The following is a 236262-nucleotide window of genomic DNA, read 5'->3' as shown; positions in this document are numbered from 1 at the left end:
TAATAGTTCTTAATCAAAACCTGAAGTTGACATTCTGGAATTACAGTGTTCTTAGATTTTTAAAGTAAGTGTCCTAAGGATTGGTGCTATTTACTGCACTGTAGTGGGCACATTTTTAAATGATACATATTTCTGGAAAGTTGGATGGGAAATACAAAATAAATTTTTACTCTTATTTCATGCTATTTTTTCTTCGCCTTTATTTTGACATTTTCCTGCTTTTATTTCATATCCTTAGTGAAAGACATTTGCACTTCTGAAGTAACATCTTGCTTGGTATTGGGTACCACTGTGAGAGACATGGACAGGCCACAAGCCACATGCCACGCTTGGGCACTTCCCTACGTTGTTATGTGTTATGTCCTGGAGACCAACCCTAAGACACGTTGCCAGGCACTGCTCTGAAATGTCACATCTGTTCAGATCGTTGCTTTGTCTCCTGCATTTAATTATGCACTTGCTGGCGTCTTCTGCTTGTTTTTCTCATTGCAGAGGTAATTTCAAGAGAAGCATTTATCCAGATGGTAGGGGCCAGTGTGTTGATTTTTGAAGAAAGAGAACCAGGCAGCCTTGGAAGCATAAATACCACAATTGAGAACATTGAATAGCTGAAGCTATTCATGTCTGTCGCTGTTTCACTTTACAACAGACGACAGTAAAAACTGAGATCGTGTCAAGGACTTGTTGCAGTTTTGATAATCGTGGCATGCTTAGTTTCACTTATTTCTCTGTTCTTAGAGTTTGTAGGAGTTCTTTTTATTTTCCACCCACGGTAGGAGTTTTTATTGGGAGAATTTTGTGCTGTTGCTGTTTAATACTTACATTAGCTGCATTTTTATTTAAAGCAGTTGTATTTTTTTTTTTTTTTTGGAGAAAATTTAACAGTAACTAAAAAGAATCTCTGGGATCATTCTGTGTGTCTATGGGAGTAAACATGGCAACAGTTTTACTAGAGCCTTGATTCTCTGTAGGGCTTGGCCCAGTGGCCTTCTTCCCACCTTCTGAGGTATTCAGCCTCTGCCCACAGGGAGGTTCCCCCACCCCATAGACGTTTGTTAGTCCACAGAGCTGCGCGATCTGGAGGAGATTGGGGTTAATGGCGCCCTCACAAACACAGCGCACTTCTGAATCCTGTGGTTGCTGTTCTCGCCTATGCTTAGTATACCCTCGAGACCCTCCTAAAATTTGCCTGCTTTGTTGGGTGGGGTGCAAGTAGGTTTCAACTGTATTTTAACTGTATTAACTGTTTCAGGAGTGGGAGGAATAGTAGAGGTGACGTTGCTGTTCTGCGTGTAAAGTGCAGAAGCAAAGATTCTATACACTTAGACGACCTCGTAAGCTGCAATGCTGCTATAGTCGGGAGGTCTGATGCCCATATATGTAGCACGTTTTCTCTGTCCGGGCTTAATTTGTTCCTGTTATTCTAGATAAGTTGATAGCTTGTTAGGCTTAATACTCGTGCTGAACTCATGTCCACCATGCAGACTTCGGGCAATCTACCTACTATTGTATCTGCCAAAACTACCAATTATTTTTCAGTGTCAGAGTTATTAGAACCTCTGCCAAAGCTCATGCTTGAGTGTGACATTTTTCTGCTTTTCCTCTAAGAAGCTTTTGAGAATATTAATGTTGAAGTATATAGACTGGACCGATTAACAAGCTTAACAGGTTAATTAGGTTGAAAGAATGTTAAGGTTAGTAATTAAATATTAAAAATATTGTTTTAATTATAGTGCTATCAAGTAAGATACAGAAGATATTGGTGCTCATTAGGAGGAACACAGTGCTGGCTTGGTGAGCACCATACTGCACAGCAGCTCAAGTGCCTGGTGGGTTGGTGAGTTGCTATGGGCAGTTCCTGGAACAGGATCAGGAATCTGCTCTGTCCCCCCAGGTCCCTCCCACTGGACCAGCCCACTCTTTCTGCTCCTAACCTCACTCTTGCTGCTCATTTCTTTTTTGAAAGAAGGGTGAACTAGTGATAAAATTTCTAAGTGCTAAACCATGTGGAGCAGGTTGTTTCTCTTCCTAGAAGACAGTAATACTGTTTTCTGAAGGTAGCAGTGTTAGTTAGCTTGGTGGGTTGTATTTGGTTTTTTTTGTTGTTTTGTCGGTTGGTTTTTGGCAGTACTGGGGTTTGAACTCAGTGCCTTACACTTACTAGCAGGCACTCTGCCACTTGATCACTCCACCAGCCTTTCAGAACTTCTAATGGCAATGTCCTGGTCAGTAAGTGTGGGTTGTATGGCAGGCTGAAGGGTGCTGGAGTCCAGCTCCTTGCTGCCAAAACCCCCAACCTCCCCTACCCCCTATTCCCTGCCAGTATTATTTTTCACAAGCAGAAATTCTGGTGAAAGTGGAGCTGAATTGGTTATGTTCAGCGTCAGCACAGACAGCACATAGCCAAACAGATAAAGGAACCTCTTTATAATTAGCATGCCATGGACTGTCTGGAGTCAAGGCTTTAGTGGCCCAGCCTGATGTCTTCATGCACTCATACTGTTCTTACCAGGGTGTTGGAGGCAGCTAGCAACAGTGTGACTGTCTCCCTCAGATTTAAAAGACACCTCTAAAGGATCTAACCAAAATGGCCACAACAGACTTTAGACTATGCCTCAAAGCTGTTACAGATATTAAACTTTGGACTGCTTTTTCTTGAATCTAAGAGATTTTTTAAGTCAATATCTGCTTATGTCTGCTGTTCAGCCTAAATGCAGAACATGTGAAATGAGGTCTGAACTGGAATTAAACTAAACTTAATTCCAATTGCTCCAACTAGCTAAAGTGCTATAGCAGCAAAGTTTTCCTACGATTGTGAACTCATTCCATGGTACCAGTATCTGCTGCAGATACTGTGTGTGCACACTTGGGAAGCTGAAGCAAGTGGATCATGAGTTCTAGACCAGCCTGTACTGACCAGCAAGACCCTGTCTCAACAAAACAAGATAGGCAGTATGAGTACGTGTTAGTAGGCAGGGTCTCCTGGGTAGGCTGCCACCCCCCCATCTGCTCATGGCTTGTGGACATCAGTAACTTTAATCAGAGGAGACTATGAAGATGTCCTCTGGAGAAGTTAGTTCTTCTGGTGAATGGACATCTCGTTAAACCCCTCATCTGACCAGCGGTTCAGCTTACAGTGAAGTGCAAAGGACAGGCCTGGTACACAATTGGGATCCTAGTCATGGTTTAAAGAGCAGTATGATGAAGTTTACCAATATGGTCTAAGCTTACTCCTTCTGGGCTGGAGAAGAGTTCCCCCATAGGAATCATACACACACTGTAGGCTCCCTCGTTAAAATCCTATAGTGCTTTGTTAGAATTAAATCCTGGAGTTCTAACTCTCCTGTTTGTTGTTAAGGTTAACAATTATTTACCTCACCTTTCTGAAATCCTGTCACTTTCATAAAAGATGCTATAAAATGATTAGATTGGGTCAGGTATGGTGGTACACATCTATAATCCCAACACTCAGGAAGATGAGGAAAGAAATCAAGAGTTCAATTAGCAAGCATGAGGTCCTGAGTTCAAACCCCAGAACCACCAAAAAAAGGTGTGTGGGGGAGTTTCCAAGACCAACCTGGGCTGCATAGCGAGCCCCTGTCTCAAAAAACAAAAATGGTCAGGTGGCAATATAAAAGATAGTGGTGTTTGAGATGTTTTGAACTTGGTCAGTCTACACTGGGCTCATGATGGGTAGGGCAGGGCATGTGCTCTCTCTCTATGGTACTAGTACAAAATTATGCAAAACGCCCTATGAATTATGTCGTTTTCAAGGATTTGCCTCAGATTTGTACTTTGATATATGAAATGAAAATGAGTATCAAACTTGTTTATGCAGAAGTAAGACTATAGAAAAATAAGTCTGTGTTGCGTATAGTGATACATATTTTATGTCTACCCAATGCCTGTGCTAAACTTTGTGCTTGGCTTTGAATTGTATGTATGTTTACACATGACATTTTTGGAAATAAAAAGAACAACTTAAGGTATGGAAAGGGGTTTTTTTTTTTTTTAATTCTTACCATCTGACTAAGGTGGGGTGTTTCAGACTTTTAGTGTTTTAAATAAAAAGAAAAGAAACTCTTAAGAATTCCAACACACTTTGTTTGGAATGTCCCTTCATCCAGAAAAGCCAGCCACTTCTTTCTGTCCCTTGGATCTGTTGTGCCTGGTGCTCAGTATTAGACTGCAAGCTCCTCCAGGGCTCCTTGCCTTCGCTCTGCGGCACCTGACGGGAAGTGTCTTCACAGGGTTGGAGTGGCGAGGGGGCTCCAACCCATGCTGGACCCTTGGGTTTGAACCAGGTTTCTGGGGTGGACTATCCCATGCTGTATCTTAGAAGTATTTGATCTTTTCCTGAAACTCATGCATTAGTCCTGAACTATTACCTAATATTAAAGCTGAGGCCTCTGGGAAAAATCTGAAGTGGGTAAGGTTATAAGGAAAATGAAATGGAAATTTTGGGAGGATTGCTGTCTGTCAGGATCCAGCCCTGTGGGGACAATCTTATTTTAGTTGTTACTAAAGAAAAGGGTAACAGCTCCTCTGTTTCTTCACCAGCTAGCCGCTTGGCCACTTTCCCAGCTATTGAAAGACCACCAGTTGTCAGCTTCTCCTCATTTTGGATCCTCCTCCATTGCCCTTAGGACCCCAGTACTTAGCAATCAAAGAAGTCGCTGTGGATACAGTGCTGTAAGTGATGGCAGTTTTATAAAAGTGAAATAACCTCGTATGTTGAGTTTTCTATGCAGAGACACTGTTATTTTGGCCACTTTTATATTAAAAATAAATAAATACAATTATCGTATGTTGTGTGTCTATTTTATAGGATTTACATGGTTTGTAGCAAAGCCAGGACACCATTTTCGGCCAGATCACCCCTGCCAGGATAATGCCCAGGCATGGACAGAAGTGAGGGAAAGGCTACCTTAGGGAAAGACCTCTAGCAATGACCTCAGCATCCATTCAGTGCCTTTGGTGGTTTGTTCTAGAAAAAGTCTAAGAAATGGAATAATATTCAGTAAAACTTTCTGTTTTTTGTTTGTCTGCAGTGCAGTGCTGGGGGTGGAATCCAGGGCCTCTGCCTCTAAGTCACACCCCAGCTGCCCCAGACCACATTTCCTAATAATGCATTAAATAGCATTTGGTGAGAAAAGTGGTGCTGTGGAAACACTTTCTCCTTTGTGCTTGAGGATGTGGTAGTGTCCTGTGCAGCCAGAGTCCCCTGTGCTTCTGGATCTGGGTTGTGTTTCCACCTTAGCATCACAATGACCTGGAGGACCTCTGGCAGGTCTGGGGGCATGGATCTAAGTAGAGCCTGAGAGCTGGCATTCTGCATCTGCTCCTGGATGGCAGTCCCCCTGCTCATCTGGCCTCTTTAAAAACTGTCCACAAATGAACTCAGACCCTGCCCTGTCTGAGCCTTGGGGCCCCAGTCATCTGCTTGTGTGGATGCTGCACTGCGGGTGCTTCACTTGCACACTGGCCTTTCTTAGGGCCTCAGCATCACACCACCAGTTGTGTCCTTTTATCAGGACAGGGTTTTTTACTTTCATCTCCTGAGGGGATCAGCAGGGTGGACTTCTGCAGTGTGGCCTTTCTCACTGAGTTGGGTTCTTCTGCAAGTTTGCCTTCAGATGAAATAAAGCTAGTCCCTATCTGGCTGTCCTCACTTCTTGGGATCACCTCCCAAATAAACCATCCACATCCAAGTCCCTATTTCCTGGTCAACTTGGCTCAGTCCTGGCTCCAGGAGGGAGATTGTGGCTTACTCACCAAAGAGCTACAGGACCCGGCAGGAACTGGGAGTATGGGCTAAGAGGGATGAGAACACAAGGCTGGGTAGGGTGGCATTGATTGATTTGGAGGTGCTCAGATTTAACTGCTGGCCAGGACCCCTGCAGATTGTCCTGGATAACATGACAGCTCATGGCTCACCTAAGGCAGACCTGAAAGATCCTAAGATGGCTTCAGTGACTTTGATGATGGCACTGCCTCACCACGGTGTTGAGGGAGGGACAGAAGGCAAGGCACAGGGTGTCCCTCACAGTGATGTGAGGCTGGCGCCAGCTGCTGTTTCCTTGGAGAGCCCAGAGCAGCTCTGGTGAAAGCCAGGGTAGGGCATGGGAGTCAGTGGAGAGGCTGGTGGTGACTATCCCCAAGGTCAGGATTGACAGCAAGAGGCCAGTGCCTATGAGCTAAGGATTAGACTTCCTCATGTCCACAATGATATTTTCCCAGAATAGGAGAGACCAAGTGGTGGCCCTCAACAGCTAAAGAAAGGAGACGGTCATTACCACAGGGCAGCAAGGCTGCAGTGACCATCAGGGAGCCTCATGCCATGGGCTCTGTGGCAATGGCTAGCAGGCCATGGTGTCCTTAGGGGCGAGGAACGTGAGTGGGCAATGAGGGTATTAGTTAACTGACTTTAACCAAAACTGAGGGGTCAGGAGCTTGAAATCCCACTCTGCTCATCATCCCAGTCCCTGAGTTCATATTAGGGATGCATGTGTTTATCATGAGCTCTGTGGGAAAAGAGCCAAGGGGAAGCCCCCACACACTGCTGTCCCCAGGGGATGGTGTGAAGTGCAGTGGTTTACATGCAAATGCTACACCTTTTATAGAAGGATAAGGGATTTGGGCGTCCCCTGACTTTGGTGTCCCTGAAGGTCCTAGAACAAATTTGCTGCAGATACTGAAAAATGACTTGAAATGGATGGACTCTTTTTTGTGTTTTCATTTATTTTTTGAATAGGATCTCACTTTTATGCCTGAGATGGTCTGGACCGTGATCCTCTTGTTTATACTCCTGCTTTGCTGGGATGACAGGTTCACACCACCACAGCTTTTTGTTGGTTGAGATGGGGTCTTGTGAACTTTCTACCCAGGCTGGCCTCAAACTGTAATCGTCCTGATTTCTGCCTCTAAATTGATGACTTCTATATGTGAATTATTTCTCAATGAAATGGCTAGAAAGTTTGTTCTCATACATTCCCTTCTATTACATGCAATGATGGAGTCTCTGCCTTCCAGCCCCATTTCACATGGAATCCTGCTAACACTTGAGTGGCTCCAGATAAAACCAGCCTCACCAGGAACCCCTGGCACTGGTTCACTGAACAGATGCCTCCTGGGGAGATGCCTCCTGCCTGGGTCTGTGCACAGATCCCCATTTTTGGTTTTCCACCTGACAGTGGAGTATTTTGCTGTTTCTTGAGAACTACCAAGCCGGTACCCCAAAGGTTATTGATTTGTGAATTAAGTGTCAGGGTCCTCCTTCTGGACTCTTGGCTCAGGTTCAGTGGGAAAAAAAATTGCAAAGGAAATATGAGCCTGATTGGGAAAAACGACTTCAGCACTTGGGCACAGTTAAGTAGATGTGAGAGCCGTGGACTTGATATCAACCTTCCTGCCCAGGGAAGAGACAACCAGACTGGTGGGTCACAAGCTTGTTTGAGGCTCGTGGGTTGCTCTGTTTTAAGGAGGAGTGTTTTGCCAAAGGGCAAACTTTGTTGTTCGGTCCCAGTGTCTGACCTCGCTGGTAGCCAATCCTAACCCTCGGAAGCTCTGTGGTTAGAGATGGCCTAAAACTGGTCTTGCCACCTGCTACAGCCCCTGAAGAGCAGTGGCTTCAGGCAGAGTGGATGTTTGGTTAGTATTTGTGGAATATATGAACCTGAGAACTGAAGCATTAACTTGACTCGTTTTTCCTACTTTAAATGATGGAGAGCTTTAATCATGACCTTGATTGGTCTCCTCTGGTTAGAAGCCTCCAAACTCTGACCACAGAACTGTCAGTCTTCCCTACCATAAAATGAATATCACAGAAGGGACATAGCCAGGGAAGGGAAAGGCCCTGGCTGGAAGTAGGAGGCCTCAATTCCTAGCCTCACTGGCTCTGTGCCTCCTCTCTGGGGGAGAGGAAGGTCATCTTATCAGCTGCCTGCCCACAACCCCTGTTTTTTTTCCCCCCAAACATGGCCTCTTCTTGTTCAGGTGTTTAGCCCTCCTGCACACAGCCTGGAACTCTGCAGGAGGCTGAGCACTCACCTCCTCACCTTAGATGGTCTGGAGGCTGCAGGCCCAGACCTAGATACAGAGCTTATAGTACGTAGGAAGTAACCGTGTGTGACAGTATTCCCTATCCACCACTATGCTCTTCACCCCATCCTTTTTTGTTGCAGAGCTGGGCATCAAACCCAGGGTCCTGAGCTTGCTAGGCAGGTGCTCTGCCACTGAGCTAGGTCCCCCATGCCCCTTTCCCTCCTGCTGATGAGGAAAACAATAACTTTCCTAAAATCTTTCATCGGCCAGAACCATGTCCCATGGTCACCCTCGCTGCAAGGGAGATCAGGATTTTTAGCTGGTTACCTTAGCAGTAAATTACAGAGTCACGTGGCATGGAGGAAGGGACCCTAAAAATAAAAGACACCATCCATATCTGCCCACTGGCAAAGAACACTGGGCTCTTTCTGTTTTCTGTCATGAAGTGTTGCAGTAAACGTCCCTGTGCACATCTTGTGCGTGTGTGCAAGAGTTCAAAGGTGGAAACCAAGAAGCCACGTTGCTCCATGTTGAATGGGTGAGGTGAAGCAACTGTGACGTGTACTTGTCATATTTTAGTAAGCACCATAACATGCCTTCCCAGGTGACTATGCCGACTCATGGTCCCTCTGCAGTAGGAAAGAGTCCTCTCCAGGGTCACTCAGCTCGGGGCTCTCTGAGGCTGGACACTGCTGTTACCTTGGTGACAAAAAGTGGGGAATGCAGTGAGAGGCAGAGCAGCACAGTGGAGTCCCACACCTCAGCTCTGTCACCTGCTGCCTATGTGACCTCAGGTAGTCACTACCCTCTCTGAGCTGTATGTTTTTTCATCTGTACAACAAAGTAATAGGATTTCTACCTTCCCTGGTGCCCTTGGGATGAAACCAGCCAGTATGTGTGACTGTCTCCCAGGAACTGGCACCTACCTGATACCCAGCGCATAGGGCTCCTGCTGTATCTGCTAGTCACAGACTCCTCCAATTGCCTGTTTTCCAGCCTAGGACAAGGTAGAGCAGTCTAGTACCTCCCTTTTCAAGTGCTGGCAAGCAGTAACGTAGCCAAACCAAAGTGGATTCTACCTGCCGCCAGCCTAAAGAGACAGGCTGAGCGAAAGGAGGAATACAGGTGACAACTGAAAATACACACCTCTGTCTTGAAATAACTGCAATGTGCAGTGGACACTGTGATGGCTAACCGCGATGCCACCCTGATCGGATTGGAGGGAGAGGCACTTTAGAAAAGCACACTTCTGAGTGTGTCTGTGAGGGCGTTTCCAGAGAGTTGGCATGTGTGACAGCTGAGAGTGGACGACCTGCCATGAATGTGAGTGACATCACCAACAGGCTGAGGCCTGGATGGAATGGAAGCAGAAGGAGGAGGAAGCCCGTGAGTCACTCTTCTGCCTGCCTCCTGTCCTCCATGAGGTAAGCCACTGTGCTCCACCACCATGATGCTCTGCCTCGCCACACATGGGCAATGGAGCCAAGAGACTGTGGACTGAAACTGAGCAAAAATCAGTCTTTCCTTAAGTTGTTTTCTCAGGTGTTTTATGACAATGATGAAAAACTGACTAATGCAGATCAAAGCAGCTTATATAAAAGAACTGAAGTCAGGATTGTGAAGCCCCATCTGTCCTCTCATCTCATCACGGCATTGTTCAAACAGCACGACATGGAAACAACCTGTGTCCATTGATGGATGAGTAGCTAAAGAAAATATAGTATATCATACAATGGAATATAATTCAGCCTCCAAAAAGAAAGGGGATCCTGCCATATGCTATAACATGGGTGAGTCTTGTAGACATGCTAAGTGAAATAAGTCAGGTGAAGAAGAACAAAGTCAGCTTGATTCCACTTATATGTGGCTTCTAAAATAGCTCAATTCATAGACCCAAAGAGAATGGTGGTCACAAAGGGCTGGGAAGGAGGAAATGAGGAGCTGTTGTTCAGTGGGTGCGAATTTCAGTCATGCAAGGTGGACAAGTTCCAGAGATCTGCCATTCTGCAATAGTTAGCAACACTGTTCTGCACTTGAAAGTTTGCTAAGTGTGGATCTTCTGTTAAATGTTCTGATCATGTTTTTTTTTAAATCAGATTACAGAGGGGTATATGCAATACAATCTCATCCACTTTTCCACCCACCACTCATCCATCCACCCACCCACCCACCCACCCACCCATCCACCCATCCACCCACCCCCCCACCCATCCACCCATCCACCCATCCACCCATCCACCCATCCACCCATCCATCCACCCACCCACCCACCCACCCACCCACCCACCCATCCATCCACCCATCCACCCACCCACCCACCCACCCACCCACCCACCCATCCACCCACCCATCCACCCACCCACCCACCCATCCACCCATCCATCCACCCATCCACCCACCCATCCATCCACCCACCCACCCACTCACCCATCCACCCATCCATCCACCCATCCACCCATCCACCCATCCGTCCATCCATCCACCCATCCATCATCCATTCATCCATCTGTCCCATCCATCTATGCATGCATCCATCCATCCATTTATCCACCCACCCGTCTATTCTTCCATCCACCCACCCTCATGCCCACCCACCCATTCATCCGCCCACCCACCCATCTATCCATCCACCCACCCACCCATCCCTAGCAACTGCCACAGCAGAGGCGTACCTGTGATCGTCCCAGTGGTCACTATGCAGGGCTTTGCTGAGGGAGGTTGGGAGCGTCACTTCCTATGTGATATGCTTCTGTTGCATTTTTTGGATTTTTTTTTATAAGGAACATTTTCAACAATAAAAATGTAGTTATGTTTCCGTTTTTTAAATGGAAGCATATTTATGGTTAATATGTCATGGCTGGTTTTCTTGCCCTTGAGCCCTCTTATATGCGTTAAAACTCAGCTTCCAAGTCACCTTCACATCTCCTGGGTTTCCCATGAGTGTGGGCTTGTTTAAACTCCCCCGCTCTGCTCCCCCAGGTACCTCTAGATTAGTCCTGCCCCCACCACTGTGCTCAGCAGAAAAGGCGAGAGTATCGGGAGGATGCTGAGCAGATGGGTCTCAGGAACCACCAGAAATCAGCTGCCTTTCTTTCTCTCTCACACTCCGGTCATCATCTTTATAAAATGAACTTTTTCTCTGCTATCTCCCCAGTGCTGGGCATTGGGTGGGCACTCAGTAAATACTTGTTGAATGAGTGAGGTTGGCCTGAGCCCCTTTCACTCTGGTTTCTCCAGATCAACATTCATTGCTCTGCTGTGCTGCTCACAGACTAGACAGATCCCAAATCCTCTCCTTCCTACTGCCCACAAGAAGACAAGGACCAGCTGCCCTGCTTCTAGTCTTTCTTTGGGAGAGAGAAGCTGGTTGACCCAAGTCAGGGTAGGTGTGACCCTGGTCTCATCAGTTGTAGCCCAGGTGCAGAAGCTCACAGTAGAACACCTGGAAAGTTGTGTGGAGCTGGCGGGCACTCGCCCCGAGGGTGCCTCTGATACTGTGTGGATCCCCTACTGCCAGGAAGGGCAGAAACGCAGTAACTCAGGGTGATGTGCTGGGAGCCGAGTAAAGAGGAGTTTGCAGTGACAACTTGGGCTAGAAGAGGTTGAAAATGAGCTGAGGAACTACATTAATGAGGACAGAAGCAGTTTGTCTCTCCAAGCTGATATTAATCAGACCTCAGTCAACCTCAAGTTCAGCAGGCTGTTCGGAAATGAACAGGGGTGGGCCTCCCTGGACCAGGAAGCTCAGACCACCGTCGGGGCTGGTGCTGGATGCTGGATAAGGGTTGCTCCCTTAGGCTGCAGCTTCAATTAGAGGAACCTGATTCCTTCCCCATCCTTGGAGCAGGAGCAGAGCTACCTTGTGTTACAAAGCCCTGGGAGGAGCCGCGTAACAATTTATTGGGTAGACTGAGGAGAAATCAGAGTCTTTCAGTCTTAATGGGTAGCTCCACTTCGCACATCTTCACCCAAAATGGGCATCCTGAAGGAGGACTGAGGCTCAGCACTAACTGAGCTCTTAAAAATTAACACAGAGCCTGAGGAAGGACGCTGACTGCTCTCCTTGTCATTCCCGTTCTGGAGGGAGTGATCTACACGAGGTGAAGCATGTTGGGTCAGCCAGGGGCCACAGGGACCCATGCAGGGCGCATCTCAATGAAGCCTTCCCTGTCTCTGTAGCCGCATCCAGAATCAAAATGCCAGCGCTGAGGGAGGGAGCCTGCAGAGCTCCTGTGGGATGCAGGCCCTGCATGGTGGTGTAGCAGGGAGGAAGATCAGAAAAAAACAGACTAGGCCTGAGTCCTGAGAAAGTAGCAGGGAGGTAGGGATGGCATAGCAGAGAGATACAACCTGAGGGATCTGAACATGGAGAGGGTCAGGTAGCACTGGGGAGGGGGAAAGTCACATAGCATTAGGGTGAAGTAGCCTATAGAATTGAATATAACCATATACAGATTAGACCTTGCTTTTTGCTTCTGCAACCTGCTTGCAAAGGTATGTATGGTGAGACCCCTTTTTTCTTGGGGCTCAGCCTTTGGACATGAGTCCGCTGGGACATAAAAAAAGATTGCTTCCTGCTAATTGCCTCAGGAGTTCTGTATCTTAGTGCACCATTTCTTGGGTGCTCGTTATCCGGGATTGTGGAGTTGGTGAGTTATCACCTCCCTTGTCACTGGGGTGCGTCCCCTGGACTACCAGGAGGAGATCCCACCAGGTGCCAATGGACAGCTTGATCTGGAGGGGAATTCATCCTCTCGGCAAGTGGGGATGAGGGCTTAGGATGTGCAATGGAACCCAGTGAGGTACAGGAACCAGTGAAGGGAAGGGAGCACTGCTCATCAGACTGGTAAGAACCTGGGTTTGAATTCAGACCTGCCCCAGGAGGCAGAAGGGGAGACTGATCACCTCCCAGAGACCGCTAGTCATCACCTTTTTTGGGATGAAACCGTGTCTCTCAGGTTCAGGGAGTGGGATGGAAGTACTGTGGTGTGTGAGAGTATATGAAAATGTGAGCTGAGATGCAGCCCCGCTGCAAAGTGAGTGAAGAGTTCCTTCCTGCTCTGTGTCTGTCTGGCTGTCTGGTAGTGGGAGGAGATGGGTGGACAGCAGAGTAAACACACTCCCTTGGAGTGTATGATTAATAACTGTAAAAAGGGATTTAATGGAGACTACGGAGTTAACTCCTAACAAGCTAAAAGTCCTTTGTGAAGTAGATTGGCCTGCTTTTGGTGTAGGACGGTCCCGTTAGGGTCACTAGATAAAACTGTGGTTAATGACGTTTACAGAGTAATTGTAAAAAAAACCCAAAAAACAAACTCTAACATCCAGGAGAATGGGAAAAGCCAAGAGGCTAAAATTTGTCTTCAAAAACCAGACTCTGTTGTTTATTTAAATTCAGGTAACAATTTATTGGGCAGACTGAGGAAAATCAGAGTCTTTCAGTCTTAATGGGTAGCTTTGGTGCCCCACTTTGCACATCTTCACCCAAAATGGGCATCCTGAAGGAGGACTGAGGCTCAGCACTAACTGAGCTCTTAAAAATTAACACGTGAAGGATGGACTTGCACTGGTACATAGATCTGGTCTGACTTGAAAGAAAAGGGATGTTGCAGAAGGGTTGTAAATGTAGAGGGGGGAAACAGAGGAATAGAAATGAAATTGGGATGAAGACTTCATGGATGAAGAGAGAAAGAAAAAAGGAGAGGGAGAAAAAGAAAGAGAGAGAGGGGAGAAAGAGAGAGAGGAGAGAAAAAGAGAGAGAGGGAAAAATATCATAAAATGTATGGAGACAGAAAAGGATGAAAGGTTTAATACATTCCTTCAGTTGAGTTTTTATGTATTAAAAATAAAAAGTAAATAAAAAACAATTTAGGATTATTAAAATATGCCAGAAATTCTGACCTTGATGACACCTTTATTTCCAGGGAGCATAAATGGGGAGAACCTACCTAAAAGGGTAAAAAGAAAAGGAGCAACTTTAACTGTTGCTGGTAAAAAACAAAAACAAAGTAAAACAAAAAACTGTTCCATTCTTGGTCTGATATTCAGACAGTTATGAGATGCTTATGGTTCCCTTGCTAACGGCTGGTCAGATTATTTATCCATCTAACTGTGTGCTCACAGTGTGTGTGTGTATGCAAACCTCTTCAAAATGGTTCTTAAAATGCTACTATAAGGTTAATATGATACTCAAGGTAACAAAAAAAACAGGGTGTTTGTTTTAAAGATCTCTGTTATAAACTGCTTAGGCTTTTAACACATGAATATGTAAACATCTTGAGGACAGTTCTTAGAGAGTCAATATAAAAAATGTTACTCTGTTCTACAGCTACTTTTAAGAAAACAGGTTTTCAAACTTATTTCAGTCAGGTCTCACTAAGATGCAGGCATTCAGGGGTTAACACTCCAGCTCAGCCCACAGGAGAGAGGAAAAAAAAGAAAAGAAGAAAAGGGGGGGCTACAGCTTCCAACAAAAATCTTGGAATTTGGGTAAAGAAATGACCTTCACATGTTTCATTCTGCCATAATTTCAATCTGGAATTTAATTCTCTCTTATAATACATGGGTCTATTAACAAATGGGCTTTCTATAACTTGCTTTTATACAAAAATAATTTCAAGGTTACTTTCTTGTTTTTTCATACGAATATAAGGTTCTAAGTTAAAAGGTTTTATAAATTAATTTCAACAAGTAACATGATATTAAAGATATGATCTTTTAAAATAAAAGATAAAAAATACTTTTGGATAAAAAAAAAATGGGATAAAGACAAGCTCCCCTAGGTGATACAAAATAAGTTGTCATAAAGATACAGAGTAAGTTGTCATAAAAGATGGGGTTCATAGATGCTTAGGTAAGTGATTAAGTTAACTTTAATCTAAGAGTTACAGTAAAGGTTTTATAAGGTCAAAATTAAAGTACTGATGTTAAACTAAAACTTAATTCTCTAAGCTCATAACAACAAGGCTATCTTTAAAATATTGTATTGTTCTTAATAACATTTACAAAAAAATTGTCTTAAAATGGTTTTTGTTTTATCAAGATAACTGTCAGGAATTTTTGGTGCAACAGGTTAACCCACAAATTTGTCAAGACAAAAGAGTTTATTAAAACACAAAAAACCAAGAGGCAGCTGAGCACAGGAAATACTGCTGCACTGATGTGAGCGTTAAAACAAATTTACTTATGTAAGGCCAAAGTGCACCCTCCAGATAGGATTAAAAAAACAAAACTCAAAAAGGAGCACTACACTGGAGGTCAAGACCTCCAGTTTTTATTGGAGTCAACAGAGTGGAGATGTTGTTCTACTCCTTCCACGTGTCAGGCAGAGGGAATTTTTGGCCTGGGATGGCCAGATTGGGCCTGTTATTTTAGGGGGGCTCCATTGACTACAGGTTGGAGGGATCCTGCTGTGTGTCATGAGCCATGTGTTAATGTCAGCAATCTGGGAGGTGATCCCTTATCGACATCTCAGCCATGATTCTTGGTCATTAGGTTTCCTAACTCCACACCTGGTCCCCATAAACATTTACCCGTGTTCTCTGGTGATTTTTGTCGGAGTTTTAACTACTAAGGTAACTGAGTCATGTTCATTTATGAGTTGGTTTATGTTGGGGTTAACAATGAGGACAGCCATGTTAGGACCAGACCTCCTACCCCTTGCAGGTGGCTTACCTTTATCTCCCTGGATAGATGCCAAGGACAATTGGGCAGACAGTCACCTAACTACAACTTATCTTTCTTGTTTGCCCAGCAACAATATCCCTTAGTGACCTTCCTGGTACTTTCCACTAGTTCTCTGTATCTAGCCCAAGCCTGTGTATGGCAATGGGCTCTAGCTCTCTTGCCTGGGTCTCCCCCCACAGGGCTCCTGCCTAAACAATAAACCCTGTACTGGTGTTTGAGCCATCTCTCTGCCTCTTCCATGCCTCTTATTTTCTAACAGTTTAAATAAAACTTTCTAGATGACCCCATCTAGAAAGGTCATCATGTTTAACCTCATCATGGTTAAACAACTGTTGTATTGGATGATTCTAATGAAGTTGGTACCCTATATGTGTCTGTGATTGGGTATTTGGGGTCACTGACACTGTTTCCCCCCCCAAATGATGAAAAAAATCTGAGATTTTACTTCAAAAACAACTAAGCTAATATGTATATATAACCTCTATAGAGCTGTGATGCTGCTGCTAGTTCCTGTATATTAAATATATTTATGTTTTTCAAGTATATCAAATCTTCTAAAATACAAAATTTAGATAAGCACAGTAACAAAAAGTTAGTGGTACTGATACACTGTTCTGCTAGTTGGTAAATTGTCCATCAGAATTTTAATCATGACTCTTAAGTTTTTGTCATTACAGTTCTGATCCTTCTGGGACATTTACAATCAAGTCCATAAAAAATGACTCTAATAACTAGTTATGTGTCAACTAGGTTAGCTTTTTAGACATCGCTTTTGTTGGATTTTGTTCTATATTGTCCTTGTCTAAAAGCCCATTGCCTAAGGGCCACTCCTTCTAAGCCTCTTTGTTGCTTAAATTTGGCCAAAAGGGTCTATTTGGCACTGACTCCTGCCTGACCTGCTCATTATTTCTGTCCCCCTCACTCCCAACCTGGGACCAAGACCAAACAAACAAACAAAATCCAGGAAAAAACAAATCCTGATGATGACCAATCAATCAAGAAAGATCTTCAGTCTACGGCCAAATCACCCTGAAAGTGCCCAATCTCGTCTGGTCTGGAAAGCTAAGCAGGGTGAGGCCTGGTTAGTACTTGGATGGGAGACAGATCTTCAGAGGAGACTGGTCAGAGACAAGTACTTTGGAGACAAAGGGCAGAATGCCATCTAAGTTCCAATGCAGTCACTAGTGTCAGACCTCTCAAAAATAACCAAGGCCAAAAGGACTGAGGAAATGCTTCTTATGCATGTGTGGCTATCTGGCATTAAAGCCCTTCCAGACACACTCATTTTTTAGACAGGGTCTTCTACTTAAATAGAGACAAAATAACTATGTTTAATGGCTCTAAACATGTCCTTTGATACTTAAAGATGGTGGTTTTAACTTTTTTTAAACAACCAGTTTTCTTGGACATATATGCTGACTGTATATTGTTGCCATAGTAATTCTACTCAGTTTAAAAAAAAAAAGACATTGGGTAAAAAAATAAAATAAAATATCCAACCATTAAAACCCCATTGGAGGGGCCTTTGGTTGTTATATTGTCTACTCCCACCATAGTTAAAGTAGCAGAGATTGCTCCTTGGATCCACCACAGTCGAGTCAAGCCAGCTTCTCTCGAGTGGGAGTGCATCCTGATCCGGCTTCACCATGCAGGATCCCCCTCTGAACCTGAGCGCCCTCCCTTGGCAGGACTCTGCTTCCCAGGAAACAACGGGGGACCAAGAACAATGGAATGACAGCCCTGCACTTGCTCGCTGGTCACCAGTCACCACTGGAAGCTGACAAGTCTACGCATGGCAGAAGCTTGAGGAGTCAACTCTCCAACAGGACGAACAGGTTGTTTTTCACACCGGTTACGTCACTGTACTGCACTGTCACCCCTTGTCTGTGTCCGTTGCTGTCGTTCTCACCCACGTCTTCACCATAGACTTGGCAAAAACTGTCCCCGCTGACTGGACTCACGGTGAAAGGTTTTTATTTGCTCTCTTCAATCTCTTTTGAGCACGATGCATAATTACTATTTATTGTTACTGATCTGGTTTAGCAGAGGACAAAATACGCAGCTCTCCTTCACGAAGGGACAGCTGGCCCTGACTGCACCGGGGCACCTGGAACCCTGTAAACTTCACTGTACTTAAGTCAGCTGATTAAACACGGGGAAAAGTAATTAATATAAAAATAGATAAAAAGGGTCTCGACCCTGGGACTCGGATGCACCTCAAATTAGTAACCGTTACCCATGAGAGTTCCTCACACCAAGTTTTTCACTCCTTTTATGAGGAGATGAGAAGTGAATTTTCCATCTCTGTGCCAAGGCCAAAAACTTGTTCCTCTCACTGGCTGAGTCTGTAGCCCAGACACTGAATGCCAGTGCATGCTGTGTGTTTGGGGGGGGGGGACCAACATGGGAGACCACTGGGCTTGAGAAAAAGATGACAAATGGCCTTACATGTAATGATGGTATGAAAATACAAACCCCTAGGTCAAGATGATGCTCTTTGACCCTGAGTGGGTCTGAGCATCAAAGGAGGGAATATTGTAGCAGGGAGGAGGATCAGAAAACAGACTAGGCCTGAGTTCTGATAACGTGGCAGGGAGTAGGGATGGCATAGCAGAGCGATAAAACCTGAGGGATCTGAACATGGAGACGGTCAGGTAGCACTGGGGAGGGGGAAAGTCACATAGCATTAGGGTGAAGTAGCCTATAGAATTGAATATAACCATATACAGATTAGACCTTGCTTTTTGCTTCTGCAACCTGCTTGCAAGGGTATATCCGGTGAGACCCCTTTGTTCTCGTGGCTCAGCCTTTGGACATGAGTGGGCTGGGTCTGTGCCAGCACAATAAAACGTTGCTTCCTGCTAAACTGCCTCAGTGTCCCATATCTCAGCTAGCAACCTCCTGCAACATTTCGGCTGTGCAGAAGGCAGGGACCCTGAAAGCCGCATGCCCTATGCTTTCTAGACAGCAACAGTGAGACAGTAGGTAGGTGCCGAGGCCATTGCCAGGGTACTTGGGTCGTGTCCCCTCTCTGCCACTGTGTGTGTGGGAGAGGGGGCAAGTTATTTAATTTCTCTGAGCCCCAGTTTCCTCATCTGGGGATGAGAACAACATGGAGCCCACAGGGAATTGTGGGAATCAGGTGAGGTTGATGATGACTTTTATGGCACACTTACCACGTGCCTGCCGTATTTGTACCTTTTGTATGTATTAGCTCATAATAGTCCTGGGAGGCCATTACAATTTTGTTCTCATTTTACAAGGACACGGAGGCTTAAGTAACGTGCCCGAGGCCACCCAGCACCATGGGAAACAGGGCCACTGGGCTCTGCAGTCCATGCCCCCTCAGCGAGCTGCCCTTACCAAGCACAGAGTAGATCCAGCTGAAAGGAGGACTAACGGTGAGGGCAAGCCCAGAGTGCGAGCGCTAACTCAGAGAACACATGGTCCACAGATGTGTCTGCCTGAGCTTTGCAAGCATGACCACGTTCACTGAATAAATGAATGATTGGTATTTCATTACAGTGCTAGATGAGTGACACCTTGTTCTCTGGCACCTGGAATTACATGTAGAGGGGAGAGTCAAGGTAAGGGAAATGACCCCTAGCCAGGCCAGTGCTGACCATCTCCATGTGTGCTGTCTCCCGTCCAGGAGCTGGGTTCAAGGCACAGCATCCCCTCAGCCAGCAGGGAGTGCCTGCCACCTGGGCATGTGATCCGTAACTGTGGCCCCTCCTGGGCTGAATGTGGGTGTCATGGGCACACGTGAACCGTCAGTCAATTTTCAAGGTGGACAACCCTTCAGGGGGAAGGGGAGAACTGGGACCTGGGGAGGGAGGCTGCGATGGACTTTCAGGAGGTGATACCCAGTTCTGAGCAGGGTGGGGAGATGTGGTGTGGGGCTGAACCACTGAGCAGAGAGGAAGGTGAGAAGACAGGACCTGTGGACAGAGGGCCCAGCCCTATACAGCCCAGCTCAGGCAGGCTGGGGGCTCAGCCTGCCTGTGCCAGGGCACAGCAGGGCAGCTGCCGACCAGCCAGACTCTGGCTACCATGGCCTAGGCCAGGGGAGGGGCTCTGGGCTGCCTCTGGCCAGAAGGGGCTTTAGAGAGTCCCTGAGCTCCCCAGAGCCTCAGAGGCTGAACCCCTAGGCCATCCTGGCCTGCAGAGGCCCTGTAGGCAAAGAGTATAGCTGGCATCCAGAGCACCAGGCTCAGGTCTAGCCTTGGATCTAGGTGACCTTGTGCAGAACATTTTATCCTCTGTAGCTCAGTGTGGAGAAATACCCACACCTTAACAAACAAGGACTGCTAGGAGGGTACAAGGAAATAATAGGGGAGGAGGCACACCCTGGCACCTCTCCAGGGTCCTGCAGGCTTGGCAGACCCTAGAGGCTTTAAATCCATGAAAATGAAAGGAAACGTATGTCCTCTGGCACAGTTTCAGGTGCACCCACAGCCCCCTGTGGCTAGAGGCTGCCAGAGCGAAGACAGGGAGCATGTCCCTCACTCTGGAGAGCTCTGCTCAGTGCCGAGTTTCTAAAGCTGTGTTGCTGTGTGCCAACCCTGTGCTAAGAGTCCTTGCTGCATCACCACCCAATGCCACAGCCACCCCGTGAGGCAGCTGGCAGCCACAGTGCTCACCCTGGTTGTGAGAAAAGACAGGTCCTAGGGTAGGTGAACCACCCAACGACACACAGCATACAGGGGCCGAGGCCCAGAGCTTCCGCTTTCCTGTGTTCCCAGACCCCAAAACAAGGCCACCTTCAAGCCACCACACCTTCAGGACACACAAGATGGTGTCTAGAACTCTTTATTAGGGTTTCACCATCACCACGGCCACAGACATTTGCTGTGCACCAGCGGTGTGCACACCTTGCTTGTCCTGAAGCCATCAGGACACTTTCGTGGGCAGGGGATTAATGATGCCACTCTCTATGTACTCGAAGACAGTGTACGGGTCCTGGTCCCCATTGAGGATGATGGCCTGCCTGTAGAACTGCTCCAGCTCTGCAGAATTCCTGTAGAACAGGTCCATTTCCAGCTTGATCTGCTCCTCAGAATCCTTGGGGTTCTGCAGGAGACGAGCCTGGATCTCCATGGTTGGAGGGGGCTTGTACATGAGGTGGAACCTATGAGGAAGGAGGGAAGGAAGCAGGTGATCTGTGGTCCAGCCCAGAGGGCGGGGGACAAGGGGACCCTCTTGTATAGACTGTGTTGGCATGCCTGTCACCATCATCACCAGCCACAACACAAACATTTGCTGTGCCCCAGGCACACCCTCCACTAGGCCTCAAGCTACCAAGAGATCGTGGCTGGAGGGCCAAATACAAGAACACAGGAAGGGCCAAGTTTCTTCCGTCCCTCCCTCCCTCTCTCACTTCTCCTTTATTCCTTCCTTGCCTCCTTCCCTAAGCATCTGCTGTAAGGTTGGCATTCTATCTGTTGGTGGCAACCTTCCCACTCAATGCAGGCATTTCATGTGCTGGGGTCCAGCTGGAGACCCCAAGATAGAGTGGGTGACACTTTGCCAATGTGTTGCTGCAGAGCCTTGGACACTCCTTTCAGCATTACTCTCCCAGGCAGGGAGAACCAACAGATATGCCCAGGAGAGCGAACTGGGCAACTCCACTTCAAGCCTCTGTCTGTTGTCACTGGTGTTACCCCTGGAGCAGGTTCTCCATGGTGCTGGACTCTCTGATGGGTAAGATGCTCTACAGAGGGCATGGCTGCTGGCAGCCATTGATAACCAACCCCCAGGAACCTGGACAAACCTTTCTCCTGTGACTGGGTCAGTTCTTCTCAGGGTCAGTCGTTCAATGATGGAATCTAATGGCACATTCAGGAAAAACACCCTGCAGGGAGAAACGCATTAATCCTGTGTGTCCCATTCTGTACTTCATGGTGCTTTGACATCCCTGAGTCCTGTTGATCCTGGAAGACAGCCCCTCCCAGGGCTGATTCCTAGAGACAGCAAACAGCTTGCCTGTGAGCACGCCTTTCACATATGCACCAGCCATCCGGGGCCCACGGTCCCACCCAACTCCTTCATCCACCTCACTCCAGTCCAGTATTTCCCCTGACCCAAATCAGATACCAGGGTGTGGGACCAGTGAAACTAGAAACATCTGGACAGCCCAGAGCCAGCCAGAATTATTCAGACCACCCCTCTGAAGTTTACTGTGCCTTGCTCACCCTGCCTCCCTTATTTCTTCACACAGAAACCACAACAAAGGCTCTGGTCATCCACACCCCTCACTTCCACTCCTGTTGCTTCCTAATCCCACCCCCACGGAGGCTTCTCCCCTGGAAACTGTGAATAATAAATTCTTCTTTCAACAGCATTGTTTTCTGTATCTCTACTCCGTTACCTCCATAAGGCAAGTCTTGCTACAATCAAGACAAGAACAAACATGTGGCCACCTGGAGAGAATTCCAGGCTGGACCCTGTCACCCTGGGCCCAGGGTTGGCATTATCCATCTTTCAGGGGCTCTGGGACACCAGACTCAGGTCACCACGAAGAGATTTGGGCCAAGAGGACTCCCAGCATGGATGCTCTGGGCTCCCCTGACTTGGGGCAGCTCCCAGCCCCCATCACTGCTGGGGTGGGACCCTGAGGGGCATCATTTAGGTGACCTTCAGGGGAGCAAGTGATCAGTCCTTATAGGAGGGCAGCATGTTCTTTTCTAGTGTTAGAAATTTAATAAGACGAAGCATGAGAAGCTTCGTGCAGAGGTTCAGGTGGACTGTGCTCAAACATGGAAGCAATTATCATTTAATCATCATTATTATTGGCTACTCTTCCCAAGAGCCCAGAATCCTGACTGTCCATGCTCTCCTGGGGAGGTCTCACTCTCTCTTTCACAAAGGAGCCCTGAACTCAAAGGAGAACACTCAAAGCCAACAAGCCCAAATCAGAACCCAACCGGCAAGACAGATGCTTGCTTCTCATGGTATCAGGACTTTCCTCCTGGGGACACATCTGCTAAACCCCTCCTCCAATGGTGTGATCCCACCCCACTGTTTGGGGCAATAGAGCCCTTTCTTTATACAAAACCTTAGGAGAGCAATTCTCAGCAACCTACAATGTTCCCAACAGAGCCGATCTGGCCACATGTGTCAACAGTATGAAGCAGAGACGCCTAGCCTTAGGCTAACATTGAACCAGTGGAACAGACAAGGGTGCTATTGCCCTGGGTGGCAGGGGCAAAGACGCAGGTGTCAGTGGCCCCTGTCCACATAGCTAATCCCTACACCCTGTCTCCTAGTGTTAAACCATCTTGGCTTATTTTTTTTTTAAGTAACTTCTAGAATATTCCATCGCTCACTTGCTTTTTACTCATTTGTCATTCAATTCAGTCTTACATTTATTGAGTGTCAGTGTGTGCGAGGCACAGTAGCAGCTCCAGTGTTTACCAGCTTTTATATGGAACTGGAGCAAGACATTTAATAGGATCAACATCAGGGTTTTATGACTGACACACCTCCTGTGTACCTAAATCCTTACATTCTTTTCACTTTTAAGTCAGTAAACTCCGGCCAGGAGCACTTCTCAGTGGAAGGACAACATGTCAACAAGACCTCCTACCTTCACTTTTAGGGTGGGAACCCTTTTAGAATGGATACTGTCTCTCCAAGTCAGTGAACAAAAGAAAGCCCTCACTGACACCCTTGAAATTCTCCAGGGGTGCTGAGTGGGCCACACCTTGGTAGGTTCAATGGGACACTACTTCCCATGGGTCTGGATCGGCCCTTTGGGCCCAGGTTCCACCTGGTATGACCAGAGCAGTGATGCCACAGGAATTAGGCAGGGAGTTAGGAAACCTCGTAGCTGATAATGATGGTTTGGATGTTGATAAGGAATCACATTTAGACAGCTGACATTAACAGAATGACCTGTGACATACAGCAGGGGCTGACTGACACACAGTCCCTACAGCCCCTGAAAAGTGACAGCCCTTGTCTGACCATCCAAGGCCAAGAAATGTCCTGCCCAACATGCGAGAGGAGTGGATGAGACATGACCCAGTTTTCTAGGGCTGACCTCAGTAAAAGGTCGAGGTCTCGGAGCCCCCAGTGCTCCCTCTTGAGCCCCCCTTCCCCCACCCCGAGGGCACTTTGCTCTGCTCTTGCTTTGCTTTGCATTGATAAACCTGTTCCTGCTTAAGTCTCTGTGTCCATTCTTAAATTCCTCCAATGAAACCAAAAAATGTCTGGTCCCCAGAACCAGGGCCCCAAATCTGGTAATGTCTTTTGGCAAGCCAGCCAGGAGGAAGGAGACACTCACCCAGGAGCTGGTGACTTTACCTCCCCCAATCCAGGTAAGCCAGTCTATTTCTGTTCAGCTTCTTGCTTGTTTCTTTTTCTCAGTTAGGTGTCTCATGCTTGTTTTGCTTCCCTGTTACCATGGTGATGGGCAGGAATTATGCGATTATTTTGCTGCACATAGTCAGACATTCCACAAAGGGCAGTGTCTGATTTGCTCTGGACCTTTGAACACTTTGTTCCACCTGTTTTCTTCACCATTAGAGGATCCAGGGAGCAATGGTTTCCTCTTACGAGCTTGTCTTAGATCTCACCTGATCTCTTGCATCATGAGACCTATTTTATTTGACAGTTGGCCCCAGTGATTAGGAAGAAGCTCCACAAGTTAGCACTAGACTCTCAAGCCCCTTAAACTTGGTTACTTAGATGTAGCCTTCTTGGTCTTAACAACCAAGAACAAGTGGAGGAAAAAAAACCATAGGGCACAGAAGTAGACAAGAGACTAGAGGCTTGATAATACGTAGACCAAAGTTTTGGCCATCCTTCAAGGAGCCAGGATGCCTCCAAGTCACTTAGGAAGTACTCCCTCCACCAAAAGGCCCCCAATAAAGGGGTCTGCTTTAACTGAAAACATTACAGCAAAAAATGCCCTCAAGTATGACAGTTACCAAAGACACCCTGTTCCATGTGCCACCAAAAGGGGCATTGGAAACAGGATTGTCCCAGCTCTGAAGGGAGCTGAGATCAAGCCTGGCAGGGCCATATCTGAGTAAAGCTGCCAAGTGTTCTTTGGCCCCCTCTAGGACCACTCACCTCAGAAGGGAGGAGCCTGGGTGACTCTGGATGTGTCTGGAAAGCCTATCCAATCCCTTATTGACACAGGCTGCATTTTTTGGGTTTCACTCTCTCATCCTGTGCCCTTATCTTCCAAAGCCTGCACTATTATGGGAGTTGAGAGAAGGCTTCAACAGTACAGGTTCATTCCTCTCTTGGGAAGACCAATTTGCCTTTTGTATTCTAAACTGCAATTAAAAGGTTAACATATAAAGATTTGGGGCTCTTTGTGTATTTTCCTTTTTCCTTCCTCTTGCTTACATTAAGATAGTTTTGCTGTTCAAGGTCCTTTAGAAGTTTTGTTACGTGCCCTTCGATAGCTCAGTTGGTAGAGCGGAGGACTGTAAAAGTTTTGTTATCTTAGCCAGCCCTAGCTGGAATGTACCATTCTATAACTCATGTAGGATCAAAAGAAAAAATTGTGTAAAAGGGCCCTTTTAGTGAAAGAAGAGGGTGATGGATATATGCATATGTGTAAATATGACTGACATATACTATATGCATTGTGAAAACAGAATAATGAAACACAATAAGTTCTGAAGAATAATGAGAGGTGAATGTAATCAAAAGACATTGTGTGCATGCATGGAAATATCACAACAAACCCCACTACACAATTAAAAAATAAAAATTTTTAAAGGCCCTTTTAAAATCCAAGTGGCAATAAATTCTGTGTAAAACCTGCAGGTAGATGTGGACAGGTGATCTTATTTGTCTCCCTCTCTCCTAAGTATAATCTGGGTTAAGGACCAAGGTAAAAAGGACCAGTAATAGGAGATGAGAAGATACAAAGAAGGTCATAAATCAAAGAGGCTTTTTCCATAAGAAGAGACTTTGTTAATAAAGTTTTGTCCTAACGTAAGGATTGTTCTGAAATGGAGTAAGAATGCAGCATGAGCAGCAGGGTGAGCTGAGAGACAATGGTGGGATACGGCAGGGGGAGAAGAGGCATAAACGATGTAAAGAAGACATTTTCTGGATAAGGATTTTGAGTGGTAGGACAAGGTTTTGTCCTGAAAGCAAAAGATTATTCCAAAATGAAAACAACCAGTAAGGGCAAAGGCAAAAGGTTAAAAGCCTGTTGCAGAAGGATCATGCCAGGATTTATAATGAGGTGTGCAGTTGATAGAAAGCCTGGTGCCATCTTGGCAAGTTCAAAACAGCTCAGCAAGGCAGGAGAGATAAAGAGGGCTTTGTCACGTGATGTCCCCCCCCGACCTCTGCACCACAGCAGAGGATCTCATGAGATAGGAGCCACTCCTCAGAGTCCCCTATAAGTTAGGGAGATGGATAGGAACTACTTTGAGTTAAAATAACAGCAACAATAATAAAATAGACCTCCTATTGTATTTGTAAAAAATTCAAATTTCTGGGAAACATTTTACCCCTTCAAATTAACTCTCAAAGCGTTTTGCATTTACTCTGTTCTCACCACCACAGCTAAGACAGCTGGATGTTACGTGTTTCAACAGAGGACCTGTCCTTACCGTCATACCGAGTGGACTCACCCATCGCCCTTCCTTTATCCTTTATCCTTTATCCAGGGAGAAAGATACAAAATGCCAACTCTGCACCCAAAGACCAAGCTCCCTAAATTAATTCTTCAAGGTTTACCTAATAAAAAGTTACTGTAACTCAACATTTTGTTTGCAACATATGTTTGCAGATCATTGTAAATTAGAAAGAAAGAAACACGCTGTACAAGTTAATTCTTCAAGATTTTTCTTCTGGCTGGGTGCCTGTAGTTCACACCTGTAATCCTAGCTACTAAGGGGACTATGTTTGGGAGAATCAAAGTTTGAGGTCAGCCTAGGCAAATAGTTCATGAGACTCCAACTCCAAAAACAATCAGAGAAAATGGACTGGTGACGTGGCTTAAGCCATAGAGTGCCTGCTTTGCAAGTATGAAGCCCTGAGTTCAAATCCCAGTCCCATCCCCCCCAATCTCTATTTTGATATCCCAAGAGGCCACTTGACGTAATTTGAGATCCTGCTCCATCTTAATCCTAGCTGTTGGTCTCCAGGTGCCTAGTTGCTGGCTCCTACCTAGTGAAGAGTTCCAGGTGGCCCCAGAAATAAGGTTGGGGACTCTCATTCTGGAAGGGAGGGATGCCCCTCTCCAGATTGTAGCAAGGTTGCTGACTGTACTCTAAAAGGATGGAAACATCACCTTGTTGGACTATAGTGGTCATGAACTCCTAGTTAACAAGAGTTCTGCTGGACTCCTAATTACAGAGGAGTTCAAATAAAAAATCAGAGTGGGGACATATAATCCTAGCTACTGCAGAGACAGACATTGGGAGGGTTGTGGTTCAAAGTCAGCCTGGGGAAAATGTTCATGAGACCTCATCTCAACCAATAAAGCCTGGGCATGGTGGTATGTGCCTGTCATCCCAGCTCTGCAGAAAGCATAAATAGAACTGTGGTCCAGGCTGTCCCAGGTATAAGTGCGAGACCCTATTTGAAAAAGACCTGAAGGGAAAAGGGGCTGAGGGCGTGGCTCAAATGGTAGAGCGCCTGCCTAGCAAGTACAAGGACCCAAGTTCAAGCCTCAGTACTACCAAAACAAAACAAAGTTATAGAGGCTATGTTCATCTCTTTTCTTTCTTCCCTTCCTTCTTTTTTTTTCTTCAGGCACAGAGTGAAATTAAAGAATTGTGATTTTAAAAAGGGGGGATCAAAGAAAAACGTCAATCTTCTACAATACTACATGGCTTCAAAATAACTGAAAATGGAGAGATCTGGCCCATAAACTGGAGTCTAATTTTAATACTGTTCTTCAATTAATCTATTTTGTAAAAGTAGAGTTAAATTTCAATATGAACAACTATTTTATGGCATTATACCAGAACCATAAATTCAGAGAATATGTAAAATGCATTATGCTGCTGCATCCACATTGGAGGATCCATTAAAAAGATTTGGGGGAGACCCCCATTAAATCATAAATATATTGGTCCCCTACTAGTGTACAGACCACAGGTGCTGTAATGGACACCAGGACAGAATGTACCCTAACTCATGGTAGTCCCCTAAAGCATAGAGGGCAATGGGCAGCTAGATATGGACATGGAGACAGGACAAGTGAAAATGACCAGGCTCATCCTGGGGTGACCGACTGTCCTCCCGGGAGCACCCTGTTTCTATCTCCCCTGCAAGAAGCACACTGGGGTGGCCGTGCTTCTGGGCACACCCTGCACACCATAACTGGAGATTGTGCTGACGGGTGGGAAAGGTAAAGACTGGGACACATGACTGGGCGTAACAGGAACCAACAAGGATGCTGCTCCGTGAGGGGAAATTAATACCAAGTGGTAAAACTGCCCGAGGATGGGTTTAAAAACCACAGCCACCATCAAAAAATTGGCTACCGAGTGGCACACACAGTACTTACAGCGACAGCCAAAGAGTTTAATAAAGGTGCTTACACGGGTTTAAGAAAAGTGCTTCCCATGATAAAAGCGAGAGCACACAAGGGAGGGGTGAGGATAGGTAAGACACCTAAAAAACTAGATAGCATTTGTTGCCCTTAACGCAGAGAAACTAAAGCAGATACCTTAAAAGCAACTGAGGCCAATAGGAAAAGGGGACCAGGAACTAGAGAAAAGGTGAGATCAAAAAGAATTAACCTAGAAGGTAACACCCACGCACAGGAAATCAATGTGAGTCAATGCCCTATATAGCTATCCTTATCTCAACCAGCAAAAACCCTTGTTCCTTCCTGTTATTGCTTATACTCTCTCTATAACAAAATTAGAAATAAGGGCAAAATAGTTTCTGCTGGGTATTGAGGGGGTGGGGGGAGAGGGAGGGGTGGAGTGGGTGGTAAGGGAGGGGGTGGGGGCAGGGGGAGAAATGAACCAAGCCTTGTATGCACATATGAATAATAAAAGAAAAATGAAAGAAAAAAAAGAAAAAAAAAGAAAAGTGCTTCCAAAAGCCTAAAGTTACTGAGTGAAATGCAGTGCCAGACATGCGTCCTTGTCAGGAAAGTCCCCAAAGCCTCCCACGCCATGCGCGCTGTGCCAGAACAGGACACAAGTCCTGACTGCTGGAGGCGCCAGAAGCTCTAGTTCCAGGCCATGGAGAAATCAGTGGGGCGGGGTGGGGGCACTGTCCTCAACGGCCCTGCTCAGCGGGGCTCCTGTGTGGCACACGACTGCAGGATGTGCCCAGCAGTGCAATATTGACACAAGGCGTGTGGGCGCAGCCAGCCACAGTCCAGTTGGCTCTTGGGTCCACTCCATGGAGGGGGATCCATGTCTGGTACGGCAGGCCGGGACAGAGCTTGTGTGTGGCTAAAAGTCATCCACCCCTGCCAGGGAGCCGCTCCATTGTTAGGTTGAATGGGAGCTTCTCCTGCTGCTTTGGATCTTTTAAAAAATTGGTTATAGATTAATAAACGGGGGGTTTCATTGTGGTAAAACCATACTTGTGTAGTGTACCTTGAACAGGTTCACGCCTCCATTACATTCTCAGTTCCCCTTCCTTCTCCCCCTCATTCACAGCGTCCGCTGGGTTCCATTGTTCTGTGTTCATATGTATTGCACAGCGTACCTCCATCCCCTCGTCCCTTCTGCTGAGCCCCCCAGACAGACACGCGTTCGTGTCCCATCATCACCATCACTGCCACCATCATCACAACACATCGTCATCATTTTAGGCCCCGGTTCTACAAGTGAGCGATAACATGATGTTTGGTCCTTGGAGCTTGGCTTATCTCACTCAGCATGCTCATCTCCAGTTCCACCCATTTTCCTGCAAATGCCATCATTTCGATTTTCTTTATGGCTGAGTAATATTCCAGGGCACACACACACACACACCATATTTTATTCATTCATCGGTTGTTGGGCACCCCGGCTGATCCCACAGTTTGGCTATGGTGAACAGAGCTGCAATAAATGTGGCTGTGCAGGCATCTCTCCCGTACATTGATTTAGAGTCCTTTGGATAAATACCAACAGTGGTGTGGTGGGGCCATGTAGGTCTACTTTGAGTTTTTTGAGGGACCTCTGCACTGGTTTCCATGGTGGCTGCACTAGTTTACGTTCCCACCAGCAGGGTGTGAGGGCTCCTCTTTCCTGCATCCTGGCCAGCATTTGCTGTTGCTTGTTTTCTTGGTGATGGCCAAGCTGACTGGGGCGACATGAAATCTTAATGTAGGGTTTTTGTTTTTTTTTTTCTGTACTAGAATTTGAAATCAGGGCCTCATGCTTGCTAGGCAGATGCTTTACCACCTGATCCACTCTGCCAGCCCATTTTTGTGTTGGGTATTTTTGAGATAGGGTCTCACTGGGTGTTTTTTGTTTGTTTGTTTGGTTTGGGCTGGACTTGAACCCAAGTCTCCTGATCCCTGCTCCTGAGTAGCCAGGATTACAGGGGTGAGCCACAAGTGCCAGGCTTAGAATACTTATGATTTGCACCTTCTTTTTGGCTGAGGATGTTGGACATTGCTTCATGTATTTATGGCCCTTTGTACTTCTTCTTCCGAGAATGTCTGTTCAGTTCATTTGCCCACTAATAATTGGATTATTCTTTTTAGTTTTTTGAGCTCTTTGTATATTCTGCATATTAATTCCTTATTTACAGACTAGCTGGCAAATATTTTGTCCCATTCTGTTTCTTGATTTTGGTATTGTTTCTTCTGTTATACAGAATTTTTTTAATTTGATGCAGTAGCAAATGTCAATTCTTGCTCTGATTTCCTAGGCAATTACAGTCCTATTCAGAAAATAGTTAGCTATGCCGACATCGTCCCGAGTTTTTCCTGTAGTAGTTCCAGTGTTTCAAGTCTTACATGAAGACCTTTGATCCATTTAGAGTTGATTTTTGTACAGGAGAGATCGGGGTCTAGTTTCATCTCCTGCATGTAGATAGCCAGTGCTCCCAGCACCACTTTCTTCAGTGTATGTATTTAGCTCCTTTGTCAAAAGATCCACCTGGCTGTAGCTGTGTAGGCTTATAGCAGGGCTTCTATTCTGTTCCATTGGTCCTTGTGTCTTTTTTTGTGCTGTATCATGATGTTTTTGTTACTATGGCTTTGCAGTATAATTGGAACTCTGGTATTGTGGTATCTCCAGCTTGCTCTTTTTGCTCTGGATTGCTTTTGGTATTTGGGGTCTTTTATTCTTCCATATAAATTTTAGGATTGATTTTTCTATTTCTGCTGAAATGATATTGGGGTTCTGATAGGCATTGCATTTGAATCTGTAGATTGCTTTCGATAATATAGCCATTTGCACAAAATTAATTCTAATCCTTGAACATGGCAGGTCTTTCCATCTTCTGATTTTTTTAATTTCTTTTTTCAAATTTTTATAGCTTTCATTGCAGAGGTCTTTCACCTCCTTGGTCAAGTTTATACCGAAGTCTTTTTTGGGGGTTATTGTGAATGGGATTGCTCTCCTGATTTCTTTCTCAGCCTGCTCATTGTTGGTATATAGAAAAGCCTCTGATTTTTGAATGTTGATTTTATATCTTGCTACATTGATGAAAGTATTTCTAGGATATTTCTGGTGGAATCTTTGGGGTTTTTTAAGCATAGGAATATATCATCTGCAAACAGAGATAATGTGACTTCTTCCTTCCCTATTTGAATCCTAAAAGGGATTAAAAAAAGGGATTTTTTTTTCTCTTGCCTTGTTGCTTTGTCTAGGAATTCCAGTACTACACTGAATAAGAGTGGGGAGAGAGGACACTCCTGTCTCATTCCTGACTTTAGAGGAAATGGCTCTGGTTTTCTCCATTTAGTATGAGGTTTGTCATATATAGTCTTTATTATGTTGTATGCCCCTTCTGCTCCTAGTTTCTTCAGAAAGGATGTTGAGTTTTGTCAAAGGTTTTTTTCTGCATCTATTGAGATGGTGATTTTTGTCGTTGATTCTGTTTATATGCCGTATTATATTTATTTATTAAGGATGTTGAACCATCCTTGCATCCCTGAAATGAAACCAACTGGATCATGGTGTATGATCTTTTCATGTGTTGTTCAATTCCTTTGCTGGATCTTGCTAAGGCTTTCTTTAACATCCCTTTAGTCTCTGAATCTAAATTCACCTGGGGTGGACAGCAATGGACCTTCAGTGTCCTTTGCCAAGGTTACTCTCACTTCCCCTCCCATCTGCAATGATTCAAATACACCTAAGGTAGCAGATGGGAGATCAGCCCTGACAGATTACCACTGCTGCCAGCCACATTTGAGGGAAACCTCTTCTTGCAATTGGTGACTACAATGGTAAGCCACACCAAATCCAAGTGTTGAGCTTCAAAAGTTTCACTTACAAATGATGTGTGCCAGGGCTTCCCACCAACACCATGAGATAACCATCAACAATCAGGACCTCTAGAACAGGCCGCCTCTAGAACAGAACCTCTATTCCTCCACCTCAGGCTCAGCCATCACCCTGGACAGACAGAAGGGAGAAAAGGTGGTTCCGAAGGTGGGGCCAGCGCCCCTGTTCGTCAGGAAGGAGTTTCTGAAGAAAGTGATCCACGGCCCTCCTCCCTTCTACGGGTCCACACTCCTTGAGGGGAATGACGCAGGGGTAGCAAGGGAGTTAGGAAGCCTGATGGCTGAGAACCATGGCTTGGACACTGATAAGGAATCACATCCTGGAATGGGGACATTAACGGAACAACTTGTGACACATAGCAGGTTCTGGCTGGCCCACAGCCACACAGCCCATGGGAAACGACAGCCCCAATGTGACCACCCCAGGCCAAGAACTCCCTGTCCGACATGTGGGAGGAGTTGATGAGACAAACCCCAGCTTTCCAGGACTGACCACCCCAGCGACCACAAGCCCCCCCAAAAAACTGAGGTCTTGGGACCCCCAGCAGTGCTCCCTCGTGAGCCCCTCACCTCCCATCTGGATAGGGACATTTCTGCGTGGCTTTCACTGATAAACCTGGCCTGCTCAAGTCTCCTCTGCGTCCATCCTTGAGTTCCTTCTCCAAGAGTCCTGACCTGGTAATAGGACTGTACCCCCACCCCGTGTCCTGACACCCAGCAGGTGGCCAGGGAACACAGGGGAGGAATGAAGACATGGAGAGTGAGCACTCACTCCTGGTGCTCTGAGAATGGCCCTATCTCAGAATCCCCAGGGAGCCCCAGGCCAGGCCGTGAGGCCCTTGCCCAGATACACCTGGGAGAGTCCCACCATGCGTGGGCACTGGAACCTGCTGTCTTGGCCAACCACCAGGCAGGGATGCTGAACCAGTCTTAAGCTTGTGGGTCCTTTGAGTCCCTGGATTTGAAACTACAAATGATCGGCACCTGAAGGGTGTGAGCTTTCCTGGACGCTGGCAGGTTGTCCTATCACCAGATTTTAGAAGGCACAGTGACAAAAGTGGTTGGGAACCTCTGGTCCTAGCCCACACCTCCTGCTCTCAAGGGCAGAAGGCCTAGCCCTGGCAGACTGAGCAGGTGGCTGACCCAGGCCTGTGGCAGCTGCCGTGCACTGTCCTTGTCCTCACTGTCTCCCCTGCCTGGTTCCCTCTGGAAACCGTACTCTCCTCCCTGTGGCTTGGTTGAAACAAACTTGCCTAGGGCTGCAGGACTGGGCACCAGGGAGGTTCAAAAGACGCTGGCTTTTCCTGGCCACAGGGATTGGTTCAGGACACAAAGCCGAACCAAGGGAGCTTCATTTCTGCTGAGGCTGCAAAGCGGATGGAATGGCGGCCTGGGTTGTGCAGAGAGAGCTTCTCCAAGAAGGAGCCCATGGGAGAAAGCAGAGAGATGACAAGAAACAATGTTTGGGGCCCTGGATCAAGCTGTGCCTGCAGCCAACACTTTGGCATCTGACTGACATGAATACATAAATCTTTTGTTTTGCCTAAGCCTGTTTTAACTGGGTTTCCTGCAATAGTCACCCCAGGGACACCTAAGACACCCAGTCTCTCCAAAGCCACTGGCTTCTTAAAAAGAACTGATTAATCAAAAGTGAGTCCCAGCTGAAGTTCACTTCTGCCCAGTGGTCAGGCAACCCTGCTGGTGCCTGGTGAAGCTGCAGCGGGTTCTCCACATGAGGCATCATTCCCAGCAGCTTGGTGGGGCTGTGATTCAGGAAACCCTTTCCTCCCTGCCATGATCTCCATAGTGACTTCCCTGCATGATGTGTCACAAAACAGCCACCAAATGGAGCATGGGAGACAGACAAGCATGTAAACACAGGAGTGCAGGTGCCTCGCGTGCTTTCATCCCTCACCCCAGCCCCCTGCACACCCAACAGCAATGCAGACAAGGCCGTCACCGCAGCTGACAGTGCCACTCTGAATGCTTGCCACCAGTAGAAACACGCCAATTTGGAACTCACTGGTAATTGAAGCTGCTCCATAAGCAAATGAGCCCTAACTGAAAGATTCCTCACCCAGGGTATCAAGGCCGATGTCGTCATTCAAGGGAATGGTTTGTGGATGGCTGGCAAGATCAGAGGCACAGTACCACCACACTGGTGTCTGACAGGTGTCTCTGGGAGAAGCCTGGCTGGACAGGGCTGCATTCCCTGTGGAATTCCCAGGGTGGGAGCCAGGTGTGGGGTGCAGGGAGGGGGGCCCAGGCTGCTCTGCTGAAATCTACTGCCCACCCCATGCACCACTCTGCCCCACAACCTGCTTTTTGTTTTCTGAGATTTATTAAATAATGCAGTTAGAAAAGGGGAGAAGGGCACAACCAAAGAATACATAGAGCTGGCATGGGGTGGTGGGTGGGGGTGGGGCAGCCACCAAGGGTGTGAATACAGCAGGTGTTGAGGTTGACAGGTGGGAGCCATACCTGCCTGTGGGACTGCAAATTCCAGGCTATGGGTCACAGGGGAGTTGGAAGGTGCCCGAGTGTGGGTGGTGGGTGCTGATCCCACTGCTTTAGGTGGGACACCAGCACCGCCTAGGAGCTGTTGGCTGCAGGTCCGGAGCTCTACTGTCTACCCAGTGAACTGGAGTCCACACCTTGACAAGATCCAATGGTCCACAGGCTGAGAAGCGTCACTGATCCATCCTCCCAAGGTGTGTCTGATGTTGAGACTCATCCAGATGGCTTGTCTACAGTGTGGATCTGGGGATCCCTCCCTCCCCCACAGCTGTCAATCTAGCATCTCCTGGGAGAGGCCAGGAGACCTGTGCTTGCAAATCAGCAGCTCAGATGTTCCTCATGCTAGGGCAAGTCTAAGATCCCTGATCTCCTCCCAGGTCTCACCCTTGGCCACACACTAGTATTACCAGGGTCCCACTCACAGAGATTCTGGTATAACTCTCCAGGGTGGGAATAGAATGGGAGGTGTTCTTGTTTGGTTGTTTTATTTTGCTTTGCTTTGCTTTTTTTTTGGTGGTGGTGGTGACGTAGTGGGGCTACAACTCAGGGCTTCATGCTTGCTAGGCAGGCGCTCTACCAATTGAACCATGCCTCCAATTCTTTTGTGCTGGTTATTTTGGAGACAGGATCTCACTTTCTGTGAGACCTGGACCATGACCCTCCTATTTTAGGCTTTCTGCCATTTCTGGGATGACAGGTGCATGCCACCAATGCCCAGTTGGCATGGGAGTTTTCAAGAGCTAGTGGTCTACATGTACAATGGAATATTATTCAACCTTGAAAAGGAATTAAGTTCTGACACATGCTCCAACACCTAAATAAACCTTGAGGACATAATTCTAAATGAAATAAGTCAGATACAAAGGGCAAATATCATATGAGGTAACTGAGTCCTTACATTAACAGAGACAGAAGTAGAATGGGGCTGTGGAAGAGGGAAAATGGGGAGTTACTGTTTAATGGAGACAGTTTCAGGAATGAGGAATGTTCTGGAGATGGTGGTAGTGGTGGTTACACACATTGTAAATGCACACTTACAAATGGTTAGTACATTTCAAGTTATGTAGATTTCACCACACATACAAGCAGGTGGAGGTGACTGGCGGTGGGACCCTCTGGCTATGAGTGAGCTTACAATTTAATGAGGTTCCAAATGCACACGTGTATATAAGTGATACGATAGTCCTAACTTTGAAAAAAAATGTAAATGTTGTAAGAATTCTTTCAGAAAATATGAGGACTTGAGCTCCCAAAGTTACTTAATTAAGCAATCTTAATTAAGCAAAACCAAAGACATTACAATAAAACTACCTACATCCCTCATGACCATGGATGCAAAATCCTCAGAAAAGTTTTAGCAAATTGTATCCAGCAGTACATAAAACCCATTGCAACTAAGTGGAATTTGGACTGGGGATGAAAGACTACAAAACCCAATGCAATTTATCGTATCATTTGACTATAATCCCAATAGATGTGGAAAAGCACTTTAAACATTACATAAATACATGGTTTTAAGAAAACCCTCAGAAACTAGAAACAAAAGAGAACCTTCTCAACTCGATAAGCAGTGTATAAACAGTTGTTGTACAGCAACAACCCACACATAACTGCTATTGTCATAGTTAACAGTTCACCCCTAAAATTGGGAAGAAGACAGGGATGCCCACTCTCACCACTCCATTCAACATTATGCTAGAAGTTCTAGGTTATGTGATAAGACAAGACAAGAAAATAACATGCATATAGACTGAAATAAAATTATCTCCACTTATAAATGACAGAATTAACCAATAGAATGTGCCAAAGAATTTTCAAAAAAAAAAAAAAGCTCTTAAATCTAGTAAGTCAATAAATTCGAAGGATGCAAGAAACCAAAAATAAATCAACTTTCAATACTAGAAATGAACTACTGGAAACTGAAATTTTAAAGCACTGCTATAGCAAACCACTTAGGTATAAAGTTAACAAAATAATGCAAGCTCTCTAGGCTGAAACAAAATGAAAATGAAAAAAATAAAATGCTGATGAAAGAACTCAAAAAGACAACTATACTATGTCCACAGACTCAGACACTCAATATTGTAAAATTTCAGTCCTCCTACAATAAATCTATAGATTCAATATACCCACGATCAAAATTCCTACAAGGTTTTTTGAAGGTTCTAAACTTTATATGAGAAGGGAAAGGAATTAGAATTATTAAAAATAATACTGAAAAGGAAAAACAAGTTGAGTTCAAGACTTACTGCAAAATTACAGTAATCAAAATAATAAGAGTGTTAGTGAAGGGACAGACACATAGATCAGGACAACTGAATAGATAAACATGGTCAATTACTTTTCAACAAAAGTCCCAAAGCAATTCAATGGAGAAAGAACAGTCTTTTCACCCAAAAGTGCTAGAACAATTGGATATCCATATGCAAATCATAATAAGCAAATTGACCCCTACATACTATATACAAAACTTAACTCAAAATGGATCATAGACCTAAATGTCAAACCTAAAACCATTAAACTTCTAGAAGAAAAGTTTGTGATTTGGGGTTGAAGATCTTCCTAGCTATGACATCAGATTCATAAATCAGATTTCATTAAAAGTCTAACCTATGCTCTTCAGGACTTGGAGGTATGGCTCAAGTGGTAGGACACCTGCTTGGCAAGTGCAAAGCTCTGAGTTCAAACCCCCATCCCATCAAAAAAAAAAAAAAGGTTCCTAATAAAAACCTATGCTCTTCAAAGGACATCAGCAAAATGAAAAAAATCCACCAACTGGAGAAAATATTTGCAAAGGACATATCAGACCAAGGATTTGCATCCAGAATATACAAAAGTGTAAACTACACGCAGGATAGGCAAGTGACACAAAAGGAAGCGTAACAGAGCCCTCAGTGCGTTCAAGTGGGGAAAATACAGTTTAGAAGAACCATCTGTTTTTCTTTTGGTGGTGCTGGGGTTTGAACTCAGGGCCTTGTGCTTGCTAGGCAGGCATTTGAGGCATACCTCCAGCCTACAAAAAACATTTCTTGGAAAAGGCTGGAGCTGCCTCTTCCTTCTGAGGCAGTGAAGACTCAGCCTGTCACGTGAAGCCCTTTGGGGGCTGCAGCTGACTCTGCTATGTTACAATCATGGGATCTGAGCTGAGAGTGGGAGGAAGAGAGAGGGTCTTGGAGAGACTGGGCGAAAGCAGGTGTCAGTAAAATGTGTAGAGGTTATCAAAACTAAAAAGTAAAAATGAAGCCACCTGCCAAGGCTCTATCTGAGTCTGTTTTCTGTTAGTTATATAATGACATACCTGGGGCTGAGTAATTAATAAAGAAAAGAGGTTTATTTAATGTGCGGTTCTGCAGGTCAAGGACAATGGTGCTGACTTCTGAACAGGCCTCATAAAGAATGTTATCACATAAGAAGTCCATTCGTCCTTTCTGATGGCCTGTCCCCAGTAACCTAGGAGGTTCCACTACCTCTTAACATCCCCACACTGGGGACTTTGGAGGATGCTCTAAATCCATATCCACATCTAAACCACAGAAGATTCGTCCCTCTGAGTGAGTACACAAGAGACCAGCTGGCTAAGGAAGGGCTGGGGTTGCCTTGTTGGTGCTGCATCCTTCCTGCTGGCATTTGCTAAGCGTGGACGAGTCAGTGCCAGGTCAGGAGGGAACCAACCAGCCTGACTGATCTCCCAGCAAAGCACTCCCGTACCATGCGGTCAGCTTCCTGGTCCTCCTGGCAGGTGCCTGGGATGAGAGTGCAGCCATAGCAGCTGTCAGAAGAGATGGTGCCCAGGAGAGAGCAGTATGAGAAGGAGTTTTCACACAGGCCTCCCTGCAGCCTGGTACAAGCCCTGGCTGGGATTTGTAAGTGCTTGCTGTATATACTTTTTACTCTGACAAAGGCACCATTTGAAAACTAAAGAATAAACATCTCTACCTTGCGTGAAGACCCTGAACACCGTGCCTCTGCCCTCAGGGAGCAAGCTGTAGCTCCCCTCATTTCCAGATCCCACTCCTTAACAAAAAGGGGCTCCCACTGGCCACTTCTTGTTTGAAACCATGCATGATCGATGGTGGCAAACCCACCCTGCCCGTCTGCAGTCTCTCCAGGGGCAAACAAACTCCCCAGTCTGACCATCATTAACTAGTAAATTAGGGAGCCCTCCTGGCAGTGTCGCAGTGACCTCCCTACCCAACGCAGCAGTCTGGCTTAAGGAGAATGACCCAGGCATCAAATTCCTGCATAATCGCCTCCCTTGCAAAGCCCTCTTAAAATGTCTGCCTCCTTCACCACTGGGAAGAAAGCAAATCTTTCCTCTGCACACTGCCACCCAGGTGCTCCCCAGACAATAAGGAAAATAAATTGTTGAAGCCAGAGAGTTCTGCAAACTTTTCCCCAAAGAGAAAAGCAAATGAGCTTAAGGCAAAAACGGCAGTAGACAAGTGGAAAGCTAGCCGCCACTCCAGAAGCCAACCCTTTAGCAGATTCCTCAGGGGACCCGAGGCCCTGGTCCATGCTTGGGGTGTGGGTAGTGTTGGAGGACTGTAGATGGACAGGAGGTGTGCAGCAGAACCTTCTTGTAAGGCCGCCCCCGGTGGAAGTCGCGTCCAGAATGCACAGTGTACATTGGCTTTGGGTCAGAAAGCAATGCCCATGTCTGTGGTCCACACTTTTGGGACCAGTAGGCCAAGACACCAGATGCAAGTCCTGCCCTCCCCTCTGGAGGTGCTCATGAGTTTTAAATTTCTTTCTTTTTTTGATAGTACAGGAGTGCAGAGGTTTGAACTCAGGGCCTCACACTTGTTAGGCAGGTGCTCTTACAGCTTGAGCCATACTTCCAGTCCATTTTGCTCTGATTAGTTTGGAGATGGGGTCCCACAAGCTATTTGCCTGGGCTGGCCTCAAACCATGATCCTCTAGATCTCAGCCTTCCAGGTCACGAGGATTTAAGCATGAGCCGCTGGCACCGGCAGAGTTTTAAGTCTTATATAGCAGGGGCAGTTTTCGTATCTTCAAGGCTATTGCAGTTGGTTGTTCAGATTATCGTTATTATTATGATCTAAAACCAAGTTCCAGCTCTTCCCTTCTATTTGATCAGCCCACTTTTGTCACAGTACTTGAGGCCTGTATAGCCCAGGCTAATGTCAATCATTCATAGGAGAGTACAAATTATTTTGTTCTGATACTAGGTTGCTGTGCCCTTCTAGTCAGACTGGGGAGGGAAGGGGTTTGGGGACTTATTCCCTGGGGACCTTCTCCTTTAAGACAAAAATGGTTTCCAAATGAAGAAACACAGGGGCACACTGGGCTTTGTGAAGCCTATTCCAACAAATAACAATGACACAGAGACAATGCTTGTGACACAGCAATGGAAAAATTGGGTTATGAGCTACGTAATATTGTCTGATTCCACTAAATCAATGCACAGAAAAGTCTGGAATGGCGGCACACGGCCCAGTTGACAGGGAACTGACAGGGGAAGACTCCTTGAGTCCAAGGATTGGCGGTCAGCACAGGCCACTCTGTTTTTGTTTTTAGTTCCACTATGTTTACAAAACTTTAAAAAATTAGTTAATTAATTTTTTTTTATGATGCTGGGAGTGGAATTCAGGACCTTGTCCATGCCAGTCATGTGCTCTCCCTCTGGGGCTGCTTCCCCAGCCTCACAAAACTTTTTATAACATGACTTTTGTAAGGAGAAGCAAACCAGAGGCCTTTGGTTTTGTTTTAATAACAGTTTCTGCTAACGTGGGGATTTTTAAGAACTGTTCTGTGCATCACCAGCACCAGCCCAGCGTTCTGTGAGCCAGGTCCAGGCCCCAGGGTGGAGGAATGGCAGGCCAGCAGAGGCTGAGTCTTTACGATGGGCAAAACACATACGTTCATTTGATCCATGCTGGGTGACTGCAGATGAGTCATTGTGGGGGAAGAGGGGGACCCCTGATCTGTAGCATTTGTCCCTCCCAGGGGTAAATTCTCCCCACTTAGCCAATAATTAAGTGCAGGCTGCCAGTGTGACGTCACTGAGCATGGAGCTGGGAGGCAATGTGCATGGGAAGGTCTTGGGCTCTCACATGCTGCCACACACACAGCAGCCTGCTCTGGCAGAACAGGAACTGTGGCTCCCCTTTCATGGGCAAGGACTCTGGACACACCGCTACTGTCTATCAAGCACTTGAGACTTAAACTAGGGCCTGGGGATGTACCATTTTACATAACCCTCGCAATACCCTGCGAGGTGTAGGTACTAGTGATACCAACTCATATGTGGAACCAGAAGAGCAGGTCCGTGAACAAGGGAACTTGGCTGAAAAGTAGCAGATTGACCACAGGGCCGTCTGCCACCAGCTTTGTGCCCTTAACCTCTCTGTGCCATATTTAAAATTTTCACCCCATCCCAGAGAGGGATGCAGTCCCAGAGGGTGCTCTCAGCTTTAAACCTTGAGGAGGCCATAGGCATGCAGGTCTCTGTCTCTTATCCCCAAATGCAAGCGAGGGGCCTGCCAGAGGCTGAGTCCCACCCACCCTGGCTTCCTTCTTGGTGCCTGCTGGCACCAGTGTGTTCTGAGGGGTTTTTACTGCATCCCCACCCCAAGCTGGAGCTCTTCCATGAATCTCTCCATCTGAAAGCGTTTTATGTTGGTTTCAATTCTGATCCTTTGCCTCCCATTCATCACCATCAACGTCAACACCACCATCACAGTCATATTCATCACCACCATCAATCACCCCATCACAATAATAATCACCACCATCACCACCACCACCATCACAATAATATTCACCACCACCACTACCACACTTTAATTACCATCACCACTATCACCGTCATCATTGCCACCATCATCCCCACCACCACCATCATCATCACTACCATCAAAAACCTTTGTCAACACTGTGCCAAGCACTAGTTCTAGGCATGTTACACACGTGTTGTCTCACCCCCCCCCACGAGAAGCGCCTGCCCAGGTACTGTGGTCCTGCCTGTTTCAAATCCCAGAGGTTAGGTGTTGGCTCCAGATTGGGCTCCAGGTCCATCAGACTCCAGGATCTCTGTTGCTGCTCTGCCACTTTCTATGTGTAAAGAAGTTGCTGGAACATTCCACAAGTCTCTGGAGAGCATCAGAGGATGGACACTGAAGCCACTTCACTTGTGGGGAGGGGCTGGGTAGACACTGCCTATACCCCCCACCCTCCAGGCTCTCTGGACCCACAGACTCCTCTATGTCCTCATTTTGTAAGGGTCCCCCAGGCTCCCCGTGGGTTGGGTGTGCTCCTCAGGTTGTTCACCAACGACCAGGTGTACAGCTGACTGTGTCAGGGCCAAAGACAAACAATGCAGACTGCAAAAGGCCCTCATCCTAGCCTTGGTGCCCTGCCTGAGGAGTCCAGCACATGTTAAAACCACACTTTAATTACTCCAAAATTATGGTAAATCTGTGCATAAATATTGCAGAAATATCTTCGGAAGAATTTCATCACAGTAAGTTGGGCTGTCGCCAGAGCTCTCAGTTAAAAGTAAGAAAAGGGACCTGTGCAAGAATTTTTAAATTGAAAAGATAGATGCTGCTTTCAAAGTAAAAAGCCAAGGAGGCTACGCTTGGTGAGATCACCCAGGGGTCCGAGTGTCTCAGGACAGCAGAAACCTCCCATTTTACAGACTGGAGGAGAAAAATGCCCTCCAACCCTCCAGGCTAATAGGTTTTACTTCTGGAAAGAAAAACTCGGTGTGATTAAATATTAACCACCAGCGGTATTAATTAAGGGGGAAAAGTCCATCAAGAGAACCCCAATATGTTTACAGTGTCCCCAGGAAATGGGGAAACTCACAATCAAGTGTGTAAATGTTCTAAAAAAGGGCCTTGAATATTTTATGAATATTTGTCATAAAACAGAAATAATAACCACTGTGCAGAGCTATTAGAATTAATATTTATGCTGCCCACCATGAAATATTCATGGGGACAGAGAAAGGGGGGCCGTGAGACAAGAATTAATTTACATCGGGCTGGGTTTACCCGGCGGCTTGATGTTTAGAGACGGCTGACAAGCCTCCCCATGAATCCGCCAGTCACTTCCCGCCGCCGGTGCCGCGAGCGGGTGGGGACGGTCCGGGCTGCTGACAGCTCACAGATTGAGTTTCTGACAGCCCTTAAAAAACCTAAACGGCCCCCCACCTTTTTTTCCTTCTTCCATTGCCCAAGGCGCTCTGTTCTGCCACCGTTCAGCCGAGCTCCCCTTCCATCTGCTGAAATTAACGAATTAATGAGCGCGATAGGCTTTACGGCGGGGCCCTATGAATGTTTACAGGCGATTAAATTATAATGCGGGCGGCTGTATAATTCATGAACCAATTAAAGGAAGTGTTAGTTGATTTGATGGGATGAGGACGTACAAAATGCATTTAACTAATGGGGAACCGCGGGCTGCCGAGGGCCGGCTCCCTCTCTCAGATTACGCGCTAATTGCTCGACTTTGCGGGCTGTCACAGATAGCCATGCATATTTCATTGTTCTCAAATACTTCAGTCGTTTGCGTCTGCGTTGCGGCTGTAATGTGGAGAAGCCGGGCCAAACTTGGGTGTAGTTACAGTGCCCCGTGGGCCTTGGCTGAAACCCGAGCTGGAGCTCCCAAGACGGTGGAGTTGGGTGTCCCCGGGCGTTAGATGATTAAAAAGTCCCAGTGTGGGGTCACCTTCTGTTTTACCACTGGACACAAGTTCCAGATGCCGACTTCATGACTTTGGAGACACCTGGGCCCTGACCCCCTGTTTTTAGGGGAGGTGAGAGGTGAACTCCCAAGCCTCCCATCCTGTTCTCACCTTGTGTGCCCTGCCTTAATACAGGGGCCCCTCAGTTCCCCAGAAGCCTGGTTTGCCCCAGGGCAGCCCACCTGGGGCGCTTCCCAAGCTAAAGGTCTCCTCCAGGCCTGACTTTGTCCATCCGCACAAAGCGGCCACTCAGGGCTTCATTGAATGCAGTGAGAGGCAAACTTGAACTCAAGCTTGAATTTCTGCTGCCAGACCCTTGGAATGTTCTGGGAAGGAAATCAGCACAGAGCAAACGCACCCAGCCCAGGAGTGAGATGGTCCTGGTGGCTCATTGGTGAGCCTCCACTCTGCCTGGAGCAGGGAGCTCCTGCCAGCTTCTCCCAGATGGTGAGAGCTATGCTGCCAACTGGTCTGTCCTCTCCTCTTGGGCTTCCAAGCCAAAGTCTGGCTTTCACATGAGCTAAGCACAAACACCTGCACACACATGAACATGGTGCACACATGCACATACGTGCATACATGCACATATGTGCACACAAAATAAACACAGCCTCAGGCTTCCTTTTGCTCCTATTGCACCCAGGCTGTGAGGAGACTCTGGGCAGTGCCAGCGGCTGGAGCCCTGGGGCCTGTACTCATTGGTCAATGGCACACCCTCTGGGGAGAGAGCTAAGGTGGGGTAGAAATGGTGATAGGGAGTGAAGACTGAAAGCACTAACCTGGGGGCTTAGTATTCGGGCTGGCATGCAGTAATTGCCCAAATTCTGTCAGCCAATATTATTGCCCTGTGACATTAAAGCCTGCCACCAGGGACCTCATCACTTTCCTCCTCCACAGATGCACCTGATAGCGGGGTCAGCCTTTGCTCCCCAACTGCACAGTGGACAGTGTACTGCCAGCTTAAGCAACCAGGGAGCAGGAACGCCCTCTGCAGTCAGCAGGATCTCTTGTGACATACACAGGGTCACAGGTAAGAAAAGCACCCAAACTGTGGCCACTTCAAAGATGAAGGGCTGATTACAAACTAAAAGGAAGTAAATTAACTTGTTTTAAAATACTTACTTGGGGCCTCAGTCTGCACGTAACTAGCAATTGGTCGTCAAGCTGGGTTTAATGCATTTTGACTTAAAATAAAACCCAAGTGTCACTTGTCAGGTGCAACTGCCTTAAATATATTTTTAAGTCTTTTGGGGTTTTGTTTTAGGCAGTTCTGGTGTTTGAACTCAGGGCCTTGCGCTTGCAAGGTAGGCACTCTACCACTTGAGCCACTCTGTCTGCCTGCTTTAAATATTTTATAGATGTTACCTTCTATCATCCTGCAAAGTAAACCATGTTCTCAATGCACAAATGGGGAAACTGAGGCCTGAAGAAGCCATGAATCTTGGTTCAGGATTTTTTTTTCTTTGTGATGATACTGGGGTTGAACTCAGGGCTTGTGCTTGCTAGGCAGGCACTCTAGCACTCGAGCCGCCCCACAGCCATTGGCTCAGAATTTCTACTAAGCGGATACTTGTTCAAGTGCAAAATACGTGGGTAAGATTTCCAATTGCTGAATTACTTAGGATAGCAAAAAACCAGACCCAACATATATGTACACTAACAGAGGAAGCTTAAATTGTGGCATAACTCCAAGTCTACAGCTTTTTTCCCTCCCTTCCTCCCTCTCTTTCTCCCTTCCTCTTTTCCTCCCTCCCTCCTTTCCTTCCTTCCCTTGGCAGTACTCAGGGCCTCTCATTTGCTGGCCATGTACTCTGCCACTTGACCCACGGCAGCAACTGGCAGTCCTTTTTTGCTTTAGTTATTTTTCATATAGGGGTCTCAGACCTTGATCCTCCTACCTTTCTCATAACAAGGATTATAGTCATGCACCACTGCACCTGGAGCTTTTAAGAGAAATAAGAATAAGAGGGTGTTGAAAGAAGTCCAAGACACAATCTTAAAACTTTAAGCAAAGCTATGAATGAGCACGCCCGGTATGAGCCTGTTTCTGTTTGAGAAGGAAAGCAAGCCTGAAATGACATACACCCAATGGTCCTAATGATTATTTGGGAGGGGGAACTGAGCAAGGGGACAATAAGGACTTTTACTTTATACATGTCTGTGTCCGTTTTACAATGATAACGTAGCATTTCTACAATTAGGAAGAATAGTAATCATAAAATCTTAAGAAAAGGATTTGTTTTGTTTTTGTGGTGCTGGGGATGGAACCCAGGGTCCTGTGCCTATTAGGCAAGTGCTCTAGCACTGATCTGCACCCCTACCTGAGCAGGGTTATTCTAAAAAAGGAGAAGCTTCTGTCTGAAGCAAAAGTGTCAGCACAGTGGTGACGGCACACGTGACTGGACCAGACTTCCTTGTGTAGCTCACACAATGTACAGAAACGCAATGTAATGAGTCTGAGAGCCACCTTGGTCTCCTACCAGAAGCCCTGATATGGAGTCAGCACCCCACTGCAACAAGAGTGGGCAGATGGAAGACAAGGACACCCAGCTGCTGGTCACCGGGAAGGACTGACAAAGAGTAGGATGATTCTTGCTCAGGTCCCAGTGTCCCCAAGGCAAGAAAGTAGGAACAGCGAGGGCCAATCAATGCCTCTAGCTTAGAAAGTCAGCTTCCTTCCTCTCTTCTTCCGTCTCTCCTTCCCTTCTTTCCCCTTGGGGCCTCCTCTGTGCCAGTCACCAGACCCTGTTCTGGTAGTGAACAGCCAGGCGCATTCCTGCCCTCACAGAGCTCAAGAGGGCTGCTTACACAGAGACGGGTAAGGACCGCCTATCTCCTACTTGGGGTTGATACCCTGACTAGAAGATTAAGATATGTATTGGGAAAAGACACCTGGCTACCAGGGAGGGGATCAGATGTGCAGGGCATCTTGGAACTGGGTTGGGAGAGGAGGGTAAACACACCAAATGTCTTTTTGTGTGTTGTGGGGAGGGTACTGAGGTTTGAACTTAGGGCCTTGCACTTGCAAGGCAGGTGCTCTACCACTTGAGCCACGTCTGCAGCCCTATCCCTAATGTCATGATGGATGATTTTCCCATGGAATGGCTAGGCTGGTGACCAGCTAATGTCCTCAGTGTTTGCTGCAGGATAAGCAGTCACCCAGCATTATCTCGTGAGATCTTGCCCCTGGAGGAGCTACTGTCCCCCATTTGGTAGGAATGGGAACTGGAGCTCTCAGTAGTTGGCAGACTCCTCAATGTCTCATCCCTAACAAAGGCTGACTGATTCAGGCCTTCTTCGCACAACTTGAGTGGTAACCATTGGACCACACTGCCTCTCTGGCCACTCTGTGTAAGACGCTCCATGAGGGACCAACACCTTATAAAGAGCCTTGGTTTTTCAGAGCCCAGTGCCTGGCTCTGTGTTGGGGAGGGGCAGATGCCCCCACCCGAAGCTTCACAGCTAGCCTGGGATGCAGGTGAGGTGCTGTGGTTACCAGAGTGGCCTTAGGACCTGCAGCTGCTGGGCAGCAGGGGTTGTTTCTCAACACAATGATTTTCCAAGTACTGTGCTTGCATTACTGCATTAACTCTTCTTTTCTCTTAAGACAGGTTTGTTCATGGCTTATTTTGTACCTTTTTAATTAAGATGAATGAGATCAACAGAATGTAAGATTAGCCATTTTAGGGTGTGAGGTTGGTGACATCCAGTGTGTTCACAACAAGGTACAACCATTGTCCCTGTCAAAACATGCTCATCCCCTAAAGGGACCCGGTACTCACCCAGCAGCCGCTCCTGATCCCCTTCCCCAGCTACCGGCAGCCACTGCTCTTCCTTCTGCCTCCATTCTGGGCATTTCACATGCACAGTGTCACACAGGGTGTGAGTTCTGTGATGGGACAGCATCTTTCACCACCTACGACCTGTTGAAGGAGCTCGTGACTGGTGCCAGGGAGCTCAGAGGGAGGCAGGACTAAGCTGTGCTGTCCTCAAGAAACCCATCCCCAGAAGGCAGGAGGCTCTTGGAAGGGTGTGTTGTTGCTGAGGGCAGCGGGGGAAGACCAGGCCAAAGCCACCTAGCAGAACCAACGTGGAGACCAATGTTGCTGCAAGTGGTCAGCATATCGTCATCTTTTTTTTTTTTTTTTGTGGTACTGGGCTTTGGACTCAGGATCTATACCATGAGCCACTCCACCAGCCCTTTTGTGTGTGTTGGGTTTTTTCAAGATAGGGTCTTGCCAACTATTTGCTCAGGCTGGCTTTGAACACATACTCTCCTGATCTTGGCCTTCTGAGTAGCTGGGATTGCAGGCATGAGTGCCCAGCGTGCACTGTCTTTTTGGTTTCCTCTACCACCTACTTCCTCTCCCTTCCTTTCCTTGCAGCATTGACACATACTTTCATTGTGTTTGCATCGTGTGTGATCTTTTGGGGGAGACCTGGATCCCCAGGATCCTCAGCCCGTCCACATATGAACTCAGAGCCAGCCTCCTCTCCTCCACCTCTTCTCGTGGTCTGGCCAGGCCTCCACACATGCTGTCCAGCAGGGAAGCAACAGAAGCCTGAGGAGGCGTGGCCTGTGGCCTTCCCAAGGCTAGCAGGGCTTTCCCCAACATTTCAACTCTCGGACCTACCCTGTGAGCCTCTATTCCAAGAAGGCCTCTGTCTTCTCAAACTTCTCCATAGGACAGGAAGATCTTATTTGTGGACGTAGGTCCAGATTCTACCACGTCAAATGTCACTCCACGTGGAATGTCCACCATGACGTCAGAAGGAGGAGCATCTCCTGCCTGCACCTAGATTCAGCTTCGTCCAAAGATACTGGTGAAAACAGGGGACAGACGGCTCCCCGGACTTGATTTACTGCCACTGGGGAACTCTTTCTACCTATGTGGAAGGCCTAACCCCACCCTGTGGCTTGCCCCGCAGACAGGACTGCTCCACTAGTCTACTGACAAGAACCCAGGAATTCCCAGGTACTCAGGAGGTGTAGGTAGGAGAATCACAGTCCAGGCTGCCCTGGGCACAAATCTGACAGTCTATTCAAAACATAACTAAAGCAAAAAGGGCTGGGAGCATGGCTCAAGTGGTAGAGTGCCTGCCTAGCAACCATGAGGCCCTGAGTTCAAACCCTAGTACCTTCTGGTTTGAGCTGGAAGCTTGCACCATCCTGGTTGAGGCACTGGCTCTATGCTGCGTTAGAGCTGACGAGCACAACTGCAGCCACTGACTGCGAGGCCAAAGCTGCCTTGGCCATTGCGGCCTTGGAATGTTTCATGGAAAGGAAGGGTTGCGTGCAGTGAGGACCCTGGTTTTTAATGCCGGGGTGTAGCTCAGGGAAAGCACTTACCCAGTATGCACAAGGCCCAGGGTTCATCGGCATTGCAAAAGACAAAGAACTCTTCTTTTAAAGCATTTTTTAATGGTTAGAATGTTAACGTGTAGGTCAGGTGTGGTGGCTCACACTTATAATCCCAGCTACTAATGAGCTGGAGAAAAGGAGAATCAGGAGGATCCAGGTTCAAGGCCAACCTGGGAAAAAGTTCTAAGACCTCACCTCAACCAACCAAAGCTGGGTGTGGTGTTACATGCCTACCACCCCAGTTACCTGGAGAGCATCAATAGGACTGTGATCCAGGCTGGCCCGGGCCTAATCAAGAGAACCTATTCAAACTGTAGCTAAAGCAAAAAGGACTGGAGGAGTGGCTTACATGGTAGAGCACTTGCCTAGCAAGCTCAAAACCCTGAGTTCAAAAACACCAGCACTGTCAAAAAAAAATACAGAAGTTTCCAAGTTAATAGCTATTACCTCTGGATATTGGAAATAGATTTACTTAGCTACATTTCTTCTAAGTTATCCATGACAGATTCCTGTATCATACAATGTTTGAAAGAGACATACATAACATCCATCATCACCACACCCTGCTCCCTCACCTCCTCTCTGCTCCAGGACTGGTTCCTCCAGTACTTCCCCTTTCCCAGCTCTGCAGCCCCACTCTCTCCCCATTCCTAGAACACACCTGGCTCTCACCTGCCCCAGAGCTCCAGCTCTCAGTGCCTGGCTTCCGACCCGTCCTCCTCCCATCTCTCCATGGCTGGCTCCTTCTATTCAAGTCTGAGCTTACACCACCTGTCCACAAAGGCGCCTTCCCTGTCCCTCGCCCTCTGTGGTCACACCTTGGTATTTAATTCCCCAGGTAGCATTTGGCCTTAGTAGACATTTCTCTTTGCTTGTTGTGGGATGTCCGCCTCCTTTCATGGGAACATTTGGATCACTGCTGCAGCCCCAGGATGTGCCAGGGAGCCTGGGGAAAGCAGCGGGTGTGTGCCAGGTTAGGTTCCAAACTGAGCACTCTACAGCCAGGAACTGCACCACACTCCCGGGAGGAAGCAATGCCATTCCTGACCTGCTTTATGGTGGGAGCTCTAAAGTCACCCCGGTGAGCCGGCCAACCCTCGGTTTTCTCCATCTTGACACTCCATTGCCAAGTAGCAATGACCGGGCTTAGCCCTGCAGGACCGGGGGTGGCAGGCAGCAGGTAGTGACCTGGCCCCATGGCTGGTCTCACAATTTCTACCTGGAAAGGTAAAGGGACAGCAGTCTGGTTAGAAGTGCTCACAGGAGGTGCCCAGAGTTGCCCAGCTTAGCAATGAGGGACAGTTGGGCAGATGGGGCTCATGGAGGGGAGGGGCAAAGCCATCCCTGATATAGTCCAGGTGCTTGTATCATGGTGGGAGAGGGCCCCAGCCAAGGGCTTAGACTGGTGATTTCCTCTATGGGGAACCCCGGGTCACTCCGCCCTCTGGTGGCCCTGGTGTGGGGAGAGGACACCTTCCCTGTGGTGGGAGCACCCCTCAGATACAGGACGCCCTTCAGTGTCCAGTGGACAAGTGCTCTCACTGCTCTGTCCTGCACTAAGATGACCACAGGCGGCTGGCGGCACCTCAAAGGCCTCCTTTTAGTATGCACTCATTAGCCTCTCACCAGCCATCTGAGGGGAACCCACTGTCACCTCCATTTTGCATGGAGAAGGGTCTGAGGCAGGATGACCAGCCTCTGCTGAGAGGGTCAGCACTAGGGCTGGCGCTGGAGTCGTGGCTGGGTGCTAGCTTTTGGCCAGCTCACTGCGCGGCCTGTCTGAAAGGACCCACTGTGGCTTCCTGAGAAGCACAAACCCCAGGAAGGAGGGGGACCGGATGCTCAGAATCTCTCCAGCACCCGCTGTCAGGAGGCATGTGGACACGGCAAGGTCAGGAGAGGCAGCCACAAGTGAGCACCGAGAGGTCTTTGCATTCTGGATGGAAGTGGCTGTTTGCATTTCATCAGTGAAGAGGACAACAGACACAGACAGGGAGCCTGTCGGAGTGAAATCAGCCTATTGCTTGGGGAACCCAAGGCACACCTCTGAGACCAGACAGTGGCCGCTTGGACGAGCTGAACTGGCTCCGGAGTGCTGCCTGGAATATCAGCGAGGATGTAAACGAGGGGACAGATAAGCCCCTCCCACTCACTGCACAGGACCAGTTTTCATCCGCCAGACTCAGGAGGGGACAGAGACGTAAAGGCTGCGTCCTTCTCCCTTCCCCAGCCTGCCAGCCTCACCTGATGGCTCAGTGTTTTCAACTGGATCCCATTTGTCCCCAGCCATTGAAAAGGAAAGGCCTGAGGCCAAAACCTCGCCACTGACCTGCTTGGCCCCATTGTCCTGATGTTCTGATCAGCTGACAGGAGCGTGCACTTGCTGTCAGGCCTAAGATATTCAACAGGGTTTCGTATTTCTCAGGTGTCAGGGACCTGGGACGCCTCTGTGTCCCGCTCTCCCTCTGTTGTTTTCTTGTTTAGGGTGCTCTGCGTCCAGGTATTGAATGTCCTACTCTGCACTGAGAGAGCCATCCCAGGAGAGACTGCCGTGCGGGCAGGCAGCTACTCTCCAATTCCCTTTCCAGCAACAGCACTGGCTCAGAGGCAGAACTCACTGGCTGGCAGGAACCTGAGCTCAGGTAGCTGGGGAAGTTTCTAGTGTGTGGTGTTTGGACAGGACCGCAACTCACTTATCTTCCATCTCCAAAGCCAGCACTGTGGGCATATAGCCTTCGTCATAAGGCTCAGTCAGACTTTGTTGAATGAATAAATGACATTCCAGTTTGCTGAGAACACCAGCTACCAAAGCAGCAGCTCCAGCAGCAGTTGTATTATGATATCCCAGGACCTCATGAACCCTCAATTTCATAGGCAGAGTCACCTCAGGCCAATGACTGTCTCCAACTCTCAAAGGTTTTGGAGAAGAGGCTTATTCCATGGGCTCCCTTGGCTTTTTTCTTTTATGGATACTTTTACAGAAACATGTAAAAAAGCTTTTTGTACAGATTCCCACTGGTCCATTAAAATTCCAGTTCTCTTTGTCCCCACTTACAGAGGTGCTCAGGTGGAACCCAGGGCCTTGGGCACATGAGGCACACAGTTACCACCCCCAGCCAGGCAACCAGATTCTAAGGAGGCAGCTTCCAGGCCAGCAGCCCAGACTGTCTGCTGACCACAGCTTCTAAGGAAGGAGGCAGGGGTCTCAGCTCGCCCCTGATGGGGTTCTGACCCAGGAGGAGGATGCCTGCAGCCTTCCAAAACATTTATCAAATAAATTATTTACATACTTTAAAACTTTCACTGTTCTTGGTAACAAATTCCTTTTAACCCCCCACATCGGTCACAAATCCATGTCTTGTCGTATGGGGGGAGGGTTTAGAGGCCAGAGACCACCCTCCAAAAGAAGAATCAACCCTGAACTACCTTCTCATGGAAAATGCCAGCCCCCTGCTGATGTGATTAAAAAATGTATTTGTGGCCAAGCAGGAGAGTGCTGGTTTGTCCCACTCTTTGGAGGTCAAAATGGGCTTTGGTGCACATTGCCTAACCTGTAGAATCATCACTCCCAACCTGTAGAGTAGGTAAGTGAGCGCCCAAGGTCATGAGGCCGGGATTTGAGCCTGCTACACCTTGTGTGTGACGTGGCTCTTTCTTACCCCCACAGAGGCTCCCCTCAGCCTGAGCGGCCGCACCAGGTCAGGACTTCCCACTCATTCTCCCCGGACCTCTTCCCTGGTGCCCTGTGATGCACATGTGGCCCCCTGACCCAAGCCTCATCTGACCGCCAGGCTGAACTTGGTGCTTACGATGGCCCCGTCACTGCTGTTGAAGGCGATGCCTCCTGCAAAGGCCAATCTGACCGGCTCCCAGCCAGCGGCACCCCCGCCAACCCTGGATTCAGACAGCTGCAGGGCAAATAGCTTGAGGCTCCAGGAGAGGCGGCCTCCATGTGTGCCTCTCAAATTAACGTCTGCATCCCATAAAACGGCTCAGTCAAGATCATTACCAAGCCTACATATGTAACTCGCTGGATTAGTGTCTAGAGAGTTCTGGCTGGCTGGTTTTCTCTGTTCTTCTAACTACTCTGAAACTGAGTGCTTCACCATTCCATCTCCTCCCCAAGTGTTTACGTTCTCAAATGCTTATTAGCCTCTCTATCATGATCAAGATTTTATGAGCACTCTATTCCAACTGCGAATTAAATGCATAATTCCACACCCATCGTACTCCAGTTTGGTGACACATTTATCTCTGTTACGCCACAGCAGTTGCCGTGGGCACCCGACAGATGACAACCGAGCACGTCTGTCCAGGGGCAGCCAGAGTGACTGACATTTCAATCCAGGAGCAGCCATGGGGATTTGGTGTGCCACCATTAGCGGCACAGGTCTCCACAGCTCGCTGGGACAGTCAGAGGCCTTGGGAGCAAAGGGCGAAAGCCCAGGAGGGGCTTCCTCCAGCCCGCGCTCCCCCAGAGAACCTCTCCAACCCATGGGGCTCTGGGAAAGACGACCCATCCTCTCCCTCATGGCAGATGAAGAAGACGGATGAGAAAAAGTCTGCTCCAATGTGAGTCAATGCCCTGTATAGCTATCCTTATCTCAACCAGCAAAAACTCTTGGTCCTTCCTATTATTGCTTATACTCTCTCTGTAACAAAATTAGAAATAAGGGCAAAATAGTTTCTGCTGGGTATTGAGGGGGTGGGGGGGAGAGGGAGGGAGTGGAGTGGGTGGTAAGGGAGGGGGTGGGGGCAGGGGGGAGAAATGAACCAAGCCTTGTATGCACATATAATAAAAAAAAAAAAAGAAAGAAAAAGTCTGCTCTTTTCTCTGATGGCAATACCAACTCTTCTGGAACAATCTGGGCTACCCTGGGGGCCTACTGGTTAATCCATCACCCAGGCTGTCTCATTGAATCTCCCAGCAGCTGCACTACTAATCCTACTTTGCAAATAAGGAAACTAAGGCTCCATGAGGAACCCTGTTTAGGGCTGTCCTAGTGTTTGGCACATGACCATTAAATATTTGGAAGCAGACACGAATTCAAATTCAGCTGTTTGACTCCAAAGCTACCCTGGAAAAGGATGGATGATCTTGGTAAGTTCCTACCACCCACCAGCTAGCAGGAGCCCCAGTCAGGAGCAGATCTGATCAGCTGCACAGGACCCATCCCATCACAAGTCAACCCCACCCGGGGTCCCCACAGATAAACTGAGTCTCATTAACTTCCACCTTCGCCAGGAGGCAGCACATGTCCCCAGAGAAGGACCTTCTGTTGTGATGGTCCTGACCATTCTTAGCCTGTCATGTTTTGGTTATAGCCAGTGGTTCAAAGTGCTAAAGAAATAATTGTCATTACTTAAATACTCTATAGTACATCAAGAAGCACCTGTGGCAGGTAACACGGCCTTTCTTAAAAGAAAACATTCAGGCACATTTGAGACCCATCATTGATCCTAAGGCAAGAAATATGCCCCCTAAGAGACACTGCCATGGCTGAGCGTGTGGCAGGAATTCAGCCAAGCTGAATCACTAATTTGGGCAGGGCTGTGGCTGTGCTGGCTCCAGAACCCATCAGTCTCGTCATGATCAGAGATGTCTCTGCGGCGTGTAGCCTGTGTTCCGAAACGCAAATGCAGCCTTTGTTTCCTGGATGCTTTCGGTCAGAGAATTCTTTTTCTGCACCACCAGAGTCAGGAGCTCTCAGACACTTAGGGTGATGCCCATGGGAGACACAAGTACAATTACAAGTCAGCAACTTCACTGCCATGATTTTGTTTTGCTTTTGGTGATACTGGGGTTTGAACTCAGGGCCTGTGCTCTGTCTCTTGAGCCATTTCCCCAGTCCTTTTTGCTTTAGTTTTTATTCAGATAGAGTCTCATGCTTTTGTCTGGGCCAGCCTTGGACTGTGATACCTCCTACATCTACCTCCCAAGTAGCTGAGATTAAAACAGTCCAAAGTCTCCAACAGGGACCTGGTTAAATTAATCTGTGTATAGTCAAAGGACAGAACACTATGTGGCTACTAAAAAGAATGAGGAGCTGGGTGCCAGTGGCTCATGCCTGTAGTCCTAGCTACTTGGGAGGCTGAGATTGGGATGATTGTGGTTCGAGGCCAGCCCAGGCAAATAAATCAAGAGACCCCCATCTCCAAAATAACAGAGCAAAATGGACTGGAGGTGTGGCTCAAGCTGTAGAGTGCCTGCTTTGCAAGTGCAAGCCCTAAGTTCAAATCCCAGTCTCCCTTCCCACCAAAACTGAGGAGCCGAGGTATCCACACTCTATGTCTCCAGCTATAGAAAATAAATGCAAATATCTCATCACCTACTTATGACAAGAAGTTTCTCTGGAGTACTCAAGATACTACTGACAGTGGTTGCTTCTGGGGAAGGGAGTAGAGGTCTGGGGTGAAAAGAAAACCTAGTATTTCCCCATTTAAAAATCTGGATAAGTTACATAACACATTCAACTCAGCTGCAAATATTTCCTGAGTATACACTACGTGCCAGGCATTATTTTGGAGCTTGAGATAGATTAGTGAATAAAGCAAAGATTCCTTTCCTGGTGATGTTCACATCCTACCCTGTGCACAAAAGTAAACCCTGTTGAACCTACTGCCTGAGAACTCCCACCCCAATACTGATGAAACACTCTGGATGTCCTAACTAGCAAAGATACAACCCTGGAGTTCTAAAAATCAATATGACATACCTAACTAACACAGTGTTACCTGCTTTTGAACTTCCAAAAAAAAAAAAAAGGTGTCATGGGCTGGAAGCATGGCTCAAGTGGTAGAGCTCCTGCCTGGCAAACACAAGGCCCTAAGTTCAAGCTCTAGCACTGCTTCCTTCCCCACCAAAAAAAAGGTGTTGTACTGAATGTGTTCTTTTGCAACTTGCATTTCTCATTTGACGTTATTTTTCTGCAGTCCCTCCACACTGCTGTGCATGACTGTAGGTCATTCACTCAAACTGCTGTGAGTGATCTCTGTGTCATTCTGTCACACCCACCCAGTACTTTCTGCAGGTGCCTCGAACCCTCACGTGCAAGAGCTTCTTCCCGTTGTGAACCTGGAAGGGCACATCTCAAGCTCAGTGTTGTTTTATCAGTGGATTTTATCAGTGGATCATTGACCTTTGGTTTAGACAGACTTAAATGTCTGACAGTCTGGTAGAAATAAAACGATGCATCATTATGATCAAAATTTGCATTTTCAGTGTTTTTTGTTTGTTTGTTTGGCCATTGTGGGTTGCTGTTGTTTGTAAAATCCCTGTTCATGTCTTTATTTATTTTGCAGTACTGGGGTTTGAACTCAGGCAAGTACTCTATGACCTGAGCCAGCCCCCAGCCCTTTTTTTGCCTTAGGTATTTCTGACCTGTCCAAGTTCCCTTGTACTAGGATGATAGATGCCACCACGCCCAGATTTTATTGGTTGTGATGGGGAGGGGTCTCACAGAGTTTTTGTCTGGGCTGGTCTCAAGCCTCATCCTTTCAATCTCCACCTCTCGAGTAGCTAGGATTACAGGCATGAGCCACTGCACCCCCTACCCCATCTCCCTCCCTCTCCCCACCCTGGTGGTACTGGGAATTGAACTCAGGGCCTCGAGCTTGCTAGGCAGCCACTCTACCACTTGAGCCACTCCCTCGGCTCATGTCTTTTTTGCTTTTTTTAAATCAGCCTCGTTGAGATATGATTCACACACCATTCAATTACCCACCGAAAGTGTGCACCCATGGGTTTTGGTATACTCCCAGATTTGTACAATGTTTCTTTTGCCCATTTTTACATTAAGAATGTTTTTATCTCATTCATTTGTAGGTGTTCTTTATAAATTCTGGATGCTAATCCTCTTTTGGGGGCAACTAACCTATCCTAGCTCAAGTCTTCTTTCTCTGTGTGGATGCCTTCTGCCAGATGGAAGTTACCAGTTCCAAGGTAGCCGAGTTTATTCATCTTCTCTTGCTTCTGTCCTTTGCGTCTTATTTTGGGAAGCTTTGTCTACCCATTAGATAGTTTCTTATATGTCCCTCTGTGAGGTTTATAGTCTCGTCTTTCTTAGCTTATACACTACTTGGAGGAGATTGTCACACATAGGGCAAATGCCTAATTTAACTTTCCCGTCCAAGTACCCAACTGCTCACCGTTATGAGGAAACCCACCTTTTCCCACGGTTCTGTGGTGCTAACTCTGTCCTTATCAATGTCCATACACTACCGAGTCTGCTTTGGCTCTGAGCTCTGTCCCACTGGCTTGTGGATTTGATCCCATGTTAGCACCCCATGTTGTAAACCTCTTGACATTCGATAGGCAAACCCTCTATCTTTGTCTCTCTTGGGGATGACTTGACTATTCTTGATTCTTGGCTCTTTTATATAAAAGGCAGAATGAGCTCAGAAAATTGCACCACCACCATCACCAACTACCACCAGTTTGGGGGTTTTAACGGTAATGTCACTGGCTCTGTGCGTCACTTTGGGGAAAGGCAACAGCTTTGTTCTATTACATTTTTTAGCCATGAATGTGTTGTTGCCTCCCTTTAAGGATGCTTTTGTGCCTTTTGATAAAGCCTTATAATTTTTATTTTTTGAGATAGGGTCTCACAATGTAGCCCTGGCTGGTCTTGAACTCAAGATCTTCCTCCCTCTGCTGTGCCGGGATATAACCACCATGCCTGGCTTTATAATTTTCTTAACAAGGATTTTAGACATCATTTGTTTATTTAGTCAGTTATCTGCTATACGTTGTTGATTTTATAATCTTAATCTTGTGTTTTCAACTCTTTGTTGCCAAAGGGAGAATAACTCATTTTCCAATACTGACCTCTTAGCTAACCGTGCTGAACTCTCTCTAAACTGATTAAGTCTTCCGCAGACTCTTTGGGCTGTCTCGGTGTGGATAATCGCAATAGCGACCTTTGACCCTGCCAGTCTTTTATTTGCTTTTCTCATTCTTATCGAACTGTCTAACCACGCTCCTAGACACGATAAGAGTGGGAATTGCTTACGCTTGGTTTTAGAGGGCATGCTTCCCACATGTCACCACTAAAGTCTGTGTTTGCTGTAGTTTTAGAAGATGTCTCTCATCAGGTTAAGGAAATTCCTTTCAATTTATAGCCAAGAATTTTTAAAATTATGAATACTTAATTTTATCAAATGTTTTGTTTATGTTTATTGAAATAGTGATACATTTGTTTGTTTATTTGGGGTGGGGTCTGGCTATGTAGCCCAGGCTGACCTTGAACTCACAAGCCTCTTGAGTAGCTGGGATTATAAGTGTGCACCACTATACCTGGCTTGTTGGGGTAGGTCCGAGTGTGATGTTCAGCCATGCTTGAATTTTATTCACAATTGGATTGAATTGGCTAATGTTTTGTTTAGGGTTTTGGCAATTATAGTTACGAGTTACATGGAACTTTTTTCTTCCTTATTTTACCTCTGGGTTTCATAGAGCTCTGTTGGTCTTCCTAAATGTATTGTCACGTGTTCCCTCTTCATCTTCTAAAGAGTTTGTTTACGTAGGGATGGTCAATTCCTTGAATGTTTTGTTAGTTTTCCCTGTAAAGACCATTTGAGCCTGCGGGAGGGGAAATTTTATTTGCATGATTCAATTTATTTAACAATCATAAGTGTATTTGGAGGTAGAGTGGACGGCCAGCATGTGCAGGCCCTGGGTTCCATTCCTAGCCCCGCAGAAATAAAGAAATGGACTGTTTGGATTTTCTTTCCTTCTCTACCCTGCCACCCCCTCCCCCTCCGCCTTCCTTCCCTCCCTGAAGCACCACAGTTTGAACCCAGGGCCTCACACATGCTAGGCAAGCTCTTTGACTTCATCTTCACACTCAGCCCTTTGGTTCCATTTTGTTTAGGGACAGGGTCTTATGGCCTTTGCCCTGGCTTCACACTCATGCTCCTCCTCCCTCTGCCCCCTTCTTATGCTGATATAGGTTAAGACTTTTTCCTGGAAATTTGTCTATTTTGTTGATGACAACTTTATTAAGTTTGTTCCTAATAATTTTACCATTTTAATGTGTTTTATATGTGGTTATGTGACTATCTTCATTCTAGATTTTGTCTGTCTGTGAAATCCTTCCTTATTACCAATTTTGCTACAAATTTTTCATTCTTAATTATTTTGTCAAAGAACAACTTTTGGCCCTGTTGCCACTGTGCTGGATGTTCTGTCCCTCTGCTTCCTATCCTCATGGTCTCTTTTTTGCTACTCTTTGGATTTGTTATTTTTCTAACCTAAGTCAGAAGCTTAAAATCATTAATATTCAGTTATTCTTTTGAGATTTACCTTTTGCTGAGTATCTATTTATATTCCTTCAATTTCTGACTCCTTTCAATTAAAAAGTTAATTACTTTTTAATTGGCATAGAAATTCCATTTTTATGAACTTTTCCTAAGAACATGACTGAAACAAAAGCAAATACAGTGTGTGTGCACGTACAAGTGTGTGCACATGGCTGCTGGCTGCTGGATGATTTGTAATGCCAACAGAGGGAATTTAAATGTGTTGTGACACATCTGGACAGTGTGATATGATGCAAACATTTCACGAGCTATAGCTTTATGTAAGGATTGGGAAAGATGTCCACCATATTTCGTTAAATGAAAAAGCAAGTTACAGAGGATATACTGGTGATTTAAATTTTTGTTAAAAATATCCATGTCTTAAAATTCCCTGGAGAGTCATAATCTTGGGTCTTAATCCCAGACCTACACTTGAATAGCTCCTTAGTTGGTCTGACACCACTTACTAAACAGTGAGCACAGCAGAGTCCCTGTGTCTAGAAAAGAAATAGACAGGAGACAGCCCAGGTGGCACATGGACCAGGGGAGCAGGCAGGGGGCCGTGGGGATGATGTCAAAATTGCAAAATGCAGGTTGAAGAGGCAGAGCCCTGCCTGCCACTCTCTTCCAGGTGCCCTTGAGCTCCACGCCCTCAGCCTCTCTGGGTCCCACCTTTTCCCCATGGAAGGACTCGACTTGATTACCTCTAAGTAGTCTTCGAACTCTGAAGTTCTCTGCTGGCAATCGCCAGCAGCAAGGCTGACTTGCTGCTGACTCCAAAGCCTCTGGGGGAAACAGGGTCACTCAGCAAAAGGGAGCCCTCCTGAGAGACTCCTGGGGATGGGGACAAGGGAGCATAGGTGATGCTGCGAGGTACCCAGCAGTGCACATAGAGGTGCCCAGTAAACATGGGTGGGGAAGAGAGGAGAGCAAGCAGCTAAATGGAGGGAGGGGGCGTACAGGGAGCACAGAGCAGAGGCTCCAGGGAGATCTTGGGGGAAAGTTTTCTCACGTGCCTCTTCAAGGTGATCACGTCTGCCCCAGCCTAGCTGAGTGGTGGGGGGAATGCTAGCGGAGAGGCCGTCATCATCCCATCCCTCATATTGTAAGAAGCTGAGCTACTGCCATTCCTGCCTGGTAACCAGATCGCTGCTAATTAATAAAGCTGTCAGGTGAATGTCCTCTCTGGTCATTAGAATCCTTTCAAAAAGACAATCCTGCCATCATCACCCATCCGCCCCTCGGCTTGCGGTGCAATTAACTTAATGCTATGCAAATGAGAGGCTCTTCTCATTAGCTTGTAGCCCAGGAATGTTAATCGCATAATTGGGCCTTCAACAGGGTAATTAGACACGATTTTGTCCATTAGTCTTACAAGGCTAATTATTGTTGAGAGGGGACGGGCGCTCCCAGAGCTCCTCGCCAGCCCTGGCATCTGGTTAAAGCAACGTGGGGCCGTGGCCAGGTACAGCGCTGAGCTTGGACGTCACTGCAAGGTGGGCAGCTCTGCCCCTCACCTGTGTGCTGAGTGGAGAAAGAATGGCACTTAAGAGGGAAAGCAAAAACCAGGGTGCCACTGGCCAGGGCAGGAGGCCAGCCCCAGCCTGTCCCCACAGCGTCACCCTGCTGCCTGGCTTCATCTCTTGGGCTCAGTCTTGTCCTCTGGGTCCAGGTGTAGCTTTCATGATTTGGATCTTGGAATGATAAAAGAACCTTGGCTGGGCTGGGGAGAGGCACCAGACAAGCTGGCCAAGGGTGGGGAAGGGAGAGTTGGGAGGCAGCTGGGCCCCTGAACACACGCACTGGCTGTAACCTGAGGAGTGGGCAGGGGGACCAGTGACCACTTCCAAGACTGAATTAGCGAGAAGGTGGGTCATGTTTCCACCATCTGATCACTGACCCAAGGTGGGTGGGGCTGAGGGACAGGGCCTCAGAGGGGTAGGAAAGGTGCAGACGGGACCAAGAGCAAGGAGGCGCATCCCTGTCATCAGAATGGCACAGGCCTCCTGCAAGGGGCACCTTCTCCACGTTTTCATGAGATTCAACTCAAGACCTACACCACCTGTGGGGACGGCACATTCCTGGGCCTCCAGATCTCAGTAAGGACCGAAGTCTCCTGGAAAGCAAAAGCTGAGGGGTCCTGGGGTTGGATTTGTGAAATCCACCATGAGCAGCTGGAGAGTGCTGGGTCTCCATGGGTCTGGAAGGTTCTGACCAAAATTCCTCAAAGCTCCCATTCTTGGGGAGCAATGTGTGGCTCATTATGAAGCCAGGGCCACTATCAAGACCCACACCATGTGGTGTGGGGTCACTAAAGGAGGCTTGGCAGGAGCTCCCTTTCAGAGCCCAGGGATGCTTCTGTCCTGATCCATGAACAAGCCAAGCTGTATCACCCGCCTTTGAGAGCTCACAAGACCAGGACATGCTTTTCATGACTCTAAGGACTCCTCAACTTTTCTCCCTGAACTACAGACTTGCAGTCCACTGTCTACTCAGTATCCCACTTGGATGTTGCTATGAGCTGACTCGGGCACCTCACAAGTTGTTATGTTGGAGATCTGAGCCCCAGAACCTCAGAAAGTGGTGGCATTTGGAGATAGGGCTTTGCCAAGGTGATCAAACAAGGCTGTTAGGACCCTGACTGGTGTGGCCTGCAAAAGGAGGGAATTTGGACACACAGAGACAGCAGGCCACACATGCACAGAGGCACAACTCCATGGAAACATGGGGAGAAGACAGTGTGCATAGTAGAAACCACAACTGCTGACCCTTGACCCAGAGGTCCAGCCTCTAGGACTAGGACAAAATTAATTTCTGCTGTTTGAGCCGCTCAGCCCATGGTCATTTGTTATGGTGGCCTGACCAAATGTACAGCTTTGTGCTCGAACTTAAGACCACAGTGCGCTAGGGGCCCCTCTCCAAACCTGTTCCCATGGCCTGCCTGGCTTGCAGAGGCCGCGCTCTCTGCCTGCTGCCTCAGCACGCTCTGCAGCTCTCCCTGCCACCTCTGTCCCAACACCGTGTGTCCAGCCAACAGCACAGGGACTGTGCCAGCCCTGCCTTTGAAATAGCATCATAACCTGCCTTCTTGGCACCTCCACAGTTACCACCCCTGCACCAGGCTATCAGCATCTCTCACCTGGATTATTGTCACTGGCCTCTTACCTGGGCTTCAGCTTCCACCCTGCCTTCAGTCCATTCTCCACCCAGTAGCCTGAGCTATCCATTTAGAATGGGGAGAGGGTGAATTCAACTATGATATACTGTTAAGGACTTTGGTAAATGTCACAATGTATCCAGCACAACAATAATAAAAAGATAAATAAAACATTTAAATAAAAAATAAATAAAACAGAAGTTACATCTCATCACTCTTCTGTCCACCCCATGCCCCTCGTCTGCTACAACCTGCTCAGAGAAACAGCCTGAGTCCTCTGGGGTCAACCTCTGCCTCTGATTTTCACGACCACTTATGCACTGCTCCATCAGTAACATCTTCCCTTGAGTTCCTTAAGCTTGCCGGCCACATTCCTACCACAGGGCCTTTGCATGTGTGCTTCCCAGACCAGGACTATTCTTCCCCCAGATCTTCTCTGGGCTTGCTTCTGCCTGCCTGCCTCTGTTCAATGACCTCAGGAGATAGCCTTTCCTGGTGGCCTTCTACAAAGCACAATGTCTACTCCTGGCCCTCCAGGCACCCATCTTCCCTGTCTCCTTTGCTCTATTTACTGCTTTCCACAGAACTCAGCACGTCATGTGCTTGCTGGGTTTTGACAATCCTTCTGCTCCAGCCAGAACATAGGACACAAGACGGCAAAGCGTTCTATGTTCTGTTTCCTCAAAACTACACTTAGCGCCCTAAATGCCATCACTACCTTATGCAGGAGGAAGTGGCGGTTCAGAGATGATTAGTAGCCTGACCAGCAGCACAGTCCATTCATGGCAGAGCCAGGAGTCCAGCAAGGCTGTCCCACCGCGGAGCCTCTTGCTTAACCACTGACCCTATGCTGCTTCCAATTACGAGAACAGTTCATGGAGTCCCATGGAGGTGCAGGGAGATGGCAGACACCAGCATAGGCTCCTGGAGGAGGCGGCATTTGAGCTGAGCCTAACAGAAAAGACAGGATTTGGATAAAAGCCATGGTGTCCCAAAGAAGAAACACCAGGAGCAGAGACTCAGTGTTTAGAAAACAGGACATGCGGAGGTATGGGGACAGGTGAGAAGGGACTGGGGTTGGAAGGAGATGCATGGGGCTTCCTCTGGCTCAGCAGGTTCCTGGCACATGGCTCTTTCCTAGGATCTAGAACCCACACTCTTGAGACAGAAGTCCAGGAGAGAAAAGGGGGTGCTATGCTGGAGTCTCCAGATAGAAGCTCTGCCCAGTGGCTGGCCTGGGGAGGGGGCAGCTCTGACCCACTGGTCCAAGATGGGGGTGTCTGGTATCTGCAGAAATCTCAAAGCCAACCTAGAGTTTTACACTCTCATAAAAAGTAGAGTTGCATTTCTATTTGTGGAAGACTTTTCCTAAAAGTTCTTCATATTAAATAATTTCTGTGATATTTAGGAAGGATGGCCTCTTGCTGTCAGCCATGTACCACCGGCATCTGACAGCAGCCTAGGTTTTCATGCATGAGGCCGGGTTCAGCAGTTCAGGGGTTTATTTATGCCTCTAAGGAAGCTGGAAATTGAAGTCCACGCTGACGCCTCCCAAGTCTCCTCCGGGTAAAGAAAAACAAACACGATTTCTCCAAGTCCTGCCAGCACCACCGGTCTCTTGTCTGTCTCCGGGAAATGAATTTAAGTTAACGGTCGAGCATCGCGCCTGCCAAAAATAGGGGCGTCTCCATCAGAGCTAGACTCAAATGCCAACTACCCTGGGCTCTGCTCAGTTAAAGGTCACCTGTCACTCTCCACCTGAGGCGTAGATTGCTTTGGGTCTCTGATTTCTGCAATGTGGAAGGCATATTTGCTTCTCTCATGTCTTACTACCACTGGCTTGGGCTGACCTGTGACTGGCAGGATGCAACTGGTTGGGCCCCTAATGAGGGCTCAGCATCCACAGGGGGAAAGAATTGAGATGTGCATTGTCTATGAAGCCATGGACCATAAGGGGGAGCGGGGAGAATAAAGCCGAACAGGAGGGAAATTTCTGGCTGGGAAGGTGATCAGACACTACAACAGGAGTCAAGGAAAATCATCCTTTTCTCTCCAAATGCCAGGTTTACCGGGAATGGTGTGCTAGGAGTAGGGAATAGCAAACCACCTGGAGGCGTTCCTGGACATGGGGGGTGGGCAGGAAAGTCAGACAAGCCCTTCAGGCAGGCCTGGTGCCCCTCCAGAAGCTCTTAGGAAAAAGTGTTAGGTGGTAAGTAAGGAAACTGAATTTCCATACACTACCTGAGACTGTTAGCATCATTCACTTACAAAATTACTCGCCAAGAAAATGCCAACAAATCCCTTCGTACACAGTTTGCATGTTTCCTCCTCAGCATCAGGCTCCCCCTAGGACGAGCCATCTCCCCAGGGCTCACCTGAAGCACACAGGGCCCCTCCCAGTCCCCAACTGCCCTTGGGGGACTGCGGAGCTAAAGCCTGTGGCCCTCTCTGGCCTCTCTGTCTCTGGAATTCATGGTATTCTAATACTCCCAAAGATCATTGAGGCTGCAAGCAAGGCGGGTAAAGGTAAGGGACATTTCTGATGTCATTGCTTCCAAAGTAATTGCTCTTCTGCTCTCAGAGACAGACAACAAATCTAGCGACAGACTGCCCTAAACCAAGTTTTAACCCAGGAAAAAAGCAGCGTGACCTTCTACATTTGCTCAGAACTATCCTTGCCAGACTTCCTCTTACACAAACACTGGAAATAAGTGGTAAAATGTCAATAGTCCCTAGGTAGGAAGATAATGGGGGCACCTTCATTTTTCCACTCCAGTTCTTATTTACCGAAAGATTAAAATGCTACAACTCAAGGGGCCGTGGGCTGCTGGACCTCACCACCATGACTGCCCACTGCCTTGGTGGACCTCCTTCCTTGGCTAGCTGCTGACCCATCTCTGCTCGCCCTCCCACAGGCAGTGTGCTGCAGGGACTGGGCCCAATCACAAGGCAGTGGTTAGCTTTGCTACAACGGAGCCCACATCCGCAGTGACAATTGTGTCAGACACCACACTGTCACTGAGCGCAGGAAGATGGCACCTCTGCCACACAGGGACTATCCTGGGGCAGAGGCTGAGGAAGCCCAGGACGCATGTAGTGGTACAAGAGGGTGGCTGGTGCCATGGGATGAAAAGGTGGCAGAGCTAGATGGCTTCTGGCCTGAACTTTCATCTCTACCTCGAAAAGCACCCCTGGATCATGGCAAGGTCAAGGACGTGGGGTTAGGCCAGGCCTAGGCCTTCTCATTCCATCCTACCCAGGGCATGGAACTATGATACTTCGTTTTGACCTTAGGGCAAAAAGCTCCTGATTGCCCTCCACGGGGCCATCTGCTAGGCCCCTACCCCAACCACTTCCCTTACCAGACACCTCTACGCCATCTAAGGACAGTTTACAGACAACTGGGGACAACCCTGATGCCCGGAAGCCTAGAAATGACTTACGTTAGCCAATCCACAGGGAACCCTTGAAACCTGACTAGCCCTACCCCGTCCAGCAGACTCTCTCACTCAGAGCTGCCTTTCATCCACATGAGTGTCACTGTGTCGTGTCCACTGTGAAAAGAGTTTTAAATGTCATCCAACAGCAGGGGCAGGGGATGGAAACCACACCTTCTCAGAGCTGGCTTCAACAGCTCTGCATGATCTGGGAGGCTCCTCCCCCACCACGGCTGTCCCTGTCTGGGGACAAATCTGGGTCTGGCTCCACAGGGTCTTGGACAAAGGTGGCACTTGGTTTTGTTGCAGGATCGTTCGAGTCACCTACCAGGTGATTAGGATCCAGCCTCAAAGGGAGCAGCTGCTCAGAAAGGCAGTCGTCTCCCAGAGCCGTGCAGCTGGGATTTGGTGCTCTGGAGCAGAATCTGACTGAGCGGGCTTTTTGAAGCCCTGAGCCCCACTGAAAGGCCTGGCATTGGTAGTGCATTAGGCACACAGGTCGTCAGTGCACGTGGTGCCCATTTGTGCCAGGCTCTATGCCAAGTGCTTCCTGCATTCTCTCATTAGCTTGCCCTTGATGCCCTGCACCTGTCCCTGGTTTCTGGTTGAGGAAATGAGACTTAGAAGGCCAGAGAGAGGCAGAGCTAGATGATTACCTCCGCCCCCACGCCGCAATCCCCACTCCTGCACCTCCCATGCCACCCAGTGAGCCTGACCCTCTGCAGGACGCTCAGATGGCCACTTTGAATCTGTTTACACCGTTATACAGAGCACTTTGCAATTTGTAATTCTTAAATCCACCCATATACTTCCCCCACTACGGGTAGTGCCCCCTAGACTGCTTGGCCAGTAAAGCCACAGAGCAGGACTGGGTGTGAGAGAGAGGGCACCAGAAGAGGTGAGGCTGTGGGACTGCTCACGCCTACCCCTGGCCACATGCCACACTTTCTTTCTTGGCCCTGGACACTTTGTTGAAACAAATGTCGCTTCCTCCAAAGATGGTCATTTTGCAGCTAGAGCCCTCGAGCCCAGAGTGGACATCTGCTGGGGGTGGCGCAAGTGGAAGGAGCAGACTGTTGTTGTGGCACTCACTGCTCAGGCAGCAAAGCCAGGCGGCGTGGGGTCTGAGGTGGGCGGCTCTGCTACTAGGACCTCAAGGAAGAGCTCTTCCCAAAATAAGAGACACCCATGGAGCCCAGCCTGTGATATGTATTCCGACCCATGTCTGGTAAACTCTCTGCTGAGAGCAGCAAGCCAGGGTCACCCGGGTTCTATTAGCTCAATTAATGAGGAGTAAGATAAGGCTAACACCCTGCTCGTAGGCGGCTCAGACACAGAGCTGCAGTAATGGAGTTATTAACCTCCGCCAGCCGCTGAATTCTGCCCTTCCGCCCATCTCCATCTCCTCCTTCAGGCCTCCATTAATGGGCTGTTTATTATCCCTAATCCGCATAAGGATCAGCTGCAGAAGAGTGAGAGCTTCCTGGGAGGACCAAGTGATAATGAGAGAGAGAGGAAAAAAGAGAAAGACAGAGAAAGAGAGAACATGCACGCACAAGAAATCCTATTTTGCATTTTAATTTTTCTTTGGTCTTACTGCTGTCTTCTTAAGAAATTATAGCATCCTTCTCACTTTAGAACAATTATAAATGGCAAAGTCATTATTCCTTGTGTCGTTCCTCCCAAAGAAATTATCATGAGCTTTTAAATCAAATTAGAGAGCACTGGCATATTAACTACAGGCCAACTCAGGCTGGAATTTCATAGTGTACCATAATCTTCCACTACTTGAAATTTAACAGAATTGAAACCAAGAAATCAATCCAGAACCAGAATTTAGCAGAGCATCTTTCTGTGTGTGGGGTGCTGGGGATCGAATCCGGGGCCTTGCACATGCTGGGGAAGCTAGTGTGCTACCACTGAGCCACACCTTTACCCCAGGCAGAACAATTTTCTCAGCACTATAAATGCTCTGATTTAAAAATTTTTGTTTCCTCCTGGGGTTGGATAGATCCAGAATAAAAAGGCAATTATTCTGGACTACTTCAGGGTTGTTCTGCCCACGCGGCTGACAGACCACCTTCCCCAACCCCACCCCAAGGAGTCTTTAAAAGGTCTTCCATAGATAGGGACCGTGAGCAGCTTGCAATTAGAAAAAAATGGTTTTAACAGCAATAAGGTGTCTGTACCAGCCCAGGATGCGCAGATGCAGCCAGTGCTCTTGGTCATCCCTTCAAAGCAACACAGCCCAGTACATGCCACTTGCGCCTTTCCTGAGCTAGGATTCAACAGCACGCAGGTGATTGACTGTCTAAGTGCGTCTACACTGGATGTGTAGACAAATCTGCAGCACTGCTATTGGTAGGGGGTGTGAATGTGCAACTTAGTCTGTGAGAGCAAGAGAGAGCACAAACCACGTGCACCCTCCATGTTTGAACTTGAATTTGCTTCCCAGGAGGCCACATGGAGCCAGCTCCTTCCATATCTTCCAGTCCTCCATATCTGTAGGGCTCGTTCCAATGATAACACTCCCCCACCATGCTCCTTTTACTCCCAGAAGCAACAATACTGTGTCATTAAAGACTCACGATTATGGCTTCATTTGACAAAGGAGGAAAGCGAGGTTAAATGTAGCCTTGCCAAGCCACCAGCAGGGACAAATGCTAGTGCCATTGTAAAAGGGTACAAGGTGACAGTTGAGAGTTGGGGCATGGGGCAGCTTCTCTAAATCTGGTGCCTTTTTCCTGAGCATATGTACTTTTTAGCTGTTGATTGGATTACATGAGATTTGTACAGCAGGAACATAGTTAGTGCTCAATAAGGATCAGGTCCCACCATCCTTATTCTGGCTTACCATGAGCGGGATGGGAAGAGAAAGAAGTGTCCCTGCTGGATGCCACCGGGATTGAGGTGGAAAGGACAGCTTCAAAGCAGTCAGAAAATAAAAGGACAGTGAGTGAACGAAGACGGGAACAGAGGACGGATTCTTGTCTGTCTGGGACTGGGGATGTCCTGTGTGGAACCACCAGAGCTTGCTCCAAGGGCCTGGCCCCAGGAATTCTGAGGAGGAGGCTTCTGGACCTGCTTGTCTGGAGGGGCCAGGCTGAACTTGGCTGTGAACTCTGCAGCCCCATATTGGCAGAATTGGTCTGTTCTCGGGCTCCCTGGAGGAGACAGCTTCGTGTGAAATGTCCGTCTTAGCAAAAGCCAGCAACAGCAATAAACCCAGGAGCCTGAAGTCATGAGAAGAGACCCCTATACCTTCCCAGGGACAACCACACTTCCAGGATGCACCTGTCTTTCTTAGAAAATAACATGTACAGTTGCAAATCCCACACCCGCCAAGGAACCTAGAGAGCAGTTTCCAGTTCTCACAGCACAACCTAGGACACAAATGAGCTAATAAAACATACCATTCCAGCGTGATTCCTTTTTTTTTCTTTTTGTGGCATTGGGGTTTTGAACTCAGGGCCTCATGCTTACTAAGCAGGTGCTCTATCGCTTGAGCACCCAGTTCTTTTTTTGTTCAGTTATTTTTCAGGTAGGGTTTCATGTTTTTGCCTGGACCAACCTCAACCCTCCTACCTACAGCCTCCCCCCATCACTGGAATTACAGATGTGCACCACCACACCTGGCTTCCTAGATAGTCCTAAAATGTAGTCCATTGAAATAGAGAAAAACACTAAAGAAAACACTAATAAAAATCTCTGCTGAATTTCATTGCCACTGACCCACCTGGGCCCCTTCTTTTGCCTCCTTTTCCAGGATTCTCACGTGATCATGACTGAGACCTTGGGGGGAGGGTTAAGGTCACAGCCTGTTCCCCTTCTGTGCCGAGGGAGAGGAGGGTGCAGAAGCCCAGTTCTGTCTGAGACTCTGCACACTTCCCAGCATAAGTCAGAATGCTATACTCCCTCTCTGTAGTAAACATTAATTTTAAAAGAAAATACCGTGCTGCAACTGGCAGCATGAAATGAATTATTTTACAGCCAGGCAGAGGACAGGCTTTCTGGATGCACCCTCGGCTAGTTCTTTCTTTGTTTCTTTTTTCCTTCCTGTTTTTCCCTCCTATTATTATTATGTTTTAACAAACTTTATAGCCCATTTTATTTGTTCTCAAATAACTTTTTCTCTTTCCTTTCGACACATCAATTACTGGATTTGTTTCTGTCTGTGTGCTGTTGGAATCAAGGGATTGATACTGTTCGGTTGAATATAATGTAGCATTATGTGCGATGGGTTTATGAGGCAGGAGTCTGACAAAACATTGCATTTGAGCACCCTCCATTTATTAGCTCTAAGAAGAGATTTATATTTGGCAAGGAGAGGATAACTTTGTTTTCTGGTAAGCCATCAGGTCTGTTTTTGAGTCCAACGCCGAGTGGCTTGCTCTTCCTCGATAACTCTATTTACTAGTGTGAATATATTTTAATAATGAAATTGATATATATGTAAATTTATTTCAATCTAATTTCATTGAAACCCTCCTAAAAAAAGGGCCTTTGGAGATTGTTTTCGTAGCTGAATTATAGATTTCTGCCTCGCATCCCCAGACAGATTTCCAGGCTATAATTCTGTCAGGATTTCCTCCCCATGTCAAAGCAGCGACACCAGGCTGGAGTGTTTTATAATTGACATCACAACAGAACCTGAATTACAGTCCTGGCGTTCATCTCAGGGCTGGGCGATTTGTTTTAGAGTATTTCTCTCTTTCTTAGACTATACCTGGACTTGAAGGTTTATGGCTAAAATTACTTTCTGAGTTAATTGTCAGAATGGTTAACTGAAAGCTAAGGAGATAGAGGTGGAGGACAGAGATTCAAGAAGGGAGGAAGGACAGTCACCCTGGGGTGACTAGGCAGTGGCACATGAGGGGGTCTGCATTGAGAGTCCTTTGCTCCCTGCCTGTCCTCTCCCCTAGGGTCAAATAAATTAAACTGGCATTATTTACTAAGTCTTTAGAAAATTATCCCAAGTCCATGGTGAGTGGAGATGCATTTACCTGTAAGCCAGCCCCAAATCAAACTGGTTCTTGGACATCCTTCCTTGAGTACTCTCAGCCCAAGCTGTGGCCTCCTGCATGTCGTCCTGCACTCCTGGCTGGGCGCGTGGGGCCAATAAACACAACGCATTCTGCTTCAGATGACCAGCACCTGATTCCCTCCCTCACACTGTGGGTGATGTCTGCCCCAGCCTTCTCTAAAGGGACTCGTTTGTATCCCCGGCGACTCTCACCTTTGGTATGTGGTGAGCTGACACTGGAGCTATGTTGCTGCAGTGAGTCTCTTAGAAGATTAAGAGGGAACAAGACAGACACAGCCTCTAACCTCTGTCTCTGGACCTCCTAAGGCAGAACAGGGAGTGCCACAGTATGCTCAGATAGGACTGTGGGCTCCTGCTGCCCTAGATGAAATGGATGTTTCCATCTTCCCAGGCGAAGCTCTCCAGCCCAGACTAATTCAGTCAGAGAAGAGAGCACCTGCCTAGCAAGTGTCAGGCCCTGAGTTCAAGCGAAGCTGCCAAAAATATACATGCTACTAAAAAACAGAAGAAAAAGGCTGAGAGAGAAGGAATATATTTAGAAGATTACTCCAGGAAACATAAGGACATTTTAGATAAAACCTTATCAATATGCTCGACATAATTTACAGAGATGACAGGCTGTATGATATGAGAAATCAAAGAAGAGATGACAAGATTTTTTAAAAGGAGATGAGAAGAAAGTTGATAAAGAGAAAAAAAAACTAAGGGAAAAATAAGAGCATCATAGAGACGAAAAAGCAGAAGCGACAAGAAATAAACACAGCAGAAAACAGTCAAAGTTTTGTCATGAAGAACAGGCAAGAAAATAATGCAGAGAAAGATAAAAGCTACTAGAAAAAAACCTTAATTATGGAAAATGGATGATAACCATCCCATACACACGTAATTGGTCTTTATGAACAAGAAGACCGGGCAAATTAACCAGAAAAGTATTAATATATGTACTGGAGGAGAACTCCCCAAATTACTGCAGGTGGAAGGAATTCATGACGTCCAGAGAAAAGTAATAAAGAGAACCAGGACTGAGCTTGAGACGGTCCTGGTGGAGGAAAGTGAGCTCAGAGGGAGGGAGGAAAGCAGGGAGACGGAGAGAGAACCTATGAGCAGTCAGACCCCACAAGATGGCCAAGAGGGCAAAAGTGATTTCTGATGCTGGTGCATGTGGGGTGGAGGAAGTGATCAATGAATTCTGCACCAGATGTTGTTTACAAGTGAAGATGACAGACAGACATTCGCAAGTATGCCAGGATTTAGGATGTCTATTATTTATGTGCCCCTGCTGAAAATGATTCAGACATAATCCTTTCAAATGAAAGATGAATCAAAATTAATAAGTGGGGAGGTTGAATTATGTAAACAGCTGGTGTTGAAATCTTAACCCAGTTTCACAGAAAATGAAAACTTCACAAGTATAGTTATTATAGCTAAAACAGAATATAAAGTGTTATAGTTCAAGAACGAAAGCTTAGTCAATGCAGATTGAAAACAATGATCAGTGTATAACAGCCTGTCACCAAAAAGTTCAGAGTTGGGTGCGGTGGCCCATGCCTGTAATCCCTGCACTTGGGAGGTGGTGGCAAGAGGATCTCATGTTCAAGACCAGCCTGGACCACAGGGTGAGACCCTGTTTCAAAAGCTTTGTTTTGGGATGGGTCTGCCTCTAACTTCCCACCCTCAAAATGGAGAGTGGGAGGGAAGGTGGTGGGTGGTGCCCATGAGTGGAGATGTGGAGGATGCCTGGGGAGGGGATGGGAGTGGTGCCCTTGAGTGGACAGTGGGAGGGGAGGAGATGGCCATGGGTCATTTTCTCTCTCATCTTTCATGTGAAGGAGTCAGGCATTCTGTTGCTTTTCAAAATTGACAGAGAAATGTAGGTTTGGCTAAAGTCATGTTGATGAGATGAGTAGAACCAGAACCAGATCATCATCTAAATGAATGGGGGGCATAAGGAAGCTAAGTAATATCAACAGACCTCAAAGCAAACTCAGCATAAAGAGAAGATAGAGAATAGGAGACACTGCAATCACACGTGAACTAGAACAAGAGCGACAACCAGGAGGCTGCACTCAGACATTGAAGGAGGACACATTCAGACTGAATGAAGAACACAGCCCAATTTCATCCTGCTCACAGTGAAAACAAGGTCCAGGGCTCATCCGGGCACCCAGGGCTTTCAAGTCACTTGAGTTGTCAACAGAAAGTCAGGGAGCAAATGGTTGAAAGTGAAAGTGGGGAACACGCCAGAGAGATCAGGCTGAGCTGCAGGTGAAATGGCTCGTTGGAACTCGCAGAAAACTCCACAGGAAAAAATGACAGGAAAGGGCTCTCCCATTGAAAACCTAACCCACGAGACAGAGAGAATGGGGAAGACAAAGACAGCCACCAGATGGCAGTGCTGGGAAGCAGAGGGGTCATTGGCAGTGGCCTCAGAAAGCCCAGTGCAGGATCAGTGACAGGAGAGCTGAGCATCACCAGAAAAGCCCACAAGCGCAGACACAGTACCACCTTGGGACAGTGGCTGCGACAAGCAGGCCTGGCTGAAGGGGACTGGAGAAGCAGGGAAGCACCGACCTTCTCACAGCACCCAGCTGAGCCAGTCGCTCTCCACGTGGGTAGAAACTAAGGCGAGGAAAAAGCACAGGCTCTTGGACTGAAGAATGCCGAGCACCAGTGAGAGCTGTGTCTGAGCATGGAACAAAAGCAGGGGAATCAGGTACGTACCGCATGCAGTACAAAACGCTTCCTGCCATCCTTCTCTTCCCATCAATCCTGGTGTGAGGTCTTTCTCCTGTGCAGGGAGAGTCCTCTCTGGGAATCTGACCAGCACAGAGGAAAGACCTGGAGGAACTGACACTTTGTAGGAGGGTTCTGCACAGATGGCCCAAATAGATCACCCTACAGTGAAGGTGAGGTCTCTGGGCTCTATCCATGAACTCAGAGCTTCCAGATAACTTTCTGGTCACCCCTCTCAGACATGAACAAATGACCACAGATAACCCAAGATCTGTGGGGAGAGGGGTGGGAAGACTCTACTGAGGAAGAATAAAGCAAAATCATGAAAGAAAAACTCAATAGAAACATTATGTGGGAGGGAAACAAACTACCATTCTTCGCCCTTCTACAAAAACAAACCTGTCATTAACATTTTCAAGAGATAAAAAAAAAAAATTGGTGAAGCAAGAACAAGTAACTATAAAAGGACAATCAGAAAGAAAGAGAATTTAAATACTATAAAAATAAACAAACACTATAGCAGAAATCAGAAATTTGAAAATGGGTCAAAGAGAAAGTTGTAGAAACTTCCCAGAAAAGGAGGAGAGAGAGAGAAGAGAGAAAATATTTTTAAAAATTATTCAGAAGAACGCTCAGTATGTGTGAAGCCCTGAGTTCAACCCCAGCACCACCACAAACAACAAAAAAAATTTAGAAGGCCAGTCCTGGAGACCCAATATCCAAATAACTGGAGTTCCAGAGAAAAATAGAAGAGAGAGAGAGAGAGAGAGAGAGAGAGAGAGAAGGAAATTATCAACAAAATAATTCAAGAGACTCAGACCTGAAGGACATGGGTTTCCAGATTAGATCCTACCAAGAATATTTTGAAATTTCACTCTGAAATTTCAGAATCCTGGAGACAAAGGGAAGAGCTTATGATGAGAGAGAGAGAGAGAGAGAGAGAGAGAGAGAGAGAGAGAGTGAGAGAGAGAGAATACATGAAGCATCAAGAATCAAATTTACATTGGACTTCTTAATGGCAATACCAGAGATTCAAACAAAAAAATTTTTTTTGGCAGTATGGGTTTAAACTCAGTTCCTCATACTTGCTAGGCAGGTGTTCTACCACTTGAGCCACTCCACCAGCCCCTGAAGATTCAAAATTCTGAAAGAAAATTATTTCCAACCTGTAATTCTTTTTTTTCCCAGCCTGTAATTATTCACCCAATGAAACTATCCAACAAATTTAAAGATAGAATAAAGATACTTGCAGACATTCAAGGTCTCAAAAAATTTACCTCCCACACAGCCTTTCCCAAGAAGCTGCTGATGGATGTGCTCCATCAAAACAAGGTTATAAACCAAGAAAAAAGAAATTTGAACAACTGTGCCTCAGGTATAATAGCCTTCTGCTGGTAAACCATCTCTCTTACTTGAGAGGCAAGTGTAGAATATGCTATGATAAGCCAAGGGAGTATACAAGAAAGAGAAAGATACGTGTCCAGGAAGCAGGGACTCCCAACTCTGAGCAAAGAAAGGAAAGGAACTTTGAGCAAAGAAAGTCCTAGCAGATCAGTCATACAATAAGCCTAGAGAAAAATCAGTCTAAACAGGAGAATAATGGTGTCATCAAGAAAAAACTGGAACTTACAGACCATGTAATATGATGGACTTTGTGGAAAATTGCTCTGAGAGGCTACTGTTATATGTGGAAATAATTCACAAGTAGGTGCAAAGAAAATGCAGCAAGTAAAAAAGCAAGGTGACTCTTAATGTCAGGAAAAACAAAAGGCTAACTCTTTTCAGCAGAATTAGAGCTCTTAAAGTAGCTTTTCTGGAAGAGCTCTACTACTGCAGTTCATTTTGTCTGGGATTTAGTACTGTGGTCCATACAGCTATTAAGAACACTAGACACGGAATCTTTTCATTTCATACACTAAGGTGCTCCTCTGAAAACTGAAGTTTTGCTACTGAGGATGAGGAGGTGCAGAATGAATGCTGGAGCAGACAATGAGCCGGCAGTCCATCAGAGATGGTCATTTTTACCAAGAATACATTTCATGCCGGACACATTGCTGACATAAACCTTTATGCACTAAACAACACAGCACCCAAACACATAAAGCAAAAACTGTAGGAAGCACAATAAAATTTAATAAACATACAATATTAATGGGAAGTTAACAAATTGCTTGGCTCTTGACCAGCAAAAGAGATAAGTATACAGGAGATCTAAATTATAAAATTAATAGGTTTGATCTAACACATATATTTAATTATACAACTTTAAATTAAAGAAAATACTATCTTCAAGTACCTACTGAGTAATTATTTACAGAATAAATTGTGTAGCTCAGCTTCACACAAACCCCAGAACCTGCCTTGAGATTCAAATCCCAGTACCAGAAAAAAAAAGTTTAAAAATTTATAGATTATATTTCAACAAATTCTCCATGCTCTGCATTAAAATGAAAAATCAATACTAAAAGTTAAAATAATAACAAAATGCCGATGACTTGGAAATTTTCTAACTCTCCCAAATAAATCTCAAATGTAAGAACAGTAAAGTAAACCACACCTTCAGAATACTTTAAGAATGAAAAAGATGAAATATGGCTACAATTATAAAGAGAGGACAATTCAAAGCCTTAACCATTTTAGCATCAAACACAGAAAATAAGTGAATTATGCATTTTATATTTTCAGAAAAAGAACAAAATAAATGCAACACAAAAGAACTAACTAATCAAGAGAAACAAAAATTCATGAAAATAGAATAGGAGAAAACAGTAGAATTGACAAATCAATTATTTGAAGCTTTCTTTGACAACAGAACAAAAAATAAATTAAAAAGTCAGACTACCCATTAAACTAATCTTCAAAAAGGATGAAAACCCAAATACATAAAATTAGCAATAAGAGGAAAGAAACCCACAGATAGAGAAGAAATTAGAAAACCTCATAAGATATGTAAATTACACTGATGCATTTAAAGACACAAGGGACAGGGACGATTTTCTAGGCAAAGCCCAACTACAGGAGGAAAGAAACTAAAGCAGACCAGAGTGAGAGCAAAGTCGATCAAATTGCCCACAAGCTACCTGTGCCCTAATGCCAGATCCAAGGAATTGTCACCACCAAACTCTCCTAAAGACTTTCGGGTCCGGAGGAAGAATGAAGACCCAGAAATTATCACACCATAATACTAAAGCCTGAAGCACAAGAAATAGAAAGTTCAGACCCATGTTATAAATATAAGTGAAGAAAGATTCTTAATAAAACGCTGTCAACACCCCTGATGGTGTATTAGTTTCCTGTTGCAGCTATAAGGTATCATCACAGGATGGCTCCTTAAAAATACTCGCCTCTATTGTCTCGAACTTTCTGTAGGTCAGAGGCCTGCAATGGTCTAACTGGGGCCAGGCTCTGGTTCTCACCTGGGCCGCACTGGTGGCTGCAGACTTCGTTTCCTTCCCACGTTTTCCAGGGATCCCCCATCTCAGAGCCAGCGGTGGGATGTGGAATCTTCCCAAGTTCACAGCCTCTCCAGCCCCTCCTCTGTCTCCTCCACTTTAAGAGCTCATGACCTCTCTAGTTTAAGGTCAGTTTGCCAGTCACCTCACATCTGCAAGTGCCTTGTGTCACATAACGACATTCTCCGAGGCATAACAGCAGGGGGCAAAGGTCAGGAGGGTCACAGTTTCAGCTGCCACAAGCAGTATTGAAAGAAAGAGATATCAAGACCAAGCCAAAGTCAATCTAGGAACAAAAGCTGACTTGGTAAACCTATTAACATAATTCAATATATGAACATGTCAAAAGAGAAAAAACCATCACTTGTCTTTTTGAAAAAAGGTCAATAAAATTCAACATCAAGTCCAAGCATTTTAAATCCATGGAGCTAGCTATATTCTTTTAATTTCATAAGGCTTTCGTAGCCCTCTACCAAAAGCCAGCAGTGCCTCAATGGCAGTACACCAGGCCGGCCCTTCAGGCCAGGAAGAACCTCCCTGTCAGTCGTGATACAGCTCCGCAGCTCTGCAGCTCGGCCCAACACAAGAGGAACAAGGGTAAAGTGAAAAGCACTTTTGTTAAAAAGGAAGAGGCAGAAGGATAAACATTTGTAGCTGACATCATTGTCCACCTGAAAACCCCAAGAACATCAACTGTAAGACTATCAGAAACAGAGTTCTACAAGGAGGCTGTGGTACAAAATAAAAAGCAAATGATGTCTTTCCTATTCTCCTGAAAAACTCGTCCAGAAAATGAAACAGATGAAACTAACTCATCCTAACATACCAGCAAGGTCAACAAATAACGTAGTATCTAGAAACGCTCTTAGAATCAAAACCGTGAGCCTAAGGGGGTTGATGGTAGGCTACTGGGCCAGGGAATCAGCATGTCAGACCACCACACATCAAACTGAGGGCAGCCCCAGTTAAAATTCCCATTGTAGTGTCCACATGGAATGGTAGATAGATAAGATAGACAATGGAGAAAAGTGAGAAGGTCTTTTTACTGCACTGACTATTGAAATATGTCAGAACTAAACTGCTCTAACACTGCAGCCCTGAAGAAATAGACAGTAGGAAAACATCAGAAAGTTATAGACCTAACTATATTAGGGACAAGTGGACAATGGTCAGACCATACAGACTCAAACCTATAACCTGCAGCAACCAAGCAAGCCAACCACAGTGTTTGTAGAAATTAGCCCCAGATGGCCAGGACACTTGATCAATAACTGATAGCTCCTCTCATTTTTGCCACTATTTGCAACCAGAAAAGCCAAACATGTTCCTTTAACCGATCACCTAAGATGCCCGTACTCCCAGTCAGCCCAGCCCAGCTGTCCCCTGCCAAGAGCCTCGAATCAGAGCACCCAGAGCCCCTTCCACTTCCCCCCAGAAAACTCTCCCACTATTCTGCCAAGCAGTGATGTCCGCCCCCCATCACTTGACACCGCAGGCTCAGACAAGATGGCCTTTGCTTTGGGTGGTCATCATTTGTTTCCATGCTACATGGCGTTGTGGTTGCTCTACACTCAAAGGAGTGTGAGAAGGGACAGACCATTCAACAATATTCAATGTTTTTCGGAACAGATGTTAAGATGATTCTAAAAGAAAACTCATATTGCATATGTGCAGCAAAATAAATACCAAATATTTGAGTGAAAAAAAAAAGAAATTGCTGGAATAGTAGAAAACAGTTGATCTGTACAACAATCTTACAAGAAAGGCAAGCTTATTTGGTATCAGTTAATATTTTATGAGGGAGGAGCACAAGAGCCAAGATTTGAACCCAGGCCTGACTCCTAGTTCACAGGGCAAGGTGGTGGGAAAGGGATGCCTGGCATTCTATGGCCTTCATGTGGCTCAGGAACACCAGAAGGCATTATAAACTGGAAGCTGTCAGTTGAGCCCCGAAGGGAGGGAGCCCCAAGCACGGCTGAGGCTGGGGTTCTCATGGGGCAGCTCACCTATTGGGACTGAAGCCCACTTTTTTCAGCATTTGTGCCTGGTCCAGGTCTCGTGGGAAGCCGTGCAGCACCCATCCTTTCTGAACACAGTCCTGCTTCTCCAGGCGCTGGACCAGCACTTTGATGATGATGCTGTCGGGGACTGCAGAGAAAAAAGGACAGCGAGCGTGTCAGTGGCCTGCAGTCCAAGCCACAAGCTTCGTAATCTTCTGGGACCACAGACTGAGTGGCTGAAGAGGTGGCTTTAGGTAGCGCACTCGGAACGGCTTGGACAAGGCTGTGGACACCTGTTTCCCGGGTTCCTCTGCAGTCCCAGCAATAAGAGCAATGGAAGAACCGTGGCTGCCTGAGATGGGAAATGCAGAGGGTGACCTGACCTCTCCCTGACCCTGACAAGATATGACCCCATCTGAAGCCAGGGTAGCTCCCAATCCTTCTGTGAGCTGCAGGCAGTCTTTGTGTGTCTCATCTCAGTCTGTTATGGCAGCTGCAATAAATGTCATTAATGGTTCTGGAGGCTGAGAGGCTGGGAGTTTATGACCAAGGCAGATCCAGAGTCTACAGGGCCCACTATCTGGGGTGTGGACGGTGCCCTCATGCCTGGTGGAAGGGGTGAGGGTCTCTCTGGAGTCATTCTTATAAGGTTACTACCCCATTCATGAGGTCATCCTTATGACCTAATTGCCTCCCACGCTATCACCTTACACTATCATCTAAGGGCTTAGGTTCTGACATATGAATTTGGGGGTGGGGGACACATTCAGATCATAGCGCCCCACAAGCATCCAGTTTCTGCAGCAAATATTGTGGGGACACACAAGTCCCCATCTAGTTTCAGTTTTCCTCAAGCAAAATCAAGTTGGTGTCCCTGCTGCTCTCTGCCAGGTTGTAACCCACAAGCATCCCTTTCCTCTCCTGCCCCCTGATTCTCTCCTCTGTGACCTTTAAGACCCAGTCTCACCCAAGAATCTCAGCTCCACTGAAAACTGGAGGTGGAAATAAGCCCCACAGAGAAGGAGGCTTGGAGAAGCCTGTTGTTTACCTTGCTGCAACTGACATTTTCCTGAAATTTATACCTCTTTCCAGACTGATTAAATACCGTGTTGCTAATGTACTGCGTCCTGGCAATTTGCACTGCATTTCCTGCGCTTTGCACTCATTTTCCCAGAAACACTTGGTAAATGTTACCATTGTTTGCTGTGAATGTGGGCCCACGTAGGGCTGGTTTGCTAGAGGCGCAGTGACAGAGCGTTTGGAGGTTTCTCTAGAAGCTTCTACATGGTTCCCCGCCACCAATCATCTGTGGGTCTAGCAAGTGGCCCTAATGCACATGTCTAAACCTTGTCAAGGGCTCCTGGCTGATTTGGGAGGGAGAGATAGGCTGGGCTCTGCCCTCATCCCCAAGAACCATAAACCTTGTTCTAAGTAACATGTGTCTTCTTAAAACTTGGTCTTTCTAGCCAGGTGTGGTGGTACATATACCTGGTGGTCATCCCAGCTGCTAGGGAGTCTGAGGCAGGAGGATTGCAAAGTAGAGACCCTATCTCAAATATTAAAAGAAAGAAAGAATGAATGAATGAAAAGAAAATGGGCTGGGGGTGTAGCTCAGTGGTAGAACACTCGCCTAGCATGTTCATGCCTGGGGGTTGATCCCTAGTACCATGAAAAACAAAAATAAGTTAGCAAATAAATAAATAGATTGATCTTTCTCCCTTCTTCCTACCCCTATTCCACAGTCCCTAGGAAAGAAAAGGGTCCTGCTTTAACTCCAGAGCTGCCCAGCATTGAGTGAGGAGCCCTCAGGGCTCACTCTTTCCCTGCTGCATTCTCCTCCCCAGGACCAGCAGGACCTGGCAGGGCTGGACCCTGGCAGAGCTCCCTATCATCCCTCCCCTGGATCTCATTCCCCTCATCCAGAGCTCTCTTCTCCCGGCCTTGCCTGGGACAAGTCTTTGACTTGGCAGGCTCCCCCCACCCGGGGTTACATCCCTGCTTCCTGACCTTCACTAATTATTGACATTCTGGGTAATTCTTTGTTTAGTGTCTGCCTCTCACAAAAGACAGTAGGCTCCCCCAGGACCAAGGACCAGGGCTAAGTTTTTCCAAGCCTCACACAGTGCCTGGCACATAGATGTGGGATAGATGAACAGGAGGCTTCCCTTTTCAAATAAAAAACGGAAGAAAAAAGAAACAATTCATCAAACAATGTATGTGTATATGGAGCTGAATATCCACACCCTCATAAGTAAGAGGCAGACTTGTTACACACAGTCTTGACCAATTGTGGTAAAATAAAGCAAAAGAATTTTGAAAACAAAACACGACAAAAAGTCATTGCAACTAATGAGATATATTACAACCCACGTGGACGTCCAAAGCCTGTGGCAGAGGGGAGAACACGGACGTCTGCGCACATTACTGTCACCAGGGATTGAGAATGATCAACTGCAAGCAAACCTCAGAAGTGAGAGGCCATGGAGCATTTTAGAGTATCTGTTCTCATCCAGGAGATGGACATCTAGTGACACCCCTGCTGTCCCTAGCAGCAGCTGTCTACACTCCAGGGAGAAGGTTGGAGGGGGCACAGCAGCCCTCCCTAAGTGACGGGACAGTTGTCTCCTGACCTGCAGACCTTTGCCTGCTCAGGGCATAGCTAGCTCTTCCCATGTGGCCCTGCGAGGGGCTGGGGCATGGGAAGCCAGCTCCGACCTCCCCATGCTTCTTCTCTGATCCAGAAACCTAGTGCTTTCTATAAGGATAAACAAATATAGATTTAAAATGACGTGGGGGAAGAATTTGTCATAGAGTTTTCTGGTCTAGGCCTCTCCAAAATATCTATGGATATTTTACCTAAAATAAAACTAACACAGAAGCAAACCTTCCCCAGTGACTCATCTTATGGGTAATAAACACTGGCCGTCCGGGCATGGCGTTTGGCCCTGGCACACACGGCACACACACAGCCATGTGTGTAGATGACGTCTACATCTAGCAGGGGAGACAAACAGTACTCAGGTAAATAAGTAATCCCTTCAGAAAGTCAAAAGCGAACCGAATGATGGAGACTGTTGGTCTTGATGGAGCTCAGGATGGCCTCTGAGGAGGCCACATTTGGCTGAGATCTGAATGGTGGCCCATAAATCTTCAGTTGTCTAGGGGTGAGGACTATAGTGGGCCACACATTTTCTGATTGTTCTCACCAATAATCAGATCATGTGTGGAACCAAGCTCCCCCGGAAGGTCTAAGCTACAGAACCACTGCTTTCTCTGAAGGCCTGGAAGGTCATCCTGATGACCTCTTTCATTTCAAAGTTGGGAAACTCAGGCCCAGAGAGGTTGTGGCTTAGATGACCTGCCCAGGCTCATCCAGCCAGTTGGTGTTGAGCCCCCACAATGCTGCCCACTGTTCTCTTGCTTCATGGCCCAGCGGCCCTGGAGTTCCAGAATCCCTCACGTTGGCCACTTACAAATCAGTACAGGAAAGCGTCTCAACTAGGAAGAAAGTGGACTAGAAGGAGGATGGAAGACCAGACAGAAACAGGAGGAAGGTCCCCCTCCCCTTCAGCTGACCAAGATTTCTGGAGAGAATTTCCCAATTCATACCTGAATTAAAGTGTACAAGCCTTTTACTCCACAATTTTATTTCTAAGAATGTATGCCTAGGAGATAATAGCACAGATGGGGCAAGATATGTGCACAAAGATGTCCATTTCAGCGTTTTTATAACAGTAAGGGCTGGAAGCCATGTGGAATGCCTACCAATAGAAGACAGGTTAAGTCAAGGACCATGTGTCTACACAACTTTAAAAAAATCTATTAATGTTAACTTGCAAAGCGGTCTATGACAGAACTGGAGGAAACAGTTAAACAAATATCTAGTAAAGTATGATCCAATTTAAATATATATTATATATAAATGTTTAAATACATGCACACATTAAGAGTGGCCAGCAGTGGATACCCATGAATCAGACCCAATCCCTCTGTTCATATTGCTTAGGGTCCCAGCATTGAGATGGGATAAGGACACAATTCAATACAGTCCTGCTGGAAAGGCATAAAGACCCCAGTCCCAAATCTCATTAGTGCCTCCCACATTTGTGGGCCAGAGACTCCTACAGGACTGTCCTGACCAAGCACGGAGCACTAAATCAGATCCTACAGGGATGCAAACTAGTCAGGGATCTCTCACACCCCTCCATCTGCACACAGGCCTATGGGTGAATGGCGCAAGCTGCCAGGATTGGTGGCATCTGGGAATTGTAGGGGAGGTCTCTGGTGCAATGGGGTAGCTCCAGATGCAAAAGGGGTGGCCAGGACCACATGTGGGTTCGTTGTGCTGGCAAATGGTCCGCAAAGTTTCTCTACTTTTTCGTATGTATTTAAAGTCTTCCTTTTCAAGTGTTGTTTCTTTTAAAAAGAAAACTATTGCCTAAAGGAGCTGAGCTGGCCACTGTGTAAGTTTGTTCCACAGGAGCAAGGGATAGAATTTCTCAGAAAGCCTCCACAGTCCTGTAGGTGGCTGGTTCTCACACTGTGGGGACTTCAGGTGTGGATGGCCCTGTTCTCCTCTAACTCCACCAGCTCGGGAAGCTTTGTCTGGAAGCCTGCAGACACCAGTATTTGCCTTGGGAACTTTGATCCTTGTACGATGTGGAGCAGTGATAAACCCACAGAGCCTCCTAGGGGCTGGATGCTGAGGAGTGTGATGGATCTCCCAGCATGGGCCTCCTCTGGGGGAACTGGCTGTGTCTGTCCTCCATCTGGGTCTGGTGAAGGGAGCTGGGACCATGGCTGGCTGCCTCTGAGGCCACCGACCCCTCCCCAGGCAGTGTCTCTAACGAGTGGCAGGGGAAAGGGTCCAGGGGAGAGGGGCAAACCTTAAAGACCGCAAACCAGTCCTTGTGTCTGTGCCAGGCTCCCCCGGGTGGCTGTTCCTTCTTTTTTTTTCCTCAGCTACCTTCTTCTCCTGCCTTCTTAATTCACTGAGCTGAGGGGTCTGACCAGCCAGTTTGGGAACAATTTGTTCTTTGGTGGGGGGAGAATAGCATTTGCCTGTTATTTTGGATAATGTTAACCCTGGATAATGTCCCTTACCCTCTGTCCTACTCTGGAGAGGCCCCCTAGTCGGTCTAAAGCATCTCAGCATTAAGTCATGCCTCAGGCTTGCTTTCCCAGCTTGACAGCTAACAATCTCACCCTTCATGCGAGTACTGCCAAGGGCTAGCTCTCCAGAACGTCCTGTCAGCCCCAAATTTAGCAAAGTAAGATGTGAGCATCCTATTATTTCATGAGGTCACATCACATGGTTTCAGGGTTGTTTGGTTTTCTTCCCCTCAAGATTTTTGTGAGAGATGGTGTCCTCGAGTTGATCCGTGGTCCCCGTCAGGCTGGGTGGGTCTGCACATGTGATGCTCCTAGGTTGGCAGGGCTCCTGCCAGGCCCCCACCATTCTACCCAGGAACCTTGGCCACTCTCCTGTCCTGAAGGGACACTCTTGGCTAGAGACCCTCCCTTACATCAAGTCTTGGCTCTGGGATGGGGAAGATTCCTCCTGGTTGCAGGTTGATGTCTGTCATCCTCGGTTGCATCCGCTCAGCTGCTGCTGACTGGAGGTTGGAGGCAGCCTGAGAGGACACCCAGGCTCAGAGTTTGCTAGAAAACGCAGGTCCACCTGCTACACCAGGAGGTGACCTGTGGTCCACAGCACCAGGAAGGCCCTGCAGGTGTGCATTCCACCTGTCCCTGAGTCCCTGCCCAGGAGCTGGGCTGAGTAGAGCACAGGACTGGCCCTAAGGTTGCTGGGATTGGCTCAGAAAGGTGAGACAGGAAGCAGAGAACAGGAAATGGCTCCCTCAGCAGCGTTCGGAGGGCCACAAGTCTGACTGACAGAGCCACAGTGAACCCGCCCAGGTACCCTGGGACAAGTGGGAAGGCACCCAGCCCTGTCACCAACCATACGTCCTCCCAGAGCCTATGCACACTGATTCCACATTCAGGCATAAACACTGTAGGAACACACCCTGGGTACACCCTGCAGTATGTCTACCCCTCCCCTGCACCCCTTTCCCTCCACACCCCCTCCTCCCTGTAACTTCTTTCCCTCCTCTAACTCTCCTTGAAATACTGTGAAGCTGAGTGTCTAGGTCCATGGAGGCCACCCTCCTTCCCCTTTCCAGATCCCCAGTACAGCCTGGGGCTCCCAAGTTCCCAAGCAGTCAGGCAAGCAGAGCATAGAAAAGAAACAGGACTGTGGAGCAGAGAGGGCTGCTTCCATTCTGATGCTTAAAAAGAAAGGGCTTGCATTCCCTCCAGTCTCCTTCCCAGAACTGGCTGGAGGGTTAGGAGTGCTGTGCGTATCACTGCAAATCAATGAAAGTTAAATTAATGATTTCGGGGAGAATCACTCTGCGAGTGGTGCTGCGTCCCGGCAGCGAGGCCTGCACCCTTCCCGCTGCTGTAACCCGACGTCATGGGCCTCTTGAAGGACCCACAGCGCTCAAGTGTGGGACCTGGCGCCAGGTGTTCCAGTGCGGAAGGGGTTTGACTATTATGCACTGCCACCTGCTGGTCGACCGTGGGTCCTGCACCCAAGCGCGTTTGCAGAGCTGTCAAACATTTCAAACACCTACAAGGGAGATGAAGTGAGAGACCTGGATTGTTTCATCGGTGCACCCTGAAATTTTGCAGCAGCAAAAGCCCACTAGATCTAGACGGCTCCTTGGCAGGCTGAAGTCACTTGCCCCAGAAAATCTCGTCTTTCTAGGCCTTGGTTCTCCAGGTACAAGATTAAACAGATGTCTCGTAAGATTTTGTTAGGTACCAAAAATCTACATATATTCTAACATTTACATTGCTTACTGGCAACACTCACATTGCTTGAAAGACAATGGTGCCAGGAAATAACATTGTTTTAATATTGGAATTTTTCCTGGGGCTCCTGCTGATTACAGAGTCCCCTGTGTGGCTGTCACCCCTCAAAGAGTGGCCACCACTTTCCACCACTCTCTCCTCTGCCATGGTTACTTGAGCAAGAAGCACAGATAAGATTGAGAGGCCCACACAGCACTGGCATGCCCGTAGCAGGGTAACAGACCTGCCAACGGTGGACATCTCAGTTTGTCCCCGTCTAATGACATTTTCCATGGGTAAAAACACTACTCAAATAACTGGCACATCACTTAGTGAAGTAACACGACTTACCTAATAAAGATGCTCATTAGCTACACTGGATATAATGACGTGATAGTTATTCTCTCAAAATGCATTTTTTACATCTTTCAGTGCAATCCGAGAATTTCTGGGAACATGAGAAAGAGGCGAGGCAGTGTGTGTGTGTGTGTGTGTGTGTGTGTTGGACTGTTCTACAGCATAGGATATTAACTGAGTGCACACTGCTGATCAGAGTCAAGGACTGTGCTTTCCCTTCCCTGTGAATGACAGGCAGCGAGGGCACCTTTGCCCAAGAGGTCTGTGAAAAGAAAGTCGGCAGCTGCAGAGAGAGCAGGAAACAGGCAGGCGTCTGGCATTCTGGGATAGAGACAATGCCACAGTGAGCCATACGATGACGGTGACATGCACACAGTGTGACGTGAGCCTGGCCCTGGCCCAAGCATGTGTTTATTTTAATGCAATATTAATTCACATAATTATCATAACAATTCTATGAAAGAAATAGTGACAGCACCCCATTTTTCATATTGGAAAAGAGGCACAGAAAGAGGAAGACACTTATCCAAGGTCACACAGCCAACAGGTAGTGGAGCTCAGACTGATATCCAGATCTGGGTCGGCTAGCTCAAGCTCTGTGCTCTGCCTCGTTTAGGAGAAGGGCTGGATGATGGTGAGACCTGGAAGCCTGGATTCTGTCCGCTCTGCCCCTCACCTGCAGCCTGTCCTTGGAGAGTCACTTTACCTCCCCACTGGGGAGTTCTCCTCTTGAAAAGAACAGAATTAGACTCCAAAGTCTCTGGAGTGGCAACAAAGCCCCACTGAGCCATGCGGTGAGTCTGGTACCTGAGAACTTATAAGGCTGTGTCTTCCTCTCAGGCACGTGACATGGCCAATCCCGAGCAAAACGGAAATGCTCAGACCAAGTGTCCCTGTGTGGTAGAATAACAATGGCCACCCTTTCTTGCTACCCTTCTCACAGGGATGGGGCCAGCAGCCCTCCCTTTGAGTCTGGGTTAACTTTACTGACAGGCAAAAATGTGGGCAGAGAATTCTGAGGCTAGGTCTAGGATGCCTTGCAGCTATCCTACCCTTTTTCCCAACCACCCTTGAACTGAACCTCTTGGACAACTCAGGATCCTTGTGCTGGGGAAGCCAAGCACCACGTAAGAAGGCTGACTGACCTGTTACCACCGTGTTGTGAGGAGAACAAACCAGCCACATGGAAGCTGCAGGGCAAGATGATTTGGTCAGCCCTAGCTGTCCCAAGCTTGTCATCCTAGGCACCAGGCATGGGGCGAGGAATCCTGTTGGTCATACCAGCCCCAGCAGATGCATGTGGAGGAGAAGTGGGAAGACCAGATCCAGACGCGGGGCCGACAACCCAGCCAGCTTGTTCCAGCAGTTCAGGCTATGGCAACATAGAGTGGAGCCAACCCTCCTTGAGGGGCCTGCTCCAAATCCTCAGCTGCCAAATCAGGAGCAAGAAAACCAGTCACTTATGCCATTCAACCACGGGCTAGCCTGTTACAACAGATCACCGGAGCACCAGAGTTATAGAAAACTGGGCTGGTGCCAGTCACAGGAAAAGAGTAAGACATCAAAAATCCATATTTGGCAGATATATGTACCAGCAGGATGTGCCACTGCTACCATGAATACTAACTACTGTAATCATGAGGACAATGACAACTTCTATGGCTGGTGATGCCAAGCACAGGTGACAGGCCTCATTGTGCACACAGGGCAGGGCAATGGGTCTGAAGCTATGAAAGCTCACCTTACAGATGGGGAGCCTGAAGCCCCGACAGGGTGAGTGGCTTGCCTAAGGCCACATAGCTGGGTCATGGCACCATTAGTGTAATGACAAACCCACAGCTAGGGCCTGTGCAGCCTAGACTGCAGCTGCTCATTTCCTCCTAGACACTCTCCAGGCTGCACACTGCTTCCTGCCACCTGGCTCGGCTTCATCCCTTCACGACTAAAGAAGCCCATGTAGCAGAGGGCAGCACCTAGGCCCCAGGAGGTAGGGGTGGCCTTCATGGTACTGTTCACACCGCAGGGGCCTGGGTCAACTGCACCTGCCTGCTCCCTCCCTCACGACACTAGTGAGCTGTCAGTGCCAAGCACTGAGGAGGTGCCCACTCAGCTCCACCCACCTGTGGAGCAGTCAGTCAGGAGGCAAGAGCAGAACAGGGTGGGAGGGGGGAGACGGAGAGGAAGGGATCTCAGACAAGGACCCTCTCACCTCCCAGCAACCCAGCCCAATAGATGGAGCAGGCAGAGTTCTGGGGTCAAGATCAGGGGTGGGATAATGAGGAGAAAGTCCTTCTTCCCTACTCCAGTCTGCCCTCTCTGCCCAGGGTCCCTGGTCACACACTGCCTCTCATTGCACCCTTGTCACTCAGAGCAGTGTAGATACACACAGAGCCACAGGCTGTGCCGGTTTTCCTTCCTCTGCATGCAACATGGCTGTGCCAGGTTCCTCTGCACAGGGCCACCTCAGTGCTGGCTCTAGTTGAAAAGCTCCTGTAGGTCTCATGTCCCTGAACTGGATCTGTAGGTATAGGGGTCACATCGGTCACAGGGGAGCAGCCTCCCCTCCACAGCTCAGGCCTCTGCAGGCTCCACTCACAGCCTTTTGAGAAAAAAGCAGTGTCACTGCCTGTCAGTTGAGGACATTCCCAGAGGTTAAGGGGCTTCATTTGCTCTCGCCTTAGAGACCTGAGAGGGGCTTGATGCAGCTCTGGCCCTGCCAGGGGCCGCCCAGACGGCTGCACCAGGAGATCCACCCCCTCCTGGAGAAGCAGAGCTACCCCTCTGGGGTCTAGCCTGTCCAAGACGATTTCACAGCTCAGTGCATTGGAGGTTTTGTTCTTCTCTGAAGCAACCATGGCTGCCCCTGGAGAGGGAAAAGCTTCCAGAAGCTCTGGTCAGAGTAGGAGGACACCTTGCACTTCTGGGCTCTCCTTGAACTTGTCAGAAATGTCTGGGTTTGCTTTGTTTCATTTTTAACTGGATGCTTGATGCTTAGCAATACTCAGTGAACTTTTAGTCCCCAGGAACAGCTGGAGCTGCTTCTGTGGAAACGGCACCAAGAAGCCCATTCTTGGTGGAGAGAGAATTTTGTTGAATGGATGCATATGTGAACCAAGCATCCCTAACTGCCTCAGTCTCCTCACTGGACAAGCCATTGAAGGAAAGGCTTCTTGACCTTTCTGGCCCTCTGGCAAACATCATTTCAATAATGTAAAAAGACAACGAGCACTTTCACAATGAAAGTCTAGTTAAAAAAAAAACAAGGAGATGGACTCTCGTGGGATGAACCTGTTGATGAAGAGGGGCTGGTGTTGACCCCCTTTACAGAACTGTCCTCATTAACAGGCCCTCAGGCCTTCAGACTGCAAACAGCACTCTTATACCCACAGCCCTATTGGGCTAGCTCAGCCGCGGCTTTCTCTCGGGCTGAAAAAGACTTCTACCTACTTTCCATAAGGAAATCTTTGTAGCAGTCCCAGCGGAAAAGTCAAAAGTTTGACTTGAGAAAAGGAGCTACTTCAAAAGCATTGTCAGATGAGGTGGGGGATTCTTGAACATGCATACATTACAGGGGCATCCCTTACTCAACCTCTAAGCCACCCCGCAGCAGGGTCTCTGGCTGGGGGACACATGCCAACGTACCTTGGGAGAGGCAAAGCAAGGAAAAACCCACATTGAATAGAAAAGTAAATTAATGTGTTTATGACTTACTGCTTGGGCTGTGTGTGTGTGCGGGTGTGTGTGTGTGTGTGTGTGTGTGTGTGCAGAAAAATGAAAGAAAAATGTGGAGTTTTTTCAATAATAAAAAAGGAGTTGCTCTGCGGGGCCCCTAAAGCTTGTGAAAAATTAAACTCGACGGATTCAAACTGTCCTATTTCCACTTCAAAAGGGAAGAGCCACTGAGCTCTTCCCAACTTATCTTCAAACGCCCAGCACCCTAGAAAGTTTCTGTAAAAAAATAAAGGCTCCTGTTCCCCCAAGCACTGTACCGGTTACTGTGCCCGCTGCCTCTCCCTCCACTAATTATACCCCTGTGAGTCTATTAATCAACTAGTAAATTATTTAGAGAGGCATGCGCCGTCTTCAGCTAGTACAAACACACCACATGCGAAGGCTTGCTGGTAGCGGACAGAGGTCCCCCAGGGTCCCCCTTTGCGGGAAGACAGCTTGCAGCTTGCGGAGGCTGCACGGCTCAAAACAAGAAATAGCATCCGCTTACCTCCTCAGATGGAGAGGTTTACTTGGTCTTTCAACTCCGCAACTCTTTGCAAGTTTCTAACAAAAGAGAAAAGCCAGTCTATTGTCGAATCTTTAGTGTGCATTTAGTGACGAGAATATTAATTCCCCCTAAAAAAAAAAATGAAGCACTTCAGCTGGGCTCTGATCCAGGCCTCCTGGGACCTGGACTCACAGAAGGTTCTCACATCGCTCATCATCACCCCAATTTGGGGCTGATGTGGCGTGACTGCATTTTACTAGTGGTTTTGCTAGGGTGAGGACTCATTACCAGAATGTGCAAGTGAGCCTTGCATCTCCCACCTCTGCTCAGGTTCTGCTAGGCCATGAGGGACCTTCTGCAGGCAGAGACATCCAGGAAACAGCATGTGAGGGAGGGGATGTGGGGAGCACTCGGTAATGATCTGTCTTCCACATTATCTTTTCCACACACCAGGACTTTTGCTCTTAGGGAGAAGTTATTACACCAATTAAGTAGCTATGTTCTCACCTGAAAGTAAGCACATGCCTGGTGTGTGCCAAGGAATATGGGTCTTCCTATAAGTGCCCTGCTTTAGCTGTGGGTTAGCGGGCAGGTAGTAAGGAATGCATTGCAACCTGACCAGGGCTACAATGGGTGGTTCTCCTGCTCCTGCATAGATAGGAGTTGGGAAAAGCTAGAGCCCGGCTCAAAGACCCCATTCTGGGACCCACCCTGACTGGCAGGATCCTGACAGGACACTTCCAACACATTCTGAGGGTGCTGCTGATGGATCAAGATGGACATTGGATACACTTAAAGACTTAAGCAGCAAGTCTTTAGTCTCCTTCCAGTGAAAACCCACAGGACATTTGAGAATGACAACAGTTACCAGAGCTGGGGTAGACATCCACTCTCCTGAACAAGAAGGGAGTGACATGTCACTAATTAGACCCACAATCTGGAAATGGGTTATATCTAAAAATAAGGCAGCACTAACATTTTCAATGGGTGAGTTGGAATAGCAGAATGAAGCTGGCAGGGGGTCTGGCTTTTTGCGACATGAAAACTGGGGAACTGGACACTCCAATGGGTGAAACTGAGTGGTTACTTTCCCGGGGGAGCTCTCAGTCTCTGGAATTCAGAACTTCCACAAAAACCCTTTAGTAGGAACAAAACTGTACCTGATTTGAGTTTGGCCCCTCTGCTGTATGCAGACCAAACCCCCATGGGCTTTCATGGAGGTCATCTGCATAAAGAACACGTGTGCAGAGCCCTGGGGAATAAATTTGTTCTGTTCTCTGCAGCTTGTATCTGAATGAGTGTAGGAAGTCAGACCTATGTATTTCAAAGTCCAGAGCACAGGACAAGCATCTCTCACCCTCTGTCCATGGGACCATCACTGAGAGCCTGAGATCAAGAGATGAAAGACGAGCTAGGGTGGGGACCCGGAGTCTTTTGCCCAGAAAATGTGGAAAGATGGGAAAACAGCGCAGTTATTAATTTTGCTGCTGGTTCGAAAGAAGGAGGTGTTGGCAGCACCTGTGAAGGCAGAAGAGCATGACCAAGTGTGTGGAAGTCATGGCCAGTCAGAATATCACAAGGGCCAGAGGATGTGGCTCCATGGGGACAAATGGATCTATTCAGCCAAGACAGTAACAGTGGAAATGGAGGGTGACAACAGAGCTGCTTGGCTCTGGGGCTCCAAGGTAAGTGGAGAGAGGGCACAAGTCTGCCAGGCCAGGGACCCCTGCCCAAATGAAAGGTGACAGAGGCCAGCAACTGGGGCATAGGTAGAACAGAGTCCCCAGTGGAGGAGGCCCAGTACCAGAGGGGCAATAGGAGTAACCCCAGGAAGACCTTATGCTGCTAGGCCTGGGCATGCTCAGGATGGGGGCTAGATGGAAGAATGTTCAGTGACAAATGCCAGCTCAGAGATGCCATGGCTCTGCCCCCTGGCGATGAAGTCTCTCTGTCTTTATAGTCCTCTCGGGCTGACAGTGGTGCTCCCTGTGCTTTGGAGGCAGTGGGGCTGGCGCCCTCCTGCATTCCCAGAGATGCCACTGGCCCTAGGCAGACATGCGCCCAGGAGTTTGCAGAGGGTAACCTGAGATGCCTCCATAAATACCCAAAAGGAATAGAGGAACAGCTCTAGTCTCCCTCTTCCGAGGGTCTAAAGTTGGGACAGTACCACCCTGTCCTCACATATTCAGGAGGGATCTTCTGAACTGTGCAGGACTGGGAAGACTCCTTTCCACTTCTGTTGCCACTCAGCCAGGGCTCTTCCTGCGCCAGATCTGGAAGCCCTTCTCCCTTTTCCCACCCTCAGAATGTGACCATTTATTGGGTGGCTTTCTGCGGTCCTAGCCTTGGAGGACACATTAGGAAGCCTAGCTACTACTTCGGATCCCAGCGCATCTCCACCTGACCATTCAGCCTATGGTGCACCTGTTCCAATGGGCTCTGCCTCCTCATTGGTTCACAACTCAAGTGTGGATGGGCATGTGATCAATTGTCATCTTCAAAACCCTAACAGTGGTATACCCCTGAGTCACATTCTAGGTGGGTTGTAGGGTAGCCATGACCAGGCTTGAAGAAGGCTGTGGTTGGCTGAGCAGTTTCCCTGTCAGTCTGACCATCCCTTCCAAACCGAATTCTTCAGGGAATCAGTTCTGTTCTTCCTGATTCAGCTGGTGGGCAGTGGCCCTGCCAGGCCTGGGGAGTGCCTGTCTGTGCTCCTTCTTTGTGAGCTGAGCACTCTGGTTTTCTTGGCAGCTACTCCAAGGCCCATAATGAGACCCTGTTGGTGGTTATGAATGCAAATGCCTTCCTTGTTATCCCCGTGAGATCAGGATTAGCAGGATGACAGAGTTTATTGCTTCTGTTAGGAAGATACGATATTGGTTGTTGTTGTGTTTTTAATTTTGTAGGAAGAGCAGAAGTATAGAGCTACATTGTCTAAATAAACACAAATCTGTGAAAAAAAATTAGCACAAAACACTGAAGATGGAAACTATGAAGTCTAACTCCACAGGAAACTGGGAAACATGAACCCAGTCTTCTTTGTACTGACCACAACCTCAAGACCAAACCGAAATGAGAAGACCTCTCTGGACTTGCACTGGAGGGACGCCAACTGTGTACAATGTCAACGTGCTTGGGCTCAAGGAAATCCACTCTGTCTTGCAAAAGGAAGGGAGAACCATTGCTCCCATCCACCCCACAGGTACGGTTTAAGTAAGCCACAAAGGTGGTGGCCATACCTGGTGGGGAGCATGAAGGAAGAAGTGATTCATGACCCCATAAAGAAGCAACAGCCAACATGACCTCCTGGGTGACCACGACACTCAGGACATCTGAGGACTAAAGGGTGCAATGAGTCACTATTCTCTTCTGTAACAATTGCTAAAATTTCAAAATCGTAGTGCGACTTGAAACATATGAGTGAAATGTAGAGTATAAGTATAAAGAAACTTAATGGGAAAGGTTAAGCAAGTCTAATCTATAAAGAGCACTTACAAAGCAATTAAGACAAAAAATATCACCACTGGGTTGGGGATACAGCACAGTAGTATACACTTGCCTAATTCACAAAAGATGGAATACATATGACCAATTATCAAAATATGTTCAACCTTCCCAACCTCACTAGGAAACAAAAGACCACAGTGAAAAACAAGTAGGGTATTTTGCCAATTTTGCAAATTGGCAAAGATTCAAAATATTAACTATGGTGGGCAGAATAAGGCTCCCTCCCCGCAAAGATGTCCACATTCTAACCCCTGCTTCCTATGAATATAACCTAACATGGCAAAAGGGACTTTTCAGATGTGATGAAGTTATGGGAAATTGTGCAGGATTATTGAGGTGGGTCTAGTGTAACCACAAGGTCCTTAAAATAGGGAGGTAGGAGGGTCAGAGTCAGAGGAGATGTAACAGGGAAGCAAAGGTCAATGAGGGAGAATGAGGTGGGAGCAGGGAGGGTAAAAGGGTGAGAGAAAGGAAGGGGGAATTTGAAGATGCTACACTGCTACCTTTGCAGAGGGAGAAAGGGACCAGAAGACAAGGAAAATAGGTGCCCTCTAGGAGCTGGGAAGGTAGGCAAATGTTCTCCCCTAGAGCCTTGGTAAAGAACAAAGCTTGGACCACACCTAGATTTAGGATTTCTGGCCTCCAGAACTGCAAGAAAATAAATTTATGTTGCTTTAAACTGCTAAATTTATACAGAAGCAAAGCAAACAAATGCACTGGAAACACCCAGAGGTGGCAAGAGCTGGAGGAGACAGGTGCATGCTGGCATAGGAGTATACGTGTCTCCCTTGTTAAGGGGCATGGCCTTTGAGCCAACCCATCAACTTACCTTAAGAGAATCAGGGGCGTGGCATTATTGAAGCAGTGAAACTCTGGAAAGCACTTAAACATTTACTCTCAGTAACTTTATATTTTGGAAATATTCTGAGATGTACAGAAAAGTTGCAAGAAGAGTCAAAGGATTCCTGTGCACCCTTCCCCAAGACTCCCTTGCTGTTGACACTGCCTCCTTTGCTTGGTCATTGTCTTTGTCTCTGAGCTACAGTTTACAACTAGTTGCAAATGGTTTACTACCCAGCAAAACTCAAACCATAGCATGCTGTACTTCGGCATCCCACTCATTCATTGATCCCACAGATCTGCAGGGCACTTGTGACCCCCCCCCATCTCCCCAGCTTGGGACCCAGCATTGTGGGGGGAAGTTATGCTTTTTAAATAACAGCAGCTGCCCTTGACCTGCCTCCAGGGCACTGTGTGTGACAGACTAGTGGTGCTCATGACAACTTTGAGCATTCTTACCTCCATCTTGGTATCATGAAGCCAAGCCTTCAAGAAATGCATGGTAGTTTCTTGGAGCCACAGGGCTGGTGGGCAGCACAAATATCTGAGCCAGACTGGGAAGCATCAAAGCACACTGTGCCATGCCTCCTGCCTCCACCTTGCTCCAGGTACCTCCATGTCAGCACAGCCCACGCACTGACTGACCTACCCCTGCATGGATCGCTGTGCCTCATGGATCTACCCCACCTAACTCGACCTTCACCCTGGGAACTAGGACATCTTAGGGGGACTTGCGAGAGTCAGGCCAGGATGTGTCACCAGAGAGCTTTTCAGCTGAGGGTTAGGAGTCAGCATCCTGCTGAGAGGGTGTCCCCATCAATGCACTCATGGCCCGATAGAATGACCACCTCCTTGGGGTCAATTTTCTTCATGAGAAGCATTCATCACATCCACATCAGATGTGATAATTGAATTTGCATGATTGTGTAGAGGCGCCACAGCCCTTCGTGCCAGAGAGGAAGAGGTGCATGCGTGGAAAATATACCGCTGTGGGGAACAAACATGGGATGTGCGGAGCCCAGGCACAGACTGCTATGTGGCCTCAGGAAGTTGGACTAGAGTGAGAGTGAGGGCCCCTTTCCTGTGGTCAGATCCGGGAATGCTTCCAGGATGCAGATGACAGTGAGGATCTGGAAAAATTATCTGGTTCTGCTTCCCCATTAACCCACCTGGGGAACCACAGCCCTCAAATTTGGAAAGTTACCTGAACCTTGTCACTTCCAGCTGCTGATTTTTGTATCCCACAGCATGAAGGATGTGGGAAGCTGTGTGGCCTCCCCTGACTTTGGAAATTAAGCGTTATGGAAAGCAACCCTTCATGAGAAACAGTGTTCCATAGTGACAATCACACCACATCCACCTAGTCACCTCCTTTGGGATCAGGCATGGGCGCCGAGTGGCTTTACTGAGGAGTGAGTCCCAGAGCTTTTGCTTATGAGAAAACCAGTTCTGTTTCCCAGCTGTTCTCCCTGACCTTGATCCCCAAATATGCTGAGCACCTCACACAGAGCCCGGAGGGTTGTGGCAGTTAACAGGAAGTGTGACCTACCTGTCACCTTCTTTTCAAAGAAGGGCTCAATGAGCTCACCAAAACTTGACTTGTCTGCCACAGTTTCTTTCAGTAGTTGTCCACAGCAGACTGAGGGAGAGAGGAACAGAAAGATACCTGTTAAATTTTAAATAGAAGGAAGAATGGGTGTGGGGGAAAGCCAGTGCAGTGCTGACTGCTAGGGGAGAAAAAGGTCACTGAAAAAAATATTAAAGGGTTCTTCTGTGTGTGGGATGTGTGTCCAAGTGAAAGTCAATATCAAAAAGGATCTAGGAAGGGGAAGAAGAGCAGGGAGATGTGAATGAAAAGGAATGCATTTGGCAAAGACATTAAAATGGACAGCCCAGGAGACACTAACAAGGATGTCACCAACAGGGAGGCCCCTGCGAGCTGCAGCTACACCTGGAATTCTGAGTAGAACCTGGTGCTCCCTGGGCCACTGAGGAGGATTAACATTCAGGTGGAGAATAGCTTATCCTGGCCACTGGACCACAAGTGTGTGTTCACATTCAGTCCATTTTCACACAGGGAGGGCAGGCAAGGTGTGCTGATCACTAACTCATAAATAAATGCCCCACGCTGCAGTCACCTGGCCATCGCTGCTGTCACCCTTTGGATGCATGCCACTATAGCAATGGCCCTTTCTATCAGGCCCCACTGTGTCTCCATCCCTGAGCCATGCTGGCACATGGGAGGGGTTGGTCAATGGTGCTGAATGCTCAACACTGGCTCCCATCCCTCTGGCTAGGAAAGCCCCACTAGCCAAAGCCAGAGGCTTCAGTTGTATTTTTCTTCTTCTTCTGTTTTTTTTTGGCAGTATTGGAGTTTGAACTCAAGGCTTTACGTTTGCTAGGGAGGCGCTCTACCACTTGAGCTAAGTCTCCAGCCCTGAGTTGTATTTTCATGAGTTGTTAATTGTACATTTTTTATTTTCTAACTCTCAGGGCCAAGGAGTTTCCTGCCTCTACTAAAGAAAGAAAAACATAGAAAATTAGCTGTATAACATGAATGTTTAAGATAAGGACCATCATCAAAGATTTAATCCTCAATAATGATATGCTTACTTCACTATGTAAATGACAGCAGTGACTTTATCCTGAGTGGTGGGCAGCTCCACCTGCTAAGAGAAATGTAAGAATAAAGGCCGAGGGAGCTGAGAGTTTCCTGAATCCCAAGCCCTGTGCTGTCTCCTTTGTCTTACTCGGTCCTATCAATAGCCTGGTACTTTTTGATAGGGAAACTGAGAACACAGAATGAAGTAACCTGTAACCTGTTCCAGGTCACAGAGTCAGTGAGTGGCAGAACTGGAGCTTACCCCAGGTCTGTGCAACATGGAGCCCAGGCTCAGCCTCTAGTTCTGGCCATGAAGGGGTGACAGGTGTCATACTTCCCTTTTCTCACAGAAAGCTAGAAAACTGAGTAGAGCACGTGAAGCAATTCCTTTCAAATATTGGATACAGATGGCACAGACTGTAATCCCTTGAGAGAGGGAAGACACACAAAAGGAGTCTAGTCACTCTGGATTTCTGTCTCCCAGTACTTGTCAGACCACAGCACAGAGGTGAGACCCAAACACAGCAGCAGTGTCATTGGGCAGAGGAAACAGAGGTTGGAGCATGGGCTCTAAGACAGCTGGGATGTTTTGGATTGTGGAATGGAGGGAGCGGAGCTGTGCACAGGACTTCCAGAAATCTGCATGGGGCTCACCGAGTCCCACAGAGCTGTGCATGTGAAGGGCAAGACTCCACAAGGCCTGGTAAAGAAAAGCTACCAGGTTGCTGTGAGCCCAAGGAAATTCACATGGTGCTGGGAGAGGCTAGCAGAAGGTGAGAGCCCTGGCTGAACACACCAGCTAAGAGTCCAGAAAGACCACACTTTGGTGGGTAGGAGTGCCCCAGCCCACCTCAACAAAGTCTCAAAACAAGTGTCAGCAGGATTGAGTTGATCCTCCAGTAAATTAGCTGCCTGTTACAACTCAAGTCTTTTAAACTCAAAATTCTTAAAGCAGCCTACACAATCCAGACTCAACAAGAGCTCCAGAGCTCCAAAATACCCAGCATGTTACATGAAAGTTACTTGACGTGTAGAAAAATCTGGAAAGGTGACCCTCTCCAAGGGAAGAAATTGGCTTAGAATCAGACGAAGAGATGCATAGATGTCAGAATTAGTGTGCCAAGACTTTAAATCAGCAGATGTAAATATCTCCTAAACTTTAAAGGAAAACACAGTTCAAATGAGTGAACAGATGGGGGAACCTCAGAGAACAAATGAAACTATAAAAATAGAACCAGATGGAAATGCTGGAACTGGAAAATACAATCTCTTAAATGAAAAAAGTCACTGCATGAGTTGTGACCAGTGAGTATACAGGAAACACGGCAGTGGAAGTATCAAAACCATGTACAGAGCAGGAGGAAGGACTGAAGGAAAGCACGAAACTCAGTGACCCAGAGGCCAATAATGATCAGCCCACTAGACGTGCCATCAGAGCTCCAGAAAACAGAGACAGGAGGGCAGGAGGTGGAAGGGGACAAAAATACCACAGAGAAAATAATGGCGGCAGAATTTCAAATGTCAATGACAGATATCCATACATTCAAGAATCTCTGAGACCAGATCAGAATAAACGCAAAGTAAGCCATAGCTTTATATACTGTAGCCACAGAGCTAAAAGCTAAAGAGAAAGAGAAAATACTAAAAGCAGCCGGAGGAGGAGGAAAGATGCTTCATATGTATGGTGACAAGAAAGAGAACATAACCTCTGAGTTCTCCGAAGAAACCCAAGTCAGAAGACAACAGTTGGCGTCTTTAAGTGCTGAGAGAAAAAGAAAGCCTGTTAACATAGATTTCTACATGCAGCAAAAAATCCTTCCCAAAATGAAGGCAAAATAATGATACTTTCACACATATGAAAGCCGAGAGGATTTGTCACCAGCAGACTTTGACTAAAAGAGATGTTAAAGGAAGTTCTTTAAGCTGAGAGGGAACGACACCAAATAGGAACTTGGATCTAAACCAAGGAGTGCACAGTGCTGATATGTGGGTACAGAAATCTCCCCATACTTCCTAACTTCTTCAAAGGACCAACAATTTTTTAAAGCAAACATATTTACAAGATACTGTAGGCTTATAACATATATACAAGTAAAATGCAGACCACCACCACCACAAAGAAAAGACACATGTAAGGTTCTTGTGTGTGAAGACATGTAATATTAGTGCAAGGAGGACTGTGGCCAGGAAAGGATGTGTATTTAATCTTCAGAGCAACCACGAACAAAATAAAGCAAAGATAAATACCTAAAATGTCAAGAGAGTAAATGAAAAGGATTGCTGGAACCGATCTGGTTAATCTAAAAGATGGTAGGAAAGGAGAAACAAAGAACAGAAAACAAAACACCAAGACAGTAGACTTGCAACCAAGCATGGAAAAATTGCTTCAAACAGGAATGGATGAAACACTTAACTGAAAGAAAATGTCAGACTAGATTTTTAAAAATGGCAAACCCCAGCTATATGCCATTAGAAGGCATGTATTTGGAAAATAAGTTACAGATAGTTTAAAGAAGACATGCCATGTACAGACTCATCATAAGAGAGTTAGCATGGCCATAGGAATATCAGACAAAATAGACGGAGCAAAGGAGAACTAGGGAGGCAGAGGACCACTTCCTAACAATAAGAGAGCCACTGTGTCAACAAGACAGAGATTCTTGATGTACATGTGCTAGACAGATTACACGAGCAAAAGCTGGCAGAAAGTGGACAAGTGTACAACTGGAGTTGGAGATATTTAGTACATATGTAAGTTTCTGTAATTGAAGTCACGAGCAGATAGATCATAAAGGATGTGACTATTTGAACAACGTTACAGGACATCTTTCCCTCGTTGACATTTGTAGAGCACTGTACTCAGCAGCAGACGAATGCATATATTTTTCCAGTGCACGTGGAATTCACCACCAGGTGTGGGCCATTGAAAAAGTATCAATGGGCACCAGGTATAGGGGTTCACACTTGTAATCCCAGCACTTTATTGGTGGAGGAGAATCATGAGTTCGAGGCCAGCTTGGGCTACATAGTGAGACCCTGCCTGAAAAAGCAAAGGGTTGGGGATGTAGCTCAGTGGTAGAGCACTGAGGCAAGGCCCTGGGTTTGATTCCAGCACTGCAAAAGGAGAAAACAGTTTCAGTAATTTTCAAAGGATCAAATCAAATAGGGTATATTCTGTGACCACAACAGAACCAAATTGAAAAATGGTAACAAAACACAATCTGGAAAAATCTCCAAGTGTTGGAAATAAGCAATATGCTTCTAAAAACACATGGGTCCAAAACCAAAGAAACCACAGGGAAAATAGGAAATGCTCTGAACTGAAGGGTAACAGAACTACGCCTGTCAAAAGGGGATGCAGATGAAGCAGCGTTTGCAGGACAATGGATAGCTTTCCTTGCTTGTCTAAGGAATGAATGGTTCAAAACCCTGGCCCATACCACCTCACCCAACAATGCCTGTGAAGGAAACACAAAAGTACCCTCTCCCAAACACTCAAGCCTGGCAGGCTGCATTTGTGGTGAAGATGTTCAAAGAAGGCAACCTGCTGTCAGGGGGCTGGTGAGGGAGCCAGGCTTTGGGTGCTGTTAGGCCTGGGGCTGTGCTGGCGTCAGCCTGGCCTCACCTTGCTCATCTGCTGCTGAGCCCACACGTCTTAGCTGCATGTCTAAGTTCCTCTCTTACTCTTCTACCTTTGGCCCTATCTGTGTGTCCTGTAGAGTGTATTGTATACAGCAGGTGCTCAGTAAGTAACAATAGTGTTCTAACAAAATCCTTCATGGTTATGTCTGACTAGAAAATTTGTGCTCATTATAAAAACCAAACTAATCAGGACACACCACTCTACAGAAATGACCTGTTTAGTGTATGCTTGTTTCCTCAGACTTTTTTCTTTTCTTTTGGTGGGATCAGGGTTTGAACTCAGGTTTTGTACTTGCAAAGCAGGCACTCTACCATTTGTACCATACCTCCAGTCCCTTTTGCTCTGGTTATTTTGGAAATGGGGTCTCACAAATTATCTGTCTGGGCTGGCCTCAAACCATGATCCTCCCAGTCTCAGCTTCCCAAGTAGCTACGATTACGGGCATGAGCCTCTGGCACTGGCCACCTCAGATTTTTTTTTTTTTTTTTATGAACCTAGATCAGTGTACTTCCTCCTCCTCCTCCTACTGCTCCTCCTCCCCCTCCCCCTCCCCCTCCTCCTCCTTCTTTTGTTGGTACTGGAGTTTGGAACTCAGGGCTTCTTGCTTGCTAGGTAGGCACTCTACCACTTGAGCCACATCTCCAATCCTTTTTGCTTTTTTTTTTTTTTTTTCAGCTAGAGTTTTGAGTTTATGCCAGAATCAGCCTGGACTGCCATTCTCCTATTTATGCCTCTGGCATAGGTGGAATGACATGCATGTACAACCATGCCCAGCTATTGGGTTGAGGTGGGGTCTTAACAACTTTTTGCCCTGGCTGGCCTTGAAAACTGTACCCTCCCCCCCCAAGTCTTCAACTCCTGAGTAGCTGGGAGCCACTGGGCTGGGCCTGACCAACATTCTATTTCAAGCAAAAACAAGATCCAGCTGAGTGCCCTGCTTTCTGTGCATTTAGCAGTATATCACAGACGTCAAATCACTTCACAGGTTTCTTTTTGATAGAGTTTAAGGCTGCCTCTAGTTTTCCTTATGATTCTTCTCATCTCTCATTGCACAAATCCCAGGAGTGAAATCACTGACTTGCACAGTTAGCATCTTAATCAACAGAGGCTTTTTCTTTTCAAAAGGTTGTGCCTGTCTGTGTGCCCACCTGTTAGAGGAGGGAGGGTGCAGATGAACTTTGTGCATTTGGAGATGTGCTCCCTGACTTAGACTTCATAAACAGGGGATCAGGCCTAAGCCAGGGGAGCAGCCAGGGGAGCTCTGGGTTCCAATAGGCACAGCCTCCCCATGCTCCCCTGCCTCTTCCTGCCCCAGGTCCTTTCAGTTGTTTAATTTAAACCTTCTGATGTATTTATCAAAAGCCCCTTCAAGAAAAGTAAACTTTCTGAATTAGTCTCCAAATGCTCAATTATCACTACAAAGCAAACACCATGATGAGCCTTTCAATTTTTGGAAAAACCAGGGTAGATAATATTATTATGTCTTCATGACTGATGTGCTGAAAGCAATTTTTTTTTTGGAGACAAGGTCTCATTACATGGTCCAGGTTGCCCTGGAACTCGAAATCTTCCTGCCTCAGCCTCCTGAGTGCTGGGATTACAGATGTGCACCACCACACACAGCTGAAAACAATTTTCCTGAATGAGCGTGTCTGCATAAACAAAATGAGGCCCAGAGACGATTATTCATAAAGCTGTGTGCTGGGTGAAGGTGTGGCGGCTGTGTTCTCAGGTCCTCCCTCACGCAGAACACTCTTGCCTCGTACATCCTCATGTGCCCCATGTGACAAGCAGCGTAGACCCTTACGTGAACGTGTGGGTGCAGCTATAGGTATAGACTGGTGTATTCTCCACCACAAGGCCATCCCTGCATTGCTGCAAGTTTCATTCAGAATGCTTTTAAGATGTGAAATCAAAAAAAGGAACGAATTATTTGAATAATTCAGTTTTTCAAAAAAAAAAAAAAAACCTGATGCAAGCAGATACATTTTCATCCTAAAGTGCACAGACGTTTCCAGGTTGGTCATATTTGTGGGGTACTTGTTCAGTTCTCTATCTTCATTTTATGGGTGTGCCTTTTGTCACTGACTCCTGGCTGGTCCCTGAGACTTTGAGATTTTAAGTTAGGGAGACCTAATTGAAAAGCATTCTTATCAAAACTTGATCCTTCTGGATGGACATACATGAACACCTCTGCGTGTATTCTCTGTACGTTTGTGTATGGGGTGTGTGTGGCTATGCATAGTTGCATATCTGGGGTGCAGGTCTCAAGTTTCCTTAGTAAGCAGAGGTCACGTGGACTGTGGAGCAGGGGGGTCGTGCTGTCAACTCCCCCAGCCCCGCTCTGTGGACCTGCTGTGGCTTCTCCTTCCTAGCCCTTGATCCTCCTGACGCAGGCCGGCATCAATGCCCGCCTGGGACCACCCGGCAAAGACCTGGAGAGCTCATTTCAATACCTTCTCTCCTCCTGGTAAAATATTCATTGAAACTGTGCTGAGTGAGAAGTCTTCCTCTGGTTCAGAAATTGTTTGCCTGTAAACACGCTGACCTGGGTTGGAGGAGCTGAGTGAGCTGGGAGTAAATGAGGCCGCAGCAGATCCCATTACGTAAAGCTGCAGCTAGCTGGCTCTGGGGCGCCAACCCACAGGGGCCAGACAGAGGCACCCCGGGAGGACAGTAGAGAAAGCAGCTCTCCAAGGGACATCAGAAGTGAGTTGAAAACCTCCTGGTTCTTTGGGCTATGGACATGTTGTTATTGGCTAACGTCTTTATGGCAATATTCTTCAGGAGGACAAAAATTGTAACTCTACAAAGATGGACTAAGGAAATGGTAATTGCAGAGAGCAAGAAAGAGAATTGATACTGAGCCTTCCAACCCTCCCACAGGCTGCTCAAAGGCTTGGGAGGGCAGAAGACAGGGAAGGCTCTGGAAGCAGTGCTGCTTCCGTGCACTCACCATTGACAAGGCCATACTTCTGGGCCAGGAGGGCGGCCTGCAGGCTCTTCCCGCTGCCCTGGGGCCCACACAGCAGCACCCTGGGGGTGAATGGGGCATTGGTTCTGTGGTTACTTTGGACGTAGGTCAGAGCTGGAAAGAGAGGATATGAAAATAATGAATCCAGGAGCTAAAGCAAGGAAACAGCTCACAGCACCTCTGCTTTCACTCTGCACAGCCATAATTAGCTCTGTCTTTTACAGCATAGACACCCTCTAGCCAGCTGACCCGCGGCCCAGGACCAAGCAGCAGGGAAGGAGTGACACATCAGGCCTGGACACTAAGGTAGGGAGGCTGTGAAAGCTACACAATTTCCCTGTCAGTGCTACCCTGGGATCCCTCTTCAGCACTGTGCACTTGCCTCCAGGTCGAACTGGGGCTGGCGCAATGGGTGTGGGAGGGCGGGCAGGACATAAAAGCATTCAGGGCTGGGTTGGGGGCTTCCAAACTGTATCTGGGCTGAGTGTCTAACCAGGCTGGTCTCCAAGGGCAGGTGCGTGTGGCTTTCTGCTGGCTGCACACAGTGTCAGATGTAGGCTTTGATGAAGTGCACCAGGCCACCTGGGGGCCTAGCATGCAGGGACTTCTGAAGGACTTGGGAATTGGTGGAGGAGAATCTGAGCAACTGTACCACAGTGACATGACTTTGTTGTGAGTCTCCAAAGAGCCACTGGTGCAACAGGTCATAGTTGTGGGCAGATGTAGCTGCGTGCCCTGGCCTGTGGAGTGCCCCTGGCATTTGATGAACAGAAAAGTGGAGAAACAAGGCCCGGCATCTCCAACAATGAGGAGACCCATGCTGTGTGGGCACTGGATGCCCACAAGTCCCAGGAAAAGCTAGTGCACATCAAACAGGCCACCTCCCATGGAACCAGCACAGAGGAGGGAGGTGGGAGAACAGGTGAATCGGACAGGCTTTTGGCACCTGCATGGGAGAGCTGCCCATTGAACAGGCCACAGATAAGTGCTGGCCCCTAAGTCAGCCTCCAAGATGGGCTCTCCTGCCCAGGCCTCACCTCCTGCCCAGGCCTCACCTCCTCCCCAGGCCTCACCTCCTGCCCAGGCCTCAGGCCATCTTGTCTACTGCCAATCATGGGAGGAGGCTCCAGTCAGCCTTTGCCAACCTCCTGGACAAAGGGTAGAGCCAAAAGCCTCTCAGGTTCATGGCCCCCAGGAGCCATTTACAGGTGTCTGTGTACAGGGCTTCTCGACTTCAGCACTATGGGCATTTGGAGCCAGGTGGTCTTTTTGTATGAGGTGTCCTGTAGGATGTTAAGAAGCACCCTTGGCCTGCCTCACTAGGTGTCAGAAGCACCACCAAAAAATGTTTTCAGACATTGTCAAGTGTCCTGAGCTGGGGGGGACGGGAGGGGGGTGCGGATAGGTCATTGTGCACATTTTGAACTCAGTAATCTTTGCAGGACTGTTTCATTGGATGAATCATTAGCGATATTACAATCCCCTCTTTTGGGAACAGGTAAGTTGAGTGTCTTCATGTGGCTACCATTATCACCACCGTGGCTAGCATGTATTAACTGCTAAGCTAAACGCTCTGTGGGCATCTCATTTGAAAGACCACAGCACTGTGAGGGAGATAAAATTTTCGTCCCATTTTACCGATGAGTCATTTCAGCCCAGAGACTTGGTGGAGCTGGGCACTTTCCCAACGCCACTGCCATAAGCACACACAATCCCCCTCACCCCCTGCCCCGGGGAGCCTGGAGCCAGGCAAGGGTCTCTCACAGGCTCTCCATCCTCAGGCCTTCTGTAATCCAGTGTCTCTGACAAGTGCATACACTACAGGCAAGGCAGCCTGCTTACAAATGATTCTTAATTTACAGTAAATAACGAAGTTAATTAGAAGTAATGATCCCCCAGACAGTCTCAACATCTAATTATTATTTTTAGAACTATGCAGTTGCTGAATGCACTGCAGAGAGATTAAACAACAACAAAAAAAAACACAGAGAATCTACCATTCCAACTCTTAATTTATCTCTCTACATTATTAATTAATAATAATTAATATTCAGACACTCACATTTTTATTTACAATTCCAGGCATGAATTCTTTATGAACGATCATATGAACTTTTAGATTTAATTAAGTAATTTGGAAGTAATTAATGTGTAAATTCAGAATCATGGCATAAGATAAACATGTGGATGTTTATCCTAAGAGCATAGTGTTTGCCACTAAAGACCCTTCTGAGATGCAAAAGCTCTGGAAAATTATAAGGCAGCCGAGGCCTGGCATTTTTAAAGCCATGTCATTTTCTAGACGCCACCTCTTAGTGTTTGGTGGCTTTTAAGAACAATGCTCTCCTCAGAGCAACAGCCAGTCTACAGCAGGAGGGGAGACGAGGTGGTAGACAGACTGGCAGGGAGACTGTGGGGAGCTAAACCACCCCCACTCAAAACAAAACCTTTCTTTTTTGAGTCAGGGTCTCCCTGTGTAGCTCAAGCAGCCTCAAACTCTCCATCGTCCTGCTCCACCTTCTAAGTGGTGGGATTACAGGCATGTACCACTGCACTCTGCTTAAAATAGCTTTACTTGAAGAGATTTGAAAGAGTTATGAAAAAATACTGTAACACATCAGGTGTCTTAGATGTCTGTAGCATCATTTTATTTGTCAAAATGACTAAATGTTTTGTTTACCTGGCAATGTATGGGAGAGATAACTGGATTTTGAGAGAGCAAGACTTTTAAAATTAGAATTCAGCTACATGGGACGGAGTTATTCTAGCTTCCCCTGGCCTCTTTTAGACAGGATGTTGAATAATTATCATTATGAAGTCGGGTGTGTTGAGCCCTTTCCCTACGCCAGCTGCTAGGCTCCTGGCAGTGAATACTCGTAGTTTGGAGATTCTCGCTTCATCTTCACCTGCACCTGGGAGGAAGGCACAAGTGTCGTTCCAGTTTTAGGCCCCATCTATGACTTGACTCCTGGGGTCCCAGGCATGTCCTGGCCACCAGCCACTGCCAGACTGAGGGCTGCTGACAGGAGGAGGGAGATGTGTTTGGCGAACCTGGTCTTAGATGGTGGGGATGAGGCAACCTGTGTGTTTACCCTGGTAGAAGACGTCCACGCATGGCTGGTCAGCACTGATGGTCTTCAGGATTTTTGGGTAAGAAGGAAGGATCCTGATGATGTTCCTGTGATAGTCCAGCAGCTTCTGAGCTGTCTCCAGCTCCGAGATGCCTGCCGGCTCCACTAGTCGGTTCTGGACATCAGGGTCAGAGGGCCAGTCGAAGGTGGTGTGATAGATCTCTGCACAGAGGGGGCAGAGTTAGAGTCCCCTCACTTCCCCTCCTCTCCTCACCGCCTGGAGGCTGCTGTGGGAGCTGCCATCTGGTGGGACTCCAAGGGCATGGCTGACTTCAACAGGTAAGCAGGGCTAAGGGTGGCTTCAGGACCAGCTCTTCCTAATGTCATTGTTACTACATGTAACAATAGCAAAATATTGCCATTAGTAACAAGACAGTTCAGGGCTAAGAGCAGCCACTGGACCCCGGGCCAGGAACTCTGACAGACCTGCAGGCTCAGTTCACCCTCATGGCCATCTGAGCATTCAGTAGGCTTGGTGTTTTCACCGCCAAGTCAAATGAGGAACCCAAACCTCACAGAAGAATCCAAGGTTCTACTGCTAGGAAGGGTCAGAGCCAGAAACACACAAGCCCAAGTGGATCAAGGGCACTCCCCACCTTCCCCTCGCCCTAGGGCCCTGCTGAACTGTCTGGTCTTCCACATCAGCTGAAGGGTCCCATCCCAGGGCACCTGCCAAGTCCCCAGATAATGCACATGCCTCACTCTGTGCACTCAGCAAAGACCACAGCTGCAGTCTCCCAGAGAGATGGGGACACACCCCCGAGGCTCTGTGTCAGGAGGCAAGCTCAGCAGAGGGAGACTGGCAGCCCAGATGCCCTGTAACACAATCCACACTGGAGTCTGGTGCTGCCTGAACGAAGCTCCTCCCTTCACCTAAGGGGCCTCTGTTTTATCATCTGCTGGAAGTCCGGTTTCCCAGCATTTTCCAGCTCAGAGCCAGACTCTGGAATTTGAGCCTCCACTACTCTGCGGCCTCCTTTGTACCCTCTGTGGGTACCCAAAGAGCAGACCAAGTGCTCAGTGAACTGTGGGGTAGGGGGTGCACAGACAGTCATACCTCCTGTTTGAGGGTCGATCCTCTTCCCCAAGTTTCTCTCAATCAGGACCGTGTCTGGGGCCTTCAGCATGACTGGGCAGAGACAAAAGGAGCAAAATCAGGTATGCTGGACAGCAATGCCACACATTTGAACCTCATGGACTTTTGCTGTATAATGTTAAAACAACCACCATTATCCATCCCTGGGAGCCCTTAAAAGAAATGCCTGCTCAGTGCCAAAACACAAAGAACATTCTCTCAGAAGCGAGAACAGGCCCTGATGGGACATCTCCCCCTCCAACAATTTTCTCCATCATAAATCTCCGTAATGAACATCCTTGTGCATTCCCTTTGGCCACATTTCCAATCATTTCCTAAACACAACTTCTCCGACTTGAGATTCCCAGGACGAGGAATCGCCAGGGTAAAAATAAAACCCTACTTTTCTTAACAACATGCCCATCTTTTTCTTGTGGGTCACAGGCTGTTCAAACCTTCCTTTGGGTGGTAGCTGGTCCCAGGGGAGGATCTGGGGGGCGGGGGGGCAGCAACAAAGTGCAGGGTACACACCTGTCTGTCTGCCTGTGCACACACAACAGTGCCCACCCCACCAACTCAGCCCCGGGGACCCTTGGGCTACTCACTGATGTGCTTGGGGATGAGCCCCAGGGACTGGATCATGAGTGCCTGCTCCCGAGTCTCAGGGATGCCATCCAGGATCCAGCCCTAGAGAAGGTTTGGAGAGGGGCTTGTGACCTTTTGAGACTCTGTGAATTATTTAAAAAGGAATATACCAGGTTTAAAGAAGGACTGAAAAGTGTTTCTGAGAACCTCCATGCCATTCTTTAACCACTTTCAGATAGTTTTCCCTTTCAAATCTATGTTTTGATTGTAATGATGGCATACACACTTCATGTCCTGGTTTCTCCACCACCTATCAGAGCTAGCACAAGCATTTTTCACGTTGTCATGGATTTCCGGTGGTGACAGAATACCCGCCGGGAAGCATGCCATGGGCACTTAGCCCCGCCCACAGCTGAAAGTCTGGCTGTGTTCACAGACTTTTTTCTGTTTGCTTGTTTGGTGGCACTGGGGTTTGAACTCAGGGCCTTGATCATGCTAGGCAGGCGCTCTACCGCATGAGCCACACCTCCAGGCCAGTTGTGAACAATTTGGACTGTCCTAAATAACATCATGATGAACACCTCTGTGCAAACGGCTCTTTTCACATTCCCAATTCCTTCCTAAAGAGCAATGCTGAGATAGGGGATTCTTGAGGCAAGAAATCTCTGGATCAAAACAAACTCCATTTTCCCATAAGAACAAACCCTGAATGATGCCTTGGGAGACCTGGGTTCGGGTTTCCGCTCTATAGCTAATTTGCTACAAAGCTGAGACCCCCCAGACATGAGGCCCCTTCTTGGTAGAGCCTGGGCATTGGATTAGAAGGTGTCTGTACTGACTCTTCAAATCCGACTGTGAAAGTAATACACAACCACTGGGTACTATGTAGAAGACAGAGAAGCTGAAATTCTTATGCCAGTCCCTGAGAACACCACAGGATCCTAAGAAGTCACTGCTAAAGTTTTTTGATATATCCCCTCCCCTGCATCACAAACAGATATCTTCCCCCACTGGAGGCAAGGGTGGAAAGAATTACACAGTCACTCTAATATTATTTTGTAGTCGGTTCTCATGCAGCAAAGGTTATTTCCTGACCATTTCCCCATGCCATAAAACACTCTTCCTAGGAAGCTTTCACAGTTGCCTGGCATGGCATGAACTGACCTGCCAGTGTTCACTGGTCCAATACTGTTGCCCATTGCTTTCATTCTAGGTTTTCACCACTATTTTTTTTTCAATACTGGGGTTTGAACTCAGGACCTATACCTTGAGCCCCTCCACCAGCCCATTTTTGTGATTTTTTTTTTCTTTTCAAGAGAGGGTCTTAAAAACTATTTGCTCAGGCTGGATTCAAATGGGGATCCTCCTGATCTCTGTCTCCTGAGTAGCTGGGATTACAAGCGTGAGCCACTGGTGCCAGGTTCGCCACTATTTTTAAATGGTGTACACATACCTTGGTGTGTATCTAATATCCTCAAGGTAAAGTTCTAGAATTTGTACCTTCTGCTGTGGCTTTGGTGTACTTTGTCCTGTCATCTGCAGACTCATCTGGCTACTTTACACAACCAGTGACAGAGCCTCTGTTGCCTGCATCTCTGCTCATGTGGACATTGTCCTGGGGGAATCTGTCCAGCAAGAGAGACCATTGCTGCTTTAATTTACACTTATTTAATCATTAGTACAGCTTAATATGTTTCCAGATGTTTATTGACTATTTCAATCTTTTCCTTTACCAAAATGTCTACCCATGACATCTAGTCACTTTCCCCTTGGGGTTAATCCTCTGATTTATTTACAAGAGCTCTTTATATATTAAAAATACTCACCCATTTTGGCAAACACCACCACAAACCATTTGAGGCAAACAATGCTTCTGACATTTTCCAACATTTGTCTTTGACCTTTTAATTTTGTGCACAGTATTCTTTTTAATACACTGACTTTCAGCTCAGCAAATCACTGCTTTCCCTCTTTGGATTCTGGTATTTGTGGATGTATAAGAGGTCTTTCCCACTGCATAAGCTAATAAATATTCACTTAAATTTAAACCACGTTCTCTTATGTCATTACTGTTTACACTTAAATATTTAATAGACCACATTTTTCTTTTGTGAATGACATGAAGTTAGGATCTAATTTGTTTCCTTGTGGCTTGCCAGCTCCCCAACTTCATCTATGAAAAAGCCTCTCCTTCCCCTCTCATGTCTCTTTTTTTGTAGTCTAAATGCTGCTACGACCTTGACTCTGGCCTCTTTCTGCCTGTAGATTATTAAACTATTTTAAAAACTTTTCAATTTCTGTTGTTTTATTACTTATTGTTATACATAATAGAATATGCTCCCATTTCTCTTTTTTTTTTTACAAAAATGTATTATTCCAAGTAAGAATCAAAAAGTATTTCATCAAGTTCCAAAATGGAAATTACACGAGGATTTTGGAATGACATAAATGCATAGATTATTCATGAGGTGACACTGTTATAGTATCAAGTTGACACACATTATCCTCCCATTTGCTTGCATTTGTTTTCTTATGTCCCTTGGCCATGTTCACATTAAACAAAGTCCTTTCGAGTCCCATGAGTCTAGAGTTAAACACACACACACACACTCACAAACTCTCACACATATACTCACTCTCTCTCACATACACTCACACACACTCACACTGTAATGCTGTAGACTTGACATCCAAGTAAATCACTAAGGTGACCTTTGCAACAGTGGAATAAGGGAACAAATTCCTTCAAGTGTCCACTTTGCAGTGAAGGGGGACAGGCAACGTCAGGATGAAGGTAAGATTGCTGATGCTCGCTCCCCAAAAGAAGCCCCCTTGTCAGAGACTCCTCTCACTCAGTCATTACAAGAACTCGGTTGCTGAGGTTGAAGGATGGACTAATGTGGGTGAACTCAGGCTCCAAGGCCCTCACAACCCACACCTCCTGATTTCCAGGACACAGGGATAGGTACTGGCAAGAGATGTCTTTCGTTAAAAACAAAAAAAGTGCCCGCATTTCTTCAACATTAAAATATTTAGGTTGCAACAGCCTCTAATGACAGTTAAAAAAAAAAAAAAGCTAAACAAATTTACAGCCTGAAGAGTGTGGGAAAAACCAGGCAAGCTTTCATTAATTTCTTAAATTATCCAGGAAAGCACAGCCTCAGAACCCTAGTTTCTGGAACTAATGAAGCAAAAGTACAAAAAAATTTTTTACCAGCCTTTTGCTCCCTTAAGTCCTTGTTACAGCCAGCCAAGTGCTGGGCTGATGCTCTCAGCAAAAGCAGATGCCTGCAGATGTGTACGGCTCCACAGCAAGTGGGCCTAGCATCCAGTTGTGGGCCTCACTCACAGGCCCAGAAGCTGAGTCTGTTCATTTTCTGAACTTTAGCTAAATTCCTACCCCCAGAAAATCTGGGTCCCCATTTGGAGCAGGGAGGAATCATAAGCCCATTGACTGTTCTGCTACAAGGGATGGTAATTCTGCTGCGAGTCACTTTTTGAAGCTGGAAGAAGGCTGGAACTTATCTTCACCCAGCACTGACAAAGACCTCTGCTTTTAATATTGCATCATGGAGCAATCATTATAATCTTACCCAGAAATTTGCCGTGGATATCCACGTGGATATCAGTATGTGATCCAAAGCTTTTAGAACTGTTCAGGGGAACAGCTCTCACCAATTACCAGGAAATGATTAGCCTGGCCTTGCTGGTGCCATTCTATAGGGATGTGAGGTTTTAGGAGGAGGATGGTAGGGACGCTGAAGTGAGTCCCAGGCCACCAGATCTCTAGGTCTGCTTTTTCTGACTTGGAGGTGGCACAGTCACCCAAGTGCTGAGCAATGAGGCCCCCAAGGAACCCCTGGAGCAGCCCCCTATCCTACAGGGAAGGCAGCCATGGAGACTCTCATCCCTGTGAGGATCCATGTGGGTCTACATCACTCCCCCTAGTTGGGACAGTGCCTTGACTGAGGCCTCCGTGTGAGGACAATTGTTCTTGACACACCCTCAAAAAGGAAGCCACAGGCTTAGTGCTCAGAAGGGAGCTTCTTTTGCATTTAGAGAGGTGACTTGCCCAGTTGCAAAATGCACTGTACTTTTGGGGGAAATGGTAATTGTGGTTGAGAACACTTCAATGGCAGCAGATTTTGGCAAAGCAAAAAGCCATCAACCAGGAAAGAGCATCTAACAAGTGCTGTGACCCGACCCTAAGATGTTGACAACCTGGCCTCACTAGGTCCTGGGTCCGACATCCAGGAGTGGCTCGATGCAGAGGCATCAGTCAATTCCTAATTAGAATACATTATCCATCTTCCTGACACTTCAGTGAAATGTCTATCCCACTCTGGAGCCGCAGCTTTGTTCAGAGCAGGCTAATTGATATTCTGATGCCTGCACTCGCCATACCCCCATGGCTCGGTTCTGTTTTATCACACATCAAAAAGGCCGTATGCTCAGGGCACTCCGTGCGCCAGCGCAGAGCTGGAGGTCTGCACAGATGCAGGGGCATGGTATCACAGGAGGGACAAGCACCGAGCAGATGTCACGGATGAAAAAAAGGGAAGCAAAGGAGCCATGTAGTCTAGGGAACGTGGAGAGGTGCTATAGAGCGCGGCCTGATGAGGCTTGGACTGTCCTGCTTTGTGCAAACACTGGCCCTTTTGGCCTCCTGACTATTAAGCAAGCACAATCAGCCACCACGTGTGGGAAGCCTCTGCTGCCCTCTGGGCTGCTGCCTTTTGATGCATTGCCCTTCCTCACCTCCCCATTCCTCCCAATGCTACAGCCAGAGTGTGGGCGCTCCCCTGGGTCCTCCCCAGCACCGCCAGTGATCCGGCCTCCAGGCACAGCTGCAGACTCTAGCAGGCTCCATGGGAGGCACCACCCCCACCCCCAGAACTGCATGCTGATTTTGCAGAGCCCCACGGAGGTCATCTGAGACTGGAGATTTGGAGATGGTTCCATCAATCAGATCTACTTGGCTCAAAGCAGAACCAAGGCAAATGCCACAAAAGCATCACTCCCCCACCTCTTTTCCTAATGAAATATTATGTGGTTCCTGACATGCAAAAAGAGATATTTTATCAGCCAGGAAAGAATTGCATCTTAAAAGAGCAAGTTTGGGATAATGACATCTTCAAAAGCTAATCAGTGAGAGCAATGAGACTACAGCTATCCCCCTCATCCGGAGGGGATGCCTTCCAAGACCCCAGTGGATATCTGGGACTGCATTGAACTAAATTCTCTGTTTCTCCAGATAGATAGATAGATAATATATGCAAATATATAATACTTTTTTCTATGTCTATTAGCCATAATAAAGTTTGACTTATAAATTAGGTTCAGTAAGAGATTAACAACTGACAATAAAATAGCATGATTATAAAATACACTATAATGAAAGTTGTGGGTGTGGGCTCTCCCTCGAAATACTTTATTGTACTGTCAGAGCTTAGCAACCTCAGCATATGAATTATTTTCTTTATCAAGAAAGCTCATCTTTTCACTTAGAGGAAGTACTTTCTGGCTACCTGCTGGCACATCTAAATGGCCAGAAGCACTACTCTTGCACTTTGGGGCCATTACTAAGTAAGGAAAGGTCACTTGAACACCAGCTGCATGACACCACGGTTGACTTGAGAAGTGAGGCCGGGCAGCACTAGGCAAAGGAATGAGTCTCACCCCTGGTGGGCCGCACTGTTTCATGGTGCTACTTAGAATGCTGTGCAGTTTAGAACTTACAATGTTTATTTCTGGAATTTTCCATTTAATATTGTCAGATCACAGTTGACCTCAGTCACTGAGACCATGGAAAGTGAAACTCCTGCTGAAGCTGAAGGGGGAACCACGTCAAACTGCCTGGTACCAGTTACTTTGGCTAATAAAAACCAGGGAAACCTTAGCCTGCCATGTAATCTTGGAAAGCCTTCCATAGCAACTCATCTGAAAGGTGGCTAGCAAGAATCTTTATTTCAAAGTTTAACCTCAAACAGTGTGTGACACTTGCTGTGTTTGAAGCGTATGACAGGAGCAGGATGAGTAACCTCTCACCTTGTCCTGGATCTGACTTCCACCTGGTGCAATGCTGAGGATGCTCACACACCTTGAAATGTGCAGGAGCGACTTTTCTAAATAACAAACTGTGGAATTCCACCCCTGCTAATCAGTGACATGTGTGAAGCGGGATGGTCGTGAATCCCAGGTCTTCAGGTTAAAAGCCAGTGATCTCCAGGGTGGTGAAGCACAGATGGGAATGCTCCCAGGCTTTTTATTAGTTCACAAGTAGCTAAATGGCCCTTGGAAATCAAATGTCCATGAAGTCCCTGGAGCCAGTCCTTGGAAGGACATACACACTGCTCCATCCCAGGCAGGGTGGGGATGATGCTGACATGACTGGCTACAGGGTCACTCACTTTGCAAATTCACATTTAATTCTGGGCTCAGACCCTAGCACTCTGGATGAAAGTGGCAGATACAGATAACACATCAGTCAGGGTCCTTTCCCCCCAAATATTGTATACCATGTATGTCTCTTACATAGAGACAAGATTTACCCTTGAGGAAGCCAGTTTATTGTGGTGGCCCAAAGCAGTGGCTTTTCAACCAGTCACTTCCACCCCCAGGCCTCACTCTCCCCTGCACACTTGGGACATCAACAGCAGTCTACCGTGTGGTTGGTGGAATAATTTCAAGGAGCTGCACACAAACAAATAGCAACAGCACAAAACAAGCACAGTGCCTGGTGACAGAAAAATGAGCTAGAGTTAACCAGCTTTTTTATCATAATTATGATTGTGAGAAAGGCAAACCATCCTTTTTCTCTGTCTGCTTTCAAGGAATCCTACTTAAGTTTGCAGAAGTCAACATAAGAAACCGAAGAGCCAATCGTGGAAGGAGGAGTTGGTGTCCAGACACAGCCAAGGGAAGAGATTTAACTAATTGGGATTGGGACTGATTCATTTCAGTCAAAACGAAGTGTCTAGTGAGTCGACAGCTCCTGCAGACTCACTGCCAAATGTTCTTGCCTTTGGCCCCTGCTTGACCAGGCCACTCTTCCTGAAGGGACTATGCTCCCCCTCTGGAGACTCTTGGTCAGGGGCCACCTGGGCTGCTGACCTGGATCCAGCATGTGGGTAAACAATCATCAGATGCCTTATTATCCATCACCTCCTCCCTCCCTCCCTCCCCATCCACTCATGGGGGCATAACATTACCACAGGTACCACACTGTGTGGCCCTATGAGACATCGGCAGAATGGACCCTGGGCTAGGAGTGAGTCCAGCACACCTGGGGGGTGAGCTGACTGTCACTTAGCTGATGTCCCCCAACTCTTGCTTAACCAGCCCCCTTACTTAAGACTCTCCCTAACTAGCTGTTTGGGCTTGTTTGAGGCAGGGACCTCATTTGTAAAATGAGCTTCTAAGCAAGCAGGGAAACCCCATGCTTCATAGTCTGATGAAGACATTCTATTATTATGCACGGAAAAAAGGTGCCAACCAGGATGCGTGGTTGCTCTGTTTCTAAGGACACTGAAACATCATGGTTTCCCTGTGGTGGTTCACACAGCCTGATTCTCCTCCTTCCATCCTGCCAGTGCCCTGAAATCATGAAAAGAAAGGGGAAGTCCCTGTGGGGCAAGGGAGTGGGCACTGGGATAGCTGTGACAACAAGCCACATAGTTCTGAATCAACAGTACCGTGATTTCTCTCTCACCTGACACTGGTCACAAACCAGTCCTTTCCCCATTGTCTCACTGTCTCCAGCATGACTGGTCCCTTTCATCAGAATAGCACCTGTATTTCCTCTTTTAGCCGCAACAACCCTCTGTCTCAATTCCCTGGGGACAGTCGCTCCCAACTCACCTGAGGCCAGGGTCACTTCCTAAGTCCCTTCTCATCTCATGACTTTGTATTCTGTTTACAGAGAGACAGACCCCATGCTTTTGCTCCAGAAAAAAATCCAAACCAACCAACCAAAAGGGGAATTTGAGAAGATTTGCTATGTCTTCCGAGAGTAAGAAGTCACCAGACTAGACTCTGATGAATCCCACAAAGCCTCAATCAATAAAAGACATACCAATAAAACACACATCTGCCTTCATAGTCTAACCAGTACTCTTACTTATAATATTATAGGCTGTTGGCATAGTTTTCATTAAAATTAGGCATGGTCAATATGTCACAGATTATAGCTGAGGAGAGAAAATGTGGAAAATCACCCACTTCATTTCCCAATAAAGTCCTATCAACTAAGGTGTTGACCCCACGTTCCAGCTGTGTGACTATTTCCTTATCTGCAAAGTGGGAATACTGAGGGGCAGTGCCTGGACTTCAGAGCATCTAGCAGGAAATGCAATGATATATCTAAGGTTCTAGCACTGTAGTCAACAGGTGCTTAATAAATGGTTAGGTGCTTAGTGTTTTTTTCAGCTTCCTGGCATACACCAAGCCTTTAATAGTTGCTGACTAACTTTAAAGACAAACAAAACTAAGACCTTAAGAATGAAAGGATGAAAAACTGGCTGCCTGTGTCCTGTCCTGCTGTTGAGTGTCTTCCCAGCTCTTGGAAGCCAGTCTTAGAGCTCTGCTTGCTCTGCCTCCAGCCTCTGACTTAGCACTAGCTCAGCCTGGGAAGAGTGATGCTGTTGGCGGCTCTGAGTTCCCCTCCGTTTCCAGCATCACCATGCCTCTTTGTCCTCTCCTGCTCCCGAATCTGCGTGCATTTGCTCCAAGTTCACCCAATCCTGCATCCTGGTTATCTGCTTCTCTCCCTGGCTGCAGTGGGAGGAATCACAGGATATGCTCCATATCCACACTGCCACTCAGCCTGCAGACAGGTGGTCCACGTGTGCCCTCCGTCAGTCACGCCAACCAACTAATCAACCATGACCTCCACAGCAGCATCAAGCAACCCTACAAAGAAGGGGCAGTGAGAGTGTACTCGCTGTGCTGCCCCACACGGGGCCCTCTGTAGCCTCTCCCCTACTCCTGCCATCCTGAGCACATTTGTACAGAGGAACACACAGCCCAGGGCCTCCATGGAGCTGTGGATTGATAAAGCTATGCTTCTCAGAGGATGCTGGTGAATGACATGGCAATGGAGAGGAAACCCTTGCAGTGAAAAAAAGCAGTGTCACTGATGCCAGCCCAAGGACACTGCAAGGAGAAAGAAAGCATGCAGCCACTGTTTCTATGGACCAACTCCCCCCCACCCCCGCAATATCTCTGCTCTGCCAACATTCCACTATAACATACTGGCTCACATTGTGGGCAGGAAATTGTGATCCTGTGACCAAAACAAGGAGGAAAAAAGAGTCTAGAAACCCACCAAGTAAATTTCAAGCTTTTGTTTCCACAGTCCATCATCACCCCTTCATCATGAAACCACTAAGTCTCCATGATAGTGAGATCTGAAAGAAATTAACCTGTGAACACCAAGTATAATTTTGCATTATGTGTATGGTTCAGGGAACACTCAGATGCTATCGTGTGGGGCTGAGGGCACAATCCCACTTCTTGGCTGCACCCGAGAACTAGGGCCTGACTCCAGGAATCAGGGAATTGGGCCGGGTTCTACAGAGCCATCAGAGTTTGCATTTGATGGTTGTCTTTCTTCAGCAGCAGGAGGGAGAGTATATGGACCAGACATCCAGAACCTCATGCATTTCCTGTTTGTCCTTTAGACAGTGTACTACCCTTCCTTTGGTGGGTAGGTTTCTTGTGTGACAGCCCCTTACAGCAGACAGGCATGACCACCACTCTTGCTGCCTGCCAACCCTTCCAGCCCTCTGTTCTGCTAAACACTTGTGGGTACACACCAGGTGCCCTGGAGTCTACATCACTGAAAACCTTGTTGAACAGTTAGCTGTTCAGTCATTGGGAAAGGGCCTCGGAGCTTGGTGTGGCCACTGGCACACAGTGTATGCCAACCAATGCTGTCTCGCCATTATTTTTATTTTCATCTTGATGGACTGATTCTGCTCTTCCCCACTCAGGTTTGAACTTAGCTCTGACTTCACTTCCCTTCCTCCTGATCCTCACTGTAGCAAGGTCCAGGCTGGGTGAGTCCTGGAGCAAGGTTTCATTTTTAAATGTGCTGAAGTAGAAGCCACTCACATCCCATATAACTAACCCAAGTCCCTGTGGCAGGTTCTGGCTTTTGCCCTTTGCTTTCAGTGAAAGAGAGGAAGACTCCGTGAGGAGGTGCTGAGGAAGGCGAGGCATATCTAGAACTCATTCACCAGAGGTCTGGAGTCCCATCTGCAGTCCAGCTTTTGTCAGAGTAGCTTCCACTCCAGTGAGGGCTCCAACTCTGAGCATCAGGGTTGAGGAAGAAGAAAAGGAAGAGGCAGCAAAGAGATGGGGGAGAAATCCACCAGCACTGCACACAGGGAAGCTAATTCCTGCCTCACACCAAAGATTCTTCATGATGACCCACTTAAAGCTTAAGCGGGGTGAACCGAGTGTGCCATGCTTCATATACCCTTTTCAACTTGTCCCAACCTTCAGAGAGAGAACTCAGTCCCAAGGAAAAAAATCACACCAAGGAAAGAAAACTTGGGAAAACTGGATGGGAGTGAGGGAGGTAGGCTGCAGCCGGTTCTGAAAGTTCACCAAGTTTTCCCCTTTGGGCCCTCCATTTTAAAAATTGCTCATTCTCTTCCATCTGGCATAGGATGTCATAGGCCTCGCTCAAGTTATGGCTCTGAAAACACACTGTGAGGCTTGCTGGCGGATCATGAGCCCACCTGAAAGTGCACTTTGAAACTGCCACTGGAAAACAGGACAACACTGGAAGATACAGGCTTAAGCAACAACCTCTGGAACAGGACTCAGATAGCTCAGCAAATAAGACCAAGACTGAAAAATGGAACTGCATCAAACAAAAAGCTTCTGTACAGCAAAAGAAGCAGTCATTGGAATGAAGAGACAGGCTACACAGTGGGAGAAAATCTTTGCCAGCTACTCATCTGACAAAGGATTAACAACCACAATACCAAAGGGGTTCAAACAACTCAACTTCAAAGCAACTGACAACCCATGAATAAATGGCCAAATGGATTGAACAGGCAGTTCTTGGAAGAACAACAACACTGGCCAATAAATATATGAAGAAGTGTTCGACATGCCTGGCCATAAAAGAAATACAAATTAAAATGACTGAGATTTGGTCTCACCCCTGTCAGAAGAAGACAAACGACAGCAAATGATGGCAAGGATGTGGGGAAAAAGGAACCCTGACACAGTGTTGGTTGGAATGTAAATCAGTGCAGCCACTCTGGAAAGCAGAATGGAGATTCTTCAAAAAGCTGAAAGTAGACCTATCATATGATCCTACTATACCACTTCTGGGCATATATCCAAAGGAACAGAAGTCAAAACACAGGTGACCAATGTAAGCCAGGACACTTGCACACCCATGTTTCTGGCAGCATTACTGACAATAGTCAAGCTATGGAATCAGCCTAAATACCCTTCAACTGATGAATGAATAATGAAAATGTGATTTATATGCACAATGGAATGTTATTCAGCCATAAAGAAGAATGAAATCATGCTGTTTGCAGGAAAATGGATGGAACTGGAGCACATAATGTTAAGGGAGGTAAACGGGTTCAGAAGGACAGAGGTCACATGTTTTCTCCCATATGCAGAATCTAGTCTAAAATACACATAGATAATACATACATATATAAAGACATGACTGTCATCATGGGGCTGGCTGGGAGGGACAAGGGGGAGGGGGAGAAGGAAAGAAAAGGATGAGGGAAAATACCGAAATACATTGTGCCAATGCATGAAGATGGCACAAGGCAACCCACTGAGAGTTGTTGGAAACGAGGGGAGGGGAAGGGGAAGGAAGAGAGAGAGCAATAAAGGGGGTTAATCTGACCAATGTGCTAAATATGCACTATGAAAAACCACACTTATAAAAATAGAGATACTGATAAGGACAAATTGGAATTCTCACAAGGCAGGATCACTTTGATAGGACAGTTTTACTTAATGTTTTAAAAGCAACCATTCTGGTGGTTAGTCCTTATTAAATCTAATTAAAGCAATAAAGAAAAAGAATATGGGAAAACATCCCCGCACAGGGCACCAACATCAGGTTGGAAAACAGTTCTCCAAAACTTGAGCCCCAGGTCCCATGGGCAGCAGTTGAACTTGATCAAGATACAGGTGACCATGGCCAAGTAGGAGACTTGAAACACTAATAATGGAACGAGTTTTAAGATGCAAGGAGGGAAACCACTAACCTGCTCTCCACAAGTCACATGAAACCGCACCAGGGTGACAGCCAACACAATCTCCCAAAAAAGAAACCTGAAGACAAACGTGTACATACCATGCAACTTTCACTAAGACCCTCAAAGATGATTGCATGGTTTTGGTGGATTTTAAATACCTTCCCTTCTGTGCACGAAGGGCAAATTGGGTAGGATTTCATTGCCATGGTGATACACAGCTGGGGAATGGTCCAAATGGTATTCATTCATTCATTGCATTAATATTTACCGAGCATGGACTCTACGCCAGGTGCCATGTGGGAGGCTGGGGGATTCTGTCATCGACCTCTCAGTACTGGTATTCCTAATTCCAACTGTGAAAGTGCCTGGAAGGAGCGCAGGAAGCTGTGAGCATGGGTGATAGGAGTGCCAGACTTTTAGGGTGGGGGTGGGAAAGTCAGACCAGGCCTTCCTGAAGGGACTTTAAGCTGAGACTGGGGAATAGAAGTAGTTGTCTGTCTAAGAGGTGGAGAGTTGCTTGGGCAGTGGTACATTCATATTTTATTGCTGCATAGCAAGCTTAGTGGCTTAAAACAACCCACTTAGTATAGTTTGGCTTTTGTGGGTCAGGATCTGGCAGAGCCAAGAGGGATCTGCTCAGACCTCACAAATTGCAACCAACATGTTCGATGGCTGTGTTCTCATTTGGAGATTCAACTAAGGAAGCCTAATTTAGGCTGTGGCAGAACTCACTTGCTGCTATACAACTGAGGACTATGGATTCTTGCTGGCTGGGAGCTGCCCACAGTTCTGAGAGACCACGCAAAGGGGCTTTTCCAATGTGGCAGCTTGCTCCATCTGCCAACAAGGAGAGCCTCACTCTCCAGTCTACCAAGACACATCATCATATGACATAACAAGACCACAGCAGAGGCCTCCCCTGACCTTTGCCAGGCTCTGTAGCCCTGCCCTACTCAAGGGGAGGAGACTGTGCAATGTGTGGCACCAGGAAGTGTGAAATCCATGGGAGTCAACCTTAGGGTTGATCTGAATGGAAAGGGCTGGGTGTCGAGGGGCAGATGCGAGACCGGGAGGCAGCCCAGACCCCATGTGGCTCCTAGGATGGCTGTCAAGAGGAATGGAAAGCAGTGGAGGGTCACAATCACATTTGTTTTAAAAGGAAAAGTGCTTTTCATGTATAAAATAATCTTTGTGAGGATGAGCATTCAAGCCAGGGTTATTGACAGTTGCCTCCAGGGAAGGAGCCAGGTGGTTTGGGGACAGCAGGGAGGTGGGGACCTGGTACCCTTTGAATTCTGAACATATGAATGGATGTACTGTAGTCAAGAAATAAGTTCATTCCTATTTTTAAAAACCATCTCTCAGTAGTAACATGAAGAAAGGACTGGGAAGAAGCCAGGGTAACTGCAGGGAGATGGATTAGGTGCCAACTAAAGGAAAGAGGCTATTAGTAATTCAAATCTATGAAGCACAGACAATGACTCTGGTCAAGGAAAATTTGAGAGTCTCTTTGGTATTGGTCCTTCTCCTGTAAATTTGCAGAACTCACTGCCTTACTTCTTAGCTTTCCTTTGCCCGGGAGACGTGGGCTGAAGACCTGGGCACGTTCTGACCTCAAGAACTTGACTGGCCCAAAGGAACAGTCAAGGGGTCTCCAACAGATAGAGTCTCCTATTTTTGATTGTTATAATACAAACTGCTAATTTCTCTTTTTCTAATGCATTTGATGGTCACTTCAAAAAAATTCTTCAAAGAGATTGCATCAGACACACACAAAAAGAATAAAGAAAGAAAAAGGAAAAAAGCCAACATTAACTACAGAATCCTGATGGGTTATGATTACATTATTTTTCCCTGAACACTATTCCCTGCATTCTTTCTGTGCTCTAAATTACCATTTCTAGTCCCTGTGTAGCTAAATAATAATAATTACCATATAAATGAATATGCATATGTGTCATTTTTCTCCCTAAAAGCAAGAAAGCCTGTTTGTTTTGGCTGAGGGTTTGTTTTGCTTTTGAACAACCAAAGCACATAATTAGAAGCCTCACCCTCACTCTCAAGATCTGTCTCCACCGGGAAGAGATGAAAAAGACACTGGATGCCCCTTGAAGGTTAGAAGAAATTTTAAAACAAATTGAAGGGGATATTGCTTCACTCTGCAGGTAACAGTGACTTGGGCATGATCAGAATCACAGAAGTGAGTGGCTAGGAGGGACGTCCATGCTCAAGCCAGGCCCAGTTGTTCTGCAGATGGGGAAACAGAGGTTGGAGGGAGTCAAGCGCCCAAGAGAACCACTACCTGAGTCTCCATAGGACACCGCCTCAGTGACATAAACCCTTGGAACAACACCATGCCATGCTTACATCTTAATTCTAGTACCTAACATGGGACCTCTGGCAGGATACATAACCTCTGCAGATCCTGTGTTCTGCACCTGTGATGTGCAGGGGGTGACAGTATGGCCTCCATAGGGCACTGTAAAGACTGAATGAACACAGGACACAGCACTCAGACCTGGCCACATTGCTGTACTCCCAATCAGTTTAATAATCACAGCCTTTCTTCATAGTGTGAGGTGCACCTGTAATGGGGTAAAGCAAATGAGGTGCCAGACCAGACGACTGCCACCACCATCAAAATAATGATTATAAGTCTTAACATGATCAATGGTGTTAATTATAACACAATACAGGCATACATGGTATATGTACCTAATGATGTCAGTTATAATATAATTAATATTATTAATAATACTAGCAATAAACAGCACCATCATATTGATGATGGTGGCTATTGGCAAGGACTCAGGACTCCCGGTCTCATACTTGGTCTACACTGTAGGTCTATACGATACTATTCAAAGAGGACGTACAGACCAAGCATGTAAAATAAGGGCTGAGATAAGTCAAATTTGTGTTTGAGAAACTGTTCTGGATCACACAGGGTGAGGTTGGGATAGACAGTTGAAATCACAAGAGCCTCCAAATTTCCCCAGAAACCATCATTCACTGATGTATACATATAAAGGGAAAAAAATCTTAAAGACAAGGTAGTCCAGGCAAGCTGGAGCCTGTGTCTAAATTATCTGTCATTTCTAAAGTTTGAGAATAGAAACAGAAGCACAGCCAGAGTTCAGGGGGATATATCTCACTAGCGGGACACACAGACACCCAACAACTCAACCCTGCATCTGAAGCAGGCTGAGCATTCACACTGCAAACACTGACTGAATGCAGTAACTTGAGAGTCAGTTACACATCACAGTATTGTGTGCTACAAGGTTGAAGATGGTGACTTGAGGGCTTCCTTGTCAGCCCATCAAGGGTTACCAACACCATATCAGGGCATGTTTCTCCCTTCCTTTCCCTCTGTCCTCTCTGCCTCTGTTCTTCTCAGTGCTCCACAACAGTGAAGGAGTGGGGATGGGGAGACGGCCCACAGAACCTCCATGGGCCCATCTTCTCAGGGCTGTGACAGCCAGGCCTGCCAGGACTCTTCCTGTGCTGCTTCCGGCTGACCTCATCAGTACACATTGCGTTTATGTGCTTTCTCACCCGTCTCCCTAAGACGAAGGCTTGTGCTCCTCAATAGAAGGCATCTCTCTCTCTCCGCCCCGCCTCGTAGGGATGGAACCCAGGGCCTTGTGTACGCCAGGTTATGCAAGGGCTCGCTGATGAGCTCTTGTTCCCTCTTTTGGCTCCTTTGGTTCTCTCACTTTGGCTAAGAGAAGTAAAGGTTTGCTCACAAGAGAATGAGTGAGCAAATGAGTGCTTCTAGCAGCGCTGGCCGAGGAAACAGGTAGTTCAACATATCCCGGCATTCAGTACTGACCATAACAGAGGGACATGGCAGGTTGCATGGGGAAATTGGGAGGGAGGCATCAAGCCAGTGAATGGCCCAAAGCATGACAGCGGACAGCCTCCGCACAGCACTGTACTGTCTGTAGGGGCTGCACGGTCATACAGCCCAGGAAGCAAAGTACCAGCCCCATGTACTGTGCCCTGGTCCGCGCTGGCCAGCCTCACCACTTCCTACAGCATGGCTCTGGGCAGGCCTCAGGCCCTGCATCTACGCAATGGGGACAATGACAGTAACCTTACAGGCTCACGTGACACATGAGGAGGTGGGGGGTGTAAACTGCTGAACACAGTGCCTGAGTCAGGTCTCGGACTTTCCTTGGGCAGAGGCAGATGGTGAGCAGAACGGCTGGATCTGCTTGCCCTCCTGCTGCCTGGCCCCTAGAGCCTTTTTCCTTCTAAGGACAAGGTAGGCCCTGGTTGCTGGCTGCTGTTACACCAAGGCAGCCAGTCAAAGCAAACACTTCACTCTGCAGGGGAGAACCGGGATACACTGGTTCCCCTCAAGCACCTAGACCACAGGTGTGTGGGGTCCTCAGCATCTTAAAAGGAAATCTGAAAAGAGAGAAGCAGATTCCCCAGAGAGGTGTGGAGAGGCCCTTCTCCCCTTGCTAAGCCAGAGAGAAATGCAGAGCCATCTCCGCAGGAAATTTTGTTTGGCAGACGTGATGACCGTGGCACATGAGGGCCAACTTTTTTTAGGGTGAGTACTATTCCGGGGATAGGAATGGCAGAAGTACTCTTTCCCATGTGTCAGAGCCAATGCCAATCATGCTGATGTCCCTGACTCCCCACCCTTGGTATATGGAACTTCAAACTCTGCCTGATGTGCAAGACTATGTCCAGCTGTGTTTTATTTTACTTTGGGGGTGGTAGGGATTGAAGCAGGGCCTTGCACATGCTAAGCACACAATCTACCACTGAGGCAACTCTAGCTCCCCACTGTGCTTTCCAATACAGCCCCCAGCCCTGCCGAAGGGTTCCAGTCCTGGGCAACTCAGGGACACTTGTGCAACAGGAGTAACACCACTCCATGTTTGGCCAGATGTGACAGACAAGCTGCACTTGCTGATGAAAAGGACAGTGCAGTGCAGTGCCTGCCAGGGTTCAGCTGGAGGCTAAGGAATGGAGTCAGGTAGACGTGGGAATGGCTGACAAGGAGGGAACTCTGTTAAAATGAAAGTTTACAGTTAAGCTGGCCTTCTAACATTCACAGAAGACAGACGTTTGCTTCTCATTTAGAGCTGAAGAGACTGGGCAGAAATGTTTTTATGATTATGTGAAGGCCTAATTTAGAACAAGGGTTGGCCAAGTATAGCCCCAGGTCAAATTTCCTGCTGCCTGTATTTGTAAATAAAATTGTATTGGAATATAATCCTGCCCCTCTATTTACATACTGTGTCTACCGTTTCTACATTGCATCACAGCTGTTGCCACAGACTGTGTAGTTTGCAAAACCTCAACTAGTTACCATCTAGTCTCTACAGAAAAAAACAGAGCAACCTCAGCTCTGGATACCTGCTTGTGCCTGGACAGGGGACCATCAGCTCACGGTGAGCACTTTGAAGTCACAGGAAAACATACTCTTTAGAACCCCTGGTGACTCCCAATCTGCAGCTTATCTGGGACCCACTTATGATTCAGATCCCAGGGCTGGGGACCATGCAGAGCAAACCCGGAGGAACTGTTAACTCATCGCAAGCATGCTGGAAAGATTCCTGGGTATCTTTCTCAATTGTGGGCCTCCAAATCAACTGTTAAGGGAGGGCGGTGGAGGGGAGACTGCCTGTACCCGTGTGTTACCATAAGAAGCACAAGCCCAGCTCTGGGCAGGATGGAGTAAGCACAGCCCGCCTTTGCACTGAAGCAACAGCACCAATGACACACATAGAACATGGGACTGGGGAGGGAGAAGTCTCTGTGGAAGGTACACAGGAGCAGGAACACTGGGGAAGAAGACCAGGATTCTAAAGACCACCAGACCAGTAATAGCTCTTGGCATGACTGTAAGGCAACATGACCCCAAAGCAGGCACCAGGTGGAGATGGGGGAGGGCCAGAGGAGGAAGAGGAAAGGGGACTCAGACAGCAGGGCTTCTACAGGGGAGTCACCACCCTAGACAATCCTGCTACGGCTGTGGTAGTACAGCAGTGACAACGGGGTCCCAAGAGCACAGAGCAACCTCCTAATTATCACTCTCTCTGTCTGCACACTACTTGGCCGAGGTCACGAGTACGGTCCCAGGAAGCACGTGGCAAAGTAGGATAGGTAAAACCCCAGTTTTCTGTCCAAAAGACCAATAAGAGGAGCACCAGGGAGCTGGAAGGTACCAGGGAGACACGAGAGTGGGGAGCTCAGGAAAGCGACCTTATTAGTGCATTTTTGTGCTTCTACAACCAGATACCTGAGGCAGGCTGACCCCATAAAGAAAAGAGTGGTATTCAGCTCATGGTCTTGGAGGCTGAAATCCAAACAGCATGTCACAAGCTCTGGCAAGACCCTTCCTTAGCTACAGGGCACTGTGGCAAAGGCAAGAGAGTGTGCAAGAGAGAGAGATCACATCTTCAAACAGAAGGCCACCATGCCCAGGCAGGCCAGGACTGGGCTTCCATAGAACCCCTCTGGAGAACTAACGAGGATCCCACAAGAGATGCCGTCATCCCTTCTGAGGACAGTGCCGTCAATGACCTAAAGACCTCCCACAGACCACCTCATAAAGGTCCCACCCCCCCTAAATACCACCCCTCTGAGGATCAAGCCCAACACATGAACCTTGGGGTACACACCACAGCAGCAAGCAGGTATAGTTTTCTATGAACTCACGGCCTTACCCTCAAGCTATGCAGGTGTGGGCCATGCATCCCAAAGATGCTGAGAAATAAGTAGCAGCACAGATCACTGCCCAGGACCTGAGTGGCTCACACAGCAAAGAGTGGGATGGCACTGCAGTCACTGCACAGTCACCACAAATCTGTGGAGAACAAAAATGACACCGAAACCACAACCCAGAGATGCCTGGCTGGGCCCTGCAGCCAGAACCCAGCCTGCCAAGATTTGCCATGAGATTTCAACAGGACCCAGAGTCTCATAACAACACAAAACATGTCCAGGAGACAAAAGTAGCATAGCACAGGGACTCACACAGTCACTGGCATGACTCAATGTTGACATTATATATATGCCCATCTACTAAATAAATGGAAAGATAGAAAGTCTCGGGAAAGAAATAGAAGACAGAAAGAAGCAGCAAATGGAATTTTTAGAACTGAGAAATACAATAATCGAAATAAAAACTCACAGGATGTGCTCAACAGAGGAATGGATATAACAGAAGAAAGAGTGAAGAACCGATGATAGTTCAATACAAATGATCGAATCTGGGGAGCAAAGAGAGATAAAAGAATGGAGGCTCAGGGACCTGTGGGAAAACACACTCATGCCACTGGAGTGCAGGAGAAAGGGAGAAAGGGTGCGGTGCATGCAGGGATTCAGCTTGGCCTGACTTCTGTCATTTTGCCCAACAGGACAAACAGAAAGGACTGTGTCACACCAGCCATGGATGCTCTGCCTGCTTCTTAACCCACACTGGATACGTGGACAGGTTTTGAGAAAGGCCAGGGATATTCCTGTTGGCCATGGTCCACCTTGGTCCAGCTTAATATAAAACCTACCTTTGGGTGCAGGGATCCATCTGTCATGCTGCTGCCTCTTTGGGGACATGCTTCTGTCCCAAGTCCCCAGGAAGTCTCACTTTGTGCAATCTGATAGATCTGCCTCTTTCTTTGGTCTCAGGGCAGCCAGTGGCTGTTCTCACACATTGGGATGGAACCAGGTTTTCTCAAACAGTACAGGAAATGATTTGAAGAAATCATGATTAAAAATGTAACCCTACAGCTGCTAGGCCCTGGGCATGCAGGTTGCCTAACCTAAGCCCCCACATTCACTTTTGCTCTCCTGTGCCCCCTCCTGGTGGGCTGGATCTTTCTTACTGGCGCTGATGGAGTAGCCAGCTCCCACAGCTACTTCTCCAACATGGGTGGGGCCCACGTCCACAGACACATTCTCAAAGGCCGTTCCTGGGCCTCACTTTCTCTGTGGCTCCTGGTCGTGCACCCTCAGAGATGAACACACCTCTCAGGCTCCCCTTTCTCCTGGTAAGAGATACCCTCCCTGCTGGCACACAGGGCTTACCCTCCGGATGCAGTCTTCTTCCCCCAGGCGCTCCTGAAGCAGCTGGATGAACAGCGTGTTGGAAATCATCTAAAGGGAAGGCGACACGCAGCGTAAGGGCCCCAGTTTGTACCTCGGAGCTCAGGAGAGCACGCGGCCGGTTCTGCGGACAGTTGCCATTGCTCTTCCCTCCCTCCCCCTCCCTCGACCAGTGCCCAGTGAACAGGCTTGGCTCAGCTCATAAACAGCACAGGTGAAGGGAGGACTCTGGGAGAGGGAACAGGGCACCTGAGCATGCAGATGAGCAGGCATGGAGCAGGCACAGTCCTTGGTGGCTCAGTTCCTGGAGCCATGTGCACAGGCCCTGACAAGGGCGGGCTGGTCTGGGGCACATGAGGCTGCAGGTGAGGAAGGCCCTGGGGTATGAGGTGTTCAGGGGAGCTGGCCCTCAGCCCCGGGCTGGAGGGGAGGAGGTTGAAGGGGTCTCCCTCTCCCCAGGGAGGTCCTTAGGGGAGAGAGCTACATTGGCCTGGGCCCTAGCCCAGCCAGGCTCGGTACTGCGGCAATGACCACCCTGCACACCCTCCATGCGGCTGGCATTGCTCCTTCCTTGGTGGAGGACTAGACCGGAAAGCAGTTCTGCTCAGAGAAGACTGTGCCACTTCTCCTTGTAGTGCACACCAGGGGCCAAAACTTTGTTCCCCCGTCCAACCATGGCACCCATAAAGGACAGGGGAGACCCACTGGTGGGGGCTTCTGGGTTTCCTAATGCAGCTTTTCTTATGTAGAGCAGAGATTCAAGCTCAGCATTAGGGCTCATCCTCTCATCTCTGCCCTGGGCAGACTCTTCCCTCTTGACTACAGAATAGCTGCCGCAGCTCCAGTCAGCTAGTTGACTTTGGGCAAGTCTTGACCTTTTAGGGTCATACACCTCATTAGTGGAAATCAGAAACAAGATGATAGCTTTTGCTTTTATTTTTTTCCATGCACCCACTTCCCAAATTTCCCCTTCGACCTCTTTCCCTCCAGCCCTGTGTTGAGGGTTAGCTCCCCTGAACACTTTATACCCCAGGGCCTTCCTTCACCTGCAGCCTCACACGCCCCAAATTTCCCCTGAAAAGCAGTCTCTTGCCCTCCAGTCTTTATGGCATAGATGGGGTCAACTCACTTTAGATTCAGAAGAGGGCTCTGATTGGCTCAAGGTGGTTAGCATATCTCATTCCTGACCACTGTGATTAATTCAGAAGCTGCCTCTGACTCAATTCCAACCAACTGTTTTCAGGCCCAAGACACCAATGCAATCATCAAGGGCAGGAATCCTTGCTTTCCACCAGCTTGGAAGCTGAGAGAATGTTAAGACCTAGAGCTGCGGCAGCCACTTTGCAGGTATGAGGAGTGTATAAGGGAATGAAGCCAGCACAAAGAGAAAGAAAGAAACCAGGCTCAGTTCAGAATGGTTTTTCCAGAGATATGGAACTGGAAGAAAAAGGCAGAGAATACAAGAAGAGAATGAGGAAGGGGGCCCCTCTGCTGGGATTTGGACTTACAATGTGTTCAGTTGAAAATTATGGAGCCACCATGGTTTCTATGAAGTAGATAGCAAAAGAAGGAAAGAAGGAGGAGAGAATGAATGAATAATGCTTACAGAAGAAGAAACCTGAGAGGTGAGGAGGAGGCTAGGCAGAATCCAGTCACTGGCTCCAACATCTCTTGAAAGTCCTTGTGTCATACATGGTCACCACCACCCCTGCATTTCGTGTCTAAGCACAGACTGCTGTGCCCGTGCCACGCGTCCTGACTCAGGAGTTCTGGGGACGAGCTGTGAATGTGCATTTCTGACAAGTTCTCCAGTGATGTGGATGCTGGGGGACCTGAGCCTCCCCTGAGAACCATGGCTCTCAGTGACCCCAGCAACAAAAAGCCCATCCAACCAGGAGCTGCAGGAGAGGGAGGCCAATTTTCTGCAGGAGCCTCTTGCTCCCAGGGGTCCAAAGGAGCTTCCCAAGGTTGGCGGGGTGATGGGGCAGGAAGCAGCCCTGCCCACCCCTCCACAGTGCCCCTCCCCCATTCTCTCCATCCTTTCCTGTCCCCAGCTGTCCCCTCTTGCCCCAGGCAGCATGGGTTTCCATCTTGAGGCTGTGTTCCTCCTTGACAGCACCTGCTCAGGAGGCAGTATTCAAATAGGTACCAGGATCTAGGGTGCCCACTGGCACATGGGATGCAAGCCGCCAGAGCACGAGTTGAAAGACAGGGCCGGGTGGGGCAGAGTGCCCCCTGCAGCCCATGTGGCAGGGGCCAGGCTGGCGGCTGTGAGCATGGCCCATCCCAAGCACCCACCATGGCTGCCTGCCACTGTGCTGTCTTGATGCCAGCCTTGATGTGTCACATCAGCACGGAGCTTCTGGGCTGCTTTTCGAAGCCCTGCCAAGCTGTCTTCACTAGAATCAGGCTTCCCGCTTCCATCATCACGCAGTGATGCTCTTCGTCCCCAGACCCCAAAGTCTGGCTTCAGGGGAGAATCTGAGACAAGTGTACAGAGTCCAGTGAGAGCACTCATGGTCAGAGAGCAGGTCCAGCCAGGCACAGCGCCCAGCCCCCGCCTAGAGGCTTGGTGGCAGCACAGCCACCCCCCTCAGCCGCATCCTCGCCCTCAGGGTGGGATCAGCAGACGCGCATTCGGACCTTTTCTCTTCTCCTCACAGGGCCCAGCATGGTTCCCACAGCTGCCAGAGCCCAGGGAACAGAACCAGAGTGGCTGTCTGCTCTCCGAGGTAGCGCCCTGCTTGAAGGACATGTGGAGCCCCCAGTGTGGGGACTGCTCCCCTACCAAGTGTGAAGGCTGCTCCCCTCACCTCAGTGTGGGGGCTCTGCCCCCTGGAGTCACTTAGTTTCAAAGAGTGGACATCTTCACACTGTGTGACATGAGCCTGACTTGCCTCTCCCCAGACACTACTCTCAGGGATCCTAATGTCCCTGTGTCACCTTGGTGGTGTTACTTGCTGAGAACTCATGGGCATTCTGACCCACAGCACAAAATTCCAGAGTTTGGTGAGGACTGTTCCCCCACGTCTTCCCCTAAGGGACCCAGGTGCGGAGGAAAGGCCAGCACTTGGGCTCCAGCTCTCCTGGGAATGAATAAGAACCCTTTATGGAGGTGGGACACAGTGACTCATGCCTATAAACCCAGCTACTTGTAAGGCAGAGATTGGGAGGATCATCGTTTGAGGCCAGTGTTGGCAAAAAGTTAGTGAGATCCCTATCTCAATCAATAAGCCAGGCATGGTGGTGTGTGTCTGTAATCCAAGCTACTGGGGAGGCAGAGTCAGGAGGATTGTGGCTTGAGGTCAGCCTGGGCAAAAGTTAGCAAGATTCCATCTCAAAAACAAACTAAAAAGGCAAAAGGACTGGGGCCTGGCACAAGTGGTAAAGCGAGGCCCCAAATTCAATCCCTAGTACTTTCAAAAACACAGCCCTTGTCTTTCAGAGTGTGGACATAAATGAAGACTGTTCAGATGAAACAAAGGCTGAGAGTCCCAGACAGCCAGGAGGGCAGGACTCTGTCCAGTGGCAGGAACGGGAGGCTAACTAGAGGCGGGCATCCCATGCAACTGGTGAAAGAAGCATAATTGGCATCCTCTGGCTGGTCCTAGGGTGGCAGCAGGGACAAAAGTTAAGGAAGCTGTCCTGGCCATGTTGGCTTTGATTGTTAGGGGGTTATTGTTTGGCATCCTGGACTGCTGGTCAGGACAGCAGACTGCCTTCCTGCCAGTGGGACCCAACAGACCAATATGGGGGCTGGTCACTATAGGCAGATGGCTGGCTCCCTGGACTGGTAACTCAGTGCAGGCAGTGGGCCAGCTTCCCGAGTCAGTCACTATGGGCATTGGGATGGCTTCACAGAGGGCCTTGAGCTGTCACTATGGGCAGTGAGCTGGCTTCCTGGGCTGGTCACCACAGGCAGCAGGCAGGCTTCTGGGCTGGATGCCATAGATTGTGGGTCGGTTGTTTCTCTATGGGTTTTCATATCCAACTCCAGATGAGAGGAAATGCACCCCTGCGCAGGGAGCTGGTGAGGCCCAGCAAAAACCCAGCTGCTTCACTTGGTACTGGCCACAACATTCTCGTGGGTTCTCACTGCTTCTGTAGAACTTTGGCATGTTTCATAACACAGTTAAAATGAACACAAAAGCTGTTTCCAACCCCTGGTTGCTCGAACCTCTAGCATTCTGAGGAGTGGCCTGCCCCTTGGGTTTGTGACACTTTGTTGGATTCCAGGCTCTTCCATGTCTTGGAACCTCACAGTTCCTCCTAAGGCAGCTCTGCTTAGCATTACTGCAGCTCGGGCCCCTGGAGCCCTACATCTTGTGACCTGTGTATCCTTTTGTTTTTCTTTTGTGGTGCTGGAGTGGAAGCTGAAGCCTTGTGCACACTAGCCAAGTGTTCTGCCACTGAGCTCCACCCCTAGCCCTGGCCCATGGCTAAGACCTCATCTAAGTGAATTGGTGAGTTAGTAAGCCCACTCAGCACTAGATGAAGTTTCCAAATCCTGGCTTGTGCCTCAGTTTGTGGTACTGTGCATCTCGCCATGGCTAGATGCTCCCAGGGGCAAGACAGAGGAATTCATCTATGGTTCTCCCACAGGATATAGTATACACAGGCAATTAGGAAGTATTTCACAACCCATTTGGAAGTGCCTAAAATGGAGATGTCTTGATGAACACCAGCAACTGCTGCAAATCAGGTATCAGAGGGTATGATCGCCACTTACAGATGGAGCTATAAAGACCCAATTAGCAATCTGAAGGTGACATTTAACCAGAGGCCTCGCTACAAGACCAGGCCAGGTGCGGCCCAGCCACTTGCACTCTACAGAACCATTTGCTCCTTGATTAGGCATGGAGTCCTTGCCTTTCATCTTCTCTCTACCCATGTTTCTGAAGTAGGAACCCAACAAGACACCCTTGAAAGTACTTCCATGTGGTCTGAACTACACTGGTAATTAGCCCAGGAGGAATTCAGTCCCCCTACCCCTGCCAGCTAGGAAGCTAATAAGGCATCTTTAGCCTAGAAACAAATCTGTAAAACAGGAACTGAGAGCTGCTTTCCCTGATCATGGTCCCACCCCCAAAACTGGTGTCCCTGAGCTATAACCAGAGGTCCAGCTCCCGCAGAACTGTGGGGGCATTCCAGGGGACAGCAGCTCACTGTGGATGACTGATCTTGCTCAGCGAGGTCTTCCCTCTCCATCAGGTTTCTGTCATAGGCACACTTGGGACTAGGAGTCTCCTTAAGACAGCTCCCAGCTCCAGGAGCTGGCCTCTGGCTGCCAGCACCCTTCCGCCATGCTCCCGCTCCAGGGCCTCACGGAGCCTTCTGCACAACCCCGCCAGAGCTGACTGTGCTTGGGACAACTGGCCAGCTAGCCCAGCAGATCCCTTTCCTCAGCTTTATCATTGGAACTGCTTCTGTGGGTGGTTTAAATGGAAGACACCAGAGCCAGGATGGAGTGGTCACCATGAGTGGCCAAGAGCCTAGCCATGAAAGACAGCAGAGAGGAGAGAGAACTGCAGAGAAGGGTGACAACAGCAGAAGTCCCCAAAGAGGAGCTGGGTCTTCCATCTATCAGGTCTCAGGAGTCACTGTGTCCCCTTCCAGGTCCCCTTTCTCTCTGGGGAGCCCAGACACACTCTTGCTACTTGAAACCAGGGGCTGGCCATGGTTATGACAGCCACCATTCACTGCTGGCCCATGAGGCCTAGAAACTCACTTCCAAGTTCTTCCAAGAACACTGGCCACACAGCACAGGGTACAGGCCTTGCTGTTGAATGAAGATGTGGGAGACCCTGAGGTTTCATCCTCGGTGCTTGGGCCCTGGACAGACCTGGGTTAACCATTGTGCAAGACAAGTGGCTACTTAGGGCACAGGAAAGAGGACAGTGGAATCCCCACGGCCTGCTCATACCCTTAACTCTCACCACCACACTCAACTTTTGTCAGATTTTTAGTAATTGTCTGTTTGCTGCACTCAACTTTGATCTGCACTCTTGAACAAAAGGTGTGCCGTGGCATGGTGGGTGACTGAAGTTCACAAGTGCTGTCAGCTAGTATGTGGGTTTTGTCTCATGGCATGAGTGTGGTAACACTCAGCTGGGTCTGGCTGGCATTTAACTCACTGGCTGAATTTTAAGCCACAGAAGGGTCAGGGGGCCCAATGGTGGCCTGGGTGTCATAAAGCAACAAGCCACAGCTGTCTGAAGCCCCTAGAAGGCACCATGAGTGCTCAGTTGTGCCCCTTACCACCAGGAGAAAGCCTGGTGCCCAGGGAAGAAGACTGAAAGGGCATATCCCTGCTTCATGCTCCATAGGGAATTTAAGAAATACTTTGTATTTCTATTTATATTAAAGAAAAACTATGTGCTAGAGCTCTGTATTTCCCTTTAAAGGACATTTTGCAAATACAGAGGTAGTGGCATCTTGAAAACAAAACATCTGGTCCTCCTGGGTATCCCCCAAGACATCCAGAAAGGGACAGAGTGGATGGGAACTGCCTAGCCTTGAGGACAGGCTCTGTGCCACAGGGCACCCGGGCAGCAGCAGGGAAAGGCCCCTTTGGGCCAGTGCTGGAAACAGCTGGATGATGGCCCTTTAAACTTGCAGCCCAGTTCAGGCCTCCAGGTCTACCATCTGTGGGATGGAGACCACTGCTCTGACTCTGCCCCCATCACAAAGCTGACCCTAAGAAGAAAAGGAGCAAACATGGGCCACCAAGACTCTCCTGGGACAAAACAGTGTCCCTCGCTCCATTTAGTGATCCTTCTCCACCAGGATACAAGCCCGAGTTCAGAATTCTCTCCTTCCTTCCATCACATCTTGTCTGTATCTTATTTTACCCAGCCTCTTCCTCCCCACTTAACCCAAAAGAAAATGGAAACTAGCCAAGCAAGCAAGGACAGGGGGTGGTGGTTCTGGGAAGAGGTGTCAGTCTGTCCCCATCCCTGTCCCTGGGGCCAGTCCCACCTTGATCCTCTGGTAATGCTTGCTGGCTTCGAAAGCCACATGGGGAAACTGTCTTGCTATTAAGTTGTCCCTGGTGAGGAGACTGCTGTTCAGATGTTTGGATAGCCACATTGCCTAAAGAAAGGAAAGCAGACGCAAACATTTTAGTGATCAAAATCAATATTTAGGATAAGCCTATTCAAGGCCAGGCACAGTGGTACATGCCTATAATCCCAGCACTCAGGTAGCTGAGGCAGGAGGATTGTCAGTCAGAGGCCAGCCTGGGCTACATAGTGAGACTGTTGCAAAAAAAAGAGTAACTTCATTCAAATGCCAGTCTTTCCACATTCGGGCTCCCAAGGGAGGTGAATCCACAAGGAACCTCCTAGTCTGATTCCTGTACTTTCTCTTCCAACCACCACAGGCTCTGTCTGTCTAGAAGGCTACCCTGTGGCTCCCCTCCCCCTGTCTTTCCAAGCTCTGTGGACCACAAGTTTTTAACCCCAGGAAGGTTTAGACCAAGAAAGTTAAGGGCAGGAAACATGGTCTCAGCCCTTATTTAATGTTCACTTTTCCCTTAGACACTGACTTATTCTGGTCAACTGAATGTTTAATCCATTGATGATTGTGAGTAGAGTCTACAAGAGAAGAGTGACATTTCAGGAATAATGATGCAGTAAAATGTTCTTAACACCAAAAGCATGCTGGTGATCTTGCATGGGGATAATTCTGAAGGCCCTGCCAAGTTCCCTGGGCTGGCATTACTGGGATTTGAGCTCAGGACTTTGCATGGGCAGGTGCTCTATCACTTGAACCATGCCTCCAGCCCTTTCTGCTCTGGTTATTTTGGAGATAGGGTCTCCCTCTTTGCTCAGGCTGGCCTGGACCTCGATCCTCCTGTTTTCCACTTCCTGCTGTAGCTGGGATGACAGGTGCATACTACCATGCCCAGCTTCTTCCTGTTGAGGTGGGGTTTTGCAAACTTTGTTGCTGGGGCTGGCCTTGAACTATGATCCTCCCGATCACTGCCTCCTAGGTAGCTAGGATGAGAGGCCTAAGCCACCAGCACCCAGGATGGTGTGACTCTTGGTGTTTGTGTGACTCTTAACTCTCCCTGCTCCTCTAGCTGAGAAGCATCAAGGACAACATAAGGAAAATTTCTGTTTGGGTTCTCCTATGTATCATCTTCACATTGTAAAATCAGAATCTGAGGCTCCATACCACACTCAGGACAGGGAGACCTTTTGCCAAAAGGTCTGAGTTTCCATACCAGCTGACAGCTGCCAGGGCCTGGCCTACCAGGGGAGCCAAGTTGATGGTCTCAGCCATTTTGGGGCTTGACAAAAGAAGATCTCTGTGGGCCTTAACACACCCACTGCATAGATGAACGTGCACAGGTATGAGGACATCACAGCTCATCCACTGATCTACAAGTTCTCTCTAGAGAACCTATATTCTCAACTATGTCTCCCTCTTTAGGGAAGGTGAGAAAGGTCCAGTGGATCTTTGAAGCTGTAGTATAAAATCCCTAGTGCAAGTGATAGAGCAGGCTAGTGCGATGTTCCTAAATGAAACATCTGCTATAAATGCCAGAGAGGGGCAAGGGAGGGGAGAGGTTAAATCAAACTCAAGAGAAGCCAAGAAGGGAAGCTGGGTGTGTGGACATGCCCGTGTTCCCTTATATGTCTAACATTGCTCATTAATGAATTTCAAGGTGGAGGATATTTGACAAAATATGTATGAACCAAACACAGCAAGTGTGTGTGTGTGTTAATGAATTCACAGCAAACTAAAAATAAAATTAAAGTTGAGGTCATGGTCGTCAAGGCCAGAAACAAAAGGTAAAAAAAATAAGCTTTAAAAAAAAGGCAGAGGGGCATGCTGGGGACGTGGCTCAAGTGGTAGAGCACCTACCTAGTAAGCACAGGCCCTGAGTTCAAACCCCAGTACTGCAAAAAAAGAAAAGGAAAATCTGTGCTCTGATCCTGCTTTTCCCAGTGAACCCTTCTACCTAGTGATCACAGAAGAGCCAGAACTAGGAGTGAGGCAAAGGTAGCCCTGAGGGTCACAAGACAAAAAGAGCCCCTCATCCTGAATGGGTGGACTCTTTTGAGTAAGTGAGTTTGGTAAATCCAACATGTGTCTAAAGGTAGTCTATTACCTGAGGACCAATGTCAGGATCACTGGGGAGCCTTTTCTGCAAGCTTTCTGGGCTATGCCACAGCAGTCTGACAAGGTCTGTCTGGAGGGAAGTCTAGGAACCTGCACATTTCAAAGCACCTGGTAATGCTAATGACAGGCAGGTTTCAAGCCCCTGGTTTCTAACAGTAACACAGTGAGAATGGCTGGATTCAGGGGTAGTGGGGCTGACTGGAGAGAGGAGTGGAAGTTGACAGTCTGATGCAGAGGAACCAAATAGAAAAACTATACATAGACAGAGGATGGATGGACACACAGATGCACAGACAAGAGATAAACAGAACAGCTATGCTAAAAGCATTAGCAGATGCAGGTTGTTTTGTGCAAATGTCTGCCATCTTAGTTCCTTTTAAGAATAAAGGTGATATTTAACTGGGGAACAGCCTGGCCCACAGTCCTGGCCAGTGCTGAGCACTCATGGTGATGATCTCAGCAGCTGGGAAGGGCTCCCTGGTGTTCACAAGCAGGCTTTGAGAAAACAGAAAGAGTCTTATCTTTGATGATTAAAAATTTAACACAATTTTGGTACTTAAAAATGGACCTAAGGGCTGGGGATATAGCTCAGCAGTAGAGTCCTCACCTAGCATACACAAGGCCCTGAGATCCATCCCCAGCACTGAAAAAAAAAAAAAAAAAGGACCTGAAGCCTGAAGATTGAAGCCACTGATGGAAAGAAGCCCACCAGCTTCTGGACAATGTCTGCCTGCCTGTGGGGAGGAAAGACGACAAGCAGTGAGGGGCTGAGGTGTTTGCTAGGTCTTTTTGTTGCGTTTTCTCTACAATGGAGAGTGAACAGACAAAGCAAAGATGGCAAAATGGTAAATGTGTGTAAAATCAGGAGCTGAGCACATGAATATCTGTGGCATGGTTTCCAGGATTTTCTGGTTGCTTGAAATATTTCATCATTAAAATTATAAGAATTAATCTTATGATTCCATGCCAGGAACCTCTGAAGTGCATACACTGTTTGACCCAGCACTCTTGCGTCTTCACGAGTCTAGGGCTACAGCCAAGAGCACACACAGATCAACTCTGCAGGTGTGGCAGCACCCCGAAGGGCCATCCCAGCATGGGGAAATAATCGTGTCATGGGAAGGTTGGGGCATTGTATTTTGCGTTATGTATTTCCCAGATTTTCTACCATGAGCACACACTGCCTTTTGTAATAAGAAAATGAGAAGGAAAAGAAAAAAGAAAAGCTCCGGTCTACGCCAATCCACTGTACAGGCTCCTTCTGCTGCAGCACAAATGAGATATTGCCATATCACAACACTTAGCATGATACACTTACTATAGTTGTTTTCCCCGAGGCGGGTGGACCTAATATTACAATCTTCGGCACTGTGGAATAAAAAGATTTGAATGTCACCACTCAGCATGACAAAGCAGCCTCCCGTGTCTGCGGGGCTCTAAGCGTATTTCTTTCCTTCCCAGATTTCATTTCTGCCAGTGGCACGGCCATTTGTAACCCAGCGGCTGGGAGACGCTCGCGCCCCAGAACACATTCTCTGTGTTTAGAGAGGTAAGTGATCACAGAGATGGTTGATTTTTCTGTCTCCATGGGGACATGGACACAGTAACTTGTTTGCCAAACTAATAAATATCGAGAACAATTGGGGTTTCCAACACCATAAAGCATTTTAAACAGGGACTTTGTCTCAGGACACTCTCTCTGCAATAAAGTGGTATTTTATGTGAACCAATCTTGGAAGCATTTTTTATATATATTTATGTCTTTTTATTTAGCAAATCATATCCCCCATCATTTTACAGAGGAAAGTAATGGAAAAAGGACTGGAGTACATGGTGCAGATTTATAAAACCCAAGATAGGAAAGTCTTTGTCTTCAAATGCATGCATTTCTATGCAAATGGCAAAAACTGGCAGTGTATCTGTGGCTATCATCTTGGCTCTGGAATGTTCTTGGCCCTGCAGAATTCCTAACCCAACTACCAGACCTCAGAGTAGGTGTGGTGACTAGAAAAGAGACCACCATGGTAAGAAGGGCACAGGTGGGTATGGGCACTGGGTCAGAATGAAGGACACAGGATGTGAGTCTGGACACACAAATCCGTGGTGAATGCTTGCTGAATGCTCTCTTGATTATGTCACCTCCCTGCCTGGCCCTACCCAAGGGGACACATGAACACTGTCTGCTCCCACCTGCTTGAGCCTCTACTGTCTACATGGAGAGCCCATTCCTGCCAGGCCAGCAGGAGGGACTCTGCTCTGTGCAAAGGAGAGACATGCATGGCATCTACTCTGGGAACGACATGGGAAGGAACTGGATGGTGTCCTTTTAGCCAGCAATGTAATAGCCAGCACATCGATTCCCTGCCAGGCTGCTTGAGTTTAACTAGACCTTTGCCCAAAGTCCTGGCAGCTCCTCACTTCCAGAGAAAAGGTGAAGAGAGCTCATGATGAGTCACTGACCCACTGTACAAGGCCTCCCAAAGCACTGGCTCCACGCTCACACTGGAAGCTGAGAAGGAAAGCAGGCTGGAGCATGTGTCCTAGCGGCAGGTTAGCAAGCGGGCTGGGCCAGATGAGCACTGGGAGTGAGCCACATCCTCTGGGCTGCCCTCCCCTTGGGAACATGCAGGTTGGACAACCAGGGCATGGCTTTCTATTGCCACTCTGGTTTCTGGTGCCTTGGCCCAGTTGTTTGTCCATTCCTAAAGCTGGGTTACCAGTCCCTGATATGTGCCACACAGAAAACTGGTGTCTTTGAGGCCACAGCCTTCCTGCTGGTGATGGAGTGAACTGAGGGTGTCAGAGACAAGGAGGCCCTAGATCAGGTGCCTGGGAACGTCTCCTACCTAGCTCTGGCCAGAGATGTAAGGGTGTCACAGCTCAGGAAATCTCTGTGACACTTTTCTGTCCAAGTCAGGCTGGTGTGTTTCCTGCCCACCACAGTACCACAGTCCTCTGTGGGCCAAAAGTCCTCTTGGATGCTTAGGGGCAGGGCCTCCAGAAGGCTGCAGTGATTGCTGGTCATTCTAACAGCCTTGCCCTCCAGAGCTTCATCTAGTTGGGCCCCAAAGAATCACCCAGGAGTCCCAAACAACCCCCTCCTTTGATCTAAGATCCTTAGACTTTCTCCTTCTTCTAGTACATGTTCCTTCCACACTCCTATCTTGTCACTTGTCATGTTCTTATCAGGAATGGCCTTCTTTGCCCCCACCCACCCAGCAGTCACCCCAGACCCCACTGTCTCTTCCTCCCTGAGGCTGTGCCTGGCTTTCCCAAGTGGACTCTCAATCAAGTGGGTGCAGCTGCTCATCTTCCATCTTGGTGGGCTTTACCCTGCTGCCAACGAGCAGCCACACTGCTGTCCCCAGTGAAAGGCCAGCTCCCTGTGGGCAAGCAACAAGACTCAGCTTCCTTGGCCTTCCCCCAGGGCAGCCAGAACTTGGGGAGCCACCCATACATCAGCACTGCAGCATCTGTCCCCAGCAATTTCTATGGTCACTGTCACTGTCATTACCACTATTACTACCACCTTACAAAAGGCTCCCTCTCTGTAATCAGCGTGCTAGGGGACAAGCCAAGGAGCCAGATACAGATCGGGTGAGAAGATAAGGACTTTAGTCAGATGCCAGCAGCCCACAATATCCAGCACAAGCTGGGGAGCTAGGCCCAGGGCCACCCCAAGAGAGATCACAAATGGTCTGAGGGAAGAGCACTGTTGTACCAGACATCAGACAGGCAGCCTATGCCCTTGATGCTCTGTATATATGTCCAGGCCACAGGGTTACCCAGCCATGGTGCCACTATCACCTAGGACCCAGGGCCTGCACAGCCATTGGGAAAGGGTCAGCTGACCAGGGCAGCTCAAGTCACAGGCTTAGGCCTTGGTCAACAAAGAAGCTGGGAGGTACTTGGGATTTAAAAGCAGGGTCTGAGTCAGGGAGCCAAAGCAGGAATCGTGGGACCTGTTCTCTACTCTAGGCCTATAAGCGAAAGCAAGAACTTCCAGCACTCTCCACCTGGGTGAGAGAAGCCACACCAAGTGGAAAATACTGCTTGCAGGGCAAGTCTGGCTTTGGGGATACTTGGTCAGGTGAGAGGATGAGGCAAGATTGGAGCTGAATGCCACAGAAGATTTGGGGGCCTGTGGGAAAGGTAATAAAAGGAAGGGAGGTCTCAGCCACCATGTGGAGGGTTCTCAAGGGCCATGGGGAGAACACCTGATTGGCCAAGGTCAGGGTGAGGGAGCAGCAGGAGACAGGGTTCTGCTCGCTCGTGCACCCATTGCTCTAAGGTGCTCTAAGAACATCTTTACTGTTCTTCCGGATTTGGCCAAACCCAGCATGGCTCATGGCTGTAGAGCCCGAGAGAAAGGAGACACATCTGGACAAGGGCATTCTGGGACCAAGTCGAGGAGCCACGTGGAGTATTCATTCATCTTGTCAAAGTTACTGGGCTGATGTTGCAGGAAAAGCCCTCCCCTCTTGGCTCCTGTAAGTGGCACCCAAATTGTACACATCTACGAAAATACTTTAAAAGAGGAACATCCATGGCCTTTCTCCCCACCTAATTTCTCATACTCATTTATGTGATTAATTTCAGTTTCTTAAAATCTAACACCTTGAAACTCCAGCCCTGCTCATGAGTAATTATTTATAAACAGTGTCATAAAAGGCTGCTTGACTGCCAAGAGTAATCAACTTCCTCCAACCACTTCAAAGGAAATCAAAGAACCTTTCCATCCACAGAGCCTTTTGAGGTTTAACTAGGAGCATAATTTAAAATTCACAAGAAAACCCTTAGGTATTGGAGCTCTAATACACAGCTTTCCTGGACAAACGTTTGATAAGAAACGAAACACACCATTATATCCACCACCGCCTGCTTTAATATTGCCCAGGGCCACTGTAAATGCTCACTTTGTACTAAATCTGCTTTTCTCACAGCGAAGGGGCTGCCGGCCCCTGTGCCGGGCTCCCTGTGCTCCCTCCTGTGTGCACTCACAGGGTGGGATGAGTCCAGAGCCTTCCCTCCTGCCACATCAGTCACTGGCCAGTGTTTCCTGTGTCTAAAGTAACCCCATACCCAGCAGGCAGAAGGGTTAAGGTCTTGGATCCAGTTGACACAGGCTGGAAGGAGGGATGCCAACCTGACAACTAGCCAAGGGCAACAGAAATGCTCGTTGGATGTCACACGGGACCTTTACAAACTCCTATGCTGTTCTAGAACATGAGAGGATTGACTTAAACTGATTCCAGGCGTCTCCCCACTCCTAGAAAAGTGACAAAAGCAAGCTGTTCCCCAGTGTCCTCTCCTCCATTCAGCTGTCATTTCACTTGTCTGGGGGAAGTTTGGGCAAGGGGAAGAAGCCACAAATATCTGTCCTCTTTCCACTTAAGCAATTGGGAATGAAGCCATAGGGCCCAGATGTCCCAACATCAATGAAAGCTGCCAGCCTAAGACCTGGGGGTGGGGTGGAGAACCGTGGGAACAAATTATCCTCCCAAAACAATGGCTACTGGGATTCTGGACTGTGCCCCAAGTGCATCTAGGCTGGAATATGTGACTCCAGCCATTCAGGACACAGACAGGAGGCTGGTCGCAGCTAGGAGCCGAGAGAGCAGGTCTGGACCCTCCTCCCACACTCAAGAGCAACAGAGCATGTACATTGTGGAAAAGGGGGTAAAGATTCCATGGAGGGCAACCTTTGGAAAACCATGAGCCCTGTGAGTGCACAGAAGGAGATGACTCAGGGACTGTCACAAGGGAAGAGGTGGCTGTCCAGCTGGCATCAGCTACACTGCATCCAGCCCAGAATAATGAAGTTTGAACTTAAAAGTCCTGCTGTGGTGGGGAATTCAACACTGCACGTAAACCTGCAGCTGGAGCAGCAGGATCGAACCATAAGCAGGACATGGAATCAGCCTTAAGTTTCAGGCTCTAGAATTCCCAGGTTGAAGGCCTAGCAAAGTTTGGAACAGGGCACACAAAATTGCAGAGCAGGGCACACAGGCCCAGCGACTGTGGGATGCAGGTGGCCTGCAGCTCAGCTGTTGGTCTACTGCTGGCCTCCTTAATGTTCCTTTTGCTTTTGCTCTGCTCTTGCTTCCCCTTCACTTTGGGTTCACATTCACTTTGCTTTGCCTAACTTTTACTGGACTTCCCCTTGCGATCACTTATCTGGCAGTGGAAACCTTGGCAGAAATGCTGCCAGAAAGCCAGGTGCCAGTGACTCATACCTGAAATCCTAGCTACTTGGAAGGCTGAAATTGGGAAGACTGAGGTTTGAAGCCAGCTGGGCAAAAAAAAAAAAAGTTTGCAAGACACCATTTCAACAGAAAAAAGCTGAGTGTCGTGGCACACACCTGTCATCTGTTGTGTCAGGAAGCATAAAACAGGCGGATCCAAGTCCAGGCTGACCTGAGCCAAACGTGAGATTCTATTTCCAAAATAATCAGAGCAAAAAGGGCTGAAGGCATGACTCAAGCAGTAGAGTGCCTAGCAAACACAAAGCCCTGAGTTCAAACCCCAGTACCATCAAGAAAAAAGAAAAAGAAATGCAGTCAGCAGTGCTGGAGTTAATAAGGATGGGGCCAGAGACATTGCAGCTCAAGCTCCTGCTAGGCTCAGGGATGGGGAAATAGGAAACTTCTTCCTCTGGCAAGTGATGCCACATAGATGAGGTTGGAGTGAGCCTCAGGGTGCAGCAGTAAGGACCATCAGAAGGGAAAAGAGAACTAAACACCCACTCTGCAGAGTACGGAAACCAGAGGAGGCGGAATCTCCCACCTACACCTCATAGTAAATAGTCAACCAGGAAAGAAGCAAAGCAAATCACCTTGGGAAGGTGAGGTTGAACAGCTCAGAAAAGGGGTTCTCCCAGCTTCTCCCATCATGGCTCTATCCTTACCTGAGGCCTATGGGTGCTCGGCTGAGCCAGGGAATGCCCAGAGATTCTGCCATTTGTGTCTCTCTAGAGCTTCAGAAGTGGGCATTATTGGGGCTCTCTTTGGACCCCCTGCTTAGGTCCATGCAATGACATTGGGACACAAGAGGCCTTCACTCTGATGCATGCAGGCCAAGCCTGAAACCATCAGCACACAGAAAAGGTTGGTGAGCCAGGTGCACCTATAAGTGAGGCACCTCCTTTCTCTTACATTTTTTTAAATTTAAATGACTCAGCATGGGCCTTCCAGGTCTCACACCTGCACGGAGCACTCCCTTCACTGGTGTACTGGTGGCTTCTTCAAAGCAGCTAATAGTCCAATGGAGAAAACCTCAAAGCATCAAGACACTAGTTCTGACAGCTCACCCAGGGCACAACAACTCTCTACTTGGCAAACCCACAGACCTGGGATGCAGTGATGGGCCCTGCTTCCTCAGGCACCTCCCTCCTTTTGCCTCCAATCCCTGGTTCTGTGCTCTGGCCTTGGGTCTGGCTGATGAACACTTGGGCAGAGGTTTGGGGAGCTGTGGAACTCATTAGAGGGCACCGATAATGAGACCATCAGAAAAGCCCAAATGCTTGCCTGTCTAGGTAGACCAGAAACCAAACTTACACCTGACAAGTGGAGTGATCAGAGAGCTTAAACCCAATAGGCGACATCAGCTAGGGCAGGCGGAAGCATTAATAATTGATTCTGTGGGCCATTCTGAGGTTTGCATTTTAATAACTTGGCAAGAGAATTTTTATTAGTTAAGCTCCAAAAGAAATGAAGGCATTTTCCAGTTAACCACTGCAAGTTGTCAAAGCCCTTCCCCATGCTGTTTCGACCTTTCTTCAGACGCAAGTAGGACAGAGGTTCCCAGCTGCACTCACGTTGGGGTGGATCCCTGGAGGAGAAAGAAGGGGCACAGTGGTGCACCCACATGCTCACCATGATCGTTGTTCCGTTGCAAGTGCTCAATCATGAAACTGATGGGTTCCTTGGGTTGGTGAATCAGGAGCTGCTCCAGCATGGCCTGTGGGCACAGGGCAGACATTCAGGTTATTACCATCTGCAGGGCCCTGACTGCATGGATACTAGTTATAGGCCTGCTCTCTCACTGCACCCCAGCAAACATGCCTTCAGGGGCTGGTATCTCCTGAGGACCCGGACAACAGAGGCCTGAGGCGGGCCGAGTGAGTGCTGCTGGGGAGACACTTGAAGGCAGAGCTAGAGAGATGATTCCCAACACAGAGCGCACAGCCCAGGGCCCTCTCCTGACTGCCATTGTGCTTCCAGCATAAGCCTTTTCTTGGTTCTCCCTCAGGGCCTTAACATGTGCTAGTCCCTCAGTCTGGACCCCTCTTCCTCATTCTTGTTTCTTCTCGCCTAACTTCTACTCAGTCCTCAGTTCTCAGTGGGAAGACCTTTCTGATCACTGTTCCTTGCCTCACCTGTCCCTGATCACCTGAACGCATTCTCCTAGTAGGTCCTGGGTACTGGGTTCTATGGACCTCACTGTTTGCTTGGACCCCTGCCACCCCCAGCACAATCACAGTAGGTGCCCAGTGCAGATGTGTGTTGAGAGACATAGCCATCACTACTACCTGAGTCCCTCCAAAGTGGGGCAGACTATTTGGCATCCAAATAGCTAAATAGTCCTGGGATACTCAGGCTACTTAATCTGATTGAGCAAAAGCAGCCTCTGAGGCTGCAGCACAAACAAAATGAACTGGGGAGCTGAGAGGAGCTGGGACAGGGGACTTGGCCCTCTGAGGGCAGAGGGAGTGTGGGGCAGTAAAAAAAGAGCACTGATTTGTCATAAGTTCTACCTTTAACTGTTCCAAATCTCACCAGCAAGTCCCTTCCCTTCTCTGGACCTCAGCTTCCCCACCTGTCCAATAGCACAGCTGCACTAAATCCATGTTTGTGAATCACTGGTGATATGCTTCAAGATTTTAGATGGTTCACTTGTGATTCAATAGCTGCATATTCATTGTGTGTTAGAAAAATAAATACAACAACCCAAAATTTCAATAGTATTGATCAGTATGAGGTAAAAGAAGCTAACTTTTAAAAAGAAGCTAACTGTTCTTGATATCAAGAAATGATTATATTGCTGGGACCTGGTGGCTCACGCCTTTAATCCTAACTACTCAGGAGACAGAGATCAGGAAGATTGTGGTTTAAAGCCATGCCCAGGCAAATAGTTCACAAGACCCTATCTCGAAAAAACCCATCACAAAAAAGGGCTGGCAGAGTAGTAGCTCATGCATAAGAGCACCTGCCTAGCAAATGTGAGGCCCTGAGATCAAACCCCAGTGCTGCAAAAAAAAAAAAAAAAAAAAAAAAGATTAAGTTAAAATAGAAGTGTAATAGTTATGTGAATCTCTACATCTGATATATTTTCATAGAACCATACACACACACACACACACACACACACACACACACACACACACACACACAAAACTAAGCACAGGTGAAAAACAGATGAAATCTGAACAAGGCCTGCCATCTAGGCGTTATTGTACCCCTGACAGGCTCCTGGTTTTGATGCTCCTGTTATGTTAGATGTTACCACCAAGGGAACCTGAGGCAAAGGTAAACTAGAACTCCATACTACTTTTGTAACTTTCTGAGTCTAAAACTAATTGAAAATGTAAACAAGAACAACAAATTGAACCATAGAGTGAATACCCAAATGATGGAATGAAATATGGAGTTAAAGCTTTTTGGGTAGTTGCGTCAATCACACTGAAAGACACACCATGTCCCCAAGAAGTCCCCCAACCAGCACAATTCTAACTTAGCCATTTCGTTTGTGATTGGCAAGGTAGTGAGTTTGCTGGAGACCTGGGTTTCTTAGCCTGAGCTCAACTTTGCTGTGTGCAGGTTAGAGGCTTATATGACACAGGCGTCACCATGGCTGTGCCTCTGAGATGGGGTGCATCCCAAGAAGCAGATGAACCTCCTGGAAACTGAGCTCCAGCTTCCCGTTGGCCCTTAGAACCTCCGACTGGCCGAGAGTTCTTCCAGTCCAGCTCCTAAAAGACTTCTCTTCCAGAGAGCACAAAAGGGAAAAATGGGACACAGGTAGGGGCATAGCTTTGCCTAAGGTCACAAAGTGGTCTGGGAGCCGTAAGCCTGGTGCCCAGCATGAGGTCTGGGCGGCCTGAAGGCCTGGCCCTCAGCATGAGGGGCAGGGTGGGCAGTGCTGCTGTCCTGGAAGCGGTCATCTCAGGGGATGGGGATACAACCTTGAACTTGGACGACCCAACTCGTTCCGACAGACTTGGAATGGTGAGCGCCCGGACGCCACCCGTGGAGACGCCTCTAGCAACCCGCCTTTCACGGGTGGGGAAACTGAGAAAAGGAACTTCTTCCTGAACGCAATGCCAGCTGGCGGCAGAGCCAGGACCGAATCCCTGGCCCGGGTGGCTTGTCCCTTACTTCCCCCATTCTAGGTGCGCCCGCGCAAAGCTCCTCAGAGCCAGGGGTCGGAGGAGGGAGAGGGAGGTTCAGCTCGAAGCCCACGCGGGGTGACGGCGACATGGGACTCGGACGCCTGGCCGCGCACCCCAACACCGCGACCGAGGCTCCCGGTCACCTGCATCAACTCGAAGATGTGGTTCTCCTCCCCGTACTGGGGCATTTCTGGGGGGATGATGTGCGGGGCGGTGGTCGCGTCCATGTCGCCCGCGGCGCGCCGCTCCTTAGTAACCGCGTCGCTAGGGCGCCCAGTGACGTCATCAGCGCGCGTCGCGGCCCCGCCCCGCCCCGTCGGGTCGCGCGTCCCAGCGGCGTCCGTAGCCCCCCGCCGACCTCGGGCACGTGCCTCTCTCCCCGTGCCTCGCTTTCCCGTCTGTGCCTCTCAAGTCGCTTCCACCGGGCCTTCCAGGAAGGAAGCGTCCCGAAGCGATCCCTGTGGGGACACCTCGGAGGGCTAAGTCGGTCCCCTGAGGCGGCGAAAGCCGAGCCCTATTTCTGGTGCTGCCACCGCGCCTGCTCCCGGCGCTGGGAGCTTCGTGGGCCACTCCTGGCGTGTCCCCCTGGGCCTCAGTTTCCCCATCTTTAAAATGGAGACTGGAGTAGATGTGGAGGCGGGTGTTAGAAGAGGGAGCGACGTCCATGGTGGAGGTGGGGCGGGGCGAGGATCCGGCTGGAAATTCGCGGGTCTCCACCTGCGGCTCCCGGACTGGGCAAGGCGGCCACGTGACCCGATTGCTATGACACCCTCGGTCACAATCAGGCATGCAGCCGTCGCGTCTCCCGGCCCCCACCCCACCCACTCCCGTCTCCCGAGGCCTGAGGAGGGCCTCCCGCCCTTCGGGGCCCGCACACCCACGGAGTCACTCCAGCTTCTGGGCGCTCTGTGAGGCGAAGGCCGGTCCAGGACAAGCACGGGTAAAGAGGGCTGGGGACACCCGCCCAAGGCCCGGGTGCGGAGCTGGGGTGGGGGAATAACAGAAATGGGACAGCAGGACCGGAGAAGGGGTTCTGCCGGTGGTGTTTTCCTAACTCGCTGGGGAGGAGGCAGCCTGGTACTGGTGGCAGCACTGAAGTGGGATCCGTGGCTCCCAAATCGTATGTTGAGCTTTTAACTCTGCTGTCCACAGTACTGTTGCCTGTGTCCTTGTGGAAAGTATAGTGCAGTCCACACAGATGGCCCAAAATTCAAGTCCAGGCTCTACCTCTAGCTGTGTGAGCTTGGCAAAGTATTCACTTGAACTGCATCCCTTTCCTCCCCCCCGTGCAACAGGGGATTATCGCTGCATTTCGTGGACTACTGTACTAAGGTTTAGACAGTAACTAGCATGAGGAAGTACACGATGCCTGGGGGCTCCTTTTAGCTGCAGTAGCTCATTTGATCTTGGCAATGGCCATGGGTCCCACTTTACAGATAAGAAATTGGAGGATGGAAAGGTTGGCAGAGTGACTTTGGGCGAGTCCTTTCCCCTTTCTGGACCTCTTTCCTTGTCAGGTGTTGATTACAGAGCATGAGCATCAACAGTCCCCTTGAAGAGTCTGAAATCCAAACACCCTCATTTTATGGATGTAAAAAGTAAGGCCTAGAAAGAGGGAAAATCTTGCCCAGGGCCACTGGATAAATCAGAGGCAGAATCAGGGGTGGAACTAGGCGTCCTGACTACAGCCCCAAGACACCTCCAATATAAAACCAGTAATGCTGCCTCTTTCACCCAACTACTTCCTCAAAGCCCTGGCACACCTTGGTAAGCTTCTCAAACCCCAGTGCAAAGACAGCTGGGGAAGAAAAGGGAGCTGCCTCCCCGGGACAAAGAACACAACAACCAAGCCTGCAATTTGCACCCAAGAGGGGTGGTTTGCTTTCTGGACATTTGTGAAATGACTTGCCTTTCTCCTCATTTATTTTAAGCCCTAGGCACTTTTCTTACCCTGATTTAATCTTCTTTAGCAGCCTGGAAAAATACAAATCAATTAAAGCCTAAAACCTATCTGGTAATCATTTTTTCCTCCCTCCTCCCCAGACAGGGAAGTGCTGCACTCTGTTTGTTTCATCCGCACTAATTTGGCTGCAGAGGCGCTCGTTCAAGGGATGATCACTTTGGATAGCTTATTACAGCTCCTCTCATGACATTTTTGGCGTGCATGTCACAAGTTGCTAGGATCAAGAACCAAGTCAGATTTGCTTTCAGGGGCTCTTGGGGCCACCAGCCAAGGCAGCACTGTATCCGTGGATAACGTGGGAGCCTCAGGAAGCGCCAGGAGGGTGACGGGGAGCTGAACACACAAAAGACAGCCCGCTGCATGCTAGCTAGTCCTCATTGTTTTGGGATAGGAGAAAGAAGTAGTGGGAGTGGAAATGAGGCTGGGGGTCCAGCTAGTGGATAGACCCTATAAGTGATCAGGTACCTTTTCAGGTCCTTGGTATTTTCCCCCTGTGTGCTAAGCCCAGGTCAGTCTGATGTTTGGCTTGTTTGTTTCTAAGTAACAGCGTATTGAGTGAAGAGCCCAGACTGGAAAGTCAGGCAGAGGCGACGGAGGAGTCCAGGGTTGCCCACTTCCTACCTGTATGGTTTCAGCTTCCTGATCTTTCCTGTAGGATAATTGTGGTCTCTCATTCTAGGATGTGGCAAGGACTCTTGAGACTGGGCTTGTGTAGAGCCCCATATAATCCAGCTGTTCTCAGGAGGACAGAATGAGCTGCTGTCTTTAAGCCAGCCAGGGTGGAGGGCTGGAGCACACTGTAGTTCGCCCTGCCCAGTGCCCAACCATCCCACATGCCCACCTCTTCCCTGCTCTGTTTTCTCTGATCTCTGCCCTGATCCTCGCCCACTCTTAACAGTTCCTTTAGAGCAGAGGCCTTATATAATTTGTCCAGTCCCCTGGAGCCCAGTACCTGGACAGTGTCTGTACAGTGTATGAAGGACCAGGTGAATGGACACCTGACTGTTCACCCTTGGTTTAGAAGCCTGCAGCAGTTCTTGTGAATGCCCAGCCCGACCCTGTCCAGTGCCCTCACAATATCTCCTCACCGCCCCCACCCCTCATCCCACTCCTGTCACCCACCTTCCCCCCTCCCAGGGATATGGCTTCCAGCTTTTCCTGTACAAGGCAAAACCCTTGGCAGCTGCTGCTTCTCTCAGGGTGCACCACCACACCTGTTGTGGTGTTCCCCGCCCCACCCCCACCCATTGCCTGTATGCTGTTTAAGCAGTACCTCTGAGGGGTCCTGTGATGGTATCACCACCTCCTTCTGGGCTCCGGGGTCCACATCTTGCCCCTGTTGCCTCATGTTTCGCTCACCCCAAGGTTGGGGGACTGATTGTACTGTCTCCCCACCACATTAGGACATTGAGGCTCAGAGACGGCAAGTGCTTTGCAGAAAAGGATGGAACCCGGGTCTGAGCACCGGCCTGCGTGACTCTAGGACTGCCTTAACAGCTACCAAGCACAGTGCTGAGCACTATGGGCAAGGGCCAGGCTAATGGCACATTCCCCAACACCCTGGAAACCCCGTTCCCGCTGCTCTGACTTCTCAGTGTTCAACTTGAATCATTGGTAAACCCCAGGCTGAGAGGCTTTCATCTCAGCACAAAATGTTAGGAGCCCCCAGAATCTCAATAGTCAAGATGACATTTTAATGCAATATTATCTATAAATCAAAATTAATGCCAAAACTCATTTAGAATAAGATACTGAAAATATAAAGACGGTCATTATTACTGATTTTTCCCTTTTGTCACAGTACTGAATCTATCCCGTCTTTAAAATTCTCTGTTTTGTTCTTTATAGACTTCTTTTGGTATTAATTTTTGTGGTCTTTAAAAAATATTTTTCTCTCTTGAATGAATGCTGCTTTTTGGCATCCCTTTAAATTTTACACAGAGTGGGGTGCCTCCCTCCCCTAACTCTCAAATCTTCCCTGGTGAGCCTTACATCATGGGAGGCACAAGAAAACCTCTGTGCTCCAGTGGGCCATTTCTGCTCCCTGGGGAAGGGGCCAAAGATATGTCAAGTGTTCAACAAACAAGGACCCCAGCCCCACTGCCCTCCCACCTTGTCCTCTTCAGGCAGGGGTGCTAAGTGTAGGGAGGTTGGGGAGGAGGGGGGCTGCTGCCCCTAGAGAGCTGCAGCTGCTCCCGTCTGTTGGCGTGGTACATGCTCTGTTAAATCTATAGAAGGCCCACTTGGGTTTATGGGGCCTGCTCCCGGGGTAGCTCCTTTGAGGCAGCCTTGCTGGCTGTGGCTCTGCAGCCAGCTTTGTCACTGAAGAGCCTCCTGCCAATAGTCTCCATGTTCCCTGATTCACCAGGCCATCATTTCATAGAGGCTATCTTCTGGTCCGCCCTTGCATTTCCTTTAATTCTCCTGCTTCAGCTCTAATCTGGGTTCAGGATGCTGGGGGGGGACAGAGCAGAAAGAACTGCCTCCCAGTTCTCCACTCCCCTGTCCCACTGTCTTGCTGTGCCTTGCTGAGTCCTTCCAGCATCTCACTTGGACTCTGCCCTGGCACAACCTCTTCTGACCCCCACTCCTGTGGCACAGGCTGCCATGCTGGAGCCTGGACTCTGTGTATGGTGGTGCCTGTTGGCAGTGGAACAGCAGCTGGATGTGGTGGCAGTAAGGATGCTGGTTAGACACTGGGGAACCTGGGACCCTAGGTGTCTGTGGCACAAACTTGCTGTGACTCCCTGGGCAAATCCCTTACCTCTGGGCCTCCATTCCCACAGAGGGCATTGGGCTGCTGAGATCCCTTCCAGCTCAACATTCTATAAATCCATGATCTGAAGTACTGTGCTCAGCAAAACTGTGATGTCACAGAGTACAGAACCCTTGGCTTTCTGCTCACAGGAATTCTAGGTGCTCCTGGACTACCGGAATCAAACCAGAGATGATCTATGGGGTGTCACAGGAGCACTCCCTACAGATATTGTCACTAATCAGGGTCAGGCCAGCAATTAACATGGGGCAAGGAGGAGTCTGCTGGCCCCGCAAACTTAAGAGCAGAGCTCCTGCCTGTAGCAAGCTTTCTCATGCTCTCCTGTTCTCCTGACCTAACTGGGGAAGACTGGAGTTGCAGGAAGGACAGACGATAGAAGACAGATGGACATAAAGTTGGGATCAGGTGTGCTGGGTGCTCAGATGGAGATGCACAACAGCCTCGTTGCTTTTTTACTTTTCTTTACTCTGCTTCTGTTCTTTATCTTTAAAGCCTTCCAATGTCCTTCTTTTCTAGTCTTTAAAACCTTATTTCTGAAGTCTTCTTTTCTATTCCTTAAAGTCTCTTGCCTTAGACTCGCACTGTCCCATGTTTTCTTTAGCTTTTCTTTAGCATAATCTTAAGAGTCTTGGCCCTCAGACTTGCACTGTCCCATGTTTCCTCTAATCTCTAACATAACCCAGCAGCCCACCAATCAATACCCCATCAAAAAACCCTCCACCAAAAAAAAAAAAAAAAACCCATGTCCTCCTTCAGCAAGTCTTATTTATATCCAATGGTAAACAAGGAGGTGAAACAACAGTTCTCTGGGGGGGGGGGCGTGACATTGTAACAAGAGAAACCTGCTCTCTGAACCTACTTCTCTGAACATAAACAACTTTGGAAAAGCAGCTGTGCTGCATCTTGCCTCTTGCTCTCTTCTGCACTTGGGCCGTGCCAAACTCAGCCTGTACATCATTGAGCACAACTGTGCTTATGTCAAGTCTCATAGGCTTCTTATAATCTGCTCCCCACACCTGCCCCAAGCACAGAACTGGGAGACACACTGGATAACCAAGCACCAACTCTTCCTCTGTTCAGGCCCCAGGAAGAATTCCCACCAACTGCAGAGTGGGAAGTGTTTTAAAATCTTTTGGCTCAAACTGATGCTCTGCTGGTTTCCGGTCCTGTGGCATGTGTCTTGACCCCAGGTTCTGCTAACACTACAGGGAGGCCTTGGAGGCTGTGTGTGTGAGAATGTGTGCGCATGTATGTGTGAGAGAGATAGTAGGCATATGAGAGCGTGAATGTGTGGAGATATCCTCAGTCTGCAGACAGACTGTGGGCCAGAGAAACCCTGTCCACAGCCAAGGAAAAGAAGTCACATTTCATGGTAGACCATGTCCTTAGAGGGTAAATGGGCAAAGATCAGGCTTAGCAACAACCCAGCAACTTGGGGATCTTGAGCAAAGGTGTGGTTTCCAGTTTCCTCCTCCACAAAACTGGGATGAAAATGGTCCCTAACCCTCAGGGTTGCGGGAATCTGCTTAGTGCAAGGTGGATCCAAGGAGGATCCTTCCGTCCATGTTTCTGACCCCTGGGGCCTCGCAATTCTTCTTCCTCCCTGTAGGTCTCTCCTGCCCTTTGAGTGACCACAGAGGACCACAATGAATGAGGTGAAAGAGTCCCTCCGCAGCATCGAGCAGAAGTACAAGCTCTTCCAACAGCAGCAGTTCACCTTCATCGCGGCCCTGGAGCACTGCAGGGAAAATGCCCACGACAAGATCCAGCCCATTGCCAGCATCGGACAGGTGGCACCCTGGCAAGGCCAAGTGGCTCTGCCAAACCCATTTCTTGGGCCTCTCCCAGCCCAGTTCCCTCATTCCAAAATCAAACAACAAAGCCCCGGAGAGGAGGCTTAATTATACAAGGATCAGAACTCATTCTAACTGATGAACTGAGTGCTTAGTCCACCCCCTGCCATCTGTGAGTGAACAGCACAGGGTTAAAATGTGGATGCAAGACTCAGCCAGCTAGGGTTTAAGTCTGCCTGCCACCTCTGTGACCTGGAATCAGTGAATTCACCTTAGTAAGCCTGTTTCCTTACCATTATGCAGACTAAGTGAACACATCCATGGAAAACTCAGCTCAGGGTTGGTCCATACTAGACACTCAAGAGTCTCATGTCATCTGCCAGCCCTGGTGACCAGATGGATATGGTACCTTCTGCCAGATTCTGCTGGGGACTGAGAAACTGCCACAGGCCAAGCACACCCTAGAGGCATTTGCAGGCATTTTTACTGAGCCCAGTCTCCTCAAGAGTGAGCTGTTGTCCAAATTCTCTCAGCCATCCTGGAAGTCAGGAGCCTCAAGCCACAGTGAAGCTAGGAACACACACATAGGCTGGACCCTTGGACAGAAAATATGCCACTTCAAAGGTGTCAGCTTGCTGAAGGGTGCCTGCTTACAGAGATGGTGTAGGAGTGGGGTATAGGCTCAGAACCTCTTAGGAGAAAGAGAACTGTGGAGAACAAGCAACCCTTGCACAAGGGTTTTTGTAAAATGAATGTACAAGAAGAATACCCATACAACCTCCACCCACATCCATCAATTTGTCCCACTGAGTCCACTGGTCTGTGCATAATCCCCTATTTGAAAAGCAATTGGCTATATCCCCCAGGAGCTTAGCCTTCCAAGGGTACCACACAGGTTCATCTCCAAAAACAGCTGGACCAGACCCCATCTGAGTGTCTGCATCAATGCTGTGGTACATGAGGGAGTTGCCCCATTGCCTGAGGTTCACTGCTGGCTCTTGGTGACCCCTGGCCCTATGATCTGACTCTTCATCTGAAGTCTTGGTTTTCACCCCACCTGCTCTCCCTGAAGTAGAGGTATCCAAGGCCACCTGCACACACCCAGGGAGCTTAGGGACACAGTTCTGTTGTGTTCATACCACGATGCAGGTGTCCCCCACCCCCACCCCATTGCTGAGGTGCCTGTGCAGGTCTGCAGTTAGAAGCCTCTGGACCTTTACAAGTGTGGGACTGTGCAGAAAGACATCCCTCAGCTACAGGGGAAACCCTGTCTAGACTAGGAAGGTCTGGGGTATTGGAGGAGGCAGGTGATAACCCCTTCCCTCATCACACTGTGAAGTAGTTGGCTTTGAAATTAATGGGTCAGTTAACTGGGCCTGAAGCTGAGCCAGTTTTCCCCAGCATGATATCAAGCATCTCACCCTGGCCTGGACAGACACAGAATCTCCGGGTGGTCCCAGGCAACCAAGGAAAGACCCTCCCTGATCCAGGAAGGATCCTCACCATTCAAGAGTCAAAAAGTAGAGAATCAGTGTTCTTAGCATCTTGTATGACTTCTTTTAGTAACGTTTTCATACTTCCTGAGCATATTTACATAGACGTTTAAATTTTTATTTTTTGTATTTAAGCTCTGGATCCTCCTGGATCCACATTTTCTCATGTGGATAGTCACGTCCCCCAGCTCCACGTATTCTCTTGTCCCTTCATTTTCTACCTTGTAAACAGTACAACTAGCCCAAAGGATTCTGATTCCTCCTTAGTGGGAGGAATCAGAACTGGCCTGGCCCAGCAGTTCTCAGAGTCCCCGAAGTGGACCAACCCCCTTTTGTTTTAGGTGGTGGGTGGCTCAGGGGCAAGGAGACAGGTGGATTGGCAAATCAGCTAAGCCACTTCAGTAGTGCTCTGAACAGACTATTTCACCTCTTTAAACCTCTGTTTATCGGTAAAATGAGGGTTTAAAAAGGCACCCAGCTAGTGTGTAGGTGAGGGAGGAGTGAGACCAGGCCTGGGAAAGCATTCTGCATGGTGCCTGGGACACCTGATGTTGTTACCTGTGTGTCTTCATCTGTACATGAAAACACTTAAACATGACTGGCATCTCCCCCTGGGGGTCTGAGAAGGAGGGGGCAGTGCTCCCCAGGGTCTGGCATCTCACCAACTCACAGCACACTTCTTTGGCAGGTGCAGAGCTACATGGAGCACTACTGCAACAGCTCCACAGACCGGCGGGTTCTGCACATGTTCCTGGACATCTGTTCCGAGCTGAATGGGCTCTGCCAGCAGTTTGAGGCCTTGCATTCAGGCACCCCGGTCACCAACAACCTCCTTGAGAAATGCAAAACCCTGGTTAGCCAGAGCAATGACTTGAGCAGCCTCAGAGCAAAGTAAGTTCCTTCTGATCTTACCAGTGAGGCCTTGGTGCCCGCAAGGGGGAATGCCTTCACCAAGAGGTCAGGAGACTCTGACCTGGTTCTTTTCCCTATAACATGGCTCTCTGTTAACTGTCCAGACTTCCTAGGAGGGAAATCCTAGTCCTCATTAACCTATTGGTTAACTGCCTCAGTGATGCCTAGTCTTGGACACAGTAGGATACAAGAGGGAACTTTTTTTTTTTCTTAGCAGCAATGGGGTTTGAACTCAGAACATCACACTTACTAGGCAGGCACTCTACCACTTGAGCCACTCTACCAGCCCCCACAGTAGGACACAAAGTGTCTCCCTGGACTTGGGACCAAGCCAGAAAAAAGGTGGCCCACAGCACAGCCCACCCAATGCTGGGGGCTTTTTAGTTGTTAGGTAAGAGGACCCGAAGGACTAAGCAGTGTATTTTGAAAAGATGGCAACACGTTCCTCAGCAACTAATCCTGTGCTCCTGCAAATGACAGCTGTCAGTAGTTGGCAACTTCTGCCTTCCACACCAGAAATCCCTGGGGCTCTTGGCACCTCCAGTCTGCTGAAACACACACAACCTGTGGACACAAGAGTCCAGCCTAAGTTGTCCTGGGGTGCCTGCGCCCATGGCAAGCCATTGCAGCGTGGCTCGCCACCCTGCCTCACCACCCCGCAGGTACCCACATGATGTGGTGAACCACCTGAGCTGTGACGAGGCCAGGAACCACTACGGTGGCGTGGTCAGCCTCGTCCCCATAGTCCTGGACTTAATGAAAGAATGGATCGCCCACTCGGAGAAGCTGCCCCGCAAGGTGCTGCAGCACGTGAGTGCACCCTGGGCTCATCAGGAAGCCACTGCAACAGCGACCTGGCCTTGGTTAAGGAAACCCAAGTGTAGGCAGCTGGCAAAAGACAGCCTCAAACTGAGGGGGAAAGACAGGTGTTCAAAACCTCCCTGGAGGCCACCTGGTGGGAAATTGTAACGCACAGCCAGGGGCCTGCTCCACTGGTAGGGGGCGCTGTCAATTAATTTGGCTTCTACTGGTTGATACAATCTCACTGGCACCCATAGTCCCCACCATTAACCCCAACGGGGGCCAATACATTGTTGAGACTCTTGCTTTCACTTCTAACTTTCCGCCTCTAAGCTCTGTGCTGGTGAAAAGGAGTCCCACTTACCAAGTTGCTCAAATGGTGCCATTGGTAGAGGGTGTTCCAAGAGGGTGCTGTACTGATGCTCAGATCCTCCATGAGCCAAGGCCACCACAGTGCCTGGTCTACACACACTGTGGCTGCATTTTGGAGAGGGGCTTGCTTAGCTCCTTGCCCCGACAGTGGTGGCTGGAGGTGAGGCATAAGATCTCTCTGTGGGACAGGAATGCTCCCAATCCCAAAATGGAGAGCGGGTCAGCAAGCTGAGCTCCTCAGTGTTCAGCAACCTGTGCCAGAACAAAGGGGTGGACCCACCTCTCTCCCTGTCATACTAGGGAAGGGAGACCATGATGCAAGCCAGAAGAATTCTATTTTGTGGCTCCTCAGCCAAGGACATTACCCTGGGTTTACAGCTTAGTCAAGGCCAAAGCACTGTAATACGTGTGGCTGGCTTCTAAGCTTGCCAGATGTAAGTCTGACGGTTGATTCTTCCCTTCGCAGGGGACGACTTAGCTTCTGTATTGTTGCTTCCTCGAGGGGAGACAGTCAAGAATAAAAAGTGTTCTATCACCTCTCCGCCTGGCTTGGTTTTCTAGGATTTATCCCTCAAAGAAAACCTGCGTTTGTCCTAAGACATAAAAGGACAGTGGGTGGTAGCCACACAAGCAGGGCCCCTTGCAGACAGCAGACAAGTGAGCACCCACCTCCAGAGGGCTCTGCCTCTAGGAGGTCATGCCACAGGTCCATAGAGGGCCAGCCTGTAGACATATCAAGGCTGCAAATCAACTCCTTGTCTAGTGAAACACCTATTCAGACAAAATCCCCTGAATTTTCCAGACAAATTAGACCGCCACCTCAGAGTCTTTGTCTCAAAGGAGCTGTTCCTGCTGTTAAGACAGGCAGCACAGTACTGAATTCCAGACACAGCTAGGCAGAGACAAGCACCAGAAAACCACATTGTGATGCAGCCCTTTCCCAAAAGTCCCAGGCCAGGCAGTCAGGAGCCAGGGTGGATCTCAAAGTCATGTAAAGGTCATTTCCCACCTTCTGCCAAATGACCAAAGGGCAAGGAACGAGGTGGAGAGCAGGTGGTAATGGCAGTTGCTCTGTCCCTTGGCATATACATGAACACAGCTAGCGATGCTCAGGGATAGTGAGTTCTCAACAAATTAAATGTTCTCTGGGTTCCACCAAAAGGATTCCATGAAACCTGACCTGGCTGGCCCCTTGGATGCAGACACACACAGCCAGTGCAGACCCACAGCTGTCTGGCTTTCAAGGTTTCTCTAACAGAGATGACTCAAGTCTCCCCCTCCACACAGGCCACTCTTTGGAGAGGAGCACGAACTTGAGGTAGATGAATTATCTGTACACTGGATAATTTGTCAGAATATAAAGGCTCTTACAGAGACTAAACTAGAACCTGTTTACTTGTTCACACCCTCCTCCAACCACCCAGATAGCCACTGCAGACCCAAGGTTTCTGTATCTTTGGACTACTCCTTAACTCCAGCAACAAGCCCCCTAAGGCCAGCATAAATCACTCCACATCACCTCAGCAGAGTAGTGCAAAACAATAAATTTTTATTTGTTCACAGTTAAACACAAGCAACTGCCTTGACATTTCAGAACATTCTAAGGACAGCGAACCCTTTGATTCCAACTCCCATTCACTGAGATTGTACCATGTTCTCTTGCAGTTTGCACTTATGGCATCTGATGTGGATTATTTGACATGCTTTTACGATCAAGGTGGGAAAGTTCAAACCTTTGGAAAAGAGGTGACTTCCTTCCATTTCACTAAAAGCAGTCAGTTTAAAAAATCTGGTTCTTATCACTGATGGGACCCCTTTAAACTGCAAGTGAGCCACATACGGTTCATCCATGATTGAGTTATAAAGCTAGATTATGTCTTAGCAAAATCTGTTTCTCCGTAATGCATTTGTGGTTCATAGAAGTCTTCTGAAGAGTAATCACTGATTCTTCCTAGTGCAAAATTCCTGCTGCTTCTGTTTAAGCCAGGGTGTGGTGCACAGAGCAGCTCGAACTCTTCCATTCAAACACTGTGTGAGGTGGGGAAGCAGGGGGGAGGGGTTGGTCTGCGGTCCTTGAACTCCTGGGTCTCCTCTAAAAGATCTATGCCAATGGCTAAAACCAGCCTATTTATCCTAGAGGGTGAATAATGTTGAAGCACGGGGAAGGGGCACAGAGCTCCTTGGTCTTCATTAACTCATTTTGAGACCCAAACTGTTGGGGGTGCAGGTTTCTCTAACAGCTGCAGCCCCTCTTCTCTCAGACTGCAGGGCAGTCCAGAAAAGATGGGAAACATAATTTCCAGGGCACACTGGGGAGTTACAGATGTAGAAACAAGCCACATGGGAACAAGGGTCACAGCAGGGATCAGTCCCTGACCTAAGCTTGTTCTTTTACCTACAGAGAAAAATTAAATCAAGGACAATCAATGACTACAGCAATCTGGGAGAGGGGACAGGGCAATGCCATATACTCCCAGATGTAAACTGATACACAAACATCCTCTGACTGGATACATTTTCCAACCCTCACTACAGGTCACTTTTAGAGCATGGACCTTGGGAGTGAAGATGCAGCAGATGGACGTGCCATCTGGGTCACTGTGGGCAGAATAGCTTACTTCCCAGTGAGGCAGATTCTGCCTGTTGGGGCCAGGCTTCTTCCAGGACCACTCTCTGAGAGCACCCAAGAGGATGGTAACACTTCATCTGCACTGCAGTGTAAGCCAAGCCTGTGCAGTGCCCTAACCCTCCTCCAGCCTGCTCACAGTGCTTCCTGCCCTTACTGCTCAGTAAGGACTTTCCTTTGCTCTTCAGTTCTTTCTGGCTTCACACGGCAGGTTCTAATGTTTGGTGGAAATTCCCATTAGCTGATCACAGCCCATTTTGGTTGTTATTCAGCTTTCTATCCTTACTGCCAATCTGAGTGATGCGGTCCAGTTCACAGATCCTTCCATTCCATGGCCACTATGGGTATCCTCTGAACAACTGCTAACATTTTCTCTTTCTGCACAAAAGCACTGGGAACTCCACATGCCTGCAAATGGCCAGAGCCTGGTATTTGCTGCCTGTTGTGCTGCTTCTGCTCTGGGAGGCACTGGCCTTTGGCCACAGCAGCATGGGGGTGGGGACTAATTTTTCTAATTGTCAGTGGCTTCCAGGACTTTTTTCCTGGGTGGTGACAGTTTACCTTCTAAGAATAGTTTGGATTATTTCCCCCAACCACATCACATACAGTAAGAACCTTCTACAGCATACTCCCAAAGGTTTGGCAGTGTTCTTTCCTGAAAGCTGTCTGCAAACCTGGAGAGGTCACTGCCCACCCGCTCTTCCAAGCACTCAGCTTCCAAGATATCTCCTAAAATTTCCTGAACTAATTTTCTCATGTTCATAACCACATATTTCTCCTGCTCCCACAGTAACACATTTTATAAACTTCCTGTGGAGGTTCTATCAGAAAGAGGTGTGTTGATGGACTGTGATAAGTTCAAGAGCTCCTTTTCTGGGCATCTTCCTCCACCACCTTCCTGCTTCTCCCCACCCCCAAATACTATTGCAGAGCTCATTTTAAACACAGTCCATGCTGGAGACACAGACCCCAGGCTTTTTGGGGCCTGTCTGATGCCAGTCAAGGGGAATCTGGGTAAGTTACGCACACTGACCACCACAGCACTGGCTCCTGGTGATTTTAAGACAGAGGCTGTCCAATTCCAACATTCTACCTGACTGCTTAACCAGTTTCAAAGCTTGTCTTGCCCATTACACCAATTGTTCTGGTATCTTTACCCAGGCCTCAATTGCTTGTCTGGAGCTCCAATCACTGCTTGCAGAACAGTCAAGTGACCCACTGACCTTAGGCAAGTCTATGGCCCTCAGAACAAAAGCAAGTCTTATTATTAACCCTCGAGTTCTTCTAGACAAAAAATACTTAAGTTTTTAGGTTGGGCAACTTCACCATGACTCTAGGTCTCAATTCCCCAATCTTAGTTGAAAAAATTTTATAGCCTCCTAGAATTCAAAGGAGCCCTAGCTGAGCACACCAGGTCTCCTGGGTTGTACAGTAGTAGACGGACACTAGAAAGGAGTACTGTGTCAAGAGCTGGCGTAGGGAATGCAGAGTCTCAAGCCTACACCTCAGTCCATTTTACCATGCTGCCTCCTTCCTTTCCTATGTTTCACCATCCATCCATTTTAAAGTGTTCTTTTCTTTCTTACATTGGCCTCCTTTCCTTTGCCAGTTAAGGAGAAGGCTTTGTTCTGTGGCGCAAATCTTTGGGCCCCGGAGGGGGAAAGCACTTAAAACCAGTTTCAAAAGCTAACCTGTAACATTTTTCTTTCCTTCCTGAATTTGTTCATACTGTCCTTTCCTAAATCCAGGAAACTAAGATATATTGGATTTTAAGCTTTCCTTTGGACAAAGCTGAATTAAAAGTGTAGCACTACTAATATTCCACCCTGGATATCCAGTGGCAATGGCCGGGTGTCAGTCAGTTACACCTGAAATTCTGGCCTCAAAGGGTCTTTAGCTCAGTGGTTGCCATGGTGACATGAAGTCTCAAACTGTCTGGTTGCCTTTATAGTTAGACATACTAGGATATTTACTGCCACACTTAAGGAAAAAAAAAAGACTTTCACCCTCACATACTGGAAGCTTCCATATGCAGAAAGATTTCGTACCATTACAGTTTCTTTAACGTCTTCGTGGCTGAACCCTTCTATTCTTTTTACATAAAGAATAGAAACAGGAAAACTAAGCTCACTGGCTTTTTTCCTGCCAAGTCTCTCTTTGCCTGGGCTGGAACACCAGGCAACAATTCTTAGGCTTCTAGCATTTATTTCAGGAGCATGTGCTGAGTTTGGATTATCTGCTGCCACCAGTGTTCTGACTGGTGTCACCTGGTGATCATATGGGGCAGCCCAGTGGGTGCAGGCATTCAAGACTTCATCAACACCCTCCTGGCCTCTGCTGAGTTGCTCCGCCATTCCTAACACAAGAAAGTGTGACAACGTGCTCCAGGAGAGTCGGTCCTAAAAGTCAGAACTGGTGTGAAAAGCTGCTACCTTTTTGGTGGCCTGGAACCTAATACGAAGCAACCCCCCAGCCTGGGAAATGATGGTCACATAAGCTCAAGAAATGCCGAACCTTCACAGCCTTTTGGCCGCGTGTCACAAAACAGCTGACACAAACAACAGGTGCATGTGAACTCAAGGGAGTCAAACAGGTCAAGGGTTGAACCAATGGCTAGCTAGACGAGACCAGCCCAGAGGTGCATTTCCACATATGCAAGACCTTCTAGAGCACCTCTCCAAGTGACCACTACTTGTTGTCTACAGAGAACAAGACTACCACCTACACTCATCTGTGGGTAGCTTGGTACCAGCTTTTAAGCCTACACCAAATAAATAAGAGGTAGTGGGGGAAAGAAGGACGAAAGTTTTCCCAAAGGGCAAGGAAGTGTGGCCTCCACAGTGCCAGCTAGACTGCTGAAACAATGGGCATTTGTTCACGCACAACTTTCCAGGAAGCTTATCAGAACCACCAAAAGAATGTAAGGGCAAATGAACCACTGTTTTTCTACATCAACTGCTTTAGATGCTGAACTTCAGAACCAAAAAGCAGTGAAAAGTCTCCTGTAAAAGCTTTCACATGAAGACAGCTTTGCAGGCTACGTCCTCCTAGGAGAGACAAAATTGGACTTACCTGCAATGCCACCAACTGTCTGGTCTAACCAAGAGCCACTCAGTTATCTGAATTTCAGGAAAGTAGAGAGTGGTGTGTTGGACTCAAAGATGAAATTTGGCCTCATATTGCACAGGTTCAAAGGACTCAACCATTTGAGGGGAAAGGAAAATAAAGCTACTGAGGAACACACACTGGCCCTCAATTAGTACACACTGCTAGGTAAATGAAAGATAGGTTTGGGGGTGAGTTGAGGGGAAGGTTAAGAGGCATTTCAGTGTCAGATCTAAAAACCATTCTGAATTCGGTCAGCTGTCCAATGGACCTCTGTCCCATTTCCTCTGTGTGAGAAGCCACTCAGACCCTGGAAACAGGAGAGCCTTGAACATGCATTCACACTTCCTGTTCTATGCCAACAAGATGCGAGTTAACACTGACTGGCCCTCCTCCTTAGCTGTGTTCAAGATGAGTCTCATTGTAGTCCATGATACGGAGCTGCCCAACACTGTCCGGGGTTGGGGGAGATGGGTGAGGGCCGTCTAGGTTCAGGGGACTCTGGACTTCCATACCCAAGTCTTTGCCCAGTTCTGTCTTTAGAGTCTCAGAAGGGCTACTGATGGTCATGCTGTCCTCATCACACTGGCTCTCGCTCTTATTACGAAACAGCTCTCGGGCCTTCATGCCCAGGAAGCTTTTGGAACTGGGAAGTGAACCAACAGTTGTAGGGATGCTGGTGGAGGGCTCGCCCACAGAAGTTTCCCACCGACTGCTGAATGGGCCTGCTCTCTGGCTTGTGGGTTTCTCTGGGGTAGAAAGCTCACTGCTGCTGCTGCTGCTGCCTCCAGCTCCTTTAGCTCCACAACTGCCTCTGGTACCACTGGGTCTGAGGGTCTTGGTCTCACCATTGTGCCCAGATGCCTCTTCATTGTGCCCTAAATCTGAGCAGCCGTCATTACAACAGTCAAGCCTGTAAGATATCCAAGAAGGAAAAAAAGAGCTGATAACTGTGGCACCCAGGTGGGAAATGTGGGATTACCCAGACACTTGCTCCCAATGAACTTGAACTCTGCCTGCTCTGTTTTATAACAGCAGACCCAAGCAAGAGTCTCATTAAGAGAAACCTGAGTCACAGCTAGGGATCCTGGATGGCAATATGCACTATGCAATGCAAACAGCAGATCAAGTGACTCAAGGCCAAGAACTGAAAGTGGGAAGACCACTGGGCAGGTGAGGAAAGGTAAGCAAGGGCCATTTTCTGAAAGGAGTAAGCTGTGCATCATAGCTCTGACAGGTATAAATGCCACTTCCAAGGCCAGTAAACACAGTCCTAGCTCTGCTAGTGGCAGCTTCATGGCCAAGGCCATGGTGTAACTCTTGCTCCTACCTTTCTTCCACTGCTTCCACTGCTTCTGCTTTTTCCTCTTCGAGTTTTTGTAGGAGGTCATCTTTCTCCAACCTGCCATACAAGTCTAAGATCTCCAACTCAAACACCCGGGTGATCCTTTTTTGAGCCTCATACCTGCTCTCTGCAGCCAGCAGTTGTTCACTGAAAGATACAGACACACCCAGAATACAGGAGGTTCCACTTCATAAAGAGTCCATCACTGCCCATCCTTTCCAATGAAAGTTACCTTGCCTGGCTCTTGACATCCTCCAGATATTTCTTCTGTTCCAGAAGAAGGTGGTCTTTCTTGGCCAGAAGAGATTCCAGTTCCAAAATCCGTTTCTGGGAGGTATCGAGCCTCTGATTCTGCTGGAGAACATGGCTTCTGTTCTTTTCTAGTTCTTTGCGATATGCGGCTTTCATCATTTCTACTTCCTAAAAAGAAAGGATTGATGTTAATAGAAAATGAACATGCCTTATCCACTCCAAAAAACAAAACAAAACAAAACAAACATCTCCATAAGCATCAAGAAGGCATGGTACACAGAAGAAATATGAATGAGGACAACGTTCTAGAAAGCAAGCTGGTAAGGCATTAACACAGTGAGCCTTCCTTGAGATCTATCCCTAAGGAAATCATCTAAAACACGAGTAGATATTTTGTATGATAATCACCACAGCAAATTTATAAAAGTAAAAATCTAGAAACACACGAAGTCTAATGTCAGAGAAGCAATTATGTAAAATATATCATATTTTTCTAAGGAGATGGTATCAGTCAAAAGCAGGTGAGAAAATTGTATGAATGGTATGGTTAACCATGCAAATATACACATTCACAACACCCAAATGAAATATGCCAATATTCCCAGCCAAAATTTTAATTTGGTACTATTGTAGGTCATTTCATTTCTTTTTAACCTTTCTCCCTCTTCTAATATCAGCTGAGGCAAAGTTAGAGAAGGTAACACAATGGAGCAGGTTTGTCCAAGAGAAGCAACACTTGTAGGTTGAGTCCCCTGACAGGTCTGTCAACCATGCCAAGGCAGATGCTGGCCTGCAGCTATAATACTTTTCTAACAGCATGTTACATCTGCAGGCCCTTGCATGTGGGTGTTTACTGTGGTACAACAAAAAAGTTGCCATACATTTATCTTTCAGAAAGGTAATAAACCCTACGGAACAAGGAGGTAAGTTTTCACCAAGGCAGCCCAGCCTTGAAGCTGACCAGTAAACCCAATGTTTCCAGGGTGTAGAAAGCAACAGACTGAAGCTCTGTATTGGCTGGCAGATAACACAGCCATTCCAGCTGGGCTGAATGGCTCCAGACTTCAGCACAGGCTATGTGAACATATCTGACTTTTGTCATAAGCAACAACCATCAGCCCTCTCCATCCATGGACTCAAGTAACCCTAAGCGGAAAATATTTTTAAAAACTATAGCTGTACTGCCAACATGTAGACTTTTTTTCTTGTGATTAGGCCCTAAATAATACAGTTTAACAACTATTTACATACCATTTATACTGCATTAGGTATTTATGTCATCTAGAGATGATTAAAGTAGGTATGAAGAGATGCATGGGTTATATGCAAATACCATGCCATTTTATGAGGGACTTAACTATCTGCAAATGTGGTTATCTGTATGGGCTCTGAAACCAATCCCCCATAGACACTGAGGGACAACTGTACTTATTTATGGGTAATCACACAAGGTATCGAACCAGGAAGGCCCATGAATTCTTAGTACTCCTCACCAGCCCAAACAGTCCTTCTCCACCTGACTCTTAAGACAACTGCCCCTCCTCCTCTACTGGCCTAAACAAGAGAGTAACCCCAGCTCCAGGCCCAGAGGCAAATCCTGGCTGGCTCAAGGCCATGACAGGGCTGTAAAGAGCACCACTCAATTCTAGCCAACAAAGGAAATGGGAAATATGCAGTCTCTGAGAAAGGTTTCTTAACTGAGAGAGACTAGTAGGAAGAGACACTCTCCTCTTCCTTGGGACATCGTAGTATCTGCATGGGTCTCCCCGCACAAGGAATACACACCTGATAACTATGAGTGTGGTACCCGAAGGACAAAGCTGACAGAAGGAACGGAAAGAGCTGCCTCCCTGATGCTGTCCCTGAACTGCCAACTTGACCAACCTGGAACTCACCTGCCTTGGGAATTCTTGTCAAATCAAACAACCAAATTCCTTGATAAGCCAGTGTAGTTTGTTTTCGATTGTGATTTACAACAGAAGGCACCCTGACTAAAACAAGACAGCATCATCACCCCTGTTTATGAACTGTGAAACAGGTCCCACAAAGGAGATGTGGCTGATCAAGATCCCAGAGTTTGAAGATGCCAAACAGAAGCCCATCCCACAGAAGCCTGTCTATCTACACTTCTCTCTGGAGGTGTCAAAAACATGTTTCAGCAAGTTCTTTCGGTGGTCTGTTCACCACCTTTCTTCTCCCAAAACTATTTATAAGTGACAGTTGGTTTCTAGAGAAAGTTCCACTTTAACTTCCTTCCAGAGGGAGTCTGAATCTGAGGCTGAAAAGAGCTGAGAAAGAGCAACTCAACTATGAAAATTACGTATTCCCAATTCTAAGATGACTCTCTCCATTTGGTCAAAAAAAAGACACTTTACAAAAGTATAAGCCCAAGAAATCCTAAAGGCCCATGTGTGATGGAGGAGCTAGTGACAGGAAGTGTCTGAGAATTTACTATTAAAATTCTACTCCCAACTCCTTCACTAACATCACCCGAGGCTATTGGTAAAGTGACACGAAACTTCTGTCTCAACACCACTGGCGAGGCACTAATTAACGTACAAGCATCTCATTGCTGGCCTTGTTGCCAGGACTGAAGGACCATAGGTAGAAACTAGATTCAACATGAAAAGGAGGAAAAGATCATACATATACTGGTGTGCACCAGTACACACCACCCAGTCCTGAGAGGCACGTTTGAAACAGAATGGGCTCCTGTCCTCTTCTCTTCCCCTTTCTCTCTGAAAGGAAATGGGGAAGTGAGGGAGAGAAACACCTTCATACCTGCTCTGCAGCAGGACTCCATTTCAAAGCCACCCAGCAAGGGGATACATATGCAATCACTTGATGGCTGGACAGTTTGCATTGCTAGACCCAGGGGAAATGGAGACACTGCCATTCGGTCTTTTGGGAAGCAATTCACGAAGCCGCTCTATGTGACATGCTGCCTGGATCTTCAGAGCTTTTCCACCTCTATGCCCCGCCCCCGCCCTCCTGCCCACAGGGCAGCATACCTTTGTGGTGTCTGAGTGCTTGTTCTGCAGTTGTTCCAAATACAGCTCGTTGACCTCCCCAAGCACCAACAACTGCCTGTTCAAGAACTCCATCTGCTGCTGGACCGACTCACTATTTGAGAGCTAACCAAAACATGTAAGTGAAAATTCAACACCATAAAACTAGCAAATGGGCATTAAACAGGGAGCCTGCAAGGAGCACAAGAGTTCAAAGCTACGGCAGAATAAACAACTCCCATGGTTTCCCATTCCCTGGTGTCAGGGCTAGTGGGGAAGAAGGCACCCAAGGGGAACAAAAATGTATAGAACTGCACTTCCAATGGCTGTGCAAAAGCACACATGCACTCCGTCAAAACTGACCACTCACAAGACACTGGAGCAGAGGGATAGGTCATGGGATAAAGATCCAGGGGAAATTACCTATTCTTGAGTAAGTGACAGAGAGTTCACCTGATTTCAAAGGGGGGGTTTTACAGCCCCAAAACCTTAACAAACTTTTGACATTTATGTGTGCAAAGCAGTAAGAAAGGGTTCCACAGACCATCTGTGGCCCAGGGCTCAGTGGATATCTTGGTGCTATGGGGGCTATTTGTGCAATGAAGGTATCTGGCAGCACCCCATTTCCTAACCACTCACTGCCACTAACAACAAAACTGTCGCTAGACATTGCTAAGTGTCCCCCGGAAGGTGGGAGGGGGGTAAAATCGCTTCCTGCTGAGACTCCAAAAGAGAGACACCCAAGTAATGTACCTGTCCAATCTGCAGGGAGAGAGTCAGCAGGTGGTATTTCAAGTCTTACCTTTTGAGAAACCTGACTGAGCAGCAGCTCGGTGTGACACACCTTGTTGTTGGTCTTTTTCAGCTCTATTCGCAGCTCTGCGATCATGTTCCTGCAGTCTTCCAGCTTTGTCTACCCAAAGAGATGTGTATGTGAAATTACGGCAGCAATGGCAGGCCAGACCACCAGTCTGTCTGGCCATCCACCCATGCAGATTTGGGAACGCCCCATTCCTCAACTGCTTTCCTTTTCTTTAGTTTGCTGCATTTGACTTGTTTTGTTTTTGAGATTAGGGACTGTAGCCCAGGTTGGCCTCAAACTCACAATCCTCCTGCCTTAGCCTCCTAAATTCTGGGCTAACAGTTGTGAACCACCAAGCCTGACCTATTATTTGACTTTTTAATTTTAAAAAGTCATGGTTGATTTCTGAGTCCCTTATTATTTTAACAACAGGAAAAAAAAAAAAAAGAAGACCTGATGGCTGCAGTTCCCAAACTGTGTGCCAAAGAGCCCTGGGGCTATGCACAGGGATGTTTTGCTTTTTTGAGGGACACAGCGCCATCTGTGGGACATCATGTGAACTACCAACTAGCTGGAGGTGATGGGCGGGTCAGCAGATGTTACTGTATGCTGTGGATGATGCCTTATCTTGGGAAACCTGGTACTTGGTGACTACTATGACAAAAAAGCACTGTGAGAAACCAACGGGAAATAGGAAATGAGGGTTTCTACTGTATACTCTGATTCCAAACTCAAGATACTGTGTAGTACCAACAAGTTCACATGGTCTGAATAATTAGTTATTTCAAAATGAAATTTAAAATAGTTTAAATGTATGTGTATTATTTTCAAACAGCTATTAAATCATTGAGACATCAATACTCATTGAGTTGTTCAGATCTACTTAATTAGTGAAACTGTCAAATGTTTCATTTTGCTTGAAAGTGCTAGGCACTAAGGGAGCTAAGAATGGTTTTGGGTTTTTTTTGGTGGTATGGGATTTGAACTTGGGGCTTCACGCTTGCCAGGCAGATGCTCTACCACTTGAGCCATTCTGCCAGCCCTTCTTTTGTGTGAGTATTGTCGAGATACGGTCTTGCAAACTATTTGCTGGCTTTAAACCTTGATCTTCCTGATCTCTGTCTCCCCAGTAGCTAGGATTACATAGGTGTGAGTGTCCAGTGCCCAGCTAAGATCAGTAAGATCTGACATGAAATATACCTGCCATTTCAGAGAGCAAAGTATTCATCTCAGTTATGCCAAACAAGGTGACAACACTTAACATTTCTGCCACCTCTGGGTTGCTTCATTCCTTCTCATGCCTGATGTGCAGTTTTTACCTGCAATTCCTGGCTCTGGTTGTAGAATTCTTCTCGGTCATGTTGTAGCTGTCTGATCTGGCTGTGCAGCTGGGTCACCACAGTGTCACGCTGCTCCTGAAGCTGACTGTATCTGGCTTGCTCTTTCTGCAGACTCACCTTCCATATCTGGATATCTTTCTCTTGTAACTTCAACTGATCTTTCTGGCAAAGAGCAGAGATACTGTCACTTTAGATACCATCCAATATGGGTAGTGATGCTTGAGACTAACACACACTGTGAACATATCCTCAGCAGTCATGTACCACTTTGGGACCCAGAGTCTGAGGGCTCTCTACAGTCCTACTTGGCTTTACATCAAGGTTTTCCAGATCTCATGTTAGCAAATGGATCATTAAGTTGCTAAAAGAAATTTTTTCAGGCATCAGTTTGCTTCCAATGCTTTCATAAGTCCTCACCACCCGACTGGAGAAGACCTCTAACACATGGCACTGATTACGTTCACTACAATGCTGTGCCTTTACCTAATGCTACCATGTATGCCCTGCATGGATCCAGTGCGCACTGACAGGACTTCTTTTGACCATCACAATTTACAAAGTAGGGGCTATTATTATTGCTGTTTTATAGAATGAGTAACAAGGCTTCAAAAGGCCTAATTACTTCTTTAAGATAACGGTAGAGCCAACATTCAAACTCCAGGTCTGACTGGCTTTACACCCATGACATCATACATGCTTCAAGTCTGTGCCATGAAATAGCTTTAAGAGAGCTGGCTTCACACTGGGAGAAACAGATACTCTTTTGGCCCTTTTATCATCATAGGCAATTGAAAGCAACACAAAAGTCACTTGCCCCCATGGTTTCTGAGAGTTGCAAGGGAATTCTGAGATCTGGCACATGTGAACCTCAGAGACAGTGAACTTGACTGGGCCTAACAACTCTGACCTTGACTGGCTGTTGCTCTTTACAGGCTGCCTACCATCTGATACAACGCACAACAGTAATGAAGCCCACTGCCCCATGCTCACCATAGCAGCATTGTGTTCCTCCAGAGCAGCTGCTCTGATCACCTTTCTCAGGAGCCGCCTGTTCCGAAGAGCATGTTGTTGCCTCTTAAAACGCTCGTAGTGTAACTGGTTGTGCAGTAAAAGCAACTGGTCTCGGAGGGTGCGGATCTCATCTGAGGGAGGAGAACCTGATTTTAAAAGCAGAGGGAGGGTGGCAGAAATACCTTTTACACATGGTTCCATGAAGCCCCTTCCCATGTGCCTTAGCTTAAGAAAAGCAACTCTATCAATAACAGTACTCTGCAAATGACCACTTGGGTCCCAGCAAGAGCCACTGTTAGGAGAAGGGGAAGAATTTTCTAGCTGTCTCCCTTTTAAAAGAATGCAAACATTATGCAATGGGAAGACGGTTCTAGGACTAGCTTTCCTTCCCCCTCAAACCTGAACATACACAGATATTGCAAAGTCCCTTCTCTGCAGATGCTTCTTCACTCCTTGTGACGAAGTCTCCCAGAGAGACTCCCTAGCACATTCATGTCACTTAGTCTTTTCTAGGGAAGCTTGACATGAAGTCTGCACTTCTTGTATTTCTTCTCCCAAATGCACGGTACTTGTTTGCCACTTTTCAAAAATAGGAAATGCTGACTTTGCAACACTTAGGGTTCTTCCACCAAGCAGATTAGCTGGTTGGAGCAGGAGCCAAGGAGAGATGCTCCCTAGGGGCATCTCCTTCAAGGACAGAAAAAGGGGCAAGCAAGCAGGAACCAATGGAGCTGGATGTGGTGCTAGATTAACAACTTTACCTCCAAAATGGGTCCAGTCCACAGACTTGCTGGGTAAGGACAATCTGGGAAGAAAATTTGGGGATAACGAAGTTAGTGATCTGACCTAAAAAAAACTTATCTGGACTTTTAATTGCAGCAAGATTAAATCACTTCCTTGTCAGAATCTGCAACTGCTTAAGAAAATTTCAAACTCCAAGTCAGCACGGAGTGGAGGGGGGAGTCTCACTAGACAGAATGGATACAGAATGGAGTAGACAGAATGCAGCATCTGCTGCATGTGACCAAGTCTCCACAGAAAAGGAGCTGTAGTACAAACCTCCCCACCTCAGTTGTGGTCTCAGGTTTAGCTTGCCAAGGACACTGAGGGGGAAAACACACTGCTACCACCCTTCTCTGAAGAAACTACTGTCACCCAAATGTAAGAAAAAAGCAAGTCATTTGTCATCCAAAGTATTACACCAAACCTCATTTAAAAGAGGAAGTTTAAATATTATAATTTCTATCAAATTCCACCTTAGGATATTATTAGCAAAAAGATTAAAAACTAAGAATCCCCAAGAACCTGTGTGGAAATGATAAAGGATTCCAACTCTGGACAGGTTAGTGCCTTATCTTTTCCCTGGAATACTCTGAAAAGGGTAATAGAAGATCTGAAAACAGTGGCTCAGATTTCTAAGAAACCTGTGTGCCTTTATGGGGAGGAGCATCAGGCCACCCAGATTTGCATAAAATGATGGTTTGCTCTTCTATCTAATGACCTATTATCAAAACAGAAAAAAACAATCTGTAATTAGAGAGGAAATGCTGTGACATATGTTCCTACATTCTTTGAGGTACCATATCCTCATAGCCCTTTTTTATTTTCTTTTTGGTGGTACTGGGGTTTGAACTCAGGGTCTCAGACTTACTAGGCAGGTGCTCTACCACTTGAGTCATGCTCCCCCAGACCTTTCTGCTTTAGTTTATTTTTCAGATAGGGTCTTGTGCTTTTGCCCGGGATCAGCAATGATCCTTCTACATCTGCCTCCCAAGTAGAGGGGATTACAGTCATACATCACCATGCCTGGCATAACCCCATTTTTAACCTCCAATTTTCAGAAAGCAAATGTGAACACATTTGAGTATTCTCACAGAATGGTGGCACAAAATGGCTTATATTAAAAAGATTCACTTTGAAACAAAAAGCAATCTAGGAGATTCTCCAAGTACAAGTGCCCATGCTCCCGGACATTAAAGGCAACAGACTGGACAGACATTGACAAGAACACAAGAGAACCAGCAGCCTCTGGCTATGGGCGGGAAGGACATTTCCCGCCCATACCCTTGTGCTTTCTGTGCTTCCTAATAACCAAGACAAGGTCCCACAGGCTTACTGACTTGTTCAGTTCCTTGCTGTGTGCGTCTGCTCCCTGCTGTATCAGCCTGTCCAGTACTTCCATTGGGGAGGTAGAGGGCACATAGTCTTCCTCAGGGCATCCTTTCACTTTCTTTAACAGCTCCTCGGTCTTCTTGCTGACAAAGTGACGGGCAGTCTTTGGCAAGGCCACCTCAAAGAGATGATCGTATGGGGGAGGTTGCCCACTTCCAAAGCCCACTCCCCTCCGAGGAGGAATTTTGCAAGGGCTGGGAGTGAGAATACTGGTCTCCAGAGAAGTCTGGCGGTCCCTATCCCCAGCTGGACTGATGTCAGCACTGCCACAGGGTATGTCAATGGGAGTAAAGGCTTGCTTTGGTGTATCGAGCCCACGCTTGTCCAGGGAGGAGGGTAAAGGCTCAGGGTTCACACTGGAGCCCCGAGTCCCAGACGATGCTGAAAGTGTCTTCCGCTGAGAACCAGGGAGACTGTCTCGGTAGAAAGGAGAGTCAAAGCCCCCTCGAGGAACCACAGGATCCGCCTCTGTGGTGGTGATCTCAGAAAGCTCTCTAGATATCGCCGCTGAAAGGAGGGCGGGAAACAAGGGAAGCCCTAGTAAATATTCAATCAGGACAAGTCTGCACAGCTTGGGATTTTGTGCTGCCAAATACCAGTGCTACCCACAAGGCGTAAAAAGTGGCATGCCTTTACCAGGCATAGGTCCTAGGAAAACACACCCACCTTTTACCGTAAGAGAAGAAAAGCCAACTAAGCTTGTGAGTGCTGACTCTAGACTCCATTCTGTGATAGAATGGGGATTGTGTTTCATCATCTCATAGCAATCCCACATACATTACCTTCTTCCTTATCTTTTTCAATACTGTCTTCCTCAGAGGCCAGATCACCTAAAAACACCGGAAGATCACTTAGAGTAACGGAACCTTTGCTTCCAGGTAGCTCTTCTGAAGAGAAACAGAGACAACTCAGGTCAAAGAAATACGCTATCCCTACAAGTGTAAAGATGCTATAATTGGACACATCTGTTATTCTTCCTGTTGATCAAAGAAGGCTGGAAATGACTCTCTCTCCTGGGGCTACTACAGAAGATTGAGATATTATAAATCATCTAATCAAAAATAATCCTACAGAAAATGAAATTCTCAAGCCTTAATATCTCTAGTTTGACCAGTTCAAAACATTTAAGAGGTACTTCAGGGCACTAGCTTAAAGATTTTTGATGTGATGATTAGGTTGGCTTTTGGAATTCACACACTTGTTTCATATCTTTAGACACTGATGTTTTGTGATTTCAGAATGTCCCTGTTTCCACCTAACATTGTTTTTAAACATGTATCATCCAATTCGAAGAGACAAGTGAGGTCTATCATTACCCAGAGAGTTTACCTAATCCTCTGTCATTCGGAAGATGGTGCTGCCTATGTAGACACGGCCTTGCAGAATCTGTTCTCTCTTCCTAAAAAGATAAGCACCATGTATATCACACACTGAAAAATGCTGTACACATTCTCTAGTATACAGCAAATGAGTTTAAAGATAGCCTAGTGTTCTCAAACTGCTTGATCTCACAATCTCTTTACCTTATTAAAAATATAAAGAATTCCAGGAGCTTCTGTTTTTGTGGTTACATCTGCCAATTGTTACTATATTAGAAATTAAAACAAACTTTTAAAAACTTAAAATAACGAATCTATAACGTTAATACATGTATTTTTATGAAAACCAATTATATTTTCTGTAACAACAATAAATTTAATAAGAAGAGTAGAACTGTTTTACATTTTTGCAGTCTCTTTAATATCTGGCTCAATGAAAGACAGCTACACTCTCCTATCTGCTTCTGCGTTCAGCCTGATATGTATGTTGTTTTGACTGAAGTACATGAAGAAAATTCAGAGCCTCACAAATATGTGCTTTCAAAAAGTAAACACACGCTAACACACTTTTCATATAATTGTGGCCAGTCATCTCTGGTGTCGCACTGAAACTTTACAAGGGATGGTTTCCTAAAAGCTATGTTACAATGTGAAATCTGAAACCATGGCAGCTTTCCATATGTGGGTCTACCTTGCCCTTTGAATGCAAGTTTCATCTCTGCACGATTCTGTAACATCATATATTGGACACTCACTACTTCAATAAGCCATTTAATTCCTCCAAATGTAACACTTCATTATACAGTAACAAAAAACCAAAATTATTAAGTTTTTCAAGACTTTTCAATCACTTCCTGAAAATCTTAGGGAAGCTATCAAGCTCCTGGTGAAAGATACAAGTTTTTCAATATCCTAATTTTCACTTAAAATTTAAATTTTATCAGTGGCTATAAATTCTGCCAGTTGTTAACCTTGAAGTAACAGACTTGGTTCATCATTTAAGAAACTGCCTGTCATGATGAAACTCACCAAGCGCTGCCTGAAAAGGGGGAGAGATAGGGGACGAGAAATGGAAATATAATGGAGGAGTGAACTTTTCAAACTACACTCTATGCATGTATGGAATTATCCCAGTGAAACTCCCTTGTATTACTAATGTATGGTAATTCAAAAATAAAATTTAAAAAATTCTTAAAAACCTGTCAAATATCCAAGTCTGACTAGCTAGTTTGTCAGTCACCTATTTTCTTAAATAAAACTGGTGTTCCATGGGAAAACAAGCAGCTAGTTCAACTCCACTCAATCCCACAAGGGCCTGAGATGACCTTTATCCTTTGGTATGCAGTAAACATTTTTTTTTTCCCAGTACCAGGATTTGAACTCAGGGCCTACACCTTGAGACATTCCACCAGCCCTTTTTTGTGAAAGGTTTTTTTGAGATAAAGTCTTGCGAACTATTTGCCCAGGCTGGCTTCAAACTACAATCCTCCTGATAGCTGCCTCCTGAGTAGCTAGGATTGTAGGTGTGAGCCACCAGCATATTTCCTCTTTTGCCACAAAGAATATTAAACATACATATTCTCAAGAGCCCAGACTTATTCTACTGCTTAATTTAAAGTACTCATAAGGTTTTTTTGGTTTTGTTTTCCCTTTCCTTCTTTTAAATTGAAAAAACATGTTAAGGAAAAATACAATGCCTACTAGGCAAGCGTGGTACCTGTCTTGATTCATGATGAGGGGACACCATTCTACACACCCACTGCTTCTGTACCATAAGTGCAAATGCCAATGCAGTGGGAAGGGCTACTGACAGCTAGTGTTAATATGAAAGTAGGGCTGACCTCCTGAACTTCCTAAAAGGGTTTTGGGAATCAGGGGTCAGCAGATCACACCTTGAGAACTGCTGATGAGTCTATGTTCAATTATTCTGACTCAACCACAGCACATTTTGGGTCAGAATTCCATCTGGCATAAATAGGCTTCACAACATAAGGCTTGCAAGCGAGTTACTGTGCTTGGCAGAGGGATAGCAGATGAGCTGGTACGCACCTTCCTGGGGGGTGTGGTTGTGGCCTGGGGGAGTGAAATGTGTACATAGTCATCTGGATGGCAGATTGGGGCTGGAGGAGGAGAGGTTGCTGGGGTTCCCAGAGGAGTTCCTTTTCCAGCTGCTCAGAGACAAGGGCAAAAAATAAATATGAACACCGAGCCCAACTATTGGAAAATGACATTTTCTTCTCATTGTAACTATTATTGCAAATAAGCCTACTAGAATTAGCTTCGTGGGGATCTAGATCAGTCTCTCTCCTCATCCCACCCCCTCTTCTTCCTCTCTGTTTACTTTACTCATTCTGAAAGTCCCAAAAATTTGCATTAAGTGTCAAAAACAAGTTTATTATTGCCAAGTTTATTATAAACAAGTTTATTATCCCCTAAACTCACTATGATGTCTAAGAGAAAGTTCTTTCTATAAAAAGGCAGACCCAAACCAACCAATCAAATCCAGCTAAGACACACATACCAGTTGTGCCAAAGACTTTACTATAAGGGTGTGAGAAATCAGGCGGGACATTTCCAGGAGATGTTGGAGGAGTGGTCATGCCACAGACCATAGAAGGGCTCCAAAGAGTAGCCTGGGAAGTTAAGAAAGTACATCAGCAACTGAATACTGTATCCTCCACAAGGTTTACATCCAAAATTTAGTTTAAATTTAACCTTTACAACTGGAAAGAGCATCTTGTTAAAGCTTTATCATCCTGACTGTCTATACTCCAAGATGCACAAGTGGTAAGAGTAGCTTTGTTTGTATCAAGGATCCTTAAAAGGGGCTCCTGGAACGCACAGTGTGACACGCTCCCAACCACACACTAAATGCTCATCCAAATGGTCAGCTTCACCAGAAGGCAGAATAGAGAGGCACACTGCGTGACACCATACTTGCAGCGGCTCAGGTAACAGCCGTGTTGATGGGGAGCTCAGAGTCTGAGGTAGCTGCCCAGGTGCACAGAACGTCATCTGAGAGGTGGAATAAGGGGTAGAAGTAGCACTGCCTGAAACAAAAGGGAACACAGGGTACATGTGGAGCTTCAAATTATGCTGCCCTAGGCCAGACCATCCGTTAATACTCAGTTCTCTTAGAAGAACTTAAAAAGGTTCTTTTCTTTCTTTTTTGGCGGGGCAGTACTGGGGTTTGAACTCAGGGGCTTGCACTTACTAGCTAGGCACTCTACCAATTGAGCCAAGTCCCCAGCCCTTTTTTGCTTTAGTTATTTTTTAAATAGGCTCTTTCACTTTTTACCTGGGGCTGACCTCCCACATAGCTGGGATTACAGGCATATGCCATTGCCACCATGCGCAGTTTGTTTATTGAGATGGGGTCTAACTTTTTGCTCCAGCTGGCCTCGAACCTGGGTCCTCCCAATCTCCACCTCCCGAGTAGCTGAGACTATAGGCATGAGCCATACCAGTCATTAAAAGATCCTTTAAATGCAATTTAGAAGTGAAAGTTGAGGCAGGTTTGATGTGAAAAGGCACACTCTAGATGACAGCATCAGTGTGAGGCCTACAGCTAAAGCTAACATTTTAGTATGAATCCAGTTTAAACTGCCCAGCCTTATTCAAACTGTGTCAGTGCTACAGCTTAGCAGGCCTTATTCGAATGCCTACAAAGTCCAGAAATTCCCTTCTGACATGAGGCCTTGCTGTCAAGTACTTGACCCCTTTCATGCTAAGTGCTGAGGACACATCACCATTCTGTGAGTGTGCTATGAGGTACAAGAGCAAGGACAACTGAACTTGAAGGAAAAACTAATCAGATGAAATGCAAACCAATATTTCAAAATTGAGGTTGAAATATTTGGAGAAAAGTTCCTAGAATGTAAAATAACTCCTATTCTATGAAAAAACTATTAAACGTTAAAGACAATGCTTTTTCCAGAGACAAAGTCATTTTTTACCATAGCTATTCTGTGTGTGGACATAAGGGCTGGCGGTGCCATCAGCTGAACGATGAGGGAAGTGGGCAGAGAGCTGGTGAGACACATAACAGCCATCTTCATAGGCGGCTTCTGTGGGGTCCAGGGAGATTTTGGCACACTCTATTACAACATCATGAGTTTCTAGTTTCTTCCACCTAGAAAAGACAAGGGAAGTCAAGAAAAGCAAGTGTTAGCAAGTGTCCATCCAATCACATCAATTTAGTATTTAAGAAAACCAACTCAGTGCCAGCCATGGAAGTGTAATTAACAAAGAATGAGGCAGAACCAAGTATATGAAGAAGTAGCCACTCATCTTACAAGTCCTTCATACTTAAAATGGTTATATCAATTTAACAGAAATTAATTTCAAAGAAAAATGCCAACAACAAAGAGTAGGCAAAAGTCTCAATGTAACATACACTCTGCAGAGTAGCCACTGGGGCAAGCCTCCTTTGGAACAAAGGTCATCGAGAAATGGGGTGGCAGGGGCCTGCTGGAAAATGCCAGGCAGCTAAGACAAACCCATCTTGGACCATAAATATAATGTGAAAGACTCAGACTAGAGAGGACATTTAAAAAACTACCAAAGATTCCTGCTAAATGAGTCACAGTACCACTTCTAACAGTTTATCTTATGGAAACAGATACACATCAAGATGTACAGCATACTTTGTGACAGAAGAAAGGAAATAAGGCAGAGGCCAACCAAAGGAATATCCTCTACAGCAGAAATACTAGAAATACTAACACCATCATGCAAAGCAGTCTTTCAACAGATTACTTTCAACAGATTAGCAGGTGACAGAGGAATTATGTAAAGGAACTTTTGCAAGCCAAGGAAAATTCTTTATTGTGATTACAACTTTTGTCAAAATTTAACAAAAGAATGTTTTATTGTGTAGAAATTATATGCTGCACGACTAAAGTTGGTTTTAAAAATAATACTTCCAAGTATTAAATGACTCAGAATATAATCTTAACTGAAAAAAGGATACAAAACTATGCAGACAAATGCCCACAAATGGATCTGATAGCACTAAGTATTTAAATTAAAAGAACTAGAAGCTGGGGTATAGCTCAGTGGTAGAGTGCTTGCTTAGCATTCAAGAGGCTCTGGGTTTGATCCCCAGCACATTAGAAAAAATAATATAAAATGTGGAGTTATGGGCTTCCTTTTTCTTCTTTCAACTCTTGTATTTGCCAAAGACCTCACAAAGGCTCTAATAATTGGCAGAACATTTAATATATGAACACTGCTCAAGTATAAACTTACTTTCTTTTAAGAAACATAGCTTAACAGTCTGTGTGTCATAACTAACAGGGATTCTCATCTTCAGCTCCACATTTACAGGGAGGAGCACAGCAGCACTCAGAGCACTCCGCAGGTTTGCCCTAATGAGACACATCACGCAATGGCTATAGAAAGCTCATTAATTCTTCCAAGTTAAAAATGTGGAACTCAATACAGAAGTGAGGACATGCAAGGCATGAAGAGAACACAAGGCAGCTTCCCTGAGAGGCCAGCCCTTAGAGTTAGGGCTGCAGCACACTTGCTCCTCAGGCTCTCACTGCCACGGTAATGTGTACGGGGGGCAGACTGCTCTTTCCTCACCCTCAGCACAAACAGAAAGAGATTAAGTGAGGCGAGACTCAGGACGCATATGTACACATAAGAAGATTGATTTTTTAGAGAAGGAAATGAGAATCATAATAAAGGAGGAATATATTTAAATGTTTTAATTAAAGCAATATATGCACTATATTTCCTTGATTCTTAACTGGACTTTTTATATTTTAGTATCTTAGCCTTATCAGTTGTGGGTTAGTTTATTTGGCATTTTCCTTCTCAGATGTACATAAAATATAAGTGCGTTATATGTTCGGTGGAATCTTAAGACTCCAATGCAATGATTCAACGAAATAAGGTAGTTTAAAAAGGTGTGTTGGCACCTCCCTGTAATCCTAGTACTCAGAAGGCAGAGGTAGAAGGAAATGAGTTCAAAGCCAGCCTGGGCAACACAGCAAGACCCTGTCTCAAAAGAAGTCAGTACAGTAATAAAAGGTACCTCCATGCCTCTCTCTGGCAACAGCTTCCAATTCTGTTAGCTATATTTCCTTAGAATATGCTCTATGCTTTTCCTTTCTTGATTTATTAATTTTAGACTTCATCTATTAAATTCCTGTCACCATAGGTGAGGACCAAGGTCACTGCCATAGTCCTTTTCCTCCTCCTCAATACTCTCAGAAATTTCTCAGTCTTTATATGTAAGCACTATTCATTCACACCTGAGCCAAAGATAACACTATAATAGCATTTCCTTTCTCATTTGGTTTGTCCTGGAGTTGTAATTTGTTTCTTTTCCTAAATTTTCTGTGTGTTCACTGCCAATTTTTCCTAAACTTAATTCTAGGCTCTAAAACAATGCCTGATAAAATTTTTACATAATGAAATGCAAATATCTACTAGGATGAGACCCCTCCCCTACAGAACTCCCACTGGAGCCCTTACTCTCCTCCTACATTCTGGACCTCACCAGAGGTCTCTGTTATCCTGATACTTCACTCAACTACAATCCTAAGTCAAGTTCCAAGCTTCCTGAACTGTGTCTTCCTCCTCAATTTTTACCCTTCTTTTGGTAAAGCACATGATCTGTGGCTAGTTGAGAAGAAACAAGGAGGGTAAATTTTGAGTCCCGCGTCTCATACCTCAATATGTCTTGATTTGGTTGGGTACAGAATGCTAAGTTGAAAACCTTTTTCTCTCATCTTCGAAGGGCTTTAGAAGCTAACACCATTCTGATTTCTGATCCTGACTAAGTGTTTGGATTTTCTTTTTCTTTCTCTGAGAAGTACGTTTCTCTGGTATTATGAAATTTTACAACACTGAGACTTGGTGACGCTCTCTTGCTTTGACTGAGCTGTGCACTATGTAGCTCTTCAATCTAGGATTTGTGAGTGTGTGTGTCACTTGGGATCAAATCCAGGGCCTCTAAGAAATGTTTTGTATTAGCATTTCTTTTACAATTTCTTCTACCAAAGGTTTCTCCTCTTTTTAAAACCTTTTTTTTCTTTTCTTTTGTATGCTGGAATTTCTGCACTTATCATTCAAAATTTCCTCTCATATGACCCATCTCCATCCTTTGGTTCAGCTTTCTGAGATAATCGACTTTTTTTTCAATTCTCTTACTGAAATGTTTATTTGGAGCATCATTTTTAATTTTCAAGAATTGTTTCTTTAGTCTCAGAATAATCCTTTTTTGTGACAACCTGATCTTTACATTGCAGTGCCCAAATGCTGTCTCTCTAGCCCTGTTCTCTGTATTGTGGTATTTCTTTCTAGTTCCTTTTTCTTTTATTTTGGCTTGTCTTATATAACAGAGCCTTCTTCTAACTCAGATGGTCTGCCTAGTCCCAGAGAGGCACTAGAAGCTGAGAAGGCCTCCAAGTTAATATGGTTGATCAAACATTTGCACCCAACTGTACAACTTCCCAAAATCCCACCCTCTACAGTAAAGATCTGATTATTTATTTTCAAATATAAATCAACAGGTCGGAGAAGAACAGGGGAAGAGAAAAAGTACCCCAAGCACTTGGAATGGGAAAACAAAAGGCAAGCGGTTTTAATTAAAGTAATATATGCACTATATTTACTTGATGCTCAAGTGGGCTTTTTATATCTTAATAGCTATGAAAATCTTATCAGTGTATTAGTTTATTTGGCATTTTTTCCTCTCAGACGCACATAAAATATAAGTGTGTTATACGTTCAGTGGAATCTTAAGAGTCCAATGCAATGATTCAATGACATGGTAGTTTAAAAAGGTGTGTTGGCACCTCCCTGTAATCCTAGTAGTCGAGGTGGAAGTAGAAGGATAATGAGTTCAAGGCCAGCCTGTCTCAAAAAAAAAAAAAAAACGAAACAAAAACCCTCCTGAGAAGCAGAATCCTAAGCTACCAAGGCTTCAAAGCTGCAAGCCAGCTGACTCCTACTGCAGAATCCTTAGATACCAAAGAATTCACAGCATAGAGAACTTCTGGAACTGGAGACATGTGGCAAGTAGATAAAGACAGCTAACCTAAGGCAGCCAGGGCAGAAACTGAACAGGGGCACCAAAAAAAGGTGTCCTGATGTGCCCTCCCAGCTCTATACCACCAGGCAATGGCTCTTTACTCACCAAGAATCTGGATCATTCTCTGGACAGTAAAACAAGGATGAGGTATTCCAGAATAGTCGAGGGCATAACTATATCCCAAACAAGAGAGTAAAGTGAGGATACATTCTGAATGTGAACACCACCAAGCCCTGCTCACTGTCAGCCTCTTCCCAGTGATAGCCAATCCCTCACCAATCAAAGCCTTACCACCAAAACCTCACCTGAGGTGAGGCCAAACCCTCAACAGTCTCCCCTCATCAGAAGACTCTTTAAAAATCTGACAAGCTCAAGAGGACAATACTGACATTAGTACCACCACCAGATGCTCAGATCAACACACAACAATGCTCAAAGTCTGCCAGTGCCATCCCAAGAGAAGAGTTTTTTAAGTCTCTCCGTCCAAACAAAAACAAACTGCCAAATCCTTGCAGAAAGCCTCAAAGAGTTCAAAAGAACAATCAATGCAAAAAAGAAAGCAGCTTAGAAAAACAAACATAAGGAAAACAAGCAAACATTCTCAAACATGAGCCTGTATCCATGAAACAAAAATAGGCAACTATGAAAAAGGAATAATTCTGAGAACTAAAAAGAGCTGTTAAGATTAAAAACATGGTGGTGGTAGAAATGACAACTATCACAGAAGCCAAAGATAAAGAGGTCTGTAGGAAGTAGAACAAAAAAGTAGAAAGAAAAAAACGGGAGGTCTCAAACTCAGTACTAGGAGCTCTGGCAGGAAAGACAAGGACAGATGGAGGAAAGGAAAAAAAACATAAAATTTTAAAGACAGTTTCCTAGAACTTAAAGAGCTTCTAGGCCAGGTACCATGGCTCATGCCTGTAAGCAACACTGGCAGCAAGACAGCAAATGAATACCACCTTCAATTACTGAATGGGACTGACTTCCGCCCTAGAAGTCTATACTCAACAAAACAACTGTATCCTTCCTCAAAATGCTACAAGAGGATTTATTCCATCAAAACCAGAGTAAGCCAAGAAGGAAGAAACAAGATGCAGGAAGTGGGAGATGCTGCCCAAGAGGCCACAAAAATTCCCAGAACAGGCTGGCAGCTGGGGACGAGGCATGGACCAAAACCAGTTCACACCTGTCAAGAGACAAGCATGCTGCAGGCCATCTCCAAGGCTCCTGCTGCCCTGCACTATCCTTTTAGCCAAGGAACAGAACCAAGTGACCTGGCACAGATAGCTGAACTGTTATAGGTTCTCACTCTCTGTTCTCTGTCAGATCAGCAGAGGATGCTCATTTTGCTCCACAGAAGGACTCTGATTGGACCTACTCCCAAGAACTGGAAGCAGCCAGCACAGCCACAGCATATCTTGTGAAGCATTCAGCCTGCCCTCACTAGTGGCCTTGCCAGATGCTTGACAAGGTCAGAGTTGCCCAAGCCTCACTTGTGACTTTGTGCAATGACCTCCTCAAAGGAACGCCTGTCCTCTCGAGGAAGGTAAAGCCAAACCAAACAAAGGTTCAGACCCTGTTCCTGCCCTTGTTCCCTGGAAACATGCCTCTAATAGTGACAAGATTGGTTTTCCTCAGTCAGGCCTGGCTTCCCAATCAGCTTTTCAAAACAGAATATATGCGGAAAAATGTAACGACAATTGAAGGAATAATTAACATAAACCCAAAAGCAGGGCTGGGAATGTAGGTTGCCTAGGAAGCACAAGGCCTGGGTTCCAGCCCCAGTACCCACAAAACAAAACAAAAATGAAACAAGAAGAGTAGTAGTTATCTCTGAGGTACGACAGGGAATAGAGAGGAAGAGTCTCACAGCGGGCTCCTAAGGTACTTTATTTTTTAAGCTGGGTGCTGGATACATAGGCGTTATTCTTAAACCTTAGATATATACTGTACATTTTTAGACATATAACACATCTCACCATAAGTTGCTTTGTGATGTCTGAGACTGTGTGGTGGAGTTGGTGGAGACTCTGTAAAGGGATCAGGCAATGAGCCAACCTTTTTTTTTTTTTTTTGGTGGGACAAAGGTTTGAACTCAGGGCTTCAGGTAAGACACACCCGCATTTTAGAGATGGGAACTATTTGCCAAGGGTGGTCTCATACTGCAATCCTCCTGATCTCAGCCTTCCAAGTAGCGAGGATTACAGGTGTGAACCACCAGCATCTAGCTGAGCCAGCCTTTCCAGTGGGAGACCCAAACATCAGTATCTGTGGTTCAGTCTCTCTGAAAAGGGTTCCACCCCTCACTGGGGAGCATATCCTGGCTGCCAGTAGTGAAAAGCAGGAAGGAGTTGTGCTTCCTGGAACTCAGCCCACGGAACCTCCTTCATGTCCCGGCTTTTCAGTGCAACCTCAGCTCCACTCACACTGGACCTGGTACCTCACTGAGGAGTCTTGCAGGCAGGTCCAGGGTCTCCTACAGGGCCCACGAAGCATGGTAGGCAACTAGTTACACAGGCCAAGGAAGGATCCAGGGAGGCTCATCACTTGAAATACAGCCTTTTTGCAATGCACCTGGTTTCAGCCACCCCTTCACCACCTGCCTTGAACAACTGTTGGCCCCAACATGGGGTGCCTTTCTGGAGCGAGAGGGATAGGCACAGTGCTATTAACTATGCTCCTGCACACTGGTGAAGGAGCCATGAGCCCTCTAACTGTGAAGAGTATGCTTTAGACTGCTACACAGGCCCAGCTGATTTTATAAGTGGAACATTGGTATTTCCAAATTATACCTTAACAGGGACATCTTCTAGATCATTTTCAATCTCTTAAGAGACTCTTTTTAAAAATTCCATTACTAGTTTCTATACCTTCGAGGGTCCAGTTCATGGTCCTTGGATCCAGTCACTAATTCCGGGTGAATTCGCACATGCTCCATCATTGGCTAGAAGAGTTTGGGTTGACAAATTATAGGTGTGAATTTTTGTGGCATGTCCACACAATGAAATATCATTTGACAATAAAAAGGAATGAAGTACTGATACACGTTACAATATGGATGAACCTTGAAACGTTAAGTGAGAAGCCAGTCACAAAAAAGCACACATTATATGATCTAATTTATAAGAAACGTACACAAAACCAACTCTTTATCTGTCCATAAAGACAGCACATTTAGTGGTTTGCTAGGGATAAAGTGGAGGCCTTAGGGAAAGACTGAATTTCTTTTCAAAATTTCTCTGCCATATAATAATACACAAGTTATAAATGTTACTATCTGAATATGCACTAAGTATCAAATAAATGAGCAGTTTTAGCTTACCCTGACCACTTCTTCAAAAGTCTCTAAGTTTTCCTTCATACTGTAGTGAGAACGCAAAAAAGAGACGAAGTTGCAAGGGTACATTCCATAAAGGCGATGAAAGAGGGCATAAACACTGGCATGGAGATGGACAAGGTAGACTTCTGTCACATGACCTAAGAAAGAAAACAAATGAGAGGAGGCTCTTATTGTACACAATGTTTATGCGGGGTTGGGGGCATGGCTCAAGTGGTCGAGTCTGCTTAGCAAATGGAAGGCCCTGAGTCCAAACCCCAGTACTGCTACCACCAAAAACAAAACAAACAAATTGGACAGGAAGACATGTGACTTTTTATTTATGTATGCTCTCACCATGCTCCAAAGACGTAAGTCAGAATGGTTTTCTCATGTTCAAGTCTGGACACCAGACACCCTTATTTAAAATCTATCAGTGGCTCCTCTGGCCATTAGATAAACTCCCATCTGCCATAAAGCCTCCTAGTAATCTAATATCCACCCTCCTCTCCAGCCAAGAAAGACCCCAAACATTCTTACAATGTGGACTGCCTTTACAATGACACTCACTCTCCCTACAAACTGTAATTACACTTTTCCACTGCCTGGCTTAGCATGCACTTCTTGAGAAAAGGACTGCTCTACTCTCCCTTTTATCCCCAGACTCTTACACGGTGCTTGGTGTGCAAATATGTGTTCAAGTGTTTGTGGAATAACATGTGAGAACCTTTTGAAATCATGATATAATCTTAGCTACACAGATTTATAACTAAAGATAAAAAAAAAAACCGCAAACCTATTATGCAGAAATTAGCTTAAATTGCTAGGAGTGGGAGAAATGGACAATTCCATTCGTCTAGCCTTACCTAAACCCTACAGAAACCTCAGCTCTTCCATAATAATGGACAAAGTGTACTTTTCTCCCAAAGAAATCCTACTAAATAAGCTGCCATCACATAGGCCTGTGCCTTTTTTGTTTAATCCTGTCCAGGAGGCCACAGCATTCTCTCTCATAGGTCTTACAGTTCATCCTTTCAATATGAACTTCTCATGCTGGGATTACTAAAAGCTTCTGAATTTCACAGGCTTACAGTTTCTGAATCCCTTTGATAGAGCTGTCCTACCTGCTGGCAGAAAAAAACATCCTGGTGTGTTTGAAATTTGAATGCTAATTAGGACATGCTGCAATTTCTTTTCTCCTTGTACATATACACCAATCAGGTTCTGAGAACAAAAGTTTGTGCTCTGGCACAAAAGATCAACATAACAAGACAAAAAGATTCCACAAGCTTAGTCGTATCTTAACTACTGAAAATCAGGAAGTTGTATGTCCTGTAACTCAGTTTCTCTAATACTCCTTTCAGGACAACACAGTAAGGAAGGTATCTTATCAGTCATGTCTCTTTTATGTGCCTACAGTGGATACACCCAAGTAATACCACTCATTTCGGCCATAAATTTTCACATGTCCTTCCCTCACAGCACATGACCTGTTGACCAGTTAAGGAAAGCAGCATTCACCCGGTGGAGCCTGACAGGGACAGAGGGATCTGTACCTGGTTTCTTCAGGCACCATGACGAAAGACGGCCAAAGATATCGAAGAAATCAAGAAGGTGCTGCTTCCCTGACTGCGGGATCATTGGTAGCATGGTAATCAAAACCAAGACACCTGTTGTGAGGACGACAACATCAGAGTCCATCTGCAAAAGGAAAGGGCAAAGAGAATATCAGCACCATGTGGAACATGATGAGGTTCTAAGCACTGAGAGCACAAATTAGAAATTCCTCATGTGCTCATTTCCTGATTGACCTGGGAGATGAGTGTAACTTGGCTTGGGGATTCCCAAGTCCTGAAACCTCAGGGTCCCCTACTTACAGCACTTGGATGGGAGCACAAGAAGTTGCTTTGTAATAGAACACAGAAGCATTCTGTTTTCATCCATTCAATCAAATCCTAAGATATTTACTTTTTATTAAGTCACTGACAAGTAACTCGCTTTTTAAAAAAAATTGCAGTGCTGAGGATCAGACCCAGGGCCTCATGTATGCTAAGCAAGCACCCTACCACTGATCTGCACCCTAGCCCAATCCACTGTTTTTTAAAGGACCAAAGACTACTATAAAAGTATAATTGAAGTAGAAGTTAGAATAGCATTAACAAATCAACTTACTGATTTACCTTCATAGCAGTATTTAGAGAACCTCAAATAAATCTCTGACCATGCTTTTAGTCTAAATATCAAGTCAAATAACTTTAAGCTAAGTGAAGACACTTAACATCCAAGGATAATGACTCAGCTCAAAGTAGCTACAGCAGCTCACCTGGCCCACAATTAAATCATGGATGTTTGCCAAGTAAATGAAATTAAGATTTACAAAACAAGACATTAATCAAGAGAGTACCACATAGACCAAGACATCTATTATTCCTTAGGAAAGGAATCTATGAGTCCAGAAGTAAAGTTTGAATGCATTTCATTTTTACTTCATGTACCAAGTCTTTTGTTGAGACAGGTTTCTAATAAAAAATACATCAGCAGAATTAGGAACACATAATTAGTGTGTAAGGACTGTCCCAGCTTCACTTATATGACACACTCAAACTGAAGACCCACGTAACAATCCATGAGTAATAGTCAATCCTCAACTTTTTTTTCTTTTTGGTCTTTTTTGTTTTGGTGCTGGAAATCAAACCCAGGGTCTCACACCTGCTAGGCCTGTGCTCTACCACTGAGCTGCATCCCAACCCAAGGCTTACCCTTTTGAAAAAGGTGAAGTGTTCTGCAATCTGAACTACATGTTGAACCTCAAAATTGGATTATCTTTTATTAATCCATTTACTCAAAAAAAAAAAAAAAAGAGGCATTAAAACTGTCCCCGCTTTTTCTTAGCATAAAATTTTCTTAACATTTTTAAGACACCCTACCAATCTGACTCCTTGGGACCCATTCTCTGGAGGTAATAAAAGTTACCCTTCTTGGCAGTAATAAAAGTTACCCTTCTTGGCAGAAACAAAAATCAATGTGCATGCTGCTGCATCAGGCCAATCTAAAGGCACTGCCATCTTGGCACACACACTACTGATGTGCTCACAACTCTGTGAAGTTAACCACCTTCTCTTATTTTATAGATAGGAGACAAGTCCAGGAACTAAAACAGATTAAGAAAATGGCCCTGCTGGGTATGGTGGCTCATACCTGTAATCTTAGCATTTGGGGGGCTGAAGCAGGAGGATCATGAGTTTGAGGCCAGTCTAGATGACAAAGTGAGACCTATGCCAAAAAATTAAAAAGCCAGCCATGGTGACACACACCTATAATCTAGTTACTCAGTAGGTAGAGATTGGGAGGACTGCAATTTGTGGCCAGCCTAGGCAAAAAGTTAGGAAGAACCCATCTCAAAAAACAGGCCAGGTCTGATGGCCAGGCCTGTAATTCCAGCTACATGGCAGGCACAGATAGAAGGATCGTGGTCCCATGGGCCCCAGACAAAAAGCGAGCCCCTAAAAAATAAAGTAAAAAGACTCAAGTGGCAGAGCACTTGTTTAGGAAGTCTGAGGCCCTAAATTCAAACCCTAGTACTGCTAAAAAAATTAAAGAAAATGGTCCCGAGTATTTCAGCAAGCTGCTGTCAAAACTAAATCATAATGCTCTACATGGGTTTTGACTCTCTACGTAGAAAAATGCAATTAATTTAGGGCAAAAAATAGTAGAATGCAATTCAGTAGGACTTCCATCAACATAATCTTTAATATAAGCTAGGCATGGTGATGTATATCTGTAATCACAGCACCAGAGATTGAGGCAGGAGAGCTGTGAGTTTGAGGCCAGCCTGGGCTAGGGAGCAAGTCCAGGACAATATGATCTACCTAGTGAGACCCTGTAAATAAACAGATAGATAAATCTTTAGTTATAGCTGCTACCAGAACATGCTCCTAGATGGTTAAGTAGCCCATTAAGCCATTTCTCTCTGAGCTAAGGAGAACTTACAAACAGGGATTCCCAAAAGCAAATCCAGCATATTTTTAACCAAGGGAAGGCTAGACAATGATGAAATTAAAGAGGTCTGGAATAGTTATTTACCATTTCCTCAGACGATATTCAGCAGTCACAGAAATGCGTTTGAAGATTACTAAGTACCAACTCTGAACTGCATTACATTAGCAAAAAACTAAAAATCCCTACAAGTTCTTAAACTCTGAGAGTTAATATCTAGCTTGCTTGTTCTAAAATAAACAACACTTGAGAAACTATTCATAGCACCATTCATTCAAATCCTTACAAACATCCTACCTTGAGACATTTCAGTAAAGAAGGCAAAAGAGGTGCTTGAGAGAGCTTATGCTTCCAAGATGGCTGCAGCCTCACGACATGCCCCAGCAATGAGAGGATGGATAAACGAGTGGTGGCTTTGCCCACATATTCATTCATTTTGTCCAAGAGGTGCTGAAAATGTAAAAGAATAAGAGAAATTCTCATGCGAATGTACAAAGTTAACCCAAATTCAGGCAGCAGCGATGCGCTTCAACCTCAAGCCTTCCCTCTACTATAACCCCACAAAGAGATCAAAACCAAGATTTTTACAACCATGTTAGCAGACAAGACATTGCTTCATTTGTCTTGAAAGAGAATAGCAACTTTACAATTTACAAAAAGGAAGGGCTAGGGATATGGCTTGAGTGGTAGAGCACCTGCCTAGCAGCTAGTATGAGGACCTGAGTTCAAACCCCAGTACCACCAAAAGAAAAAAAAGAAAGGAAGGAAAGAAAAACGATCTTCATAACAGACGGCTATTAGAGGAGGGAAGAAGCCTATACAACCTCCTTTTCCACTTTTACAACAATGGCTGATCCCAAACCTATGGTATGTTGAAGCGTGATGGGTCTTGCTGGATGACCCTTACTGCTCCAACAGCTTAGTAGTCATGCTTTGGTCCCAAATAAAAATCAGGCAGTAGAAGTTACAGTTTGACTCAGAGTAAAGAAACAAAAAGATGTATTAAAAACAAGGTCATCATCATTAGCAACACCACCAACAACAGGTGTTGGTGAGGATGCGGGGGAAAAAGGAACCCTCTTACACTGTTGGTGGGAATGTAAACTAGTACAACCACTCTGGAAAAAAATTTGGAGGCTACTTAAAAAGCCAGACATTGATCTACCATTTGATCCACCAATACCACTCTTGGGGATATACCCAAAAGACTGTGACACAGGTTACTCCAGAGGCACCTGCACACCCGTGTTTATTGCAGCACTATTCACAATAGCCAAATTATGGAAACAGCCAAGATGCCCCACCACTGACGAATGGATCAAGAAAATGTGGTATTTATACACAATGGAATTTTATGCGGCCATGAAGAAGAACGAAATGTTATCATTCGCTGGTAAATGGATGGAATTGGAGAACATCATTCTGAGTGAGGTTAGCCAGGCCCAAAAGACCAAAAATCATATGTTCTCCCTCATATGTGGACATTAGATCAAGGGCAAACACAACAAGGGGACTGAACTTTGATCACAAGATAAAAGCGAGTGCACACAAGGGAGATATGAGGATAGGTAAGACACCTAAAAAATTAGCTAGCATTTGTTGCCCTCAACGCAGAGAAACTAAAGCAGATACCTTAAAAGCAACTGAGGCCAATAGGAGAAGGGGACCAGGAACTAGAGAAAAGGTTAGATCAAAAAGAATTAACCTAGAAGGTACCACACATGCACAGGAAATTAATGTGAGTCAACTCCCTGTATAGCTATCCTTATCTCAACCAGCAAAAACCCTTGTTCCTTACTATTACTGCTTATACTCTCTCTTCAACAAAATTAGAAATAAGGGCAAAATAGTTTCTGCCGGGTATCGAGGGGGTGGGGGGGGAGAGGGAGGGGGCATAGTGGGTGGTAAGGGAGGGGGTGGGGGCAGGGGGGAGAAATGACCCAAGCATTGTATGCATATATGAATAATAAAATAATAATTTAAAAAAATAAATAAATAAACAAGGTCTTCAAATTCTAGCAAAATCACTCTCATACACCAACTCAAGTTTTATTGAAGTCTGCAATGACAATGTTTTGTTAGCTCTGTGGTAGAAACAAAGATAAAAACAAAAGGAAAACACATAGGAACCCTCCAAGTGCCTGGTCCTAAAAAGAAGAACTCATTAATTAGCCACACGAATTACCTGCACTTAAGGCTTTTCTCCCATATTGATAAAAGTTCTAAAACTCCTACTTTATAGGTCAAATCCTCACTAAACAATTACAATACTGGAATGATAAAATTTCTTTGAAGAACAGATACTTAAAAGTCTCTAAAACAGGTTTCATTTTGTAAACTTTCCAGGGAGTATGAGTCCTAATTTTTATATGTAGTTATAATCTGGGAATAACATCGCCTGTGGTGTACAAAAGTCAAAGGAACAAGCTCTGGGAAAAGTGTGCAGTGGCCTTGCATAGAAGCTAACTCAGAGAACATATTAAATGCCCTGCTATCACATTTCAGCAGTTACCTTATCATGTGGCTCTTGCAAAGTAGTCAAGATGTGCAAAACCGGCTGAGAATTGGTTTCCAGATAATAATCCACCAGGGTGTTCACAAGCATAGGACCACGGTCTAAATGCAGGAAAGGGTCATTTATCATACTTATATCCTTTAGCATAAGTTTATCTTAAACAGTTGTCTGTTGCAAAATCTGGAAAATGTCTCTTTATATGCCATCCCCAAATTTTACTTAGCATTGTTTCTGCCTCCTTAAATTCATTTAGGTTTAACAGTAAGACAATCCCAAATTTATTTGCTCAAATATCCATAAAAGCACATGAAATGTTATCATGAAATTGTATCATGTCTATTGTTAAAAGTCCTCCTCAAAGCCTGCTTCCAGGCTGGTGGAGCGGCTCAAGTGGTAGAGCACCTCCCTAGCAAGCGTGAGGCCTTGAGTTCAAACCCCAGTACCATCACACACACACACACACACATAAAAAAACTGCTTCCAACCCACTCTTCAGAGATGTCCCTTCAGTTTGGGACACACATGTCCTTTCAAACACGCTTCCACTTGTAAAACTGCTCATACACACACAAATACACACAGGCAAGGAGCCCACATGTCCATATAGACATGGTTTGTATATGTGAATGTATGTTATAGCCCCTTCCCATGACAGCACCTGTGACCTACTTCATTCTTTTGACTGACCTCCCAGTCCTCACTCTACTACACAGTTCTACATAATTTAACCATCACCCATTATAGGATACTTGGGTTTTCCAGTTTTTCACCAAATTACATTTGAGGCTCTAATGAGATTCAGATTCTTGTGAGTCAAATATTATGTGTCTTTAATTTATTGACAGAAACTCCAAAAAGGCTGAACACCAATTTATACTCCTGCTAATGGTACCCATTTCTCAAAGTCAGTATTTTGATTTTTGTCAACCTGCTCAAACTATTTAAGTTTGTATTTCTCTGACTAAAAAGGAATTAACCAGTTTTCACATTAAAAAACACATATATGATTTACAGATGAAATAGTATGTCTTTAAAATTTTGGGGGTGGAGCAGAATCAGAGAAGTAAGACAAAGTGAGAATGGCAGAAACTGTGAAGCTGGGTCATGGGGCTCTCTTCAGGACTCTCACTTCTGTGTGTGTATATTTGAATATTTCCATAATTAAACATTTAAAATGCATATAGCACAAATCTACCAATGTCTACTTTCTGCTGGAGGTTTTAAAAACTTCAGAAGATGCAAACTAAATCTGTCAGCCGAATTCCAGTCACCTCTAGGCCATTCTCTTCTTGTGAACAGATAAGCTAAAAAAAAAGACACTCCCTGGCTTACCAGAATTGAGGTTCTCCTTAAAGATGGCTGTCACATCATCGCGCACACCCAGTGTGGGAGAGTCCAGCATGGAGAGCAGCTCCCCAACGTTTGCTGGCTGAGCCATTCTCACTCCACACTGTGGTGCGGGCTCCAGGACCTGGGCTAAAGGCTGAGGCGTCTCTTCATTAGGGCCGCTACCAGACTGCCAAAAAAAGATAGATGGTATGATAAACAGCTCCATTTTTCCCCACAAAAAACCATCTGCAAGACAAACCAGCCCATGTTCAATGCAGTAGAAAGTTTGGCCAGAATACTGCTGATAAAAGAAGATAAAGTGTGAATAATCCTATCTTTGACATATTTACAAGGCAAGTGGAGCTCTATGAAGTGAGGTATTACCCTTATTTTACAAATGGCAATACGGAAACCCAAAAAGGCTAATAAATAATTTTGCCAAGGTCATGTGATAAAGTATAACTTACACAGCCCAACTCCTAGGCCAATGACTGCACATGTTATTTGCAGCCATAGTAAAATATACTCTCAACCAGGTATTGGTAGCTCACACCTATAATCCTAACTACTTGAGAGGCTGAGATCAGGAGGATCATGGTTCAAGGCCAGCCCAGGCAAACTGTTCATAAAACCCCATCTCCAAAATAACCAGACCAAAAATAGACTGGAGGTGTGGCTCAAGTGGTAACACACCTGCTTTGCAAGTATGAAGCCTTTCGTTCATACCGCAGTCCCACCAAAAAAATAAAATAAAAAAATACAGTATATTCCCATTTGCTTTTCTTTGAGTAAAAAGAGGTTCTTAAGCTTTAGTGTACAACAAAACCACCTGTGATGCTTGTCAGACTTTGATTTCCTGGCTCATTCCCAAGTGAATTTTGGATTCAGACATCTGTATTGTAATACATACCCAGATGAATCTTAAATAGGTAATACACAGGTCTGTTTGAAAAATACTACACTTAAAAAAATCCAGCTCAAGAGTTAAGCTTCTTCTGCAAGGACTGCAAATTCGCAGTGACCCCAGAAGCTGCTAGATATTTACGCAATATTGTCTATGCTCTCGTTTAACTGTAACCTGGTAACAGTCACTGATTTGGCTATTGGTAAATGAGATGCTCTTGTTAGAAAAATCAATTAAAATGTCTCAGTGCATTCTTGGTAGCTAATCACAGTGTAGGAAGTTGGTGGCTTAAACTCGTAAGTATAAATCTCACAGGTAACCACAAAGGATTTCACAGGCTCAGACTCGTGGAACCACAACCGTTAAGAATCTACTATAAAACAGTCCAAATCTTAAACTAGAAACAAATTTCATCTTATTACGACTGGATCAAACTAAACTTATAAAGGAATACCAACTTGCCACCCTTTTATTGCTCTTGAGAGGATTAAATGAAGTAAGAATGTAAAGAACTGAACCTTACCACAGTACCTGGTGCAAACACTCACTGACAAGCACCTGTACTTTGCCATAAAAAAAACCCACTAGTAAAAACAGCTGGGCCACCACTTTTAAGACACCTTTTTAAGAGCACATTTATTTAGCTAATCCCCGCATGTGTTTCTACTTTAACAAATCACAAAGATTCTCGGTGATAAAGAATTCAGCTTTTAAATTTAAAAGTGTTCTGTCTCCAACTTTGGTTTTATTCCAATAAAACTGCTACTTACCCATTCTAAGTCTAGTGAGACTTTGAGTTTGTTTTTTGTGTACTCAGAAGACAATAAAGTCAGAGTTGGTCCTTCAAAAGCAGGCAGCCCCAGAGCACAGAGTGACAGCTCAATTTTAAACAAAGATGGCGCCTATCCAGTCTACTTGGCAGTAGTCAGGGTTAATCGGCTTGGGCTACCTAGCTTGTTTTTCAGTTAGTAAATGTAATTTGGGTAAAAAGTCTGGTTTCTGGAGCCTACCCTTTCCAAATAGTTTACAGAAGGCAAAAATAAGGTTTTATTTTTAAAACACATTAGAATATTGTTGGCAACAAGTTTATTCTCTGTGGTTCTAAAACTCCACTTTTCAACCATATTTTTTTAATCCCCAGAAAAAATATAAATCTTGGGCTTTGTTTGCAATTCTCTGTATAAGTAACCCCAGTTCAAGCATTTTTGACATTCTAAAAAGCCCTCATGAGAGTTAATTCATAAGCCTTTGGAATCAGTCCCATGAGTAGTCTGTCTGCCCTTTTTAAATCCATTCAAATACTTGTTAGGGACACAAGGCATAAGGTGCAATGTGGGGTAGCACAGACTTAGAAAGTGCAGTGAAGAAGTATCTGGGCTCTAGCAGAGAAAAGGACATGGTTCACTTAGTGCACAAGGGTAGACACTTAGGCACAGGGGTAGACGTACACTTGTTAATGACACTTTACAGCCTGCGGAAGGTCAGCACCCCAGACACACTACAGCAGCCACTTACAGCTGTAAGAGCATTCAGAAATCCAAAGACAATATCTGGACAATACATTTCTGTATTCTACACGCTAAGCAACATGTGTGATGGTGTCTTCTGTGGCTGCGGCCACAGGACAGCGCTACAGTTGATGCTATTCATTTTAGGGAGTCATGACCCCCAATGCCCACTTCCCACTTCAAAACCTACCACTCTGCCAGTCTTCTGAGTCTCAATGAAAGGCAACAAACACCTGGTGATCTCCTTCGCTCCTCCAAAACCCCACCCCCATCTGTAGCCTATCTGCAACCTCATGCATTGCTATCTCCTTTGCCACCATCACAGGCTGAGCAGCCCCCACTCCCTGGAGACAAGAGCAACAGCCTCCCTTCCCTCTCTCCCTTCCTCCCTGCTGTATTCATGCTCTCCTACACTTTACTCACCTCTAAACAACCACAAGAAACTGTGAAATATGGAAATCAAAATCTATCACTCCCCTGCTTAAAATCAGCCAGTAGCTTCCCTGGAGCTAAAAACAGCCACATTTCATGAGAGGCCTATGAGGCCTCATGTAATATAGACAGTTCATAGTCCTTCTCTCCCTTGCCCCATTTCCCTGCTCAAGTCCTGGATTTCTCAAACACATGAAAACTGGTCCTTACACATGGTCTTTGCACTTGCTCTTCTCCTTATGCCTGGAATGCTCTTCTTCCACATCCTTCCATGGCTGACTGTCTCTCTTTCAGGTACCAGTTCAAAATGTCACCATCAGTGTGTAGCCTCCCTGACCATCCAATCCAAAGCAGTAGGGGCTGTTTTTGAATAAAAGATATTTTCTAATCATGAAGATCCTTGGACTCAGATCACATCTGATCAAAAGCATGGGAAATAGGGATTTAGCAAAGCTCAGTTTCAGTTTCCATCTTATTTTTCAAAGTCTGGCATCTGGCTTTGCATTGGTCTTTGGAAAGTCTGAAGGTTGAACAATCCACTGCCTAATTCAGTAGTATTTCTAGCAATCGTGTATGATAAACAATTGTATGTTCGCGTTGCTACCACTGCACTCATCAAAATGTCAGTAATGTGGACAAGAAATATATTTAGAATATTTAAAAACATATGAATTCATTCAAATAAAAGTAAAACATTCAGATAAAACAAGTTCTATGTCTTATAAATTGAAATTCTGTCAGTTTAAGTACAACATGTACATTTATGAGGGTAAAAGGTTCAATGAATAATGTATGTGACTTTTATGTTCAAAAATAATACCTTTAAAATCATTAAATGTATTAACTAATAATATGATATTAAGAGAGCACTTTAGCTGAGTAACTTATAAATAACAGAATATGCTCTTTGAGCCAAATGTTTGTAACAAGTTAAGTAATTCAGCTACCTAACAGAAACTAAATTATATTTTAATTTCTAACGTACATAGACTTGTTAGGCAGTTTCTATTAACAACAAAATAACCTTTAAGAATGCATTTAGGGATAGAGGAATGGCTCAAGTGGTAGAGTGCCTGCCTAGCAAGCATGAGGTTCTGAATTCAAACCCAAATGCCACCAAAAAAAGTAATCTCTCAAGAAAAAGTAATATATGGAAGTACTTCACATCTTGTGGGAATGAATTAAAATAAAATGTCAATCATTTCATCTCAATTTTACATGAAAAAATTTAAACAAAAATATATCCCATAATCATAGTCAACAACATCCACGAGTCATGTTTAAGTCTAACATAAAGAATATAAAAAAAAGGGCTGGTAGAGTTGCTCAAGTGGTAGAACACCTGCCAAGCAAGCATGAGGTTGAGTTAAAGTCCTAGTACTGCCCCCCCCCAAAAAAAAAAACAAAGAAGGCTAGGGGTGTAGCTCTGTGGTAGAGAGCTTGCCTAGCATGCCTGAGGCCCCAAGGTTGATTCCCAGCACAGAAAGAAAGGAAAATAAAACAACAAAAAGGAACACAGAGTGTGAAGGAAGAGAATAACATGAAAAAAATGATGGCTGCAGATGTAACTCAGGGATATGGCACTTTCGTAGCACACACTAGGTCTGGGTTCAATCTCTCGCACTACAAATCAAAACAAAAGCTGTATTGTGTATATTTTGTATTCACTAATCAAAGTTTAAACGTCTTTCCTCGGGAGAGGAGGAATAAAGGAGAATGATGGAGGGGTGAATTCAACTATGATATACAGTAAGAACTTTTGTAAATGCCACAATGTACACCCAGAACTATACAAAAATTTTAATTAAAAACAGTAAAAGTCTTTACAAAAATGCTTTAAGACAGTTTCTTACAGCTTTGTGCCTATAGAGGCTAAATATTAACAAAAGTTTACTGAAATGATTATTATAGTTTCCCATCGACTTTTGTGCTAAAGCTGACGGCCTTCCAAGCTACAGATCTCTAGATCCCCATCTTCTGGAAACTTTCCTGAATGCTGCTTTGTCCAACAAGGTTGATGATGGAAATAGGAAACAACTGAGCCAGCTAAACAGCGCAGCATACTCATAAGTCACAGTGACCATGAGGCAATGCAGTTGCTCGTAGTGCTCATAAAATACTTTTCCTACACTAAAATTTCAAACTTTTCAAATCTAACTACTAAAATGTAACATAACTGCAGTCATGAAGAATGTTTAATAAAATTTGAGTTTTAGTTTTGCATCCCAGAATTTACAATTTAAAATACTGGTATTTTGCTTGAGCATTCATAATCTGAACATTTGACCCTCTTTCGGATCATGTCCTAAAATAAAGGGGGGGAGATAGGTCCCTGCTTATGAAAGGACACGGATCTTTAAGGCAAAAATCCTGAACTTATTTCGCAATTCCTCTGGCGGAGGTGAGGCAGTGACAGAAGGTAACAGTAAGTGGCAACCACTGAGCCACGAAATTAGTCACAATAGCAGTTCACGTGTAAAGGCAGTAGACCAAACACCTCGTCCCCCTCCATGCTTCCTGTACATGCAACTGTTACGATTTGCATTCTTGCTGACAAACTCAAAGTTACAGTTCACTGACCAGTCAGGTTACTCTGACTACAGTCAGATTCACAGAAATGCCAGAGCCTCGATATTTATGAAGGATATATTCTGAACTTTGAGAATCCTTCAGTTCCTAAAAACCACTAATGCATATAATTTACCTCACAAACTAGCTTAAGACAACAGATACAGCCATATCAAGATATAAATAGTCCCTAGCTCAGGGGTTCTCATTAGAATCACCTGGCGGGTTTACAAAATCCTGAAACGAAGGCTTATTACAGAGCAGGTTAAGGGGTGAGATACAGACACAACATATGGTGTGCTTGTTCATATCCAAGCTTAGCCAGGGTCGAGAACCTCTACACTGGTGAAATGACTTGCTCCAGCACACAGGCCTCCATTTAACTAGTGGTCAAAACTCTTCTTTGTTGCTACAGAGAACTGATTTGCAGCAAAGTTCACTAAGGACTAGCTAAACTACCTTAGGAAAATTACATAACATCTTTGAGCCTGATTTCTCAACTGTAAAATGGAGATACACCGAAAGTGTGACTGGGAAGAAGAAAACAAGCAGTGAATGTAGTGCACTTAGCACTGCCCAGTACTGAATAAGCACTTAGGTCATGGTAATGTGACTAGTTTCTTCAAGCCATAGGTGATCCTGTTCCTGGGAGGGTGCTAGAACCATAAACATTAACTCATTGAAAGGAAAGAGGCATCTATGTCCGAGGACAACCATGGACAAAGGTGAATCACTCCTCCCATCTTCCCCCAACCACTAGACTACAAGTTTACACCTTACCTGTTCTGGGGACAGTTGGTGCTTCTGTTTCCAGTGCTGTCAGCCTGTTGTCTTTCATGGTCACTGGAGGGAAAGCACACATACATGTCTGTATATAATAGCCTGACAATAAACTAAAACGTGATACTCAGTCAGAAGAGAGTGTAGGGTTCATTTGGTACAAGTCCTTTCTGCTACCCCTGACAGGCAGCCTCTGGTCTCCACCGGAATAAACACATAATCACTGGGAGAACATGCCTCTGGTCATCTGCATTTCTCAGGAGAAGGTGGCTGGAAAATTTTATTATGCCAAACTTGTAATTTCTGCCTTTTGTTAACCACAACAGCTGTCAACAAATGGGTAGGAAAGACTCTCGAGCAAGTTTCATTTGAAATCTCAATTCTGCCGCTTATTAGCTGTGTAACTTTTGACTATACGTCTCAATGGCTGACCTTGGGTTAGCTGCAGAGTGAGAATAATAATAGCATTGACCTTATAAGGCAAGGAAGGGATCAGATGAGATGATGCACCCACTCAAGGAGCTCTATGGGACCCACTCAAGGAGGTCCCAGTAGTAAGGACAGCAAGAGGTACGAAGCACTTAGTGGGCCTGCATCAACATTCCACAGGCCACACACTCTTCCAGCCCTAATAACCTGTCTTAAGAGCCTTTAAATTTCTCAGCAAAGCCACATAATGTCCCCATCTGAGAACCATGTACACCTTTATCCCTGTGCCTAAACAACTGCCCTGCCTCCTCCTAAGCTAACTCTTCATCTTTAAAGTTTCAGCCTAAATACTCCATCACAGAAGCCTTCCTAGGCCCCCTCTGAGTCCTCCACTTCCATGCCCCAGACTAGGTCAGGCCCCCTGATATATTAGCAGCCTATATTTCTTTGTCTCTTCCCACAACCCAATTAAATAAGTGTAATTAGTTGTTGAACATGTCTCCCTCACTAGAAGCTGCGCTGCGGAGAGTGCAGCTTATTTAGTACACTACCTCTAGTGGATAGCAGTGTTTGGCACTTGTTGACTGAATGACTGTGAGTTAAATTATTTCTCAAATAAACATACAAAGCCTAATTTTCTACCTTCAAGCAGCACAGCCTAAATCTAATCCTTCTATGTGGCAGGCATAAAATATTTGCAGCAACTACTTCTCTACTTTATTTCCCCTTTTACTCTACTTCTGTCCAAATTATCTCATCATCCATGTTAAGTAAGTATATATAAATACATTCCAGTTTTTTTTTTAAATAGGGCTCTTCGGCCTTATGTTTAGGTATGATCTGATCACGAGGCTGTAAACTCCATGAGGACAGGAGTCATATGTTTGGGACACCCAGGCCTCTCTTGACACCTGGCACACAAAAGGCAAAAAATATACCCTATTCAGGTCCTAGGATCACATCAGCTTCTCTGATGGACATTCCTGAGCTAAATATACAGCGAGAAAGCTGGGCCTCATACATCACATACACCTAATTGCATGAGCACAGAAGAGCTGAAAACAGGCTCTGAATTATACAGTCCTGGTCAAAGTCAAACAAGAGGATTGAGCAACTCTAACAATTAAAGTCTCTTGCTCCGGACCACACAGAAATCATACTTCCACGTGGAGCACATTCGGGGAACTCACACCAACGGTCCTCAGTGGCCACTGCAAGCATGTGAGACTAGCAGGCCCTTCAGAGAGGCCAGCCAAAGCTCAAAAGCAGGGAATGCTACCTGGCCACCCTCACTTCACCAAGTCAGAGACCTGGAGCTAGTGCAGAAGCCTCCCATCTTCAGAATCCTAAAACCAGCTGTCAACCCAGGAAGTCATACTGACTGACTTCCTCCTGCATTATAATCCCAGTAGGATCTTTTACCTGAAAGGAAATATCTAAGGCAAAAAGTAAAATTAGGATATGCCAAGATGAGACCATATAACCCACTGGGCCAAGATCACTGTCCTGAACAGAGAACTGCCATAAGACACCAGAGTGAGTTTTGTCCAAGGTTCAACATTAAGATTTGACTTCTTTATTATTACACTGGGAAAAAAAGTACTGGAACCAAACTGGCATCAATTTTCTGTGGGTACAGTTTATGTCACAGGGTACCTACAATTATTTATGCTATAGTTAAGTGTTCACTTCCTTCTTCATTCATATTGACATCTTGCCCTGTGGGATACTACTGGGCACAATTATTCAGGTTGGTAAAGTAAGATGTGCTGTGTGAGCCTCCTGAGTGGAAGTGAGGAGTATAGACGGAAACACCTGTCAGAACATAACAGCATCAATTTCCCTTCCTATCCTCAAAAGCCAAGTGAAAAGCAAAAACAAAAAAACACATGCCCTTAGATCTAGATTTTTCCCTCTTTGATATCTGACCCAAAAACTGTGTTCTCTCACCTATGTGCAACATTGTAATTTCACTTCTACAAGCAAGTTTTTAAAATGAAAATAAAAGGCAGGACTGAGGAAGTATTTTGAAATTAAAAAGAAGGAACAAATGGAGCTGAAGGTGTGGCTCAAGCAGTAGAAGTCTGCCTCACAAGCATGAAGCCCTGAGTTCAAACTCCAGTACAGCAAAAAGTAAACAAACAGTCTGGGCACCTGTGGCTCGTGCCTGTAGTCCTAGCTACTCCAGAGGCAGAGATCATAAGAGTCAAGGTTCGAGACAAACCTCAAAAAATAAACAATACAGTAAAATAAAGGGCTGGTGGAGTGGCTCAAGTGGTAGAGCACCTGCCTCTAAGTGTGAGGCCCAGGTTCAAACTCCAGTACCATCAATAAATAAATAAGTAAATAAATTTTTAAAGGAACATGGGTAAATTTATTGTCATAGTTCATCTTAATTTCACTCTTTAGGTGTTTATAGACAGACTTAGAGGCCTAGGATTACACATGAACTCCAGCATAACAGCCATGAATAGCTCTCATTAGCAGGACCTAGCAAGTATTTTTTTCATGTAGCTCTGCCCTAGGCAAGATGCATTATGAGCTTTGAGAGAGCTAAGAGATACACATACCTTTATGAAGTACTAGTGGCAGGTACCTAAGATACCTTTGACAAGTATTTAAGCTGAAATTACCAGTTGAATAATAGAATTGTGGAATTCAGACTAGTGAAAAACCAGTGCTGTGACGTGTGACCTAGAAACCCCCAGGCTTCCTCAGGACTGTGACTCAGATAAAACAGTCAATTGCATGTCAGATCCAAAATAGTTTTGTGCACATTTGTCTATAACATACAAATGCAACTGCAGTTGTACAAGTGAAGGCAGATGTCTTCTCACTGTAACATCTTCTATATTCAAATTTTTATCTGAAAAATCCAAAGAAATTCAGACACAGATCCAAAATGTTTCACTGCTATGTTAGTATTTAGTTCTGGTTCAAGAATTCTCGGGTGATTTCTTAAAAGTAACATTTTCTCAAGTGAACCAAAGTGTCTTCACTAATGCATCTAAAAAGAGTAAGATACTTGGTTCAATTCTCTTTCCCTATGGATGCACAGAAGAAAGGGGTAGGAAATAGTACTGTACTTGAGTGTAAAACAGATGATGGCCAAATCTGCCTAAAGGTGCAGGCACACTTGATTTAAACAGTCTCAGCGGTTGTAGTCCCTCTCAAGGTCACAGAAGCTGGGCCAGGAGAGCTCCAATCTGCCAGATTCCCCATTCAAAATTTCTGCCCTTACAGGCCTTGACGGACATTTCACTAAACTTACACCCTATTCAAAATATGAGGAATTCTCCAATAACATGCCTGGAGGGCCAGAGCTCAATTTTGGTAAGGTATATATCTTCTGCAAATAATGATTATGATTTGGCTTTCAATCAGCATGAACAAAAGTATTTACCAAGAAAATAAAGGCCAAACCAGGCACTTTGGTTCATGTCTATCATCCTAGCTACTTGAGAGGGAGAGATGGGGAGATTACTGGTTTGAGGCCAGCCTAGGCAAAAAATTCTTGAGACACCGTATCAACCAATAAAAAGCTGAGTGTGTTAGTATGTGCCTGTCATTCAAGCTATGTGGGAAGCATAAATAGGAGGTTCGCAGTCCAGGCAGGCCTGGACATAAAGCAAGACCCTATCTCAAAAACAACCAGAGTGAAAAGGTCTAGGGGCATGGCTTAGATGGTGGAGTGCCTGCCTAACAAGTATAAGGCCCCAAGTTCAAACCCCAGTACCTCCAAAAAAAACCAAAAAAACAAAAAAACAAAAAAAACCCTAAAGTCAAATAGATACCATGTATGTTTAAGAAAATCACCAGAGTCTCACCTATATAATTTGAAGTATCTGTAGGTTTCAAGTTTATAGGATCAAAATAGAAGTACTTTGGGGCAGAAAGGCACAGGGTTTGACAGTATAGGACAGTGGTTCTCACAATGTAGTCCTCACACAACCAGCATCAGCATCACCAGGCAAATTCTTGGACCTTGCCCCAGATGTCTGAGTGAGAAACTTTGGGAATGGAACCTTTGAGGTGATTCTACCGCTCACTAAAGGTTAAGAACCATCAGTCTAGAAGAAGAAAGATAAAGGCAAGAAACATTCATTCATTCATTCATTCATACTTGCTTTGGGGCTCAAAAGGAAAAAAATTATGCACAAGCCTTGGAAAAATAAAGAATAGATTTTTGCCAGGTGCTAAAGGTACCAGCAAGAACTGAATGCCAAGCTTAACAACATTTAGCAGGTTATGTACTTTAGTTGCTTGTAAGTTTTTTAATGTGGCACCTAAGGTTGAATTCCCAGTGAAGGATCAAACCTTGATCTTCCTGATCTCAGTCTCTCAAATAGCTAGGATTATAGGTGTGAGCTACCGGCACCCAGCTCATAGCATATTTTAAAAAGGGAACTGAACCCACCATCACCACCAAACTAAAAACCACTGACCCATGAGTTAGTTTAGGAGATTAGCAGATTAGGCAGTTTATCACAGTACAATGTTCAAAGTTTGGGTTCTGGAGCCACCAAATAAGGTTTATATCCTAGTTCAGCCATGAGCTCTGTAAGCTTCAGTGTCTTTTCCTATCCTGCCCATTAAAGGCTATAGGAAGAGTAAGCAGGATTAGACATATAAAACACTTAGCACAGTGTTTGTCATGTAAGTACCCAAGTAATATAGCAAGACCAACCTTACTTGTGGATTTATTGCACGCAGTATTAACCAAGCATGGTCAAAAAAATACATTTTTAAAAATCAAAAGAAATTTCAAAAACAAATTTAAATTTCTACACATGTACTCAACTGAAGTGAAGCTCTGTCAGTCCCTCATTATCATTAGTCGTATTTAAATCCTTGTGTGATCTGCTGTTTCCCTGACCTTCATTTTGTGAATATCTGCCTCCTAAAAAGTAAATAGTGCCCAAAAGGTAAGATAAAAGTTATGGCAATTCTCTGAAGTCAAAAAGGGCACATAATGTACTTAACTGAAGTGACAGCATGTCTTTAAGCAGAAGCTGGGCAGGGTTATGGGGAAAATTAATCAAATATCCACAGTAACTGAGATAAGAGTATGAAGTAAGACCTGGTCTTTGGTGAGCAGTACTAATGTGCACAGCAATCATGTCTCTGACAGTACTGCAGCTACTCCATGTGGTTTTCAGGTCCACTGTACGTACAGTATGGCTAACTTGAGTGCTGGAGTCACTGCATCCTGAGCCTTCAGCTTTTCTTTTTCCTCTTAAGTGGCCTCCTCGGATACCAAAGATCTACTGTATAAACTTTCTTACAACAATGTTACTACTAAACAAAACGTACTGCAGGGTACATAATGTTTAGCAGTATGCCAGTTAATAGCTAGTTGAAATGTTGATAAAAAAAACATTCCACAACTTAAAACGGATACACTCAAGTTTGTTACTGTGCTGTATGCAAGACACCAAGCAGCACAGATCCTAAAGACTGCAGACAGGAAGGGCACCTTCATCTGTTCTGCCCATCACTCCCCATGGTACCTTCTATCACACCACCAACACAAAGCAAAATTAAGAGTGTCCCTTGTTATTCAAACACATCATGGCCTCTACGGCCATTAAATTTTACTTTACAAAGTGACTTGGAAGTTGTAAACTAGTAACTGCCATACATTGTTTGGGATTAAAGCTGGGTTTTTAGGGCACTTTACTCATTACATGTCAATCTGAATTCATTCAGCCTTAAAAAGTATTCTGTTACCTTTTGCTGTTTTCCCTGTTTACAACAAAAGTAAGCACTCCACAAGAGAAGAGGTGAGAAGAAACTGACAGGGTCCTGAGATCATATATCTTTGTGTGTGTGTATGTGTGTGTAATGAATTTTTACTCTCCCCCATTAAAATATATATTAAATTACTAATTTTAGTAGTAATTATAAGCTTAAGTAAATCGGAGAAGGAATAATCTCAAATTGCTTGTGGGAGATTTTCCAGCCTAATTTAAATGGAAAATTGAGCATTTCATACAAACCAAACTATGTTAAATAGATATCGACTGATAATGTGAGGTTAAAAATCTAAGTTTGGAGCTGGCAGAGTGGCTCAAGTGGTAGAACACCTGCCTAGCAAGCATGAGGCCCTTTAGTTCAAATTCCAGTAATGCCCCCTGCCCAAAAAAAACCCTTGAGTTTTGAAGATGTGTGTGTATATGCAAACAACTATAAATCCGAATGTTACTGAATATGCTTTTCTTTCATGCCTGAAGCTAAATGACAAACAAAATTAACACAAATAAAACTAACCTTTCAAAAAGAGTTATAATATGGGGAAATTACTTTTAAAAAATATGACATAATCATGGCTCACGCCTATAATTCTAGCTACTTTGGTGGTCAGCCTGGGTAAACAGTTCACAAGACCCCATCTCCAAAACACCCAGAGTAAAATGAACTGGAGGTATGGCTCAAGCAGTAGAGTGCCTGCTTTGCAAGTATGAAGCTCTGAGTTCAAACCCAGTACTACAAAAAAAAAAGGTATAAAGAAGAATAAAGTCTTCACCATATCAGGTGGGCTGAAAGTCTCCAATTTGCCTGGTAATTATAGAACACATGGGGTCAATGGATTTAGAACATTGAACTAAAGCTCAGGAGGAATTTAAGTTGCAGAAACTTAAATGCAGAAATAGTTGTTAATTTACAATCCAACTGCTTTACTTCACAGATGAAGAAACTAGGCTCAGAGAACTTAAGCGACTTGTGAAAGGTCAAAAGCTTTTTGACTCTTTAGAAAAGTTTGAAATGGTTGATATATTGCTGTATTTGGCTCACTGGCGTACAGAATATCCAATTAATTCCAGGAGAAGCTAATTTTAGTTCATTATGGCACTGGAACACAGAAACAAACATACCTTGAAAGAAGACAGAGCTGTAAGATCAAGTCAGCTCTAATTCAGAGCTCAAAACTCACCCACGACTACACACACCAAAAGCTAGGAGCTATTTTAAGAAATGCCTTCTGCAATAAATTATGAATTAAAAGAAAAGGAAATAGCCAAACTGATACATTAAGCCTGTGATCATCAACCTCTGGTGAACAATGGAATCAGACTCCTTCCAAAAATTGTGTATATATGGACAGGGTGTCCTCAAAAACAGAAGATGTAGGGCTACCACTATGGGGCCAGATGTTTGGATGCATGGAGGTTCTAGTGAACACTACAATTTGAGGTCCCTTGTTTCTAGAAATTCCATTATTCTGTAAACATTACATAAATGGGTATATATTAGATTTGCCATAGTAAGACCTTTCTGTTTCATCTCACAAATGAAACCAGGTATGCACAGAAGGCATCAAATCACACAACATTGGCAGTACGAGACAGATTTGCTCTTAACTCAGTATGGCACAGTACAACTGGAGTCATGGGATTCAAGACACTTCAATTTAATGAAAATAAGCAAGGCTGGTAGCGTTTTGATTTCTAACTAGGAATTTAGGAACATACCAAGTGTTTATGACACCAGGAAAAGCATGAAGCAAAGAAAGCTTACATCATCTGCCTTTCCAAGCACGTGATGTGAGAGTATTTTGGATAAGATATTAACTCTGGTAAGAAGATACATTCCATTTACATCCTCTATAAATACGCCTGAAGTTTACATCAGATGGTTAAAGGAAGAGTCTGCAGCTCCCCAGGGCAATAGCAAAGAATGGCGCAGTGTTTCTAAGGAGCCTCATTTGCCTGATGCATGACTGTTAAAGGTACAATTCCCTACAAAACACTAAATCACTTTTCACATTTGCATATTCCAGGTTTATTCAGGAATGCTCAACTTAAGAATCACAGGTGGTTGCTTGGTAAATCAAAGGCTCCCAGAAGATTGGGTACTGTAATGTTTTCTGAAATTTACACCTCTACTTTTCCAGCTTGCTTGAATTCAGAACCACTCCAAGTTGATCCCAAAGTTACAAATCAAAGTATCTCAGAAGAGTATTATTCTAGTTTAGTACTTTTACAGTTTACTGTACATGAAGTGCTATTTCCACACGTTCTATTATTAAAAAGAATCCTGCATGGATTTTAGCAAGATTTCTTTTTAAGTAAACACATCAGTTTTATAAAAGTATCAAATACCTTGCAGCCTAACTTAGACTAAAAAACTCACAGGCACAACACTTGCCTTCCAAAACAACAGCATAAGGTAGAGGATGGGGAGTTTGCTCAGTGGTAGAGCACTTGCCTAGCAGGTGTGAAATCCTGAGTACCATCCCTGCCACCCCAAAAAAGGAAGCAACCCCAATTCTAGGCTATGTGTGGTGGTGTACACTTGTAATCCCAGCACTCAGGAGGCTGAGATTGGAGAACTGTTAGTTTCAAGCCAGCCTGGGCTACATGTTGAAACCCTTTCTCAAACAAAACCAACCAAAAAGAAAAAGCGCAAGGTATATAAAAGCCAGTGCGTCCCTTCGAAATTACACACACACACACAGCAAATGAATAATTCTAATCATTTAATGACAGGCCAGTTTTGATCAAACAACAGACAGATGAAAGAGTCATGTCTTGGAACCAGTCAGACCTCAGCTCCAGTACTGGCTCAGGTTAGGGGTGTGACCTTGGGCAAATTACCCTAATCTCTCCAGGCCTCAGTTTCTTCATCTGAGAAGACTGGAGGCAGCCTCTTCCTTTGTCTAGGACCAAAGAGTTGATGAACCAAAGACTTCCACAGTGCCTGGCACACAGAGAGAGCACCCCAAAACATCAGCAAGTTGTTACCTGTTAGGAGGACCGCGCCCCACCCCCCACCCCCCCCCCGAAACCCAAAACACACGAAGCAAACTCTTGAGCGGACAGCACAAAGAAAGCACTTCAATTCTAAAACGGTCTCTCGGACGGCAGGCGCTTCCTCCACCAGTTACTCGAATGAATGAGCGCTCAGGGGCCTCTCTGCAAGTAGCTCTCTCTTAAGAATTACCTCTTCTGATTTGAAGGTAACTGTCTTTCACCGTCAATTAAACACCACGAGTGCACCGGGCCGGCGCGAGGCGCCCCCGTCCTGCGGATGTCAGCGGAGACCCGAGGTCCAGGGGAGTCCCCGATGCCCACAGGCAGCCTCCATTCATTCCCCACACACACCCCTACCCTGCTCGCGAAGTCCGGGGACCAGCCCCACCGCCCAGCCCTTCCGCGGCTGCCAAGAGTCTCTCCGCGGCCCTCCGCCCCCCGCGTGGACCTGTCACCCCACCAAGTGAGGGGCTGGCGACCGGGCCCACCTCCCCCCTGCCCTCGGCGCCGGGGCTGGGGGCGCCGCTGTCCCCTCCTCGGCTGCAGAGGAGGGGCGAGATGCACGTCCGCCCGCCTTCTACCCCCGGGGGACCCGCCGGGCCCCACCGGGCCCCGCCGGAGACAGCGCGTAACAAGAGGGAGGGGAAAGCTCTCCGAACCCCGTTCCCTGGACCCCCTACCCAGCAAATGGGCCCCTTTGCCCCGGCCCCCCAGGACTCCCCAGACTGAGGTCATGTTGCCACGGATGCCCCGAAAAGCCCTCATGAAAAGGAGGGGGAAACAGTCCCATACTCACCCACCGTCTCCTCCCCCTCAGCTGTTTACCTCACAGTTCCTCCAGCCTACAGGGCGCCGCCATCTTGGACATACAGCACCTCCCCCCGTCGTGAAGCGTCCACCGCCGGATGCGGCGTCCGCCACGAAAAAGAGTCCCGGCCAGGCCCCGCCTCCTCCCCGAACCTAAGGACCGATGACCGAGATCGGCAGCCTCGCCAGACAGGACAAGCCATTTCACTTATTGATGGTGATGCTCTCTGGCCGAGAAACAAAAACCAAGGAGCGTGTTTAGGTGGGGGGGCGTGGACGGCGGAAGGATCCCGAGAGGAGGGCTCTGAGAGATCTTGTGATCGAAGGAGGCAGAAAGAAGGGCCGGCGCAGCAGGAGGAGCCTCTGAGAGCCCGAGGGGCGGGGCGGTCACGTGACGGAGGCGAGCCTGCGGCCGAGGCATAAACAAGCCGGCCCTTGGCTGGGTGTGGTGGGAGCGCCGCCCACCTGTCCTGGGCGCTTCTTCACTTCACCCACCTGTTGCCCTTGGGTCTTCCTGTGTGCGGACACAGAGCAGCGGTCCAGTTTCCCCCAAAAGCCCCTGGTGCTCGCGTGGGTGGAGGGCCTGCTAAGTCAGCCAGGGAAGGGGTGAAAATGGCTAGGACAGTCCTCTTTCTTTTGCAGAGTGTTTGAAGTCCACCCATGGAACTGCGGAGAACCACAGTGGCTTCAGGTTACGAACACCTGCCCATCCAAACACCTTGATTGCTTTTTCTTCTACTTTCTGACAAGGCGTTAGGACCTTCAAGCCTCAGTTCCTTCCTCTGAAATGGGCCCAGTATTCGTGAATTGATGGAGGAGATACGATATGGAAAGTGTTTAGCACAGGGTCCCATGCCTAGCGAATTACTCAGTAAGTGATGGCCCTCAGTATGAGACAGGAGAGAGGGAGATAGAGTCTGTGGGATCAGAAAGGGTTTTTTTTGTTCGTTTGTTTGTTTTTTGAGACAAGGTCTCACTGTGTAGCTTACGCTGCAACTCGTGATCCTGCTGCCTCTGCCTCCCCAGTGCTGGGATTACAGGTTTGTGGGTGTGTGTGTGTGCTACCGCGCCCAGCTCTCAGATGGGGTTTTAAAGGAAAGGTGGGTTTTATGAAGTCGAACTGGAGAGGCAGCTGCAAAAAGGGAGGTATTCCAGTCACGGGGAGCCAAGGGAGCAGGAGCCTGGCAGCAGGAAAATGCTGGTGAGTTATGGGAATAACAAGTTTTGTCATGGGAACTGACTGGGTCACAATGCAAGACAGCTTGTGATTAAGGGGCCAGGTGTGTGAGTAGCTAGCACAGTGGGTGCTGTGAGAATTCTGAGAGGGCCCTGGATGGTCCAGGGTAGACTGCTGCTAGCTGGTATGGTGCCTTTGAGAGAATTAAAAAAAAATGCACCCTCTCTGGGCCCAGTGGCCCCATAAGCAGAGCCCAGGCTGTAGTTCCACCTCTCATTCATCCTCAGCCCTTCTGGGGGCCTTTGAGCAGTGATCAGCTTTTGTTTTGTTTTGTGTTTTATTTACTTACTTATTTTTAGTGGAACTGGGGTTTGAACTCAGGGCTTTGTGCTTGCAAAGCAGGTGTTGTACAGTGATCAGCTTTTATGACCATAGGTCTTGGGCCACACAGGCTTCTGAGGAAGCTGGGAATTGAGTTGGAGATTCCAGTGGTCCAGCATGGCCATGGAGGCAGTTGGGGGAAGCCAAGAGTTCTAGATTTGAACCAGAGTCTGAATTTTAGTGACTCAGTGAACCTTTGTCTCCTCAACTTCAACATAGGTAATAATAATGCCTACCTAAGCAAGATTTGCAGTAGACTCAGACAGTAAAGGGTAGCTAGCTAGTACAGAACCTTGTTCGATTAATGTCAGGTGTGTTAACTGTGCTCCCTGTCAGCACCCACCGGTCCCTAGAGTTGGTTCACCTAATGCTAAATCCTTTAGCTGCCCAGTCTGCCTGGGAAGGCTGAGGGAGAGAGGGAAGGGACCATGTTCTCTCAAGTCCACCTATCCACAAACCATGTCACAGGAGTGGATTCCTGCCTCTGCATTACACCAACACAGAAATTCCAGTGTGTTCAGAGATTGCTGGATGGGAGAATTAAGGTGGTCAAGGAATGGGGTGGGAGAACAGGCCCTGCTCCAGAGGCTGACCCTGGAACCCCCTCCCTACCAGGCCTTCCTGGCTGGGTGAACTCATCCTGCTGGAATGTGCTCCTCTGTGAAGGCAGTAGTGATGCACAGAGCTCATCAAGGCTGGCTCTCAAGGGGGCCGTAACCACATTGTTACTGTTTATACAGTGTCTGGAAGAAGAATGGTGATTGTTATTTCAATATGGACCACGAGGGGCTTGTGAAGAAGCCAGGAAGAACAGGCAGAGACAGCCTGCCACCCGCTCTCTTACCAATCTGGGTTTCTCTGGGGTTGACTTTTGTCATTTGCTACATAGAAGCTCATCAGACCACCTCCTTCTACACACCACCCCTGTGTCCACAGGTGGTGCTGACTCAGTACCTGTGGTGGATATCTGTTGCTTTAGTCTGTGCAGCATCTCTACCCCCTCTGAGGAGGCAAATGCCCTTTCCTAATTCCTCATATGCTGGTGGGTCTGACAATTACAGTGTCACTCTCAGCACCAAACATGGACCAGGCCAAGCCAACCTCAGAGTCCCATCACCCAGCCAAAGTGATTGGCCCACAGTTGGACATGTGACTTGAACCCAACCAATCAGGGTGCTTCCCTGTATGTTTCTATAAGAGAGATTTTTCTCTTTCTTTGGGATCACTAAACTGGGACAAGGAAGCTGTGACCTCTCCCTTTCCCTGTACCATAACAGCACCATAGCAAGCAATGTGAGCAGTCTGACTAAAAAAGAGACACAAAGACAGAAAGATGAAGGGGCTGGAGTGTAGTTTAGTGCCCAGCATACATGAAGTCTTAGCTTTGATCCTGAAGGGGGAGGGGCGGGAGAAAAAAAAAGAAATCACAGAGAGAGAGAGAGAGAGATTGAAAAATGCTAGTTATGCAGGTTGAGATCCCTGAAACCAGCTTCACTCTGGTTTTCCAAGTTCCATGATGCAGTAACAATTTCAGCTGATGCTAGTTACAGTGGGCTTCTGTCCCTTACAAACAAAAGGCTTCCTGGATGCATGGGATTTAAGGGCCTTTGGAAGTCCATCCATTGGAATTTTCTTCGGCTTTAGCTCCCAGAAGGCTGTGTGGCAGCCTCCTGACCACTCTCTCTTCCTTCAGTGCCATTTGCAAAACTGAGACCAAGCTCTTCACGGTGGCTCCCACAGCCACCTGGTCTCTCCAGTTGCTGTCCAGAGCATGGAACACCAAGAGGCTTCACACCTTGCCTTTCTCAGGCTGTCTCCAAGCCTCTCCCTCCTGTGCTGCTTATTCTCCTTTGACCCTTCTCTCTGTGCTCCACTCCACCTGCCATGCCTTCTGAGCTGGCTCTCTGGCTTCCTTTTGCCTTTGACCAGAGTAAAGTGTGACCAGAGGAAAGAGAACGAGCCTTCCTGCCTGCTGGGCCACCAGGATCCACAGCTCCTGTTACATAGCCTGGTTTACTCTGTGTGTTAGCAATGGCTCCCTCCCCCTACTGTTCACACCTAGAAAAATAATGGTTCCCCACTGTCACTAGTCTCCAGACTAGTGACTCTTGTGTCTCTGAAGCTGCTCACTCCTCTGTCTTCTTAATTACTCCTTTGAGATTGGTTCCCCCCAGGATCCTAGCTGCTATACCCCCTTTTAAGAGTATCTGTCCATGGCCTGGGCTACACACTACAAACCACTCCAAACTCATAGATGTACACACACTTGATCGGACCTGGGTCAGGGATGAAAACCTCCCCTCATCTGAGCCAGCCAGATTCTCCTGGAGAATTCACACTGAGAACCCAAGTCTAAAACTGATGGTGCTCCAAGGGGCAGCATTCAAACTGCTGTGCTCCAGGATATTCACACCTTGCACATGTGCCCTCTAGGGTTGTGTGACAAGCCCAGATGGTGTTAGTCTCTGGGGATCATGTGGAGTTGGATCCAGCCATGACCCCTCAGCACCTGGATCAGTTAAGAATAAGCAGCTAAGAGCCTTGCTGGGGGGGAGACAAGTGCCCAGACCAGAAGGGAGCAGATGCAGTGACAAGGGACACAGGTCCCTGAGGAGGAAGGAGAGCTGCAGAACCACAGCCCATTGCTTAGAGGCCTGGCTGTATACTGCCTACTTCAGTCTGGAAGATGCTTCTGCAACTTTTCAGTACATTTCACTTTTCTACTGACAATCAGCAAAGGCCTGAGATGGCTAAGACCATTTTGCTTCTTCACCTTATGACACCTGTTGTTCCTCCGAGACTCAACTCCATTAGGAGGTCTTCTTAGGATAGCATAGGTCTTCTCTGAACTTGCCACCCACACCCCAGGTCTATCCCCATTCCTTCTACCCAACCCCCTATTTACAGCCTGTCTTCCACCAAACTCTCGTGTTCTGCTGCCCCCAGGTGGTGGGATGGGCACAAGGCCTCTCAAAACATCCTTAGTTCAAGGTCAAAAGTGTTGGGCAACATGTATTGAAATAGCATACTGTATTCCATAAATAAATATAATTGTTAATTAAAAAGAAAAAGTAAATTAAAAATCCAGGAACATTGGGACCAAATGTAAGATGGAAAAAACTTTCAAGATTAAGGCTAGATGGTGTAGAGACTATTAGAGATGCAAGAGCTGCCTCACCACATGACTCAGTGATCATGGAAGTTCACAGGCTCCACACAGGGTTGGCTGCCATCTTTCTTTGCTTCAATGCCTCCAAATGGAATGGAACTTCCTTGTGTTGAGGTGAATCCCTCAGCCGAGATCAGCCGAGAGTCTAGTATGCTCTTTTATTTCTTCAGGCTACATTTCAAGTGCTGAAGTAATTTGCCAGGTCTTCCATAATAAAGTACCACAAACTCAGTGACTTAACAACAGAAATGTTTTGTCTCAGTTCCGGAGGCTGGAAGTCCAAGATCAATGTGTCCCCAGGGCTGGTACCCCAGAAACTGTAAGGGAGAATGTCCCATGCATCTTGCAGATGCTAGCATCTGGTGCTTTGCTGGCGATACTTGGTTTTCCTTGAGTGGAGACAGATCATCCTCTGCCTTCATGTCCATGCGGTGGTCTCCTAGGGTGTTTATCTGTGTCCAAATTTTCCTCGTTTCATACAGACACCCATAATATCAAATTAGGAACTCACCCTATTCCAGTCTGATCTTATCTAATTATATCTGCAGCAACATTATACAGGGTTTTGAGGAAGTATGTGTTGAGAAGTCTACAAATGAGTGTGTAGGAGAATAAACTTAGCTCATAACAGTTACTAAGGGCTGAGTTAGTCACATCATCATCAATGATTTGCGAAAAGGCCTTGTATTTTTATGTATTCATTCCTTTTATCTTCATTCCCCACCTCCAGTTCCCTCCATAAGCAGTCATTCTAGTACTGTGTATCCTTTTGATCATATGTGTCCTTGCAAAATGTACATGTGTGTGTAGCTTTAATTCATGTAAATGGAATTAGGGATCTGTTCTTAGTTCTTTTCCTCACTTAGCATTATGTTTGAAACTCCATCCATGTTGCTTTGTCAACTTCTAACTGCTGACAATTACCCAGGAGTGGGAATCTACCCTAATCTACTCTCTACCTTCCCAGAGATCAAGTCATGATGCCACCAGAAACAACACTATAAGCTGGAGGCATGGCTCAAGCAGTTGCCTGCCTGCCTAGCAAGGGGGAAGACTTGAGTTCAAACACCAGCACTACCAAAAAAAGAAAAAGGAGGAGGAGGGGGAGGAAGAGGAGGAGAGGAAGAAAGGAAGGAGGGCAGAAAACAAAGAAGCAGGGAAAGAGGGAGGGAAGGAGTGGGGGAGGGAGGAAGGAAGGAAGAGGGAGGAAGGGAGGAAGGGATAAACATCAACCAACTGAAAATTTCTTTGGGATACATACCTAGGGGTAAACTCAGTAAGCCTTAAGGTACAAATTTACTTTTCAGACACATCACCAAATTGTCCTCCTGGATGCTTGTCCAGTCTACACACACATCAAAAGCCCTCAAAAGTGCCCACTCCCCTACCAATACTAGCTACCAACTACCTCTTTAATGTTTTCAGAATGACAGGGCTAAAGCAACATTCTATTCTTCTTTTCATTTGCTTCTCTGGCTTAATGACATGGAACATTTGTTTACATTCTTATCAGTCTTCCCTATAAATTTCTGCCCCTTATCTTTTGACTGTCCCAGTAGAGTTACTATCTTTCCTTGCTGATTTGCAGAGTGCCTTACATATGCTATGAATGTACCCTGAGTTGGCTATAGATATTCCATTGTTTTCTCCCAATCTGTCATCCACCTGCTAACTATACTGTATCTCATTAGGAAAGAGTAATTTTGATGTTTTCTAACTCATTGCATTTTTTACTTATATTTTTGGTCTGAAGGTTTCATTAAAGAATGCATTCTTTAGGCTAGAGGTGATAGAGCTCAGTGATAGAGCACTTGCCTAGCACACACAAGGCCCTGGATTTGATCCTCAGCACCCCCCAAAAAAAAAGCCCATTTCTACTCTTAGTCATACAAGGTATTCTTAAGCACTCTATAGCTTTATCTTCTTTATAGTTTACATTTATATTTTCTATTTTTATGTTCTGCATTTAATTTTTAGGGCTCTGGGATGGCCGTGAAAATTCATCACTTGGATCTTGCTAGTTGACGAAAGCGTCGGTGGCTGTCAACACCTTTACAATAAGGTCAGACATCCCATGAGCTGGACAGCAGGCGCAGCAGGGGTACTAATGCAGACTAGTACTTACACGATGTGGATTCCTCCACCAGGGAACATGGGCCTGAGGACTCTTCATTAACTAATTGAACTGCTCCTGAATCTGCACAGCAGTCTGAGGCTCTTTCTACTGAATTCTTCTTCCTTCCTCCTCTCCCAACAGGTGTCAGAGCTGCATCGCACATTAGCTTGGATCTGGATTGGTATTAGTCTAATTTTCCACTGTTACCATGAAATACCTGAAGCTGGGTACTTTTCTAAAGAAAAGAGATTTATTTATTTAGCTCACCATTGTTGAGACTAAAAGTTCAAGATTGGGAGCCCCTTTGATTCAGCCTCTGGTAAGGGTTCTCTTGGCTTCATTACATCATGGCAGATGGCATTGTGGTTGGAGAACATGGGAGAGGAAGAGATCACATGACCGAATAGGAAGCCAGAGATCCAGGAGGGGTCAGAGTCACTCTTTAATAACCACTCAATCTCATCAGAGCTGGCTACTTTCTTGCTTGCCAGAGCATGACCAAATTACCTCCCATTAGGTTCCGCCCATTAAAGGTTCCACCACACCAACACCACCACACAGAGGTCCAAGCATCCTTTATGTGAACCCTGATAGGATGCCCAGGAACCATATTTAAACCATAGCACCATCTGAAGGCTCTCTCTGCCCTCCCTGGCTGCTTCTCTGCAGGACATTTGTTAGAGACTTGGTGTATTGTTGCTCTGTTGTTAGCTTAGGTTATTGTCTTAATGTCATTGCATCGTTTTGTGTGTTTTTATTTTCTACTTGGTCGTTTTGTTGTTTTCACATTTTCAAATAGTACATTTTAATTATACAATATGGAGGGAGTCCTACTTGGTTGCTTTTGTTTTGTTTTGTTTTGGTGGTACTGAGATTTGAACTCTCGGCTTCACGCTTGCTAGGAAGGCATTCTACCACTTGAGCCACTCTGCCAGACCCACTTGGCTGTTTTTGAAGTAGGTAAATTCTATTGATTTATGTTTGATCTTATATCTTACACCTAGTTGAACTCTATAATTCGTTCTTAAACTTTGTCACCTTATTTTTTATTTGGTTGGTTTTTCTAGGAAAGTGATCATATCTACTGGAAACAAAACCATTTTATCTCTTCCCTTTTGAATTTTTACCCTCCTCACTTCTTTCTCCTGTTTATTCTGTTGACTAGAACCTCCAGAACTATGTTACCAGTTGTGTTGATATGAGGCATGCAGACCCTGTCCGCAAGCTTCAAGATATGCTTGTAAATTTCCATTACAGACACAATGTTTGCTCTAAGACTTTGGTCTATGGCCTTTACCAAATTAAAGAAGAGACGTTGACTTTATCAAATTTTTCCCTGTATTCCCTGAATAGTCAAACCATTTTTAGTCTATCAATGTGTTGAATTACCCAGATAAATTTTCTGGTGTTGAACTATCCTTGCACTCCTGAGACAAACACTTCTTAAGTGCGTATTTTAAAAATGCTTGTTGGATTGGTCACCTAACATTTTGTTTGGAATTTGTCCACCTCTGACTATAAGTTACTGATTCTCTTAACTGGAACGTTGCATTGCATCTTTATAATCTGTGTCCATTGGGCAGCACACTACTTCAAATATAATTTAAGAACTTTATTACAATGTACTTGTTTCCTGCCTCCTGAACTTTGTGCTGTTGTCACACATTTCACTTTTACATAGATTATAAACCACACAAAACAGTGATATTATTGTTTCTTTAAAGAATCAATGATTTTAAAGAAATAAGAGAAACTTTCATATTTGCTCTTATATTCACCATTGCTGTAATTCCTCATTCCTTTTCTTTTCCTTTCTTTCTTTTTTTGTGTTTTGTTGTTGTTGTTTTGGAAACAGGGTCTCACTGTGTAGCTCAGGCTGGCCTCAAATTCATGATCCCCCTACCTCCACCTCCCAAGTGCTGGAATTGCAAGCATGAACCACATGCCTGAGTCACTCTTTTTTGGTGGTACTGGGGTTTGAACTCAGGGCTTTGAACTTGCAAAGCAGGCGCTCTATCACTTGGGCCACACCTCTATCCTAATTCTTCATTTCTTTGTATAGATCCAAATTTCTATCTGGTGTTATTTTCCTTCTTGATTTAATTTAATTCCTTTTTTTTTTTTTTTTGTCAGTACTGGGGTTTTAACTCAGGGCCTCAATCTTGTTAAGGAAGTGCTCTACCACTTGACCTACCCTACCATCCCCATTTTTAAAATTTCTTATAATGTGAGCTTGCAATAATTATCTCAACATTATCTGAAAAAAATGCATTTCGCTTTTACTTATTTGCTGATTTATTTTGAGACAGGGCCTCATTATTGTAGCCTGGTAGGCGTCAACCTCACAATTCTCGTTCTTCAGCCTCCTGAGTGTTGGGATTACAGACATGAACCACCATTCTTGGTTTTAACCTTTGTTTTTGGAAGATATTTTCACTGAGTATAGAATCCTAGGTTGATAGTTTCTCTTGGCTTTTTAAAGATATTATTCCATTGTCTCCTAATATGCATAATTTCTGAGAAGAAATCTAAGACTTTCTTTGTTTCTTTTGCTGTGCCCTTCATTTAGGTTCTTAACATAAATGTTGACTTATTAAATAATTGATTGATTTAAAACCAACCAAGGTGCATTAGTAAGGGTTCTCCAGAGAAAGTGGACCAATAGTGTGTGTGTGTGTGTGTGTGTGTGTGTGTGTGTGTGTGTGACACATTGGTTCACACAACTATGGAACATGGAAAGTCCAAAATCTTCAGGGTGAATCAACAAGCTGGAGACCAGGGAAGAACCAATATTGTAGGTCAAGTCCAAAGGCCATCTACAACAGAATTCCCTCTTGCTTGGGAGGAGGTCAGTCTTTGGTTCTATTGGTGTCTTGAACTGATTAGATATGGCCCACCCACATTATGGAGAGGACTATGCTTTACTCAAACCCCAATGACTTAACTGCTACCTCATCCAAAAACACTCTCACAGGAGCCTCCAGAACAACATCTGACCACATGTCTGGACACTATGACCCAGATGAGTTGGCACATAAAATTAACCATCATACTGATCATCTAGAAAAGCATGTTTCTTAGTTTTGTATCTATGGATTTGTTTATTTTATCCATTCTAAAATAAAACCTTCTTCTTCCAAAGGAAATTTGGCACCATGCCTTTTACCTGTTTTGTTTTGTTTTTGTCTTGGTAAAGAAAAGCATTGATATAGATTAGAGAATTATTGTTTCCATGAGCTAGTCTCCAAATAGCCCTTTTAACAGGTGAAACAGAAAGTAAAATCACGTGTGAGGATGGGATACAAATACCAGCAAAGAGTGGTGGACTGCTCAGTGAATCCTGGAAAGTATCCTAAAGATGCATCCCCTAGGGGAGACTCCAGAAACCCTGCTGCCTGCCCATCCTTCCCTGCAAATTGCAGCAGTTTGAGTTCTCCATGGGCACCCTTTAAAATTTGCCACCTAAAAAAAAAATTAGAAAATAAAATGTGCCACCTTTTGCTGGGTTCATTGAAAGCAACACCCACATTTCAGGTCTTTCCTCTTTGTCTTCCTGTGTATTTGTTATGTATTGCTAGTTTATGTTATTCTGAAACTTAGTGGCTCACAGTTTCTGAGGATCAAGAAAATGGGTGTAACTTAGTTGGGTCTGCCTGCTCAGGTTCCTTATGAGGCTGCAAGATGGATGTCAGCTTGAGCTACAGTCATCCAAGGGTTAACTGGGCAAAGATCCACTGAGCTCACACATGGAAGTGGACAGGCTGATTCTTCTTTGATTGTTGATCAGAGGCCAAACATTGTCACATACAGCATCTGACCTCCCTCAGAGAAGCAAAGAATGTAAGCAAGCTGGAAGACAAAGTTTCTTATAATCTAACCTTGGAAGTATGACATATGTATTGGTCCACTGTCTATTACTATAACAAAACACCTGAGGATGTATAACTTACAAAGAAAAAAGGTTTATTTAGATCATAGCTTTGGAGGCTGAAAGCCCAAACATCATGTCACCAGCTCTAGTGAGGGTCCCTGGCTGTATCATATCATGGTGGGCTGTGTCATGACAGGAGTGTGTGCAAGTGAGAGAGGTCACATGGTATGCATGGAATCCAGACTGAGGGGGAAGGACCAGGTTTACTCTTTTAATAACAATCATTGCTGAAGAACGAACTCAGGGTCCCAGAAGAATCACTTAATCCCTTCTTAGGGGAGTGCTCCCAGTGACTTCCCACTTTGCTCCATCTCTTAAAGATCCCACTGCCACTCTGGGGACCAAGCCTCCAACACATGAGCCATTGGGGACCACATTCAAACCAGAGCCAAACCACAACAACATCCCATCAGTTTCTCTTTTTTATTTTTTCCTTTTTTTTTTTTTTCGGTGCTGGGGACCAAACTCAGGACCTTGCACTTTCCAGGCAAGTGCTCTTCCACTGAGCTAAATCCCCAACCCCTTCAGTTTCTCCATCTTATGTTTTAGAAGGAAGTCACTGGGTCCCACCTGCACCCAATGGGAGAGGGGCTGCCATGGGTTGTGAGTATCAGGAGGTAGGAATCTCTGGGGGTGATTTTCTTCCAAGATATAACACACAACTTCCATCTCCTTGAAAACTCCTTCCCCTCATGTGTGTGACACTCTCAGACAGAGTAGCTTCTCCTTCTCTGGTTCCCACTGCACTCTGTTCACAGGTCTATCGTCTCAGGAATGGCAATGATAATGTGACTGCCAGCACTTAATGAAGAGCTGCTATGGCCCCAACGTTAGTCTAAGACTTTCCACGCATTAGGTGAACATACAGTTTTTGTGTCCATCCAGGGACTTGGTCATCAGAAACTGTAGTAGTGTCTCTACACTTCTTAGCTAGGCAAGGGGGAACTCTGTAATGAAAAGAGACCATAAACTCAAGAACCTTGTAGATCAAGGTAGGAGACAGAAAAGTACAAGAGCAATTATAATACAAGCTGGAAAATGCTGTAATAATCCTATGTAAAGGGCTCTATAGCACACACCCCCAAAGCCATTCTTGCTGATGGTAACATTTCATTTCAAATGTGGAGAATAAGTAGCAGTTAGCCAGGAAAACAGAAGGGCGAGAACACTCCAGACAGGGAAAGAACATGTATGTGTGAAGAACAAAAAAAAAAGCAGAAATGAGACAGCAGAAGCCACTGCTATGACTGAGACAAAGCATCCAGGTGAAAAGGGGCATGAAACACTAATGCTAGTGAACAGGTAACATGGATTGAGTGGTGCTGTTCTGTGGTTTTGCGGGTTCACATTTAACCTTCAGAGTGACTCTATGCAGTAGGTGCACATTAGGAAACTGAGTCATTAAGACTTGTCCCAATCACCAGCTCATGTACATCCAAGTCATGACCACTGGAACCATGAGTGAGGGGGATCTTGAGGGGTCCAGCATGTGATGGCATTTGACCTTGATCATGAACTCAGGGAGGAACCTCTGAATGACTTTCATTTGGTTGGCACCCGAGCCAGGACCAGGACCATTTAAAAAGTGTCATGGTACTCTTGGGACGGATGTGGAAACCTAGACTAAGGGGATAGAGTGGGGAAGACAGAGGAAGAAGGTGACCTCAGGTTTCTGGCTGGGTGTGGGTGCCATTCCCTAAGACACATGAGCGGAAGCTGGGATGTGAAACATGGGCTGGTGCCATTTGGGGACTGGCTGAATTGAGAGGCCAGAGAGGTGGGCCTAGTGGACAGCTGGTCATGGGTGTAGGGTTCTGAGACCAAGACTTGGAAGGGATTGATGTTCTGAGAGCAATCAAGGCTGGAAAAATTGGCCATAGCAACTGAGGGTGAGTGCAACATGGGCCAGGCCCTCTGGCGGGGACAGAGAGGACTGGGCTAAGTTAGAACCAAGCTCGACAACCCAGTGTGGGCCTCAGGTGAGTCTCCAAAACTCAGTTTCTACATTTGACACACGAGGAGGAAACCACTATCATAAATAACCAACTCAGGGAGTTTCTAGGACAGTCCCACGGAGCACACACATAGCTGCTCAGCAGAACGCAATCATGGCATGAGTGCTCAGCAAGCAGTGTTACTTGTCCTACAGTGGCCACAGCAAAGTTCACAACTGGGGGACTTAAAACAACAGAAATTCATCCTCTCACAATTCTGGAGACCAGAAGTCCAAAAATCAAGGGGTCAGTGAGCGGGTTGATTCCTTCCCTATCTCTGTGAGACAATCCATCCCAAGTCTCTCTACTGGCTTCTGGTGGTCACCAGCAACCTTTGGCAGTCCTTGGCCTATAGCTGCACCACTCCAGCTTCTGCCTCCATGTTACATGGGTTTCTCCTTTATGTGTCTCTCTATGTGTCCTCTCCTCTTCTTGGATTCAGGGCCTACTTTAATTCAGTATAAGCTTATTCTTCCTGAATTATATACCCGCTATTTCCAAATATTACCCCAGTCTGGGGTTCTGGGTAGACATGACTTTGGGGGAACCCTATCCAATCCCCAACACTTGCTGTCAAGGAGCATGGGGTCCAGCAGATAAAATAGAGAGGAACCAGCCATACTGGTATGGACTCAGGTCCAACCTAGAACTGACCTGCAGGACTAGGGGTGTAGATCAGAGGTAGAGCTAGTATGCCAAAGGCCCTGGGTTTCATCCCCAGCCCTGAGGGAGGAGAAGGAAATGACCTGCACCAGTGCTCTTGGGGAAAGAGGTCAAAATCAGAGTGATACATTCTTTTTTTTTTTTTTTAAGCAGGCCTGGGGTTTGAACTCTTGCAAAGCAGTTGCTCTACCACTTGAACCACATCTCCAGACCATTTTGCTCTGGTTATTTTTAGATGGAGTTTTGCAAACGATTTACCCAGGTTGGCCTTGAACCATGATCCTCCAGAGCTCAGCCCCCCAAGTAGCTGGATTACAGGAGTGAGCCACTGGTGTTGGACTTACAGATTGATGCTTTTTTTTTTTTTTATGGCAGGAGGACCCAATTTGAACGATGGCCTGCAGACAAGGCCACATAAGGCACTTGTTTAGGGATAGACAAGAATAGTGGGTAATACAAAAGGCAGCATATGGAAGATCTCGAGCTAAATGAGAAGCCGGATTGCAAGTAATGAGGAGAGCTTCATGGTAACCACGAGGCCACCCACTCGTCTCCTCAAAGCAGAAACCCTCACAACCAGAGGTTTTATTTCAGCTGTGCCTCCCCTGGAACGTATGTGCTGACCATTTGGAAAAAGATAAAATTATCTTGACTTCACACCCTATACCAGAATAAATTCTAAATAGATCAGAGTTCTAAGTGTCAAGAGTGGAACCACAGAAGGGCTAGAGGAAAAATGGCTGAATTCTTTGTAATCAGGTGTGAAGAAAGCCTCTCTAAAAATGGCTAAAAAGTCAGACGCAATAAAAGACCAACAAGCTAGATGACCTCAACAAAACAAAACACCCATCTGCATGGCAAAAAGAAAATAAGCAAAGTGAGAAGATAAATAGCAAGCCGAGATAAAACATTTGCACCTTGTATTACAAACAAACCTTCCTAATACACACACAACCCACAAAAATCTAAGCCCAAAGAACAAAAAAAGTTGTCTAATAGGAAGGAAGCAGGAAAAAGATGAAAACAAAGTTCACAGCAAAAGAAATGTAAGTGACCCTTAGTCATATAAACAGAGCTGGCCTCATTCATTATAAGGAAAATGCAAACTAAAACTAATCCAAGATACTGTTGCTGTCCTATCAGATTGGCAAAAATCCCAAAATTTGATAAGCTACCCTGATGGCAAGGCTATAGCAAACAAATACTCTGTTCTGTGGTAAGAGGACAAAATAGCACGCCCCTGTCAACAGGAATCTGGCCAGGTCTGGAAACATTACATATCCTTTAGCACGCTCATTTCACTTCTTCGCAACTACCCTGGAGATACCTACACCTACACAAGGACACACACACACAAGATTGTTTCTCATGAAATCACAGCTCACAGTTTTGGACAGAACCAGCATCTTCTCAGCTCTGGGGAGCACCTCTTGGGCTGCATCATACATACCAGGCAGATGGCCTTGTGGTGGGAGTGCAAGTGAGGCGCTCCCAGTTACCTAATCACCTCCCACTAGGCCCTACCTCTTAAGGTTCCACCACTCATCAACACCACCAAGCTTCAACACATGAACCTTTGGAAGACAAGCCACATCCACACCATTGCACAAGCTAATGAGAGAAGTTTTGTTTTGTTTTGTTTTGTTTTGGGAGGGGCTGTACTGGGGTTTGAACTCATGACCTCACACTTGCTAGGCAGTTACTCTACCACCTGAACCACTCCACCAGCCCAAGAAAGTTCTTCTTTACATAAAAATAATCAACGCAGAAAGAATGATAAAGTTAGTTGCAGGGATTAGCAGTGGGTACTGAAAGCAGTAGGGGAAGCTGTAGGGAACAGGATGCTTGTGTGAAGACTAAACCCTATCCCACAGATTGCTCATGAACTCACCTTTATGACAGAGAGAGCTGGCTGTCACCATTTTAACTAGTGACTAAGTTTAGCATCACTAAGGTGGGACAACATACCTTCTAATGGAAGGACACTTAGGTCCAAGCCGTATCTCTGCTTCAAACACCTAACCCGAATTGAATCAAGCCTTGCACCTAACTTCCTATATAAAGGGGATGGAGAAGCAGACTAAATGGCATCACAGAGAGCAATCAGACAAGTCAGAATGCCTGACCTTCTACCAAACTGGCCTACACTGTTGTGAAGAAAAACCAAAAACCAAAAACCAAAACAGTACCAAAAGAAAAGGCTAGGGGGCGCTGTTCCCTTATAATGGAGACTAAAGAGGCAGGAAAATGCAGGTCTTGGAACTTGGCTGGTTCCCATTCTGACAAAAGAAAATGAGGGAAATTGCAAGTGTGCATGTGGGCTGGATAGTGAGCGATATTACAGAGTTACTCATAGTCTTTGTAGCCATGTGATCATGTAAGAAATATTTTTGTTTTTAGTAGAAATATATTCAACTGTGGGTGAAGTGTCATGATGTCTGCAATACATTTTCAAAATGTTTTTATTAAAACTAAACATACAAAAAACTAGACATATTATATATACTTCTTTATGCATATGGAGGGAGAAAGCTTATTTGGCAAATGCTATTATGAAGTATAAATGATGGATCTGGAGTGTTTATTAGATATGGTTTATTTGCTTTTCATAATAAAAACTTGAAAAAGTATTTGAAGAACAACAAAGTTAGGAAGCTCAGTAAAGGAAAGGTTGAGACTTGGCCATGAGGCAGTGGGAGTCCCTGGACTCCAGACCTGGCTTCTACTCCCTGCACTTCTACTTCTCCATCTGTGACAATGAAGGCCTTGGATGAAATGTATGTGTGCATATTTTTTAAACTGCTTATGGTAAGATACACAGGCATAAAACATGTCATCAAATCCATGTTTAAGATAAGAAAGAGAAACAGAGAGTGAGTGTAATCAAAGTGTATTGCATGCCTGCATGAAAATGTTTTGATGACATTTATGTGCAATTTAATATATACCAATAAAATAAATGATAATTGTGTTTAAAAAACATGTTTAAGTATACAGTTCAGTGGCTTTAAGGATATTCATTGTGCAACCATCACTACGATCCATCCCCATAATTTTTCATCTTGTAAAATTGAAACTCTGTCCATATTAAACACACTCCCATTCTCCCTGGCAACCACTATCCTGCTTTCTGTCCTGCTCTAGATACCTCATAGCAATGCAGTTCCATAGTATTTGTGGGTGACTTAGTCTAATATCCTCAAAGTTCATCTACATTATAGCATGTGTCCCTTTTTAAGTCTGAATAATATTTGATTGTATGTCTTGATCACTTTTTTTTTTTTTGGCAGGACTGGGGTTTGAACTCAGGGCTTTACATTTACAAAGCAGCTGCTCAACCACTTGAGCCACTCCTCCAGTTCACTTTGCTCTGGTTATTTTGGAGATGGGATCTTGAACTATTTGCCTGCGGTGGCCTCAAACTGTGATCCTCCTGATCTCAGGGAGGAGTAGCTAGGATTAAAGGTGTGAGCCACTGGTGCCGGGCTAGATCACTTTTTGACATTCATGTTTCGATGGACACTTGGGTGCTTCCATCTCTTGGCTGTTATGAGTTACGCTGCTATGAACACAGGCGTACAATACCTTGAATGCTTGCTTTCAATGCTTTTGGAGATTGTCAGATCTGGGTGAATGGTTTATAAAAGATTCTTTCCTGCTTTCCAAAAGAGCTTATTAGGAAAACCCTTTCAAAACCTTAACCCATTCATCTTGCAGAAGTGCCTCATAGACCACCTTCAAGGATGCACCCACTGTGGTCACAGCACCATTGTCCCCAGATTTCCTCTGGTAACTAGATGGGGAGGGGACCTCTCTGCACCTTCCTGCATTAATAAGAAGCCATGTGTGGAGAACAAAGATCATCCTTCAAGGGAAGGAGACAAACCTAGATTCAGAAAATCTCTAAAGGCAGTGGGAATATGCAAAAGAGATGTAAATTAGGTGCAAATTCTGGCTGCTGGAAGGCTCCCAGTGTGGATTCCACCCCTGTCTCTGCCTTCCAGCTGTTCCCAGTTCTGATCAGTGCTGAGGTAGACCTCAGGACAAGGATGGGAAAGAGAGCATTTTGCAAGGTGAGTTTGCATTTCTAGTCCTCTGTGAAGTGGTGCATATTCTCAAGTCTTCCTCCCTTCGGGACTCTGCTTCCTGGGTCTGGAGTTGTGCCCCAAGTGAACCTCTCCACCTGTGTAGTTGTGAGAAGAGAAAGAGCTTGTCCCCACTTGAAGCCACAGCAAACTCTTCTGTCTGCTGAAACAGTCCACACACCAAGGTCATCCCCTGGTGTAGGGTGGGCCCCTGGGAGGCTTTTATCCTCCTGAGGTTGGCTGATGAACAGGTACACATGTACACATGCACAAATGGCTTGCTATGAAGCGTGCAGACTTATGTCACACACTTATCTGGGCAGTATCATCATGGTGCACATTGTAACAGGCAGGTGGGTGGGGCCTGTGCTCTGTGGATCAGGCAGACCCACTTAGGGCTGTGTGGACTTGGCCATGGTGCCAGCTGCGCCTGGGAATTGGTGTTTGGTTTCTCATCCTATGGTCTATTGGCCAGATTCCCAGTAATTCCAACTCCCAAAATATGCCCCAAGAACTGAAAAAGAAGAGGCCCCTGGAGCCCTTCCACCCTGTTTGGCCATTGTCTCAATTCCTTCCTCCACCTTTGCAGTCCCAGAGTGGGGTCTCTGGGTTTCTCCTGAGTGAACACAAAGGCGGAAGTCATTGGGAGTTTATGGAACTGTAACCAATGTCAGGTGTTTCATTAATGATCAACCAGTCATGGAAATTCACACAGGCCACTTGATAGGAGTCAGAATGACACTGACGGTATTGTTCACCCGGCTCTCAGTCTCTCAGCCCCTAAGGCTGCTCGTGACTGTCCAATTAGAGAAGGGCAGAGTTTTGTAGTCAGCTGTTGAATATGTCTGTCCAGAAATAATAACTCACACAGTTTCACACTCACACAGTTGCTGCCCACATTGGTGCTCATTGAAATGTCCGTGGTCCCATTTTACAGATGAAAAGTCTGAGGCTCAGGGGAGCCTGGCCAAGGTGTATGGCTGGTGTGAGTCAAAACCTGGCTGTAGTTGGAATGATTCTTCCAGTGCAGTCAGGTGACCTCCGAGAGTTAAATGTTACGTTGTCATGCCTGTGGCCCCCTGGACCTCTGCGATGATACTGCCCTTAGGCATCTCTGAGAAGAGAGCAACTCCTCCAAGAGCCACGAAGCAGGACAAGAATCCAGGGGCTGTCGTGGGATAACTGTTACCTGCCCTATTAGCTGCCGCTGATGATTTATGTTTTTCAAAGTGAGATTTCAGGATTGGAGCTGATAAAACAATGGCTGAAAGGCCTTTGAAAGGGAGTTGGGAAGTCAGGATCTTTCCAGTCTCGCCTGTTTCTTAAAGGCTAGATAACCTTAGCAAGTCACTCTCTGGGCCTCAGTTTCCCCTTCTTTTTTTCTAGCAGCACTAGGAATTAAACTAAGGGCCTCAAACTTGCTGGGCCTTGTATTACTTGAACCATACTCCTAGTCCTTTTTTTTTTTTTTTTCTTGCTTTCAGTTTGTGCTAACTTTGCCAGGGCCAGCCTCATACTGCAATCCTCCTATCTTCACGTCCGTCCTGAGTAGCTAGGATTACAGGTGTGTGTTGCCATGCTTTTCCTCAGTTTCCTCTTCTAACACCTCAGCTGGCTGACTGGGGATCCCTCGGCCCACACTGGCCTCCTGCTGCAAGAAGGCCTTGGTACCTTGGCCCTGTTCACTCAAGCTGTGAAACTTGCACTCCAGGTGGCCACTTCTTGGGCTGAGGATTGAGAGTCTAGAGCTCCGGACATCTCTTTGTTGGATGCCTTACCCAGCCATGAGAAGAGTTCAGTGCCCTAAGGCACAGGGCATGGTGTGGGGTCCAGCAGGTCAGGCTGTGAGTTCAAACCCCGGTGCCTCAAAACAAAAGAGAGAGACTGAGACAGAGGGGTAAAGAAACTGAAAAATATGCAATTCAAAAATGAAATTGTTGGGGTGGGACAGAAGTGCATATTCTTTTATCTTATTATTTCTACTCTGATCAGATATTACTCTTGCGTTTTAAAAACACCTATATAGATAGATAATCATTACTATTTTATTTTTGCTGTTTCTTGACTGGTTTTTGTTAGAAGAAAAGGAGGAGGCGGGAGCGCCGCCGCGTGGCCACACGGCGAATTGCTCCCCGTGGAGCGGGGCGCCTGCGCAGTGGAGCTTGGGTCGGAAAGGCAGAGTGGTCCCTCAAAGGCAGGCAGTCCAAGCGCGGCTCCCTGCACCCCAGGCGCGGGCAGCTCCTGGCAAGGAGCCTGGGGTTGGAAAGAGCTCCGCAATCCTCCTGACGACCGAGTCGCGCTTTTCCATTCTCTGCCTGCTGCCCACTGTGATGCACAGGTCAGTGCACTCGCAGCAGGGCAGAGGAGGGGGGCGTCATTCTGGCATCAAAACGCGCATAGAAAATATGGGCCCTGGCGTCCAGTCAGGAATCTGGAAGCCCCCGGAGGGCAAGGACCATTAGGTCCACCCTCGTGTTCCTAGGGCTGTGGGCTCAACTCATGTATGTTGCATTTTATGGCCACCTGTAGCTGGGACCAGAGCCTGGCCCCTGACGCCCACCCAGCACCACACACTCATTCCCCATGCCTCCTACCCCGCCCCCAACACACAGAGCTTCCTGAGCCCACCTGCATTTGCCCAAGCTGTCTAGGTGGAGGGCTCTGCCATTGGCTACAGTGGACCCCTTTTCATCCAGCCCTATTGTTTCCTGCAAGCTAGCGTCTGTACCAAGGTCCATGCCATGCCTGGAGCCTGCTGGACCTCCAACGGTCCTGCCCTTAAGCATCTGCTGGCCTCACTGAGAAGCGAGCGACTCCTCCAAGAGCCATCAAGCAGGACAAGAATCCAGGGGCTGTCATGGGTGGACCAGCTCCTCCAACCCACAGGCGATCCCATGGATTGCCAGAAGTCTAGAAGGCTTCTGGAGAGATTGAGAGCTGACCTGAGCTGTGAAGGACACTGAAGAGAAAGAGTATCCCAGACAGGGGGTTCAGGAGGGGCAATGGCAGATTTTAGGATTCACTCCAGTAGCAAAAAACAGCACATTTGGGTTTCAGTGACAGGACTGTGAAAAGGAGTAAGGTAGAAGTTATGACCCCAAATGCCTTTTGGAGCTTATTCTGTGTGGTGACAACTGTGTCCTGACCCAAACCCATCAGTCCTCCACTCTCTTGGCTCCTATGGCAATGCAGGAAGGTCTGCCAGCCCTGGCCAATGAGAGAGGCCCATATCCTTTTTTCCTTAGACTCATTGATTGGTGATGGGATGTGTTTGTAATCAGACTAGGCCAATCAGAGTTAGCACTAGGGCTCTTCCTAAAGCTGCTGAGAAAGGGACTGGCCCTATTTCCAATGTTTCTAAGCTCATAGACAATAATCTGGTAATATCGGTGGGGAATCTCAGCCCAAGGTCAAAATCAACACAGAGGACAGGAAAGCTGAGCAATAGAGAGTTATCCATGCTTCCATTCATTCCAGACAGACATCAGTAGTGTCTTCCACACACTGTTCCAAATCCTGGAAATTCCCTGTTCTTATAGCGCTTACATTGTGTATGGGAAGTCAGACCAAATAAATGAAAATAAATAGGTAAACAGACAAGATATTTTCATAAAATTCTGACTGCTAAGAAGAGAAATGGGTAGGGTGATGAAACAGAAAGTGACTGGGGTAAGGACACAGCACTTCTGTTGATGGTCACGGTGGTCTCTCTGCAGAGGTGACATTTCAGCTGACACATGAGTGACAAGAAGGAGCCAGCCATGGAGGGATCTGGGAGTAAGGCCATCCAGAGAGGACAATAAGTGCAAGTGTTCTGAGACAGAAATGAATGAGATTCTAGACAATATCATTTGCTCCCTTAGATCCAATTGTGCCTGAAGCTGAAAACTTTCAGGGGCATGAAATAAGTGTTTTATCATTGTTGATAAAGTAGTTTAAATTGGATTTCTGCAACTTGCATGTGAAAAAGTGCTTTCATTTGAAAGAGTACTGGTATTGTGAAAATCATTGAGTGCTAATCTCTGAAGCTGAGGGTTTTGTCCTGTAGATAACTAGAAATCAAGGAAGATTTTTAAACCAAGGCTAACCCTTCCTGGTCTTGCTGCTTCTCTCCACTCCAGGTTCCATCTTTCAAATGTCCTTCCCCTCCTTCCCCTTCCTTCAGTCTCCACACTCCACCACATTGAACTTTGCTGAGGTCTCGGCCTCCAGCTCTTTGCACATGCTGTTCCTCTTTTTAGTCACTCTTCCCCACTTCTGTCTCCCAACCAACCCAGCTGAGGCACTGACTTAGATATCACTTCCTTCATCGGCCCCCAAGTCAGTGCTCCCTTTACATGTCATCTCTACATCACAAGGCTTGTCACCCCCAAGCTGCTGTGTCCCCCTCTCCCTACCCAGACCAGGAAGGAGCTCATGAGGGCACCTATCTGGTTCTTGTTTGAAACCTGCTGTGGTCTAGAGATGTCCTTCCAAAATTCATGCTAGAACCAAGACTCCATGTGACAGTGGTAAGAGGTGGTGAATTAGTGTCCTTATAAAAGGGACTGAGGGAACAAGTCCATATCTTATGCCTTTCTATCTCTTCTGCCTCGTGAAGACACAGCCTTGGCCACTGTTCACGCCTCCCACCACATAAGGACACAGTAAGAAGCCCCATTTTGAAGTAGAAAGCAAGCCTTAACCAGACACCCAATCTGCCAGCACCTTTATTTTGAAAGTTGCCACTTCCAGAACTGTGAAAAGTAAATTTCTGTTGTTTATACATTACCTAGACTATGGTATTATGTTACAGCAACAGGAGAGGACTAAGACAAATCACCTAGCATCTGTTCGCCATAGGTGCTCAAGGAAGAGAGGGAGGAGAAGAGTGAAGGACTGGTGCAGGAGAGGTGCCTGGGAGCAACTGGGAGTGAGTAAATGAATGAACGCGTGGCTATGCTGGAGGCATTGAGCCCTTGCCAGGGACTAACGGAAGGCAGACTCCAGGGCTGCTCACTGAGAGAAGCAGTAGTGGCCCTGCAGGCAGCTCTAGAGAGACAAGCGCAGAGGCTGGGAGGTCCAGGCTGTGTGGGTCTGGGTGATGCTGGGTGAGGGTCCCTGGCTCAGTGGTATAACTGGGGTTGGAGGCCTGCCCACTGCTCTCCCAGGGAGGGAAATCCTGAAGGTTTCAGGACCCTCTAGGCAGGACCCTGGTCTGGGAAGAGTCCCTGAGTCACTTACTGGAGGGGGAAGAAGAGACTCTAGTGTAATCACAACCTTAGTGCAGCAGTTGGACTGGCTCTGTGTGCCTGACTGAGCAGCCATATTTTAGAGAACACCCCAAATATCTGTGCTCCCCAAAAGGAGAGAACAGAGAGCATTTGGTGAGGTTATCTAGGAAAAAATGTAAAACCACCAAAGATCCATAAAGGCTGCAAAAGGATTTAGGAAGATTTTAAATAAAATAAGGCTCCGTGGGGAAAAACATCATGGGTGTCCCCCCCCACACCCCGGTCAAGTGTGACTCTGCATATAACTCAGTGAGAACATGACTTAACAAGCACCTGTTCAGGTGGGAGGATTCTGAAAATGCCTGTCTTATTGTTATTGTTTTCTGCCTAGTGGCAGACAGTTCCAGTTGACTGTTGGCAGAGGGCATTACCCAAAGAATAGTCAAGATGCTTCCCCAAATCTTCTGCCAGGAGAGACCAAGGGGCTGGGCAGAGCTGTCTCCGGTCTGTGGCTACTGGTTGAGATCTGTCCTCCTAGTGTCCGCTGTTGCCCCCTCCCCCAGGGTATCTGTCCTGATCGCCCGCTGGGGTTCCAGGACTTGGCCCGGCAGCAGAAAGCCTCACCCCTTTCTCTCCACTTCGAACCTTGGACTTGAAGTTTAAACCGGGGCTTCCTGTCGCCAAGTTTGTTTTCTTTATGAGGGAGACGTAATCTCTCTAGCGCCGGCTGCAAGAACATGCAAATCAGCTAACAGTGCTGTTTTGTGGAGTTCTCCCTTATGCAAAACCTCCTGAAATAAATCAGTCACCCTGAAGTGGGAAGAGGGGCTGAGGGGATGGGGCTTTGTGCCAAATAGGATGAAATGTCCCAACTGGGCCAGCCAAGCTTTCCCCTGGTGAGCGGGACATTCAAAGGCTCCACTGTCCTTCCTTGTCCTTTGCTGCCACCAGATGGCGGCAGGTGCTGGTTCTGGAGCCAGGCGCTCAATCTCTATGTGGGCTTCATGGGCGGAGGGTCCACAGCCCCTAAATGCACTACCGCACCTCTGCTGCTCCACCATCCGTCCTTTGCTCCTGTCTCAGGGGACGCAAACTGGTTTGTCTCAGATACTCACTGTGCGGGGACAAGCTGCTACGCTCACAAGCCAGGGGCTTTGCTCCCGCATGGAACCCACGTCCAGGATGCTGAACTTGGGGAGGAAAGGAAAGGAGGAGAGAGGAAGGAAAGAGGAAAAAAAGGGAGGGAAGGAGAAAAGGAGGGGAAAGGGGAAAGGAGAGAGAGGGAGAGAGAGAAAAGTAGAAGAGATGAGGGAGGGAGAACAAAAGAAAGGAAAATAAAGGAGAGAAAAAGAGAGGGGAAAAGAAAAAGGAAAGGAAGAAAAACTAAAGAAAGTGATGACCTCTCTCTATATACAAAGGCAGGTATTACAATTAAATGCTTTATTTAAGTTCAATTTTTAAAACATAACAATTTAGCCTTCCTTTCTTTGCATCCAGATGTTATTGTGGAGAAAATTTCCTCTGAGAGCCACGGATTAGAAATAAGGACGCAGCAGCTTCGCTCCTGGAAAGTTTTGATAAGCAAATGGGCCCCGCTCGCGTCCTCTCCATTGGCTGCTGCTTCACCGCCAGATTTTGACACAAATAATCAGATTGAAAATCAGGGAGGGGAACAGAAGAGGAAAAACACACACACACACAGAGAGAGAGAGAGAGAGAGAGAGAGAGAGAGAGAGAGAGAGAGAGAGAGAGAGAGAAAAGGAGAAGTATCTATTTGTGCAGAGTCACAAAGTTGACAGTGGAGACCAGTCCCCAGGGATAGGCTTCAAGGTTCCCAGCACGGAGGGACCCTCCAGCAGAAGTCAGGAGGAAGAGGGCAGATTCCAGCAGGTGAGTGCTGGAGGATGGTGTCAGCGCTCTCTCTCTCTCGCTCTCTCTCTCTCTCTTTATTTTTTTACATTTGCATGTCCAATGGTTGGATGCCCAGTTCCTCGGCAGTTAGAGGAAGAAAAGGAGGGGTGGGAAAGTCTCCTTTCTGGGATGGAAGCCGGGAGGATATGTGGTAAAGACAAGGTCTTGTCCGAGGAGCTTCTTGCTGAACTTTCTGAAACTCGATTTTAAGCGGACAGACATCACCCACACGTGTGAAGTCATGCCTGCACCCCAGCTCTCCCAGGGACGTGGGCAGTGCCCAGCACACACTTGTGTGCCTAAATCGGTGTATCCTGGGGCAAGGACTAGCCCTGCCCCTGTCCCCAACTCTGAAGGAATTTTTAGCCCCACCATCCCACAGTCCAGACCTTCACAAAAGTCCCCCAAACACTTGAAGTCAGGCACCCTCCCCTCTGCAGCCCACTGAGGGAAGAGGGCGAAGCTGCCCCAGCCTTCCAGGCACAGTAGGACTATCAGTGGAAGGTGCTGTCTCTGGTCTCTTCTCACTGTGACTGTGCTTAGAGTTTTCTACCTTTTTTTTTTTTTTTTGGAGAAAAAGCCAAATTTGAGTCTGTGGGCATCTGGGTTGGGCTTTTCTGGGAAGAAAGTCCACAGCTTTGTAAGATCTTTGGGGGCAAATTAAGGAACACCCTCCAGCTGTGGGTC

The 236262-nt window shown here is 46.5% G+C and overlaps 4 protein-coding genes across 25 annotated transcripts in view; 2 read left to right on the top strand and 2 right to left on the bottom strand.

Annotated features, from left to right (window-relative positions):
* Positions 1 to 20532: 20532 nt before the first annotated feature.
* On the bottom strand, positions 20533 to 148762 carry Ak8 (adenylate kinase 8). Of its 15 annotated transcripts, none has more exons than XM_074052915.1 (13): positions 148605 to 148762; positions 145946 to 146030; positions 139390 to 139439; positions 135921 to 136034; positions 128925 to 128993; positions 108645 to 108726; positions 108022 to 108093; positions 106926 to 107126; positions 103816 to 103947; positions 96164 to 96253; positions 78840 to 78981; positions 21503 to 21583; positions 20533 to 20860 (listed from the first exon to the last, which is right to left on the bottom strand). In XM_074052915.1, the coding sequence occupies exons 1-13, from the start codon at positions 148686 to 148688 to the stop codon at positions 20623 to 20625; spliced, it is 1440 nt and encodes a 479-aa protein (XP_073909016.1). In that variant the 5' UTR covers positions 148689 to 148762; the 3' UTR covers positions 20533 to 20622. The 15 variants fall into 15 exon arrangements, with proteins under 15 accessions (XP_073909016.1, XP_073909014.1, XP_073909015.1 ...); XM_074052913.1 differs by having other exon boundaries at positions 148575 to 148741; XM_074052914.1 differs by lacking the exon at positions 148605 to 148762 and adding an exon at positions 148448 to 148567.
* A 50-nt stretch (positions 148763 to 148812) lies between these two features.
* Positions 148813 to 159106, top strand: Spaca9 (sperm acrosome associated 9). 2 transcript variants are annotated; one of them, XM_020170688.2, is made up of 5 exons: positions 148815 to 149401; positions 154810 to 154990; positions 157175 to 157377; positions 158061 to 158208; positions 159038 to 159106. In XM_020170688.2, exons 2-5 carry the CDS (start codon positions 154847 to 154849, stop codon positions 159047 to 159049), a joined length of 507 nt encoding a protein of 168 aa, XP_020026277.2. In that variant the 5' UTR covers positions 148815 to 149401; positions 154810 to 154846; the 3' UTR covers positions 159050 to 159106. The 2 variants fall into 2 exon arrangements, with proteins under 2 accessions (XP_073909029.1, XP_020026277.2); XM_074052928.1 differs by having other exon boundaries at positions 148813 to 149401; positions 158061 to 159081.
* A 994-nt stretch (positions 159107 to 160100) lies between these two features.
* Tsc1 (TSC complex subunit 1) lies at positions 160101 to 211047 on the bottom strand. Of its 6 annotated transcripts, none has more exons than XM_074052911.1 (24): positions 210954 to 211047; positions 200947 to 201009; positions 197809 to 197958; positions 194758 to 194941; positions 193423 to 193526; positions 191208 to 191360; positions 188471 to 188615; positions 186921 to 187075; positions 186469 to 186542; positions 179508 to 179683; positions 178489 to 178601; positions 178073 to 178184; positions 177601 to 177719; positions 175562 to 175631; positions 175015 to 175119; positions 174181 to 174739; positions 172822 to 172865; positions 172040 to 172206; positions 171029 to 171211; positions 169710 to 169820; positions 168911 to 169033; positions 165880 to 166067; positions 165633 to 165794; positions 160101 to 165215 (listed from the first exon to the last, which is right to left on the bottom strand). In XM_074052911.1, the coding sequence occupies exons 4-24, from the start codon at positions 194861 to 194863 to the stop codon at positions 164699 to 164701; spliced, it is 3486 nt and encodes a 1161-aa protein (XP_073909012.1). In that variant the 5' UTR covers positions 194864 to 194941; positions 197809 to 197958; positions 200947 to 201009; positions 210954 to 211047; the 3' UTR covers positions 160101 to 164698. The 6 variants fall into 6 exon arrangements, with proteins under 6 accessions (XP_073909012.1, XP_073909011.1, XP_073909010.1 ...); XM_074052910.1 differs by having other exon boundaries at positions 210925 to 211035; XM_074052909.1 differs by lacking the exon at positions 197809 to 197958.
* Positions 211048 to 235419: 24372 nt separating this feature from the next.
* The window catches only part of Gfi1b (growth factor independent 1B transcriptional repressor), an 11219-nt gene continuing 10376 nt past the window's right edge, over positions 235420 to 236262 (top strand). For both annotated transcript variants that reach the window (XM_020170685.2, XM_020170684.2), the window contains exon 1: positions 235420 to 235554. The gene's annotated coding sequence lies outside the window, so the exon portion shown is untranslated. The remainder of the gene's footprint in view (positions 235555 to 236262) is intronic.

Source organism: Castor canadensis, chromosome 13 (genome assembly GCF_047511655.1).
Source record: "Castor canadensis chromosome 13, mCasCan1.hap1v2, whole genome shotgun sequence".
Taxonomy (NCBI): domain Eukaryota; kingdom Metazoa; phylum Chordata; class Mammalia; order Rodentia; family Castoridae; genus Castor; species Castor canadensis.
Note: the sequence above shows the minus strand (reverse complement) of the source record. Positions and strands in the feature narration are given on the sequence as shown.

What these genes read in the sequence shown, in the direction of transcription:
- Ak8 (XM_074052913.1), bottom strand. Translation starts at nt 148,688, where the DNA reads ATGGACGCGACCACCGCCCCGCACATCATCCCCCCAGAAATGCCCCAG. An exon ending in GCCTCGGTCGCGGTGTTGGG is followed by an intron (nt 146,031 to 148,574) that starts GTGCGCGGCCAG and finishes CTGTGCCCACAG; the next exon opens with GCCATGCTGGAGCAGCTCCT. An exon ending in AAGAAGACTGCATCCGGAGG is followed by an intron (nt 108,727 to 128,924) that starts GTAAGCCCTGTG and finishes AACCTTCTCTAG; the next exon opens with GGCTGGATCCTGGATGGCAT.
- Spaca9 (XM_074052928.1), top strand. Translation starts at nt 154,847, where the DNA reads ATGAATGAGGTGAAAGAGTCCCTCCGCAGCATCGAGCAGAAGTACAAG. An exon ending in CCATTGCCAGCATCGGACAG is followed by an intron (nt 154,991 to 157,174) that starts GTGGCACCCTGG and finishes CTTCTTTGGCAG; the next exon opens with GTGCAGAGCTACATGGAGCA. An exon ending in TTGAGCAGCCTCAGAGCAAA is followed by an intron (nt 157,378 to 158,060) that starts GTAAGTTCCTTC and finishes ACCACCCCGCAG; the next exon opens with GTACCCACATGATGTGGTGA.
- Tsc1 (XM_074052911.1), bottom strand. Translation starts at nt 194,863, where the DNA reads ATGGCTCAGCCAGCAAACGTTGGGGAGCTGCTCTCCATGCTGGACTCT. An exon ending in CATGAACTGGACCCTCGAAG is followed by an intron (nt 179,684 to 186,468) that starts GTATAGAAACTA and finishes TGTCTTTTCTAG; the next exon opens with GTGGAAGAAACTAGAAACTC. An exon ending in TCAGTCAGGTTTCTCAAAAG is followed by an intron (nt 169,034 to 169,709) that starts GTAAGACTTGAA and finishes TGTTTTGGTTAG; the next exon opens with CTCTCAAATAGTGAGTCGGT.